This window comes from Rutidosis leptorrhynchoides, chromosome 6 (genome assembly GCF_046630445.1).
Source record: "Rutidosis leptorrhynchoides isolate AG116_Rl617_1_P2 chromosome 6, CSIRO_AGI_Rlap_v1, whole genome shotgun sequence".
Lineage (NCBI taxonomy): Eukaryota > Viridiplantae > Streptophyta > Magnoliopsida > Asterales > Asteraceae > Rutidosis > Rutidosis leptorrhynchoides.
Window position 1 is genome coordinate 313,148,430 of NC_092338.1, and position 288,358 is coordinate 313,436,787.

A 288,358-nucleotide genomic window follows, 5' to 3' on the forward strand; every position below is an offset into this window, starting at 1 on the left:
CCGGGATGAATCGAGTATCGCGATTTGTGGGCTTCGTCTAGGATGAGGTTTCGTAGATCGCCATATCTAGGCACCCAAATTTTTCCTGCGTAATATCGAAGTCCGGTCTCCTTAACTTCGAATCGGGAGACGAGAATGTTTAAAAGTTCGCGTGCGATGTTGTTGTCCTTAAGAGCTTCATCTTGGGCTACCCGAATTTGGCTATTAAGGTTGGAGTGGATGGTGATATTCAAAGCTCGGACACGAAGAGGCACCGCTCTTTCCTTTCGACTTAAGGCATCGGCCACTACATTTGCCTTCCCGGGGTGGTAACGAAGCTCGCAATTATAATCGTTCAAGGTCTCAATCCACCTTCGTTGTCTCATGTTTAGTTGCTTTTGATCGAAGATATGTTGGAGACTTTTGTGATCGGTAAAGATAGTACTCTTGGTACCAAGAAGATGATGTCTCCATAGCTTAAGTGCAAAGATGATGGCACCGAGTTCAAGATCATGTGTCGTGTAGTTTCGTTCGTGAACCTTGAGTTGTCGAGAGGCATAAGCAATGACTTTCTTTCGTTGCATTAGTACACACCCATAACCGTTTTTCGAGGCATCACAATATACAACAAAATCATCATTGCCTTCGGGAAGTGACAAGATAGGAGCGGTGGTTAGTTTAGTTTTCAAGATTTGGAAAGCGGTTTCTTGTTCGGATGTCCAAACGAATTTTCGTTCCTTGTGAGTTAACGCGGTTAAAGGGCGAGCGATTAGGGAGAAATCCTTGATGAATTTACGATAGTATCCGGAGAGACCCAAGAATTGACGAATTTGAGTAGGAGTAGTAGGAGTCTCCCATTTACTAATGGCTTCGATTTTTGCGGGATCGACTTTAATGCCTTGATCACTTACAACATGACCAAGAAATTGAACTTCCTTTAACCAAAATTCACACTTGGAGAACTTGGCATATAGTTGCTCTTTTCTCAAGAGCTCGAGCACGAGTCGGAGATGTTCTTTGTGTTCCTCTTCGCTTTTAGAATAGACCAAAATATCGTCAATGAACACGATAACGAATTTGTCGAGGTAAGGTTTGCACACGCGGTTCATGAGATCCATGAACACCGCCGGTGCGTTAGTGAGACCGAAAGGCATGACAAGGAATTCATAACTACCATAACGAGTCCGGAAAGCGGTTTTGGAGACATCTTCCCCCTTAACCCTTAGTTGATGATAACCCGAACGGAGATCGATTTTTGAATATACACGAGAACCTTGTAGTTGATCAAAGAGATCATCGATGCGAGGAAGGGGATATCGGTTCTTAACCGTCAATTTGTTTAGTTCACGATAATCAATGCACATTCGTAGGGATCAGTCTTTCTTCTTGACGAATAAAATCGGAGCGCCCCATGGTGAATGGCTAGGTTGAATGAAACCACGGTCAAGTAACTCTTGGATTTGACTTTGTAATTCTTGCAATTCGGATGGAGCGAGTCTATATGGTGCACGCGCTACGGGTGCGGCTCCTGGAATAAGATCGATTTGAAATTCAACCGGTCGATGAGGTGGAAGACCCGGTAATTCGTCGGGAAATACATCGGAAAAGTCACTAACAATTGGCACATCTTCGATGCGCTTTTCGTCGGCCTCGACTTTCTTAACATGAGCAAGAATCGCGAAACAACCCTTGCGAAGTAGCTTTCGAACTTTAAGGCACGAAACGAGATTGAGTCCGGTGCAATTTTTGTCGCCATAGACAATCAATGGTTCACCATTCTCGATAGGAATTCGGATTGCGTGAAGATCGCAAAGAATGTGAGATTTATTTTTGACCATCCAATTCATACCGATTATTACATCAAAACTCCCTAATTCCATGGGTATCAAGTCAATTTCAAATTCCTTACCCAAAATGTTCAAAGTACACCCCCGGTAATATGTGTCGGCACTTAAGAGTTTTCCGTCGGCCACTTCGATGGAATAAGTAGTATCTAAAGGGTGCGGTGTAGTGCAAAGGGTAGGAGCCAAAGTCTTAGACACAAAACATTTATCGGCACCCGAATCGAATAAGCAAGTAACATAAGAGTTGTTGAGAAGAAACGTACCCGTGACTAGTTCATTGTCATCTCGGGCTTCCTCGGTGTTGATGTTAAAGGCTCGGCCTCGGTTGTTGGGGTTGGCTTTCTTTTTCGGGCATTCGTTCTTATAATGGCCCGTTTGGCCACATTCGTAACAAGTGACCGTTTTTGGAGGATTGGGCCCCTTTCGAGCAACGGGGGCGGCGCTTGTGCAATTGTTGGCCCTATGACCAACACCTTGGCAACGGTGACAAACTAGCTTGTTACATTCACCGTGATGATGCTTGTGGCATTTGTTGCAAAAAGGTAAGTTTCCGACATAACCCTTCTTGCCATCGTTGTTGAAAGGCTTTTTGGTGAAGGTGTTGTTGTAGTTGGTTGATGGAGTGGCTTCCCATTTCCTTTTGTTGCCACCCGACTTGTCCTCGGCCTTGGGAGCCGGCACTACGACTTCGTCAACCGTTTCAATTAGTTGGCGAGCCATGTTCATAGCGGCTTGATGAGTAGTGGGTTTGGATGACATCACCCCTTGTTTGATGCTTTTTGGAAGACCGAGCATGTAGAGCTCAATCCTTTGAGATTCGGGGTTAACAAGATTAGGACACATCAAGGATAGTTCGGCGAAGCGTTGATTATAAGCTTTAAGATCGTTTCCGACCGCTTTCAAAGCTCTTAGTTCTTCCTCAAGCTTTCGGGTTTCTTCGCGCGGAAAATATTCAACAATCATCTTTTCCCTTAGATCGGCCCAAGAGAGGGCATGAGCTTCATCGGTACCCACCGATTGAACATAGGTGTTCCACCATGTTAGAGCAATTCCGGAGAAAGTGTGGGTGGAGTATTTGACCTTGTCTTGATCCCGACAACCGCTTATGCTAAAGACGGCTTCCGTTTGCTCAAACCATCGGGTGAGCACGACCGGTCCCCCGGTCCCATCGAAAGTGTGAGGTTTGCACCCCATGAAAGCTTTATAGGAGCATCCCTCGTTTGAGTTACCGGCCCCATTGTTGTTGTTGTTGTGGTTGTTGTTATTGTTATTGTTGTTGGAAGAGTGACCGGCCATGGCCGCATCTACGGCGGTAGCTATCATCCGTTCGAGAGCTTGTTCGGGAGTTTCATTGCGGCGTACACGACGAGGAGCCATTGTTCCTTCAAAACAAAAGAATACCATTGGTTAGTATTCTAAATAATACTAACCGTGATATGGGATAAAGATAGAGAGAAAATTATCCTTGACCCGCCTTAAATTCTTTATGTCATAATGTCGGTATGTTCATATGAGTCACCGTAATATAATTTCCGGGAATTATATTACCCTAATTCATATGTGCATTCGACATTACATCATATAGTCAAGGTGGCGTGTCAATTAAATTATATAACGCAAGATTTAGATAGAATAAGAGTAGATATGAGTAGAAGAGTCAGAGTATAAATGCACAATTTGTCAGGTAATTCCTATGTCAAGTCTATATGCCGGTTGTAGTCTAGACTCACCAATGTACCCTATGACTCGGGGTTGACACCAATGAACTCTAAATCCCTACAACCAAAGCTCTGATACCACTTGTAGCGACCCCGACAAATCGTCAAATGACGGCGTCATCTATGTATGGTCCCATTACATGGTCGTAGGTCTTTATAACAAAGTTTGACCGAAAAGTATGTCGCATTCATTTCATAAATAAGGGTGTTTCAAAGTTTACAAAAGTAGTTTCCATAACAAGTACATAACAATGTTTAAAGTTTGTATGAAACACGTGCGACACGATTAAAAGTAGTCAAAAAGACGCTCCACGTATGCAAGTATACTCGACATCCAATGCAAGTATCAAAAAGTATGAGCGGAAGCATATATCACCTAAGTTCAAGGACCTGAGAAAAACATAGAGAATCTGTCAACGAAAACGTTGGTGAAATCATAGGTTTAAATAAGTAATTGAGTAAAAGTAAGTTGAACCACAAGATTTGCAACATCGATAAAGTCATAGTACATTCTAAAAGTTAATATTCACGAGCACTCAATTATCAAAGCTTAACATTCCGTCCGTTGAACCCCGTAATAATAGTGTTAGAACATACACTGTTTCTCGAAAATATATTTCACCCGTAGACGGTAGCGAACCGTCCGAAGTGAGGGTTTGTCAAACCCATATGGCCATATAACATAAGTTCTCGCTTACACCATCTGATGTAACTAATGATAATCGAATTGAGGATTTGTGTTCAAACTCGTATGTAGAATGTTTGTTTTCCCTGTACTTGTGTTCACGTAGTTTAAAAGAACGTTTATGTTTTCTCATCCCAAAAGTAAGTTCAAAAAGAGTAAAAGTGGGACTATGATCTCACCTTGTATGCACGAACCAAAAAGTACTTCGACAAGTAACGTGTGCAAAGAACAATGCTAGTCTTGACCTAAACAAATAGGTTGTATCAATAACGATAGTCACGAAGGGTCAAAGATGTTCAATTAGTCCTATGGCTCGTTACGACTCGATTATATTAACATGTGAATCAACTAGTCAAGTTTCATGCAAGTTACAAGTAAATAATCATGTTAGAAAGGTTGCATAAGTATTTGGTTAAGTTTGACAAAAAGTCAAACTTGGTCGAGTCAAAGTCAACGGAAAAGTCAACATGTTCGGGTCGGGTCTCGGACAAATTTTGTATGCTAGTTATTCATATATAAGCATGTTAAAACAAGTTGCAAGTGAATTGGAGGTCTAGAACATCCCAAACATTTTTCGTCAAATGACAACCCAAATAGCCAGTTTTAGTACAATGGGACGGCGTCCCAAATGGCTAGACGGCGTCCCAAAATGAAGGGTGGGACGGCGTCCTGATATCCTAGACGGAGTCCAGGTTCAAAAGGTGGGACGGCGTCCCCAGTATCTGGACGGCGTCCTGATCGGTTTCCAGGCCCTGTTTGCTGTATTTCCTAAGTGCACGAACCAAAACACAAACCAACACATTTCATGACCCGCAAACAATCAAGATATGTATCTTATATCATCGGAAAGGTAATTAAGCATACAACACAACCTAACACTTACAACTAACATTCCATGTCATTCAAATCATTAAAAGTCCATTTTAAGTTCATGAAACCTTAACCTAAATTCACCAAATTTCATAATCAAGTTTAGGAGGTTTCATTAATCAAACTATACATCATAATGAAGCTAGTAACACTAGAAACACAATTAAAACATGAACTCTTAGCATCAAACAACATATGAACACTCAAATTTCAAGATTAAGCATGTCATCTTTCAATATGAACTAGTTACATCAAAATATCAAAAACGAGCATACAAATCACATAAACAAACTAGACTCGAGCCATAGACACTAATTAACAACCTTATAACTTAAAAATCTCAAGAACACAAGAATTAGTGATTTTAGAAAGTTACCCAAAATTGATGAAATCGGTATGGAAACGAAGAGGAGTTCAAATATGCAATTTGTTTTGATCGAATCCTTCTTGAACGAATTTGGATGATGATTGAAGGTTTGAGGGTTTTGAGAGAAAAGGTGAAGTAGTAAAATGAAAGAGATGAATGAATGGATGAGAATAAGGGTTGACTCTTTGACCTAGTCAAATGTTTCAACCTTTGGCAAGTTTGGTCCCTCAACTTTAAACCGGGTGCGGGAATTACCTAAACGAGATAATTCAACGCATATTAACGGGATGTGTTATAAACATATAACGGAACTTAAATAGTTAAACGGAAAGTAAACGGAAAAAGGCGGGATGTTACATTTAGCTACGTGAAAATTGGTAACAAATCTATTCCAACCATAACTTAATCAACTTGTATTGTATATTATGTAATCTTGAGATACCATAGACACGTATACAATGTTTCGACCTATCATGTCGACACATCTATATATATTTCGGAACAACCATAGACACTCTATATGTGAATGTTGGAGTTAGCTATACAGGGTTGAGGTTGATTCCAAAATATATATAGTTTGAGTTGTGATCAATACTGAGATATGTATACACTGGGTCGTGGATTGATTCAATATAATATATATCGATTTATTTATGTACATCTAACTGTGGACAACTAGTTGTTGGTTACTAACGAGCATAGCTGACTTAATAAACTTAATACATCAAAATGTATTAAAAGTGTTGTAAATATATTTTGAACATACTTTGATATATATGTACATATTTATTATAGGTTCGTGAATCGACCAGTGGCTAAGTCTTACTTTCCGACGAAGTAAAAAATCTGTAAAAGTGAGTTATAGTCCCACTTTTAAAATCTAATATTTTTGGGATGAGAATACATGCAGGTTTTATAAATGATTTGCAAAATAGACACAAGTACGTGAAACTACATTCTATGGTTGAATTATTGAAATCGAATATGCCCCTTTTTATTAAGTCTGGTAATCTAAGAATTAGGGAACAGACACCCTAATTGACGCGAATCCTAAAGATAGATCTATTGGGCCTAACAAACCCCATCCAAAGTACCGGATGCTTTAGTACTTCAAAATTTATATCATATCCGAAGGGTGTCCCGGAATGATGGGGATATTCTTAAATATGCATCTTATTAATGTCGGTTACCAGGTGTTCACCATATGAATAATTTTTATCTCTATGTATGGGATGTGTATTGAAATATGAAATCTTGTGATCTATTATTATGATTTGATAATATATAGGTTAAACCTATAACTCACCAACATTTTTGTTGACGTTTTAAGCATGTTTATTCTCAGGTGATTATTAAGAGTTTCCGCTATCGCATACTTAAATAAGGATGAGATTTGGAGTCCATGCTTGTATGATATTGTGTAAAAACTGCATTCAAGAAACTTATTTCATTGTAACATATTTGTATTGTAAACCATTATGTAATGGTCGCGTGTAAACAGGATATTTTAGATTATCATTATTTGATAATCTACGTAAAGCTTTTTAAACCTTTATTGATGAAATAAAGGTTATGGTTTGTTTTAAAATGAATGCAGTCTTTGAAAAATGTCTCATATAGAGGTCAAAACCTCGCAACGAAATCAATTAATATGGAACGTTTTTAATCAATAAGAACGGGACATTTCAACATCCCTTAACCGAGGGATTTCACCTTGCTCGTCAAACACGTCCATTATCTCTCAACGATATTTACCACATTACCACCTCGGTGATAATTCAAATCCAAAATCATAAGTACAATTTAACCGAAATTGTACTCTACCACAATCGACCAAATCTAGGTCCCGACACAAATTCTGAATCTACTGAAACGTCATCTGAAATCTCACACTAAAACCTCCTCGTGCGGGGGTGTGACTCCCCCACTTGGAACTACGTTCCATAACCGCATCTTGTACAATCGTAGAATACTACCAAAGGTAGACTTTACCAATAATTGGGTTCACACGATCCATCACCATATCTTGCTGAGCATACCAAGGATCTTAACCTATCCTTAAACACTTTTAACGAAAAGTGTACCACAAACTATACTCTCGCAATCATCCAATTGCTTTAGCTTGTCAAATTTCACCTAGTCACTCATGTACCTAAGGGTTTCTCTCCGGCACCCTAAGTACAAGGTAACCACAACACAATCGGAGTCGAATCACCACGCTAGTAGGTATGAAAGAGGCACCTAATGTCGCGTCATGCAGACTCTTTTACCAACATACATCGAGATCAACACTCGATTTCTCGGGTTTCATCCCACCCGTCGAACCTCATGGCTAATCAACTTCAACACAAAAGCGAACACGCGCTTAACAACCGAACACCAAAACCCATTTCCATGGCTTGGTAGAAACATTTCCCAAATACTAAGGAATGTTTGGTTGTACCAAGTCTTACGCCCTTCGCCCAACAATTAAATCGTCACCATAGGGTACCTCCATTAGGAACGTCACCCTTAACAATATAACATGCACAACACAATGCATTTAACAAACTCAAACTCTAACGGCACATAATAAATAATCATAGGACATATTTATTAAAATGAAACGTACCTTAACGTCTCCTTGCCGTACCCGTCCCCGCTAACACGGGACATTCTGACTTACGATGTCCTTCTTCTTGGCAATTGAAACACACCATGCCATCACCCCTTGGCACCAAACATTCCCAAGACTTGTGACCCCTCAAGCCACAATTGTAACACCTAGATGCACTAGAGTCCGATATACCCGTTCGTGTACCACCCGTGCTCACACTCGGACCCTTAGTCCTCTTACTTGGAGTACTATACGAAACAACCCTTCTCTCACTTAAAGGTTCACCAATCTTTGATCGCAAATACGACTTGAAACCTCTAGCCACGGCGAATAATTCCGCAAATGATTTCGCGTAACCTCTGCTAATTTTGTTCTTCAAGTCATCATTCAATGTTCGATAGAAATCCTCCATCAACAACCGATCATTCCCCAAATACTCCGGGCAAAAACGAGCCTTCGCCATAAAGGTCGTCTTGAGAGTATTCAAATCCATAGAACCCTGTTGCAAATTTCGCAACTCATTACGCATTTCCAACAAATCGGCTGAAGTCCAGAACTCCTCAAAGAATTCCTCCTTAAACTCGGCCCACGATAACTCCATAAACGGCTCACCACCGACAAGATCAATCTTACCATCCAACCAATCCTTTGCCCTTCCCCGCAACAAACTAGTAGCGAGTCTTGTCCTCTTCTCAGGAGGGCATTCAATAGTACGAAAACACCCTTCGACATCCGAGATCCAAATTGTGCTTATCAAAGGATCCGGTTTCCCGTCATACATAGGGGGTTTAGTCCTCATGAAGCTCTTAAGACAACGCTCCATTCCACTACTACCTTGAAGTTCGGAATACTTCCTATCCATTTCTTCTCGTAACGCACTCATTTGCTCCGCAACGGTGGCCGCAACTCTAGCGTTAAACTCCGCGTCGTTTGTCTCGATCCCATTTCCCGTCGCCATTCTAAGGAATGAAAAGCGATTAGATCATGAACGTATAAAGCACACACACAATACCGCCCCATCTTGCTAAACACTCGTCGTACATCACTTGTTAGACACGATTTGCACCCGTAATAAGGTTTGCAAGTCCTTATTACGCACACACGCTGTATCAACTCGTTAGTACAACGACCGCCTCGCTCGATGATATAAACAATACTAACAAAATTCTACGCGATATAAGCACACGCAAGAATTATTATCACCACACAATAATATATTAATAATATCCGCATTACTAATATAAACGTTAGTCCACCTACAAACAAGGCACTAGCTATAACCCATTCTGACCCGTAATCCTATAAGTCCCGCAACAAATAAGCACACACAAAAGTCTAACTCTAGGCACCTATCTCAAGTCACCTAAATCCCTTAGACCATGCTCTGATACCACTTGTAACGACCCAACCCGTTATCCATCCAAAAACGTGCCAATAAAAAAAAAATTCTGGGACAGTTCATCTGGACGGCGTCCAGTTGTACTAAAAAGTTCTGATCAGTTTTACAATTACACGCGGGCGAAAAACCCGCTTCCCGACACTTTTAAACCAAAACACTTTCACAATATATTATAATAGTTAAACCTAAGAGTTTTCCACAATAAAATCGAGTTTTACAACACCGGGCCCACATCGACCCAAATTACCACAAAGTGACCATTTCGACCCAATTTAGTTTATACAAAACATAGACCGAGCATGGGATTGGGGATACGCTACCCAATCCTAATCAAATCCAAAAGCAAGTCTTTTAAAGCAAACTATGCAAGTTCACTAGTTCCCAGGCTTACCCGAGCCACCGCATCCATGCAATCTATAAAAATGTAAACAACGAGAGGGTAAGCTAACGCTTAGTGAGTGAGAATATACTACATACATATATATGCATAAAATGGACACGCTACAACAATAAACAAATAACGCATACCGGAGCATCCAAATATAAGGCAAGCTAATCTAAGCATACCGTACGATCACTAAGCAACAAGCTAACAACAATAAAGTAAGTTCACCAACGACGATGTGAACAACGCCAATAAGCTACACCCGGAGGGTTAGCTACATCACAACAATATATTAATATATAACAATATATAAACGTCCAAGGTTAACCCCTTAACCCAATACCGAGAACCGACAACCGATTACCACATGAAGATTGGCCGAACTACACGAGCCTTAGTAAATCCGCATCCACACGAGATTACTATCTTCAATACCACAACAACATCGAGGTTGGCCGAACTACACGAGCCTTAGTGAATCCGAACTACACGAGACCACTACCTCAATGAGATGACCGAACTACACGCGTCATCATGAATCCGAACTACACGAGATTCACTTTCACAATTTAATAAGATGACCGAAACTACACGCGTCATCGTGAATTCGCATCCACACGCGACTCACTTCTCAACATCAAAACCCTTCGCCATTGGGGTTATATCATCCACATCACAACCACGTGTGATAATGTACACCCAAAACGTGTACCTCGCCAAAGGTGGTCAACCAAAACGCACAACTGTACCAATTGGTCCTATACACAAGTCCATCAAATCCACCTATATGTGAAGTGAGCTCTATAACCGAGAACCACTCCACCCGACCCGCACCCATCCTACACATACATATGCACATAGGATATTAACACTCACCTTGTCGCCTTGACGAATGCTTCCGAATAATCCACAACTCGCCGATGGAATGTACCTATTCCATCATCACAAATACAACAACACAATTAGGGTGGATTTACAAACCAACCCAATTGACCTTAGTGCAATTTCGACCCAAATGCACCTCCAGGCACAAATCACGCCCAAACTAACCAATAATCACTAACACGAGTGAAAATGGTCCTAATACACCGATTGAACCCGAACACAAGTGTTAAACACGTGTCTTACCCATTTTGACACCAAAATCCTAATTTTGACCCATTTCAAAATTAGTCAACCAAACGCACCCAAAAGTGTTACAACACTTCCATAATCACTAAACCTAGTGATTAAACTTAAGATCAAAGCCTAATCAAGGCCAAATCGTCAACCAACCCAAAACCCTTCCAAGTGACAAGAATAACTAGTCACCATAAACTCATTTCATCATCTAAGAGGGTTTCACTACAAACTAGCTCAAAATCCTAACTTGAATATCAAATCTAACAAATAAAATTCGGAGTTTGAGCTTACCAATACTACCACAACGTAGCTAGGAGCGAGATGAACAACTTTAGAACCCGAGCTTTGGTGAGAATCCGACTCCTTCTTCTCCAAATCAAGCTCTCTCTCTCTCTCTCTCTCTCTCTCTCTCTCTAAACCCTTACTCTCTCACTAGATATAGATAAGAGTGTTTGTGAGGATGAAATGTGATCCACAATGACCAATGGATCAGTTTTGAGGGCTCCAAACCGACACCCAAGTGAAATTACCAATTTGCCCCTTTTTAAAATCTAAAATATCACAGCTGGCCCGATAGGCCAACTGGACAGCGTCCCAAATATTGGACGGCGTCCAGCTCTTCTTTGCTGGACGACGTCCCGAATCCTGGACAGCGTCCCGATCAACTGAAATGGAAACAGGGTCTTACATGGTTACTATTGGTGAATAGTGAAATAGTGTTTTGCTGGACGCCGTCCCGAATCCTGGACAGCGTCCCGATCAACTGAAATGGAAACAGGGTCTTACATGGTTACTATTGGTGAATAGTGAAATAGTGTTTTGTCTATTAGTATATATATAAATATAAATATAAATTATCTTCAAATTGAAAATACGTAAATTAAAAATATTATTATTACATTGTATTTTTTAATTTAGCAGTTACTTTATACGTAATCTTATATGAATAAAGAAAACGTAAAAAAAAAATTATGTTTTTAATTTTATCTATATCTTAATATTAAAATAAAAAATTTAAGACAACACAAAAATCACTAATACTAAAACTATTAATATACCCTCTCCATTCTATCTTAAATGTCCCTTTGCAATTTTTGAATTTTATATAAATTTGTATGATATGAATCTCAATTTGCGTTTTATATCCAAGTAAGATGAATATAAATGATAATTATTTTAGAACATATAAATAGTAAGATAAATATCTTTTTTGAAACAAGAGTAATATTCCTGTAATATGGAAATTTAATTATTAATTAATATATAATTAGATTTTAATAATAATAATAATAATAATAATAATAATAATAATAATAATAATAATAATAATAATAATAATAATAATAATAATAATAATAATAATAATAATAATAATAATAATAATAATAATAATAATAATAATAATGAGATACTTCCTCCATTTCAATTTAATTGTCCTTTTATTTCTTTTTCTTTTTTGGTAATCGGGATATCCAACATTTTTTTAACTGACTAATTCCAGGGCGACTACCCGCTTTACGAGCAGCCCGGAGTCATTGCAGGCGAACCTTCGTGGCCATGAGAGAGAATAACTTTGTGGGTGCAAGGAATTGAACCCTTGACCTCCACATTGGAAGGTAAGGGTCTTACCATGCCACCACCACCGTCATGGTTTCCTTTTATTTCTTTTTGATATGTTACAAATTAATAATTAACTTTCATAAATATATAAGAATAATGTGGTAAGTTTCTTTTATACTTATACTTTATACATGTAACATAAAAAGTAACATAAAGTATGATTGTGATTGGGTGTTCAAAATTTGGTTTCAAACTATTTAAATCGAAAACAAACCGAATTCAAACCGGATAAAAAGCGAACCAAATTTGAATTCGATTTCTGGTTCGGTTATTAAATCGGAATTCGCTTTTCAGTACGCTTCTCGGTTTTAGTTTTTTGAATTCGGTTTAACCGAAACTGAAATCAAAACCGCATTTGACTAATAATATATTAAATTATTATTTTATATAGACAAAAATGAATTTAAAAACTCAAATTTGAAAACCAAAGTCAAATTTTATGTTTATTTTTATTAAATTAATTATGATTTTTTTGATTTTCAGTTTTAACCGAATCAAAGTCAAATCTAATTTTTTAGTTCAATTTCGATTTTGAAATTAAATTCGGTTTTCGATTCTAGTTTCAAATTGTGTTAAAATCGAAAAACTAAACTTAATAAACTTAATAATCCAAAAATTGAACCAATTAACATCCCTAATTAATTAAACAAGTTTTGTCAGTCGCGCGTTCGGCATCCTACCCCTTATTTTTTTATATAACATAATTATCTAGTTTTTCGTTGTACATAACTTATGTTTTAATTTAAATACTTAGACGTTAATAACCCTTACAAAATCAAAGAGAAAATATGTTTCAAATCAATAATTAAAATTTTTAAAATAAATATAATCTGAATATTATTTTTAATTTAATAATAAAGTGTTGAGTAGAAAAAATTGTAAATAAAAGAGAAGAAAAAGGAGTAAAATAAAAGATTTTAAATAAAGTAGTAGAAAAAAAGTGGTTTAAAAAATTAAAAAAATCATATAAATATTGTAGGAAATGTTAAAATTAAAAAAATAAAAACTAAAAGAATGAAAGTGAGAGGGTTGAATTTAAAATTAAATAAACACTAAGGGTGTTTTTTGAAAAGTAAAAAGAAAAGGAGAAATATTGTGTAAAATTTTAAAAAACAAAACAGGAAGAAAGGAAGGAGATTATATAAGAATTGAAACTAGGACCATTAGATTAACAATAAGACCACTAAACCACTGCGCTGCTTTTAAATTTGTAATATAAACACGACATTATATAAAGTGTGTGTCATTATGCTGACGTGTCAACTCCTTATTTATTCTTGTCACGTGTCATTCTATCGTCCTTCCTATCTGTTTAATTGAATTTCTCAAATAAGAAAAGTATTCATATTCTAAATAAAATACAATTATTTTACTTTAAATATTAAATTAAATAAATAAAATAAATATAAATATAAAATGGAAGTAACGGAGCAATAAAACTTCACTTTTGGCGTTGACAAAAATATAAATATAAAAGAAAAATAATAATTTAATTTAAATAAATAAATAAAATAATGTAAATATAAAGTTAATATTGTTTAATCATATTCTAAGTACAATACAATTACTTAAATATTAAATCTGACAATATTATAATCAGCTATTAGCAAGTATTCACATATAAAGTAGTAAACAAGATCTGCACCCTGATACATAAAATTATATTTAAGCATAAATTATACTCCACAACATAAATGTGTGTGTGAAATGTACGGAAAATAAACGAGTAAACTCTAAATAAAATTAGGTATATAACTTAATCTAAATAAACAATCAAATATCTATACTGAATACAAAATATGATATTTAAATAAATTTAAAGTATATCAATTTTTTGATACTTGCGATACGTATTTTAACGGACGAGCTCATAAACGTATCATTATATGTTCATTAATGTTTTCAATATCCCATACTCATGTTATCATACATTATATAAAGGGTTAAGGCTACTCAAGGCTCATATACTTTTTATTTTGTCCCGATGTAGTCCATATACCCAAAAAAATACTATTATAGTCCATAAACTTTAAAAGAATGTATCGATATAGTCCATTGACCTGATAAATAAGGTTGATCGATTTTAAACCGTTGATCTTCAAAAAAGTATATTTTTTTGTGTGTCTATGTAGTCCATATACCCAAAAAAAAGTACTAATGTAGTTCACATACTTTCAAAAAGTGTATCGATGTAGGCCATAAACTTTCAAAAGTGTATCGATGTAAACAAAAGGTGACCTGTTTAACCGGTAACGGGTTACCTTATGAACTACATCGATACACTTTTTAAAAGTTTATGGACTATAATAGTATTTTTTTTTTGGTATATGGACTACATCGGGACAAAATGAAAAGTATATGGCCCTTGAGTAGCCTTAACCCTTATATAAAGTGTGTGAAATACTTTTGATACAAATATTATCGGTAATAAATAATTTTTTATTATAATTGTATTATACATTTGATGAGTTCTATACTCATACTAATTTATACAAATGTATTACTGGGTTTCAATAGAAATAGTAATATAGTAATATAATGTGTGATTGTGATTGTGATTGTGATTGAGATTGAGTATATTAAATTACAATGAAGAGCTGTTCTGTATTCCTCTTCTGAAAGCTTCCCAACTTTTTACGCTCTCGGTGGTCTCACACTCTCACTCCTTCCTAAATGTTAAATGCCACTTGGATTCTTTCTTAGATTCCGTTATTCATCTTCTTCATTTAGCAAAAGGCCTGCTGCTGATAAATAGCTTGTACAGTACAACTTAATTGTGCGGTACTATCTAGAAACAAGGTATACCCCCACTTCCTCTTTCTTTTCATAGGCTCTTGTTTGTGGGTTTGTTGAAATTTTGAATCTTGTTGCCATTGATGAAATTATTGTGGTTTTATGTATATACTGTACATAATTGAGCTCAAATATGTGTTCCTTGAAATCTTGATTCTTGATTTATGCTGTCTTCAATCTTGCTGAAATCAATGTGACTTTGTATGAATGTAGGTGTGTTTTGTGGATAGTATGTGGGTTTGTATACTTAATTCTAGCTTCTATTTAATGAAACAAATGTGATTTTAGCTCTCTCTCTCTCTCTATATATATATATATATATATATATATATATATATATATATATATATTGTTATAATAATAATAATAATATAGATATGGATAGTCAATTTTGGTGTATACATATAGTCAATTTTGGTACACAAAGTATGTATTTTTATATTGAGATTTTAGGCTATAAATACTCATGAATGCAAGCATTAAACTTGCACCATTTCTCACACTTACAAAGTGTTTCTTTCTTTCTCTCCATTATCATCTTTGTTCTTACACTTCATTATTAGTATTCTAAATCAAGAATCAAATCACTAAAGGTAGTTATAAGCCTACTGAATTATAACATCAAGAATCAAACCACTAAAGGTAGTTATAAGCCTACTGAATTATAACATCAAGAATCAAACCACTAAAGGTAGTTATAAGCCTACTGAATTATAACACGTTATCAGCACGATAATCTTAATACTAAATATGGTTGGCTCTGCCACCAAAATGATATATGGTCGGTTATACCACCAAAATGATATATGGTCGGTTATACCACCAGAATGATATATGGTCGGTTATACCACCAGAATGATATAGGTCGGTTATACCACCTGAAAAAATATATGGTCGACACTGTCGCCAAATTTTCATTTATGTTTACTAATATTTATATTTTTGTTATATAACATTTATTTATGATTGCTTACACATGGTCGACACTGTCACCTACTTATCATTTATGTTATATTAAATTTATGTTTAATGTTTATATACTTATGAATATAAATTGACTCTAATTTATCATGATGTTTGTTTTAATTTTTGATAATAGAAAATGTCGAATCTGGAAAAGCTTAAATTTACTCCTTTAGAATCAACTGGAAACAACTACATGCCATGGGTTATAAAAGTAAAAATGCATCTTAAATCAATGGGCATTCTTGAAACCATAAATGAAAACAACACTTGTTCTGAAAAAGAACAAGCTACGGCATGTTGCTTTATTCATCAACATATTGATGAATGCTTACAAAATAATTATGTGACTGTAGAATATCCCCATGTTTTATGGGAAGGTCTCAAAAGCAGATTCAATAATCAAAGAGAAATTTTACTTCCAGCTGCAATGGAACAATGGAGAACATTAAGGTTCCAAGACTTTAAGAAAGTAAATGAATACAGCTCAGCTCTGTATAATACATGTTCACAACTTAAATTCTGTGGACATGAAATTAGTGATGCAGACATGATGGAGAAAACTTTCTCCACAATGAATGCTGCAAACATCACAGTGCAAAGAAATTTGAGAATGCTAAAGTTCAAAACATATCCTGAACTTAATTCATATCTCTTAGTTGCAGAGCAAAATGATGAGCTATTAATGAAAAATCAGCAATCCCGTCCTACTGGTACACTTGCAATCCCTGAAGCAAATACTGCAAATAATTATAAACAGGGACAAGGACGCGGGCAAGGTCGTGGTTATAATAACCATCACCATCATCATGCCAAAAGCCATAACTATGGTAGAAACCATCCTTATGGTAATGGTAATGGGCGTGGACGTGGTCGTGGTCGTGGCCGTGGTGGTCAAAGAAATAGTAATCCACGAAAATATAAATATCAACCACAAAACAAACCCATTAAACAAGATGTTGAAGAAAATTCTTCTAAAAATTCTGAAGAATCTTGCTACAGATGTGGTAGAATGGGCCACTGGGCTAATACTTGCCGAACATCTAAACATCTTGTTAAGATGTATCAGGATTCGCTGAAAGATAAAGAAAAGGAAGTAAACTTTGTGGATAACGTCGATCCAACAGTCACTGAGAAACCATCTGATTTATATGAAGATTTTTTGAATGTTTAAGTTGTGTGTCTTTCGAAAAATAAACGATTTAATATCGTCTGTCTTTGTCATTATGTTTGCTAAATGTTTCAGTACTATCTATTTGCGTTTAAAATATTGTGTAATATTAATGTACTCACTATTTATTTCTTATATATGAAGTTCAATATGAATTTTGCTGGAATACAACATCAATCAAGTGGTGGAGATCTCTGTATAGCAGACAGTGGAACTACACACACTATACTTAAATCCGAGAAATATTTTATTGATCTAAAACCAACGGAAGGAACTATACATACAATATCAGGACCTGCTAACTTGATAAAAGGGATAGGAAAGGCAAATTTCATACTACCAAATGGTACAAAATTTTTAATAAATGATGCCTTATTTTCTCCCAAGTCAAGCAGAAATTTATTGAGTTTCTCCGACATATACCTTAACGGGTATGATTATCAGTCAGTGACAACAGAAAATGAGAAATATTTAAGTATCACTGACAAGAGTCATGTGGTTGAAAAACTGCCAAGACTTAGTTCTGGATTACATTATACACATATAAATGTACCAGAAATACATATGGTAGTTAACGAAAAATATATTGATCCTGGTGTATTCAGTTTATGGCATAACAGATTAGGCCATCCAGGATCAACAATGATGAAAAGGATTATTGAATGTACTCATGGACATCCACTAAAGGATAGAAAAATCCATCATGATACAATGGTTCCATGTACATCTTGCTCTCTTGGAAAATTGATAACTAGACCCTCACCACTTAAGGTTGAGAAAGAATCACCAATGTTTCTTGAAAGAATTCAAGGTGATATATGTGGACCAATTCATCCACCATGTGGACCATTTAGATATTTCATGGTTCTAATAGACGCATCTAGCAGATGGTCTCATGTTTGTCTGTTATCAAGCCGTAATGTGGCATTTGCAAAATTTCTTGCCCAAATTATTAAATTGAGAGCTCATTTTCCTGATTACACCATTAAAAGGGTGAGACTTGATAATGCTGGTGAATTTACATCTCAAGCATTTAATGACTATTGCATGTCTATAGGAATTGTTGTTGAACATTCTGTTGCTCATGTGCATACACAAAATGGTTTAGCCGAGTCATTGATTAAACGTTTACAGTTAATCGCTAGACCATTGATAATGAGAACAAAACTCCCTGTATCTATATGGGGTCATGCAATTTTACATGCTGCTGCATTGATTCGCATCAGACCAAGTGCAAGTCATAAATATTCCCCCCTACAACTTGCTTTTGGTCAAGAGCCAAATATTTCCCATCTTAGAACATTTGGTTGTGCAGTGTATGTTCCAATTGCGACACCACAACGTACAAAAATGGGTCCTCAAAGGAGGTTGGGAATATATGTTGGATATGAAACATCTTCAATATTAAGGTATATTGAACCTATGACAGGTGACGTTTTTACAGCACGTTTTGCTGATTGTCATTTTAATGAAACATTGTTCCCTAGATTAGGGGGAGAAATGAAAAATAAAGAAAATGATGTTTCATGGTGTGAACCTCAATTAAAGTATCTTGATCCTCGCACAAAAGAATGCGAGACAGAAGTTCAAAAGATAATGCATATACAAGAACTTGCAAATCAATTGCCTGATGCATTTACAGATACAAAAACGGTGACAAAATCATATATACCAGCAGTAAATACTCCAGCTCGAATTGAAATTCCAAAAGCTGGCAATAACGTCACTCATGAATCTTTGCCACGTCAGAAACGTGGAAGACCAATCGGTTCAAAGGATAAAAATCCTCGAAAAAGAAAATCAGCTGATAATGAAGTAAAAGAAAGTGTTCAAGAAGAACCACAAATCAGTACTCCTACTGCAGAGGAGATTGATGATGTCAATACAGAAATTGCAATTAATTATGCATATTCAAAAATATTATGGAACCGAAATGAAATGAAAAATCTTGATGAGAAATTTTCATTTAATGTTGCATATGACATCATGAATAATGATGATGATCCAGAACCAACATCTATGGTTGAATGTCAAAATAGACATGATTGGGCTCAATGGAAAGAAGCAATACGAGCTGAATTAGAATCACTCAATAAAAGAAAAGTTTTCGGATCCATCATTCTCACTCCTAAAGATGTGAAACCTGTAGGATACAGATGGATTTTTGTCCGAAAAAGAAATGAGAAAAATGAAGTTACAAGGTATAAAGCTAGACTTGTAGCTCAAGGTTTTTCTCAAAGACCGGGAATTGATTATGAAGAAACTTATTCTCCTGTTATGGATGCAATTACTTTTAGGTACTTAATCAGTCTGGCAGTTTCTAAAAATTTAGAAATGCATCTCATGGATGTTGTGACTGCTTATCTATATGGATCACTTGATAGTGATATATATATGAAGTTACCTGAAGGATTTAAGGTACCAGAAGCATCAAATACAAAACCCAAAGAAATGTATTCGATTAAATTACAAAGATCTTTATATGGGTTAAAACAATCGGGACGTATGTGGTATAACCGATTAAGTGATTACTTGATAAGCAAAGGGTATACAAATAACCTTACTTGCCCTTGTGTTTTCATTAAGAAAACAACATCCGGATATGTGATCATAGCTGTTTATGTTGATGATCTTAACATCATAGGTACAAATAAAGAGATCTATGAAGCCATTCAACTTCTAAAGAAAGAATTTGAAATGAAAGATCTCGGAAAAACCAAGTATTGCCTTGGTTTACAAATTGAGCATATGCCTAATGGTTTACTTGTACATCAAACAACATATACTGAAAAGATTTTGAAACGTTTCAATATGGACAAGGCAAAACCATTAAGTACTCCTATGGTTGTTAGATCACTCAATGTTGAAGCTGATCCATTTCGTCCATGTGAAGATCAAGAAGACATTCTTGGACCAGAAGTACCATATCTTAGTGCAATTGGAGCTCTTATGTATCTTACAAATTGTACAAGACCTGACATTTCTTTTGCAGTTAATTTGTTGGCAAGGTTCAGCTCTGCTCCTACCAAAAGACACTGGAATGGGATCAAACACATATTTCGATACCTTCGAGGAACTACTGATTTAGGATTATTTTATTCTAACGAATCAAAACAAGATTTGGTTGGTTATGCAGATGCAGGTTATTTATCTGATCCACATAAAGCTAAATCTCAAACTGGATATGTATTCCTAAATGGAGGTACTGCAATATCATGGCGTTCTCAAAAACAAACACTTGTTGCTACATCGTCAAATCATGCCGAAGTGATTGCATTACATGAAGCTACTCGAGAATGTTTTTGGTTGAGATCAATGACACAACTCATTACTGATTCTTGTGGACTAGAACGCGATAAAAGTCCAACAACTATCTATGAAGATAATGCAGCTTGCATAGCACAGATGAAAGAAGGGTATATCAAAAGTGACCGAACAAAACACATACCACCTAGATTCTTCTCATACACTCAAAATCTCATTAAGGACAACCAGATTGAAATGAGATATGTGCAATCTAGCAAAAACTCTGCTGATCTTTTCACGAAAGCACTTCCAACTGCTATTTTCAGAACACACGTTCATAACATTGGCATGAGACATGTTCAAAAGATGTAACAGCTGAAGCGATGTCTACTTGAGGGGGAGTCAACTCCATGCTGCACTCTTTTTCCCTTAGCTAAAGTTTTTTCCCACTGGGTTTTCTTTAGCAAGGTTTTTAACGAGGCAGTAATTTATAGTTGATCTTCAACAAAATAAAATTGCTATCCAAGGGGGAGTGTTATAATAATAATAATAATATAGATATGGATAGTCAATTTTGGTGTATACATATAGTCAATTTTGGTACACAAAGTATGTATTTTTATATTGAGATTTTAGGCTATAAATACTCATGAATGCAAGCATTAAACTTGCACCATTTCTCACACTTACAAAGTGTTTCTTTCTTTCTCTCCATTATCATCTTTGTTCTTACACTTCATTATTAGTATTCTAAATCAAGAATCAAATCACTAAAGGTAGTTATAAGCCTACTGAATTATAACATCAAGAATCAAACCACTAAAGGTAGTTATAAGCCTACTGAATTATAACATCAAGAATCAAACCACTAAAGGTAGTTATAAGCCTACTGAATTATAACATATATATATATATATATAGGTGTGTTTTGTGGATAGTATGTGGGTTTGTATACTTAATTCTAGCTTCTATTTAATGAAACAAATGTGATTTTAGCTCTCTCTCTCTCTATATATATATATATATATAATGAGGGTTTCTTGAAATCTTGAAGTTTGCAGAAGTCAATGTGATGTAGTGTGAATATAGATTTTAGCACAACTGAATGCTGTGTCTTTTGTGGTAAAAATTGACCTGATGTAGCAAGATTAACATAAAACCCAAAAAGTTGTTTTCTTTTTAGATGTTTGAGGAATGTTTTTGTGCTCACTGTTTGCTAAAGAGAATTAAAACCTATGAATTTTGACGATCGATTTTGAACTCCAGGAGCAAAGTAAAGGCTATTGGATAAAATTGTGATGAAACCATTTATCGATACAATGAGGCTTGAAATGTTTCTTGGATATCTTCTACTTACATTTGCAAGTTTGTCGATTGCATTAGGTAAGCTCATCTTGTTCTCATTATTCACTCACTTGCTAACTTTGACCTTTGAGGTCAAAATTTTTACTTGTGATAATCAAATTTACCATTAAGCTAATCGCTATCAAATGAATCCTACTTTTCTAATGTAAAACAAAATTACATGCGATTATTAAGAGTTCCTCTAACTTTTAAGAGAAGTAAGTTGATTTGTACCTCCTTTATGCGTTTCTTCTGTTGCAATTACGGTGCAATATGATATGTAAACTATCTTTAAAAATCAATTGACTTGTGCTTCTCTAATTCTATTACCGAATTATGAAATTTGGATTTCAGCATTCCTCAAGAAACACAAGTCTAGGTGGCAAGATGGGCGGGTCGGTTTGCTTGTGGAAATGGAATTGGGTTGAAATATGCCAATATTTAGTACTAACTGGGTTGAGTTGAGATCACCTGAAAACACTGTGATTAGTGTCTATATTAAACTAACCAATGCATTCACTGTGATTACTAAAACAATGTTACCTTATTTTTCGAATATTTGAGCAGGATAAATAAGGATGTTGTATGCGTTAAAATACAATTTGGGCGAATTTCAACCCTTGTCCCTAAAAGTTGTGTTTGACCTGTGTGACATACAAACACTACCCATTTATAATTAAATGGGTCGAACTTTCTACCTCTAGATACAAATGTGGTAACTCATATTCTTGAATTACAGGTGCTTTTGTGGGAATGAACATCGGCACCGATCTTTCGAACCTACCGTCACCGGAACAAGTGGTAGCAATCCTTAGATCCCATAAAATAACACATGTTCGCCTTTTCGATGCCGATAATCACTTACTTGGCGCACTTTCTGACACCGAAATTGAAGTAATGATTAGCGTAACAAACGAAGAAGTTTTAGGTATCGGACAATCACCAGCAACAGCTGCCACCTGGATCAACAAAAATATTGCAGCTTTTGTACCGTCCACCAATATAACCGCAATTGCAGTCGGTAGCGAAGTTTTATCAACGATCCCACACGCGGGCCCGGTTTTAGTTTCAGCGATGAACAATCTTCACAAAGCCTTAGTTTCTTCAAATTTGAATTATCAAGTCAAAGTGTCAACTCCTTTTTCGATGGATGTGATGCCTAAACCATTCCCGCCATCAGCCGCCACATTCAACTCGACATGGAACTCGACTATTTACGGGGTTCTTCAATTTTTAACGCGAACGAATTCGGTTTTCATGTTGAACGCTTATCCATACTACGGTTACGTACAAAGCAACGGTATTTTCCCGATCGAGTATGCGCTTTTTCAACCGTTGGCTCCGGTCAAACAAATTGTTGACCCGAACACACTCTTTCACTACGACAGCATGTTTGATGCTATGGTGGACGCTGCGTATTATTCTATAGCTGCATATAACCTCTCGTTGATTCCTATCGTTGTAACCGAAACCGGTTGGCCTTGGTCAGGTGGCGCTAACGAGCGTGACGCTACCATAGAAAATGCTGAAAAGTTTAATAACAATTTGATCACACGTGTTTTTAACGATTCAGGCCCACCTAGTCAGCCGACGGTCCCGATTAATTCTTACATTTACGAGCTGTTTAACGAAGACAAAAGACCTGGCCCGGTCTCGGAAAAGAGTTACGGTGTGTATTTTAGCAACGGGACATCTGTTTATACGTTTAGTTTAGATACATTAGGCGAAACAACAGGGAATGCTTCAGGTGGTTTTTGTGTTGCAAGAAAAGGAGCTGATGTCAGTAGCTTGCAAGACGGGCTGAATTGGGCTTGTGGGCCAGGTAAAGCGAACTGCAGTGCTATACAATCGGGTCAACCCTGTTTTATGCCGGATACAGTTGAAAACCATGCTTCGTTTGCTTATAATGACTACTACCAAAGAATGAGTAGTGTTGGTGGGACTTGCGACTTTAGTGGTACAGCCGTAACAACCATGGTTGATCCGAGTACGTGCCACTTTTTTTCCCCCCTTTTTTTAATGTATTACGTATGCTGACAAAATGATTAATTGTATATCTTCGTTGTGCAGGCTACGGGTCGTGCATATTTACAGGAAGGTAAGGATAAGAGCCATTTGAACATTCTTGGTTACAACTAAAAACCTGTTATCCTGATGGTTTTATGTTTGAAGATAAATTAAACTTTACCGAAGAGTCAATTATATGTATCCAACTTTGACCGAATAAGGTTTTCCCTGTTCAGGCCATGTCTATTTAGCGAGTATTTTTACTTAGATGTACGGAACCTAACCAGATTATCAGTGACGTTTTATAAGCCTGCTATATATAATCGAAACTTCTAAAGTTGGATATATACGATAGAATTTTGGGTGAAGTTTGATACATTTTCAGGCAATAAACCCCTTTTCTTTCTTTTTAGAATGTTAACATTAAATTGGTATGTGAACAGTACACGTACGAATTCAAGCATAGCTGGAATGGTTCCACCCGCTTTCGGACCAGAGGGCCCTCTAGGAAGCATATCGCCTCGTCAGCTACCTCACATCTGGTCAATGACTTTAGCTACATTTGCATCGTTGATCCTGTAGATTTTTGGGCTTCTTGTATAGCTATTATTCGTGCGCATAGTTTTAGCATTGGTAATGCAGCGTATTGGGAATATCATGAACTTAAACGGGAATTTTAGATTTAATTGGTAAAGGATTTGGTTTTTGTGATTGCCAAATCTAGGGCTATGTTGGTTCTTGTTACTATTTTGCAAGTTTTTGAGGGTCGATGTTAGTTCTTTTGTAGCTAGAAGCAAAACAGTCATTTTGGAAGTATATGTTTGTATGATTGAAAGTTTAAGGTGAAACTGTAGTAAATGATATCTTTGGTATTTAACTTGCAATTAAAAATTCAAAAGTTCCATTATTCATATGACAACTAATAATCATTGTAAGTTTAGAGTGCCAGTAGTGGTGTCATGTTTCCTCAATATTCCACTTGGTTATTTCTAAAGTTCCCTCACCTTCCTCAAAATTCCATTATATTTTCAAATTCATTTTCGATATAGATTCACTACTTGAGTTTACTAAATAATACCTTTAAATGATGTATTACAGAAGTTTATGTTAAAATTTATTTGAGAATATTTTAAGAAGATAGCTTTAAAAAGTGATGGATTTTGTCAAAAATACATTTTGAAAATATCACCTCACATTCCGAGCCCAGAGTACACTTGGATTGTTTATTTTTCGGTGTGCAGATCTTATTATGTATTATGTCTGCGCGTTTGCAGATGTTTTCACTACTGTTTGTTTTTCTGAAAACATAAGATAAAATAACGTCTTATTATGTCTGCATTCTCGCAGACTTAGAAATATACTTCTAACTACTGCAGACATGATTAAGTTATTTTACAGACATAAAAACAAACAATTTTCATTGTTCACTATACACACATTTAGACTACATTCTCATTACATTTTCACACAAAAACATCTAATTTTTTTAGACCACTTTTTCTGTTTCTTTTTCTATTTTCTTTTAGTAGTAGAGTGTTGCATTCCCATAATGTAGAACTTGATGGGGAAAAAAAAAAAGTTAGATAACCCAACTTTTTATTACCTTCAAAGTAGACACAAGTTCTACCTTCAAAGTTCACAAGCTCTACCACCTAGTTTTAATCCATGCCAGCTCCTCTTGCTACACTATAAACCGCCAAATTCAGTGGTGCACACACATCACTCTTCGCTCATCACAGCAGGTATGTATTTAATTGAGTGATGATGTTGCTCTCAAATCTTATTTTTAGGGATATGATTCATGCCTAACTAAATTTTATACATACCCTAATAATCATTGTAATAACAATTAATCCAACTGAAAGAACAACTTTACGCGAATCCTCTTGATTTTGTTAGTATCGATGTGCTGATAAGTATTTCAACACTTTATATAGTTAGTTGGTTTTATATTCTTAATTGTAATGATTGCTTAAACATTTCACTCGATTCAATTGGTTCTTTAGTGTTGAAAGATGGCTTATATGAGTTATGCCCATAAGGTGTTCGATGAAATGCTCCATATAGTTTTTAGCCTTTATTGTAAGTTAACTATCTGGTTGATCAGGAATTACCCATATATAAGCTGTTCATTGAAGTTGTGATCTGGTCCAGCGGTTGGTGGCTTGCCTCCTTTAGGGGAGGTCAGGAGTTCGACCCCCGTTGGCTACATATTAAAAACACAATTTCATCCCTACCATGAAATATCCACCCATGGCACCTTTCCCATATCGTTTGGGGGTAAAAGGGATGGGGGTTTTACTTGGTTGTGCCCTTGGATCGGTTTCAAGGTTTCCTCCCGTGCAGCGATGGAGGCGGGGTTATTATCGCTGCATCGGCGTAGTCGAAACGGGAGATGATCGCAACGGGTAGTTTAGTCCCCTCGGGTGATCCCAATCGCTGTTAAAAAGAAAAAATAAGCTGTTCATTGTATAGAACTGTTAATGGATTGTGATCATTCACGTTACCATGCCTTAACCTGTGTTTGGAGTTACTTAGGTAAACTTCTATTCCTCGGCTTACTGTAACATAAATAAGCTCATAAGTTAATTTTTTATGCTTTATGAGATTTTCTGTTTGAGCTTATAGACTTAAATAACTCGTAAACTGAAGCTTCTAAGCTCATAAGCCCGTTAGAATTAAGCTTATCGGCTTTTTTAGAATTAAAAAAGCCCATAACCCGTAAAAGTAAGCTAGTGAAACGTCTGTGGTTCTGTTTGAGCGATGTAGGCATTTGTGTAGGCAAAGAAGTAAAGGGTGTGATGAACAGTGGGAGTTTAAGTGGTGGGCGATCATGGCCGTCAAGAACCTCTTTAACGTCGTCAGGGAAGAGGATACAGAAGGAGATGGCAGAACTCGGCACTGACCCACCTGCAGACTGCTCAGCTGGTCCCAAAGGCGATAACCTTTATCACTGGGTCGCTACTCTCTTTGGTCCACAAGGTCAGCCCATCTGCTTATCTTCAAAAAACCCTTTTAGTTCCCGGTTAACTAAATTCATTTGATTTTATTCCTATCGCAAGATATCAACAATATATTTCAAAACTAAATAAACAAACAATGTATTACAATCGACAACGTTTTATTGATTTGATTGTTTATTGTTGGTATAGGAACACCTTACGAAGGAGGCATATACTTTCTTGACATAACATTTCCAGCTAATTATCCTTTTAAGCCTCCAAAGGTATGTTCATACTCATACTATATCATGTATTTGCAATTAGCTTACTTTGTTTTTCCTAATACATTATAAATGTTTGTACAATAAAATCGTTAACTACTCCAACTCTTGTTATCAAGATTTATAATTTCTCAAAAGATTTTGTGATGGTAATATTAAAAGTGTGGCTTTATTATGCTTATGGTATATGATTAATACGAGGCCGTAGGGTGCAGGTGGTCTTTAAAACACGTATATATCATTGCAATGTTGATTCAAATGGCAATGTTAGTCTGGATATTTTGGATGAAAACATTTGGAGTCCTGCTTTAACTATTTCAAAGGTGCTACTTGCTTTGAGATCAATCTTCACCAACCCTAACCCGTGTATGTTTATCATTCTTGAAATTATTTTTCCTAATTTTCTGAAATTTAGGCAAGCTTAATATCGTTGTATTGATGCAGATAAACCTCAAGTTCCAGGAATTGCTCACTTGTTCTTGGTCGATAGAATTAAATATGATGCACTAGCTGCTGAATGGACTCAAAGATTTGCAAAGTAGAAGCCAAAAATTTGAGAAATCAAAATGGTTGTATGCTCTTTTTGTTCATATACTTTGTAGAAATCAAAGCTATATGTATGTACAAGCACCAACACTTGCTAAACCATCATAATTTGCGATTAAGTATTAGTTTTGCTGTTTGGTTAGTGGTCATTGTATATTGTATTGTATAATCAAAGTACATGAAACTTATTAATGAATATTACTGTATATCAAGTTTGAATTTGAGTGATTAATGATTGAGAACTTTGATTTACTTTACCTTATATTTTTATACTAGTGAAATGACCCGTAGAACCACGAGTTTGTTTAAACGGAACAGTTTAATGATATGTTTAGGTATTAAGTAAATGTAAATGCTAAAGTTATTTAGTTTAATGACCCGTGGAATCATAGAGTCCGACTAAGAAACTCATGAGCTCAACATTTTATCAAACACCTAAAATGCATATTAAACAATTCACATCCAATCATAAGAGATAATATTGGTTGTCATTTTATTTTAACAGTGTAAATTAAAATATAAATTTAGAATTAGTTTCCTTCTGCCTAACTTTTATACTTTTTCGTACTCAATTCAAAATTATTTAATTTTAATAATTAAAATAATTATTAATAAGATTCAATAATAATAATTAATTAATAAGATTTAATTTTAATTTAAAATTATTTAAATTAATAACATCACCCACCATGTTTTAGATTTTTTTTCTTTTTCTTATTAATTTTTTCTTAACAAAAGAATTATCTTAATAATGACATCATCATTATAGAATTTTAATATTAACTATAGATAAATAAAAAAGGTGTTGAACGTGTCCTTTGGACTTGGAGTATGTGTTATCTTCGTGTTATTGATTTGGCTCAAAGTCTTCTCGCAGCTAATTAAAAGTTTTATTCTGTTTATATTAGCTTAATTTATCTTTCATTCTGCTGCTTACTGTTGTAAATGAATGCAGAATGCTGCAGTTTTCTGTTTCTTTAGATCAGCTACTACATGCTGTTTTTTTGCTACTGATATTTTCATCCTGTACATATTCATATATATTAATAAATCCACTTTTGCTTTAAAAAAAAAAAAAAAAAAAATTGTTTTGACATGGTCCTGAATAAAGGATTGGCTCCTCACACCAAACATAACTAAATTAAACAATTATGTGGTAATTAAAGTTGTTTAGTACATTTTACAAGTAATCAACCAAGCAGAATAGAAGGTGACCACAAAGCCATCTCTGTGAGAGGCTGCTATGGGAAAGAAAAGCGGCGGACAACCGACTGAACTACATTAACATGTGTTTACCTTTAGAAAAAAATTCATGGTTGGTCCACGAACTTTGTATCAAAAATCAGATTGAGACATAAAATTTAAATCGATCATGGTTGGTCCCAAGTTTTAAACATAATACACGTTTGATCCCAGATTTAACTGAGCGTCTATCACGTGTTAAAGTTAATTGGATTGTATTAACACTTAGTTAAATCAAGGATGAAACGTGTATTATGTTTAAAACTTTAGATCAACATAGTTTTAAATTATGTTGAAACTGATTTCGCAATTAAGTTATCATCATCATAACATCGAACATCAAGATCAAGATTATTAATAACGTCATACAGCTCATTTCACAATTAGCAAAAACATTATTAAAAACAAGATTATTAAATTCCAAATTATAGGATTATTAACATCTAATTGATTTCCAGTTAAAGGAACACTTTTGTTCACTGAATTCTTAAAAGCTCTAGATCTATACTCCGGAGTTCATAACAACATGATTCAATTCCACCCCACCTGTAAAGCTCCAGATCTTTAATTTTTATTGTCACGATATTCAAATCAATTCCATTCTATCCATACGCGTCCATCATACCTTTGTTTTCGCTACTGGAAATCGAACCTTCGTTTGTCGTTATTTCACATCCACCACAAATTGTAGCAATCGCAGGTTCGTCATCATCGGAGTGCTTACAGTTCTAACCTATTAAAACATGCCAATGAGATCGTAACCTTTAAACTCGTAACGAGCTCCAACGTTATCTACTTATCCAGTTAACAGTCGTGTAGCTATCCAAACTTTAGTGCCGACGACGAGGACCCCGACCCCGATGCAACTGTCACCTTCGTCAAATTAATTATGGAAATAGGTGGATCTAGTTTGTTCCTTGTAATCGGTTCTGAGTTGTTGATGTAGAAACCATTAAAATTGCCACGGTCGTTTAGATCTAGTTTGATTTTGTTTTTAAACGACTTGGTAGTCTAGAATGAAACTGAAATGATTTGTTACTAGGTTTAGATTTGTTTTTAAAGGATTTGTGTATATCTTCGTGAGATTGTCGCCACCATCAATTTCTCTATTTTTTTTGGGGATTTCAAGATATCTGTATCTGGATTTGTTTTTGATTTGAAGAGGTTGTCTCTTTTGTTTGATTGTTTTTTTTGGATTTGCCTTTGATTTTGTCTAGGTTTACATTTGTAAGGGTAAAGATGAGCTTTAATACCATGTAGTTAACTTTGACACGGGATAAACGCTCAATTAAAACTTGGGATCAATCGTGATTTATGCTTAAAATTTGGGATCAATCATGATCAATTTAAACTTTAGGTCTCAATTTGATTTTAGATACAAAGTTTATGGACCAACCATGAAATGTTTTCTTACCTTTACCATATAATACTCCATCTGACTATTGATACTTTATACTATATCACATTCACTGATTGTATTGGACAACATGTGAGTATGTGACTGTTTTACCTTAAACTGTTAGTTACTTAAACTGTTAGTTACGTCATTTAGTTTTGGTTTTGGTAGGTGTTCCTATAATGAGTTTAGAACCTAATGTATCTATATCAATATTCTATCTATAGAATGAGATAAAAGAGAGGTGATATATTTTGTCACGAGTTAAGAAATTTATATAAATGGTTTCTGACCGCTAAATTCAAAAAACAACAAACAATACCATTGTAAAACGGCTATATTAATTGTTAATGAATAGTTTAACGGCTATATTAATAGGGCTAATTAAAATTATACCATCGTAAAACGGCTATATTAATGGGTTATAGTTTAAAGGTTTTAGCTTTAATTAGCTTTAAGTGTTTCCATTTTCAACTAAACAAAATTTAGTTAAGCGAATCGTCCCCAAAGTTTACCATTAATTCTTTATGGGTCTTAAAGTTAATTTTTTCATGATAACCCTTAATGTTTAGATTTGGTTTCATATTCTTCCCTAGAACTAACTGGCGTTAAGACATCTTCGTTAAGTCACCTAAGCCAATTAGTTCTATAATGAATATGAAATCAAATTAAAACATTAAGGGTTGGCATGGAAAAATAAATTTAAGGTCTAGAGTGAAATTAATAGTAAACTTTAAGGACGATTGGCGTAAAACGGCTAAATTCAAAAAACAACAAACAAATTATACCATCGTAAAACAGCTATATTAATTGTTAATGAAATATGTATATATTTTTATTATTATATTGATTTTATTTTATGAATAGTACTTATCATTATTTAAGTATGATGCTTAACCAAAGAATATGTTTTGATGATGACACATACATACGCATAAGTGATGATTGACATCTTAACATAAAACACGCAAGTTCACTAATTCATACTTGACCTTGCAAATGATCAAGTCAAACAAAACTTATAGAATGAAAATAAAGATCATTGAAGTACACGGTCAAAGTACGGTCGACCGTATACTTAGCTGTAGAAGCCCAGACTGAATCTGCATCGCAGTTTTGTGAAAACGAGTTGCACGGTCGCCACCACGATCAATCGTAGTGCGACCGCAGAATTCTCTGTCACCATTTTTGATCAAATTTAGTTTGACCACTTCCCGACATCTATAATTCATGAAACCTTTCTCAACCCGCTTAGAATATATGCCCCCTCCACACTCAATTGAGTTTTGGTAATAAAAATACTAATTTTGGTTAATTACGCCTAATTACATCTCAATGACCAATTAACCATTATTAGGCATAACACATAAGTGTTAATCAATAACTTGTGATCTTAAAACTTGTCTAGACATTCTTAGAATTATCACCAAGTACCAACACACATAAGCTAATGTCACTAGAACACTAATTACAATTAAAGATTACCTAGTGACAAATTAAGGTTAAATGAAGAACAATACTTTTGAGTAAAGACTTGTAATCCTAAAATACACTTTGTAACGACCCGTCAAAATCGCTATTGACGCGGCACGTTAATCATTGATTCCACAGTGAGGTTTTGACCTCTATAGGATACGTTTTGATAAAATATTGCATTCATTAAAATAAGTGACTTTCTAAACATAGAAAGTTATAAACATGTGGGCGAGTGCTTAAGTATAAGCAAATCCCCAAAATACATAAGTTTTTATCATACAGTTTGACATCACAGTCAAATTATTTATTACACAACGCAGTTTTATTTCGAATGCAATAAACTTTATACAAAGCATGAGAGACTCCATGCAGGCAACAAGCACATCACAGCAGAAGCAGTCTAAGAACCTGAGAATAAAATATGCTAAAAAGGTCAACACGAATGTTGGTGAGTTATAGTTTTAATTGCTCGAGTCATAAATATATAAAGATAAACCACAAGATTTCATCAAAAGTTTATCAATAGATTCTACGTAACAGAGCACCCTGGTAACTAAACTTAACGTTATAATGATAATTACCCTATTCGTTTTAATACACGCAAACCAACGTGTCATAAACTCAAATAATATACGTCCGTTAAAAGGCTAGCGCTCTAGCTCGGACCGGGATGTAAAGCCCTATGGATCCATATACAATTATTCGCGCCCACCAGTCCATATCCTATATACTGGCAGCTACTAGTTACCAAAGCTAAGGGATTTTCGGTTTAACTCAGTGTAGAATTTAGTATGTACTTGTGTCCATTGCGTTTAAAATAAATTGCATGTATTCTCAGCCCAAAAATATTTAAAGTTTTTTAAAAAAGAGACTATAAACTCACGGTTCAATATTGAGATTCAATATTGTAGGCAAATTGTGTAGACGTAATGATGGTAGACGACTGTATGGTTGGTCTTGGATTCAAGAACAATACCCCGAACAATACCCAATATTTCCTTTGTTTAAAACGGTTTGAAACCCGAATTAAAAACACCCTCGTATATACCTTATTATTATTAAACTTAAATTTAAAATTATAATTATAATATAAATATAAATATAGAGAGAAAGAAGCAGAGAGAGGTGTGCATTTTTGTGTCGAGCAAACTGGCGTATTTATAGTACTTTTTCATTTCCTGTAGCCTATTAGATCACATGGGTTTTCAGTGCTTTTGCCATGCGATCGCATGGCTAGGCTGGACAGCTCATTTCTACTTTGTTTGCTAGTTCGTCGACATAATATTTACTGTAGCAAATAGTGTTTTTGGTCCCCATGCGATCGCATGGGCTTTTGGTGTATCTGTTATGCGATCGCATGGCTAGTCTGGCCTTTTGTTTGCTAGTTCGTCAACATAATATATACTGTAGCAAATAGCGTGTTTACTGTAACAAATAGTGTTTACTGTAGCAATATGAGTTTTACTGTAGCAAATAGTGTTTTACTGTAACAAATAGTGTTTACTGTAGCAAAATGATTTTTACTGTAGCAAATAGTGTTTTACTTGTACATCTTATAACATATATATATATATATATATATATATATATATATATATATATATATATATATATATATATATATATATATATATATATATATATACATATAATTCTTCGTGAATCGTCGAGAGCAGTCAAAGGTAATTGAATATATGAAACAGTTCTAAAATTTTGAGACTCAATCTAACAGACTTTGCTTAACGTGTTAAAATAATAAATCGTATAGAGAATTGGTTTAAATAAGTCGAAATTTTCCGGGTCATCACACACTTAGATACATTTAGGATGGTCACCAAGTCCCAACTAGAGATTGATCTTCCCTTGTGCACGTGTTGGACATTAATGTGTATCATGCAATATGTTATATTGCAAGTAAGCTTGCTAAAGCTTAAACCATAGTGTTGTGCAAATATCCATATGATTGATTTTAGAATAACTATCTCTTGCTATGTGTGAGTATTACTTGCTACTTGCTAATATGTTTAATACTCATTAATATACCAACTTAATTAACATGCTTGCTATGTGTTACTAGTTAGAATACTAGGATTCAAGTAACTAGTTTACTTCAATGAATTAAGTGTAAAATGGTTCACAAAAGAATAATGGTCAATAATCTATTTGGTCTTGGCCAAGTAACACATTGTGTAACATGTCCAAGTATAACTTAACATTGATGTCTTTGTACACTTAACTAGCCTTTAAGAGCCCGTGCGTTGCACGGCGGGCCCTAATAAAACTAAGTATAAAAATGTTAACGAACTTATGAATAAAGAACATAACAACGTCAATATAAAACTTCAAACTTTATATTTAAACAAACAATGTTTTTAATTCAACCAATGCATTCAAGTTCTTCTAAGGATTGTTGTAAAGATTAATAAAGATAGAAAGCACGTGTACTAAAGTCGTACGTGAATAACCATTTGGATCCAGGTTTGAGACTATTCTGTTTCCTGAAATGGTTATATCCGATACGTAACGATGTTTAATTATTGTTGCAAACATGCAATTCCAATAACATATAATAAAGATTAATTAGACGTAAAGGAACTTATCGAACTTGAAAGTGACCCAAAGTGACCTTAGTGTGATAATTAGACCTGGAATTTTTGCTATGCTTTTGTGTCACATGGACTTTATGAGGGTGAGCCTATTTTGTCTGAAATATAAGAAAGACACACTTACATTATAATAAAGGGATCATATATTTTCATATTAAAACAACAGCATCATCATTATCATAAGATTACCTACCTAACTTTCCATTGAGGCAAATTAAATAAGACGTGCTTGTTTCATGAGAAGCGGTGGTGTGTGCACCAATACATCAAAACAAAGAGTAAGAGAGACATGCACACTTTGTTGGAACAACAAAGGTTAAACGTGTTGTTATTTCCAAATATATAGATTCAGGTTGTGAGATTATATGCAACTACATTGATTCTTAAAGAAGGTAGGTTAATGTAAACAATGGAAAATAACATAAATTAGGGATTACCTATACCTATAAAGAGCCTTAGGATCTTTATTTGTTTACATTATTGTGATGAGCTGTAATCACAAAAACATAATAATCAGCACAATACGAATAACCTATAATAACGATCAATTAAACGTAAAGGAACTTATCGAACTTGAAAGTGACCCAAAGTGACCTTAGTGTGATAATTAGACCTGGAATTTTTGCTATGCTTTTGGGTCACATGGACTTTATGAGGGTGAGCCAATTTTGTCTGAAATATAAAAAAGACACACTTACATTATAATAAAGGGATCATATATTTTCATATTAAAACAACATCATCATCATCATCATTATCATAAGATTACCTACCTAACTTTCCATTGAGGCAAAATTATTGTATGATAACACACAAAGACAATATTAGCCCTGCAGAAACATTGTCATAATTAGCCCTGCAGGCGATGTGATCACAAGCAATTTTAGAGATACGATACAAAAAGATAACAAATACTTACAATATAAGATAGCGGTACATCAGGATCACTTTCATTTCAAGACTAAAATTTTCAATTGAAAACCCTTCATTTGACTATCTCTTTTGATTTCTCCCATCATTACTGAATGAAATCACAAATAACATAATGATAAAACAGGTCACTTTAGGTGTACCTGCATCAAATATATATTACATAATATTGAAAAATATAACCCACATTCAGATACGTAATGTAGAAAAATAGGAACTTACAAAAATCGCATCACAGTCTCTATTCTTGAGTTCTTTTTGTATTCCTCGGGCCTCAAAGTACTTATTACACAGCTTCCATCAGAGCACCTATCTGTAAAGAAGCACATAATAGTTAAGAATCGTGTGTGTTGGACCCAACCTGAAAGGACCCGTTCATATACATTATAAACGATTCACAATAGTTGATTACATTGCGAGGTATTTGACCTCTATATGATACATTTTATAAACATTGCATTCGTTTTTTAAAGACAATCTTTCTTTACATCAAAAATTGACAGGCATGTATACCATTTCATAATATCCACTATCCAACTATAAATTGATTTAATAATAATCTTTGATGAACTCAATGACTCGAATGCAACGTTCTTCGAAATATGCTATGAAAGACTCCAAGTAATATCTTTAAAATGAGCAAATGCACAGCGGAAGATGTCTTTAACACCTGAGAATAAACATGCTTTAAAGTGTCAACTAAAAGGTTGGTGAGTTCATTAGTTTATCATAATCATTTATTTCCATCATTTTAATAGACCACAAGAATTTCATTTCCAGTTCTCATAAATATACGTCCCATGCATAGAGACAAAAAATAATCATTCATATGGTGAACACCTGGTAACCGACATTAACTAGATACATATAAGAATATCCCCTATCATTCCGGGATCCTCCTTCGGACATGATATAATTTCGAAATACTAAAGCATCCGGTACTTTGGATGGGGTTTGTTAGGCCCAATAGATCTATCTTTAGGATTCGCGTCAATTAGGGTGTCTGTTCCCTAATTCTTAGATTACCAGACTTTAATAAAAAGGGGCATATTCGATTTCGATAATTCAACCATAGAATGTAGTTTCAATTACTTGTGTCTATTTCGTCAAACATTTATAAAAGCGCATGTATTCTCAGTCCCAAAAATATAAAGGGTAAAAAGGTAAATGAAACTCACCATACTGTATTTCGTAGTAAAAATACATATAACGTCATTGAACAAGTGCAAGGTTGGCCTCGGATTCACGAACCTAAATTAATTATATATATTTATGTGTTGGTCAATATTTGTCTAACAAATTAGGTCAAGTCATAGTGTACCACAATCCTAATGCTCGAGACTAATATGCATAAGTCAACAAAAGTAAATTTGACTCAAAATAATTTCCAAAAAATCTATACATGATTAATATATAGTTTAAATATCGTCGTTTTATATTTTTAAATATTTTTAAAAGATTTATTAGAGTAAATAATATAATTTATTTATTAATAAATAAAATTTTATATTATATTTATATAATAAAATATACTTTTATATATATTAAGTAATAAAATTTATAGGGTTCATTTAATATTATAAAGATAATATGATAGGTATTATTAAAGTAAGTTATTACACGTAGTAAAATATGTTTGTATCAAATATTTATTTGATAAAATAATATCTATAATGATAGTAAGTAAAAGTTGTATTATTTTGTAATAATAATTATTATTATAAAAATATCAATATTTATAATTACTAAGATGACATTATGATAAAGCGATAATTCTAATTATGATAACTTTAATATTTACGATAATTTTTAATATTATCTTTAAAATAATAATTATAAATAAATTTAAAATAATAATAATAATAATAATAATAATAATAATAATAATAATAATGATATTTTATAGTAACAATGACATTTCTATTAAAATGATAATTTTTGTTAAAATGATAGTTTTAATACTAACGATAATTTTAATAATAATAGTAATGATAAAAATAATAAGAACGATAATTTTATCTAAATCAATATCTTATAATATTTTAATTTCATCATGATACTCTTACCCATTATTTCCTAATCGTTTCGTTTAATAGCTTTTAATCGTCTTTTATATCGTGTTCGTAATAATGATAATAATAGTAATCAAAATAATTAGGTGTTACAAATATTTGTTTTAATTACACTAATATTAATAATGATAGTTACTATAACATTATTAACGATAATACTAATAATTATCTTAATGATAATATAGTAATAATAATAATAACAATAACAATAACCATTTTTAAATAATGATATATATATTAATAATGATAATAATAATAATAATACCAATAATAATAATAATAATAATAATTGGATAATAATAATAATACTAATTATAACTTCAACGATAATAACGATAGTAATAAAAAAAATAACAATTTTTAATGATAAATCCTTTTATTGATAAAGATAATAATAATAATAATAATTATAATAATAATAATAATAATAATAATAATAATAATAAGATAAAACTAGAACGACGATAATAAGAATCATTTTTAATAATAATACAAAAATTCGATGGACTATAACTTCAAATCCGTTCATCGAAATCATTCGATATCTAAATGAAAAGTTCTTAATTTTTCGCTAGCTTTCCAACGAAATGCATATCTTATACCTTATCTCAGTTGCATATATAACTAATTCAGGATTCAACATAACCTAACTAAAGGCAATATCAAAAGTACAAACATGCATAATCCTATATACTCGAGCACTAGTCAGGGATACACTATTAGTATGTAAAAGTTAAATTATGAGTACTCACGTATCAATATTGAGATTCAATATTGCAGGAAAGGTACGTAGACGCAACGGAGATGATAAACACTATATTGATCTCACGAGCGTACCCATGAACCATACCCAATCACCTCCATAGCTATAACCCATAATTTCCTTAATCCAATCCCACTCGAAAAACAATTTCGAAATCACTAGGACAGCACTCTGACGTAATATTTTATGTATACTAATAATATCTTGAAATAATACGGAGTAAATATATATATGTAAATCGATTGAGAGAGTTTAGAGAAAAATATTTTCAAGTTTCTTATGAAATAATGAAACCTATTGAATTCTATTTATAATAGATTTTTGAATTATTAAAGTGAATTATTAAAGTATGAATTATTAAAATGAATTATTAAAGTATGAATTATTAAAGTGAATTATTAAAGTATGAATTATTAAAGTGAATTATTAAAGTATGAATTATTAAATTATGAATTATTAAAGTGAATTATTAAAGTTAAAGTAAAGTAAAAATAAAGTAAAGGTAAAGTTTAAGTATAGTAAAAGTATAAAACTATGTACGTATAATACGCGTATAAATATATATAATATTAATTTAAATCGTTATATATATTTAATAAAATAAAATATAAATATCGTTATCTTTATCATACTGGTTAAGTAATGAGTTGTCAAAAGTGGTTCTAGATATTTATAAAAGTTATATACGTTTTAATAATAAAGTTCTTTTTAAACTGAAAACGTTTTTGTACGTTTGAAACTAAATCAAATAAATATAATAATTTTGTTTTCCAAAACCAAATATATTTTTAAGAATCATTTTGTTTAAAGGTTAAAATAATGGAAATCGTTATATCATAAAATGTTTTAGAAAAGTAGAATCATATATATTCATAATAGGTTTCAAGTTTTTAAATTACAGTTTGTTGGTGAAGCATGGGATAAAGTTCAAAGGTTAAATAAACGTATGAAATCATCTTAATGAAAAATGTCGAGTTACATAACTTGTCGATATCCAACATCTAAGTTATTTACACTTCATGTTCTTACTTATAAATCACTTTACCATTTTTCGAATGTTGTCAAAAAGAATAGATTTCTTAAATCACAGTGGACCTCATAACATAGACCCGTAATCATATCATAATGTATCTGATAAATCAATCATTTGATATTATCTTCTAATTCCATCGATAAACATATTGAAACAAATACGTTCATGTAAAGTATTATACGTTTAATACTTTATTAATATTCTCAAGTTATAATATATATATACATATATATACATATTTATTTATATATAACGGTTCGTGAATCGTCGGAATTTGGTCGAGGTTATAATGAATGTATGAACACAATTTAAAATTCTTGAGATTTAACTTAACAAACTTTGCTTATCGTGTCAGAATAATATAAAGATAAAGTTTAAATTTGGTTGGAAATTTCCGGGTTGTCACAGTACCTACCCGTTAAAGAAATTTCATCCCGAAATTTGAGTAGAAAGGTCGCGAATGATAATAAGTATGTTTTCATGATGCATACAGGCTGAAAATTAGAGTTTTATCATCAGCGAATAATTTGGATAAACAATCCATTTATATGAAGAGTACGAATGAAGCTAACATAGAAGAGTGAAATGAGTAAGTGTAGATTCATCTTATCATTTGACGTAGATATGATTGATTTCCAGATTTCAAGGGATTTGAAGAAAATCTTTGTAATAAGATTTGATTCTCCGGTAACAAAAGGAATTAGGATCCGCTTTAAATGCGATCGTCCATTTTAATTCTTCTGTCGGAGATTTTCTTATAAATTCACCTCCTTCGTTTTCTTACAACTCACACCTTCTGTTGATGCATTTTACGCAAGTCCCTAGACATCTACCCACGTCCATTGCAGGTACAACAGTTTACAGGCTACCATGATCGTTCGTTATTATCCTATCCATGTTTGTATGTGGTTACAGCAACTGCAGGAACGAGATTTGGATGTTTGACTTAGTCAGACGTCCGAGTGAAGCCTCACTCGTACGGCTGACAGGCTCATACGCACGGTTGATGCTGAGCTAAGTCACAATTACAACCTAAATGAGAAGACATGAGTGAGTGATCACCCGTATGGCTGATGAAGCCAACTCGTATGTGTAATGGATGAATCGTACGGGTGAGTCAACAGCAGGGGTATATAAAGTTATGTTCTTTATTTTAGGTTAAGCCTCTCATTTGTTACACACACTCAGATCTGGTGAGCTCCTCCGATTCTCTCTCAACCCAAATCACCCAGGTGGTGAATAATAGCTCTAGGTGTTGATCTAATCACACTTGATTTAGTTGTGGTATGACTAAATTAATCCCAAAAAGCTTAACGTATTCATTAGAGGGTTTGATTTACTTATTCCGTCATTGTGTGTGTTAAATCTGTTGATTTCTAAGTTCCTAGTCATGTTTCATCACCTTCTATTCTTTCCCCCTCAACTCATATTTTAAAGTATTCATCAATATGCTCCATCCAGTTCTGATTCTTGATATACTTATAACTTTCATATCGGTCATTCTTCTTTTTCATCTACCGCCGGAAGAATCTATTTACTTCTACTATACTCTTGGGTTTATAGTGTTTCTAGTTCTCCCGTGTCTTTATATTGCTATATGCATCGATATATATGGTTTATAATTTTTGGTTTGTCGTTGGGCTTTATATCTTCCCTTATATTTCAAAGTCTCTGTTTCTATCTTCTATAATCATTGTCATCCACAGTTAATGCTCTCTTTTATTTGCTGCAATTTATACCCCAATTTCTATTTCGGAGTTTTGTCCTTTCGTTTCTTCTTCTTGCGATTAAGCACCGCTTGTAATGGTCCAGAATTCACAGATATGAATTTCGGAATGAACATTGTTAATGTTCTAGGAAGGAAATTGTGATGGCACGATCTTGACTTGTCAAATTACTAGAATACCTTGTAAAAGGCCGAATCATCAAGAAATATTTTCTTGATATTTTAGAGGTTAAATAGAATACAAGAGTCGTATAACATGACACATGATGATGTTATGATCTGTGAATCATCACGTTCCATTTAGAAACTCAGCATGAATTACTGTAATATAATCACGTTGATCAAGTGTCATTATATTATACTAACTCATGCTTCAGTTTCCAACACTACTTTAAAAACATTCATATTTTAAACTCAAAGATTTACAGAGTATAGGAACTAAACAGTTTCCTTTTTGATGTAATACAGATAGCGCAAAGAGATAAATGATTCCAGATAAGAATAGTTATGGAAATATCTTCAGAAATATGGAGGATATTTATAATGAAAGATACGATGATATCTTAGAATTTCTAATATCAGAGGATGATGAAGAATATTGTCTATAAGGGTTTAGTGTCAGGAGCAAGGTATTCGTTAATGACTTCAGCAGACACTGAATCATTTGGATTCTTTGAAGGCAGGTTCAGTCTTTGTGATTTGTCCACAGCCTCCTTCATACTTTGCTCAATCCGTTTTCCAGTTCCAAAACTTCTCTATTTCTGAGCTTTGTTAATACACTAATCTTTATCATCAAACTTTTTACTGCTAAGGTCGTTTACAGTTTTTTGTTGCTTCATCAGCATTTCGAGAACTAGTTCGCGGTTCAGAGTGTTTTTCAGAAACTTCACATTCGAAGTATGTAAGCCTTGGAAATAGACGTTATGTATAACTGTTGGCATCAACATGCTGTGAGATTTCAAAATACTGATTGCTAATTCCCAATGATTCGTATGGCAATTCTCGTTACAAGAGGCAGATGAGTAAATGATGAGGTTTTGATAAATATAAAGATTCTTCGGAATGCCCAAGATCAGTGAAGTTGTTGGTAAGTTTATTGCTAATGTGTTGGAATATGAAAGGTTCTCCGGTAACAAAAGGGTAATCACATATATCAAAATTATGATAAGGCTACTCCGAATGAAAAAATCGAAGTTGTCTTGCTGGAGCTGTGATATAATTTGCTACTTTGCAAAGGAATTGCAAGGTTATTTTGGCTAATAAATGCCAAAAGATCTGACACAGAGATGTGTTGAATTATGACTTTGGTTTCGAGAGCTTTTTAAGTACATAACTGTGGGTAATATGTGGTTGGATCATCATCTCGATTGCTCATTATTTGAAGTGTCTTCAGAGATTTTCGAAGGGTTTGAACACAGATTGTAATCGTTTGTATACATTTGATGTTCTAACACACTTTTGATGTCAAAGTATAGCTTTGAAAGATGTAGGAATCTAAAAGTGATGGTACCGGTTATATCTCGAATTGAATTCTGAGATTTTAAAATCAGAATATGTAATTGGGTTTGAATGAGTATGGTTGTTTTGATTTTTATGAAAGAATGTATATTATTGTGAAAGTAGGAAGTATAATTGATAATTTGCTTAATCTGATTCAAAGAATGTAACATATTAATTGTGAATTTATATATCTCTCTCGGGTATTACCTACCCGTTAAAAAATTTTCACAATTAATATTTTGTACATAAGAATTTTATTACAGTCTTTATGAAAATATATATGTATATATTCTCCTCAGATGTAACATAGATTTTAATGAGTTAATACTAAATTAAACTCATTCGATTTACGGTTGGAACTAGAATTGAATAATTCCTTGAAGGCTTTAGAGGCTACATAAGTATTTCTTCAATAATATTGAAATTATGAATCAATACTTCGTTATTTGTTGAGATGTGATGTTGGTTTTCGTTAAATTCTTGTGAACTTCGCAAAGTACGAATGATGTTATCTGAAAAGTTTCGGTTACATCAATGATGAAGTGTAAAATCAAATATATACTTGATTTATTAGGAATTGGAACTTATTGAATTGAGACAGAGATTGTAGTTAACGATGGTTAAGTTGCGGGCGAGGGACGTACATTATTGCATATTTGTAATATGAATTAACCGAGTAGTTAAGATTCACACACAATAGCTTAGCACGGAAAGATTTATTTTTTATTTCAAAATATATATATATATATATATATATATATATATATATATATATATATATATATATATAATATATATATAATTTCTTCAGAGGGAATGAGTTAATTCTTCATAACTTGTTGATACAATATACACGATATTGATTCGTAATGATGTCCACAGTGATTCTTGAACTGACGGAGTTTGTGATGTTATAGGTGTTGTTGATTCTGATGTTGACTGTACTGACGATGCTGGTGACGTTGACGGTACTGTTGATGCTGTTGGTAAAACAATTTTAACTTGTTAATCACACACCATTTTTGTCACGGTTTCTACTCTTCCTTCTATCATTTTGGTTCGCTTAACTGATTTATGGTTAGGGCTAGATTAGATAATCTCTAAGACTTTAGAGATTATATAATCGCTGCGGAATGTTTCTCCAATGAAGTTATGAATTAATACTTCGTCAGTTATTGTTGTTGGTACTCCATGGTATCTATGGTGCGTATGACGTTGATGCTCGTGGGACAGATTGTGAAGTTGAGGTTTACAATGCGGTTGTGGTTGGAGGTGGTAATGGAACTGTTGGCGTTGATGATGGTGGTACTGGTTATGCTGCTGGTGCTGCTGCTGGTGTTTGTAATCTCTGCACCATATTCTCCAAAGCCACTACCCGAGCACGAAGTTCGTTGACTTCTTCTATTATTCCAGGATGATTGTCGGTCGGAACGAACGGATAAATAAAATCTAGAATTTGATGTAGTATATAATCATGACGAGATACCCTGGAAATGAGAGAGAAAATGGTGTCTCGAACAGGTTCGCCGGTAAGTGCTTCAGGTTCTTCGCCAAGAGGGCAATGTGGTGGATGGAAAGGATCACCTTCTTCTTGTTTCCAATGATTGAGGAGGCTACGAACCCATCCCCAATTCATCCAGAATAGGTGATGACTGATTGGTTGATCCATTTCGGTCACACTGCTTTCGGAGCTTGAGTGAGATTCCATTTCGGAATCCGAGTGACTTGAACTGATGACAAATTCCATTTCGTACGATTGGATAAAGGATTTTCGATATAAAATGATTTTTCGGCTATCGGGTGGTATTCTATTTACATAGGATATCTATATATAGAGATCAAAAGATTTCATAGATTACGGAGGAATTTGCGAGATATGTCAGGCAAAGTTTAAGTAACAGATACGATAAGATATGATTTAGCAGATACGCTAAGATATGAATTTTATCTATACACTACTCATGCAATTAATGTAGCAAGATGTGTCTAGACTAATAATGATAAGCAGGTAATTTCCTATGGATGATAAGCAGATGATTTCCGACTAGAAATGATAAGCAAAACTTTTGATATGCAGATACGGTCGAAGTCCAGACTCACTAATGCATCCTAACGACTTATCAGTTAGACACACTAATGCAGAACTGGTTCGCTAAGACCATCGCTCTGATACCAACTGAAAGGACCCGTTCATATACATTATAAACGATTCACAATAGTTGATTACATTGCGAGGTATTTGACCTCTATACGATACATTTTATAAACATTGCATTTGTTTTTTATTAACCAAATCTTTCTTTACATCAAAAATTGACAGGCATGCATACCATTTCATAATATCCACTATCCAACTATAAATTGATTTAATAATAATCTTTGATGAACTCAATGACTCGAATGCAACGTTCTTCGAAATATGTTATGAAAGACTCCAAGTAATATCTTTAAAATGAGCAAATGCACAGCGGAAGATTTCTTTAACACCTGAGAATAAACATGCTTTAAAGTGTCAACCAAAAGGTTGGTGAGTTCATTAGTTTATCATAATCATTTATTTCCATCATTTTAATAGACCACAAGAATTTCATTTCCAGTTCTCATAAATATACGTCCCATGCATAGAGACAAAAAATAATCATTCATATGGTGAACACCTGGTAACCGACATTAACTAGATACATATAAGAATATCCCCTATCATTCCGGGATCCTCCTTCGGACATGATATAATTTCGAAATACTAAAGCATCCGGTACTTTGGATGGGGTTTGTTAAGCCCAATAGATATATCTTTAGGATTCGCGTCAATTAGGGTGTCTGTTCCCTAATTCTTAGATTACCAGACTTTAATAAAAAGGGGCATATTCGATTTCAATAATTCAACCATAGAATGTAGTTTCAATTACTTGTGTCTATTTCGTCAAACATTTATAAAAGCGCATGTATTCTCAGTCCCAAAAATATAAAGGGTAAAAAGGTAAATGAAACTCACCATACTGTATTTCGTAGTAAAAATACATATAACGTCATTGAACAAGTGCAAGGTTGGCCTCGGATTCACGAACCTAAATTAATTATATATATTTATGTGTTGGTCAATATTTGTCTAACAAATTAGGTCAAGTCATAGTGTACCACAATCATAATGCTCGAGACTAATATGCATAAGTCAACAAAAGTAAATTTGACTCAAAATAATTTTCAAAAAATCTATACATGATTAATATATAGTTTAAATATCGTCGTTTTATATTTTTAAATATTTTTAAAAGATTTATTAGAGTAAATAATATAATTTATTTATTAATAAATAAAATTTTATATTATATTTATATAATAAAATATACTTTTATATATATTAAGTAATAAAATTTATAGGGTTCATTTAATATTATAAAGATAATATGATAGGTATTATTAAAGTAAGTTATTACACGTAGTAAAATATGTTTGTATCAAATATTTATTTGATAAAATAATATCTATAATGATAGTAAGTAAAAGTTGTATTATTTTATAATAATAATAATTATTATAAAAATATCAATATTTATAATTACTAAGATGACATTATGATAAAACGATAATTGTAATTATGATAACTTTAATATTTACGATAATTTTTAATATTATCTTTAAAATAATAATTCTATTTAAAATAATAATAATAATAATAATAATAATAATAATAATAATAATAATAATAATAATAATAATAATAATAATAATAATAATGATATTTTATAGTAACAATGACATTTTTATTAAAATGATAATTTTTATTAAAATGATAGTTTTAATACTAACGATAATTTTAATAATAATAGTAATGATAAAAATAATAAGAACGATAATTTTATCTAAATCAATATCTTATAATATTTTAATTTTATCATGATACTCTTACCCATTATTTCCTAATCGTTTCGTTTAATAGCTTTTAATCGTCTTTTATATCGTGTTCGTAATAATGATAATAATAGTAATCAAAATAATTAGGTGTTACAAATATTTGTTTTAATTACACTAATATTAATAATGATAGTTACTATAACATTATTAACGATAATACTAATAATTATCTTAATGATAATATAGTAATAATAATAATAACAATAACAATAACCATTTTTAAATAATGATATATATATTAATAATGATAATAATAATAATAATAATACCAATAATAATAATAATAATAATAATAATTGGATAATTGATGTCGTAGCGTGGGGTTACGAAATATACTATATTTTTAATACGAAATGCTACAAAATTTAACAAGTTTTAATTAAATATTTACAAAATGGATATACCAAAACCTTGCTACAACACAATAGGCAGTGTACCTAGTCGCGAAGTAGTATAGTTTTTAGTAAGTCCGGTTCGTTCCACAGGGAGACGGGCTTATGAAACACTTTATTTTTATATAACAATATATAAATATAAATATAAAAAGGGGGGTTTTACCGTTTAATGACCGGTTTGTCGATTTTATTATTTAAAGTCACAATTAAAAGCTAATGCAAAATATTAAAAATAACTAAAAACTTAATTTAAAGAGTAAAGTAAATGACGATAATTAAAATGACAGAAATTAAAGTGCGAAAATTAAAAGTGCAATTAAATATGAAATAAAAGGGATTATGCTTATTTAAACTTCCATAATCATGATGTTCGGCGTATTAATTTTAGTTTTATGCCCATGGGTTAATTGTCCTTTGTCCTGGATTATTTAATATGTCCGTCTGGTTTTTGTCCATAACAGTCCATCAGTCATAAATATAAAGTGCGAGTGTCCTCGTCAAATTATCCTTATACCCGAAGTTAAATATTCCAACTAATTGGGGATTCGAATTGTAACAAGGTTTTAATACTTTGTTTAATGAATACACCAGGTTATCGACTGCGTGTAAACCAAGGTTTTACTACTTTGTTTACAATTACACCAATTACCCTTGAATGTAATTTCACCCCTGTTTTAATTATTCTAGTGGCTATTAATCCATTCCCGTGTCCGGTTAAATGAACGATTATTCGTACATATAAATACCCCGCCCATCGTGTCCGATTGAGTGTATATGGTAATTTATAGGGACGCCCAATTGTAAATCTTTATATTAACATTAACAAACTTTCATTTAGTTAAACAAATATAAAGCCCATTAATAGCCCATAGTCTAATTTCCACAAGTGTCGTTCTTTTGTCCAAACCCCAATTAAGGTACAAAGCCCAATAACCCCGTCTTTAATATTTAGTCCAACATCATGATTACTTTGGCTCAAATAAGCATAATAATAACTTAAGTACGAGACATTAATTTAAAAAGAAGAACATAGCTTACATTGATTATTTATCGCGTAGTGTTACACGGACAGAGCTCCGACTTTAAAACCCGTAAAATAACCTTTACATAACCCGAACTAATCTAATATAAAACTACACTATACTATATATATTATATATATATTTATTTATTACAGAGTATTATTATTATTATGTGTGTGGTGTTTTTAAACTCGGACGAAAAATGGCAAATTTATAGACCAGGCCTGATTCTGATCCTCATGCGACTCGCATGGGAAATAGCCTTCTGGCCATGCGACTCGCATGGCCACCAGAATCCAGCTCAATCATTTTTGTTTTCTTGTTCGTCGACATAATTTTAAAATAAATATAAATATATAAATAATTAATATAATTATTTATATATTATATTTTATTCTTGTGCATAGTAGACTAGATATTTTTGGTCCGTTGCGTCGGGCGTTTCTTCTTGGCTCGGGTCCCGGTTCCGGATTTTCGGACGTCTTCGCGTATTATTTTATATCGTGTACTTTGCGTTCCGCAACTTGTACTCTTGTCATTTTTAGACGTTCTTCATCAATAATTTGAACCACTTTAATTGTATCTTTGTACATTTGAGCATTTTGGACCTTTCCGTCTTCAATTCTTCGTTTTCGCCTTTTGTCTTCGCACTTATTAAATATAAACGAATATTACTTGAATATGGAACAATTACAACTAAATAATTTACATATTGGGAGGATATTGCTACTAAATATATGTTCATTTGGAGCACTATCAAATATCCCCACACTTGAACGTTGCTTGTCCTCAAGCAATACATAACTTGAAATTATAATACATCACACGAATCACTTCTTTATTCTTCACACTTTGTACATCAGTGATTTTGATATGGCGGTATAAATAATGATAGTAACGATAGAACCATGGTTAAAGGTGGGTGTGTCATCCACAGTTGCCTCGGGTTTAGGTCAACGACACTTGCAATCAAATAGCCGATTTACTTTCGGTTTTCAAAGCAAAGTGCACATTTGAAAGGTGGTTTACAGTCCCACATGACTATAAAAATGTAGATCCTTAAGGAAATTGGATCTTTATGAAAACATTTGATCTTTTAAAAATTCAAGCTAGATTTTACCCTAGACAAGTTTTCTGATTTGATCCATCATCGGTGTTGCAAAATATATTTGTGGATCAATATTTTGGCTTAAAACTTTTAGGTTCGTGTAATCCACTGCTATCCCGGTATCGGAAGCACACATCCAGTTTACTTGTTCCGTATATTACCTTTCGGTAAACTACCGTCCGGTTGTAAAGGAAAGCGATGAACAAGAAACTGTTAAGGCAATGTCTAATGACATGCATTTGTTCATGGTCTAATTAACGTGTCGGATGCTAGAACTATCCTTGGTAGGAGCAATAGTAAAGATCATCCTTTGATTTTTCGGTCTGGCACAAGGTCCTGTCTTCGACCATGCTATGCAACCACCGTTCTTACGGTTGACACCCAATTTGGTTCAGGTGACCTAATGAATTCTAGGTGAATTCCTAGGATTTTACGTTCAATGGTAATGAACGCATTGAAAATGGGTTTTCAGAAAACAAATCGGTTTGTATTTTTGATCAAAATATTTTCTCGTTCAAGCTCGAGTTTAGATATCATCGAATTCCATGAGTTTGTAATTCTCAATCTTTAAGGTCAATCTCAAGGATTGAGTAATATCAGGCTTAAAAGCTGATTTTTAATCTTTTAAGGAGATTATCCTTTCTGGAGATCTGATTCATTAGTCTTATCAAGCTAATTTGCACGGTGCCCCCCCATTGTACGAGATAAATCCTTCTCATGGTTAGGATAAATCTGACCACTTGGCGACCCTGTTTGATGCTGAGGTCCGTGGATTTCCAGCTGATTTTAGAGATGACTTTTCTAGATTTTTCGTCAACCTACAGCTGGTCTGGACGACAACTTCATGACCTAAATCAAGAAGCGCGTGTCTTTTTCGGAAGACTTTACTTCCTTCTAATGATGGAATTGATTCATCGTGTAGATCCATATTTCTTTCAAAAGTATCACAATAAACCGGGTAAAACTATTAATTTAGCTCAAAACAAAAGCACCTGCAATAACTTTACAGAAACATGTGATAGATAGTTCTTAATTGAATGACTTGGTATATTCTCCCCATACTTAGTTTCTTTCTTTGCCTTTTTATTCTCATTTATTCCATTTTAAATGAATTCAAGCGTTTTTGGTTGTTTCTCAATTTATGTCCTTTTCGAGGTAACGATAATTTCGGTATTATCACCTAGTTTTCATCGTTCATAAATATGTATAAACATGATTTTGACTTCATTTAGTTGAAATTTTTTTTTTCAAATTTTCCCAAAATTTGGCAAATAAACCAAGTATAAACCCGAGAGAATTTATAACCCTTCCCCGCACTTAAGATCATGCAATGCCCTCATTTGCATGAAATCAGACTCTAATTATAAATTCATGAGGGTGATTAGTGTAGAAAAGTGATTAAGAATACCTAGTTTGTACTTACAAAGCTCGTCGAATGATAGATGGCGCGCCTCATCGTTCCTTCCTTTTTGTTTTATCACACATGTTTTTCTTCAAAAATGGTTGCTTTTCTGAACTGTTTGCTAATTTTTTTTTTAAAATACATATTTTACCTTAACTTATCATGCATGGTTATTAACGAGTTATGCACTAACCCGAACCCCTATTTTAACGTTAAGTGGGGTTAGACTTCCCCACACTTAGCTGACGACATGTGAAGTCGGTAGAATAAGTTCCACGAATTAGAATAGTGAGCCAGTTATTTATATCTCGGGTGGTGTATAATATATCAATGGGTTTAAAGTTTAGACTCACCCGATCGTCACTACTTAATTCTTTTTTAAGTGTAGCTTTTAGTAAATGGATATGTCTCTTTTCTGGTTCTTGGTCAAATGGATCGATATACACCGACATACTTATATCTATAGGGTGGACAATTTCTAATATTTCCTTCCGTTCATTCTCGGAATCAAAGGTTTCACCTCTATTACCCAATTGGGTGAAATCCGAGGTGTCATTATCTATTACAGCTCGTGGTTCATCTTCAGTAGATGACTCGTCTATTGAGAATATTGGGTTAGGAGGTTGTGGAATGGTGAAGTTCGGTTTGGTCTCGGGGGTAAAATTTTCAACGTTATCGTTTTCCCAAGAGTACCAATTTGTTACCCTTACATCTTCTTCGTCGGTAGAGGCTAATGTGTCGATATGTTGTGAAATTGGTAAGGCTGAATAAGAATTATCATCGGGATAGTTGGTGATTTCGGAGCTCTCGAATTCATCAAAATTCGATGATTTGAGATTTTCTTGCACAATACTCCTCAGATCAACAGGTGTGTAATCTGATAGAGTTTCAGCTTGCCTATTTACAAACTCTCTCATTTGTTCCTTTTGAGCATCAAGTTCTTCGAGTTTGATTCTCATATAATCTAAAGAATCTTCAAGTTCTTCTGGTTGTTGAGTTTGAATATCTTCTTGGGAATAATCCCAATTAGAATTGTGTTCTTCATAATCGTTCCATTCAGGTTCTGTGGGTGCGTAATTTTCAGTAGGAACGTAATAGTAACATTCCCATGTTGAGTGATAATCTCCACAGATTTCACAACCAGTTATTGTTTCGTCGTTCGCGATCCAAGATTGACTGACCGAATTGTCATCAACACTCGGTTGAGAGTATTGATTTAATTGATTTTGGAGTTCAAAAAGAGTTTCCAAGGCCTTGTTTTCAAAATTTTCCATTTTATTGCGATAGCCAAATTTTAGCTACAATGTGGTGCATTCACGAATTATCCTATTAGTTATAAAAATAGAAAAACTTATATAAGTTGTCCAATTAATAGACTTTTCTGATTTTGCCCACGTTTCGAATAGCCAAAAGATGCAGCAGGTAGCCAGGACCCTTTAAATCGGAAGCCCACAACTAGCCACTAACAAATCCAACTATTACTACGAACCAGAAAAATGTCAACGTCCATTAATTTAACCGCTTAAATAATTTTTCTTTCTGTTTGAGATATTAGATAAGAAATAGAGAAAATTCTAGGTCCTAAAAACTAGAGTGTCGAGAAAATAGAAAGAAATAGATTGCGCGTCGAAAAGTGTCGAAAAATAAAAAGGTAGAAAAATAGACGTCGAAAAATAAAAGTAAGAAAGTCGTACGAAAAATGGCGTCGCAAAATTCTAAAGCACCTAAATCTTAGTCTAAGGAATAAGTACTTAAGGGATTTTACGGCAAACCTAAAAATCTAGAAATATAAAAATAAACTACGGCAAAATCTATATTTAAAACTAAGTACGAACGACAAAATACAAATATTACGCTAAACGACTAAAAGATACAAAATATAAAAATATATAAAAAGTTGAGAAAAAGAATAATTTTTATAAAAAAAAAAATATTATTTTTATATTATTATTTATTAAAGATATTAATTTATATATTAATAAAACTAATTAAAAGTAAAATACAAATTAATTAAGAATTAAAACTAATTAATATTAAATTAATAAACTAATTAGGGTTTATATTAATAATAATAAATAAAATACCGTATTTAATGCGAAAGTAGGGTTGTATGTGGCCCTGTCAGACCCCTCATGCGACTCGCATGGGGTTCAGGCTAAGGGTCATGCGAGTCGCATGACCTTCAGAGCCGGTTCAAATGAGGGGGGTCAAATGACAGGCTCAACCGTATTATTTATATTTATTTATATTTTCTGTTTTAAATATTAAATAAAATATATATATAATTTAAATAAAAACTTAATATTTTTATAAAACTAAAAATAGAAATATTTGATAATAAAAATCTTAAAATTATATAAAAATATATATATTTTTTTTCTTTTCGGTTTTAATTTTTTAAATTTTTAGATTTTTAAATTTTTTAATTTTTAGGATTTTATATTGTTTTTCTAAAAATAATAAATATATATATACAAAAATGAAAAATAGATAGTTTCGCCGACTCCCCGGCAGCGGCGCCAAAAACTTGATGTCGTAGCGTGGGGTTACGAAATATACTATATTTTTAATACGGAATGCTACAAAATTTAACAAGTTTTAATTAAATATTTACAAAATGGATATACCAAAACCTTGCTATAACACAATAGGCAGTGTACCTAGTCGCGAAGTAGTATAGTTTTTAGTAAGTCCGGTTCGTTCCACAGGGAGACGGGCTTATGAAACACTTTATTTTTATATAACAATATATAAATATAAATATAAAAAGGGGGGTTTTACCGTTTAATGACCGGTTTGTCGATTTTATTATTTAAAGTCACAATTAAAAGCTAATGCAAAATATTAAAAATAACTAAAAACTTAATTTAAAGAGTAAAGTAAATGACGATAATTAAAATGACAGAAATTAAAGTGCGAAAATTAAAAGTGCAATTAAATATGAAATAAAAGGGATTATGCTTATTTAAACTTCCATAATCATGATGTTCGGCGTATTAATTTTAGTTTTATGCCCATGGGTTAATTGTCCTTTGTCCTGGATTATTTAATATGTCCGTCTGGTTTTTGTCCATAACAGTCCATCAGTCATAAATATAAAGTGCGAGTGTCCTCGTCAAATTATCCTTATACCCGAAGTTAAATATTCCAACTAATTGGGGATTCAAATTGTAACAAGGTTTTAATACTTTGTTTAATGAATACACCAGGTTATCGACTGCGTGTAAACCAAGGTTTTACTACTTTGTTTACAATTACACCAATTACCCTTGAATGTAATTTCACCCCTGTTTTAATTATTCTAGTGGCTATTAATCCATTCCCGTGTCCGGTTAAATGAACGATTATTCGTACATATAAATACCCCGCCCATCGTGTCCGATTGAGTGTATATGGTAATTTATAGGGACGCCCAATTGTAAATCTTTATATTAACATTAACAAACTTTCATTTAGTTAAACAAATATAAAGCCCATTAATAGCCCATAGTCTAATTTCCACAAGTGTCGTTCTTTTGTCCAAACCCCAATTAAGGTACAAAGCCCAATAACCCCGTCTTTAATATTTAGTCCAACATCATGATTACTTTGGCTCAAATAAGCATAATAATAACTTAAGTACGAGACATTAATTTAAAAAGAAGAACATAGCTTACATTGATTATTTATCGCGTAGTGTTACACGGACAGAGCTCCGACTTTAAAACCCGTAAAATAACCTTTACATAACCCGAACTAATCTAATATAAAACTACACTATACTATATATATTATATATATATTTATTTATTACAGAGTATTATTATTATTATGTGTGTGGTGTTTTTAAACTCGGACGAAAAATGGCAAATTTATAGACCATGCCTGATTCTGATCCTCATGCGACTCGCATGGGAAATAGCCTTCTGGCCATGCGACTCGCATGGCCACCAGAATCCAGCTCAATCATTTTTGTTTTCTTGTTCGTCGACATAATTTTAAAATAAATATAAATATATAAATAATTAATATAATTATTTATATATTATATTTTATTCTTGTGCATAGTAGACTAGATATTTTTGGTCCGTTGCATCGGGCGTTTCTTCTTGGCTCGGGTCCCGGTTCCGGATTTTCGGACGTCTTCGCGTATTATTTTATATCGTGTACTTTGCGTTCCGCAACTTGTACTCTTGTCATTTTTAGACGTTCTTCATCAATAATTTGAACCACTTTAATTGTATCTTTGTACATTTGAGCATTTTGGACCTTTCCGTCTTCAATTCTTCGTTTTCGCCTTTTGTCTTCGCACTTATTAAATATAAACGAATATTACTTGAATATGGAACAATTACAACTAAATAATTTACATATTGGGAGGATATTGCTACTAAATATATGTTCATTTGGAGCACTATCAATAATAATAATAATACTAATTATAACTTTAACGATAATAACGATAGTAATAAAAAAATAACAATTTTTAATGATAAATCCTTTTATTGATAAAGATAATAATTATAATAATAATAATAATAATAATAATAATAATAATAATAATAATAATAATAATAATAATAATAATAATAATAATAATATTAATAATAATAATAATAAGATAAAACTAGAACGACGATAATAATGACGATAATAATAATCATTTTTAATAATAATACAAAAATTCGATGGACTATAACTTCAAATCCGTTCATCGAAATCATTCGATATCTAAATGAAAAGTTCTTAATTTTTCGCTAGCTTTCCAACGACATGCATATCTTATACCTTATCTCAGTTGCATATATAACTAATTCAGGATTCAACATAACCTAACTAAAGGCAATATCAAAAGTACAAACATGCATAATCCTATATACTCGAGCACTAGTCAGGGATACACTATTAGTATGTAAAAGTTAAATTATGAGTACTCACGTATCAATATTGAGATTCAATATTGCAGGAAAGGTACGTAGACGCAACGGAGATGATAAACACTATATTGATCTCACGAGCATACCCATGAACCATACCCAATCACCTCCATAGCTATAACCCATAATTTCCTTAATCCAATCCCACTCGAAAAACAATTTCGAAATCACTAGGACAGCACTCTGACGTAATATTTTATGTATACTAATAATATCTTGAAATAATACGGAGTAAATATATATATGTAAATCGATTGAGAGAGTTTAGAGAAAAATATTTTCAAGTTTCTTATGAAATAATGAAACCTATTGAATTCTATTTATAATAGATTTTTGAATTATTAAAGTGAATTATTAAAGTATGAATTATTAAAGTGAATTATTAAAGTATGAATTATTAAAGTGAATTATTAAAGTATGAATTATTAAAGTATGAATTATTAAAGTGGTTCTAGATATTTATAAAAGTTATATACGTTTTAATAATAAAGTTCTTTTTAAACTGAAAACGTTTTTGTACGTTTGAAACTAAATCAAATAAATATAATAATTTTGTTTTCCAAAACCAAATATATTTTTAAGAATCATTTTGTTTAAAGGTTAAAATAATGGAAATCGTTATATCATAAAATGTTTTAGAAAAGTAGAATCATATATATTCATAATAGGTTTCAAGTTTTTAAATTACAGTTTGTTGGTGAAGCATGGGATAAAGTTCAAAGGTTAAATAAACGTATGAAATCATCTTAATGAAAAATGTCGAGTTACATAACTTGTCGATATCCAACATCTAAGTTATTTACACTTCACGTTCTTACTTATAAATCACTTTACCATTTTTCGAATGTTGTCAAAAAGAATAGATTTCTTAAATCACAGTGGACCTCATAACATAGACCCGTAATCATATCATAATGTATCTGATAAATCAATCATTTGATATTATATTCTAATTCCATCGATAAACATATTGAAACAAATACGTTCATGTAAAGTATTATACGTTTAAAACTTTATTAATATTCTCAAGTTATAATATATATATATATACATATATATACATATTTATTTATATATAACGGTTCGTGAATCGTCGGAATTTGGTCGAGGTTATAATGAATGTATGAACACAATTTAAAATTCTTGAGATTTAACTTAACAAACTTTGCTTATCGTGTCGGAATAATATAAAGATAAAGTTTAAATTTGGTTGGAAATTTCCGGGTTGTCACACAACCTATAACGCAAAAGAGGTAATATGATTAAGAAACATATTTAATCACAACTTGAGTAGCCCATCAATTTTAAGTAAAGTAAACCATTAATACAATTACAATTATTATCCGTTAAAAGTAACAATGCAATTTTATACCATTGATGTCGTAGCGTGGGGGTACGAAATACTTCAAAACTTTAGCAGGAAATACTATTAAATACTATACAATTTTACACAAGATATTTATTTATTATAGAATGGATATACTTAAACCTTGCTACAACACTTATAGGCAGTGTACCTAATCGTACAGTAGTGTAGTTTTTAGTAAGTCCGGTTCGTTCCACAGGGAAAATCTTTAAACAAAGCTTAACGCTATATTAGTTTACTTTTATAAAAATACAAATATATATATAAGTAATATTATTATAATAAAGGGGGTTTTTACCGTTTAATGACCGGTTTGTCGATTTTAAAACTTTAGTCGCAGTTAAAACCAAATGTAAAAAAAAAAAATACAAGACTTAATTTAAAGCGTAAAGTAAATAACGATAATGAAATTGCGATAAATAAAAGTGCGATAAAATAAACTTGCGATAATTAAAAAGTACGATAATTAAAAGTGCAATTAAATACAATAACAATAAATAAAAGTGCGATAATTATAAGTGCAATTAAATATAAAATAAAGGAAATTAAATATGAAATAAAAGAATTATGCTTATTTAAACTTCCGTAATCATGATGTTTGACGTGTTGATTTTAGTTTTATGCCCATGGGTTAATTGTCCTTTGTCCTGGATTATTTAATATGTCCGTCTGGTTTTTGTCCATAACAGTCCATCAGTCATAAATATAAAGTGCGAGTGTCCTCGTCAAATTATCATTATACCCGAAGTCAAATATTCCAACTAATTGGGGACTTAAACTGTAACAAGATTTTAATACTTTGTTTAATAATTACACCAGGATGTCGATTGAGTGTAACCCAAGGTTTTAATACTTTGTTATCAATTATGCCAAGTGTCCTTGTACATAATTTCACCCCTGTTTTAATAATTCTAGTGGCTATTAATCCATTCCCGTGTCCGGTTAAATGAACGATTATTCGTACATATAAATACCCCGCCCATCGTGTCCGATCGAGTGTAAATGGTTATTTATAGGGACGCCCAATTGTAAATCTTTATTTTAAAATTAACAAACTATCATTTAGTTAAACAAATATAAAGCCCATTAATAGCCCATAGTCTAATTTCCACAAGTGTCGTTCTTTTGTACAAACCCCAATTATGGTACAAAGCCCAATTACCCAATTTTAGTAATTAGCCCAACATCATGATTACTTCGTTTTAAATAAGCATAATAATAACTTAGCTACGAGACATTAAATTAAAAAGGTTGAACATAACTTACAATGATTAAAAATAGCGTAGCGTTACACGGACAGAATTTTGACTTACACCCTTACAACATTCGCTAACATACTGTCACACCCCCCAAAATGGACCAGGGGTAATTGTGACCAATCATATCATAACACAGTTGTATAAACGAGAACGACTCTATATGAGACTTTTTAAATAAAACCTTTGTTAATAAAACAGCGGAAGCAGTAATACATGTTTACATTATTATTAAAACGTAAAATAAATGTTTATGAACTAAAATATAATATGCCATGTGGACTCCATGCAAGCATCAAATCTATCATCACAAAGTTGCAAACAGCTAGCTCAATCATCACCTGAGACAAAACATGCTTAAAGTGTCAACCAAAAAGGTTGAGTGAAATTCACAGGTTTATAAATAATATCCAAAGTTTTAGACCACAAGATTTAGTTTAAAGTTGATTGATATAGAAATATTAATCTAAAAGTGTTGCTGCATTTTGTAATATCGCTACTAAACAAGTTTACCCTATGACACCTTGTACTGTCAGTGTCGTGGAATCATTATTATGTAACCAAAGACCAACGGTCAAATGGTTAGAGACGTTACTCTCAATAGGCTTACTCACAATAATTAAGTTTGCATTTAAACGTAGCAATTAACGATATTACGGTAGGGATTTAGCATGAATCAAAGCATGACAGCATAGTTAACAATTTAGTACTTGTGTCTAAGCGTAAAATAGTTATAAAGCAAGCATGTGTCTCACCCCAAAAGTTATAAAACAGTTATGAAACAGTAAAAAGTGGGGCTATGAAGTTCACCTTAGTAGCACAAAAGAGTATTCCACGAAAGAATTGAACGGAAGGACGTGACCGAGATCTCAACCTAGAGATAGAACGTATGATCAGACATTGCCTAACAGACAATAGTATATAGTACTATATTGATAGTAATGGTTCACTAAAGAATTTCCATTTTCGAAAGGTTACTATTTATGGAAAGTTTCCACTTATAGTAATTTTCCAATTTTAGAAAGTTCGGGTTAATCTTTAGCAAGACGTTGTATAACTTTACTCAAACTTCGTTGCTATCAAATAAGTCAGGAATGGCCAGATGTAACCGGGGGCCCAGGACTCTTGACCAGAATCTAAGTCATGGCATTCGAGATCCACAAGCTTACCCATAAATGGCAACCTAGACATCATTCACTTACGACCGTGAGTAGCGATGAAGTTCACATGAATTGTACATTATCTTTGATTAACCTTTACTTTAGGTTTATATGTTATTATATATGTTATATTATATTTATTAATGTATTAACAATTTGATTATCTTATATTATATATACTATAAGTTATTATTATTAAATTAGTATAGTTATAAAATAAGTGTTTATTAATAATGTATTGTTATTAACTTACATTATCAGCATTATACTTTATTATATATATACTTAGTTATTAACCGTAAGTTATAATAATAATATTAATTTAGTATATGTAATATACTTATGTTAATCGAAAATCATACTAATATAAGTTAATACGAATATTAATTCATTAAATATTATATTTATAATTTTTATAAACTTAGTTAATTATACAATTCAGTAGGATATTTTATAAAAATAATTTTATCAATTTTTTTGTATTTATTTCACACTTTTCTTTATATATATACTCGATTTATATTAATCAAATTTAATTAGGTAATAAATATTAAATTGACCTAAATAAATAATTTTATATTTTTTACAGGTTCTATATTATGTAAAAATGTTATAAAAATTATTAAATCAAATTTTATATCAAAATATTATTTATTTAATGTTTTCTAATTATTTAACCATTGTAATCGGCCTATAATTAAATAAATAGGAAAAATAATTTAAAATTAATTTTTATATTTTTTTTAAAGCATCTAGTCAAAATTCATGGGCTCATTATTTAATTTATAAAAAAAATCTCTTTTTTATAAGCTAAAAATATATATATAATGATTAAAATAACTTATCATTTAATTAATAATTATGTTTCATATAGTTTTAAATATAATACGCATTAATATTAATATTAACTAAAGTTATTTTATATAATTAGTGTAAACTTTAGTTAACAAAAAGTGTCGACTAAAAATAAATATTTGATCAATGTCAAATTTAATTATATATTAAGTATAGATAACAACCTTATAGTCAGATTAGTCAATTCAGGTATGGAAATATGAGGGTTGTTATAGTACCTACCCGTTAAAAGAAATTTCGTCCCGAAATTTAGTTGTTGCCATTAATCGGTGTTGTTCGTACATAGACGAGGATATTTACATTTTATTTGGTTTTCACGTTCCCAGGTATGCTCGGGGCCTTGCGTGAATTCCAACGGATAGAATATTGTTCTGTTTCAAGAATTAAAATCATACAAACCACAATTTCTACAAGTTCTTCTACAAAGTGCATTTTATTATTAATGCGGAGATCATTCAAAATGATAATGTTTTACAAGTCATTTCAGTAAATTAGATACATGAAATATGTTATGAATAATATTGTGCTCATTTAAAATCTTGAGCGTTTATGCCACAATATTGGGGCAAATAAGACAGAGAGGAGTTCGTGAAATCATATTCATGACATTTGATAGAGATCATCATTGTTTACAACAAGAATATCTTAATGATGAATATGAGTTGAAAAATAAAGTTTTATCACTATTTAATAATATGGATAAAACAATTCGATTATAGGAAGCGTATAAACGAAGCTATCGTAAAAGAGTGAATGAGAAAATTAAATGTTCGCCTTAACTTTTGACGTAGTCACGATTGATTTCCGGAATTCAAGGGATTAAAGGAAATCTTCGTAATCTATAAGATTTGATTCTCCGGTATTCACCGAATTTTGAGATTTCTTTGATTAAATGCGGTGAATTGCCTTGATTGACGTGTTTGGAAATTTTGCTATAAATTAGCTTCTTCCGTTTCATTATCTTCACCACTTCTATACTTTCTTCCTAAATTCATACTTCCAAAAGATTTGTTAATATGCTCAATCCTGTATTGATACTTGTTATTATATTGACCATATATGCAGTCATTCTTCTTTTTCTTTTACCACCAGAGGAATCTGTTTACTTCTACTATGCTCTTGGGGTTATAGTGTTTTTAATTCTTCCGTGTCTTTATATTGCTATACGCATTGATATACACGGTTTGTAGTTTCAGAGTCGTTATCGGGCTTTATATTTTCCCTTATATGTCGGAGCTTTATGCTTTTGTTTCTTCTTCCCGACTTCAAGTCAAGCGAATAATGGTCCAGAACTCGTAGGTATGAAGTTTCGAATGATCATAATTTATAAAGTAGAAAGGAAAGGTAATAGCACGATTTGATTTGTCAAATTACCAGAATATTCGGAAAAGACCGAATCATCAAGAAAAATATTTTCTTGATATGTTTAGAGGTTAAATAGAATGTAAGAGTCGTGTAACATGGCGAATGGTGATTTATACAGTCCATGAATCATCATCTTCCATTAAAAATTTAGCATGTCTTACTGTAATATAATCACGTTGGCCTGACGTCATTATATTATACTAACTCACGTTTCAATTCCCAACACTTCTTCAAATCATTCATAATTTAAACTTGAATTTTACAGAATATAGAAACTAATATAGTTTCCTTTATGATGTGATAAAGATATCGCAAAGAGATAATTAATTGCGGACAAGAATCGTTATGATGATATCATCAGAAATATAGAGGATATTTATGATGATATTTTGGAATTTCTAAGTTCAAAAGTTGATGAAGAAAAATTTTTCGCAAGCTTTTAACATGGCTTCGAAGCAAAATATTCTCTAAAGAATTCATCGGATCCAGAATTACCTGGATTCTTTGAATATAGGGTTTGGTCCTTGTATTTGTCCTTGGTCTCCTCCATGGCTAGCTCAATCCGTTTTTCAGTTCCTAATTTTCTTTTGAGCTTTTCCAACGTACCATTCTTTATTATAAAACTTTTGACCATTGAGACCATCTACAATTTTGCTGTTTTCTCTGCATTTAATGCAGCCATATTTGAATCATTGGTTATCAATCTGAGATGGTTTTAAGAAATTTCGTTTTTAGATGATTAAACGCTGATTGTAATCGTCAACGGATCTAATGGTTGAAGAATAGGCGTTGTTGATTTCAAAAGAAATGAACGATAATTTCGGTGGTTTGATGTGATAATTCATCATAGAATACGAATGAATATATATATGAATTTAGTAATCTTTAGGAAGATAACACCTGCTAAAGCTTTACTTGGATTCTGATATGTCAAAATTAGAATATGTAATTGAATTTGTACGAAAATGGTTGTTCTTTAGTGAACGGATACATATATCTTGTGAACGTAAGTAGTATAGTTACTGATTATTGAATCAGAATTGAAGAATGTACAATGCAACATATTAATGTGAGATATAAATATTTCTCGAGAATGTACAATGCAACATATTAATGTAAGATATAAATATTTCTCGAGTTACCTACCCGTTAAAATATTTTCACAATTAACAGTTTGTACAAAAGAACTTTAATTACAATCTTTATGGAGATATACGTTCATATATGTATTCTTCAAATATAATATAGATTTAATGAGTTAATATAATATTAAAATCATTTAATTTGCGGTTGGAACAAGAATAAATAATCTTCAAAACTTGAGAGATTACATAATCGTCGCGGAATATTTCTTTAATGAAGTTATGAATCAATACTTCATCGTTCATTGTTATTGATATACCTCGATATATGATGTTGGTGCTCGTGGAATTCTTGTGAAATTCACAAGACACGAATAATGTTTTCTAAAAAGTTTCGAGTACATCGAAAATGGAAGTGTAAAATCAGACATGTATTTGAATAATACACTTGATTTATTATGAAATGGAGTTTATTGTGCTGAAGCAGTGATTAACGATCATTAAGTCATTAACGAAGGATGTACATTATAGCATATTAGTGATATGAATTAACCAAGTAGTACATACTAGTTAAGATTTACACGTAATAGCTTAGTACGAAAAGATTTATTATTGTTTCAAACCATATATATATAAAGTATACATATATAATTCTTCAGGAAGAATGAGTCAATACATCTTAACTCATTATTACTAATATTCCTTGGTATCTATGGGGCGTATGATGTTGATATCCGAGGTACTGAGTGTGATGTTGAGGCGTGAAATGCAGATGTTATTGTTGGTGATGCTTATGCTGTTGGTGGTGATGATGATGGTACTGGTTATGCTGCTGGTGCTGCTGCTGGTGTTCGTAGGTTTCGCACCATATTCTCCAGAGCCACCACTCGAGCGCGAAGCTCGTTGACTTCTTCTATTATTCCGGGATGATTGGCGGTTCTGACAAGTGGATGAATAAGATCTAGAATTTTAGATATTATATATTCGTGACTGGATATCCTGGAAATGAGGGTGAAAATAGTGTTCCGAACGGGTTCGCGGTAAGTGCTTCAGGTTCTTCACCAAGAGGTGAATTCGGTTGGTGGAAGGGATTACCTTCTTCTTGTCTCCATTGATTAAGTTTACTACGAACCCATCCCCAATTCATCCAAAATAGATTATGGCTGATTGGTTCATTTGTTCCGGTTACGCTGCCATTGGAGCTCGAGGAATCGGTTGAGAAATCCATATTATGTGATTTGATTTAGGGTTTGATATGAGATTAGTGTTGAATACTGGATGATATATTCATCTCCTTGAATATGTATATGTAGCAAAAAGATTTTCGTAATTTACGGAGGAAATTTAGAAAAAGTGTTAGACAAAGATTATTGGGATAGATACGATAAGATATAATAAGATATGATGTGTCTATACTCTAATAATGGTAGTATGACGTGTCTAGATGATAAGTATGTAATCTGATAATCTTTTGATTAAAGATTTTCAATTCGTAATGTCCTATTCAGGTCCAGGGGCTTGAGCTATAGGATCCTTTAAATCAGTAATCCAAGCGCTTTCTATTCTATAGTTTCGTAGACGTCATCCGTCAGGAAAATTCAATGATCAAAACAACAAGAAAGCAAAGAAAGTAATGAATATAAATAGTGATGACATTGTAATGTCTTTGAGATTCTCGATAACTCAATAACATTTTCTGGTTCGCAAACCGATGCATAAAGGCATAAGGCATATAGGTACGTGATATAACAGGGAGTTATATACGTTTGAGTATGAATAGTAACAAATATAGGAGTTTCAAAATTCATGGATAATATTTCATGTAATACATATGTAATACACAAACCATGATAGATGACTTAGGAATGTCAAGAAGTTCAGAAATCGTAGTGTCACATTTAAACGCGGTGGCGTAATTGGATAGTACTTAGAAAGTGAACAGAGTTCTTAGATTAACTTGGCATTCTAAGATAAGTAAAGTTTCTAAAGTATAGTGTAGCATTTAACAATTAAAGGCAACAATTAAAGGCACTATAGTCAAGAAAAGTTGTAGTCCTACATTGCTAAGGTACCGAATTGTATAAGACACACTTAAAATGCAATCCTGGTTCTCTACAACAACACTGCTCTGATACCAATCTGTCACACCCCCCAAAATGGACCAGGGGTAATTGTGACCAATCATATCATAACACAGTTGTATAAACGAGAACGACTCTATATGAGACTTTTTAAATAAAACCTTTGTTAATAAAACAGCGGAAGCAGTAATACATGTTTACATTATTATTAAAACGTAAAATAAATGTTTATGAACTAAAATATAATATGCGATGTGGACTCCATGCAAGCATCAAATCTATCATCACAAAGTTGCAAACAGCTAGCTCAATCATCACCTGAGACAAAACATGCTTAAAGTGTCAACCAAAAAGGTTGAGTGAAATTCACAGGTTTATAAATAATATCCAAAGTTTTAGACCACAAGATTTAGTTTAAAGTTGATTGATATAGAAATATTAATCTAAAAGTGTTGCTGCATTTTGTAATATCGCTACTAAACAAGTTTACCCTATGACACCTTGTACTGTCAGTGTCGTGGAATCATTATTATGTAACCAAAGACCAACGGTCAAATGGTTAGAGACGTTACTCTCAATAGGCTTACTCACAATAATTAAGTTTGCATTTAAACGTAGCAATTAACGATATTACGGTAGGGATTTAGCATGAATCAAAGCATGACAGCATAGTTAACAATTTAGTACTTGTGTCTAAGCGTAAAATAGTTATAAAGCAAGCATGTGTCTCACCCCAAAAGTTATAAAACAGTTATGAAACAGTAAAAAGTGGGGCTATGAAGTTCACCTTAGTAGCACAAAAGAGTATTCCACGAAAGAATTGAACGGAAGGACGTGACCGAGATCTCAACCTAGAGATAGAACGTATGATCAGACATTGCCTAACAGACAATAGTATATAGTACTATATTGATAGTAATGGTTCACTAAAGAATTTCCATTTTCGAAAGGTTACTATTTATGGAAAGTTTCCACTTATAGTAATTTTCCAATTTTAGAAAGTTCGGGTTAATCTTTAGCAAGACGTTGTATAACTTTACTCAAACTTCGTTGCTATCAAATAAGTCAGGAATGGCCAGATGTAACCGGGGGCCCAGGACTCTTGACCAGAATCTAAGTCATGGCATTCGAGATCCACAAGCTTACCCATAAATGGCAACCTAGACATCATTCACTTACGACCGTGAGTAGCGATGAAGTTCACATGAATTGTACATTATCTTTGATTAACCTTTACTTTAGGTTTATATGTTATTATATATGTTATATTATATTTATTAATGTATTAACAATTTGATTATCTTATATTATATATACTATAAGTTATTATTATTAAATTAGTATAGTTATAAAATAAGTGTTTATTAATAATGTATTGTTATTAACTTACATTATCAGCATTATACTTTATTATATATATACTTAGTTATTAACCGTAAGTTATAATAATAATATTAATTTAGTATATGTAATATACTTATGTTAATCGAAAATCATACTAATATAAGTTAATACGAATATTAATTCATTAAATATTATATTTATAATTTTTATAAACTTAGTTAATTATACAATTCAGTAGGATATTTTATAAAAATAATTTTATCAATTTTTTTGTATTTATTTCACACTTTTCTTTATATATATACTCGATTTATATTAATCAAATTTAATTAGGTAATAAATATTAAATTGACCTAAATAAATAATTTTATATTTTTTACAGGTTCTATATTATGTAAAAATGTTATAAAAATTATTAAATCAAATTTTATATCAAAATATTATTTATTTAATGTTTTCTAATTATTTAACCATTGTAATCGGCCTATAATTAAATAAATAGGAAAAATAATTTAAAATTAATTTTTATATTTTTTTTAAAGCATCTAGTCAAAATTCATGGGCTCATTATTTAATTTATAAAAAAAATCTCTTTTTTATAAGCTAAAAATATATATATAATGATTAAAATAACTTATCATTTAATTAATAATTATGTTTCATATAGTTTTAAATATAATACGCATTAATATTAATATTAACTAAAGTTATTTTATATAATTAGTGTAAACTTTAGTTAACAAAAAGTGTCGACTAAAAATAAATATTTGATCAATGTCAAATTTAATTATATATTAAGTATAGATAACAACCTTATAGTCAGATTAGTCAATTCAGGTATGGAAATATGAGGGTTGTTATACATACCCTTATTATTAGGATTAAAATTAAAATTAAAATTAAAATTAAAATTATAAATATTACGTATAGATAGATGGATGGATATATATTGATATTTTTTTTACGATCAGAATGCGCGAGCTTTATAGGCAGTTTCAACATTTGGGGCTCCGCGACTCGCGTAATTTTTGCACTGCAAACTCCGCAACTCGCGGAGTTTGCTTTTACAGCTCACACAAGTTTGGAGCCTTTCTTGCCGACGGTTTAAAATATATTATATAATATATAAATAATTATAAGAATTATTTAAATATTATATTATATTTATGTGCATAGTTGACTTGTAATTTTTAGTCCGTTGCGTCGAGCGTTGAGAGTTGACTCTGGTCCCGGTTCCGGATTTTCGAACGTCCTTGCGTACAATTTAATATCTCTTACTTTGCGTTTTGAATCTTGTACTCTTGTAATTTTGAGACGTTTCTTATCAATAATTGGAACCTCATTGATTGTATTTTGTACTTTTGAGCTTTTTGGTCGTTTGCGTCTTCAATTCGTCAAATCTGTCTTTTGTCTTCACCTTTTATTATTTAAACGAATATCACTTTTAAATAGAACAATTGCAACTAAAAGCTTGTCTTTCTTGAGGGATAATGCTATGAAATATATGTTCGTTTTTAGCATTATCAAATATTTCCACACTTGAGCGTTGCTTGTCCTCAAGCAATATAGTCTTGAAATACTAGAATCACTTCTTTATTCTTCACACTTTGTACATCAGTGATTTCTATACGGCGGTATAAACAATGGTAGTAACGATATGGTTTACAGTCCCACATGACTATAAAATTTAGATCCATTAAGGAAATTGGATCTTTATGAAAACATTTGATCTTTTGAAAATTAAATCTAGTTTTTACCCTAGATAAGTTTTCCGGAATAACCCTTCACCGGTGTTTGCAAAATATTTTTGTGGGTTTGGTGGGTTTCAGATTTGAAAATTTTAGCTCAAAACTTGCGGTTTTGTGTCACCCACTTGCTAACCTTGTATTAGGAAAGCAACACGTCCAGTATACTTGCTCCGTATATTACCTTTCGGTAAACTACCATCCGGTTGTAAAGGAAAGCGTTGAACAAGCAACTGTTAAGGCAATGTCCCCTGACATGCTTTTAATTATGGTCTATAACGTGTCGGATGCAATTACTATCCTTGGTAGGAGCAATAGTAAAGCTCACCCTTATGATTTTTCGGTCTGGCACAAGGTCCTGTCTTTGACCATGCTATGCAACCACTGTTCTTACGGTTGACACCCGATTTGGTTCAGGTGACCTAATGAATTTCAGGTGAATTCCTAGGATTTTACGTTCAATGGTAATGAATGCATTGAAAATGGGTTTTCAGAAAACAAATCGGTTTATAATTTGATCAAAATATTTTCTCGTTCAAGCTCGAGTTTAGATATCATTGAATTCCATGAGTTTGAATTCTCAATCTTTAAGGTCAATCTCTAGGATTGAGTAATATCAGGCTTAAAAGCTGATTTTTGATCTTTTAAGGAGATTATCCTTTCTGGGGATCTGATTCATTAGTCTTATCCAGCTAATTTGCACGGTGCCCCCCATTTTACGAGATAAATCCTTCTCATGGTTAGGATAAATCTGACTACTTGGCGACCCTGTTTTATGCTGAGGTCCGTGGATTTCCTGCTGATTTTAGTGATGACTTTTCTAGATTTTTCGTCAACCTACAGCTGGTCTGAACGACAACTTCCTGACCTAAATCAAGAAGCGCGTTTCTTTTTCGGAAGACTTTACTTCCTTTTAATGATGGAATTGATTCATCGTGTAGATCCATCTCTTCTTTTCTTTCATCGGGTAAAACAGTTTAGTTTAGTCCAAAGCAAAAGTATTTTCAGTTATTTGTTACAGAAATATGTGACATATGTTTAAAATATCTTGGTAAATTTTCCCACACTTGGCTTTTATTTTCCTTTTTATTGTCCTCTATTCCATTTTAAATGAATTTTAACATTTTGGTTTGTTTCTCAATTTATGTCCTTTCCGAGGTAACAATAATTTCGGTGTTAAAACCTAGTTTTATCGTTCATAAATATGTATAAACATAATTTTGAGTTCATTTAATTGAAAATTTTGAAAAATTTTACTAGAATTGGGTAGTCAGTATATAAGACTAGGGCTGTTCTTTATTATCAGAGAGCACTAGATTCTAATACAACTACTACTTTACTAGTATTTCTAATGGTAACCAAGTGTATAAAGTAAAAATTTTAAAATCCGAAAGAATTTAACCCCTTCCCACACTTAAGATCTTACAATGCCCTCATTTGCAAGAAATCATTAAAAATTTAAATTATTGAGGGTGATTTGTGTGAAAATGATTAAATTTTACCAAAGTTTCCAAACATATTGCCGTTTGTTTGCTGAATGATAAATGGTGCATATCATTTGTTCATTCCGTCTTGTTGTTATATCACATTTATTTTGCATCTTGTCGTCAAAATTAGTTGCTTTTGCTGAACTTAATGCCAGTCTTTGAAAATGCATTGTTTTACCCTGTTGTGTACATAAGATAAACTGCAAACATATATACATATTTTTGAAGTTTGGTATATTACCCCACATTCAAAAATTATTAAAATCTAAAAATAAAAATTTGTAAATTATAAAAACTAATACAATTCCAACATAAGTATTAAATGTATCAATATTACAAATTATAAAATAAATAAAACTAAGTAGACTAAGGATGATACTGATACCAGTAGGGGTTCCATGCATAACCATATGTGTTATAAAATGTTTCGGCTGGGTTATACGTAGGATACGGTGGTTGGATCTCTATAGACCAGGGAGGAAATACGGACGATGGAGTAGGAATATAGTTTCTACCTATTTGTTGGCAATAAGCTATGATTTGGTTTTGATGAACTTGCCAATCTTCAAATGATCGATGTCTAGCATTTTCGTACTCTTGTGAAGCTATAAACCTTTGCATTTCTGTCATTTCATTTCCCCCTCCCACATTACCTGGCTGTTGGTTTCTCTCAACCTGTGGATGTCTATCATTATATCGTACTGCGGCGTTATTTCGCCTCTTCAAAACCTTCGCACCATGGTATACATTTAAACCTATTGTATCGCGGGGTTCTGGTTCTTCGACTAATAATCCCCCCCGACTTATATTCACACCGAGATATTCAGCAATCAAAGTAATAAATATACCACCTCCTATTATGCTATGCGGTCTCATCCCCCTAACCATAGCTGATAAATAATAACCCACACAATAAGGTATACTTACATCGCTTTGTGGGTCTCGAATACACATGTGGTAAAACAAATCCTGTTCATTTACCTTTTCCTTGTTCTTACCTCGTTGTGTAATCGAATTGGCTAAAAACCTATGAATTACTCTTAATTCAGCTCTATCTATATCCAAATAAGAGTAATTTCCCCCTTTAAATCGGTGATGGCTAGTCATTTGACTCCATACACCATGCGTATCAAAATTTTCGTCTATCTTTCTACCATTTAGTATCAACCCTCTACAATCGGCAGATGCTAACTCCTCAGGCGTATATATACGTAAAGCCTGAGCCATGTCTAGTAAAGACATGTGGCGCATCGAACCTCCTAACAAAAATCTAATAAAAGATCGATCGGTTAAACTAGCTACCCGATCATTTATTTCTATACTACACAACAATTCTTCACACCATACTTTATATACAGGTCTACGCATGTTGAATAACCGTACCCAATCGTTAAAAGTAGAATTACCATACCTCTGTGCAAGTAATTCCCTAATTGGTCCGGCCAATTCTACAGCTTCTAATGGTCCCCATTCTATGACCCTAGGTACTTCAACAGATTTAGAATGAAGAGTATGCAAACCCCTTTGGTATTTTGGATAATCTATCCAAAGTCTGTCAAATCTCAGGTTCGGGTGCAAATCTTCCAAGTGCATATCAGAAAATGTCATGACTGGATGAGGTATATCTTGTTTGTAGTAGTTATCCACCTCCGGTTGTTTCGTATTCTCAGCAGGAGCATTGCGAGCTTGGGATGAAGATTCACCCCTTTCAGTCTGCAAAACACATCAAACACAATTTTTGTGCATCCAAATATGCATTAGTGTCAGCAAAATCATCAATCAAAATAATTACAATGACATGATCAATTTATATCAAACTTATGCTCATTTTCATATTTTTATCAAATCTACACTTTTTCAAATAAACATATACGAAAATGATCACCAAGTTCATAAGCATTCAACTCAAATAATATGTCAAAATAATCATTACTAGCAATTAAACAAGTTTCAAATGGCATTATTTTCCAAAAATCAAGTTCATGAATTTTTGACTTGAAAAAGTCCACTTTAATTCTCAAAATCATGTTTAGGCTCAAAGTTTGGATCATTTAACTACCTAAACATGTTACACTACTTAATTTAGCAACAATTCATGACAAAAATCGGCCATAACCTGTTTATATCAAAAAGCCCCAAATTTGCTCAAGAACACAAACCCTAGATTACTCAAAATTTGAAGTTTAAGGCTTCTAATCATGTTAAATAGCATCAATCTAGTTTATACAAGCATAATATATAAGCAATTTAAGCATAATTACACTAAAAAGCATCAAAATCGAATTGGGTATAAAATTGCTCAAGAACACCAATTTGAGGATTAAATGGTGTTTAGGTGTAGAAATTTACCATTTTTCTTGAGTAATTCCTTGATAGCATCCTTCTCAACATGATTTTAGTAAAAGATTTGATGATTAACGGTCAAAAATTGCGAATTTGGGAGTGTTTTTTCGAGTTTTTTCGCAGTATTTTCGCAGTTTTTGTGGATGGGGAAGTGTGGACTGATCTGTTCGTCCCTTATATTTTTTTCTGGATTTTACATTCTCCGCGAGTCGCGGCATATTTACCCTTCAAACTCCGCGAGTCGCAGAGTTTGTATTTTTTTTTATTTATTTTTTATTTTTTTTTTATGTTTTTGGTATACTTTAATTCGATAAGATTAAAAATAATGATAATAAAAGTTCTCGTCCCTCCCTCGGGTAAAGCAATTTCGGTTCAACGACCTAGTCTTCAACTTATGATGAATTTTAAAAATCATATTTTTAACTTAATGAGATAAAGTAAATTTTTGTTTTTAAATTCACACCAAACTTAATTTAAAAATTCATATTATAAAATCACACCAAACTTATATTATATTTTTCAAATATTTACAATTTTAAATATATTGTTTTTACAAAGTTTACAATATTAATTTAAGATTTATATATTAATTTTAAAAACATGGTAAAAATAAAATTAAAAATCTTTTTGGCTTTTTATCCCACTTTAATCAATCAAATATTATCAAAAATATGCGCCCCTCTTTTCGGTAAAGTAATTTCGGTTCCAAGACCTAATTTAACTCATGACGAATTTTTGAAATATTTTGGGTTGTTTGATTAAAGATATTTATACCTTAAGAATAAACGTTAAATTTCGCAGTGATGTAATAAATTTTTGAATGATATCAATAATTTCGGTCGCCAAACCTAATTTTATTCAATACCAATTTAATACTTTATAGCGAGCAAATTAGCGTTTATTATCAAAAGGTTAAAAATAAAAATAAAAAAAAATAAAAACTGTACAGACTTACCTGTGAGATAGTATTCTTAGTGATATGATCTATCCCATTCATAAGATAGTCGGTTTAATTGGTTTTCCATGGCTACATAGGCGTAACCTCGAGCATTCAGTGTTTTTTCTTCTAAACATATGAACGGTCCGTCTCTGCATAAAGTAACAAATTCGGTATTTGAATAGGTTTAATTATTTGAACATTTACCTTCATGTGACCATTTTCCGCATTTGTGACATCTTTCAAGGTGTCGTGCTCTTCTTTTCGCTGCGGATTTTGATTTTCCTTTACCAAATTGTAACTTATTATCTTCGCATCTGGATTCTTTTCTTACTCCGTCCAATCTTTCTCTGATTACTGATACTATTTCACTCGAAAGTGTGTCATTATTACGTTTAGTGATCAAAGCGTGTAGCATTAGACCATGGTTTAGTTCACAGGCAGTCTTCATTTCGTAAAAACCTAAAAAATAAAAATTCAGAATGGGGGGAGAAGACTAGTTCTTTAGGGTCTGCTAGGGAAAGACCATTCGGGTTCCATTTTCGAGAACTACACGAAAACAGACAATCTAACTTTAACAGAAATACATATTATCCTTTAAAGACTTGATTCTCCCCACACTTAGTTAGCTGTGGCATCGAAATTGTGATTAACTTCATTGTCGAATTCCATCGGACTATCTATGTAGTGTTTAACTCTGTGACCATTAACTTTAAATTCAATCCCATTTGAATTTATTAATTCTACTATTCCGTATGGGAAAACTCTTTTGACTATGAATGGTCCAGACTGTAGTGACCCGAACTTTTCCATGTTTATATATATTAATTGAGATTGATATTTACATGATTAAATGTTTCCAACATGTTAAGCAATCAAACTTGTTAAGACTTGATTAATTGAAATATGTTTCATATAGACAATTGACCACCCAAGTTGACCGGTGATTCACGAACGTTAAAACTTGTAAAAACTATATGATGACATATATATGGATATATATATATATATATATATATATATATATATATATATATATATATATATATATATATATATATAGTTAACATGATACTATGATAAGTAAACATATCATTAAGTATATTAACAATGAACTACATATGTAAAAACAAGACTACTAACTTAATGATTTTTAAACGAAACATATATGTAACGATTATCGTTGTAAAGACATTTAATGTATATATATCATATTAAGAGATATTCATACATGATAATATCATGATAATATAATAATTTAAAATCTCATTTGATATTATAAACATTGGGTTAACAACATTTAACAAGATCGTTAACCTAAAGGTTTCAAAACAACACTTACATGTAACGACTAACGATGACTTAACGACTCAGTTAAAATGTATATACATGTAGTGTTTTAATATGTATTTATACACTTTTGAAAGACTTCAATACAATTATCAAAATACTTCTACTTAACAAAAATGCTTACAATTACATCCTCGTTCAGTTTCATCAACAATTCTACTCGTATGCACCCGTATTCGTACTCGTACAATACACAGCTTTTAGATGTATGTACTATTGGTATATACACTCCAATGATCAGCTCTTAGCAGCCCATGTGAGTCACCTAACACATGTGGGAACCATCATTTGGCAACTAGCATGAAATATCTCATAAAATTACAAAAATATGAGTAATCATTCATGACTTATTTACATGAAAACAAAATTACATATCCTTTATATCTAATCCATACACCAACGACCAAAAACACCTACAAACACTTTCATTCTTCAATTTTCTTCATCTAATTGATCTCTCTCAAGTTCTAAGTGTTCTTCATATATTCTACAAGTTCTAGTTACATAAAATCAAGAATACTTTCAAGTTTGCTAGCTCACTTCCAATCTTGTAAGGTGATCTTCCAACCTCAAGAAATCTTTGTTTCTTACAGTAGGTTATCATTCTAATACAAGGTAATAATCATATTCAAACTTTGGTTCAATTTCTATAACTATAACAATCTTATTTCAAGTGATGATCTTACTTGAACTTGTTTTCGTGTCATAATTCTGCTTCAAGAACTTCGAGCCATCCAAGGATCCGTTGAAGCTAGATCCATTTTTCTCTTTTCCAGTAGGTTTATCCAAGGAACTTAAGGTAGTAATGATGTTCATAACATCATTCGATTCATACATATAAAGCTATCTTATTCGAAGGTTTAAACTTGTAATCACTAGAATATAGTTTAGTTAATTCTAAACTTGTTCGCAAACAAAAGTTAATCCTTCTAACTTGACTTTTAAAATCAACTAAACACATGTTCTATATCCATATGATATGCTAACTTAATGATTTAAAACCTGGAGACACGAAAAACACCGTAAGACCGGATTTACGCCGTCGTAGTAACACCGCGGGCTGTTTTGGGTTAGTTAATTAAAAACTATGATAAACTTTAATTTAAAAGTTGTTATTCTGAGAAAATGATTTTTATTATGAATATGAAACTATATCCAAAAATTATGGTTAAACTCAAAGTGGAAGTATGTTTTCTAAAATGGTCATCTAGACGTCGTTCTTTCGACTGAAATGACTACCTTTACAAAAACGACTTGTAACTTATTTTTCCGACTATAAACCTATACTTTTTATATTTAAATTCATAAAATAGATTTCAATATGAAACCATAGCAATTTGATTCACTCAAAACGGATTTAAAATGAAGAAGTTATGGGTAAAACAAGATTGGATAATTTTTCTCATTTTAGCTACGTGAAAATTGGTAACAAATCTATTCCAACCATAACTTAATAAACTTGTATTGTATATTATGTAATCTTGAGATACCATAGACACGTATACAATGTTTCGACCTATCATGTCGACACATCTATATATATTTCGGAACAACCATAGACACTCTATATGTGAATGTTGGAGTTAGCTATACAGGGTTGAGGTTGATTCCAAAATATATATAGTTTGAGTTGTGATCAATACTGAGATACGTATACACTGGGTCGTGGATTGATTCAAGATAATATTTATCGATTTATTTCTGTACATCTAACTGTAGACAACTAGTTGTAGGTTACTAACGAGGACAGCTGACTTAATAAACTTAAAACATCAAAATATATTAAAAGTGTTGTAAATATATTTTGAACATACTTTGATATATATGTATATATTGTTATAGGTTCGTGAATCAACCAGTGGCCAAGTCTTACTTCCCGGCGAAGTAAAAATCTGTGAAAGTGAGTTATAGTCCCACTTTTAAAATCAAATATTTTTAGGATGAGAATACATGCAGGTTTTATAAATGATTTACAAAATAGACACAAGTACGTGAAACTACATTCTATGGTTGAATTATTTAAATTGAATATGCCCATTTTTATTAAGTCTGGTAATCTAAGAATTAGGGAACAGACAACCTAATTGACGCGAATCCTAAAGATAGATCTATTGGGCCTAACAAATCCCATCCAAAGTACCGGATGCTTTAGTACTTCGAAATTTATATCATATCCGAAGGGTGTCCCGGAATGATGGGGATATTCTTATATATGCATCTTGTTAATGTCGGTTACCAGGTGTTCACCATATGAATGATTTTTATCTCTATGTATGGGATGTGTATTGAAATATGAAATCTTGTGGTCTATTATTATGATTTGATATATATAGGTTAAACCTATAACTCACCAACATTTTTGTTGACGTTTTAAGCATGTTTATTCTCAGGTGATTATTAAGAGCTTCCGCTGTCGCATACTTAAATAAGGAAGAGATTTGGAGTCCATGCTTGTATGATATTGTGTAAAAACTGCATTCAAGAAACTTATTTTATTGTAACATATTTGTATTGTAAACCATTATGTAATGGTCGTGTGTAAACAGGATATTTCAGATTATCATTATTTGATAATCTACGTAAAGCTTTTTAAACCTTTATTGATGAAATAAAGGTTATGGTTTGTTTTAAAATGAATGCAGTCTTTGAAAAACGTCTCATATAGAGGTCAAAACCTCGCAACGAAATCAATTAATATGGAACGTTTTTAATCAATAAGAACGGGACATTTCAGTTGGTATCCGAGCGTTGGTCTTAGAGAACTAGAATTTTGCATTAGTGTGTCTTATCGAGTTTGCTAGGATGCATTAGTGAGTCTGGACTTCGACCGTGTTTACTTGAAAAATGATTGCTTAACAAATTTTGTTGGAAACTATATATTTTTAACATGTGAATATTATGTGATATATTAATCTCTTAACGCGTTTGATATTATGTGATAGATGTCTACCTCTAGAACAAGTCCCATTGACTCACCTAATAATAATGAAGAGTCAAATGTAAATTGGAATGATTCGTGGACTGATTCACAGGTTCCCGAAGAGGAACCGGAAGAAGAGTCGGAACCGGAAGAAGAGTCGGAACCGGAAGAAGAATCGGAACCGGAAGAAGAATCGGAACCGGATGAAGAAATAGAACCGGTGGGGGAAATAATAAAACGGTTAAGTAAAAGAAAATCCTCAACCAACCGACCAAGGTTAATTATGGTCAATGGTGTTTCCGCCAAGGAAGCAAAATATTGGGAGGATTACCAATTCTCCGATGAATCGGATTCCGACGAGAATTCCGATGATGTTATAGAAATTACCCCAACTGAATTTAAAAATGCAAAAGAAAATAATAAGGAAAAGGGCATAAAAATAGAGAAATCTAATTCCAACCCCGATGAACTTTATATGTATCGTCAACCCCCGAAGTCCTTAAGTTGTAACAATGACCCGGGAACCTCTAAACCACCAGGTTTTTCTAAACCAATGTGGAAAACGACGGCTCGTATTAGGGGAACATCATATATCTCTAGAAACTTGGCAAAACGAACCAAAACCGAAGAAGAAGAAACAAGCGAGTCCGAATAAGATAGTTGTATTCGTGTGGTGTAATATATGTAATATAGTGTGCTTATGCTTTATGATATATGTAAAAATTGCTTGTATTAATAAGTATTTTTTTTATGAATCTAACTCTTGTCTATTTTACAGTATAAAAACACAAAATGGATAGACAACCCAATATTTTAAGAGACCTACCCGGAGACATGATTGATGAAATCTTGTCTAGAGTCGGTCAGAATTCTTCGGCACAACTATTTAAGGCGAGATCAGTTTGTAAGACATTCGAAGAACGTTCCAAGAATGCCTTGGTTTATAAAAGGCTTTCGTTCGAAAGATGGGGGATATCACATTGAGAAATCCATAAGTTACGATGTGTTTACTTTGACGCATATATTGCGGGGAACCCAAATGCTATTTTACGCAATGGGTTAAGAAATTATTTTGACTCAATATATCCGAATATTGGACTTCGTGATTTAGAAAAAGCGGCTAACATGCAACATAAAGAAGCATGTTATGCTTACGGATTAGTAATGTTCGCTTCTCACCAAAGTGAGAACAAGAACATCGGGCTACAACTATTAAACAAAACATTCCCACAAGTGGCGGAGTCGGTAATTGGGGTAAGAAATGAGGTTTTTAGATTGTTGCGGGACTGTTGGACATTACGTAACCCTCGTCCCTTTGACGACGTTACAACACGCTGTCTTATCAACAGCCATAACGGTTATGTTCCACAAGACCAAGAATGGGAAGTAATCCTATTAAAACCAGAATGCATGACTTGTTTCTGGACGTATGAATTACGTGTCTTTATTGCCTTTGCTGAACGACTTGTGTACTAGCTAGAATTATCTTCACAACCATCTTGTATCAAATTTATTGTGTGCTATATTTCATGCTATATGTAAAATAAGCGGTATTGTAAGTTTGTAAAATATTGTGTAAAAGTTTGAACGCGAAATATTATTATAATCAGTTTTTCATATAGAATTGTAGTAGTTGAATTGTATATTAGCTACTAAGTATGAACTTAACGGGTAGGTACTACCCGAATTTAAACTTATAAAACGCTAATATGAAGAAAAAGCTTTTATAAATAAGTTCATATTATGCTATGAAATACTATTAACTACTCTTAATATTCTGTATGATTAACTTGTTCCATTTGACTATTTTGAAGGAAATGGCACCGACTACTCGACACACCGTGAATATGAATGAAGAGGAATTCTGTACTTTTATAGCTTCAAACATAGCCGCAGTACAGGCTGCGCTACATACCAACAATAACTTTGGATCTAGCATTACAGGAAATCGTGTAGGATGCACCTACAAAGAATTCACTGCCTGCAAACCTTTGGAATTTGATGGAACCGAAGGACCGATCGGATTGAAACGGTGGACCGAGAAGGTCGAATCGGTGTTTGCCATAAGTAAGTGTACTGAAGTGGACAAAGTGAAGTACGCTACGCATACCTTCACAGGTTCTGCGTTAACATGGTGGAATACCTATCTAGAGCAAGTGGGACAAGATGATGCGTACGCACTACCGTGGTCAGCATTCAAGCACTTGATGAACGAGAAGTACCGTCCCAGAACCGAGGTCAATAAGCTCAAGACAGAACTTAGAGGGTTACGAACCCAAGGATTTGATATTACCACGTACGAAAGACGATTCACAGAATTGTGCCTATTGTGTCCGGGAGCGTTCGAAGATGAGGAAGAGAAGATCGACGCGTTTGTGAAAGGATTACCGAAAAGAATCCAAGAAGATATAAGTTCACACGAGCCCGCCTCCATACAACAGGCATGTAGAATGGCTCACAAACTAGTGAACCAGATTGAGGAAAGAATTAAAGAACAGACGGCTGAAAAGGCCAATGTGAAGCAAGTCAAAAGAAAGTGGGAGGAAAACGGTGATAAGAATCACCAATACAACAACAACTGCAATTACAATAATAATCGCAACAATTATCCCAACAATCGCAACATCAATCGCAACTACAATAAACGGCCCAACAACAACAACAACAGCAACTACAACAATCATCCCAACAACAATAACAATCGCAACAACAACAACAATCAGAAGCAGCTATGCCAAAGGTGTGAAAAGTATCACTCGGGGTTCTGCACCAAATTTTGCAACAAGTGTAAAAGAAATGGTCATAGCGCGGTGAAGTGTGAGGTCTACGGACCAGGGGTTAACAGAACGAAAGGAACAAATGGTGTCGGAACGAGTAATGGCAGAGCAAGTAGTGTCGGAGAAAGTTATGCCAATGTAGTTTGTTATAAATGTGGAAAACCGGGCCACATTATTAGAAATTGCCCGAACCAGGAGAACACGAATGGACATGGCCGCGGAAGAGTTTTCAATATTAATGCGGCAGAGGCACAGGAAGACCCGGAGCTTGTTACGGGTACGTTTCTTATTGACAATAAATCTGCTTACGTTTTATTTGATTCGGGTACGGATAGAAGCTATATGAGTTGAGATTTTTGTGCTAAATTAAGTTGTCCATTGACGCCGTTGGATAGTAAATTTTTACTCGAATTAGCAAACGGTAAATTAATTTCAGCAGATAATATATGCCCGAATCGAGAAATTAAACTGGGTAGCAAAATATTTAAGATTGATTTGATACCAGTAGAGTTAGGGAGTTTTGATGTAATAGTTGGCATGGACTGGCTGAAGAAGGTGAAAGCAGAGATCGTATGTTATAAAAATGCAATTCGCATTGTACGAGAAGAAGGAGAACCCTTAATGGTGTACGGAGAAAAGGGCAACATGAAGCTACATCTTATTAGTAATTTGAAGGCACAAAAACTAATAAGAAAAGGTTGCTATGCTGTTCTAGCACACGTCGAGAAAGTACAAACTGAAGAAAAGAGCATCAATGATGTTCCCGTCGCAAAAGAATTTCCTGATGTATTTCCGAAAGAATTACCAGGATTACCCCCACATCGATCCGTTGAATTTCAAATAGATCTTGTACCAGGAGCTGCACCAATAGCTCGTGCTCCTTACAGACTCGCACCCAGCGAGATGAAAGAACTGAAAATCCAATTACAAGAACTTTTAGAGCGTGGTTTCATTCGACCAAGCACATCACCGTGGGGAGCTCCTGTTTTGTTTGTCAAGAAGAAAGATGGTACATTCAAGTTGTGTATCGACTACCGAGAGTTGAACAAACTTACCATCAAGAACCGCTACCCACTACCGAGAATCGACGACTTATTTGATCAACTACAAGGCTCGTCTGTTTATTCAAAGATTGACTTACATTCCGGGTATCATCAAATGCGGGTGAAAGAAGATGATATTCCAAAGACTGCTTTCAGAACACGTTACGGTCATTACGAGTTTATGGTCATGCCGTTTAGTTTAACTAATGCACCAGCTGTGTTCATGGACCTTATGAACCGAGTGTGTGGACCATACCTTGACAAGTTTGTCATTGTTTTCATTGATGACATACTTATTTACTCAAAGAATGACCAAGAACACGGTGAACATTTGAGAAAGGTGTTAGAAGTATTGAGGAAGGAAGAATTGTACGCTAAGTTTTCAAAGTGTGCATTTTGGTTGGAAGAAGTTCAATTCCTCGGTCACATAGTGAACAAAGAAGGTATTAAGGTGGATCCGGCAAAGATAGAAACTGTTGAAAAGTGGGAAACCCCGAAAACTTCGAAACACATACGCCAGTTTTTAGGACTAGCTGGTTACTACAGAAGGTTCATCCAAGACTTTTCCAGAATAGTAAAACCCTTGACTGCATTAACGCATAAAGGGAAGAAATTTGAATGGAATGATGAACAAGAGAAAGCGTTTCAGTTATTGAAGAAAAAGCTAACTACGGCACCTATATTGTCATTGCCTGAAGGGAACGATGTATTAATGCAACGAACGAAGGTGATTGCTTATGCGTCTAGACAATTGAAGATTCACGAACAAAATTATACGACGCATGATTTGGAATTAGGCACGGTTGTTTTTGCATTAAAGACTTGGAGGCACTACTTATATGGAGTCAAAAGTATTATATATACCGACCACAAAAGTCTTCAACACATATTTAATCAGAAACAACTGAATATGAGGCAGCGTAGGTGGATTGAATTATTGAATGATTACGACTTTGAGATTCGTTACCACCCGGGGAAGGCAAATGTGGTAGCCGATGCCTTGAGCAGGAAGGACAGAGAACCCATTCGAGTAAAATCTATGAATATAATAATTCATAATAACCTTACTACTCAAATAAAGGAGGCGCAACAAGGAGTTTTAAAAGAGGGAAATTTAAAGGATGAAATACCCAAAGGATCGGAGAAGCATCTTAATATTCGGGAAGACGGAACCCGGTATAGGGCTGAAAGGATTTGGGTACCAAAATTTGGAGATATGAGAGAAATGGTACTTAGAGAAGCTCATAAAACCAGATACTCAATACATCCTGGAACGGGGAAGATGTACAAAGATCTCAAGAAACATTTTTGGTGGCCGGGTATGAAAGCCGATGTTGCTAAATACGTAGGAGAATGTTTGACGTGTTCTAAGGTCAAAGCTGAGCATCAGAAACCATCAGGTCTACTTCAACAACCCGAAATCCAGGAATGGAAATGGGAAAACATTACCATGGATTTCATCACTAAATTGCCAAGGACTGCAAGTGGTTTTGATACTATTTGGGTAATAGTTGATCGTCTCACCAAATCAGCACACTTCCTGCCAATAAGAGAAGATGACAAGATGGAGAAGTTAGCACGACTGTATTTGAAGGAAGTCGTCTCCAGACATGGAATACCAATCTCTATTATCTCTGATAGGGATGGCAGATTTCTTTCAAGATTCTGGCAGACATTACAGCAAGCATTAGGAACTCGTCTAGACATGAGTACTGCCTATCATCCACAAACTGATGGACAGAGCGAAAGGACGATACAAACGCTTGAAGACATGCTACGAGAATGTGTTATTGATTTCGGAAACAGTTGGGATCGACATCTACCGTCAGCAGAATTTTCCTACAACAACAGCTACCATTCAAGCATTGAGATGGCGCCGTTTGAAGCACTTTATGGTAGAAAGTGCAGGTCTCCGATTTGTTGGAGTGAAGTGGGGGATAGACAGATTACGGGTCCGGAGATTATACAAGAAACTACCGAGAAGATCATCCAAATTCAACAACGGTTGAAAACCGCCCAAAGTCGACAAAAGAGCTACGCTGACATTAAAAGAAAAGATATTGAATTTGAAATTGGCGAGATGATCATGCTTAAAGTTGCACCTTGGAAAGGCGTTGTTCGATTTGGTAAACGAGGGAAATTAAATCCAAAGTATATTGGACCATTCAAGATTATTGATCGTGTCGGACCAGTAGCTTACCGACTTGAGTTACCTCAACAAATCGCGGCTGTACATAACACTTTCCACGTCTCGAATTTGAAGAAATATTTTGCTAAAGAAGATCTCACTATTCCGTTAGATGAAATCCAAATCAATGAAAAACTTCAATTCATCGAAGAACCCGTCGAAATAATGGATCGTGAGGTTAAAAGACTTAAGCAAAACAAGATACCAATTGTTAAGGTTCGATGGAATGCTCGTAGAGGACCTGAGTTCACCTGGGAGTGTGAAGATCAGATGAAGAAGAAATACCCGCATCTATTTCCAGAAGATTCGTCAACACCTTCAACAGCTTAAAATTTCGGGACGAAATTTATTTAACGGGTAGGTACTGTAGTGACCCGAACTTTTCCATGTTTATATATATTAATTGAGATTGATATTTACATGATTAAATGTTTCCAACATGTTAAGCAATCAAACTTGTTAAGACTTGATTAATTGAAATATGTTTCATATAGACAATTGACCACCCAAGTTGACCGGTGATTCACGAACGTTAAAACTTGTAAAAATTATATGATGACATATATATGGATATATATATATAGTTAACATGATACTATGATAAGTAAACATATCATTAAATATATTAACAATGAACTACATATGTAAAAACAAGACTACTAACTTAATGATTTTTAAACGAGACATATATGTAACGATTATCGTTGTAAAGACATTTAATGTATATATATCATATTAAGAGATATTCATACATGATAATATCATGAAAATATAATAATTTAAAATCTCATTTGATATTATAAACATTGGGTTAACAACATTTAACAAGATCGTTAACCTAAAGGTTTCAAAACAACACTTACATGTAACGACTAACGATGACTTAACGACTCAGTTAAAATGTATATACATGTAGTGTTTTAATATGTATTTATACACTTTTGAAAGACTTAAATACACTTATCAAAATACTTCTACTTAACAAAAATGCTTACAATTACATCCTCGTTCAGTTTCATCAACAATTCTACTCGTATGCACCCGTATTCGTACTCGTACAATACACAGCTTTTAGATGTATGTACTATTGGTATATACACTCCAATGATCAGCTCTTAGCAGCCCATGTGAGTCACCTAACACATGTGGGAACCATCATTTGGCAACTAGCATGAAATATCTCATAAAATTACAAAAATATGAGTAATCATTCATGACTTATTTACATGAAAACAAAATTACATATCCTTTATATCTAATCCATACACCAACGACCAAAAACACCTAAAAACACTTTCATTCTTCAATTTTCTTCATCTAATTGATCTCTCTCAAGTTCTATCTTCAAGTTCTAAGTGTTCTTCATATATTCTACAAGTTCTAGTTACATAAAATCAAGAATACTTTCAAGTTTGCTAGCTCACTTCCAATCTTGTAAGGTGATCATCCAACCTCAAGAAATCTTTGTTTCTTACAGTAGATTATCATTCTAATACAAGGTAATAATCATATTCAAACTTTGGTTCAATTTCTATAACTATAACAATCTTATTTCAAGTGATGATCTTACTTGAACTTGTTTTCGTGTCATGATTCTGCTTCAAGAACTTCGAGCCATCCAAGGATCCGTTGAAGCTAGATCCATTTTTCCCTTTTCCAGTAGGTTTATCCAAGGAACTTAAGGTAGTAATGATGTTCATAACATCATTCGATTCATACATATAAAGCTATCTTATTCGAAGGTTTAAACTTGTAATCACTAGAACATAGTTTAGTTAATTCTAAACTTGTTCGCAAACAAAAGTTAATCCTTCTAACTTGACTTTTAAAATCAACTAAACACATGTTCTATATCCATATGATATGCTAACTTAATGATTTAAAACCTGGAGACACGAAAAACACCGTAAAACCGGATTTACGCCGTCGTAGTAACACCGCGGGCTGTTTTGGGTTAGTTAATTAAAAACTATGATAAACTTTAATTTAAAAGTTGTTATTCTGAGAAAATGATTTCTATTATGAACATGAAACTATATCCAAAAATTATGGTTAAATTCAAAGTGGAAGTATGTTTTCTAAAATGGTCATCTAGACGTCGTTCTTTCGACTGAAATGACTACCTTTACAAAAACGACTTGTAACTTATTTTTCTGACTATAAACCTATACTTTATCTATTTAAATTCATAAAATAGAGTTCAATATGAAACCATAGCAATTTGATTCACTCAAAACGGATTTAAAATGAAGAAGTTATGGGTAAAACAAGATTGGATAATTTTTCTCATTTTAGCTACGTGAAAATTGGTAACAAATCTATTCCAACCATAACTTAATAAACTTGTATTGTATATTATGTAATCTTGAGATACCATAGACACGTATACAATGTTTTGACCTATCATGTCGACACATCTATATATATTTCGGAACAACCATAGACACTCTATATGTGAATGTTGGAGTTAGCTATACAGGGTTGAGGTTGATTCCAAAATATATATAGTTTGAGTTGTGATCAATACTGAGATACGTATACACTGGGTCGTGGATTGATTCAAGATAATATTTATCGATTTATTTCTGTACATCTAACTGTGGACAACTAGTTGTAGGTTACTAACGAGGACAGCTGACTTAATAAACTTAAAACATCAAAATATATTAAAAGTGTTGTAAATATATTTTGAACATACTTTGATATATATGTATATATTGTTATAGGTTCGTGAATCAACCAGTGGCCAAGTCTTACTTCCCGACGAAGTAAAAATCTGTGAAAGTGTGTTATAGTCCCACTTTTAAAATCTAATATTTTTGGGATGAGAATACATGCAGGTTTTATAAATGATTTACAAAATAGACACAAGTACGTGAAACTACATTCTATGGTCGAATTATCGAAATTGAATATGCCCATTTTTATTAAGTCTGGTAATCTAAGAATTAGGGAACAGACACCCTAATTGACGCGAATCCTAAAGATAGATCTATTGGGCCTAACAAACCCCATCCAAAGTACCGGATGCTTTAGTACTTCGAAATTTATATCATATCCGAAGGGTGTCCCGGAATGATGGGGATATTCTTATATATGCATCTTGTTAATGTCGGTTACCAGGTGTTCACCATATGAATGATTTTTATCTCTATGTATGGGATGTGTATTGAAATATGAAATCTTGTGGTCTATTATTATGATTTGATATATATAGGTTAAACCTATAACTCAGCAACATTTTTGTTGACGTTTTAAGCATGTTTATTCTCAGATGATTATTAAGAGCTTCCGCTGTCGCATACTTAAATAAGGACGAGATTTGGAGTCCATGCTTGTATGATATTGTGTAAAAACTGCATTCAAGAAACTTATTTTGTTGTAACATATTTTTATTGTAAACCATTATGTAATGGTCGTGTGTAAACAGGATATTTTAGATTATCATTATTTGATAATCTACGTAAAGCTTTTTAAACCTTTATTGATGAAATAAAGGTTATGGTTTGTTTTAAAATGAATGCAATCTTTGAAAAACGTCTCATATAGAGGTCAAAACCTCGCAACGAAATCAATTAATATGGAACGTTTTTAATCAATAAGAACGGGACATTTCACAGACCATCTTGATTTCAATTTTCCAGGAAATAGCTTGAATCGTGAATTGAAAAGAAGAACTCTGTCTCCTTCTTTAAATTCTTTTAAACTTCTGATTCTTTTATCATGCCATTTCTTCGTTTTTTCTTTATAGATTAACGAATTTTTGTATGCTTCATGTCTTAATTCTTCTAATTCGTTTAGTTGACTTAATCGTAGACGTCCAGCTTCATGTAAATCAAGATTACATGTCTTCAAAGCCCAAAATGCTTTGTGTTCAATTTCTACTGGAAGATGACATGCTTTTCCATAAACAAGTCCAAAAGGTGTGGTTCCAATTGGAGTTTTGTAGGCTGTTCTAAAAGCCCAGAGTGCATCCTCCAATTTAATGGACCATTCCTTCGGATTTGATCCTACGGTTTTCTCTATAATACGTTTTAAAGCTCGGTTGGTATTTTCAACTTGTCCACTTGTTTGTGGATGATATGCGGTGAAGATTTTATGAGTTACTCCATATCTTTTAAGAACTTTCTCAAGTTGATTATTACAGAAATGAGTTCCCCGATCACTTATTAAAGCTTTCGGTGTTCCAAACCTTGCAAAAAGACGTTTTAAAAAGTTGACTACAACTCGTGCATCGTTAGTTGGGAGAGCTTGTGCTTCCGCCCATTTAGATTCATAATCAATGGCTACGAGAATATAGAGATTATTATGAGATTTTGGAAATGGACCCATAAAGTCAATACCACAAATGTCAAATACTTCACATACTTGGATGACATTTTGTGGCATTTCATCACGTTGACTTATTTTTCCGGCCCTTTGACATGCATCATAGGATTTGCAAAGAAGGTGTGCGTCTTTGTAAATTGTAGGCCAATAGAATCCAGCATCGTAAACTTTTCTTGCTGTTAGTTGAGGCCCATAATGCCCTCATGTTGGTCCTGTGTGACAATGGTTTAAAATTTTACTAGCTTCATCTCCGAATACACATCGGCGTATTATTCCATCTGGACAACTTTTAAATAGATGTGGATCTTCCCAGAAATAGTGTTTTATATCACTGAAGAATTTCTTTCGTTTTTGGTACGATAATCCTTTTTCAAGGAATCCACATACTAAAAAGTTTGCATAGTCTGCAAACCATGGAATTTCATTATAATCTATCTTCAATAGATATTCATCAGGAAAGTTGTCTTGTATGGCCGATTCATTTAGAACTTCTAATTCAAGATTTTCAAGACGAGAAAGATGATCAGCGGCGAGATTTTCTGCTCCTCTTTTATCTCGGATTTCAATATCGAATTCTTGTAAGAGTAAGATCCAACGGATTAATCTTGGTTTGGCATCTTGTTTTGAAAATAGGTATCTAAGAGCAGAATGGTCGGTATAGACCACCGTTTTTGCTAGAACGAGATATGAACGAAATTTGTCAAAAGCAAAGACAATAGCAAGGAGTTCTTTTTCAGTAGTTGTGTAATTCGTTTGTGCTCCTTGTAACGTCTTACTAGCATAATATATAGGTTGAAATCGTTTTTCAATCCTTTGTCCTAAAACGGCTCCCATTGCAAAATCACTTGCATCGCACATTAATTCAAACGGTAGATTCCAATTTGGTGTTATCATGATCGACGCATTAGTGAGTTTCTCTTTAAGAATATTAAAAGATTTGATACATTCATCTGAAAAGATGAATGGAGCATCTTTTTCTAGGAGTTTATTCATAGGAGTGGCAACTTTAGAAAATTCTTTTATGAAACGTCGGTAAAAACCGGCATGCCCTAGAAAACTCCTAACTCCTCTAACATTGGTGGGATGTGGAAGTTTAGCAATTACATCTACTTTAGCTCTAACCACTTCAATTCCTTCCTTCGAAATTTTATGTCCAAGAACGATGCCTTCTTTAACCATAAAATGGCATTTCTCCCAATTAAGAACTAGATTTGATTGTTCGCATCTAATAAGCATTCGTTCAAGATTAGCTAGACATGTTTCAAATGTATCACCGAAGACTGAAAAGTCATCCATGAAAACTTCCATGCATTCTTCTATCATGTCGTGAAAAATCGCCATCATACACCTTTGAAAGGTTGCAGGGGAGTTGCAAAGTCCAAATGGCATGCGTTTGTAAGCAAAAGTACCATAAGGGCATGTGAATGTGGTTTTCTCTTGATCTTCGGGTGCTATTGGAATTTGAAAATATCCGGAAAATCCATCAAGAAAACAATAATAACTATTTCCGGCTAATCTTTCCAACATTTGATCAATGAAAGGTAAGGGAAAGTGATCTTTTCTGGTGGCGTCATTTAATTTTCTATAATCAATACATACACGCCATCCTGTTACAGTCCTAGTAGGAATAAGCTCATTTTTTTCATTTGTAATGACAGTCATGCCACCCTTCTTAGGCACGCATTGAACTGGGCTTACCCATGGACTATCAGAAATTGGATAAATTAGACCTGCGTCTAGCAGTTTAATTATTTCTTTTTTTACAACATCTTGCATATTCGGATTTAGTCTTCGTTGGCGTTGCACATACGTTTTATGACCTTCTTCCATAAGGATTTTATGTGTGCAATACGAAGGACTTATTCCTTTAATATCATGAATCTTCCATGCAATGGCTGGTTTATGAGCTTTCAACACAGAAATGAGTTGAGATTTTTCATTTTTAGTAAGAGAAGACGATATTATTACAGGTAATTCAGATTCACCATATAAATAAGCGTATTCCAAATGGTTTGGAAGTGGCTTTAACTCTAATGTCGGTGGTTCTTCTATCGATGATTTATATCGATATCTGTCTTCTTCTTTTAACATTTGAATTTCTTCTGTTGTTGGTTCATATCCATTAGCTATTAGTGTAGCTAACATTTCAGCTTCATCAATTTGTTCAGTACTTTCTCCTAAAGAACATTCTCCTGTTCCTTGTAATTCTGGAAATTCTTCTAACAATTCTGCATGTGAATCTATAGTTTGAATATAATAACATGTATCATCTGCAGATTGCGGTTGTTGCATTGCTCTATAAACTAAAAAGGTAACACTCTCGTCCTCTATACTTAGGGTCAATTTCTTACCGAACACGTCTATCATTGCTTTAGCCGTGTTTAAGAATGGTCTTCCTAATATGAGAGGAACTTGAGAATCTTCTTCCATGTCCAGAACAACAAAATCTACTGGAAATACTAAAGTACCAACTTTAACTAGCATGTTCTCCATTATCCCTCTAGGATATTTTATTGATCTATCGGCTAGTTGTATACTTATTCTGGTTAGTTTCAATTCTCCAAGGTCTAGTTTAGCGTATAGTGAATACGGCATTAGATTTATACTAGCACCTAAGTCTGCTAATGCTTCTATTGAACTAAGACTACCCAGAAAATATGGAATTGTGAAACTTCCTGGATCAGATAATTTTTCTGGTATCTTATTCAACAGCACTGCTGAACAATTAGCGTTCATAGTAACAGCCGAGAGTTCTTCCATTTTCTTTCTATTCGTGATCAGATCTTTCAAGAATTTAGCATATCTAGGCATTCCTGAAATCACATCAATGAAAGGAAGATTTACATTTATCTGTTTAAACATATCCAAGAATTTGGATTGCTCGGCTTCAAGTTTCTCTTTCTTCATTTTACTCGGGTAAGAAAGTGGTGGTTGGTATGGTTTAACATAAGGTTTATCCTTAACTGTGTTATCTTCATTAACCTTTTCAACTACCTGTTCTTTTTCCTTATCTTGATCAGGTTGTGGTTCTTGTGGAGTAGGAATAGCTTCATCAGAAGTTACAGGTATTTCAGGTGGTTTAAGTGTTGTACCACTTCTTGTGGTAATGGCTTTAGCTGTTTCATTCCGGGGGTTTGCATTTGTATCACTAGGTAAACTTCCCGGTTTTCTTTCACCTATTAACCTTGCTAGGTTACTTACTTCTTGTTCCAAGTTTTGAATAGAAGCTTGTTGATTTCTAAATGCTTGAGTATTTTGTTCATTAGTTTGTTTTTGAGATGTGAAAAACTGCGTTTGAGTTTCAACTAGCTTCGTCATCATATCTTCTAAATTCGGCTTTTTATCATCGGGTTGTGGTTTGTTTTGAAAATTAGGTCTTTGCTGGTTGTAAGTATTGTTAGATACTTGTTGATTGCTAGGACCTTGTTGGTTGTTGTATGAAATATTTCGATTATAATTCTGGTTTTGATTGTAGATCGGTCTTGGCGGTTGATAATTATTTTGATAATTATTTCCAGGCTTTTGGTTTATGTATGAAATATTCTCTCTTTGTTCCATTGTTAGTTCAATACTGAGACAATCTTTTGTCAAATGTGGTCCTCCACACTGCTCACAACTAATTCGTATTGAGTGTATATCTTTAATCATCTTTTCCATTCGTCTCTCGACAGCATCTATCTTTGCTGAAATGGAATCTAAGTCATGGCTAGAATCGACTCTAGCTGCTTTAGATGATCTAACGATGTCTTTTTCTTGGTGCCACTCATGTGAGTGGGAAGCAGTGTTATCAATAATTTTGTAAGCATCAGTTTCTGTTTTCTTCATAATAGAACCACCAGCTGCTATATCGATGTCTTTCCTTGTAGTGATGTCGCATCCTTGGTAGAATATTTGTACTATTTGACAGGTATCTAAACCATGTTGCGGTCATCCTCTTAATAACTTTCCAAATCTTGTCCACGCCTCATATAGAGTATCATTTGGCTTCTGTGTGAACGTAACAATTTCTCCTTGAAGTCTTACGGCTTTAGATGCCGGAAAGAATTGTTTAAGAAATTTTTCAACTAAAACGTCCCATGTATCAATCGCCCCTTCAGGTAACGATTCCAACCAATTTTTGGCTTCTCCCTTTAAAGTCCAGGGAAATAACATGAGATATATCTGTTCATCCTCCACTTCTCGGATTTTAAATAGAGTGCAGATCCTATTAAAGGTACGAAGATGTTCATTTGGATCTTCCTTCGGCGCACCACTAAATTGGCATTGATTAGTCACCATGTGTAGAATCTGTCCTTTGATTTCATAATCTGGTGCATTAATGTCTGGATGAGTAATTGCGTGACCTTGGCCAGTGCGTTTAGCTCTCATTCGGTCTTCCATACTTAAAGGTTCCAGATTCTCCATAATTGAATTTGTTGAATCGGAATCACTAGAGAATTCTGATTTAATGGTTCGTTCCTCAACAATCTCTGTTTGAATGATTGGTGGTTCCGGAGGAAAGTTTAGTGGTTCAGGATCTATGAATCGTCCCTGAATATTCTCCGGATTCTCAATTGTGAGGTCGGGTTCAAAAAATGGATTATCGGAAATTTGAACTGGAGTACTTGGTCGACTGGATGACGATTCTAAAGAAAAATCAACGGCGGTAATATTTGCTAAATGTCTTGATCTAGTTACAGGTGGTGAACGTATAAAAGGTGGTGAACGTCTTGCTCGGTGCATTCACTGAATATCCTATTAGTTTTTAAAAAGGAAAGAAAAATTATATAAGTTATCCAATTAATAGACTTTTCTGATTTTGCCCACGTTTCGAATAGCCAAAAGATGCAGCAGAGGGGCAGGATTCGTTTGGTCTCAATATAATTGAGGACTGTTTGGCTCCAATAACCCGGTCCACGTACAAATCCAACTATTACTACGAACCAGAAAATTTTGATGTCTATCAATTTAACCACTTAAAATAAATTTTCGTAATTTTAAGAAATTTAGATAAGAAGTAGAATAAAAAATCTATGTCCTAAAAACTAGAATAGCGAGAAATAAGAAAGAAAAAGAGCGTGTCGGAAAAAGATCGAAAAATAAAAATAAGAAAGAAAAAGAGTGACTTATAGAACTTAAAAACACTCGACTAACCCAACCTTATTACTATCACTAACTTAAAATTATAATCGCAAATTGAGATTACTAATTGGAATGATAATTGATATATAGGTAAAAGGCGTCTAAAAATATTAAAGCTTACAAGTAAAACTATATCCCAAATGGCAATAACTTAAAAAGAAACTAAAACTTAAAAAGGCGTCGCAAAATTCTAAAGCACCTAAATCTTAGTCTAAAGAAAAAGCACTTAAGGAATTTTACGGCAAAGCCTAAAAATCTAGAAATAAAAATATAACTATGGCAAAAACTAAGTTTAAAACTAAAAACTAGCGAAAAATACAAATATTACGCTAAAACAATTAAAAAGAGAGAAAAATATAAAAATATACAAAAAGTTGTAAAAATTACAATTTTTATAAAAGTATTATTTTTATATTATTTATTTATTAAAACTATTAATTTTACATTAATTAAACTAATTTAACTAAATATATAAATTAAATAAAAAGTAAAACTAATTAATATATTAAAATTAAACCTAATTAGGGTTAAAAGTTAATTAATAAATATAAAACCCGTAATTAATGCTGATTAGGGTTTCTGTCACGTGTGTCAGGGCTGCTCCGCGAGTTGCGGTGCCCGAAGCAGGAAAACTCCGCGAGTCGCGGGGTTCTAAAATTCAACTCAGGTACAGGATTTAATTCGACGCGTTTTTGTTTTTTTTTTTTATATTTTCTGTATTATGCTTTATATTTTCTGTTTTAAATAAAAATATTTATATAATAAAAACTTATATAAAAATAGAACTACTTTATAATTTTTAAAAAATCTTAAAACTAGATTTATATATATATATATATAATTTTTTTTTTCTTTTTCGATTTTTAATTTTATATTTTAAATAAACACAAAATATTTAAATAATACTTATATTTTTGTAAAATAAAAATAAAGAAACGTTATAAAACTTAAATATTTAACAAAATCTTAAAAATATTTATATTTTTGTTTTTCTTTTTATATTTTCGAATAATTAAAAACGTATTTTTACAAAAGCGTATTTTAATAAAATAAACTAAAAATAATTTTTTTTTTTAAAATTTAGCGTTACGCTTCCGGCTTTTAAGCTAGATTGTCCCCGGCAGCGGCGCCAAAAATACTTGATTTCGTAGCGTGGGGGTACGAAATACTTCAAAACTTTAGCAGGAAATACTATTAAATACTATACAATTTTACACAAGATATTTATTTATTTATAGAATGGATATACTTAAACCTTGCTACAACACTTATAGGCAGTGTACCTAATCGTACAGTAATGTAGTTTTTAGTAAGTCCGGTTCGTTCCACAGGGAAAATCTTTAAACAAAGCTTAACGCTATATTAGTTTACTTTTATAAAAATACAAATATATATATAAGTAATATTATTATTATAAGGGGGTTTTTACCGTTTAATGATCGGTTTGTCGATTTTAAAACTTTAGTCGCAGTTAAAACCAAATGTAAAAAAAAAAGAAATACAAGACTTAATTTAAAGCGTAAAGTAAATAACGATAATGAAATTGCGATAAATAAAAGTGCGATAAAATAAACTTGCGATAATTAAAAAGTACGATAATTAAAAGTGCAATTAAATACAATAACAATAAATAAAAGTGTGATAATTAGAAGTGCAATTAAATATAAAATAAAGGAAATTAAATATGAAATAAAAGAATTATGCTTATTTAAACTTCCGTAATCATGATGTTTGACGTGTTGATTTTAGTTTTATGCCCATGGGTTAATTGTCCTTTGTCCTGGATTATTTAATATGTCCGTCTGGTTTTTGTCCATAACAGTCCATCAGTCATAAATATAAAGTGCGAGTGTCCTCATCAAATTATCATTATACCCGAAGTCAAATATTCCAACTAATTGGGGACTTAAACTGTAACAAGATTTTAATACTTTGTTTAATAATTACACCAGGATTTCGACTGAGTGTAACCCAAGGTTTTAATACTTTGTTATCAATTATGCCAAGTGTCCTTGTACATAATTTTACCCCTGTTTTAATAATTCTAGTGGCTATTAATCCATTCCCGTGTACGGTTAAATGAACGATTATTCGTACATATAAATACCCCGCCCATCGTGTCCGATCGAGTGTAAATGGTTATTTATAGGGACGCCCAATTGTAAATCTTTATATTAAAATTAACAAACTATCATTTAGTTAAACAAATATAAAGCCCATTAATAGCCCATAGTCTAATTTCCACAAGTGTCGTTCTTTTGTCCAAACCCCAATTATGGTACAAAGCCCAATTACCCAATTTTAGTAATTAGCCCAACATCATGATTACTTCGTTTTAAATAAGCATAATAATAACTTAGCTACGAGACATTAAATTAAAAAGGTTGAACATAACTTACAATGATTAAAAATAGCGTAGCGTTACACGGACAGAATTTCGACTTACACCCTTACAACATTCGCTAACATACCCTTATTATTAGGATTAAAATTAAAATTAAAATTAAAATATAAATTATAAATATTACGTATAGATAGATGGATGGATATATATTGATATTTTTTTTACGATCAGAATGCGCGAGCTTTATAGGCAGTTTCAACATTTGGAGCTCCGCGACTCGCGTAATTTTTGCACTGCAAACTCCGCAACTCGCGGAGTTTGCTTTTACAGCTCACACAAGTTTGGAGCCTTTCTTGCCGACGGTTTATAATATATTATATAATATATAAATAATTATAAGAATTATTTAAATATTATATTATATTTATGTGCATAGTTGACTTGTAATTTTTAGTCCGTTGCGTCGAGCGTTGAGAGTTGACTCTGGTCCCGGTTCCGGATTTTCGAACGTCCTTGCGTACAATTTAATATCTCGTACTTTGCGTTTTGAATCTTGTACTCTTGTAATTTTGAGACGTTTCTTATCAATAATTGGAACCTCATTGATTGTATTTTGTACTTTTGAGCTTTTTGATCGTTTGCGTCTTCAATTCGTCGAATCTGTCTTTTGTCTTCACCTTTTATTATTTAAACGAATATCACTTTTAAATAGAACAATTGCAACTAAAAGCTTGTCTTTCTTGAGGAATAATGCTATGAAATATATGTTCGTTTTTAGCATTATCAACCATACCTGTCATTTTTAGGAACCTCTATACTATCAGTCTCCTAAGACTGATGATGGTAATGCTGATTATGATGATCAACCTCAGTTTTCGAGTTACAGATTATTCCATACACCGGAGATTCTATGAGAATTACCTTTGGGTTCAATAATAAACACAATGAAACCTAATTTAGTTAGCAAAAAGCATTACTTCACGAACTCCTAAATAATATACAGAATTTCTCATTCGTAAGTGGTGAGTTCAAAATCGCATATAATCAATATCCAAATAGGCACACAATTAAACATAGAAAGTAGAGTAACAACAAACTTACCAATGAATTGGGTAACTGTCCAAATGTATTAACAAAAATGTGCCAAAGTCCAAGTGTCCAAGCTGAGTGAGTAATGTGTTTTGTTCATTATAATAATAGTAGTAATGATTAAAGATAATAAATATGTAATTCTTCACATAACAACCATAAACACCATGAACCTATTTAAAGGAGATCAATTTAACTGAACCTATCTGAATACATAAATAATACACACTATCTGTTAGTATTGTGTATTATAATATAAGTGTCTATAACAAAACCTATTGCTATAACGGTGTTAATAATGTACACTTTAATATAAACATTATAATAAAGCATATAGCTGGCCATCAGCTGCACAAGTAACAACCCGCTTATCACAAGTTCCGGGCATGATCTTTGCAAAAAAAATTTTTGTCATTATGACCTGAATAATAATAAAGTTTCATATTTCCAGTTTCAATAACAGTATGCTAGTGACAAAATGAGTTTTATATATAGTTTTCTTGTAACAACTTATAACCAAAATTCAAAGTCTCCTATTTGATTGGATCAATTCTATCCATCAGCCATATAACCATCATGAAAATGCTACGCATGAACACTTCCCGATCCAAACACCTAAATTCTCCAGTTTCACCTTACCCTAATTAATCGGTAGTGAGACCAAATACCTAAGTTCTCCAGTTTCACCTTACCCTAATTAATCAGCAGTGATACCTCCTATGTGGTAACACAACTCATATATACTCAATTTCAAGTACCAAATTGATAAGAAAAAATATCAGTACCAATAACCGTGCTAAAAAAGAAAAAGAGAACTTAGTTATGCACTAATGTGACTTGATCTCATAATATACTAAACATACCTTTTAAACGATCCACGGCTAAGACTACGGCTACCCAACATAAGTCGGTAATGAGTTTTGGTGACTTGATCTCAAAATAACTAATTACTGATTTTGCATCACTAATTTCTATCAATAATAAATAAAATAATCGTTTAAAAAATAAAAATAAGTTCACACGTATATTAGTTAGTAAACAAAAACTGCAGTAGGTGGAAGTCTCCACTGTGGTGGCAATGCAAACCTACAGTATACCAACTGTTCCATCTAAAGATCCACCAAATATTTTCTAAAGCTCTTTTATAAACTTCTTCTTGATCCACCACATTATAAAATCTTTATAACTCAATGACCCATGTAAGTGGTATTTGTGACCCAAATAAATTCTTGAACTCAAAAGACTATACATAAAAAATAACACGACCACATATTAAATAGACTCACCTTCTATATGTATTAAAGGAACTGCGTATGTGTGTAGTACCTTGCCACACGTTGTAAACAAATATTTAAAAAAGACAAAGAAAACTCTTCTACCTCACCAAGCAAACTATATAAAATTTAAAAGGAATGTTCACTAACACACTACACATAATAATAACAATTTAGTTTAAACTGATAACCTTTAATATTGACAACACTAAAAAAAAATCACTTTATACAGTTAATCTGGAAGTACCTTACACAGTTCATATATAATAGAAGTATTATTGAACTTAACAGAAATAGTATTAAAGTAAGCTAACATTCATCCATGTTGTCAAAAAAGCGACTTGTGAATTTTTTGAAAAACTATTGCATAACAGGACACTATATTAATTCATAGTATCCCCACTATCCAATCCAATGATGTCAAAATTTGAAAATTTATCTTATTTATGAAATTGCCTTCAGTTTCTTCTAGATTGCAAATTGAAAGTAGTAACATATGTATTGTTCTTTAAACTTCAATTAGTTACGTCAACACAAACTTCTAATAGCCTAACTACAAAGCAAAAAAAATTAACACACCACAACAATAACAATTATAATAAATCTATTGATACCTGCAACCTCCAATACAAGTATCTTCAAGAATCATAATAATAGCAGTAGTAGTACCAACTATGTGAAAAAACAAAATGAAGTAACATAAAACCAAAGAAAAAACAAAACACATAAGCACATCCATAACAATGAGAAAAAATTAAATACTTGTTGACAATTAGTAAATAAACAAAATGAAGTAAAAAAATGTTAAATAAGTAATACCATCAATTGGAACGACGGGGATAGAAATGACAACGGAGACAGTGGCTACAACAGCGGTGGTGAAGGTTTAAGTTGAATCGCCACAGACTGTAATTATTCGACTGAAACCCTAATTCATGCCCACATCTTCCATCGATTATTCAGATTCTAAGGAAAACCCTAAATTAGGACTACATCTTCAATCGATTAGTAAGATTATCTAGTTACCACAAATCGATTAAAACTTAACAATAAAACGATTGAGAATCGCATATGTGCTTACAATCGAATGAGGTAGGGGTTGTTTGAGATGGGGTTTGGGTTGTTGGCACGTGGCGTTTATTTGGGGTTGGTTAGGTGGAATTTATTGGCCAATAGTAGAGTGACAAATGGATGGAGAGATGGTAGATGAATGGAAGGGAGCCATGTGGCAGTATGCCACATGCATTGTAAGATGTAGAGATGATTGATTTAGAAAGACATTATCCAATTAATCTCTACTTAGTCTTAAATGAATATGACTTGTGATTAATTGAAACTAGGAGTTAATTACATGTTGACTAGTCTTTAGGATTGAACCAAATGCATTAATGAACCTAACTAAGTCTAGACCAAAACTGAGATTACTCTAAATATCAATCAAGACACTTCTTCAAGAATGTTGGGTTTACCACATTTGGAGTGTTACGTCATTTTCACTCAATAAGACAAAATCTCACACACTTAATGCATATAGTACTTGTATAGGATATTGAGTTTCTTTTGCAGGTGCTAGATGGAGTAAATATTCCAAAATGTGGTATTCAAATCTGAGTCAAACGGCTATACAACGGATACATATTTTGGACTGAAGCACGCACGGTCGCACCACGGTCGACCGTGCTGGTGACCGTGTGACAACGGCTAGTTTTTGAATCTCACTATAAATAGCAAGCATTGAAGAGCATTTAAAGCTGAACCTCTTGCATATTTCAAAGGCTTATTTCCAGAGATCACAAGTGCTTTAATTACTACTCAAATGTGATCAAGCAAGAGAAGATTCTATGATCTTATAGATATAGAATTTGGTTGTTGTAAACTTACTAATCAAAATTATTTATCTTGTGAGTTTACTTAGTGTAATGTATGTCCTAGTATTGTCTTAGGATCATCATTGCAAAGTGTATGAGTCTTGTAACTTCAGTTAGTAGAAGAATAGGCTAGCTTAGTGATCTACTTCTTTAAAGAGACTTAGGAAGTTGATTAATCTTATTTAAAGATTAATACTTATCCAAGATGAAGACAAGTTGATCTAGGTTGGAGTTGGTCTTTCAAAGGGATATAAAGATTAAGTTTGTTGTCTACCAAAGAAGTTTAAGACTTGTAAATCGGATCTCCACCGGGTTTGGAGAAAAGTGCTTAGTGAAGTAAGAAATCCCGATTAGTGTAATCGGGGAGTGGATTAAGGTGGATTAGTTAACATCCACCCGAACAACTATAAATCCCTGTGTCTATGTTCTTTATATTACTTTGCTTATCATTTTGAACATATACACCACACACATCAAGTATGAGTTGAATTGGTTGATCATATTTTATCAAATTTGGTGATCAATCGAAAAAGTGTTAAAAACGTATTACGTAACTATTCACCCCCCTCTAGTTACTTACATATTTATATGCAATATACAACAAGATGAAAATTGAAGAAATATCTTCATATTGTGCTCTTGGTTAGAGCACGAGGTGTCGTTCAGTTTCATTTCCAGTGTCCATATTAGACAATGAAATTGACTGAGGAGAGAGGAACAGAAGATGTCGAAACTGTCCATTTTAATTTTATTTTTACCTTTTTAAAAATATTTTATGTTTATTTAATTTATATTTTATAAAATAAAATTAATACTTAAGTAAATATAAATAAAACATTTTATTAATAGATAATTAAATAAATTACAAAATACGATTACATAAATTAAAAATACGATTACATAAATTGAAAATACGATACATAAAATTATGGTATTGTCCCGATCGTGTCATCACTCACGAATTCATGCTCGCTACTCTCATGCGGAAGATCGCCCCAAATATTCTTAGCATATAACTCGATTCATGTCAAGCGTATTACTGTTTTTTCGAGCATTTCGGTCAATTTATCATCGTCCTTAAGCCACTCGAATACCTCTGATTCTTCATCCCAATACACAAACTCGGATGCCTCGCAATCAACGTTTCGTCACAAATAATCGAACAAAGTAAATAAATTAATGACGGTAACAACAACATCAGACGTACATTTCATACCACCGTAGTGTTCTGTAAGTAACTAGAGGGGGGTGAATAGTTACTTAATATGTTTTTAACACTTTTTTTATTGATCACCAAATTCGATTTAACTTTGATCAACCAACTCAACTCAAACTTGATGTGTATAGTGTATATGTTCAAAATGATATATGAAGTAATGTAAAGAACATAGACACAAGGATTTATAGTGGTTCGGGTGGATGTTAACTAATCCACCTTAATCCACTCCCCGATTACACTAATCGGGATTTGTTGCTTCACTAAGCACTTTTCTCCAAACCCGGTGGAGATCCAATTTACAAGTCTTCAACTTCTTTGGTAGACAACAAACCTAATCTTTCTTTCCCTTTGAAAGATCAACTCCAACCTAGATCAACTTGTCTTCACCTTGGACAAGTATTAATTTCCAAATAAGATTAATCAACTTCCTAAGTCCCTTTAAGGAAGTAGATCACTAAGCTAGCCTATGCTTCTACTAATTGAAGTTACAAGACTTATACACTTTGCAATGATAACCCTAACACAATACTAGGACAACATTACATTAAGTAAACTCACAAGATAAATGATTTTGATTAGTAAGTTTACAACAACCCAATTCTATATCTATAAGATCATAGAATCTTCTCTTGCTTGATTACATTTGAGTAGTAATTGATGCACTTGTAATCACTGGAGATAAGCCTTTGAAATATACAAGAGGGTCAGCTTCAAATGCTCTTAAATGTTTGCCTTTTATAATGAGATTCAAAAAATAGCCGTTGACACACGGTTGCCTGCACGGTCGACCGTGGTGCGACCGTGTGTGCTCCAGTCCAAATTAGGTATCCGTTGTATAGTCTTTTGACTCAAATTTGAACACCACATTTTGGCACCTTTACTCCTTCTAGCACCTGCAAAAGAAACCAAACATCTTATACAAGTACTATATGCATTAAATGTGTGAGATTTGGTCTTAATGCATGAAAGTGACTAATCATTCCAAAAGTGGTAAACCCAACATTCTTGGAGAGAAGTGTCTTGATTGATATTTAGGGAAATTTTAGTTTGGTCAAGACTTAGTTAGTCACATTAATGTCTTTGGTTCAATTCTAAAGACTAGTCACTATGTCATTAATTTCCTAGTTTCAGTTAATCACAAGTCATGATCTTTTTTAAGTTTAATTAGAGATTAATTGAACAATGTCTCTATAAGATAATCATGAAGTGTAGCGACCCGACAAAATCGTCATTGACGGCGCCGTCTACTTAGGTCCCGTTACGTGGTCATAAGTCTTTAAAATGACGTTTGACCAAAATATGTCGCATTCATTTCAAATGTAAAAGTGTTTCAAGTTTAGAAAGGTAGTTCCACAACTAGTTACATTACAATGTTTAACGTACAAATGAAACCTATGCGACACAATTTTGAGAGTAAGCCAAAAGATGCTCCATGTATGCATATATACTCGACATCCAAGCAAGTATCAAAAAGAGTGCGGAAGCATGTATCACATAGCGTTTAAGGACCCGAGAAAACATATAGAAAACTGTCAGCGAAAAACATTGGTGAAATCATAGGTGTATTAGTAACGTTGTTTTTGAACCACAAGATTTGTATTCCAAAAGTATGTTCGCGAGCACCCAATTATCAAGACTTAACTGTTTTGTACCCTGTTACATTGTGTTAGAACATACACTCTACTCAAAAATATATTTCATCCTCTAACAGTAGCGAACCGTCCGAATGAGGCTCGTCAAGCAAATGTGATCACATAATATAAGTTGTCGTTTACACCTTGCAAGTGTAACTAATGATAATTGAATTGAGGCTTTTTGTTCAAACTCGCACGTGGAATGTTTGCTTTCGTACTTGTGTTCAAAGTATTAAAAGTATGATACGTATATGTTTCTCATCCCATAGTTTAAAGCGTAAAAGTTGTTGAAAAGGTGGGACTATGATCTCAGCTTGGTTGCACGAATAGTAAATTGTACTTCACAAGGTAACGTGTGCAAGAACGAATGCTAGTATTGACCTAAACAAATAGGTTCGTATCAATATTGGTGAAGATGGTCGGTCAAAGTGTACAATTAGTCATATGGCTCGTTACGACTCGATTAATATAGCATGTGAGTCACATTGTCAAGTTTCATGCAAGCTACAAGTATAAAAACATGTTAGAATGATTGCACAAACATTTGGTTAAGATTGATTAAAATTAAACCTTGGGTCGGGTCAAAGTCAACGAAAAAGTCAACACGTTTGGGTCGGGTCCCGAACTATTTTTCTGAGGTTTTTAATCATATATAAGCATGTTAGAACAAGTTACATGTGAATCGGAGGTGCGTAGCATAACAAACATTTTTCGTAAAAGTGTAAGCTTGATTAGAAACCAAACACGGCAAATGCCGTGCCGCGACCAAAGAGTGTCGTGCCGAGGCAATCAACGTGAACTGATGCCTGGTCAGTTTCAATTGTTCAAGTCTAAATCCAAACTTCAATTAAGCACAATTCACAAACCGTAAACACTTAGAACACGTATCTTATATCATTGGAAAGGTAATTTGACGAGGAACACAACTAAACACATTTCATCAATCAAAAGCATCATTTGCAAAAATTGAATTTCCAAGTTGAAAGTTCATTAAATGTTCACCATAAATGCCTTCAAGTTCATAGATGCACTTTGATGATTCAGGAATTAAATGCACACATATAATACGCCGTTTCGTAGGTAATTACGCATACAATACAACTAAACACTTACAAACAACATTGCATAGCATTTGGTGCATCAAAAATCCATTTTACTTCTATCAAACCCTAACTCAAAATCACAACTTTTGCAATTAAGTTTATGGAGTCTTTTCAAGTCAACCTACACATCAAATTGGAGCTAGTGATGCTAGTAACACATTTAATACATGCACTTTTAACATCTAACAACATTTAAACAACCAAATCTCAAGATCAAACACACTCATTTCAAGTTCATGCTAGTTACACTAAAATAACGAGATCGAGCATATAAATCACATAATCATGTTAGACTTGAGCCATAGACACTAATTAACACTTCTATAAGTTAAAAATATCAAGAACACAAAATCTAGTGTTTTTAGAAAGTTATCCAAATGCAATAAAGTTGGTATGGATTCGAAGAGGAAGATGCAAGGATTTCGAATATGTAATTTGTTTTGATGTTTGCTTCCTTGAAATGATTTAGATGATGATTCTTTGAATTGGGTGTTTGAGAGTAAAAAGTGAAAGTAAGAGAGAAAGAGGAGGATGAATGAGTGGAAGGGATGAGGTTTGACCACCTTGACCTAGTCACCACTTTGGTCCATTAGCAAGTTTAGTCCTTCAAGTTTTAAGCGTTTGCGTGAATTACCTAAACGAGATATTTTAAAATGCATGTTAACGGAAGGTGTTATAAATATATAACGGACTTTAAGAAAATGTATAACGGAAGGTAAACAGAAAAAGGCGGGATGTTACATTACCTACTCCTTAAAAGAAATTTTGTCCCGAAATTTAAGTAGGCGTAGTAGTTGTTGTTTCTTCCTCGGGATCTTGTGTTTCCGAATTCACGAATAAATGAGGATACTTCCTTTGTATTTGATCTAGTCTTTCCCAAGTAAACTCGGGTCCCCTTTTAGCATTCCAATGAACTTTGACAATCGGAATTCGGCTTTGTTTTAGTGTTTTGACGGAGTGGTCCACAATTTCGACCAGTTCTTCCATAAAATGAAGTTTGTCATCAATAGCAAGCTCCTCGAGAGGAATGACGAGTTCGGGTTCGGCAAAGCACTTCTTCAAATTTGATACATGGAAAGTAGGATGAACGAAGCTTAATTGAGGCGGAAGATCTAAACGATAAGCAACGGTTCCAACACGCTCCAAGATTTAGAAAGGACCAATATACCGCGGATTTAGCTTCCCGCATTTCCCGAAACGGATTACACCTTTCCAAGGCGCGACTTTTAACATTACGCGGTCACTGACTTGAAATTCGAGGTCGTTGCGTCTTTTGTCGGTATAGCTCTTTTGACGACTTCGGGCTGTCCGGAGCCTATCTTGGATTTGAATGATCTTCTCAGTCGTTTCATGAATGAGTTCGGGTTCGGTGATTTGTATGTCGCCTACTTCGGCCGAACAAAGAGGTGAATGACATTTTTGGCCATATAATGCTTCGAATGGTGCGGCGTTAATACTCGCGTGATAACTATTGTTGTAGGAGAATTCGGTGAGAGGCAAGTGCTTATCCTAAGCTTTTCCAAAATTGATAACGCAAGCTCGTAGCATGTCTTCCAAGGTTTAAATTGTGCATTCGCTTTGTTCGTCGGTTTGTGGATGATATGTGGTGCTCATGTCTAAACGCGTTCCCAATGCTTCTTGTAAAGTACGCCAAAATCTAGAAACAAAACGGCCATCTCGGTCGGAAATAATCGATAAGGGTACACCGTGACGGGCAACGATCTCTTTAATGTAAAGTTGTGCAAGTTTTTCCATTTTGTCGGTTTCCTTCATGGCTAGGAAGTGCGCGGATTTGGTGAGACGGTCAATAATAACCCAAATAGTATCATAACCACCCACCGTCTTTGGTAGTTTGGTGATAAGATCCATCGTTATCCTTTCCCACTTCCATTGCGGGATTTCGGGTTGTTGAAGTAGTCCGGACGGTCTTTGATGATCGGATTTGACTTTGGAACAAGTTAGGTATTTTCCAACATAAGTAGCGACGTCCCTTTTAATGTTCGGCCACCAATATTATTCCTTGAGGTCGTGGTACATCTTATTGGCATCGGGTTGAATCGAATATCTTGACTTATGGGCTTCGTCTAAAATAAGGCTTCGTAGGTCCCCATAACTAGGTACCCAAATTCTTCCGGCGAAATATCGGAGTCCGGTTTCTTTAACTTCGAATCGAGAGGTGAGGACGTTCAAGTGTTCGAGAGAGATGTTTTCATCCTTGAGAGCCTCGTCTTGGGCTACACGAATTTGACTATTGAGGTTGGTGTGAATGGTGATGTTTAAAGCTCGAACACGAAGAGGCACCGCTCTTTCCTTTCGACTTAAGGCATCAGTTACTACGTTTGCCTTCCCGGGATGGTAACGAAGCTCACAATCATAATTGTTTAAAGTTTCAATCCACCGGCGTTGTCTCATGTTTAGTTGCTTTTGGTCGAAGATGTTTTGGAGGCTTTTGTGATCGGTGAAGATAGTACTCTTGGTTCCATAAAGATAGTGTCCCCACATTTTAAGTGCAAAGAAAATGGCTCCGAGTTCGAGATCATGTGTCGTATAGTTCCGTTCATGAATTTTTAGTTGTCGAGAGGCATAAGCAATGACTTTCTTTCGTTGCATCAATACACACCCAAAACCATGTTTCGAGGCATCGCAATATACAACAAAATCATCATTGCCTTCGAGAAGTGACAAGATAGGAGCGGTTGTTAGCTTTGTCTTCAAGACTTGAAACTCGGATTCTTGCTCGGTCGCCCAAATGAATTTCTTTCCCTTGTGAGTTAACGCGGTTAGAGGACATGCAACCAAAGAGAAGTTTTCGATGAATCTACGATAGTACCCGGAGAGACCCAAGAATTGACGAATGTGAGTAGGAGTAGTAGGAGTTTCCCATTTGCTAATGGCTTCGATTTTTGATGGATCGACCTTAATACCTTGATCACTTACAACATGACCAAGAAATTGAACTTCCTTCAACCAAAATTCACACTTGGAGAATTTGGCATAGAGTTGTTCTTGTCTCAAGAGTTTGAGCACGAGTCGAAGGTGTTGTTCGTGTTCTTCTTCGCTTTTAGAATAGACCAAGATGTCATCGATGAACACAATAACAAATTTATCGAGATACGGTTTGAACACGCGGTTCATAAGGTTCATGAACACCGCCGGTGCGTTAGTGAGACCAAATGGCATTACAAGAAATTCATAACTACCATAACGAGTCCGAAAAGCGGTTTTGGAGACATCTTCCCCCTTAACCCTTAATTGATGATAATCCGAGCGGAGATCGATTTTCGAATATACACGAGATCCTTGTAATTGATCAAAGAGGTCATCGATGTGTGGAAGAGGATATCGGTTCTTAACTGTCAATTTGTTTACTTCATGATAATCGATACACATTCGTAGGGATTCATCTTTCTTCTTAACGAATAAAATCGGAGCGCCCCATGGTGAATGGCTAGGTTGGATAAAACCACGGTCAAGTAGTTCTTGAATTTGACTTTGTAATTCTTGCATTTCAGATGGAGCAAGTCTATACGGTGCACGTACTACGGGTGCAGCTCCCAGAATAAGATCGATTTGGAATTCAACCGGTCGATGAGGTGGAAGACTCAGCAATTCGTTGGGAAATACATCGGAAAAGTCACTAACAATTGGCACATCATCGATATGCTTCTCATCGGACTCGACTTTCTTAACGTGGGCAAGGATCTCAAAACAACCCTTATGGAGTAGTTTTCTAACTTTAAGGCACGAGACGAGGTTGAGTCCGGTGCAACTCTTATCGCCATAGACAATCAAGGGTTCACCGTTCTCGATAGGAATCCGGATTGTATTAAGATCGCAAAGAATGTGAGATTTCATTTTGACTAACCAATTCATACCGATTATTACATCGAAGCTCCCTAGTTCCATGGGTATCAAGTTAATTTCAAACTCATTTCCCAAAATGTTTAACGTACACCCCCGGTAATATGTGCCGGCACTCAATAGGTTCCCGTTGGCCACCTCAATGGCATAAGTAGTATCTAGGGGGAGTGGTGGAGTGCTAAGAATATGAACCAAAGTCTTGGATATAAAACATTTATCGGCACCCGATCGAATAAGCAAGAAACATAAGATTTGTTGAGAAGAAACGTACCCGTGACTAGTTCATTGTCATCTCGGGCCTCTTAGGCGTTAATGTTGAAAGCTCGGCCGCGTGTGTTGGGGTTGGATTTCTTCTTCAGACATGCATTTCTAAAATGACCCGTTTGGCCACATTCAAAACAAGCACCCGGTTTTGGTGCATTGGGCCCCTTTTGAGCGATGGGGGCGGCACTTCTACATCGATGGGGGCGGCACCGGTGGCAAAATGATTTGTCACATTCACCATAGTAATGTTTGTGGCATTTATTGCAAAAAGGTTTATTTCCGCCATAACTTTTCTTGGCATCGGAGGTGAAAGGCTTTTTGGTGAAGTTGTTGTTGTAGTTGCTTGATTGGGAGGCTTCCCATTTTCTTTTATTGCTACCCGATTTATCCTCGGCTTTAGGTGCCGGTACTACAATTTCGTCCACCGTTTCTATCAATTTGCGGGCCATATTCAAAGCTTCTTGATGATTAGTGGGTTTGGATGACATTACCCCATGTTTGATGCTCTTTGGAAGACCATCCATGTAAAGTTCAACCCTTGAAGACTCGGGGTTCACAAGGTTTGGGCACATCAAGGATAATTTGGAAAATCATTGATTATAAGCCTTGAGATCGTTTCTGACCGCTTTTAAAGTTCTTAGCTCTTGTTCGAGCTTTCGGGTTTCTTCACGAGGGAAATATTTGATGATCATCTTTTCCCTTAAATCGACCCAAGAGAGGGCGTAGGCTTCATCGGTACCCATCGATTGTACATAGGTGCTCCACCAAGTGATAGCGACACCGGCAAAAGTGTGAGTGGAGTACTTGACCTTGTCTTGGTCCCGACAACCGCTTATGCTAAAGATGGCTTCCGTTTGCTCAAACCATCGGGTGAGCACAACCGGTCCCCCGGTTCCATCGAAGGTGTGAGGTTTGCACCCCATGAAAGCTTTATAGGAGCATCCCTCGTTTGAGTTACCGGCTCCATTGTTGTTGTTGTTGTTGTTGTTGTGGTTGTTGTGGTTGTTGTGGTTGTTGTTGTTGTTGGATGAGTGACCGGCCATGGCCGCATCCACGACGGTGGCTATCATTCGTTGTAGACCTTGCTCGGGTGTTTCATGGCGTGGTACACATCGAGGAGGCATTGTTCCTTCAAAATACAAGAATATCGTTGATTAGTATTCTCAATAATACTAACCGCGATATGGAATGAGGATAAAGAGAAATTTTTTCCTTGACTCGCCTTAAATTCTTTATGTCATAACGTCGGAACGTTCATATGAGTCACCGTAATATAATCCCGGAAATTATATTACCCTAAATCATATATGCATTCGACATTATTTCACGAAGTCAAGGTGGCGTGTCAATCAAATTAAACAACGTGAGATTAAGATGGAATATAAGTTAGATATGAATAGAAGAGTTTGAGTATAAATGCACAAGTAGTCAAGTAATTCCTACTTCAAGTCTATATGCCGGTTGTAGTCTAGACTCACTAATGTACCCTACGACTCGGGGTTGACACCAATGAACTCTAAATCCCTACAACCAACGCTCTGATACCATCTGTAGCGACCCGAAAAAATCGTCATTGACGGCGCCGTCTACTTAGGTCCCGTTACGTGGTCATAAGTCTTTAAAATGACGTTTGATCAAAATATGTCGCATTCATTTCATATGTAAAAGTGCTTCAATTTTACAAAGGTAGTTCCACGACTAGTTACATTACAATGTTTAACGTACAAATGAAACCTATGCGACACAATTTTGAAAGTAAGCCAAAAGATGCTCCATGTATGCATATATACTCGACATCCAAGCAAGTATCAAAAAGAGTGCGGAAGCATGTATCACATAGCGTTTAAGGACCTGAGAAAACATATAGAAAACTGTCAACAAAAAACGTTGGTGAAATCATAGGTGTATTAGTAATGTTGTTTTTGAACCACAAGATTTAATATAGTTGATTATCCAAATCGTTTGTATTTCAAAAGTATGTTCACGAGCACCTAATTATCAAGACTTAACTGTTTTGTACCCTGTTATGTAGTGTTTGTAACATCCCGCGTTTTTCCGTTAAATTTATTTTTAACACCGTCTTTTTCTTTTAAATAATACTTTTCGTTATTTAAATTCGTAGTTTCCGTTGACTAACGTTCATAATAATTCCGTCATTTAATTATAACATCTCTCGTTAACTTGCGTTTTAAAAATATTCGATCGGTTAAATCCCGCACCCGCTTTGAAACTCGAGGGACCGGAGTTGCCAAATGGGTAAACTAGTTGACTAGGTCAACTAGTCAACCCATTTCATCCATTCCATCATCTCCCTCATCCCTTTTCTCTCCATCTCAAGAACACACACACAAACCCATTCCATTCATTCATCATCTAAATTCAATCTTGGAAGCTCACAACAAATCCGATTACATATTTGGAATCCTCTCTTCATCCTCTACAATTTGATACCAACTTCATCTCGTTTGGGTAACATTTCTAAAACTCTAGATTTCTCTAAATTCGTGTTTTTGATTTGAAATGGTGTTAGTTAGTGTCTATGGCTCGAGTCTAACATGAATATATGTTTGGTTTGCTCGATTTGTTGTTTTTGGAGTAACTAGCATGAACTTGAAATGGGTGTGCTTAATCCTTGATTTTGGATGAGTTAATGTTGTTAGATTGTTAAAGTGCATGTTTTAAAAGTGTTACTAGTATCATTAGCTTCGTTTTGATGTATAGGTTGATTAAGGAAACTCCAAGAACATGATTAATGATTTTGTGAACTTGGATTAGGGTTTGATGAGCTTTACATGAACTTTTGATGCGTCAAATGCTATGAGATATTGTTGTTAAGTGTTTTGTTGCAATGTGTGTTTGATTACCTTCAAAACGGCATATCACATGTGTGAATTGGATTCCCGAAACTTAAAATGCATTTGATGAACTTGAAACTTTGAAAATGGATTCTTAATGATCACTTGACGGAAAATCGGTTATTGAAATTGATGTTTTTGTTTGATGAAACGTGTTTAGTTGTTTTCCTTGTCAAATTACCTTTCCGACGATATATAGTATGCATTTTGGATGTTTTCGGTTCATAAAATAGGTTAATTTGAGTTTTGGTTCGTGACTTGGTCTTTTTCTGCAAACTGCATGTTTCCCAGGTATTGCGCGCCGCGCATATACCCGCGCGCCGCGCAAAATTTGAAATCCCAGATGTTTGCCTTCGTGGTTAAGTTCTGACCAGGATTTACACTTGGGTGCGCGCCGCGCAACCCTTTGCGCGCCGCGCATATGCCCAGCTCATTTTAGTTTTTATTTTTCCTTTCACAAAATGTTTCCCGCTTAACCGTAACTCCGATTAACATGAAACTTGGCCATTCTGCTCATAAATGATTTCTCATCATGAGAAAATTGTCGGACACCCGATCCGACCCCGTTGACTTTGACTTTGACCAAGTTTGACTTTTAGTCAAACTTAACCAAACAATTATACGATCGTTCTAACATGCTTAGTTACTGGTATCGTGCATGAAACTTGACTAATTGATTCACATGCTACATAATCGAGTCGTAACGAGCCATAGGACTAATTGAACATCTTTGACCGTTTGTGTTTACCGTTATTGATACAACCTATATGATTAGGTCAAGACTAGCTTTGTCTTTGCACGCGTCTACTCGTTGAAGTACTTTATTAACTCTTGCACTCAAGGTGAGATCATAGTCCCACTTTTACTCTTTTTGAACTTATATTGGGATGAGAAAACATAAACGATTCTTTTGAACTAAGTGAACACAAGAACGGGAAAACAAACATTCTACATGCGAGTTTAGAACAAAAATCCTCAATTCGATTATCATTAGTTACACTTGCCGGGTGTAAGCGAGAACTTATGTTATATGGCCATATGGGTTGACAACCCTCATCTTTGACGGTTCGCTACCGTCTACGGATGAAATATATTTTCGAGAATCAGTGTTTGTTCTAGCACTAAGTGATGGGGTATACAATGGAAGGAATGTTAAGCTTTGATAATTGGGTGCTCGTGAAACAAACTTTTGGAATGTATTACTATTATTTCATTGATGCAAATCTTGTGGTTCACTTGTACTTACTTACTTAAACCTATGATTTCACCAACGTTTTCGTTGACAGATTTCTATGTTTTTCTCAGGTCCTTGAACGATACATGATACATGCTTCCGCTCATTAGTTGATACTTGCATTGGATGTCGAGTATATGTGCATTTCATGGAGCGTCTTTTGACTTTACTTTAAACCGTGTCGCCTAGATTTCATTCGTATCATAACGTTGTAACTTAACTATTGGTTGAACAATTCTTGTAAACTTTGGGAACAATCTTTATTTTGAAATGAAGGCGACATATTTTGGTCAAACTTTGTCTTAAAGACTTATGACCACGTAACGGGACCTAAGTAGACGGCGCCGTCAAACATGATTTGGTCGGGTCGCTACAGATGGTATCAGAGCGTTGGTTGTAGGGATTTAGAGTTCATTTGTGTTCACCCCGAGTCATAGGGTACATAGGTGAATCTAGACTACAACCGGCATATAGACTGAAGTAGGAATTATTTGACTAATTGTGCATTTATACTCGAACTCTTCTATCATATCTAACTCGTATTCGATCTTGATCTTACGTTGATAAATTTTGTTGGTGCGCCACCTTGACTTTATGAAGTAATGTTAAATGCACATGAGAATCAGGGTAATATAATTTCCGGGATTATATTACGGTGATTCACATGGACATTCCGACATTATGACATAGAGAATTTAAGGCGAGTCAAGGAAAAATTTTCTCTCTATCCTTATTCCATGCCACGGTTAGTATTGTTGAAAATACTAACCAATGATATTCTTGTCTCATGAAGGAACAATGGCTCACCAAGGTCAACACAATACTCCTCTCGAAACTCTAGAACAAGCTCTTCAACGAATGATACCCACCGCCGTGGGTACGGCCGTGGCCGATCACTTTTCTAACAACAACAATCATGGAGCCGGTAATTCAATCGAAAGTTGCTCCTACAAGAACTTCATGAAGTACAATCCTCCCACTTTCGATGGAACCGGGGGACCGGTTACTCTCACCCGATGGTTTGAACAAATGGAGACCGTTTTTAACACAAGCGGTTGTCGAGACCAAGATAAGGTCAAGTTTTCCACCCTCACTTTCACCGGTATTGCTCTCTCATGGTGGAACACGTATGTACAATTAGTGGGAAGCGATGAAGCCCACACACTCTCTTGGACCGAATTAAGAGAAAGAATGATCACCGAATACTTCCCGCGCGACGAGACTCGAAGGCTCGAACGGGGTCTAAGGAATTTAAAAACGGCCGGAAATGACCTCAAGGCTTATAATCAACGGTTTACCGAACTAGTCTCGATGTGTCCAATTCTCATGACTCCCGAATCCCTAAGAGTCGAACTTTACATGGATGGCCTCCCTAAGAGCATTCAACACAAGGTAATGACATCTCAACCCACTAACCTACAAGAGGCTTTAACAATGGCCCGCCAAGCCTTAGAAACGGTGAATGAAATGGAAGCACCGGCACCAATGGTCGAGAACCACCCGAGTAACAACAAAAGAACATGGGAAGCCTCTCAATCAAACAACCACAACAATAACAACAACCCCGCCAAGAAGCCTTTTACCTCCAACGACAAGAAAGGCTATGCCGGAAAACTGCCTTTTTGTGACGAATGCCACAAGCATCACTTTGAAGGATGTGGCAGGTTTCGCCACCGGCGCCAAGGACCCGTCGCTCGAAAGATGCCCAACGCACACAGAACGGGTGCTTGCTTCGAATGTGGCCAACTGGGTCATTTTAGGAATGTGTGCCCAAATAAGAAAAATCAACCCCAACGCACGCCGTTGAACCTTCGACATCGACACCAAGGATGCCCGGAACGACGATGGACTAGTAACGGGTACGTTTCTTCACAACAAACCGTATATTTCATACTTGTTCGATTCGATTACCGCTAGACGTTTTATAACCAAGGATTTGACTCATGCTCTTTATATTCCACCTCTTTCCCCCAGATACTACTTAGACGATTTAAGTGACCGACGGAAAAATATTGTGTGCCTATAAATTTTATTGGAGGAAATACGTTAAGACTTTTGACTTGACACCTATAGAACTAGGGAGCTCGGAACCTATTCGTAAAAAAAAAAAAAAAAAAAAAAAAAAAAAAAAAAAAATTGTTTCCCCATCATCTTGTATAGATTATTGTGAACTGAGTAATTTTCGGTTGGAAACCGATACCCTCTCCCTCGCATCCATGACCTCATGATTATTTGCACGAATCCCGTATGTTCCAAATCGACCTCCGTTCCGGTTATCATCAATTGGGGGTTAAGTGAGACGATGTCTCCTAAGCCACTTTCCGAACTCGCAACGTTAGTTGTAAAACTCTCTTAGTACCGTTTGATTTATTTAGGGCTCGCCCGTATCCATAAACCTCTTGAACCGCGTATGCAAATTCATATAGACTAATCTGTTATCGTATTTATGGATGACATCTTAACTTATTTAAGTAAAGAAGGAAAACGAACAACATCACCATCTTACGCTCGAACTTTTGAGAAAAGAGCAACTTTATACCAAATTCTCCGAGTGAGAATTTCTGTTGAACGAAGTCCAATTTTCTAGACCATGATGTTAATGGTCAAGGCATTACAATCAATCTCGAAATCAAGCCACATGTAATCAGGAAACTCTCCCAACTCAGACTTGTATTCGTAAAAATCTTAGATCTCACCGGTTGTTACCGAAGATTCATTTCTGACTTTTCTCGTATTACACGACTTTAATCTCTCCGCGATCGAACCTTGAGCGTGATTCTTCACACCAACAATTCTAGCTAAATTCGTACAACACCAGATGGGACTCAAATATGGAAATATTTCTACTTGGACGCCGAAAGGCATACTCCCTCGACTCGAAATCAACGGGACGGAAATTCGTTATTTTGCACGAGGAATTCGAATACTAAATTGTGGATTCGATCAATATTCTTGTCATCACGTACCACACTACATACCTCTGTTATTTCACCGTTACCGTCTGATATTACTGGAAATTAAGATAACACACAATCCAACGATACTTCACTCTTCTTTGACTTAACGCCCTTGTGTTTCTGATAATCGGTCAACTATTATTCAACCCCGAACTATACAACTACGTGTACTACCTCGTTTCTCTTTCAGACTTCAACTTTTGACAACTAGAGGCACGTTATAGCAACCTCGAGATGTAAACTCATCCTATTCTAAGTCCTCATTTCACTACTATCTTTACCGTTCGCATTTCCGTTTAAAGAAACTCCTTGTAACATTTCTCCATGGATAGAGAAACTCCTCATATTACATAAGTATTCGCCACGAGGGTGAATAGTCCTAACGAACATTTTTCGAACCCTAACTAACTTGTTCAAACGTATCTTAAGAGATTCTTTTCCAACACGGAGTATCTTTGTCAATTATTCTGTATCGAAATACTCGTTTCACTTCTAGTTTTACAAGAAACCTTGGGAACCTGCTTAGACATGAGTACCGCGTACCACCCACAAACTGACGAACCGAGCAAACGAACGATTTACGTCTTGGAAAGACATCTCACAATTTCGTATTGTCACCTTTAGTAGATCACTCTTACAACAGTAGTTACCACTCGTGTGTTCACGCGCACTTTTCGAAACCTTATATGACCGCTAATGTCATACCCCTGTTCATTTAACCAAAGCATCAACCACCGAAATCTGAACTCCATCAAGAAACAACAATTGAGATCGTTCAAGTCCGAGAAGGGCTCGAGACAACCCATTGTCGCCAGAAGAGTTATACCAAACTTAGAGGAGAACCTCACAAATCCCAGTGTGTAACCGCGTAATATTGAGAACCCGCACCTTGGAAGGGTGTAATCCGTTTCGGGAATCAGGGAAAGTTAAACCCGCGACATGTTAACCCTTTTGAAACCTTGGGGCGTATTGGAACCGCTCCCTACCGTTTAGAACTTCCGACTCAATTAAGTTTCCGTTTACCCTACATTTCGTGTAACAAACTTAGAAACGTGTCCTGCGGAACAGGAACGTGCAATCCTGCTGGATACATCAACTATCGATGACAAACTTCTCTTCATAGGAAAACCAGTTGAAACTGGGGATCGTAAAAATCGAACCTTAATGCAACGTAAAACCCTGACTATCCAAATTCATGAGAACCCTCAAGAACGTACTTTCACTTATTCATAGCATTGACAACGTAAAGTCTCGAGTAAGAGATATCGACTACTACTTCCAACTAAATTTCGGGACGAAATTTCTTTTGAGTTGTGGATAATGTAACATCCCGCGTTTTTCCGTTAAATTTATTTTTAACACCGTCTTTTTCTTTTAAATAATACTTTTCGTTATTTAAATTCGTAGTTTCTGTTGACTAACGTTCATAATAATTCCGTCATTTAATTATAACATCTCTCGTTAACTTGCGTTTTAAAAATATTCGATCGGTTAAATCCCGCACCCGCTTTGAAACTCGAGGGACCGGAGTTGCCAAATGGGCAAACTAGTTGACTAGGTCAACTAGTCAACCCATTTCATCCATTCCATCATCTCCCTCATCCCTTTTCTCTCCATCTCAAGAACACACACACAAACCCATTCCATTCATTCATCATCTAAATTCAATCTTGGAAGCTCACAACAAATCCGATTACATATTTGGAATCCTCTCTTCATCCTCTACAATTTGATACCAACTTCATCTCGTTTGGGTAACATTTCTAAAACTCTAGATTTCTCTAAATTCGTGTTTTTGATTTGAAATGGTGTTAGTTAGTGTCTATGGCTCGAGTCTAACATGAATATATGTTTGGTTTGCTCGATTTGTTGTTTTTGGAGTAACTAGCATGAACTTGAAATGGGTGTGCTTAATCCTTGATTTTGGATGAGTTAATGTTGTTAGATTGTTAAAGTGCATGTTTTAAAAGTGTTACTAGTATCATTAGCTTCGTTTTGATGTATATGTTGATTAAGGAAACTCCAAGAACATGATTAATGATTTTGTGAACTTGGATTAGGGTTTGATGAGCTTTACATGAACTTTTGATGCGTCAAATGCTATGAGATATTGTTGTTAAGTGTTTTGTTGCAATGTGTGTTTGATTACCTTTAAAACGGCATATCACATGTGTGAATTGGATTCCCGAAACTTAAAATGCATTTGATGAACTTGAAACTTTGAAAATGGATTCTTAATGATCACTTGACGGAAAATCGGTTATTGAAATTGATGTTTTTGTTTGATGAAACGTGTTTAGTTGTTTTCCTTGTCAAATTACCTTTCCGACGATATATAGTATGCATTTTGGATGTTTTCGGTTCATAAAATAGGTTAATTTGAGTTTTGGTTCGTGACTTGGTCTTTTTCTGCAAACTGCATGTTTCCCAGGTATTGCGCGCCGCGCATATACCCGCGCGCCGCGCAAAATTTGAAATCCCAGATGTTTGCCTTCGTGGTTAAGTTCTGACCAGGATTTACACTTGGGTGCGCGCCGCGCAACCCTTTGCGCGCCGCGCATATGCCCAGCTCATTTTAGTTTTTATTTTTCCTTTCACAAAATGTTTCCCGCTTAACCGTAACTCCGATTAACATGAAACTTGGCCATTCTGCTCATAAATGATTTCTCATCATGAGAAAATTGTCGGACACCCGATCCGACCCCGTTGACTTTGACTTTGACCAAGTTTGACTTTTAGTCAAACTTAACCAAACAATTATACGATCGTTCTAACATGCTTAGTTACTGGTATCGTGCATGAAACTTGACTAATTGATTCACATGCTACATAATCGAGTCGTAACGAGCCATAGGACTAATTGAACATCTTTGACCGTTTGTGTTTACCGTTATTGATACAACCTATATGATTAGGTCAAGACTAGCTTTGTCTTTGCACGCGTCTACTCGTTGAAGTACTTTATTAACTCTTGCACTCAAGGTGAGATCATAGTCCCACTTTTACTCTTTTTGAACTTATATTGGGATGAGAAAACATAAACGATTCTTTTGAACTAAGTGAACACAAGAACGGGAAAACAAACATTCTACATGCGAGTTTAGAACAAAAATCCTCAATTCGATTATCATTAGTTACACTTGCCGGGTGTAAGTGAGAACTTATGTTATATGGCCATATGGGTTGACAACCCTCATCTTTGACGGTTCGCTACCGTCTACGGATGAAATATATTTTCGAGAATCAGTGTTTGTTCTAGCACTAAGTGATGGGGTATACAATGGAAGGAATGTTAAGCTTTGATAATTGGGTGCTCGTGAAACAAACTTTTGGAATGTATTACTATTATTTCATTGATGCAAATCTTGTGGTTCACTTGTACTTACTTACTTAAACCTATGATTTCACCAACGTTTTCGTTGACAGATTTCTATGTTTTTCTCAGGTCCTTGAACGATACATGATACATGCTTCCGCTCATTAGTTGATACTTGCATTGGATGTCGAGTATATGTGCATTTCATGGAGCGTCTTTTGACTTTACTTTAAACCGTGTCGCCTAGATTTCATTCGTATCATAACGTTGTAACTTAACTATTGGTTGAACAATTCTTGTAAACTTTGGGAACAATCTTTATTTTGAAATGAAGGCGACATATTTTGGTCAAACTTTGTCTTAAAGACTTATGACCACGTAACGGGACCTAAGTAGACGGTGCCGTCAAACATGATTTGGTCGGGTCGCTACAGTGTTAAAACATACACTATACTCGAAAATATATTTCATCCGCTAACGGTAGCGAACCGTCCGAATGAGGCTCGTCAAGCCCATGTGATCACATAATATAAGTTCTCGTTTACACCCTGCAAGTGTAACTAATGATAATTGAATTGAGGCTTTTTGTTCAAACTCGCACGTGGAATGTTTGTTTTCGTACTTGTGTTCAAAGTATTAAAAGTATGATACGTATATGTTTCTCATCCCATAGTTTAAAGCGTAAAAGTTGTTGAAAAGGTGGGACTATGATCTCACCTTGGTTGCACGAATAGTAAATTGTACTTCACAAGGTAACGTGTGCAAGAACGAATGCTAGTCTTGACCTAAACAAATAGGTTCGTATCAATATTGGTGAAGACGGTCGGTCAAAGTGTTCAATTAGTCCTTTGGCTCGTTAAGACTCGATTAATATAGCATGTGAGTTACATTGTCAAGTTTCATGCAAGGTACAAGTATAAAAACATGTTAGAACGATTGCACAAACATTTGGTTAAGTTTGATTAAAAGTCAACCTTGGGTCGGGTCAAAGTCAACGAAAAAGTCAACACGTTCGGGTCGGGACCCGAACTATTTTTCTGAGGTTTTTAATCATATATAAGCATGTTAGAACAAGTTACATGTGAATCGGAGGTGCGTAGCATAACAAACATTTTTCATAAAAGTGTAAGCTTGATCAGAAACCAAACACGGAAAATGCCGCGCCGCGACCAAAGAGTGCCGCACCGCGGCAATCAACGTGAACTGATGCCTGGTCAGTTTCAATTGTTCAAGTCTAAATCCAAACTTCAATTAAGTACAATTCACAAACCGTAAACACTTAGAACACGTATCTTATATCATTGGAAAGGTAATTTGACGAGGAACACAACTAAACACATTTCATCAATCAAAAGCATCATTTGCAAAAATCGAATTTCCAAGTTGATAGTTCATTAAATGTTCACCATAAATGCCTTCTAGTTCATAGATGCACTTTGATGATTTGGGAATTAAATGCACACATATAATACGCCGTTTCGTAGGTAATTACGCATACAATACAACTAAACACTTACAAACAACATTGCATAGCATTTGGTGCATCAAAAATCCATTTTACTTCTATCAAACCCTAACTCAAAATCACAACTTTTGCAATTAAGTTTATTGAGTCTTTTCAAGTCAACCTACACATCAAATTGGAGCTAGTGATGCTAGTAACACATTTAATACATGCACTTTTAACATCTAACAACATTTAAACAACTAAATCTCAAGATCAAACACACTCATTTCAAGTTCATGCTAGTTACACTAAAATAACGAGATCGAGCATATAAATCACATAATCATGTTAGACTTGAGCCATAGACACTAATTAACACTTCTATAAGTTAAAAACATCAAGAACACAAAATCTAGTGTTTTTAAAAAGTTACCCAAATGCAATAAAGTTGGTATGGATTTGAAGAGGAAGATGCAAGGATTCCGAATATGTAATTTGTTTTTATGTTTGCTTCCTTGAAATGATTTAGATGATGATTCTTTGAATTGGGTGTTTGAGAGTAAAAAGTGAAAGTAAGAGAGAAAGAGGAGGATGAATGAGTGGAAGGGATGAGGTTTGACCACCTTGACCTAGTCACCACTTTGGTCCATTGGCAAGTTTAGTCCTTCAAGTTTTAAGCGTTTGCGTGAATTACCTAAACGAGATATTTTAAAACGCATGTTAACGGAAGGTGTTATAAATATATAACGGACTTTAAGAAAATGTATAACGGAAGGTAAACGGAAAAAGGCGGGATGTTACATGAAGCATGTAGAGACATCAAGGTTAAGTCATAAGCAATCACCCTTAGTTACTTAGACTAGATCAAATAGACAATTGACTATACTTTCATTGTGAACCATTTTACACTTAATCTATTGGAGTAGGTTAGTTACTTGAATCCTAACTAATGAGCACATAGCAAACATATTAATCAAGTTGACAAGTTTATGAGTATTAAGCATATTGGCAAGTAGCAAGTAATACTCACATAGCAAGAGATAGTTATTCTAGGATCAATCATGTAGATACTTGCACAACTTATAATTCAAGCACTTAATAAGTTTAATGTGCAATATAACACATTACATGATTAATGTGTAAGCACACATTAATGTCCAACACATGCATAAGGGAAGAGCAATCTCTAGTTGGGACTTGGTGACCATCCTAAATGTATCTAAGTATGTTTTAGGATTACAAGTCATTACTAGTTAACCTTGTGAGCATTGTTCCTTATTTAGCCTTAATTAATCACTAAGTCCTAATAGCAATCATTGTTCTAGTGACATTGGCTTAAGTGTGTTGGTACTTGATGATCAGACTAATGATATCTAGATAAGAATTAAGATCATAAGTTGTTGATTAACACTTATGTGTTATGCCTAATCTTGGTTAATTTGTCATTAAGATGTCATTAGCGTAATTAATCACAATTAGTGTTTTTATGACCAAAACTCGGCTGAGTATGAAGAAGGCATCTATTCTAATCATGTTGAGAAAGGTTTCATGAATTATAGATGTCGATAACTAGTCAAACTTTATTTGGTCGAAAATGGTAACAGAGAGAACTGCGGTCGCACTGCGATTGACCGTGATGACGACCGTGCAACTTGTTTTCACAAAACTGCATTGCACTTCAGTTTGGATTTTCACGGTTGACTATACGGTCGACCGTACCTCGACCGTGTGTTTAGCTAAAGTTTTAATTTCATTCATTAACCTATGTTTGACTTGGTCGTTTGCAAGATAAAGTATGGATTAGTGACCTTGCGTGTTTTATGTTAAGATGTCAGTCATCACTTATGCATATGTATGTGTCATCATCAAAATATATTCTTTGGTTAAACACACTTTGGTTAATCATACTTAAGTTTATCGTTTAGTGCATTAACCCACATTCAACCAACATTCTCCCCCTTTTTGATGATGACAAACATACAAGTGATGAGGGACATTTTGCTATAAATACGCAAGTGTTAACAATCACTTGTATCCATCTTTCTCCCCCTTTTGTCGAAGAAAAAAGGTTAGCTCCCCCTAGAACTAAGCTCGCCCTTATAACAAAACTCCCCCTTAAATTATGCACATTGGAAAAGCATATATATTAAAACACAACAAGCACATATTTTATTCAAAGCACGTACTAAGCACAGATATTTCATACATAGATAATACATGATAGTCAAAAGAAGATCAATTTTCATGATGAGAGGAGTGACCCTTGTCCTTGTCCTCAATTCGTGATAATCTTCGACCAAGTTTTAGAATGTTTCCATGAATTACACTATTTTATCCCTGTGTCGAAAGAGAACAAAAGTTGGGTGAATTTTCAAGAGGAGGTTCTTGGATATGCTTGGTTGAAGCTTTGCATATTGGATATGAAGAGACTTGAATGGAATGATGAAAAGGAGATGTCATTCCAACATATGCAAAAAGCTTGGTTAGATGGAGACCATACGGAAGTGGCATGTGGGAATGTTGACTTGCATGTTGCATTCTTGATGCCATGAAGTGTGCAACATTCACTTTTGTGGAGTTCAGCAGACACCATATGAAGGTGACTTCATTTGCATCCAGTCGATCCAGTAGTTCCTCCTTTCCATAAATATTTTCAGTGATGATCTATTGCCAGAGATCATATGTCGATGTAAGATGTTGACAAAGGAATCCATCCTTTTTGGTGAATTCGGGTCTAAGAGTTCCATTGCACATAATATCTAGTGCATTGTCTTTCTTTACCCATTCAGGAAATTCATTGAACGAATTTGGTTCTAGAAAGAATGTTCAACCTTCATTCGGAACATCCATAATATTTTCAAATTCTTTAAGCGTTAATGAATAACTTCTTCCATAAAGAGAAAATGATATTTTCTCATTATTTTGTGAGAATTAAAAATTCTCATAGAATTCATTGATGTGAAACGGATAGAGTGAACCTCTTAGATTAAGAAAGGCATCCCACTTGATGTTTGAAAAGCTTTCAAGAGAATATGTAGTAAGATGATGTGTAAGAACTTCTCTCCCTTCAACAATAGATCTCATTGTAAAGAAAACTTTTGCTTTGCAAAGAGATGTTTGGAGTAGTTGAAGTGAATTTGTTGTATGTGTTTGCTTTAATAGACAAATGATGAATGTTGTCAAGTAAACTTTAATGGGGTAGGTAGCTAGATTGAGAGTACTTTGATAGAGATATCAATTTGTTCTCTTGCAATCTATTGATCATTGAATTTGTGTAAGGTGTTAGGACAAGCCAATTTTGTCAGGTGTTCTGCGATCGAATCACGGTCGACTGTGAGAGAAGCCATACAGTGACGGATTTATATATTTGCAAGCAAAACCAATTTAAGTACATAATAAACATCACAATACTAGTTATCTTACACATAATTGTTTTAGTGCCAACATTTAAGCACTTCACATAGTACACAACTAAAGATTATTATCCCAAACACACAAGTTATGACCTATTACAAGAAATTGTTTTGACAAATCCTTTCAATGCTTTCTTGAACCTAGAGTGATTTTCACTGATCTCTTCCTCTCGCTTCAGAATCCTGTCGATCTTGGTTTCGAAATTCGAATTCACAAATTCTTGGTGTTCCCGTAAGTTTGCTTCTTCATCTCCTATTTCCTCTTCATCCGATTCTTCCTCTGGTTGATAGTTCTTAATCTCATCGAGATCCTCTTGAAGATTTGATCTTCTTCCACTAGAGGATTCTGCTCGATGACCACTTCGAATGATAGTTGACTTATCCAGTGGCTCGAATGAAGGTTGTTGAACAATAGTGTGTGTTACTTTGAGGTAGCTGAACAGACTGTTTAGATGCATTTCATACGGAAGAGATCTAGTTGATTCAGTCATCAGATTGCTCATTCGTGATGCCATCAAAAATGCCACATTAATCCCTATATTTAATTCAATTGCCCACATGACAAAAATTTGGGTGACATTAATGTGAGAGTGGTTTCCTAGTCGACAGTAGATGTTGTGGTCAATGATTTTGTTCAGAATATAGGATTTCTGAGTGATTGGCGTTAGGTTTGCAAAGCAGGGTTAATACATCGGTAGCTTAGATAAACCTAGGAAGATGCTCTAGTTTGTGTCATCTACTGTAGAACTCCATTCCTTCAGTAGGAACTCCCAGAATTTCACCAAAAGTGCTGAGAGGAAATTCCCACCACTTTTTGTTAAGATGAAATCTTACCATCTTAGTTTCTGTGTTGAAGCTATAGTTGGCGTAGAATTCTCTTACTAACTTAGGATATATAGGTCCATTGATTAGAACGAACGAACCTAGATCCCTCTGAAACAGCTTGTCAATTACTTCAGGGAATGCTTCAAGACTTATGATTCTTCCTTCTGCTATTGTTCTTGTTTTGAGCCATTTCTTGTTGTAAAGTGTACATTGTCTTGCATCAGCTGGAGGATCATACCTTTTCTCACCGCCTCTTGACTGAACATCCCTTGTTCTTGCCATTATCTACACGATGATACTCCAAATTAATTCAAGGTGTATAATTCAATTGTAGGCAACAAGTTTTGCAAACTTTAATCATCATCAATACTTAGACGTTTTGATGTTAATGTTCTTCACATTTTCACTCTTCATTAGTGTCAATGAGTTTGCAACTAGATTAAGATTTTCACAAAGTTCATATGTGTTCTAGACTTTTGAAATCATCATCAACACATGTTTTGACATTCAACATTATTACACTCAATTTGCAACAATGTCATTCATATCATATGAACAATGCTTCTATGAAAATCTAACCTAGATGTATAATGAACCCTAGAATTATCCAAAGTTAAATCAATGCATAGATACACAATAATCATTACTACAATCGTTTCTAAATTGTTCTTCAAGAACAATTTCAATTGTTTGCATCAATTTAGGTTTTGATTCATTCTAGTTAGGGTTTCTTCATAACCCTAATTTATCATACAAACACAATTGAATGTTAGGAAAGCAAGGATGAATCATACCGAAAGTAGGAATTAAAATTGAAGGAAAGAGCGTTCTTCTCCGTGCGGTCAATCTCCTCAGCCGTGTGTAGGTGTGTGTGTTTTGAAGTGGGTTGAAAAGAAATATAAGTGAGGGTTTAGTTTAATTTAAAATAGAATCAGACCACGCACGGTCGAAGCACGGTCGACCGTGGTGTTAGCCGTGCAGATATTTTCACACGTACATGACAGGAGTCTACGGTCATGTATACGGTCAGCCGTGGTGCTGCCGTGGATCCTTCTGATCACTTGTTTCTTCACTTCTTCTTTCTTTGAACGCGTTTTGACGATTCTTAGGTTCTATAGAATACTTGAGGACAAGTTTTCTTTTCCAAACATTGAATGATTACATCCTCCCGATGTTTAATCATCAATGACACGTAATATACTATATCTATATGTATGTATGTATATATATATATATATATATATATATATATATATATATTCATATTTAATCATTTATATAGTATACACAAAACGCATTAATCTAGTATTTATCATGCAATACATATTTTCACATAAACACACAATCCTAAGCAAGTAAGCTTCCTACACTAATCTTTTGAAATCATTTTTCAAAAACAATTTTGCATTTGTAAGAAAAACCTTTCATTAATACAAAGTCTTTTTGAGAAGGTTATTCTCATTAGCATTTTGATCATTGATTTTGATCGATTTTAAGATTACCTAATCCTTAACTTATCCCTACCATGGAATTGCTAGCTTGGTCCATTTTTCCCATATTCTCAATTTTCCTAATAATGGACAATGGACTTTGATTACAAGATTGTGTTTGCTAGAGTCGTGACATATATTCATTTCATGTTTATCTCTTGATGAATCACAAATAGTTATCCTTTCAAGTTTTCTTTTCAAGGTGTTATTTTCATCAATTAAAACTTTGTTAAGTTGTCTAACTTTGTGTAATTCTTTCTCCAAAAGTTTTACTTTGTCACGACTACTATCATACACAAATTTAATGGTCTTGTAATCATCTAACAATTCTTCATAATTAAAAGGATAGAATACATGTACCTCATTACAATCCATGCTTGAGACGTCATCTTCTTTGAATGAAGATTCAACCTCTTCTTCACTTTGACCATCTTGATCCAAATCATTCAAAGAACTCATGAGGCAAAACTCTTCATTTCCATCCAACACTTTTGCTTGAGAATCACCAACCTTTACCAAATCCTTCCCAATTCCTTTACCCTTTAAACATCTAGAGTTTAAATCTTCTTGAGAACATAGTGAATCCCAACATTCTTTAGCACTTTCACATGAAATTATCTTTAACCTTTCTTCACTAGGAAGAATTCCACGAAGTAGTGAAATTGCATCAAATTGTTTCAAAACATCATTGTTTTGAAATATTGACTTCACTAGCCTTGAACTAGCCTGTGGTACAAAGTCTCCTACTTTGATTATTCTCCACAAGTAGTAATCCTTGGATTTGAGATAAGACTCAAATCTTAATTTTCACACATCAATATTCATCTTATCAAAGATTGGTGCTTTTTTCACCAATTCTTTCAAGTATCCCATAGTTTGAATTGATCCGAGAATCGTTGACTCAAGTTTTTGCACAAAACGAATTTTGACACTTTCGCGATCGTTTGTAGCGCAATGATTTGAGCAACCGCTCTGATACTAATTGTAAGTAACTAGAGGGGGGGGGGGGCTGAATAGTTACTTAATACGGTTTTAACACTTTTTCAATTGATCACCAAATTCGATTTAACTTTGATCAACCAACTCAACTCAAACTTGATGTGTATAGTGTATATGTTCAAAATGATAAATGAAGTAATGTAAATAACATAGACATAAGGATTTATAGTGGTTCGGGTGGATGTTAACTAATCCACCTTAATCCACTCCCCGATTACACTAATCGGGATTTGTTGCTTCACTAAGCACTTTTCTCCAAACCCGATGGAGATCCAATTTACAAGTCTTCAACTTTTTTGGTAGACAACAAACCTAATCTTTCTTTCTCTTTGAAAGATCAACTTCAACCTAGATCAACTTGTCTTCACCTTGGACAAGTATTAATTTCCAAATAAGATTAATCAACTTCCTAAGTCCCTTTAAGGAAGTAGATCACTAAGCTAGCCTATGCTTCTACTAATTGAAGTTACAAGACTTATACACTTTGCAATGATGATCCTAACACAAAACTAGGACAACATTATATGAAGTAAACTCACAAGATAAATGATTTTGATTAGTAAGTTTACAACAACCCAATTCTATATCTATAAGATCATAGAATCTTCTCTTGCTTGATTACATTTGAGTAGTAATTGATGCACTTGTGATCACTGGAGATAAGCCTTTGAAATATGCAAGAGGTCATCTTCAAATGCTCTTAAATATTTGCCTTTTATAATGAGATTCAAAAAATAGCCGTTGACACACGGTTGCCTGCACGGTCGACCGTGGTGCGACCGTGCTTGTTCCAGTCCAAATTAGGTATCCGTTGTATAGCCGTTTGACTCAAATTTGAACACCACATTTTGGCACCTTTACTCCTTCTATCATCTGCAAAAGAAACCAAACATCCTATACAAGTACTATATGCATTAAGTGTGTGAGATTTGGTCTTAATGCATGAAAGTGACTAATCATTCCAAAAGTGGTAAACCCAACATTCTTGGAGAAGTGTCTTGATTGATATTTAGGGAAATTTCAGTTTGGTCAAGACTTAGTTAGTCACATTAATGTCTTTGGTTCAATTCTAAAGACTAGTCACTATGTCATTAATTTCCTAGTTTCAATTAATTACAAGTCATGATCTTTTTTAAGTTTAGTTAGAGATTAATTGAACAATGTCTCTATAAGATATTCATGAAGCATGTAGAGACATCAAAGTTAAGTCATAAGCAATCACCCTTAGTTACTTAGACTAGATCAAATAGACAATTGACTATACTTTCATTGTGAACCATTTTACACTTAATCTATTGGAGTATGTTAGTTACTTGAATCCTAACTAATGAGCACATAGCAAACATATTAATCAAGTTGACAAGTTTATGAGTATTAAGCATATTGGCAAGTTGCAAGTAATACTCACATATCAAGAGAGAGTTATTCTAGGATCAATCATATAGATACTTGCACAACTTATAATTCAAGCACTTAATAAGTTTAATGTGCAATATAACACATTACATGATTAATGTGTAAGCATACATTAATGTCCAACACATGCACAAGGGAAGAGCAATCTCTAGTTGGGACTTGGTGACCATCCTAAATGTATCTAAGTATGTTTTAAGATTACAAGTCTTTACTAGTTAACCTTGAGAGCATTGTTCCTTATTTAGCCTTAATTAATCACTAAGTCATTTCTAATAGCAATCATTGTTCTAGTGACATTGGCTTAAGTGTGTTGGTACTTGATGATCAGACTAAAGATATCTAGATAAGAATTAAGATCACAAGTTGTTGATTAACACTTATGTGTTATGCCCAATCTTGGTTAATTTGTCATTAAGATGTCATTAGGCGTAATTAATCACAATTAGTGTTTTTATGACCAAAACTCGGTTGAGTATGAAGAAGGCATCTATTCTAAGCATGTTGAGAAAGGTTTCATGAATTATAGATGTCGGGAACTAGTCAAACTTTATTTGGTCGAAAATGGTAACAGAGAGAACTGCGATCGCACTGCGGTTGACCGTGGTGACGACCGTGCAACTTGTTTTCACAAAACTGTGTTGCAATTCAGTTTGGGTTTTCACGGTTGACTATGCGGTCGACCGTACCTCGACCGTGTGTTTAGCTGAAGTTTTAATTTCATTCATTAACCTATGTTTGACTTGGTCGTTTGCAAGATAAAGTATGGATTAGTGACCTTGCGTGTTTTGTGTTAAGATGTCAGTCATCACTTATCCATATGTATGTGTCATCATCAAAACATATTCTTTGGTTAATCACACTTTAGTTAATCATACTTAAGTTTATCGTTTAGTGCATTAACCCACATTCAACCAACATGTTCCATCATATCGTCGGTAAAATACCCACCAGAATGAACGCCGAAAGTAACAATGTTAGTGAACATGATGGTTTTAAAGTTTTTAGTGAGACTGTATATAAAATATGTTTTAGTGAGAGTGAATATGTGTAAATATGAAATGGTTTATGTGTTTGTATAGGTGTGGAAAAAGTGATTAAAAAGAACTAAAAACATATTTAAAATTTTAACGGTAAAAATATTTAAAATTAAATGGTACCCCCTCTGTCCCTATATTATTGTCCAGTATACTATTTTGGGACGTCCCATTTTAATTGTCCACTTAGTATTTTAACCAATTAAAAGAGGTTATAGTGGAGAGGGAAAATATTTTGTTAGTGGATAATGAAGTTAGTAAAATTTATTATAACTATGTGTTGTTTGTCTGGTGACAATTAAATAGGGACGCAGGGAGTAATTATCGTTAAGTTCAATGTCGGATTGCCGACGGTGGTTCAACGATGCCGGGGAAGGACGTTGGCGCGGTGTTGTTGAACATCCCGTCCCTGACGTCGGTGAGCGAACGTGGCGGAAAAACACTACCACACCGGGTGCTCTTATAATGCGATCTACTATTAGACAATTATAACAGTCGCCTCACAACTTAGAGTATTGTAAATTATTATTTTAATAAAGTAGATTACATCGATGGTCCTTGTATTTTTTATTCAAATTATACCGATGATCTCTATCTATTACAGTAATAATTACATTATTCGCCTCTGACTTTGACTTTTAACTTATTTCACTCATTTTAAGGGTGGGTGTGATGAAACTAGCTGGAGCTGAAACTTGTAGCTGAAACTGAAACTAGAGCTTATGGGCTAGAGCTAGAGCTTATTTTTGAAGCTGGTAGTTGGAGTTTGTTATTTTTTTATAAGTGTTTGGTAAAATAGCTGGAGTTTATTTTCCAATTCATAAGCTCTGGTTTTTATGTCTACCAAACGAAACTTATGACTTGAAGTTTGTTAAATCATAAGCTCAAGGTCCTATAAGCTTTCATAAACTTTAAGAAACTCGGGCCCCGAATACACCCTAATATTTATCAATTTAATTAATAATTAATAATAAGTATAAATATAAATATAAATTGAAAATTGAAATTTTGAATCCAGCAAATATACAACGCATTCTAACAAGTTGTCTCCTAACAATTCCAACTTAGTTTAGGGTATGTGTGGCATACAAGCTTATTGAAGCTTATGAGAATTTATTGGAACTTGAGCTTATGATTTTAATAAGCTTCAAGTCATAAGTTTTGTTTGGTAGACATAAAAAGTAGAGCTTATGAAAATTATAAAATCTTAAAAAATAAACTACTTCTAATAGCTTATGAAAAAAAGTAGAGCTTATGAACTGAAAAATAAGCTCTAGCTAATTTACCAAACATTTATATAAAATAATAAGCTCCAGCTATCGGATTTAAAAAAATAAGCTCCAGCTATCGGCTTTAAAAATAAGTTCCAGCTCCATCTCTTGCCCATAAGCTCTAGCTCCAGCCATAAACTCAAACTCCAGCTAGTTTCATCCAAACACCCTTAGTGTCGACTATAACTATAACGCATTCTTAAAACAAGTGTAACTTAATCTTATTATTGGTGATGTATCGTCACAAATCAAGTGTTACATTAAAAAAAAATATTAAAATGGTATTTAAATATGTATAAGAATTCAAATGCAAAGGTAATAATCATCGTAAAATTTGAAAGTTTTAAGATTCATCTTCAGAAAGAATTTTCAGGCGTCAACATTCATAGTTATTCTATCCGTTACAGTTTAAGTATTACGTTTTAACATCTTTTTTTCCAGCAATTTTGACTTTAATTTTTTGTTTTTGTTTTTTTTATATCTAATATTGATAGAAATTATATCAATTAAAACATTTTTTAAAAACCAATTCGTTGTGATATAAATAAAGTATGTAAACTTAATATAAACTTTTAAAAGTTAAAATATGACACTTATAATAAAACGGGTATAATATGTCTAAAGGGATTCTGACCTAGTGGTATCCGGCGAACTTATCAATCTTGAAATTGTGAGTTCGAGTCTCGTCGTGAATAAAAAAGTGTGTGTGTTTGCTATTCCTAAAAATGTTATTTCAGTTCCAATAATTGGCACCAGAGCGGACACTTTTCAATTAGATAATAATTTCTATTTTAATTTAGATTCTGTTTTTTCAATCCAGCGGTATAAGACCACCTACCTTACTTACCGCCGTGACATTTGCACTCGAGGGTGGCAATGTCAGTGTGTCCGTCATGGCTTGCCCTCATCCAACTCACCCTGCATTATGTCGTGTGGAGGAAGAAAGAAGCACGAGAAAAAAGAAGCCGTTTGGATGGAAAAAATAGTAGTTTGTCATTGCAACGGTTATATCCTTTTTAACTATAAATACCCACTGTTTATCATCAACGAGTAGGCGCAAGTCGTACTGTCATGGTACTGTCATCAGTTAGTTTCTCGGAGAGGTTTTCCCAACCTTCAGTCGTACTGTCATGGTTGTTGAGATTTGGGTTTCCTCCTAACGCGTTTATGAGTGACATATAATTGCGAAAGTGGTTAAGTCCCCTCTGAGTGATACCAATACTGCAGATATATATATATATATATATATATATATATATATATATATATATATATATATATATATATATATATATATATATATATATAATATTTTAAATATTTACATCATCCGATGGATGCTATCGGGGTGCTTGGTTTTTTATTTTTTTCAAAATTGCACTTCGACGATACAACAATTAGCATACGGTATTGTCGACGACTCTTTAGATGAGTATTTATGTATAGGTCAACAAACTCGATATTAATAGACAAAATTGTGCCAACAGTACTCATGGTTTACAAATATCTTGCCAACAGTCTTTGGACCATATTTTTCACCCCGACAGCCCCTGTGATTTGCAAATTCGGTGTCAACAGTTCAAAGCCCAAACGGTTAGCCATTCTTCTTATTATTTGTTATTGTCGAGTACAGTTTATGCATAAAGACTTCTTGGGAAAGAAGTGGTCTTGGTATTGGACTTCTCTCCCGAGGTTCGAAATGTGGAAGTACTTTTATCGTCACCTGCTAGCTCTGTCCGCCACGGGTTAGCGACATAAAGTGCGAATAAAGGTTCGCATAAAGAAATTATACGTTTTATGTAGTCGACTACAAAATTTTATATGTTGTAGATTACATAACTTGTATGAAAAAGACTGAAATAACCCTAGTGTGACCAGCACATGGTCTGATTTAACATTTGCTTTAACGGTCGTTTGAGCTTTGAACTGTTGACACACAATCTGCAAACTACAGGGACTGTGCAGGTGAAATATTTAGTTCAGGGACTGTTGGCAAAATAGTTGCAAACTGCAGGGACTATTGGCATAGTTATTTCCTATTAATATTTGAACAACTTTTGTAAAAATGTGTTCCACTTGTACACAACCGAGCATTTGAGAAAAACGAAAACACATGATGTTAATATTTAGTTTCAAAGCATTCAAAGATACTCCCTCCGTCCCTAAATTATTGTCCAGTATTCCATTTTGGGATGTCCCAAATTAATTGTCTACTTCCATAAATAGAAAGGAAAGGAGATATTTCATTGGTGGATATGGAGAGAGAAGATATTTCATTGGTGGAGAAATAAAGTTAGTGGGATTTCCTAAAACTGTGTGTTTTTTGTCTGGAGACAATTAATCTGGGACGGAGGGAGTACATAAATTTCCGAAAATACTCAATAATCTAGACTGTATTCATTGGCCATGGAATAATTTTTCATACATTTGGAAAGGCCATTTGGCTGCCGAACAATCACGCCATTTTCATTTCATTCAATTCAATTTTAATTTAATTTAATTTAATTAGTCAAATGCCACGTGTACACACGGTACCTACCATTTAAATTTCCCTATTTAAACTCATAAAAAATTAGTATTACTGAAAAACAAAACAACATAAAAATGGATGTCACAAAAACCATCCAAGAATTAGAATTACAAGATCTACTAAACGCTGGATTAACACCTAATGACGCAAAATCACTACTAATCAAGTTTAAATTCATCATGAGTGAAACTACTAATTCAAACCCAGTTGAGTTATGGCGTCAAATCACTTCTCAAAGGCTGCTTAAATCATCTCATCCTCATTCTTTGCATCAGCTCGTCTACAACGCGGTGTACGGTAACTATGATGCATCTATCCATGGTCCTCCCCTATATTGGTTTCCATCTGAGTAAGTTACAATGTGGTTTCTATCTGAATTGTACGAATTTTTGTTATTTTTATTTTTATTATTTTTAAATTAATGTACGACTTTGTCAAATGAATATTTTTCATTTTGAAAGGGTATGTAAAGTCCCGTTTGGTTTGCGGAGTTTGGTGGAATCTAAATTCCATTGTAAATTTGTTCCGTTGACATTATTAAATTTAGATGAGTAATGCTGAATATTATGCCTTAGAAAGTTAAAAGTATAGGTCTAAACTTGAGCTTACTTATACTCTTTTTGACACATAATAATGTCCTGTTTGTGTGCGTTTGTCACACAGTTTATCGGAGCTTATGGAGCTTGAGCTTATGATTTTAGTAAGCTACAAGTCATAAGTTTTGTTTGGTAGACATAAATAGTAGAGCTTATGAAAATCATAAACTCTTAAAAAATAAGGTACCTATAGTAGCTTATGAAAAAGTAGAGCTTATGAACTGGAAAAAAAAGCTCCAGCTAGTTTACCAAACACTTACAAAAAATAATAAGCTTCGACTACCAATTTTTAAAATAAGCTCCAGCTCCAGCTAGTTTCACACAAACACACCCTTAATGTATAAGCCAATCAAATGTTTAGTTCTAGGTTTAGGTCCATGTAATTAGGCACATCAAACATACTTTCAATCTGGATTATACTCTTCACTGTACGTGTTTGGATCGTTGTGTATGGATGACAGCTTATATGAATATGACGTTATGAGAATTTATAGGAAGTTTTGCTTATTATTTATTTTAATAAGCCCCTAATTATAAGCACTTTGTTATTGTAATAAAAGGTAGAGTTGGTAGAAATATTAGGGTCTTAATGAATAACCTCTTCCAAACTAGCTTTTGTAGAAACTCAAATGGTTGGTTGAGTGGTTGGGTGCTTGGAATTTTCAAAGGAGACTCAGGTTCAATCCCCACCAACTCTACTTTGAGGCCTTCCTTGCCTTTCAAAAAAAAAAAAAAAAAAACTAGCTTTTGTAGATACAACGAGCCTAAGAAAGGAAAATTACTATAAAAAAAAAAACCTTTTATTATATTATTTTACATTTTATTTATATATATTTGTGTCATACTAATTTAACTCACAGCTATAAACTTTTGACTCTGACTATTTTACTAAACACTTATCAAAATAAGCTTCAACTTTCAATTTGAAAATAAGTCCTCAAGCTTGAGGTTAGTTTCTACCAAACACACTCATTGTGTTCGGTTGTCAACAGGGAATTTGGAATGTTAAAATCCAATCTATATACTTATATAAAAAAGAGATTTGTTTAGCTTACTTGTCAACAAAACCATTTTTTAAGGGATGAATGACAAGTGGAATTTACACTTGTCAAATTTTCAATGATTGTGATTAAAATTCATTAAATAAATGATTAATAACAATATTAGAGAATAAAGAAATTAATAAAACAAATGAGAGCAATTAGTACGGGTAAATCCAAGAGATCGTTGTAACTAATCAATGATTAAAAATATGATTAATTATAGTAGAACACATCATTATAATAACTCACGAGTAAAATATAATTTGTTTAAGAAAAAAAAAAGTAAACAGCCCCTTACTCTATAGCAAGCCATATAGATTAATTACTACTTGTGAATTAGTAGACCACTTACGATACATATTCATTATTGTGTTGTTATTCATTTATATGTCATTATTGTGAACTAATATCGCTAGAGAAAAAAAAAATTATGTTTTTATGTAACTAATCTTCAAACAGATTTTGAGCAGCAGTGCAACGCACGGGCTCAAAAACTAGTTAAATTAATTAAAAAAAAAAATTAAAAGATCGAACATAGTGTTAGCTTTGATAATGTACTGTCATTGTCAATGTCAATAATATGCTCCATCGTTTAAGTAAGTGAGATTTAAGATTTTAACAAATTTTATGGATCTAGTCTAGCTATATCTCAATTGTTAAAAGTTGCCGTTTGTAATTTCAAAATTGCAATTTCAAATGAAGTATGTGATTGTGTGATTATGAGTGTAAGTTATATTACTTCATTTTAAGTGCACTAGTTGAAATAACTTGTATTTGAAGATGAGTTATCAGAGTGCTAACATTTTTTACTAAACAATGAAAGAAATTGGGGTGCACCTTAAGTTTGTAAAAGTATTAACTGATTAACTAACCACTCACACATTTACTAGGCCAGACCATAATTAGTGTTTGAAGATTATAAATTATTAATTTCGCATAAATTCATTTAAGTGAACTAAACTATGGGTTCTTTTTGATAAATTAGCGTTGATTCTAAAAAGTCAAACTTGGGACGCATTATGGAAACTCATGGACCGAAGCTTCTAGGTGCAGATTACAAAGATCCTATAACAAGTTTTAAACAGTTTCATAAATTCTCTGCTCAACATCCAGAGGCAAGTGTTTGTTTTGTTCCTACCTGTGTATGCTCAGACAGTTAATTCATTTTATTTTATAAATCTAAATATAAAAATATTTAAATGTATATATAATGTTTGATACTTGTTCAGGTATATTGGTCAATTGTGTTAGAAAAGCTTTCAATCCAATTTCAGAAACGTCCAAACTGTATATTAAATACATCTGACAAATCAAAACCCGGGGGCACGTGGCTTCCCGGTTCTGTTTTGAACATTGCGGAGTGTTGTATACTGTCAACTAATGAAACGGATGAAAATGTTGCGATTGTATGGCGTGATGAAAGATTTGATCATTTGAATGTAAACAAGATGACATTCAAGGAATTGCGACAACAAGTAATGTATGAATACGTGTCAAACTTCACCCAAAATTATTTTATATATATAGCCATAACAAGATGCTTATTTTTAAATAAATAAATAAATAAAAGTATGAAAGGGATAAAGTAGCTGACGTCATTATTATTATGTTTATTATTTATTACTATTAACTATTATTTTACTACTACTTGTACTTATATTATTATTATAATTATTACTATTATTACTAGTATCATTATCATTACCTTTTTTATTATTTACATCTACTAGTACTAGTAGACGAGTAGGTTTTTTTTTTTTTTTTGTGTGTTTGTATGCACGTTTGTTTGTTGATATGTATGCATGGTTTGTACGTTTGTTTTTGGGAGGTATGTATGTAGGTTTTGTAGTGTAGGTTTTTTATGTCTATGTTTGTAGGTTTTCTGTTTTTTGAAGAATTGTAGGTTTTGATTATGTATTTTTGCTAGGCTGTTTTTTTTGTGCAGGTTTGTATGTATGTTTTTGCTTGTTTTGTTGGTGTTTGTATGTACGTAGGTACGTGTTCTTGCATGTATGTAGGTATGTTTATGTACGGTTGTATGCTGGTTTGTATATAGGTTTATGTTTTATTGGGTGTGTGTGTGTGTATGGGGGTGTGTATAGATGGGTGCGTGTGTGTGTGGTGGGGGTGTGGGTGTGTGTCTCGTATCGTTCGGTGCATCCTGGGGTCATTATGGCTGAGGACGACCTTCTTTGCTCATGAGCTTGAGTGGTTTTCTTTTAGTTGTGTGGCTTCGGGGATGTCTACCGTAAAGGTGCATGAGTGGCGCTTTGCTTTGCTACGGGTGGTTGGCTCTTTGCTTGTGCAACAACTTCCACCCGGCATACCTTTCGTGTTCTGTTTACAAGGTCCTTTGGCTTTATTTATTGAGGCAACACCAAACGTCGATTAAGTGGCGTCTTGACTGCCGCTTAGAGCCTAAATTGATTTTCAAGCAGGCTTTTAAACCCATGAAAATTTGATTCTACCATTTTCATGGCGTCTCAATTTTTATGTATTTATTTATTTATTTATTTATTATTTTATTTTACTATTTTTTTTTTAAAGGCCGGAGGTCCACTCGGAAGCAATCTCTTTATCCGCCGAATAAAGAGAGTGATGACTTTCTCTACTTTTCTGGGTGGAGAAATGACTTATTTTTATTCTCGGATAAAGGAAGGATTGTCTACATCTCACCTCCCCATACACCACTCAAGTGGTACTGGGTACTGTTGTTGTTGTTGTTGGATATTTCATGGGGCGATTTTCTTTCGGGTGCAAAACATCTTCCCAGGTACCGATCATAAATACTTCATAAGTTTTCAAATACGGAATCATCGATTAGATCTTGTAATACTTATATAAATGCAGCCCTGATTATTGCCCTCCAGTCTATCAGTCAATCGACACGATGACAAACATACTTTTCTCTTCAGGAACAACAGGTTAAAGACGTTATTTCATTTTTCGAGTTACTTATATATTTCATTTTCTCGAGTTACTTGTATGTTTTATTTTCTGTTTATATAGGAGATCCAAAAGCTATACCATGGACACAACTATCTCCTATGAGATGTGCTGCTGACGGATGGGCTAATCTGGATCTTCAGGCTGGCGATGTTTATTGTTGGCCCACAAATTTGGGATGGGCCATGGGACCCATTTTACTTTATTCGAGTTTTCTTACTGGTGCAACATTGGCTCTTTATCATGGTTCCCCACTTGGTCATGATTTCGGAAAATTCGTTCAGGTTGCTTCTTAATATCTTCTTATTACAAGTACATAAGGTTGGAATGGAGTAAATGTATGAGAAAAATACCAATTTTAGTCAACTTTTTTAGTCAACTTTTTCGGAAAATTCGCTCATGTTGCTTCTGAATAAATACCAATTTTTGAAATGGAGTAAATGTATGAAAAAAGTAAGGCTGTAATAAGGTAACTTAAAAAAGCGATTAACTTTAATCAAAATGTTATAATAATTTTTAGTGACCAACTTTAATAAAAAAGAATACCCACCACCGAAGCTTGGCTTGAGTGGTATGGGATGTGATCCAACTTGGAGTACTGCCAACCCAGGTTCCATTCTCACTCCAAGCAGGGAGTTTCCAACCTTTGATGGTACTGCCAACATCAATGCGATTATTGGAAGGTCTCTTGGGGTTTTCTCAACCTTCGATGGTACTGCCAATATCGTCGCGAGTTGGTTTCCTCTAACGCGTGTGTAGGTGACAAATGAGAGCATTCGATGTTGATATCGATGTTCACAAAAAACAACAACAATACCCAAGCTGTATACCGTATTATGCAAGTTTCCATTCATCATTTTTTTTTTTTTTTTTACTCTTTAGGATGCAGGGGTGACAGTTTTGGGCACTGTTCCTAGCATAGTCAAGTCTTGGAAAAGTAAAAATTGTATGGAAGGGCTGGACTGGACAAAGATAAAGTGAAAACCTCATTTGTTACCCCCCCCTTTTTTTTTTTTTTTTTTTTGGTATAAAAATTTGTATCTTTATGCATTTTAATTTTCAAATATGTGCAGGGCATTTGCGTCTACGGGTGAAGCATCTAATATCGATGATGACCTTTGGCTATCTTCAAAGACATACTATAAACCGATCATTGAATGTTGTGGAGGTACCGAACTTGCGTCTTCTTACGTTCAAGGGAATCTTCTGCAGCCACAAGCGTTTGGTACATTTAGCTCTGCTTCAATGGGGACGGGATTTGTCATATTTGACGAATATGTAGTTCCTTACGTAAGATCAATCAGTTTATAAAGAAGGTTTCCAATCTTAAAAATTTATTATCTTGTTTTTAAAGTTTAATACTTTTGGTTTTTGATGTATATGATAGCCTGATGATGTACCCTGTGTTGGTGAAGTGGGATTGTTTCCGCTATATATGGGAGCATCTGAAAGACTACTTAATGCAGATCATGAAAAGATTTACTTCAAGGGAATGCCGATTTACAAAGGAATGGTAATAATGTGTGACCCGTAACCCGGTTCAAATAAGGTTGGTTTATTCGGGATTGGGTTATTTTGGTTTGGGTTGGGTTCGATAGGGTATATTAGCCCGAATAAGATGATATCATAAATTTCGCATTATGAACAAAATTTAAAATTTACAGAAGACAAAACTTCAAGGATAGTCCCTGTAGTTTGTCAAAAACATCGAAACATCAAGTTTCGTTCTTTAGCTTTGTTTTAATCATGGATGGTCCTATCGTTTGCACTTCAATCAAGGATATTACCTCTCACTAAGGGATGTTAATTATTACCATTAAATCTAGTCATGTGCCAAACATGTGAAGGTATTTTTGTCTTTTTAACTTTTCGCTATATTTTTAACTCGCTCATCTTCATCTTCCATCATAAACCTAATTTAACAAAATCGTAATTGTTTTTTCATGTTTCTTGTGTATTGGCATCACCATTAATCAACTAAAAAATGAAAGAAACCGAAGTATCTTGTTAAGAAAAAAAAGGAAAAAATGAATCTTTCGTTGCTTCACCATTCGATCTTTCAACAGACAACATTGCTCGTCAAATAGCAAACAAATTAGTGAAACCGAAAATGCTGTTCATTTATAATAGCACTTCAAAGCGATTTTCTCCCGTCGTTCTTGAAGCCATTGATGTTCAAATTTGAATCAAAAGTAAATGAAAGAGTGTTGACTTGAAGAACGATGGGAGAAAATCATTTTGAAGTGCTATTGAAAATTAAATAGCGTTTCCAATTTCACTAATTTCTTTACTATTTGAAGAATTATGTCGTTTGTTAAAAGATGGAATGATTGAGCAGCGCAAGATTCATTTTTTTCGTCTTTTTCTTCACGTGATACTTTTGTTTCTTCAATTTTTTAGATGGTTAATGGCGATGGTAATACACAAGAAGAAGCAATTAGGGTTTTGTTAATTTAGGTTTTTGATGGAAGATGAAGGAGTTAAAAAGATAATGGGAAGTTAAGAACACAAAAATACCCTCATGTTCAACACGTGTTTGGTTTAACGAAAATAATTAACATACCTTAGTGAGAGGGACTATGGCCTTGATTGAAGTTCAAAGAGCAAATTACATAAAAAGGTAACTTATTTTCCCTGTTTTCCTATCCTAGGTAATCTATTTAATTCAAATATAAAAAAGGAGTCTTTTGTCAAAAGTTAATCAAAAAGATGGGTGTCGTTAACTTTTGTTAACTTTCTCAGTTAAGTGTCAACTTCGCATAACATGTCAAGTCCTTTATCGACCAACATTTTCAACTCGCGATTTTGAAGCACGTTTTCGACGCGCGATTCCGACGCGCGATTCCGACATGCGTTTTCGGCGCGATTCCGACATGCGTTTTCAGCGCGATTCCGACATGCGTTTTCGACCTGTGTTTTCGACACGCGTTTTTTGAGGCACGATTTCGAGGCGCGTTAACGATCCTCGAAAACGCGTGCCGAAAAACGCGTCTCGAAAACGCGCCTCGAAATCGTGAGTTGAAAACGCGCCTCCAGAACGCTAGTCAAAAACTCGTAAAAAACGTGCCTCGATAAAGGACTTGACATGTTATGCGAAGTTGACACTTAACTGAGAATGTTAACAAAAGTTAACGAAACTCCTCTTTTTGATTAACTTTTGAAAAAGACTCATTTTCTTATATCCGAATTAAATAGATTACCTAGAATTGAAAAACAGAAAATAGGTTATCTTTTTATGTCATTTGCCCAAGTCCAAACTACAAAACTATCCATGATTAAAAAATAGCTTAAGGACGAAACTTGATGTTTTCGACAAACGATATGGACTATCGTTGAAGTTCTGTCTTTACAAAATGATACAAATGTATAATACAAATATAAAGTTATCGTATATTGTTCTTCCTGTTAGGTTATTCGGGAGAACGAGTAAACCAACCCCATAATTTAATGTATGAGTAAGGATTACTCCTAGCTGTTTTCAACCCTTCTTTGACCATCACAAGATTCGAACTTGAGAACTTTTGCAAGGATATCATGGCTCCAACCAATGGGCTATAGATCTTCATTGTAATTTATATATATGTACACTATATAAAGATGTAACCATATTAAATCATAGATAACTTGTATACATATATATAGTTATATTTGTAAATTAATCAACTTTTTTGTGATTATTCGGGTTAACCCAATTTAAAATACTTTTCCGTAACCCAGTTCAAATCAAGTTATTCAAATTCTGGCTACTCAGGTTTGGGTGGCCAAATTATGCTTCGAATTCGGGTTAGTTATTTGGGTTCGATTATTTGTTACACCCCCTTACATAATGTATCTGATAACTTACTCATAAAAAATATTAAAAGAAAAATCACGTATCAAACTGGTGCCATGTCACTAATATAATGGTTATAAGAGGTTATATACTTGTACACATAAAAGCAAATTATGGAAAATTTGATACTTCCCAAATGACAATATAAACTTATAAAGTTGTATACATACAATAGAATTTGGGGTAACATTTGATACTGATATAACCCTTTTTGCTGAATGTTTTATTGAGGGTATGATGATATAACATTTTTTGTGTGTCTAGCAACTAAGGAGACATGGTGACATCATCAAGAAAACAATCGGAGGTTATTTGGTTGTACAAGGCAGGGCTGATGATACCATGAACCTTGGTGGCATAAAGGTATACAGTTTTTTTTTTTTTGTAATAATTATGCTCTGAGGGATATAAGCTATTAATCGGTTTATATAAAATTAAGAAAGGGATTTGTGTATGCAGACAAGTTCAATAGAAATTGAGTGTGTTTGTGAACAAGCTGATGGAAGCATAATGGAAACAGCTGCAGTTAGTGTTGCACCTGCAACCGGTGGTCCAGAACTGTTAGCCATATTTGTGGTACTAAAGAACGGTTTTAACACTCAATCACAGGACCTAAAGATGATATTTTCGAAGGCTATTCAGAAAAACCTAAACCCATTGTTCAAGGTTTTCTCCTAATCTACATTTCTTGTTATGTGCTTATTGAATATTAAGCAGCTACCAAGCTACTTATTCTTAACTGCTATCCTTTCTAAAGTAAGAAGATAAGCAGTTTTTAAAAGGTCCAAGTGTCTTAAAATGTAATGCAAGTATGTAACATATTATGACAAAAACTATATTGTGTGTACCAGTAAACGGGTAAACAACAAAAAGTATCCTTTCTAAACGGGTTAACGAATAAGGTTTTCCTTGTTCAGGCTACTCGGGGAAAGGAAAATATTTTTTACTCAGATGTACGCATTATAACTGGGTTAAACCTTAACCTTTTTCGACCCATTTCCTGACCACCCCAAAATATGTTGCTAGTGAAATTCTCGATTATTGACGGTTGTATTATTTGGCTGGTTTGACATCTATATAAAGCATTCACGTGGCATCGATACAAAGTCCCTAAGCCAACAAACTACATACAATTAACAATAATGAAAACTGGATACACACAATAAAGGTTTTTGAAAGTTCATGCACCTAATAAATTTATTACAATTTCATACACTAATAAAAACCCAGAAAGGTAAAGAGGTTGCACGGTAGTTTGTGATCGGTTTGTTAATTTTGTGTTGTTTGTCGTTTTTTAGTTAGATTTGACCTTTTGTATTGGATATGATATTTGTTTGTAGTTTGGGATTGTTTAGTGATCTTGTTGCTCAACGCTCGGGTTTAGTTTGCTTTTGCTCTTTGGTTAGTGATAGGGATCGTTTATAGCTTTCGAGCCTTGCAACGTGTGTGTGGAGATTGTAACGTTGTTTGTGTTTTTCATCTATTGATGAAAAGACAGTTTTTTAATGTTTTCGTTATTTCAGCCCATAAAAAAAACTTTTTGAAAGAGTGTTTGAGAATGTTTATCTTGTTTAAGAAAAACAAGAAATAATTAAATGAACACTTAAACAAGCAAACCCAAACACGGTGGTAATCACATGTTTCTGATTTTGTTAATAAACAGGTGAGTTTTGTCAAGATTGTTCCAGAGTTCCCTCGAACTGCTTCTAACAAGTTAATGAGAAGAATTTTAAGGGATCAACTGAAGGAAGAGCTTCAAACTCGTAGTAAAATGTAACCACATCGAGTTTTATATAAACTTCGAAATAATCTCTGGTGATTTCGGCTACAACTTATATAAAAAGCAATGCTTTCATAACATGTGTTTATGTTTATACAAGCTTGATTCTTCATACATTATACATGAAACACATTTGTTACTCGTATTTATTTTTTATTTTTTGAAAAGCCAACAAAATCATTTTATTAAAGGAGAAAAAGAGTACAATGGTGGAGCTATAAAGCTCTTTATGAACAACAAATACAACTGCAGAAGCTACCACTTGATCTATGCCTATACCAGATATACAAAGACATGAAAAATTACAATGACACGAAATAGCTTAATTAAGGAGTATTGGTTAACAATTTTTAGTAGGAAAAAGCCTTCATCTTCCGGTTTCATCATGGGAGTCAACTTGATACTTCAAGCTGATTGACGATTAGAACACAGTACCGAGACAACGGCGACAAAGCATCCGAACCGAACAACCACTTAGACCCTAACCATGAATAGACCGTTAGAATCCGGCATAAAAAACCTACCTTAACCAATACCATCCTTCTTATGACAAGCATCATACCAACGAGGGTGGGAGATCCACTTGAGCCATTCCATGGAGCCTTTTTTCCAACGGGAGCTTATCCATTCGTAGCATTTACTTTGAATATCCGAGAGCAATTTTGATGAGCTAGCATTTTTTAAATTGAAGACACAATCATTCCGATGAATCCATATATAATAACAAGTGATCCAAACGTGATGTGTTGAATTGAGGATTATGACACTTTGCAATATCGATTAAAGACGTGATGTGTATGTTATCAAGATTCCACCATTTTCGAATTTTTTCCCATAAATCTTTTGCAAATTCGCATGTAATGAGGGAGTGATGAAGTGATTCAATATCATTATCACAAACCGGACATCTCAATGTATGTAAATCGATACCTTTTTTATCAAGCTCGGTTCTAGCGGGTAGTTTATTTTGCTTCGCTCTCCACACGAAAATTGTTATTTTTTGCGGGACCAAAGGATTGAGATTGGTGGGTTGGATAACCTGCAAAGACGAGGCCTGCTTGTTCAGTTCGGACATCAGGCAGTCTGTTGAGAACAGTCCATTCGGGCTGAGAGTGCAGGACCATTTTGGAGCATCAACAGGTGAGATTTTTAAGCATCGGAGTGTATCGGTTAGGCGGTTCAAAGCATCAAGTGTACGCCATTTGGGAGCTGCTGTCCAATTCCATGTGAAAGTAGCCACGCTGTTTTCTGAGTGCATTCTATCCGCCACCGAGGCCTCTTTAAAAGCCTCCAACCTATACAACCTTGGGAAAGCGTCTCTAAGTATGAGATCTCCGGCCCATTTGTCATTCCAAAAACTAGTGTCCACACCGTTACCTACATCTTTAACAAACACGTTAGAAAGATTAACCCCTAACGAGGTTAGGGGTTGATCTATTTTAATAATATTTGACCAAACCCTCCCGGAAAATTTTTTCAAGACTTTATCGGGTAGTCTTGAAATGCAACAACTTAGACCACCACTTTTCCCGTAGATGCTTTTAATAACTCTAACCCAAAAAACATTTTCATTAGTAAGAAATTTCCACCACCATTTGGCAAGAAGTGATAGGTTTTTAAAATTTAGGGAGCAAACATTTAGACCACCGGATTCGTAAGGAAGGAGTATTTGACTCCATTTGACCCACGCCATTTTCTTTTCATCAAAAGACCCTCCCCAAAAAAAATCACGACGCGTACCTTCTAGTTCCTTGATAACACTTGCGGGGGCTTTGAAAAGGGAAAAGAAATAAAGTGGAAGGCTACTTAGCACGGATTTGATGAGGGTAAGACGACCCCCATATGAAATAGATTTAGCCTTCCAATCGGAAAGACGTTTTTTAACCTTTTCAAGAATGGGAGACCAAGTCGAGTGGGACCTAAGGTTACTCGTATTTATTTAGAACATGTAAAAGGTTTTATTCTGCGTGAATATTAAACCTTTGCGAATTCATCACTAGCCTTCCCATCATGTGCTTGTTCACATAAAAGTGTTCGACATAGTCCGAATAGGGAACATGCTTATAGAGCGGTTTCTAGGTCTGAAAACGTCACTAGGCCAGCTTGAAAAACTCGTGTGTTGTATCTTAAACGTGTTCAAAAACTCGAATCAGCACTACAAGGTTCACAAGCATAAAGAAACCACTTGTTTGTGCTGCATCACATGTAGGTTTTGCTACTTTTGTGTCATTCCAGTTGGACACAACGATAATTAGGTTGGAGTCGTTATGCAGTTCCCTAACGCTCGTGTCAAACCTTACTTGTGGAGGTTCAATGTATTGGTGTGGTTATGTATTGAGTCCTGATTCGGCTAACCCTTTCACTCCATTACCTTCGTTCACCACAAAATCGAATTTTGGGTCGATGATCGAGATTGTTGGAACCATGGTTAAGTTTGTTGGGAGAAATGTCTTAGATGAAATGGTCAATGGTTAAGTATGGAGATTGTTGCCTTGTTGGAGCCATGGTTATTAACTTTAATTACTTTTTTTTTTTTTTTTTGAAAAGCAACTTATTACTACTTAATTTAATAAATTAATATAGATCTAAAATAAATAAAAAATAGAACAATAAAATAGGGAACCAATATTATATTATCATGATCATCATCAATCATCATTCATCAAACTTATTATAACAAAGTTAATTCATCAAGACAACAAGTAGTATACTTGCATTTTTTTTTTTTTTTTCTTTTAAAAATTAAAACAAAGCAAATTTTAAGGGATAAATAATAAACAACAGGTATGGAATCATCTAGAAGCAGGAAAATTAGGCAATCTTAGAACAGCTTCTTCTGTCTCTGATGGATCTGAACTCAAAATCTACACAACAATAACTTCAGATTTAATTAAGAATTAAATTTAAATCACAAATTTCTTATTTTTACGTAGATAATCAAACTTAAAACTGTACTAATTATTAAACCTTTATATTTCGTTATTTTTATACAAGATGTTTCAACTTATACATAATAATAATGGGAATGGGAATTAAGAGAAAGATAGTAGGGTACCGGATCTTGAAGAAGGGGTTTACTGTCATCAATAGTTGGCCGGAATTGAGATTTCTTCTGTTTATCATTATTAATTCTGACTTCACTCTTGCCGGCGGTAATGACGTCACCATCGCCGGAAACCATGGGTACTCGTGTAGCTTCCATTTCTCTAATTTTCGAAAATTACATTTACATAGAAGTACAAAACGAACCACCGTTCACTACTTCAAGGGATTATCACCAAAATGTTTTTTTTTTTTTTTTTTTTTTTTTTTTTTTTTTTTTTTTTGTTGACGTTGACTGACGGCCCTAAAAAAATAAAGTTTGACAATTTGTCCTCGCAAGGCGCAAGACACCTTGCGTCCTTGCGACCTTGCGTCTTTGCGACGTTGCGACCTTGCGTGTTTCCCTAAAAGAACTAGTTAACTGATCAGTTTGCGTTCACTGTTCCCTTACAACCACACACATACGCAAACTCCTCTCTGGTGCCCTTTCGCTCGTCATTCGCAAGATCGTTATCAAGCTTTCTTACATTCTCCAAACACTCGCAAATCACTCGCAAAATCTTCATCATCATCCTCACGTCATCCTCCTCACATCTTCATCGTTACTAGATCTTCTTCATCCTTCCATCTTCGATCTTCCCGAGTACAAGCGAGCTTCTACGCCACCAACATCATCGAATCACCATCATCGTTCACTATGTCACAAGAACAGGTTAGATTTCTTAGATCTATGTTATATTATTCGATCTACTTCATAGTTCTTAGATTTATGTGCTAAAACAAAGTTTTTGCACTCTTTGCACGCCAACTGTTCGATAAAATGTGTCAACGAAATTTGTTGTTTGTATTTTGTGTTTTTGATTGTATATTATTGAGATTGCGTACGATACCCAGGAATTTTTGCTAGATTTAAGTTGTGTAACTCTGTTGCTATGTAGACGCAAGACATTCCTTCCGTCCTTGCGTATGCCTCACAATGTACGCAAGGTGATATTTGCGTCCTTGCGTTTGTCATTAGGTTACCTTTGCATGTGCACGCAAGGTGATCCTTGCGTCCTTGCGTCTTGATAATAGGTTACGCAAGGTTAACCTTGCGTCCTTGCGTCTTGCACAGAGGTTACGCTAGGTTAACCTTGCGTCCTTGCGGCCTTGTACGCAATCTCTGTCTTGCGTGCTTGCGTCTATGTGATTTTCTTCTGATGTTCTTCTGACTTTTACAGGGCTATGTGGAAGGTAAATTGACCATGAAGAATATGTTGACCGTGATTCCTCAGGTCAAGAAAATGTTGACTGAGAGACAAGAAAAATTATTTAGAAGTACATGCTTTGGTCCCTGGTTAGATCTTTCATACACGGGTAATGATCCTGGCCTAGTACATGCCATGCTCCAACGAAAATGTGAGCGTTCAGCAAAATTAGATGCTAGTAAGTACCCTGAAGAGCAACAAGATATATGGTTTCATTTTTCTCCTAATTTTATGATTAGATTTGGTCGGCGTGAATTTTGTTTAGTCACAGGCTTTATGTTTGGTAGCCGGAAGGACATGGCACATTACATCCCTCGAAATTATGAATCTAAGACCGCACCCATTAGACGGCGTTGTTTTCCAGAGCGTCCCGATGCCAGCAACATTTTGGTTAGTGATATACAAAACATCCTTATCAAAAAACAAGGTGATGTAAAGGTTCCCAAGGTTAGTGACGATGATATTGTTCGACTAGCTATAATTTTGATCGTAGAGAGAGCGTTTATGGGGAAGCAGGGGCAACATGTGGTTAGTAAACAGTTTCTATGGTTGGTTGAAGATTTCAATAAGGTGAACGCGTACCCATGGGGGTCTCGTATTTGGGATGTTACTTACTCAGCGGTGAGCAAAGGTTTTGAGGTTCGAGAAAGCCAATTAGAGAGTGGGGGTAGAAAGGCTTACACTTTGGCTGGTTTTATGTGGGCATTTAAGATTTGGATCCTCGAGGCATACCGTCGTACCATTAAGAGTTTTGCAACCAAAACTGATAAGGATGGAGTACCAAGAGCATTATTTTGGAAGCGTTCATCTGCTGAAACCTTTACAGTGTCTGACTACCTAAAACTTTTACATATAATGGTTAGTTAATTGATGTTATGCGAGGTGTATACGAAATAGTTTATATTTTACTAGGAAAAACTATTAAATACGATACAATTTTACACAAGATATTTATTTATTTATAGAATGGATATACTTAAACCTTGCTACAACACTTATAGGCAGTGTACCTAATCGTACAGTAGTGTAGTTTTTAGTAAGTCCGGTTCGTTCCACAGGGAAATCTTTAAACAAAGCGTAACGCTATATTAGTTTACTTTTATAAAAATACAAACATATATATAAGTAATATTATTATTATAAAGGGGGGTTTTTACCGTTTAATGACCGGTTTGTCGATTTTAAGACTTTAGTCGCAGTTAAAACCTAATGTAAAATATAAAATAAATACAAGACTTAAATTAAAGCGTAAAGTAAATAACGATAATGAAATTGCGAATAATAAAAGTGCGATAAAATAAACTTGCGATAATTAAAAAGTACGATAATTAAAAGTGCGATTAAATAACAATAAATAAAAGTACGATAATTAGAAGTGCAATTAAATATAAAATAAAGGAAATTAAATATGAAATAAAAGAATTATGCTTATTTAAACTTCCGTAATCATGATGTTCGACGTGTTGATTTTAGTTTTATGCCCCATGGGTTAATTGTCCTTTGTCCTGGATTATTTAATATGTCCGTCTGGTTTTTGTCCATAACAGTCCATCAGTCATAAATATAAAGTGCGAGTGTCCTTGTCAAATTATTATTATACCCGAAGTTAAATATTCCAACTAATTGGGGATTCGAATTGTAACAAGGTTTTAATACTTTGTTTAATGAATACACCAGGTTATCGACTGCGTGTAAACCAAGGTTTTACTACTTTGTTAACAATTACACCAATTACCCTTGAATGTAATTTCACCCCTGTTTTAATTATTCTAGTGGCTATTAATCCATTCCCGTGTCCGGTTAAATGAACGATTATTCGTACATATAAATACCCCGCCCATCGTGTCCGATCGAGTGTATATGGTAATTTATAGGGACGCCCAATTGTAAATCTTTATATTAACATTAACAAACTATCATTTAGTTAAACAAATATAAAGCCCATTAATAGCCCATAGTCTAATTTCCACAAGTGTCGTTCTTTTGTCCAAACCCCAATTATGGTACAAAGCCCAATTACCCAATTTTAGTAATTAGCCCAACATCATGATTACTTCGTTTTAAATAAGCATAATAATAACTTAGCTACGAGACATTAATATAAAAAGGTTGAACATAACTTACAATGATTAAAAATAGCGTAGCGTTACACGGACAGAATTTCGACTTACACCCTTATAATATTCGCTAACATACCCTTATTATTAGAATTATAATTAAAATTAAAATTAAAATATAAATTATATATATATATATATATATATATATATATATATATATATATATATATATATATATATATATATATCGTTTACGTATGATAAGAGAAGAAAAAGATTGTGAATTGTGATCAGAATTCGGTTGGCTTTATAGGGATTTTCGATTTTTGGGGCTCCGCGACTCGCGGTGAAATCCTCTTCAAACTCCGCGAGTCGCGGAGAATGAATTTACAGCTCAGTCCTTGGAGTCTTTCTCTGCCGACGGTTTTTATTTATAAATATAATATTTATATAATTAATATAATTAATTATATATTATATTATATTTATATACATAGTTAACTTGTAATTTTTAGTCCGTTGCGTCGAGCGTTGAGAGTTGACTCTAGTCCCGGTTCCGGATTTTCGAACGTCCTTGCGTACAATTTTATATTTTGTACTTTGCGTTTTGAATCTTGTACTCTTGTAATTTTGAGACGTTTCTTATCAATAATTGGAACCTTTTTTATTGTCTTTTGTACTTTTGAGCTTTTTGGTCGTTTGCGTCTTCAATTCGTCGAATCTGTCTTTTGTCTTCACCTTTTATTATTTAAACGAATATCACTTGTAAATAGAACAATTGCAACTAAAAGCTTGTCTTTCTTGAGGAATAATGTTATGAAATATATGTTCGTTTTTAGCATTATCAAATATTCCCACACTTGAGCGTTGCTTGTCCTCAAGCAATATTGTCTTGAAATACTAGAATCACTTCTTTATTCTTCACACTTTGTACATCAGTGATTTCTATAAGGTGGTATAAACAATGGTAGTAACGATATGGTTTACAGTCCCACATGACTATAAAAATTTAGATCCATTAAGGAAATTGGATCTTTATGAAAACATTTGATCTTTTGAAATCTAGTTTTTACCCTAGATAAGTTTTCCGTAATAACCCTTTACCGGTGTTTGCAAAATATTTTTGTGGGTTTGGTGGGTTTCAGATTTGAAAATTTTAGCTCAAAACTTGCGGTTTTGTGTCACCCACTTGCTAACCTTGTATTTGGAAAGCAACACGTCCAGTTTACTTGTCCCGTATATTACCTTTCGGTAAACTACCGTCCGGTTGAAAGGAAAGCGTTGAACAAGCAACTGTTAAGGCAATGTCCCCTGACATACTTTTAATTATGGTCTATAACGTGTCGGACGCAATTACTATCCTTGGTAGGAGCAATAGTAAAGCTCACCCTTATAATTTTTCGGTCTGGCACAAGGTCCTGTCTTTGACCATGCTATGCAACCACCGTTCTTACGGTTGACACCCGATTTAGTTCAGGTGACCTAATGAATTCCAGGTGAATTCCTAGGATTTTACGTTCAATGGTAATGAACGCATTGAAAATAGGGTTTTCAAAAAACAAATCGGTTTATAATTTTGATCAAAATATTTTCTCGTTCAAGCTCGAGTTTAGATATCATTGAATTCCATGAGTTTGAATTCTCAATCTTTAAGGTCAATCTCTAGGATTGAGTAATATCAGTCTTAAAAGCTGATTTTTAATCTTTAAGGAGATTATCCTTTCTGGGGATCTGATTCATTAGTCTTATCCAGCTAATTTGCATGGTGCCCCCCCCATTGTACGAGATAAATCCTTCTCATGGTTAGGATAAATCTGACCACTTGGCGACCCTGTTTAATGCTGAGGTCCGTGGATTTCCTGCTGATTTTAGTGATGACTTTTCTAGATTTTTCGTCAACCTACAGCTGGTCTGGACGACAACTTTATGACCTAAATCAAGAAGCGCGTGTCTTTTTCGGAAGACTTTACTTCCTTTTAATGATGGAATTGATTCATCGTGTAGATCCATCTCTTCTTTTCTTTCATCGGGTAAAACAGTTTAGTTTAGTCCAAAGCAAAAGTATTTTCAGTTATTTGTTACAGATATATGTGACATATGTTTAAGATAACTTGGTAAATTTTCCCACACTTGGCTTTTATTTTCCTTTTTATCGTCCTCTATTCCATTTTAAATGAATTTTAACATTTTAGTTTGTTTCTTAATTTATGTCCTTTCCGAGGTAACAATAATTTCGGTGTTAAAACCTAGTTTTATCGTTCATAAATATGTATAAACATGATTTTGAATTCATTTAATTGAAAATTTTGAAAAATTTTACTAGAATTGGGTAGTCAGTATATAAGACTAGGGCTGTTCTTTTTTTATCAGAGAGCACTAGATTCTAATACAACTACTGCTTTACTAGTATTTTTAATGGTAACCAAGTGTATAAAGTAAAAATTTTTAAAATCCGAAAGAATTTAACCCCTTCCCACACTTAAGATCTTGCAATGCCCTCATTTGCAAGAAATTAGTAACAATTTAAATTATTGAGGGTGATTTGTGTGAAAATGATTAAATTTTTACCAAAGTTTCCAAATATATTGGCGTTTGTTTGCTGAATGATAAATGGTGCACATCATTTGTTCATTCCGTCTTGTTGTTATTTCACATATATTTTGCATCTTGTCGTCAAAATTAGTTGCTTTTGCTGAACTTAATGCCAGTCTTTGAAAATGCGTTGTTTTACCCTGTTGTGTACATATGATAAACTGCAAACATATATACATATTTTTGAAGTTTGGTATATTACCCCACATTCAAAAATTATTAAAATCTAAGAATAAAAGTTAGATAATTATAAAAATGATTACAATATTAACAAAAGTATTAAACGTATCAATAATTACAAATTACAAAATAAAAAAAAAATAATAAGTAAACTAAGGATGATATTGGTACCAATAGGGGTTCCAGGCATAACCATAAGTGCTATAGAATGCTTCGGCAGGGTCATACGTAGGATACGGTGGCTGCATCTCTATAGACAAGGAGGGAAGATGGGTTTCGGTGTAGGAATATAGTTTCTACCTATATGTTGGCAATGAGCTATGATTTGGTTCTGATGAACTTGCCAATCTTCAAATGCTCTCTGTCTAGCATTTTCGTATTCCTGAGAAGCTATAAACCTATGCATTTCTTGCATCTCATTCCCCCCTCCTACATTACCTTGCTGCTGGTTTCTCTCCACCTGTGGATGTCTACCATGGTATCGTACTACGGCGTTATTTCGCCTCTTCAAAACTTTCGCACCATGATATACATTTAAACCTATAGTATCGCGGGGTTCCGGTTCTTCTACTAATAATCCCCCCGACTTATATCCACACCGAGATATTCACCAATCAAAGTAATAAAAATACCACCTCCTATTATGCTATGTGGTCGCATCCCCCGAACCATAGCTGATAAATAATAACCCACACAATATGGTATACTTACAGCGCTTTGTGGGTCTCGAATACACATATGGTAGAACAAATCCTGTTCATTTACTTTTTCTTTGTTCTTACCCCTTTGTGTAATCGAATTAGCTAAAAACCTATGTATCACTCTTAATTCGGCTCTATCTATATCCAAATAAGAGTAATTTCCCCCTTTGAAACGGTGATGGCTTGTCATTTGACTCCACACACCGTGTGTATCAAAATTCTCATCTATCTTTCTACCGTTTAGTATCAATCCTCTACAATCGGCAGACGCTAACTCCTCAGGCGTATATATACGTAAAGCCTGAGCCATGTCCAGTAAAGACATGTGGCGCATCGAACCGCCTAACAAAAATCTAATAAAAGAACGATCGGTTAAACTAGCTACCCGATCATTCAACTCTATACTACATAACAATTCTTCACACCATACTTTATATACAGGTCTACGTATGGTGAATAAACATACCCAGTCATTAAAAGAAGAATTACCATACCTATGTACAAGTAATTCCCTAATTGGCCCGGCCAATTCTACAGCTTCTAAGGGTCCCCATTCTATGACCCTCGGTACCTCAACAACCTTAGAATGAAGAGTATGCAAACCCCGTTGATATTTTGGATAATCTATCCAAAGTCTGTCAAATCTCAGGTTCGGGTGCAACTCTTCCAAGTGCATATCAGAAAAGGTTATGACTGGATGAGGTATATCCTGCTTGTAGTAGTTATCCACCTCCTGTTGTTCCAAATTCTCAGCAGGAGCATTGCGGGCTTGGGATGAAGATTCACCCCTTTCATTCTGCAAAACACATCAAACACAATTTTTATGCATCCAAATATGCATTAGTGTCAGCAAAATCATCAATCAAAATAATTACAATGACATTATCAATTTATATCAAACTTAAGCTCATTTTCACATTTTTATCAAATCTACACTTTTTCAAATAAGCATATACGAAAATGTTCGCCAAGTTCATAAGCATTCAACTCAAATAACATGTCAAAATAATCATTACTAGCAATTAAACAAGTCTCAAATGGCATTATCTTTCAAAAATCAAGTTCATGAATTTTAGACTTGAAAAAGTCCACTTTAATTCTCAAAATCATGTTTAGGCTCAAAGTTTGGATCATTTAACTACCTAGACATGTTACACTACTCAATTTAGCAACAATTCATGACAAAAATCGGCCATAACTTCGTTGTCGACTTCCATTGGACCATGTATGTAATGTTTAACTCTGTGACCATTAACTTTAAATTCAATCCCATTTGAATTTATTAATTCTATCGTTCCGTATGGGAAAACTCTTTTGACTATGAATGGTCCAGACCATCTTGATTTCAATTTTCCAGGAAATAGCTTGAATCGTGAATTGAAAAGAAGAACTCTGTCTCCTTCTTTAAATTCTTTTGAACTTCTGATTCTTTTATCATGCCATTTCTTCGTTCTTTCTTTATAGATTAACGAATTTTCGTATGCTTCATGTCTTAATTCTTCTAATTCGTTTAGTTGACTTAATCGTAGACGTCCGGCTTCATGTAAATCAAGATTACATGTCTTCAAAGCCCAAAATGCTTTGTGTTCAATTTCTACTGGAAGATGACATGCTTTTCCATAAACAAGTCTAAAAGGTGTGGTTCCAATTGGAGTTTTGTAGGCTGTTCTAAAAGCCCAGAGTGCATCCTCCAATTTAATGGACCATTCCTTCGGATTTGATCCTACGATTTTCTCTAGAATACGTTTTAAAGCTCGGTTGGTATTTTCAACTTGTCCACTTGTTTGTGGATGATATGCGGTGGAGATTTTATGAGTTACTCCATATCTTTTAAGAACTTTCTCAAGTTGATTATTACAGAAATGAGTACCCCGATCACTTATTAAAGCTTTCGGTGTTCCAAACCTTGCAAAAAGACGTTTTAAAAAGTTGACTACAACTCGTGCATCGTTAGTTGGGAGAGCTTGTGCTTCCGCCCATTTAGATACATAATCAATGGCTACGAGTATATATAGATTATTATGAGATTTTGGAAATAGACCCATAAAGTCAATACCCCAAATGTCAAATACTTCACATACTTGGATGACATTTTGTGGCATTTCATCACGTTGACTTATTTTTCCGGCCCTTTGACATGCATCACAGGATTTGCAAAGAAGGTGTGCGTCTTTGTAAATTGTAGGCCAATAGAATCCAGCTTCATAAACTTTTCTTGCTGTTAGTTGAGGCCCATAATGCCCTCCTGTTGGTCCTGTGTGACAATGGTTTAAAATTTTACTAGCTTCATCTCCAAATACACATCGGCGTATTATTCCATCGGGACAACTTTTAAACAGGTGTGGATCTTCCCAGAAATAGTGTTTTATATCACTGAAGAATTTCTTTCGTCTTTGGTACGATAATCCTTTTTCAAGGAATCCACAAACTAAGTAGTTTGCATAGTCTGCAAACCATGGGATTTCTTTATAATCTATCTTCAATAGATATTCATCAGGAAAGTTGTCTTGTATGGCCGATTCATTTAGAACTTCTAACTCGGGATTTTCAAGACGAGAAAGATGATCAGCGGCGAGATTTTCTGCTCCTCTTTTATCTCGGATTTCAATATCAAACTCTTGTAAGAGTAAGATCCAACGGATTAATCTTGGTTTAGCATCTTGTTTTGAAAATAGGTATCTAAGAGCAGAATGGTCAGTATAGACCACCGTTTTTGCTAGAACGAGATATGATCGAAATTTGTCAAAAGCATAGACAATAGCAAGGAGTTCTTTTTCAGTAGTTGTATAGTTTGTTTGTGCTCCTTGTAACGTCTTACTAGCATAATATATAGGTTGAAATCGTTTTTCAATCCTTTGTCCTAAAACGGCTCCCATTGCAAAATCACTTGCATCGCACATTAGTTCAAATGGTAGATTCCAATTTGGTGTTATCATGATCGGTGCATTAGTGAGTTTCTCTTTAAGAATATTAAAATATTTGATACACTCATCTGAAAAGATGAATGGCGCATCCTTTTCTAGGAGTTTATTCATAGGAGTGGCAATTTTAGAAAAATCTTTTATGAAACGTCGGTAAAAACCGGCATGCCCTAGAAAACTCCTAACTCCTCTAACATTGGTGGGATGTGGAAGTTTAGCAATTACATCTACTTTAGCTCTATCCACTTCAATTCCTTCTTTTGAAATTTTATGTCCAAGAACGATGCCTTCTTTAACCATGAAATGGCATTTCTCCCAATTAAGTACTAGATTTGATTTTTCGCATCTAATTAGCATTCGTTCCAGATTAACTAGACATGATTTAAATGTATCACCGAAGACTAAAAAGTCATCCATGAATACTTCCATGCATTCTTCTATCATGTCGTGAAAAATCGCCATCATACACCTTTGAAAGGTTGCAGGGGCGTTGCAAAGTCCAAATGGCATGCGTTTGTAAGCAAAAGTACCATAAGGGCACGTGAATGTGGTTTTCTCTTGATCCTCGGGTGCTATTGGAATTTGAAAATATCCGGAAAATCCATCTAGAAAACAATAGTAACTATTTCCGGCTAATCTTTCCAACATTTGATCTATGAAAGGTAAGGGAAAGTGATCTTTTCTGGTGGCGTCATTTAATTTTCTCTAATCAATACATACATGCCATCCTGTTACAGTCCTAGTAGGAATAAGCTCATTTTTCTCATTTGTAATGACAGTCATGCCACCCTTCTTAGGCACGCATTGAACTGGGCTTACCCATGGACTATCAGAAATTGGATATATCAAACCTGCATCTAGCAGTTTAATAATCTCTTTCTTAACTACATCTTGCATATTAGGATTTAGTCTTCGTTGGCGTTGCACATACGTTTTATGACCTTCTTCCATTAGAATTTTATGTGTGCAATACGAAGGACTTATTCCTTTAATATCATGAATCTTCCATGCAATGGCTGGTTTATGAGCTTTCAACACAGAAATGAGTTGTGATTTCTCATTTTCAGTAAGAGAAGACGATATTATTACAGGTAATTCAGATTCACCATGTAAATAAGCGTATTCCAAATGGTTTGGAAGTGGCTTTAACTCTAATTTCGGAGGTTCTTCTATCGATGATTTGTATCGATATCTGTCTTCTTCTTTTAGCATTTGAATTTCTTCTGTTGTTGGTTCATATCCATTAGCTATAAGTGTAGCTAACATTTCAGCTTCATCAATTGGTTCATTACCTTCTCCTAAAGAACATTCTCCTGTTCCTTGTAATTCTGGAAATTCTTCTAATAATTCTGCATGTGCATCTATAGTTTGAATATAATAACATGTATCATCTGCAGATTGTGGTTGTTGCATTGCTCTATCAACTGAAAAGGTAACACTCTCATCCTCTATACTTAGGGTCAGTTTCTTACCGAACACGTCTATCATTGCTTTAGCCGTGTTTAAGAATGGTCTTCCTAATATGAGAGGAACTTGAGAATCTTCTTCCATGTCCAAAACAACAAAATCTACTGGAAATACTAAAGTACCAACTTTAACTAGCATGTTCTCCATTATCCCTCTAGGATATTTTATTGATCTATCGGCTAGTTGTATGCTTATTCTTGTTGGTTTCAATTCTCCAAGGTCTAGTTTAGCATATAGTGAATACGGCATTAGATTTATACTAGCACCTAAGTCTGCCAATGCTTCTATTGAACTAAGACTACCCAGAAAACATGGAATTGTGAAACTTCCTGGATCAGATAATTTTTCTGGTATCTTATTCAACAGCACTGCTGAACAATTAGCATTCATAGTAACAGCCGAGAGTTCTTCCATTTTCTTTCTATTTGAGATTAGATCTTTCAAGAATTTAGCATATCTTGGCATTCCTGAAATCACATCAATGAAAGGAAGATTTACATTTATCTGTTTAAACATATCCAAGAATTTGGATTGCTCGGCTTCAAGTTTCTCTTTCTTCATGTTACTCGGGTAAGGAAGTGGTGGTTGGTATGGTTTAACATAAGGTTTATCCTTAACTGTGTTATCTTCATTAACCTTTTCAACTACCGGTTCTTTTTCCTTATCTTGATCAGGTTGTGGTTCTTGTGGAGTAGGAATAGTTTCATCAGAAGTTACAGGTATTTCAGGTGGTTTAAGTGTTGTACCACTTCTTGTGGTAATGGCTTTAGCTGTTTCATTCCGGGGGTTAGCATTTGTATCACTAGGTAGACTTCCCGGTTTTCTTTCACCTATTAACCTTGCTAGGTTACTCACTTCTTGTTCCAGATTTTGAATAGAAGCTTGTTGATTTCTAAATGCTTGAGCATTTTGTTCATTAGTTTGTTTCTGAGATGTGAAAAACTGCGTTTGAGTTTCAACTAGCTTCGTCATCATATCTTCTAAATTCGGCTTTTTATCATCGGTTTGTTGTGGTGGTTTGTTTTGAAAATTCGGTCTTTGCTGATTGTAAGTATTATTGGATACTTGTTGATTGCTAGGACCTTGTTGGTTGTTGTATGGAATATTTCGGTTATAATTCTGGTTTTGATTGTAAATCGGTCTTGGCGGTTGATAATTATTCTGATAATTATTTCCAGGCCTTTGGTTTATGTATGAAATATTCTCTCTTTGTTCCATTGTTAATTCAATACTGAGACAATCTTTTGTCAAATGTGGTCCTCCACACTGCTCACAACTAATTCGTATTGAGTGAATATCCTTAGTCATCTTTTCCATTCGTCTCTCCACAGCATCTATCTTTGCGGAAATGGAATCTAAGTCATGGCTAGAATCGGCTCTAGCTGCTTTAGATGATCTAATGATATCTTTTTCTTGGTGCCACTCATGCGAGTGGGAAGCAGTGTTATCAATAATTTTGTAAGCATCAGTTTCGGTTTTCTTCATAATAGAACCACCAGCTGCTATATCTATGTCTTTTCTTGTAGTCATGTCGCATCCTTGGTAGAATATTTGTACTATTTGACAGGTGTCTAAACCATGTTGCGGACATCCTCTTAATAACTTTCCATATCTTGTCCATGCCTCATATAGAGTTTCATTTGGCTTCTGTGTGAACGTAACAATTTCTGCTTGAAGTCTTACGGCTTTAGATGCAGGAAAGAATTGTTTAAGAAATTTGTCAACTAAAACATCCCATGTATCAATCGCCCCTTCAGGTAACGATTCCAACCAATCTTTGGCTTCTCCCTTTAAAGTCCAGGGAAATAACATGAGATATATCTGCTCATCCTCCACTTCTCGTATTTTAAATAGTGTGCAGATCCTATTAAAGGTACGTAAATGTTCATTTGGATCTTCCTTCGGCGCACCACTAAATTGGCATTGATTAGTCACCATGTGTAGAATTTGTCCTTTGATTTCATAATCTGGCGCATTAATGTCTGGATGAGTAATTGCGTGACCTTGGCCAGTGCGTTTAGCTCTCATTCGGTCTTCCATACTTAAAGGTTCCAGATTCTCCATAATTGAATTTGTTGAATCGGTATCACTAGATGATTCTGATTTAATGGTTCGTTCCTCAACAATCTCTGTTTGAATGATTGGTGGCTCCGGAGGAAAGTTTTCCGGATTCTCAATTGTGAGGTCGGGTTCAAAAAATGGATTATCGGAAATTTGAACTGAAGTACTTGGTCGACGGGATGACGATTCTAAAGAAAAATCAACGGCGGTTATATTTGCTAAATGTCTTGATCTAGTTACAGGTGGTGAACGTACAAAAGGTGGTGAACGTCTTGCTCGGTGCATTCACTGAATATCCTATTAGTTTTAAAAAGGAAAGAAAAATTATAATAAGTTATCCAATCAATAGACTTTTCTGATTTTGCCCACGTTTCGAATAGCCAAAAGATGCAGCAGAGGGGCAGGATTCGTTTGGTCTCAATATAATTGAGGACTGTTTGGCTCCAATAACCCGGTCCACGTACAAATCCAACTATTACTACGAACCAGAAAATTTTGATGTCTATCAATTTAACCACTTAAAATAAATTTTCGTAATTTTAAGAAATTTAGATAAGAAGTAGAATAAAAATCTATGTCCTAAAAACTAGAATAGCGAGAAATAAGAGAGAAAAAGAGTTCGTCGAAAAAAGGTCGAAAAAGAAAAAAATGCTTGAAAAATAAAAGGTGACGGAAAAATAAAAGAAACTTATAAAAACTTAAAAATACTTGACTAACCTAACCTTATTACTACAACTAACTTAAAATTATAATCGCAAATTGAAATTAATAATTGGAATGATAATTGATACATAGTAAAAGGTCTAAAAATATTAAAGCTTACAGGAAAAACTAAATCCCAAATGGAAATAACTTAAAAAGAAACTAAAACTTAAAAAGGCGTCGCAAAATTCTAAAGTACCTAAATCTTAGTCTAAAGAAAAAGCACTTAAGGAATTCTACGGCAAAGCCTAAAAATCTAGGAGTAAAAATAACTATAGCAAAAACTAAGTTTAAAATTAAATATGAGCTAAAAATACAAATATTACGCTACAACGATTAAAAAGGTACAAAATATAAAAATATACAAAAAGTTGTAAAAAGTACAATTTTTATAAAAATATTATTTTTATATTATTTATTTAATAAAACTACTAATTTTACAATTTAATTAAAACTAATTAATACTAAATACATAAATTAAATAAAAAGTAAATCTTAAAATAAAACTAATAATAATAATAATAATAATAATTAGGGTTAAATAATAATAATAATTAATTAAAACCCGTAATTAATGCTGAATTAGGGCTTCTGTCCGTGTGTCAGGTACCCTCCGCGAGTCGCGGTAATTATTGCATCAAACCCCGCGAGTCGCGGGGTTCAAAAATTCAGATGACAGCTTTAAATAAAAGATAGTTAATAAAACTTATATTTTTATAAACTAAAATAGAAATAAAGAAACTTATAAAACTTAAATATTTAACAAAATCTTAAAAATACTTATATTTTTGTTTTTCTTTTTATATTTTTGAATAATTAAAACGTATTTTTACAAAAACGAATTTTTAATAAAAGTAAACTAAAAATCTTTTTTTTTTTATATTAGCGTTGCGCTTCCGGCTTTTAAGATAAGTCCCCGGCAGCGGCGCCAAAAATACTTGATGTTATGCGAGGTGTATACGAAATAGTTTATATTTTACTAGGAAAAACTATTAAATACGATACAATTTTACACAAGATATTTATTTATTTATAGAATGGATATACTTAAACCTTGCTACAACACTTATAGGCAGTGTACCTAATCGTACAGTAGTGTAGTTTTTAGTAAGTCCGGTTCGTTCCACAGGGAAATCTTTAAACAAAGCGTAACGCTATATTAGTTTACTTTTATAAAAATACAAACATATATATAAGTAATATTATTATTATAAAGGGGGGTTTTTACCGTTTAATGACCGGTTTGTCGATTTTAAGACTTTAGTCGCAGTTAAAACCTAATGTAAAATATAAAATAAATACAAGACTTAAATTAAAGCGTAAAGTAAATAACGATAATGAAATTGCGAATAATAAAAGTGCGATAAAATAAACTTGCGATAATTAAAAAGTACGATAATTAAAAGTGCGATTAAATAACAATAAATAAAAGTGCGATAATTAGAAGTGCAATTAAATATAAAATAAAGGAAATTAAATATGAAATAAAAGAATTATGCTTATTTAAACTTCCGTAATCATGATGTTCGACGTGTTGATTTTAGTTTTATGCCCCATGGGTTAATTGTCCTTTGTCCTGGATTATTTAATATGTCCGTCTGGTTTTTGTCCATAACAGTCCATCAGTCATAAATATAAAGTGCGAGTGTCCTTGTCAAATTATTATTATACCCGAAGTTAAATATTCCAACTAATTGGGGATTCGAATTGTAACAAGGTTTTAATACTTTGTTTAATGAATACACCAGGTTATCGACTGCGTGTAAACCAAGGTTTTACTACTTTGTTAACAATTACACCAATTACCCTTGAATGTAATTTCACCCCTGTTTTAATTATTCTAGTGGCTATTAATCCATTCCCGTGTCCGGTTAAATGAACGATTATTCGTACATATAAATACCCCGCCCATCGTGTCCGATCGAGTGTATATGGTAATTTATAGGGACGCCCAATTGTAAATCTTTATATTAACATTAACAAACTATCATTTAGTTAAACAAATATAAAGCCCATTAATAGCCCATAGTCTAATTTCCACAAGTGTCGTTCTTTTGTCCAAACCCCAATTATGGTACAAAGCCCAATTACCCAATTTTAGTAATTAGCCCAACATCATGATTACTTCGTTTTAAATAAGCATAATAATAACTTAGCTACGAGACATTAATATAAAAAGGTTGAACATAACTTACAATGATTAAAAATAGCGTAGCGTTACACGGACAGAATTTCGACTTACACCCTTACAATATTCGCTAACATACCCTTATTATTAGAATTATAATTAAAATTAAAATTAAAATATAAATTATATATATATATATATATATATATATATATATCGTTTACGTATGATAAGAGAAGAAAAAGATTGTGAATTGTGATCAGAATTCGGTTGGCTTTATAGGGATTTTCGATTTTTGGGGCTCCGCGACTCGCGGTGAAATCCTCTTCAAACTCCGCGAGTCGCGGAGAATGAATTTACAGCTCAGTCCTTGGAGTCTTTCTCTGCCGACGGTTTTTATTTATAAATATAATATTTATATAATTAATATAATTAATTATATATTATATTATATTTATATACATAGTTAACTTGTAATTTTTAGTCCGTTGCGTCGAGCGTTGAGAGTTGACTCTAGTCCCGGTTCCCGATTTTCGAACGTCCTTGCGTACAATTTTATATTTTGTACTTTGCGTTTTGAATCTTGTACTCTTGTAATTTTGAGACGTTTCTTATCAATAATTGGAACCTTTTTGATTGTCTTTTGTACTTTTGAGCTTTTTGGTCGTTTGCGTCTTCAATTCGTCGAATCTGTCTTTTGTCTTCACCTTTTATTATTTAAACGAATATCACTTGTAAATAGAACAATTGCAACTAAAAGCTTGTCTTTCTTGAGGAATAATGCTATGAAATATATGTTCGTTTTTAGCATTATCATTAATATCTCCAAGAGCTTTTTATATAGTGTATATACAGCAGTTTCTGTTTGAACAGAGCAGTTTTGTGTATCGCAAGAGGACGCAAGATACACCTTGCGTCCTTGCGTATGTCGCAAGGATGTCCTTGCGTCCTTGCGTGTGGTCCCTGGGTTATACTTGTTACAGGCGCAAGAACCATGCTTGCGTCCTTGCGTGTGTCGCAAGTTTACTCTTGCGTCCTTGCGTCTATCGCAAGATGCTCTTTGCGTTCTTGCGTCTTGACGCAAAATGACTTTTGCGTCCTTGCGTCCTTTTGTTTTTACTAATATAAGTTCATTTCAGGATGATTGTCCGAAGAAAAAAAGACCTTTTCGTTCCCTGCACCCATTTGAGACAGAGAGAGGTTGTCAATGGTGGATCCAGAGTTCCTTTTACTTTCAAGGAGAGGTTGTTGAAGACGAGGAAAATACACAAGATGATAATCAAGTTGAAGAGGAGTTGGGTGGCAGTTTGAAGGAATTATTGCAGGAGGAGTCAGAGCAGACCTCGGACCCTCATCCAACACAAAAAGGCAACAATTTGCAGGAATTATTGCGTATGGTTAATATGTTGACTAAGAGGGTGGATGATCAAGAAAAGGAGTTGGCTGATTGTAAAAAGAAGCTTGATGATCATGAAAAACGTTTGAAAGAACAGGAACACCAGGAACACCATCAGGTAAACTAGGCGCAAGGTTGTTTTGCGACCTTGCGTCTTGCCTGTTATATTGGCGCAAGGTTTTCCTTGCGTCCTTGCGCCTAAGGTTAAATCAGACGCAAGTACCATCTTGCGTCCTTGCGTCTTGATTGTAATTTAGGCGCAGGTTTTACTTGCGTCCCTAACTCAGACGCAAGGACTTATTTGCGACCTTGCGTATGTCTTCTTTTCTTATTTTTTGCATTTTGTTCATTATAGTATGTTGATAACGAGGATGCATATGTGGATCCTCGATCTTTCTCTGACAATGATACATCTCCGAGAGTTGTTAGACGTGGGAAAAGAGAAAGAAGGCCCACTCATGTTTTAAATTCCCCTTTCACAACACCGGGCTACAGAAAACCATTGGAGAAGGTATGTCTGTAACATTCACCAGACGCAAGGTTTTCCTTGCGTCCTTGCGCTTGATGTTTATTAGTCCTTGCGTTTTGCGTCTTGGTTTACGCAAGATATATCTTGCGTCCTTGCGTATGATTGCTGACTCATAGATATTATACAGTTGTCTGACGAAGTAGCTTCTAGAGTAAAAAGGCTGAAAGTTTCTCATCAAGGGACTAAAGAAGCTGAGAATGTGTTGCCAATGAAAACTGAAAAGCCTACTGAAAAAGCTGTTGATAAATCTGTTAATAAACAAGAAGAGAATGTGGCTCTGGTGTCTGAGGAAATTCAGGAAACTGGTGATTTGCCATTGGTTAGTGAAGCAGAAAAACAACCACACCAGAATGAGGTGAGTGAATGACGCAAGGATCTCCTTGCGTCTTTGCGTATACTTCACTGTTGGACGCAAGACCTACCTTGCGTATTTGCGTCTGGGTCACACAGTTTCCTTGCGTAGTTGCGTATACTTCACTGATGGACGCAAGACCTACCTTGCGTATTTGCGTCTGCATTACACGGACGCAAGACAATTCTTGCGTCTTTGCGTCTTTATTACTAATTTTTTTTTTCAGAAAAAGGAAAGGAAGAGAAAAAGGAAGGAAAAGGATTGGGTTGGTGAGGAGGAAATTTGGTCGATGGTTGATAAATTTATAAACGATCAAGGAACTTTGCAACCACCACCACCAAATGCATGGAGAGATCAAAGGAAGCATGTGGGGCCAGCAAAAGATTTGAAATCACTGATCCTTAATAAGCAAGATACGCGTTGCATGTTCATTTTCCAAAATGAAACTTTCCTCTTCATTGATGCTGAGTTTTGGAAACGTTTACTGGGAATTGCATTTTCTGGTTATTTGGAAAACATAGTAAGTTTGTTAATAATTATAAACTTATGGCATGTTTTGTTGTTGCTTTATAACATTCATAATCAACTTGATCTGATTATAGCATATTGATGGATGGGCTACCTTCCTGTTGAGATTTCGGCAGAGGTTTCTGCCCCGAGCTAGCCAGATGTCCTCGAGTCCTCAGTTTTCGATTGCAGATTATACATGTAGTTCTTGATGGACGATTATGCCATTGGGTTTCCTCAATCAACTAGAGAAATTCAAATCCTTTTATGATAATGACACTCAGGAGGAGGAGAAGGGGGATACATCTAATCCTGAAGCAGAGGTGATCATTAAATCCAATCCCCCAGATTATATTTATTTGATTGGTCTTGGGGATGGTAGTGATGACCTTTATCCATCCTGGGATGAATGTGATAAGGTTAGTGCTTTTTTTTTATATCAACTATCCAGTTTGAGTAAACTGTAATAGGCGCAAGACAAATCTTGCGCCCTTGCGTCAGTACGCAAACACTCTCTTGCGTCCTTGCGACCCTCGCAAGATTAACCTTGCGTCTTCACAATGGACGCAAAGTCAAACTTGCGTACATGGGTCCACTCGTAAGGTATACCTTGCGCCCTTGCGCCTGACGCAAGGTCTACCTTGTGTCCTTGCGTGACTCGCAAGGTCAACCTTGCGTCCTTCCTTATTGACTTTTTATGTTTCTTTTGTTGCAGATTTTGATTCCAATACATTTTTCAAATCCTAAACATTTTATACTACTCACTTTGAACTTAGATGAACAGAGAGTATTAGTCTATGATAGTTTAAAGGGTTGTTTGAAAAAAGGTCAACTCGAGGCTGTCTTCAAAAACTTGTCAGACAACTTGCCGATATATTTGAAGGCTATTGATTACTTTAACAAGAAGCAGGACTCACAAATTGTTGACTATTATGAGAACAGAGAAGATGTAGAGTTGATGATCAAGGATGCACCGTATGTGCCAATGCAGAGTGGTGGCCATGGTGATTGTGGTGTTTGGGTCTGCCTTCATATGGAGAGGATAGTTTTTGGCTGGGATCAGATTGACAACATTGGAGACCCTAAAAAGGCTACTAAGGACTATAGAATTCGAATGGCAAGAACATTCTTCCGTGCACGCTTTGATACACAGGAACCACCACCACCAGAGGACCCAAAGGACCCAAAGGTTGTTAATTAGTTAACTTGTAGATGTAATTATTATACAGTTTTTAGGTAAAACATGTAATTTTTGAATGTAAATAATCTGGGACAGACGCAAGGCTTTTTTTGCGTCCTTGCTTCTGGTTATTTGTCAGACGCAAGGTATTGTTTGCGTCCTTGCGTCTCTTTAAATGGCATACGCAAGGTTTTGTTTGCGTGCTTGCGTATGTTTGATGACATACGCAAGGTTATGTTTGCGTCCTTGCGTCTCTTTAAAAGACATACGCAAGGTGTTGTTTGTGTGCTTGCGTATGTTTGATGACATACGCATGGTATTGTTTGCAAAGTTGCGTCTTATTAAAAGCCATACGCAAGTTATTGTTTGCGTGCTTGCGTCTGGTTGATGACATACGCAAGATTTGTCTTGCGTTCTTGCGTCTGTATGTAGGTCTATCCATAACACAAATTTAAACAACAAACTGAGACTGATAAACATAAACAACAAACTGAGACTGATAAACAACAAACTGAGACTGATAAACAAGCAACTAATTCTGGTCCCCTAATTCTGGTCTAAATCGTACGTTTGATAAAATTGAGACTGATAAGCTTGCGAAGGTTCGACTTTCTCTTTCGACTTGGACTTTGATTTTGAGGCTGTTTTTTAACCCTCTGAGAAGTAGATTCACCGGTTAGGTCATAAGAAGCACTACATGTTGTTCGGTTATGACCTGCTTACTTGCAACGAGTACATGTTCTTACTCTCTTTTCAGTTTCTTCACCTTGAGATGTAATCCGATCGGTACTTTTTGGGCGTTCAGGTGCTCTTTTCTTTTGAATTGGGGGCTTTACGATTTTCAAGATCTTGGGCCCTGGATCGGACCATTCGAATCGATGGGGGCAAAGGAAGGATGTGTTCGGAATATGTATTTATATAAGTTTGAGACAAGAACCAATGTGATACATAACATGTAACATCTTCCACTCCGAAGAGTCGTGCTGCTGCCAATACATGTCCGCAAGGTATGTGTAGTGACCCGAACTTTTCCATGTTTATATATATATATTAAATGAAATTGTTATTTACATGATTAAGTGTATCCAACATGTTAAGCAATCAAACTTGTTAAGATTTGATTAATTGAAATAGGTTTCATATAGACAATTGACCACCCAAGTTGACCGGTGATTCATGAACGTTAAAACTTGTAAAAACTATACGATGACATATATATGGTTATATATATAGTTAACATGATTTTATTATAAGTATGTATCTCATTAGGTATTTTAACAATGAGTTATATACATAAAAATGAGACTATTAATTTAAGAAACTCGAAAACGATATATATAACGATTATCGTTATAACAACGTCTTACTAGGTACATATGAATCATATTAAGATATTGATACACTTGGTTAATTATGTTAAATGATAAGTAAATATATTATTAAGTGTATTAACAATGAAATACATATGTAAAAATAAGACTACTAACTTAATGATTTCGAAACGAGACATATATGTAACGATTATCGTTGTAACAGCATTTAACTGTATATATATATATCATACTAAGATATATTATATATATCATAATATCATGATAATATAACAATTTAACATCTCATTTGTTATAATAAACAATGGGTTAACAACATTCACCAAGATCGTTAACCTAAAGGTTTCAAAACAACATTTACATGTAACGACTAACGATAACTTAACGACTCAGTTAAAATGTATATACATGTAGTGTTTTAATATGTATTCATACACTTTTGAAAGACTTCAAGACACTTATCAAAATACTTCTACTTAACAAAAATACTTACAATTACATCCTCGTTCAGTTTCATCAACAATTCTACTCGTATGCACCCGTATTCGTACTCGTACAATACACAGCTTTTAGATGTATGTACTATTGGTATATACACTCCAATGATCAGCTCTTAGCAGCCCATGTGAGTCACCTAATACATGTGGGAACCATCATTTGGCAACTAGCATGAAATATCTCATAAAATTACAAAAATATGAGTAATCATTCATGACTTATTTACATGAAAACAAAATTACATATCCTTTATATCTAATCCATACACCAACGACCAAAAACACCTACAAACACTTTCATTCTTCAATTTTCTTCATCTAATTGATCTCTCTCAAGTTCTATCTTCAAGTTCTAAGTGTTCTTCATAAATTCCAAAAGTTCTAGTTTCATAAAATCAAGAATACTTCCAAGATTGCAAGTTTACTTCCAAGTTTTCTAAATCCATTCCAAGTAATCATCCAAGATCAAGAAACCTTTGTTACTTACAGTAGGTTATCTTTCTAATACAAGGTAATAATCATATTCAAACTTTAATTCAATTTCTATAACTATAACAATCTTATTTCGAGTGGAAATCTTACTTGAAATTGTTTTCGTGTCATGATTCTGCTTCAAGAACTTTCAAGCCATCCAAGGATCCTTTGAAGCTAGATCTATTTTTCTCATTTCTAGTAGGTTTATCCAAGGAACTTGAGGTAGTAATGATGTTCATAACATCATTCGATTCATACATATAAAGCTATCTTATTCGAAGGTTTAAACTTGTAATCACTAGAACATAGTTTAGTTAATTCTAAACTTGTTCGCAAATAAAAGTTAATCTTTCTAACTTGACTTTTAAAATCAACTAAACACATGTTCTATATCTATATGATATGCTAACTTAATGATTTAAAACCTGGAAACACGAAAAACACCGTAAAATCGAATTTACGCCGTCGTAGTAACACCGCGGGCTGTTTTGGGTTAGTTAATTAAAAACTATGATAAACTTTTATTTAAAAGTTGTTATTCTGGGAAAATGATTTTTATTATGAACATGAAACTATATCCAAAAATTATGGTTAAACTCAAAGTGAAAGTATGTTTTCTAAAATGGTCATCTAGACGTCGTTCTTTCAACTGAAATGACTACCTTTACAAAAACGACTTGTAACTTATTTTTCCGACTATAAACCTATACTTTTTCTGTTTAGATTCATAAAATAGAGTTCAATATGAAACCATAGCAATTTGATTCACTCAAAACGGATTTAAAATGAAGAAGTTATGGGTAAAACAAGATTGGATAATTTTTCTCATTTTAGCTACGTGAAAATTGGTAACAAATCTATTCCAACCATAACTTAATCAACTTGTATTGTATATTATGTAATCTTGAGATACCATAGACACGTATACAATGTTTTGACCTATCATGTCGACACATCTATATATATTTCGGAACAACCATAGACACTCTATATGTGAATGTTGGAGTTAGCTATACAGGGTTGAGGTTGATTCCAAAATATATATAGTTTGAGTTGTGATCAATACTGAGATACGTATACACTGGGTCATGGATTGATTCAAGATAATATTTATCGATTTATTTCTGTACATCTAACTGTGGACAACTAGTTGTAGGTTACTAACGAGGACAGCTGACTTAATAAACTTAAAACATCAAAATATATTAAAAGTGTTGTAAATATATTTTGAACATACTTTGATATATATGTATATATTGTTATAGGTTCGTGAATCAACCAGTGGCCAAGTCTTACTTCCCGACGAAGTAAAAATCTGTGAAAGTGAGTTATAGTCCCACTTTTAAAATCTAATATTTTTGGGATGAGAATACATGCAGGTTTTATAAATGATTTACAAAATAGACACAAGTACGTGAAACTACATTCTATGGTTGAATTGTCAAAATCGAATATGCCCCTTTTTATTAAGTCTGGTAATCTAAGAATTAGGGAACAGACACCCTAATTGACGCGAATCCTAAAGATAGATCTATTGGGCCTAACAAACCCCATCCAAAGTACCGGATGCTTTAGTACTTCGAAATTTATATCATATCCGAAGGGTGTCCCGGAATGATGGGGATATTCTTATATATATGCATCTTGTTAATGTCGGTTACCAGGTGTTCACCATATGAATGATTTTTATCTCTATGTATGGGATGTGTATTGAAATATGAAATCTTGTGGTCTATTGTTACGATTTGATATATATAGGTTAAACCTATAACTCACCAACATTTTTGTTGACGTTTAAAGCATGTTTATTCTCAGGTGAATACTAAGAGCTTCTGCTGTTGCATACTAAAATAAGGACAAGATTTGGAGTCCATGTTTGTATGATATTGTGTAAAAACTGCATTCAAGAAACTGATTTCGATGTAACATATTTGTATTGTAAACCATTATGTAATGGTCGTGTATAAACAGGATATTTTAGATTATCATTATTTGATAATCTACATAAAGCTTTTTAAACCTTTATTTATGAAATAAAGGTTATGGTTTGTTTTAAAAATAAATGCAGTCTTTGAAAAATGTCTCATATAGAGGTCAAAACCTCGCAACGAAATCAATTAATATGGAACGTTTTTAATCAATAAGAACGGGACATTTCAGTTGGTATCCGAGCGTTGGTCTTAGAGAACCAGAAAATTTGCATTAGTGTGTCTTATCGAGTTTGTTAGGATGCATTAGTGAGTCTGGACTTCGACCGTGTTTTCTTTAAAAATGATTGCTTAACATTTTTGTTGGAAACTATATATTATTAACATGTATATATTATGTGATATATTAATCTCTTAACATGTTTGATATTGTGTGATAGATGTCTACCTCTAGCACAAATCCCATTGACTCACCTAATAATAACGAAGAGTCGAATATATATTGGACTGATTCACAAGTTCCCGAAGAAGAACCGGAAGAAGAATCAGAACCGGAAGAAGAATCAGAACCGGAAGAGGAGGAACCGGAGGAGGAAATAGAACCGGTGGGGGAAATAATAAAACGGTTAAGTAAAAGAAAATCCTCAACCAACCGACCAAGGTTAATTATGGTCAATGGTGTTTCCGCCAAGGAAGCAAAATATTGGGAGGATTACCAATTCTCCGATGAATCGGATTCCGACGAGAATTCCGATGATGTTATAGAAATTACCCCAACTGAATTTAAAAAGGCAAAAGAAAATAATAAGGGAAAGGGCATAAAAATAGAGAAATCTAATTCCAATCCTGATGAACTTTATATGTATCGTCAACCCCCGAAGCCCTTAAGTTGTAACAATGACTCGGGAACCTCTAAACCACCAGGTTTTTCTAAACCGTTGTGGAAAACGACAGCTCGTATTAGGGGACCATCATATATCCCTAGAAACTTGGCAAAATGAACCAAAACCGAAGAAGAAGAAATGAGCGAGTCAGAATAAGATAGTTGTATTCGTGTGGTGTAATATATGTAATATAGTGTGCTTATGCTTTATGATATATGTAAAAATTGCTTGTATTAATAAGTATTTTTTTTATGAATCTAACTCTTGTCTATTTTACAGTATAAAAACACAAAATGGATAGACAACCCAATATTTTAAGAGACCTACCCGGAGACATGATTGATGAAATCTTGTCTAGAGTCGGTCAGAATTCTTCGGCACAACTATTTACGGCGAAATCAGTTTGTAAGACATTCGAAGAACGTTCCAAGAATGTCTTGGTTTATAAGAGACTTTCATTTAAAAGATGGGGGATATCACATTGGGAAACCTATAAGTTACGATATGTTTACTTTGACGCATATATTGCGGGGAACCCAAATGCTATTTTACGCAACGGGTTAAGAAATTATTTTGACTCAATGTATCCGAATATTGGACTTCATGATTTAGAAAAAGCGGCTAACATGCAACATAAAGAAGCATGCTATGCTTACGGGTTAGTAATGTTCGCTTCTCACCAAAGTGAGAAAAAGAACATCGGGCTACAACTATTAAACAAAACGTTCCCACAAGTAATGGAGTCGGTAATTGGGGTAAGAAATGAGGTTTTTAGGTTATTACGAGACTGTTGGTCATTACGTAACCCTCGTCCCTTTGACGACATTACAACACGCTGTCTTATCAACGGCCATAACGGTTATGTTCCACAAGACCAAGGATGGGAAGTAGTTCTAGTAAAACCAGAATGCATGACTTGTTTCTGGACGTATGAATTACGTTTCTTTATTGCCTTTGCTGAACGACTTGTGTACTAGCTAGAATTATCTTCACAACTATCTTGTATCAAAGTTATTGTGTGCTATATTTCATGCTTTATGAAAAATAAGCGGTATTGTAAGTTTGTAAAATATTGTATAAAAGTTTGAACGCGAAATATTATTATAATCAGTTTTTCATATAGAATTGTAGTAGTTGAATTGTATATTAGCTACTAAGTATGAACTTAACGGGTAGGTACTACCCGAATTTAAACTTATAAAACGCTAATATGAAGAAAAAGCTTTTATAAATGAGTTCATATTATGCTACGAAATACTATTAACTACTCTTAATATTCTGTATGATTAACTTGTTCCATTTGACTATTTTGAAGGAAATGGCACCGACTACTCGACACACCGTGAATATGAATGAAGAGGAATTCCGTACTTTTCTAGCTTCAAACATAGCCGCAGTACAGGCTGCGCTACATACCAACAATAACCTTGGATCTAGCAGTACAGAAAATCGTGTAGGATGCACCTACAAAGAATTCACTTCCTGCAAACCTTTGGAATTTGATGGAACCGAAGGACCTATCGGATTGAAACGGTGGACCGAGAAGGTCGAATCGGTGTTTGCCATAAGTAAGTGTACTGAAGAGGACAAAGTGAAGTACGCTACGCATACCTTCACAGGTTCTGCGTTAACATGGTGGAATACCTATTTAGAGTAAGTGGGACAAGATGATGCGTACGCACTACCGTGGTCAGCATTCAAGCACTTGATGAACGAGAAGTACCGTCCCAGAACCGAGGTCAATAAGCTCAAGACAGAACTTAGAGGGTTACGAACCCAAGGATTTGATATTACCACGTACGAAAGACGATTCACAGAATTGTGCCTATTGTGTCCGGGAGCGTTCGAAGATGAGGAAGAGAAGATCGACGCGTTTGTGAAAGGATTACCGGAAAGAATCCAAGAAGATATAAGTTCACACGAGCCCGCCTCCATACAACAGGCATGTAGAATGGCTCACAAACTAGTGAACCAGATTGAGGAAAGAATTAAAGAACAGACGGCTGAAGAGGCCAATGTGAAGCAAGTCAAAAGAAAGTGGGAGGAAAACGGTGATAAGAATCACCAATACAACAACAATAGCAATTACAATAATAATCGCAACAATTATCCCAACAATCGCAACATCAATCGCAACTACAACAAACGGCCCAACAACAACAACAACAAGAACAACAACAACAACAACTACAATAATCATCCCAACAACAATAACAACCGCAACAACAACAACAATCAGAAGCAGCTATGCCAAAGGTGTGAAAAGTATCACTCGGGGTTCTGCACCAAATTTTGCAAAAAGTGTAAAAGAAATGGTCATAGCGCGGCGAAGTGTGAGGTCTACGGACCAGGGGTTAACAGAACGAAAGGAACAAATGGTGTCGGAACGAGTAATGGCGGAGCAAGTAGTGTCGGAGCAAGTTATGCCAATGTAGTTTGTTATAAATGTGGAAAACCGGGCCACATTATTAGAAATTGCCCGAACCAGGAGAACACGAATGGACAAGGCCGTGGAAGAGTTTTCAATATTAATGCGGCGGAGGCACAGGAAGACCCGGAGCTTGTTACGGGTACGTTTCTTATTGACAATAAATCTGCTTACGTTTTATTTGATTCGGGTGCGGATAGAAGCTATATGAGTAGAGATTTTTGTGCTAAATTAAATTATCCATTGACGCTATTGGATAGTAAATTTTTACTCGAATTAGCAAACGGTAAATTAATTTCAGCAGATAATATATGTCGGAATCGAGAAATTAAACTGGGTAGCGAAATATTTAAGATTGATTTGATACCAGTAGAGTTAGGGAGTTTTGATGAAATAGTTGGCATGGACTGGCTGAAGAAGGTGAAAGCAGAGATCGTATGTTATAAAAATATAATTCGCATTGTACGAGAAGAAGGAGAACCCTTAATGGTGTACGGAGAAAAGGGCAACATGAAGCTACATCTTATTAGTAATTTGAAGGCACAAAAACTAATAAGAAAAGGTTGCTATGCTGTTCTAGCACACGTCGAGAAAGTACAAACTGAAGAAAAGAGCATCAATGATGTTCCCGTCGCAAAAGAATTTCCCGATGTATTTCCGAAAGAATTACCGGGACTACCTCCACATCGATCTGTTGAATTTCAAATAGATCTTGTACCAGGAGCTGCACCAATAGCTCGTGCTCCTTATAGACTCGCACCCAGCGAGATGAAAGAACTGCAAAGCCAACTACAAGAACTATTAGAACGTGGTTTCATTCGACCAAGCACATCACCATGGGGAGCTCCTGTTTTGTTTGTCAAGAAGAAGGATGGTACATTTAGGTTGTGTATTGACTACAGAGAGTTGAACAAACTTACCATCAAAAACCGTTATCCACTGCCGAGAATTGACGACTTATTTGATCAACTACAAGGCTCGTCGGTTTATTCGAAGATCGATTTACGTTCTGGATATCATCAAATGCGAGTAAAGGAGGATGATATTCTAAAAACTGCTTTTAGGACGCGTTATGGTCATTACGAGTTTATGGTTATGCCATTTGGATTGACTAACGCACCAGCTGTGTTCATGGACCTTATGAACCGAGTGTGTGGGCCATATCTTGACAAGTTTGTCATTGTTTTCATCGATGACATACTTATTTACTCAAAGAATGATCAAGAGCACGAAGAACATTTGAGAAAAGTGCTAGAAGTATTGAGGAAAGAAAAACTGTACGCTAAGTTTTCAAAGTGTGCATTTTGGTTGGAAGAAGTTCAATTCCTCGGTCACATAGTGAACAAAGAAGGTATCCAGGTGGACCCGGCAAAGATCGAAACAGTTGAAAAGTGGAAAACCCCAAAAACTCCGAATCATATACGTCAAATTTTTAGGATTGGCTGGTTACTACAGAAGATTCATCCAAGACTTTTCCAGAATAGCAAAACCCTTGACTGCATTAACGCATAAAGGGAAGAAATTTGAATGGAAGGATGAACAAGAGAAAGCGTTTCAATTATTGAAGAAAAAGCTAACTACGGCACCTATAATGTCATTGCCTGAAGGGAATGATGATTTTGTGATTTATTGTGATGCATCAAAGCAAGGTCTCGGTTGTATATTAATGCAACGGACGAAGGTGATTGCTTATGCGTCTAGACAATTGAAGATTCACGAGCAAAATTATACGATGCATGATTTGGAATTAGGCGCGGTTGTTTTTGCATTAAAGACTTGGAGGCACTACTTATATGAGGTCAAAAGTATTATATATACCGACCACAAAAGTCTTCAACACATATTTAATCAGAAACAACTGAATATGAGGCAGCGTAGGTGGATTGAATTGTTGAATGATTACGACTTTGAGATTCGTTACCACCCGGAGAAGGCAAATGTGGTAGCCGACGCCTTGAGCAGAAAGGATAGAGAACCCATTTGAGTAAAATCTATGAATATAATGATTCACACTAACCTTACTACTCAAATAAAGGAGGCGCAACAAGGAGTTTTAAAAGAGAGAAATTTAAAGGATGAAATACCCAAAGGATCGGAGAAGCATCTTAATATTTGAGAAGACGGAACCCGGTATAGGGCTGAAAGAATTTGGGTACCAAAATTTGGAGATATGAGAGAAATGGTACTTAGAGAAGCTCATAAAACCATATACTCAATACATCCTGGAACGGGGAAGATGTACAAGGATCTTAAGAAACATTTTTGGTGGCCAGGTATCAAAGCCGATATTGCTAAATATGTAGGAGAATGTTTGACGTGTTCTAAGGTCAAAGCTGAACATCAGTAACCATCAGGTCTACTACAACAACCTGAAATCCCGAAATGGAAATGGGAAAAAATTACCATGGATTTCATTACTAAATTGCCAAGGACTGCAAGTGGTTATGATACTATTTTGGTAATAGTTGATCGTCTCACCAAGTCAGCACACTTCCTGCCAATAAGAGAAGATGACAAGATGGAGAAGTTAGCACGACTGTATTTGAAGGAAGTCGTCTCCAGACATGGAATACCAATCTCTATTATCTCTGATAGGGATGGCAGATTTATTTCAAGATTCTGGCAGACATTACAGCAAGCATTAGGAACTCGTCTAGACATGAGTACTTCCTATCATCCACAAACTGATGGACAGAGCGAAAGGACGATACAAACGCTTGAAGACATGCTACGAGCATGTGTTATTGATTTCGGAAACAGTTGGGATCGACATCTACCGTTAGCAGAATTTTCCTACAACAACAGCTACCATTCAAGCATTGAGATGGCACCGTTTGAAGCACTTTATGGTAGAAAGTGTAGGTCTCCGATTTGTTGGAGTGAAGTGGGGGATAGACAGATTACGGGTCCGGAGATAATACAAGAAACTACCGAGAAAATCATCCAAATTCAACAAAGATTGAAAACCGCCCAGAGTCGACAAAAGAGCTACGCGGACAGTAAAAGAAAAGATATAGAGTTTGAAATTGGAGAAATGGTCATGCTTAAGGTTTCACCTTGGAAAGGCGTTGTTCGATTTGGTAAACGGGGGAAACTAAATCCAAGATACATTGGACCATTCAAGATTATAGATCGCGTCGGACCAGTAGCTTACCAACTGGAGCTACCTCAACAACTCGCGACTGTACATAACACTTTTCACGTCTCAAATTTGAAGAAATGTTTTGCTAAAGAAGATCTCACTATTCCGTTGGATGAAATCCAAATCAATGAAAAACTTCAATTCATTGAAGAAACCGTCGAAATAATGGATCGTGAGGTTAAGAGACTTAAACAAAACAAGATACCGATTGTTAAGGTTCGATGGAATGCTCGAAGAGGACCCGAGTTCACCTGGGAGCGTGAAGATCAAATGAAGAAGAAATACCCGCATTTATTTCCAGAAGATACGTCAACACCTCCAACTGCTTATAATTTCGGGACGAAATTTATTTAACGGGTAGGTACTGTAGTGACCCGAACTTTTTCATGTTTATATATATATTAAATGAAATTGTTATTTACATGATTAAGTGTTTCCAACATGTTAAGCAATCAAACTTGTTAAGATTTGATTAATTGAAATAGGTTTCATATAGACAATTGACCACCCAAGTTGACCGGTGATTCACGAACGTTAAAACTTGTAAAAACTATACGATGACATATATATGGTTATATATATAGTTAACATGATTTTATTATAAGTATGTATCTCATTAGGTATTTTAACAATGAGTTATATACATAAAAATGAGACTATGAATTTAAGAAACTCGAAAACGATATATATAACGATTATCGTTATAACAACGTCTTACTAGGTACATATGAATCATATTAAGATATTGATACACTTGGTTAATTATGTTAAATGATAAGTAAATATATTATTAAGTGTATTAACAATGAAATACATATGTAAAAATAAGACTACTAACTTAATGATTTCGAAACGAGACATATATGTAACGATTATCTTTGTAACGGCATTTAACTGTATATATATCATACTAAGATATATTATATATCATAATATCATGATAATATAACAATTTAACATCTCATTTGTTATAATAAACAATGGGTTAACAACATTCAACAAGATCGTTAACCTAAAGGTTTCAAAACAACATTTACATGTAACGACTAACGATGACTTAACGACTCAGTTAAAATGTATATACATGTAGTGTTTTAATATGTATTCATAAACTTTTGAAAGACTTCAAGACACTTATCAAAATACTTCTACTTAACAAAAATGCTTACAATTACATCCTCGTTCAGTTTCATCAACAATTCTACTCGTATGCACCCGTATACGTACTCGTACAATACATAGCTTTTAGATGTATGTACTATTGGTATATACACTCCAATGATCAGCTCTTAGTAGCCCATGTGAGTCACCTAACACATGTGGGAACCATCATTTGGCAACTAGCATGAAATATCTCATAAAATTACAAAAATATGAGTAATCATTCATGACTTATTTACATGAAAACAAAATTACATATCCTTTATCTCTAATCCATACACCAACGACCAAAAACACCTACAAATAGTTTAATTCTTCAATTTTCTTCATCTAATTGATCTCTCTCAAATTCTATCTTCAAGTTCTAAGTGTTCTTCATAAATTCCAAAAGTTCTAGTTTCATAAAATCAAGAATACTTCCAAGATTGCAAGTTTACTTCCAAGTTTTCTAAATCCATTCCAAGTAATCACCCAAGATCAAGAAACCATTGTTACTTACAGTAGGTTATATTTCTAATACAAGGTAATAATCATATTCAAACTTTAATTCAATTTCTATAACTATAACAATCTTATTTCGAGTGGAAATCTTACTTGAAATTGTTTTCGTGTCATGATTCTGCTTCAAGAACTTTCAAGCCATCCAAGGATCCTTTGAAGCTAGATTTATTTTTCTAATTTCCAGTAGGTTTATCCAAGGAACTTGAGGTAGTAATGATGTTCATAACATCATTCGATTCATACATATAAAGCTATCTTATTCGAAGGTTTAAACTTGTAATCACTAGAACATAGTTTAGTTAATTCTAAACTTGTTCGCAAATAAAAGTTAATCCTTCTAACTTGACTTTTAAAATCAACTAAACACATGTTCTATATCTATATGATATGCTAACTTAATGATTTAAAATCTGGAAACACGAAAAACACCGTAAAACCGGATTTACGCCTCCGTAGTAACACTGCGGGCTGTTTTGCTAACTATGATAAAGTTTTATTTAAAAGTTGTTATTCTAGGAAAATGATTTTTATTATGAACATGAAACTATATCCAAAAATTATGGTTAAACTCAAAGTGAAAGTATGTTTTCTAAAATGGTCATCTAGACGTCGTTCTTTCAACTAAAATGACTACCTTTACAAAAACGACTTGTAACTTATTTTTCCGACTATAAACCTATACTTTTTCTGTTTAAATTCATAAAATAGAGTTCAATATGAAACCATAGCAATTTGATTCACTCAAAACGGATTTAAAATGAAGAAGTTATGGGTAAAACAAGATTGGATAATTTTTCTCATTTTAGCTACGTGAAAATTGGTAACAAATCTATTCCAACCATAACTTAATCAACTTGTATTGTATATTATGTAATATTGAGATACCATAGACACGTATACAATGTTTCGACCTATCATGTTGACACATCTATATATATTTCGGAACAACCATAGACACTCTATATGTGAATGTTGGAGTTAGCTATACAGGGTTGAGGTTGATTCCAAAATATATATAGTTTGAGTTGTGATCAATACTGAGATACGTATACACTGGGTCGTGGATTGATTCAAGATAATATTTATTGATTTATTTCTGTACATCTAACTGTGGACAACTAGTTGTAGGTTACCAACGAGGACAACTGACTTAATAAACTTAAAACATCAAAATATATTAAAAGTGTTGTAAATATATTTTGAACATACTTTGATATATATGTATATATTGTTATAGGTTCGTGAATCAACCAGTGGCCAAGTCTTACTTCCCGACGAAGTAAAAATTTGTGAAAGTGAGTTATAGTCCCACTTTTAAAATCTAATATTTTTGGGATGAGAATACATGCAGGTTTTATAAATGATTTACAAAATAGACACAAGTACATGAAACTACATTCTATGGTTGAATTATCGAAATCGAATATGCCCCTTTTTATTAAGTCTGGTAATCTAAGAATTAGGGAACAGACACCCTAATTGACGCGAATCCTAAAGATAGATCTATTGGGCCTAACAAACCCCATCCAAAGTATCGGATGCTTTAGTACTTCGAAATTTATATCATATCCGAAGGGTGTCCCGGAATGATGGGGATATTCTTATATATATGCATCTTGTAAATGTCGGTTACCAGGTGTTCACCATATGAATGATTTTTATCTCTATGTATGGGATGTGTATTGAAATATGAAATCATGTGGTCTATTATTACGATTTGATATATATAGGTTAAACCTATAACTCACCAATAGTTTTGTTGACGTTTAAAGCATGTTTATTCTCAGGTGAATACTAAGAGCTTCCGCTGTTGCATACTAAAATAAAGACAAGATTTGGAGTCCATGTTTGTATGATATTGTGTAAAAACTGCATTCAAGAAACTGATTTCGATGTAACATATTTGTATTGCAAACCATTATGTAATGGTCGTGTGTAAACAGGATATTTTAGATTATCATTATTTGATAATCTACGTAAAGCTTTTTAAACCTTTATTTATGAAATAAAGGTTATGGTTTGTTTTAAAAATGAATACAGTCTTTGAAAAACATCTCATATAGAGGTCAAAACCTCGCAACGAAATCAATTAATATGGAACATTTTTAATCAATAAGAACGGGACATTTCAGTATGCCTGATAATTGCCATTGCCCACATGTACATGTTCTATCTTCTAGATTAACGAGGCCGTTTTTCCTTCCATCACGCACCTCTATTAGATTGTTTGTAGATGGAAATGCTTGCCATCTTCTTGATTTGTTCGTCCTCTTACCTAATTTACGTTCAACATATGGAGTAACCGTTGAAGTAAGACTAACTGCTTTGTTGTGATGTTTGAAAAATCAATCCTGTATAGAAGCGCGAAAAAATTCCAATAACATGCAAACTGGTAGCTTGCGAACATGTTTGGATAGAGCGTTAATAGACTCTACACTGTTGCTAGTAAGGTATGCATACCTAACATGATCAGCATGACTTCTGGACCATTTGTTGAAACCAACGTCATTTAGATACTTGTGAGACGCTTTTAATCTTTGTTGAAATACACTAACATTGTAACGTCCTCCCAATAGGGTCTGGAAGGAACGTCACTAATATCAAAACATACCAACATATTATAATAAACGAGAACAATACTAAATGATGAATTTAACTTTAATGAGTATGCAGCGGAAAATGAAATGTCGTTACAATGACAGGAATAACAATATCGTAAATGTTCACATGCAGAAGTAATAAATGCGATATCTCTTGATCCTATGTCCAAGTAGCATCACATAAACGGTAAGTATAAGAGCTTGAATCAAACAGCACCTGAGACAAAACATGCTAAAGTGTCAACCAAAAAGGTTGAGTGAAGTTCATAGGTTTAACAAAAAGTTTGTCGTTGTTTTAGACCACAAGATTTAGTTTGTAAAGTTGATCTCCCGCAGGATCAAAAAGTTATGCCAGTGCGTGATATTTAGACTAAACGTTGTTTGCCCCGTGACAAGTTGTTCTATCCTTGTCGTTTAATTTCATTATTAAGTAATACAAAGACTTAGTCAAATGTATCGGGGACGTTACTCCCGATAGGCCTACCCCCAATAATTAAGCATGCCGCAACAATTAAAAATATCACTGTAGGGACTTAGTCGGACATAGTCGGGTATAACATAGTTTAACAGTTTGGTACTTGTGTCTAAAGTGTAAAAAGTAAAAACAGCATGTGTCTCACCCCAAGTAAAAGTAAGTAAGTTTGCTAGCAATAAAGAGGGGCTATGAATTCACCTTAGTAAGTAGAGAGAGAGTTATTCCTCGGAATAAAGAGTTGAACGAGTGAGCAGAAAAGTCAACCTATTGACATTTAAGAGTAGTTAAGTGTTTTGCCCATGTTTAAGTTTAAGTATGTGTTTAAGTATAGTTTGTTTTACTAAGTTTCTATTCCTAGTAAGTTACTATTTTTATAAAGTTTCCATTTTTAGAAAGTTTCTTATTTTACTAAGTTTCTATGGCTAGAGAGTTTCTACTTTTATCAGTGTTTTCCATTTTAGGATAATTGCCGTATTAGATAAGCTTCCAATCACCCCTTTCCCTTCGAATGACTAATTTAGATCTAAGGGCTTGAGCCATAGGACCCTTTAAATCGAAAATCCAAACCCTATATCTAGAATCTCATAGAAACCATTCGTCAAGAAAGTTCGAAGATCTATACATCTCTAATACATATTCTAAAATGTTTTTATGTTACAATATAAGTAGTAGGTTATAGGTGCTAGTAATAGTAATAGTGTATACATGTTATTTATTTTATTTTTAATTGCATATAATTTATAACATTATTTACATGTTTCGGTAAAAATAATAATCGAAGTAAAAAGTAAAAAGTAAAAAAGTAAAAAGTAAAAAGTAAAAAAATAAAAAGTAAGAAAAGAATACTTACTAGTAGTAATTCTTCAAAGAAAGAATGAGAGAAATTTTGGTGTGAGTTTGAATGAGAAATGAGGGGTATTTATACTTGAAAAAATTAGGTAAAAGAATAAAAATAATTAAAAGAAAAAGAAATATTTTAATTCTTAATGGGATTTTAAAATTAAAAAGTATTAAATGTTAGGTCATGGGATAATGCACAAAATAAAATAATAAAAGTAGTTTTTCCATTACAATTTTTAATTAAAAAGTAATTTATTTATTTATTTATTTATTTTTTTTAATTTAAGGATTATTTTTTTATATAAATAAACAAATTGATTTAATAACTTTCTAAGAATATTTGTCAATAATATTTTATTTTATTTTATTTTTATTTAATTTATAAATACAAATTTTGCATAAAAATAATAAATAATTCGGTATTTTGTATTTTTAATAATAATTATGATTTTAATTATTAAACTATAGTTTTAGTAAGTTTGTAAATATTATTACATTTATATATAATTGGATTTATTATATAGTTAAATATATGATACATTAACTAAATAATAAAAGTGATACAAAGTTTATATACTTAGTTAAATTATGTCAAATTATATAAATTAATAATATATTATTTATTTAAGCGAACATTGTTGACTAAAAATTACTATTCAGTCAATATTTAATTGTATATAACAACCCTTAATACATATAGTCAGACATATAACCCTAGGGTTAATTCAGTAATTTAGAAGTCAAAAAGTGAGAGTTGTTACAGTACCTCCCCGTTAATAAAAACTTCGTCCCGAAGTTTTAGGTAGACTTCTCGGATGCATCAGCGGTTGAGAAGAGATGGGGATATTTCTGTTTCATTTGGTCTTCACGTTCCCAGGTATACTCGGGGCCACGTCGTGAATTCCAACGGATCTTAACAATAGGTATGGTGCTTTGTTTTAAGCGTTTAGCAGATCGGTCCATGACTTCTACGGGTTCCTCTATGAAGTGCATTTTATCATCAATGCGAATGTCATCTAAAGGAATAACGAGAGTGTCATCAGCGAGCCACTTTTTAAGATTCGAGACATGAAATACGTCGTGTACGCTGCTAAGTTCAGCAGGTAATTCTAATCGATAAGCCACGGGTCCGATCCTTTCAGTAATCTTGAAGGGTCCAACAAAACGCGGACTTAGTTTGCTTCGTTTACCAAAACAAACGACGCCTTTCCAAGGGGATACTTTCAACATGACTTTGTCACCAACTTGGAATTCCAAATCTTTTCGACCTTTATTAGCATAGATCTTCTGTCGGCTGCGTGCAGTTTCTATTCGTTTCTTAATCTGAACTATTTTTTCGGTTGTCTCGTGTATGATTTCAGGACCAGTTAACTATCTGTCCTCTAATTCATCCCAGCACAGTGGGGATCTACATTTTCGTCCGTATAAGGCCTCAAAAGGTGCAGCCTTAATACTTGAGTGGTAGCTATTATTGTAAGAGAATTCAACCAAAGGCAAATGTCTATCCCAGCCTTTTCCGAAGTCGATAACACAAGCGCAAAGCATATATTCCAATGTTTGAATGGTTCGTTCACTTTGACCATTGGTTTGCGGATGATAAGCAGTACTCATGTCGAGTTGAGTTCCAAGAGCAGTTTGTAAGGATTTTTAGAATCTGGAAGTGAATCTACTGTCGCGATCGGATATGATTGATATATGAACACCATGACGAGAGACAATTTCTTTGATATATAGTTGTGACAATCTCTCCATCTTGTCGGTCTCCTTGATCGGTAAGAAATGAGCAGATTTAGTAAGACGATCTACTATGACCCATATAGCATCATTGCCACTAGAAGTCTTGGGCAATTTAGTAATAAAGTCCATAGCGATACATTCCCACTTCCACTGCGGAATATCGGGTTGTGTCAACAGACCAGAAGGCTTTTGATGTTCAGCCTTGACTTTCAAATAAGTGAGACACTTACTAACATAAGTAGCAATGTCGGCTTTCATATTAGGCCACCAGTAGAATTCCTTCACATCGTCGTACATCTTACTGGAACCCGGATGAATAGAATACCTAGTCTTATGCGCTTCATCCAAGACTAGTTCACGGAGATTACCGAAGCGAGGAACCCAAATTCTGTTGCCAAAGTACCGTGTACCATTAGCTTTCACTTGGAGTTGGTTCTCGAAACCGATAGGTCCTTCACCTTCGATAAGTGTTGGTTCAATAGCTTCCAGTTGAGCTTCGCAGATTCGTGATATAAGATTTGATTTGATTTTCAGGTTTAAGGCATGAACATGTTTAACATCGTCTTTTCGACTAAGGGCATCGGCAACTACGTTTGCCTTGCCAGGATGACATTCCATCTTACGGTCATAATCGTTCAATAACTCTAGCCATCAGCTTTGCCTCATATTCAACTGTTTTTGATCAAAGATGTGTCGAGGACTTTTATGGTCAGTGTACACCGTAAACTAGGTACCATATAGATAATGTCTCCATATCTTTAATGAAAATACCACGGTACCTAACTCAAGGTCGTGTGTGGTATAGTTCTCCTCGTGTTTCTTCAACTGTCTAGATGCGTAGGCAATAACCTTTTCACGTTGCATTAAAACACAACCAAAGCCTTGCTTTGAGGCATCGCAGTAAACAACAAAATCATCAGTACCTTCAGGTAAAGATAGAATCGGGGCTGTGGTCAACTTCTCTTTTAGAATCTTGAAAGCAGATTCCTGTTCTTCGGGCCACTCAAACTTCTTCCCTTTTTGAGTTAGCTTCGTAAGAGGTTTGGCAAGAAGTGAAAAATCTTTTATGAATCTCCGATAGTAAGCGGAAAGTCCCAAAAATTGACGAATATGCTTCGCAGTCTTTGGTATCTACTAATATCAAGATGATCTTTTTTCTTCTTGCATTTGGGTTTTTGAACAGATAGCTTGAGAGTTTTCTTTGAATCACTTTCTATTCCATACGTCATGATATTAGAATTTTTCTATGAATTACCGTAATATAATCACGTTGGCCACCGTTATTATATTTCACTAATTCATATTTTCATTCCAAGGTCACTCCATAAGGTCAGGATATGATAAATGATGATTTCTAATATAGTGTATTAAGGATAGCAGTAATCTTAGCTGGATCGACAACATGTCGGTTTTAAGCCAAAACTTGCACTTTGAAAAGTTTGCGTAGAGTTGTTCTTCTTCTTAAGAATGAATTTGCAAATGTTTCTCATGTTCTTTCTCACTCTCGGAGCAGATCAAAACGTCATCCATGAAAATAGTTACGAACTTGTCGAGTCATGGTTCACTAGTTTTAAGTTGCAGTCTTTATAGACTTGGTCAACTTTCATACCTTTGAAAGTTATGGAAGTTGTGAAAGTTATGAAATGGACGTGGTCAAACGAGAAAGTTACGAGACATCGTGGTAAGAGTTGGTGCAGTTGGACGAACCATGATTCTCCACTACATAAGGGTGTATAGAAGTTTGATAAATCTGATAGGTCATAAGTTTGAAGACTTTTTAAGCTAGATAAAGATGAATATGATATGAACGAAACACTTTATATTTTTAAGAATGAGGCATTAAACAGACCTTTATTACACGATTCGAAAATAGAAATAGTTTAAGGCATAGCCTTTACATAGATAAGAAATTTGGAAAAATAAATTAGGAAATATTAAGATTGAAGTATCTCTTCTTCTCTTCCTCAACCTTCTTCATAAACTTCTCAACTTTCTCATTCTTCGCCTTTAGTTTCTCATGCAGGAATTCGAGATTATCATAAAGATTAGAAATACCATTGTTGATTACATGGTACTTGTGGTCCCTCATAGAAAGTTAATTATTCACGCGGTTTTCCTCCATCTTCAATCTAAAGTCAACATCTTCTCTTAAGTAGGAGAGAGATTGCTTCCCCCATCAGGCATTTCTTGTAAGGGTGCAAACCAAAGTCCACATCGGTCATGGGATAAAACAAATGTATGTATATAATCTCTTTCTTTAGCTCAGCATTTTCCTCCATGAGCTTCTTGATCGCTAGGTCTTTTTCCTTCATTTGAGCATCGATCCTAGCAATATGGCGAATAAGGTCATCGGTAGTTTTTCGCAGATTCATGAGCTCGTACTTGGTATCAACTTCATCGTAGGAAGGAGATCAGGATCTTTTCTTTGACGTCCCAGTTTCTTCAAGACATTTCCTCTTGTCTTTATTCCTCGGGGTTGGATAGTATTCAGGAGACCCATGTAAATTTAGAGTAGTATTTGGGCTATAATTTAGTGAGGGAGGACCACCAAAGCCATAAGGTGGACTTTGGACTGGACTTTCTGTGGAAGACCTTTCAGTATCTTTTTCGGTTGGCTTGAAAAGATTCATTTTGGTCGTTTGATGATAATTAGACATCCTAACATTAGGAAGGATATTTTGATTAGAATCTTTAAGTCAAGTTTATTAAAGCATAATCGTTAAGATTATGGGGCAATCCTAAGTGCTTTAATTCTAAGGCAGGAAAGGTTATAGTTTCCTAGATTGCTAAGGCACCCTAGCTAACAAGTAAGGCACATATAAAAATGCAATCCTGGTTCTCTATAACAGCCTGGTTATGCTCTGATACCAATCTGTAACGTCCTCCCAATAGGGTCTGGAAGAAACGTCACTAATATCAAAACATACCAACATATTATAATAAACGAGAACAATACTAAATGATGAATTTAACTTTAATGAGTACGCAGCGGAAAATGAAATGTCGTTACAATGACAAGAATAACAATATCGTAAATGTTCACATGCAGAAGTAATAAATGCGATATCTCTTGATCCTATGTCCAAGTAGCATCACATAAACGGTAAGTATAAGAGCTTGAATCAAACAGCACCTGAGACAAAACATGCTAAAGTGTCAACCAAAAAGGTTGAGTGAAGTTCATAGGTTTAACAAAAAGTTTGTGGTTGTTTTAGACCACAAGATTTAGTTTGTAAAGTTGATCTCTCGCAGGATCAAAAAGTTATGCCAGTGCGTGATATTTAGACTAAACGTTGTTTGCCCCGTGACAAGTTGTTCTGTCCTTGTCGTTTAATTTCATTATTAAGTAATACAAAGACTTAGTCAAATGTATCGGGGACGTTACTCCCGATAGGCCTACCCCCAATAATTAAGCATGCCGCAGCAATTAAAAATATCACTGTAGGGACTTAGTCGGACATAGTCAGGTATAGCATAGTTTAACAGTTTGGTACTTGTGTCTAAAGTGTAAAAAGTAAAAACAGTATGTGTCTCACCCCAAGTAAAAGTAAGTAAGTTTGCTAGCAATAAAGAGGGGCTATGAATTCACCTTAGTAAGTAGAGAGAGAGTTATTCCTCGGAATAAAGAGTTGAACGAGTGAGCAGAAAAGTCAACCTATTGACATTTAAGAGTAGTTAAGTGTTTTGCCCATGTTTAAGTTTAAGTATGTATTTAAGTATAGTTTGTTTTACTAAGTTTCTATTCCTAGTAAGTTACTATTTTTATAAAGTTTTCATTTTTAGAAAGTTTCTTATTTTACTAAGTTTCTATGGCTAGAGAGTTTCTACTTTTATTAGTGTTTTCCATTTTAGGATACTTGTCGTATTAGATAAGCTTCCAATCACCCCTTTCCCTTCGAATGGCTAATTTAGATCTAGGGGATTGAGCCATAGGACCCTTTAAATCGGAAATCCAAACCCTCTACCTAGAATCTCATAGAAACCATTCGTCAAGAAAGTTCGAAGATCTATACATCTCTAATACATATTCTAAAATGTTTTTATGTTACAATATAAGTAGTAGGTTATAGGTGCTAGTAATAGTAATAGTGTATACATGTTATTTATTTTATTTTTAATTGCATATAATTTATAACATTATTTACATGTTTCGGTAAAAATAATAATCGAAGTAAAAAGTAAAAAGTAAAAAGTAAAAAAGTAAAAAGTAAAAAGTAAAAAAAACAAAAAGTAAGAAAAGAATACTTACTAGTAGTAATTCTTCAAATAGAGAATGAGAGAAATTTTGGTGTGAGTTTGAATGAGAAATGAGGGGTATTTATACTTGAAAAAATTAGGTAAAAGAATAAAATAATTAAAAGAAAAAGAAATATTTTAATTCTTAATGGGATTTTAAAATTAAAAAGTATTAAATGTTAGGTCATGAGATAATGCACAAAATAAAATAATAAAAGTAGTTTTTCCATTACAATTTTTAATTAAAAAGTAATTTATTTATTTATTTATTTTATTTTAAGGATTATTTTTTTATATAAATAAACAAATTGATTTAATACTTTTCTCAGAATATTTGTCAATAATATTTTATTTTATTTTTATTTTATTTTTATTTAATTTATAAATATAAATTTTGCATAAAAATAATAAATAATTCGGTATTTTGTATTTTTAATAATAATTATGATTTTAATTATTAAACTATAGTTTTAGTAAGTTTGTAAATATTATTACATTTATATATAATTGGATTTATTATATAGTTAAATATATAATACATTAACTAAATAATAAAAGTGATACAAAGTTTATATACTTAGTTAAATTATGTCAAATTATATAAATTAATAATATATTATTTATTTAAGCGAACATTGTTGACTAAAAATTACTATTCAGTCAATATTTAATTGTATATAACAACCCTTAATACATATAGTCAGACATATAACCCTAGGGTTAATTCAGTAATTTAGAAGTCAAAAAGTGAGAGTTGTTACAAACATGATCTTGAAAATCTGACAAACGATAAGCCTTAACCATTTTCCAATAGTGCCATTCAAAATATTTGAATTTGTTGGACATCGTTTTTATGTTCATGAATAGATGACGTGCGCAAAAAGAGTGAAAGGCTTCAGGAAGCACATTTGAAATACCATGTGCTATTGAAGGAGCACGATCAGAAATAAAGGTAATCTCTGACATACGATTACTCATACCACAACTCTCTAAATGATCTCTTAGATTGCCAAAAAACCATGACCAAACCTCGTTTGTCTCGCCTTCACCAATTCCATAAGCCAATGGCAAAATTCCGTTATTGGCATCCATTGCAACAGCGACTAAATTTGTACTCAAGTATCCAGCTTTCAAATGTGCACCATCAACGATGATAATAGGGCAAACATTTTGGACAAATGATCGAATCTGCACGCAAACAAAGCAAATGAGATTGCTATTAGTTTAAGATAAAACAATTTTAGAATTAGTGATACTTACAACTGCGCCAAAAGACATGTAACACATCACGAATCTATTTTCATTATCAGTCACCACATTTGTCATGCTTCCTGGGTTATGAATCTTAATGTTATGAAGATAAATGGGAAGCATTCGGAACGAGTCATCCATACTGCCACGAAGCATCTCTATTGCATGACACTTGGCTCTCCATGCTTGATTGTAAGAAATGCTCACCCGAAAACGGTTGCCAACATCATCACGTATATCTTTTGGATTATAGTCTCGATTTGCAGCTTTGAACGATTCCATCAGAATACTTCATAGCACCTTTTTGGAAGCATGTTTATTATTTCCCATAATTTGGGTACGTGAGCATGTGTGTACATGCAATTTCTTTACGATGAAGTTGTCAGTGTGGCGTATTTTGTATGCACTACATTTTCACTCACAATTTGGCAACATGCATTTAGCAGTGAATCGAGATTTGTCCGACTTTACAAAATCATCCTTGTTTAAAAAAGTTTGTCGAACTTTAATCAAATCGGATACTCTATAACTGGTTATTATTTGGCTCGTAGATTCAGTCTCTTGGTCATGCTCACTCAATAAAAGTGGCATATTCCAGAATACATCCTTTTTTTCTTCCTCTTTTTCATCTTCATCTTCATCTTGATCTTCTCTGTCATTTTCTTCCTCCGAAGCACTAGACGCGACAACTGATTCAAAAGGGTGATCTGTTTTTTTAATTTTACATACGTTCTCAACTCCATAGTTGAAGAAATCAAACTCTTCTGTGTTTGGAGGTGGTACTTCAGGTCGTGCTTCTTCCAAATTGGGTGTCTGAAGGTTTGTGCTCTCCTCGTTTGTTGGTAGGTTTTGTTGGACATCGTGTGTTGGTAGGTTTTGATGGACATTGTGTATTGGTAGGATTTTCACTAACTGTAAGTTTTCTGGGAGTTGATGCATTGTAACTTTGTCGACAATGTAAATATTAATAGGAGCATTTGATATTGCATGTTGTAGAAAATCACGAAAGTCTTCATAATCATCAGTAATATCAAAAACAAGATTATCGACAACATATCTCATTAAAACAGGAGCATTAGGTGGCAAATTAATTTTTCTAAGAACAATTTTTAACAATATTCTTCGAGTAATTGATTTTTGGGGAGCAACTGGGAGTTTTAATCGTGTTCTAAAACAATCTAGAGGCAAATACATAGGTAAGTTATTAATAAATTGAAAAGAACCACCACAACATATATGAATAACAAAGGTTTCATTATCACTAAAACTCATTATTTAAAACAAAGAAAGTTACCTTAATGACGCTTGAAATTATATGATTTATGTGGAAATGGTGGAAATGAAGTGAAAATAGAGCTAGTAATATGTACCTTATATGAAGTGAAAAAGTTATCCGTAATAGTACAAAAATCGTACAAAATCTTATCCACGAAATCATGAAATTCTTATCGGGATAAGACGCAAGACGCAAGACGCAAAGGCGCAAGTCGCAAGACGCAATACGCAAGGGGACGCAAGTCTCTTTGTTGCGTTTGTCATTAACGCAAGGTCGCAACATCGCAAGGTCGCAAAGACGCAAGGTCGCAAGGACGCAAGGTGTCTTGCACCTTGCGAGGGCAAATTGTCAAACTTTTTTTTTAGGGCTGTCAGTCAACAAGCTTAAAAAAAAGGGCATTTTGGTGATAATCCAGACTACTTCTAGGAGGCCTGTGTAGTGGCCCAGTACTTCATTAGGCCCAACTGAATTATTATTTTATATTTTTAAGCTGTTTTATACAAAAAAAAAAAAAAAAATTATAAAAAAAATCATAGTAATAAATGTCATTCTAAATTGTACTGTAGTATATATTTATTTAATTATTATTTTTACTAACTACTTCGTATAACTCACAGTCAAACTCTTTTAACAACATAACCAAGTAGTTTTCATTAGAATGGTGAAAATTTTAATGATAAGATTGGTGACGTGAGCTAGTTTTAAAAGAATCCATCAAACTTGGACACGTGCAATTTATAAGCCTACCACAAAAGAACTAGTCCAAACAATCATCTCACTCCCCGGAGATGATAGCTTCTTTTGCTATTGATTCTGAGTTCGTATCGCTACAATAGAAGAGTAAATTTCATTGATTCATAAACTCGTATGTAGTTACTGAACGGCACCACTCGATCCTCCTCGGGTGATCCCAATCGCTGTTAAAAAGAAAAAATAAGCTGTTCATTGTGGTCATTCACGTTACCATGCCTTAACCTGTGTTTGGAGGCACTTAGGTAAACTTCTATTCCTCGGCTGACTGTAAGACCATTTTTAACGCGGCGTCAGAGGGGTCCCGTCAGACGCGCTGGCAGTGGGTGACGCCCCCTGACGCCCCTAGTGGGGCGTTACGGCTGACGCGGGAGGGGCGTCAGTCAACTTTTTCACGAAAAAAAAAAATGCGTCAGGGTTTCTGATTGGTCCACGTATTTTAATGATTTTAATTTTGTTTTTGCTTTTTTTTTATTTAAATTATTTATATTCTTTTCTATATAAACACATCAAAACCCATCATTTTTAACCCATCAAACTCAATATTTTCTCTCATTTTAACACTTTCATTCAAATATTTTTTTGTTTTTGTTTTTGTTTTTTTTATTTATTTAAATTATTTATTTTCTTTTATATATAACCATCAAAACCTATCATTTTTAACACATCAAACTCAATTTTTTCTCTTATTTTAACACTTTCATTCAAATATTTTTGTTTTGTTTTGTTTTGTTTTTTTTATTTGAATTATTTATATTCTTTTCTATATAAACCCATCAAAACCTATCATTTTTAACACATCAAACTCAATAATTTATGTAATGGTTAAATTTTATGTAATGATTAATTTTTTATGTAATGGTTAATTTTTATATGTTTTTTAATTATATGTAATATAATTTGTATGCATAATAAAATAAAAAAGAAAAAATAAAACTGGTGGGACCTATTTGACACTGGAGGGGCGTCCGGGTTATTTTGGTGTCAGAGGGTGACACTGCCACGTCAGAGGCAGATTGCACTTTTTAGCCAAAAAGTGGACAATCTGCCTGTGACGTCACAGGCAGGGTTATATATGGTCTAACATAAATAAGCTCATAAGTTAACTTTTTATGCTTTATGAGATTTTCTGTTTGAGCTTATAGACTTAAATAACTCGTAAGCTGAAGCTTCTAAGCTCATAAGCCCGTTAGAGTTAAGCTTATCGGCTGTTTTAAAATCAAATAAGCCCATAACCCGTAAAAGTAAGCTAGTGAAACGTCTAGTTCTGTTTGAGCGATGTAGGCATTTGTGTAGGCAAAGAAGTAAAGTGTGTGATGAACAGTGGGAGTTTAAGTGGTGGGCGGTCATGGCCGTCACGAACCTCTTTAACGTCGTCAGGGAAAAGGATACAGAAGGAGATGGCAGAACTCGGCACTGACCCACCTGCAGACTGCTCAGCTGGTCCCAAAGGCGATAACCTTTACCACTGGTTCGCTACTCTCTTTGGTCCACAAGGTCAACCCACATCCTTATCTTCAAAAAAACCTTTTAGTTCCCGGTTAACTAAATTCATTTGATTTTATTCCTATCGCAAGATATCAACAATATATTTCAAAACTAAATAAACAAACAATGTATTACAATCGACAACGTTTTATTGATTTGATTGTTTATTGTTGGTATAGGAACACCTTACGAAGGAGGCATATACTTTCTTGACATAACATTTCCAGCTAATTATCCTTTTAAGCCTCCAAAGGTGTTGATGCATATTTTGTATGGCCGTCACTGGGCTAATAACGTCTATTCTTACATTGTACACCTAGTTTATATACACGCGTGAAACTGATCAGTTATATGAGCATATGTAACTATTGGGCTATTCATGTCGATAGGCCCATTAGGGCAACCTAAGTCTAGGTCGTCTATATATATCAGTTTATGTGTGTCTTTAGGGTTAAGAGATCATGAGTCTAAACCCTATTTGAGAGAGCCGCATTCGGCGATCCTGTGCATAGGGGAGATCATGCTCGATCTCCTCTGGCCAACCGATGTTTCTTCACTCACGAATTCATCCTCTCTACTCTCATGAATCGAGTAAATATAAATAAAACATTTTATTAATAGATAATTAAATAAATTACAAAATACGATTACATAAATTGAAAATACGATTACATAAATTGAAAATACGATACATAAAATTATGGTATTGTCCCGATCGTGTCATCACTCACGAATTCATCCTATCTACTCTCATGCGGAAGATCGCCCCAAATATTCTTAGCATACAACTCGATTCATGTCAAGCGTATTACTGTTTTTTCGAGCATTTCGGTCAATTTATCATCGTCCTTAAGCCACTCGAATATCTCTGATTCTTCATCACAAATAATCGAGCAAAGTAGATAAATTAATGCCGGTAACAACAACATCAGACGTATGTTTCATACCACCGTAGTATTCCATCATATTGTCGGTAAAATACCCACCAGAATAAATGCCGAAAGTAACAATGTTAGTGAACATGATGGTTTTAAAGTTTTTAGTGAGACTGTATATAAAATATGTTTTAGTGAGAGTGAATATGTGTAAAAATGAAATGGTTTATGTGTTTGTATAGGTGTGAAAAAAGTGATTAAAAAGAACTAAAAACAAATTTAAAATTTTAACGGTAAAAATATTTAAAATTAAATGGTACCCCCTCTGTCCCTATATTATTGTCCAGTATACTATTTTGGGACGTCCCATTTTAATTTTCCACTTAGTATTTTAACCAATTAAAATAGGTTATAGTGGAGAGGGAAAATATTTTGTTGGTGGATAATGAAGTTAGTAAAATTTATTATAACTATGTGTTGTTTGTCTGGTGACAATTAAATAGGGACGCAGGGAGTAATTATCGTTAAGTTCAACGTCGGATTGCCGATGGTGGTTCAACGACGCAGAGGAAGGACGTTGGCGCGGTGTTGTTGAACATCCCTTCCCTGACGTCGGTGAGCGAACGTGGCGGAAAAACACTACCACACCGGGTGCTCTTATAATGCGATCTACTGTTAGACAATTATAACAGTCGCCTCACAACTTAGAGTATTGTAAATTATTATTTTAATAAAGTAGATTACATCGATGGTCCTTGTATTTTTTATTCAAATTATACCGATGATCTCTATCTATTACAGTAATAATTACATTATTCGCCTCTGACTTTGACTTTTAACTTATTTCACTCATTTTAAGGGTGGGTGTGATGAAACTAGCTGGAGCTGAAAAATGTAGCTGAAACTGAAACTAGAGCTTATGGGCTAGAGCTAGAGCTTATTTTTGAAGCTGGTAGTTGGAGTTTGTTATTTTTTTACAAGTGTTTGGTAAAATAGCTGGAGTTTATTTTCCAATTCATAAGCTCTGGTTTTTATGTCTACCAAACGAAACTTATGACTTAAAGTTTGTTAAATCATAAGCTCAAGGTCCTATAAGCTTTCATAAACTTTAAGAAACTCGGGCCCCGAATACACCCTAATATTTATCAATTTAATTAATAATTAATAATAAGTATAAATATAAATATAAATTGAAAATTGCATTTTTGAATCCAGCCAATATACAACGCATTCTAACAAGTTGTCTCCTAACAATTCTAACTTAGTTTAGGGTATGTGTGGCATACAACCTTGTTGAAGCTTATGAGAATTTATTGGAGCTTGAGCTTATGATTTTAATAATCTCCAAGTCATAAGTTTTGTTTGGTAGACATAAAAAGTAGAGCTTATGAAAATTATAAAATCTTAAAAAATAAACTACTTCTAATAGCTTATGAAAAAAAATAGAGCTTATGAACTGAAAAATAAGCTCTAGCTAATTTACCAAACACTTATATAAAATAATAAGCTCCAGCTTTCGGATTTAAAAAAATAAGCTCCAGCTATCGGCTTTAAAAATAAGTTCCAGCTCCATCTCTTGCCCATAAGCTCTAGCTCCAGCCATAAACTCAAACTCCAGCTAGTTTCATCCAAGCACCCTTAGTGTCGACTATAACTATAACGCATTCTTAAAACAAGTAACTTAATTTTATTATTGGTGATGTATCACAAATCAAGTGTTACATTATAAGAAAAAAAGTATTAAAATGGTATTTAAATATGTATACGAATTCAAATGCAAAGGTAATAATCATCGTAAAATTTGAAAGTTTTAAGATTCATCTTCAGAAAGAATTTTCCGGCGTCAACATTCATAGTTATTCTATCCGTTACATATTAAGTATTACGTTTTAACATCTTTTTTTCCAGCAATTTTGACTTTAATTTTTGGTTTTTGTTTTTTTTATCTAATATTGATAGAAATTATTTCAATTAAAACATTTTTTAAAAACCAATTCGTTGTGATATAAATAAAGTATGTAAACTTAATATAAACTTTTAAAAGTTAAAATATGACACTTATAATAAAACGGGGATAATATATCTAAAGGGATTCTGACCTAGTGGTATCCAGCGAACTTATCAATCTTGAAATTGTGAGTTCGAGTCTCGTCGTGAACAAAAAAGTGTGTGTGTTTGCTATTCCTAAATATGTTATTTCAGTTCCAATAATTGGCACCATAGCGGACACTTTTCAATTAGATAATAATTTCTACTTTAATTTAGATTCTGTTTTTTCAAGCCAGCGGTATAAGACCACCTACCTTACTTACCGACGTGACATTTGCACTCGAGGGAGGCAATGTCAGTGTGTCCGTCATGGCTTGCCCTCTTCCAACTCACCCTGCATTATGTCGTGTGGAGGAAGAAAGAAGCACGAGAAAAAAGAAGCCGTTTGGATGAAAAAAAATAGTAGTTTGCCATTGCAACGGTTATATCCTTTTTAACTATAAATACCCACTGTTTATCATCAACGAGTAGGCGCAAGTCGTACTGCCATGGTACTGTCATCAGTTAGTTTCTCGGAGGGGTTTTCCCAACCTTCAGTCGTACTGTCATGGTTGTTGAGATTTGGGTTTCCTCCTAACGTGTTTATGAGTGACATATAATTGCGAAAGTGGTTAAGTCCCCTCTGAGTGATACCAATACTGCAGATTTATATATATATATATATATATATATATATATATATATATATATATATATATATATATATATATATATATATATATATATATATATATATATATGGTAACGTATAATGTCTTTCTGTACAGAACCGATACCTCCATATTTTAAATATTTACATTATCCGATGGATGCTATCGGGGTGCTTGGTTTTTTATTCTTTTCAAAATTGCACTTCGACGATACAACAATTAGCATACGTGTAACGACTCAACCCGTTATCCAATCGAATACGCAGCAAAAGATTTTTTTTTATTTTATTTCAGAAGGGTGCGCGGTGCGCAACCCTTAAGGTGCGCGGTGCGCACAAGGCCTGACAGCCTCTGTCCGGATTTTTCAAATTTTGATTAAAGATCTCACACTTCCCGACACTTTTAGACGAAACGCTTTTCACAACACATTATAATAAACAAGACTAACACGTTCCAATAATCAAACGAGTTTTACGACACCGGGCCCACGTCGGCCGTTTTACGACTTTCGTACAAAATACAAGTTTCAATCCCAATTTACACTTAGACGAGTTAGGACTCTATAATCCAACCCGATACCAAGATCATAATCCCGGAGACTACCAAATCCCAATCCGCGTCCGCATATCTAAAAGCTACCCCATCGATCCCAAGCGCTCCTACGCAACTAGTCTAACAACTAGCTAGCCTCATAACAAAATACCTGAAAAAGGTAAACAACGAGAGGGGTAAGCATAAAGCTTAGTGAATGCAATAATTATACATATACATATATAATATACCTACTTGCAGTCACTTACACACATACCGCATACATGCTAGCAATATAATTAGCAACCATCTCAAGTATAAGGATAATAACCTCCAATATCGCAAGCTAGCATAACCAATAGCATATACTCAAACAATATAATATGCTACACTACAACACATACACAAATCATATGCTTAACCATTCTCGCGTCATGGTGCTACCGGCTCTTTGGTTCACACCATACGCATCGGTTATCATGCTACCGGCTCTTTGGTTCACATCACAACCCGAGTCATACTCGCGCTAAAGTGCTACCGGCTCTTTGGTTCACACTCTAACAACTCGTGCCGTAGTGCTACCGGCTCTTTGGTTCACACTACAACACACATACTATAACGCTACCGGCTCTTTGGTTCACATCATAGCACAATCGCACATACTATGGCACTACCAGTTCTTTGGTTCATACCATAGCATACAATTAAATACATTATATACATACATATATAATCATTCCACTCACTTTGGAATGCCCGCACAAGTCATGTGTAACATGATCTCCGTCCTCAAATCCGAGCAAGTAACCACCTATATCACACATAGGTACAATATACACATAAATAGCCATTCTCTAAAAGAGAACCCGACAAACATCCCTTAGCCGAGGGATCACACCTTGCTCATCAAAAACCCGCCCCTTTAACACCTATTGGACACAAACCAATTACCACTTTGGGTGGTAATTCAAGCCCACTCAACAAAGTACAATTTAACTCAAATGGTACTCGACACCAATTAGGTCAAACCTAGGTCTTAACACTAAATTACTACTTAGGTAGTAATCATTTCAATGTCATTTAACACTTAACAAAAGTGTTTAACATCCATTTAACCAAAACTAGTGTCGTTACCAAATTCGACCCAATCAAAGTCAACCCATTTGACCTAAGTCCCAAAACGCCCAAAATCACTAACGACTAGTGATTTTATTTCCAAAACATCAATTAACACCTAAATCAAGTATTTTCATACTTGATTTACCAAAACTTGACTCAAAACTTATTTTGACACCAAATCAAGGTTAACACCCATTTAACCAACAAACATGTTCTTACGAACATCTAAAACACCAACACACTTACAATCTAGTGAATTAACACCCAAACCATGACGAATAATTCCAATTTCATCATCAAATCCTAAACCCACAATAATCGGGTTTACTTACACTAGCAATACAACAAAACCCCCATATTTCATGAAAAATGGGGTTTAGAACCCTAGCAAGCTCAAACCCTAACATGAACAAGAATCATAACAATTAAATTCGGAGTTAGAGCTTACCAACACTACTAAAACATATCCAAGAAAGAGATGAACAACTTTAACACCCAAGCTTTTAATCGATTCAAGCTTCTTCTTCTCCAAAACCCCAAATATCTCTCTAGAATTCTCTCCCTCTCTCTAAGATTGATGAGAGTGTTTGTGGATGTGAAAGTGATCCAAAATTGGATCTAAAACTGCTAATATGGCCACAGATCCGTTTTTAAGTGAAAAGACCAAAAAGCCCCTCATTTATCTCAAAATAGAAAAAGGCATAAAACTGTCGCTGACAGTGTGCGCGGCGCGCTCACCTAATGGTGCGCGGCGCACACAATGGTCTGAGCAGTTTCTGAAGTTCAGGGATTGATTCTGACAAATTTTGATTCTGATGTAAATTCTGAAAATGCATAAGTGTTAGGTAGACTTTTAGTGGCGCTTTCTGACGCACACATTTACTGACACTTTCAGGAACATTTTCTGATGCACAAAATTCAGGATCTTACAACTTTCCTCCACTTAAAATGGATCACGTCCCCGTGATCTCCGTCACTTAACCCACCGGAACCCCACACTATGGTCCTCCGACACACATCTAAACTTGATGTCCATATAATTTCCATTAACCTGAATATCTCACCACACGCTAATAATCACTAGCATGCATTACCGCAACCAGCGGTATCTCATACACTCAATGTCCAAAATGCCCATATAGGAAATACGAAAAACACCATATATTCCTTCAAGTTCTCTCGGCTACAACTCGCAACAAGCTACATCCATAACTACATCACCCAACGCGATCTACTAGGTCCACTACGCCGTGAACCAAGTCTTGCATTAATCCAAATCGAGGAGGACTTATGCTTCCTTAAAACTCCGTACTCCATCGGTTCATAACGTACTACTCAACCAGTCATTCATGAATATTCTCTGGACAAAGAACCAACTTCCCCCGTTACCACAATCGAGTTATTCCTTCAACGAAGAAATTTTGATACCCCAAAAATAATCACTTAAGAAACTCTACTTTCCCATCAATCGATCCACACACGACCATCCGTCACTGGATTAATCCAGGACGTCAATAATACACTACGAGTTAGGCAAAACATCAACGCATCGTCATAGGATTTCTCCTCTAAACCATACAATACGGCTTTTTAGTACTAGCATAAAGGCTATTCGTATAATAAAATCCCGTCAACGGCGAATCATCATCACAAAATTCTCGTAATTCGTCACACGACTCACAAAAAAAAAGTCACCAAATCCGGGTGAACCTTCCTACCTAGACCGTCCGTTAAGGATGGCCTCGACATTTCAATGCAACCTACGGATCACATCACTATGGTACACATTCTCGCAACCAAAACAACACCTGTGTGTCTCTATGTGAGACAATCAGAACCGACACTCTCGCCTCACAATCGTCCATTAAGTGGAATAATCCACTTAGCAATTTTCACGATCACGTTTCCCGACAGGGAAAATACAGTATCCACCACAATATAGAAATTGTACCTATTCGACAATACGATCCAAGTTTCATAGCAACCCAGATTTTACATTCGAGAGCACCTGCAACAACAACTTCATTACCTCACCTCCGTGAACTCCATCTTTGCACTTGATCTCGTACCTCACTTTGGTGCTACATGACCACCTTACATAAGAAGTCTTACACTTCACTAGATCTAACACCACCGGGGCTTCCTCATACGACAGTAAAAACTCCCCCACTTAGGATTCAGCTCCATATTCCCACCGCCATGATGATAACATCCCGCGAAATTGTCATTCCACGACACACATGACCATCCTCATTGTTGGTCATACACACCAAATCACCGTAGACTCACCTTAGGCTCTCAGAGCCGTCATACACAATCACTAGAGATGTCGTACACGCGACGACATCGCACCTTCGTACCACGATTAACAATTAACATCCCTTCGTCGTTCGCAAAGCGAACTCCACCAGAATCCTATGTACGCCTCTAAGCCTAGGCATACGCCACTCCGCTTAATCAGTCGTGCATCTCAGTCGAGATCACCCGACCTTCCCCGCAACGAACCTTTATTAACAATTGCTCACTCTCATGGAGAAGAGTGACCAACCCGACACAATAATTGCATCAACCGCAATATCAACACTTCATCCTAATCTTCGGCCTAACCGACCATTAAGTCCATCATTGACTCACCGGTCATCTTTACCCGCCTATCACTTAAGAGCAACAAGATTCGCTCACCCGTCACTTCATAAGAAGTATTTACCGCAATGCTCTTAAACTTCAACTTTTACAACCGTCCAATTACTATCACTCGTCGATCACTATTATAACCTTCGATGCTTCCAAGGGTATCTCACGGGCACCCTAAGCACAAAAAAAATGATCACACCATCACCGGAGTTGAACATTACACTAGCAGGTATAAGAAGGCACCTGACGTCGTGTCATGCAACTCCCACCGCAACCTATTGAGATTTAGAAACCCGATCTTTGGGTCCCATACACCCGACATTGCCCATCTCTCCCCAATAATGACACAAAGTCATACTTACCCGAAAAACCTCACGGTTTATTGTCTTATCGAAAGTTTCTACCGATTACACACTACCCGCAACTTTCACAAGGCCAAACGATATAGCCTAACGAAACCTTCCGTCTAACGCTAAGAGGTGCTTGGAACACCAAGTCTTACACCCTTCCAAATAACGACACAATCAATACAAGAAGGGATATTCCGTTAGGAATGTTACCCTATAATCCATAACACGCTTACACGATCATTGTCATACGGATCTCACTCCCATGAGTTTAATGACCCGAAGACTCCTCGATTCGCAAATTCTAAGACAACTCATAACTAGAATCCTTACGCGATTCTATAAACACACACTCTACGGAGTGTAACCCCAATTCTACCATCTTAGACTTGTTACGTCCCATTACGGGATTTAAGTCCTCGTCGCACACACATATACTAATCGGTTATCCTAGTTACGATGGGTAACTACAACCAATGACAATCTCAATAATGCACCCACTACGTAGGGTGACTAAGTACGCGTCGAACTCGTGAGTTTGCTCACTCACTTAACTAACCAAAACCACCGTGATACTTCCCGACTAACAATGAACCCATGTGTCTACAAGCACATCATTAGAGACAACTATATCCTAGGAACCAATAAACAATTCCTAATTCATCCCGAATCTACCCCAACCATGCCACGTTTCCTCCGTTCGGTACTCGTCATGTCATGCTTGATGTCAAGATACACTTTCGTAATAATGGTGATCGGTCACTATTACAAATGCGTACCTTACCATTTTCACATGGTCACGCAAAGTACTTTACTCGAACTGACGCAACATTCACACCAAATAACACGCGATAACTCCTAGTACCCGATGACCAAAGTCCTTACCGTGAACTTGATCATTCAAAGCCGCCAAAACATTCGAATCTCTTCCAATGGATTCATCCCTAGGACACCGCTTGTATATAGGTGTATATATATATATATATATACACCTATATACAATATAATAATAAATATACACAAGTATACCGCAACGACAAGTCAACCTACAACCTAGGTGACTATCACTAAAACAACGTTCAAGTTTGCCTACTTACATTAGGCACTATCCAACTAAGGCACTAATTTACACACGAAATAAGGCCCCACATAATCACAGCTTGGACAAACAGAAGTCCTAGTTAGTCACCTACTATAAGGCACTAACAAATCTCAATCTGACCCGTATTCCAACAAGTCCCGCAAACAATACGTAACTGTCAATAAGTCTAAGACTAGGCACCTATTCCAAGGTCACCTAATTCCCTTAGACTATGCTCTAATACCACTTGTAACGACTCAACCCGTTATCCAATCGAATACGCAGCAAAAGATTTTTTTTTTATTTCAGAACGGTGCGCGGCGCGCAACCCTTTAGGTGCGAGCCGCGCACAAGGCCTTACAGCCTCTGTCCGGATTTTCCAAATTCTGATTAAAGATCTCCCACTTCCCGACACTTTTAGACGAAACGCTTTTCACAACACATTATAATAAACAAGACTAACACGTTCCAATAATAAAACGAGTTTTACGACACCGGGCCCACGTCGGCCGTTTTACGACTTTCGTACAAAATACAAGTTTCAATCCCAATTTACACTTAGATGAGTTAGGACTCTATAACCCAACCCGATACCAAGAGCATAATCCCGGGGACTACCAAATCCCCAATTCGCATCCGCATATCCAAAAGCTACCCCATCGAGCCCAAGCGCTCCTACGCAACTGGTCTAATAACTAGCTAGCCTCATAACAAAATACCTGAAAAAGGTAAACAACGAGAGGGGTAAGCATAAAGCTTAGTGAATGCAATAATTATACATATACATATATAATATACCTACTTGCAGTCACTTACACACATACCGCATACATGCTAGCAATATAAGTAGCAACCATCTCAAGTATAAGGCTAATAACCTCCAATATCGCAAACTAGCATAACCAATAGCATATACTCAAACAATATAATATGCTACACTATAACACATACACAAATAATATGGTTAACCATTCTCGCGTCATGGTGCTACCGGCTCTTTGGTTCACACCATACGCATCGGTTATGATGCTACCAGCTCTTTGGTTCACATCACAACCCGAGTCATAGTCACGCTAAAGTGCTACCGGCTCTTTGGTTCACACTCTAACAACTCGTGGCGTAGTGCTACCGGCTCTTTGGTTCACACTACAACACACGTACTATGACGCTACCGGCTCTTTGGTTCACATCATAGCACAATCGCACATACTATGGCACTACCGGCTCTTTGGTTCATACCATAGCATACAAATAAATACATTATATACATACATATATAATTATTCCACTCACTTTGTGTGACGATCGCTCCAAATCCATATGGACGAACACGTCATTCATCGATTTCATTGCGTGGTATTTGACCTCTATATGATACGTTTTGTAATCATTGCATTCTTTTGAAAAGGCACACCATAAATGAATATTTAATTCAAAGGTTTTCAACATCTGATGATTTCTACATATAGACAATCACCGTAAATAATAGTTTACAATAGTACTTCCGTTGACAATGCAGTCAAAATAAGATACATGGTGATGATTTGGTGAATGCAACGTTTCCTTGAAAAATATACCATGTAAGACTCCATGCACATAGCTTGTCTAACATATAAGCAAACAGCGGAAGACTTCTAGGGAACCTGAGAATAAACATGCTAACAAGTGTCAACACAAAGGTTGGTGAGTTCATAGTTTTAATGTTTCGTATAATCTGTATATAAAGGTGGATCACAAGATTTCAGTTATTTCACCTGAAACGTTTATCAAAAGATTCTACAAGATTGAGCACCCTGGTAACTAAACTTTAACGTTATAATAAGTACCCATGTTTTAACATACATGCAACCAACATGTACAATACACGCAAACCAACGTGTACTAACCTCAAATAGCATACGTCTGTTTTATAGTTCAGGCTAGGGTTTCTATACCTGGAACAGACGGAGATGTCAAGCCCTATGGATCCATATACAACTACTTGCGCCCACCAGTTCTTATAACTGGCAGTTACTAGTTACCAAAGCTAAGGTATTTTCGGTTCAAACTCAGTGTAGAATTAAGTATGTACTTGTGTCCATTGTTTTTATAATAAAGTGCATGTATTCTCAGCCCAAAAATATAGATTGCGAAAGCAATTAATAAGGGAGCAAATGAAACTCACCTTAGCAGCATATAAAGTCGTTCACCAAAATGTGACTGAAACTCGGATTACCAAATAACCGTAGATCTCAACCTAGAGAACATATGTTGGTCAATAAATGTTTAACAAGCTAGGTCTGGTCATAGTGTATCACAATCCTAATGCTCGAGATCAACATACAAAAGTTATCCAAAGTCGTTTCAAAAAGTCAATTTTAACAATAGTTCAACAAAACGAGACGTACCTTATTTAAGGATTCATTTACTCAGTTGGTAATATTCAAAAATTCAATTTATCAATCTTACAAACAAGTTGTTTAAATATTAATTGCAGATTCAAAAGCAATTCCAATTAACGTCAATTATAATTCAGTTGACCATATCTTTTGATTCGTTCATCGAAACTATTCGATATCTAAATGAAAAGTTATTGATTTTTCGCCAGCTTTCCAAAAACATGCATATCATATACCTTTTATCAGTAATATATGAATTTAATTCGTGATTCATCATAAACTGTTTAACAATGAAATTTAGCATACAAGCATGCCTAAACATATATACTCGAGTACTAGACATGTATACACTATTAATATATAAAAGATAAGATATGAATGCTCACGTATCAATATTGTGATTCAATATTGCAGGAAAGTACGTAGACGCAACGGAGATGATAAACACTAGGTTTGACTTGCCAATAATAACCATGAACATTACCCATAACTTTCATAGTTATAACCCATAGTTTCCTTAGCTCTATCCCGCTCGAAAATCCATTTTTGAAAGTGACACGCTCATAACCTCGTTCATAGTATTTTATGTATAATACTAATAATAATACAACTAATAATAATAATAATAATACGATTAATAATAATAATATTAATCTTAATAATAATAATAATAATAATAATAATAATTATATAATAAATATAAATATATATATTTCTGTGAGAGAGTGCGAGAGAAAACAGATGACAAAATGAACCAGAAATCGACTTGCTTTATAGATGTTTTCTGGATCCAGCCTCCATGCGATCGCATGGAGTTTCTTTGGTATGCTCATGCGATTGTATGAGCTTAAATGACAACTCACATTTGATTTGTTTTGTAGTTCGTCGACATATTTAAATATATTATATATAATATATATAATTTAAATTAATTACTTATATATTATATTATATTATATTCTCGTGTATAGGTGACTTGTAATTTTTATTCCGATAATTCGTACGTCGTCACTCGACTTATGTTCCGGTTTCGGTTTCTCGAACACATTTTCGTACGCTTAGAAAACTTGCATTTTACGTTTCGTGACACGTACCTTTGTCAAAATATAGCCTTAAATTATCAATAAACTACACCACTCAAAGTATATCTTATACTTTCGAGTGTTTTGGTCATTTACTTCTATAAATCATCGTCTCGTAGTATATACATATACATATACATATATAAATTTTCATTTTGAAATAGTGTTTACTGTAGCAAAGTTACTGTAGCAAATAGTGATTTTCGAAAACACTGTAGCTTTTCGGGTACTGTAGTAATTCGAAAATACTGCAGCAAATTAGTGTTTTACTGGTTCATCTTAAACGTTTTAGTTAACTTATCTAAATATCAATCGAATCAATAATCGAATGTTACTATCGTTTACTAAATAACTTGAAATCATATATATTCAAATAGATATATAAACCAATAAGTTTAATGTACGGTATCATGCAATTAAAACTTTATTACGTTTTCAAGTTATAGTATATATATGTATCTATTTACATATAATGGTTCGCGAATCGTTGAGAACGACCGAAGGGTACTTGAATAGTTCAAAAATTTTGAGATTCGGTTTTACAGACTTTGCTTATCGTGTCGAAAACGTTAAATCATTTAAAGATAAAGTTTAAATTTGGTCAAAAATTTTCGGGTTGTCACACTTTGGAATGCCCGCACAAGTCATGTGTAACATGATCTCCGTCCTCAAATCCGAGCAAGTAACCACCTATATCACACATAGGTACAATATACACATAAATAGCCATTCTCTAAAGGAGAACCTGACAAACATCCCTTAGCCGAGGGATCACACCTTGCTCACCAAAAACCCGCCCCTTTAACACCTATTGGACACAAACCAATTACCACTTCGGGTGGTAATTCAAGCCCACTCAACAAAGTACAATTTAACCCAAATGGTACTCGACACCAATTAGGCCAAACCTAGGTCTTAACACTAAATTACTACTTAGGTAGTAATCATTTCAACGTCATTTAACACTTAACAAAAGTGTTTAACATCCATTTAACCAAAACTAGTGTCGTTACCAAATTCAACTCAATCAAAGTCAACCCATTTGACCTAAGTCCCAAAACGCCCAAAATCACTAACGACTAGTGATTTTATTTCCAAAACATCAATTAACACCTAAATCAAGTATTTTCATACTTGATTTACCAAAACTTGACTCAAAACTTATTTTGACACCAAATCAAGGTTAACACCCATTTAACCAACAAACATGTTCTTACGAACATCTAAAACACCAACACACTTACAATCTAGTGAATTAAAACTCAAACCATGACGAATACTTCTAATTTAGTCATCAAACCCTAAACCCACAATAATCGGGTTTACTTACACTAGTAATACAACAAAACCCCCAACTTCATGAGAAATGGGGTTTATAACCCTAGCAAGCTCAAACCCTAACATGAACAAGAATCATAACAATTAAATTCGGAGTTAGAGCTTACCAACACTACCAAAACGTAGCCAAGAACGAGATGAACAATTTTAACACCCAAGCGTTTAATCGATTCAAGCTTCTTCTTCTCCAAAACCCCAAATCTCTCTCTAGGATTCTCTCCCTCTCTCTAAGATTGATGTGGATGTGAAAGTGATCCAAAATTGGATCTAAAACTGCTAATATGGCCACAGATCCGTTCTTAAGTGAAAAGACCAAAAAACCCCTCATTTATCTCAAAATAGAAAAAGGCAGAAAACTGTCGCTGGCAGTGTGCGCGGCGCGCTCACCTAATGGTGCGCGGCGCGCACAACGGTCTGAGCAGTTTCTGAAGTTCCGGGACTGATTCTGACAAATCCTGATTCTGATGTAAATTCTGAAAATGCATAAGTGTTAGGTAGACTTTTAGTGGCGCTTTCTGACGCACACATTTACTGACACTTTCAGGAACATTTTCTGATGCACAAAATTCAGGATCTTACAATACGGTATTGTCGCCGACTCTTTTGATGAGTATTTATGTATAGGTCAACAAACTCAATATTAATAGACAAAATTGTGCCAACAGTCCTCATGGTTTACAAATATCTTGCCAACAGTCCCTGGACTATATTTTTCACCCCGACAGCCCCTGTGATTTGCAAATTCGGTGTCAACAGTTCAAAGCCCAAACGGTTAGCCATTCTTCTTATTATTTGTTATTGTCGAGTACAGTTTATGCATAAAGACTTCTTGGGAAAGAAGTCGTCTTGGTATTGGACTTCTCTCCCGAGGTTCGAAATGTGGAAGTACCTTTATCGTCACCTGGTAGCTCTGTCCATCACGGGTTAGCGACATAAAGTGCGAATAAAGGTTCGCATAAAGAAATTATACGTTTTATGTAGTTGACTACAGAATTTTATATGTTGTAGATTACATAACTTGTATGAAAAAGACTGAAATAACCCTAATGTGACCAGCACATGGTCTGATTTAACGTTTGCTTTAACTGCCGTTTGGGCTTTGAACTGTTGACACACAATCTGCAAACTACAGGGACTGTGCAGGTGAAATATTTAGTTCAGGGACTGTTGGCAAAATAGTTGCAAACCGCAGGGACTATTGGCATAGTTATTTCCTATTAATATTTGAACAACTTTTGTAAAAATGTGTTCCACTTGTACACAACCGAGCATTTGAGAAAAACGAAAACACATGATGTTAATATTTAGTTTCAAAGCATTCAAAGATACATAAATTTCCGAAAATACTCAATAATCTAGACTGCATTCATTGGCCATGGAATAATTTTTCATACATTTGGAAAGGCCATTAGGCTACCGAACAATCACGCCAGTTTCCAATTCATTCAATTCAATTTTAATTTAATTTAATTTAATTTAATTGGTCAAATGCCACGTGTACACACGGTACACAACATCCACTGGATGAACTACCTACCATTTAAATCTCCCTATTTAAACTCATAAATAAAAAATTAGTATTACTGAAAAACAAAACAACATAAAAATGGATGTCACAAAAACCATCCAAGAATTAGAATTACAAGATCTACTAAACGCTGGATTAACACCTAATGACGCAAAATCACTACTAATCAAGTTTAAATTCATCATGAGTGAAACTACTAATTCAAACCCAGTTGAGTTATGGCGTCAAATCACTTCTCAAAGGCTGCTTAAATCATCTCATCCTCATTCTTTGCATCAGCTCGTCTACAACGCGGTGTACGGTAACTATGATGCATCTATCCATGGTCCTCCCCTATATTGGTTTCCATCTGAGTAAGTTACAATGTGGTTTCTATCTGAATTGTACGAATTTTTGTTATTTTTATTTTTATTATTTTTAAATTAATATACGACTTTGTCAAATGAATATTTTTCATTTTTAAAGGGTATGTAAATGTAAAGTCCCGTTTGGTTTGCGGAGTTTGGTGGAATCTAAATTCCATTGTAAATTTGTTCCGTTGACATTATTAAATTTAGATGAGTAATGCTGAATATTATGCCTTAAAAAGTTAAAAGTATAGGCCTAAACTTGAGCTTAATTGTACTCTTTTTGACACATAATAATGTCATCTACTCTTTATCCTTATATTTAACAATCACTTTTAATGTATAAGCCAAAGCCAATCAAATGTTTAGGTCTACGTTTAGGTCCATGTAATTAGGCACATCAAACATATTTCCATTCTGGATTATACTCTTCACTGTGTTTGGATCGTTGTGTTTGGATGACAGCTTAGACCATTTCCAACCCTCACGGTGATATCGCAGGCAATTTAGCCAAAAAGTGCAAGAAAGTACAAACTGACTGTGATTAGGCACTGACATTTTACCGGTGTGTCAGTTTTTTGTGTCAAATATTACGTAGGATGATGTGGTAAAATCTGATTGAAAATGGAGTGGAAACAAATTAAATAAAAATAAAAATACATATAATGAAAAATTGTGATTGGTGGGACAAAAAACTAACGGATCCTTCAATTTGGGTCACTTTCGTGACTGACGGACGAGAACCCAACTAACTGACGCCCCGTTAGGGGCCGTCACTTTCCGTCACACTTGGCCATGTAGGACTGACGGAGCAAACTCACGCCGGGATGGAAATGGTCTTGTATGAATATGAGGTTATGAGAATTTATAGGAAGTTTTGCTTATATTTTATTTTAATAAGCCCCTAATTATAAGCACTTTGTTATTGTAATAAAAGGTTGGTAGAAATATTAGGGTAATGAATAACCTCTTTCAAACTAGCATCTGTAGATACATAGAGCCTAAGAAAGGAAAATTACTAAAAAAAACCTTTTATTATATTATTTACATTTTATTTTATATTTGTGTCATTTTAATTTAATTCACAGCTATAAACTTTTTGACTCTGACTACTTTACTAAACACTTACCAAAATAAGCTTCAGCTTTCAATTTGAAAATAAGTCCTCAGGCTTGAGGCTAGTTCTACCAAACACACTCATTGTGTTCGGTTGGCAACGGGGAATTTGGAAAGTTAAAAGCCAATTAAATTAAGATTTTTTTTTTTTTAAAAGATCGAACAAAATGATAGTTATAATAATGTACAGTGTCAGTGTCAATAATATGCTCCATCGTTTAAGCAAGTGAGATTTAAATTTGTAACAAATTTAAGGATCTAGTCTAGCTATATCTTAATTGTCTAAAGCTTCCCTTTGGAATTTGAAAATTGCAATTTCAATAATTTTGATGATTGAAATTTTTTTTTATGACTCTTCTTTCTAATTTCTGTAGAACCCAAATGAAGTATGTGATTGTGTGATTATGACTTATGAGTGTAAGTTATATTACTTCATTTTAAGTGCACTAGTTGAAATAGCTTGTATTTGAAGATGAGTTATCAGAGTGCTAACATTTTTTACTAAACAATGAAAGAAATTGGGGTGCACCTTAAGTTTGTAAAAGTATTAACTGATTAACTAACCACTCACACATTTACTAGGCCAGACCATAATTAGTGTTTGAAGATTATAAATTATTAATTTCGCATAAATTCATTTAAGTGAACTAAACTATGGGTTCTTTTTGATAAATTAGCGTTGATTCTAAAAAGTCAAACTTGGGACGCATTATGGAAACTCATGGACCGAAGCTTCTAGGTGCAGATTACCAAGATCCTATAACAAGTTTTAAACAGTTTCATAAATTCTCTGCTCAACATCCAGAGGCAAGTGTTTGTTTTGTTCCTACCTGTGTATGCTCAGACAGTTAATTCATTTTATTTTATAAATCTAAATATAAAAATATTTAAATGTATATATAATGTTTGATACTTGTTCAGGTATATTGGTCAATTGTGTTAGAAAAGCTTTCAATCCAATTTCAGAAACGTCCAAACTGTATATTAAATACATCTGACAAATCAAAACCCGGGGGCACGTGGCTTCCCGGTTCTGTTTTGAACATTGCGGAGTGTTGTATACTGTCAACTAATGAAACGGATGAAAATGTTGCGATTGTATGGCGTGATGAAAGATTTGATCATTTGAATGTAAACAAGATGACATTCAAGGAATTGCGACAACAAGTAATGTATGAATACGTGTCAAACTTCACCCAAAATTATTTTATATATATAGCCATAACAAGATGCTTATTTTTAAATAAATAAATAAATAAAAGTATGAAAGGGATAAAGTAGCTGACGTCATTGCTGACGTCCACACATAAATATGAACAGTAACCGCTCACTGACGTCATTGCTGACGTGCGCATGACATCAGTGAGCGGTTAATGTTCATATTTCTGTGTTTTAGTAAAGGAGTATAAAATAAAGGTTCCACGTCAATACGATTTCATAAACATAACCCATTTAAAATGCTATTGAAATCAACTAAATGTATCTTTATGATGCCTTATTTCTATAAATGATGTATTTGAAAAATATGCAGGTTGGTTGCGAATGCATTGAGGCTATTGTTTACAAAAGGAGATCCTATTGCGATTGATATGCCGATGACAGTTACTGCAGTTATTCTATATTTGGCAATCGTGTATTCTGGATTTGTGGTTGTATCGATAGCTGATAGTTTTGCTGCAAAAGAGATTGCAACGCGGTTACGAGTGTCTAATGCGAAGGCCATCTTTACTCAAGATTACATTGTTCGAGGTGGTAGAAAATTTCCTTTGTACAGGTAATAACGAAGTTGGATGAAACAAAATAGTAATTGAGGGACTTATATAAACTAGTTTCTAAAACTAGCTAGCTAATAATGAAAATTTAATTACAATAACAACAATATCCAAGGTTGAAAAAGATGCAAGACGGAGACAAGTCGGTCACGACCTTGAAAGGTCGGTAGGTCGAGACGGACGTTGACCAATGTTGACTTTTCAAATATAAATATTTCAAACACAAATAGTTTAAACATATGTATTTTAGAATAAATGATTACTAAAACAAGGCAACACAAACAGTCAACTTTAAACTTTAGACTGACTTGTCCAACGTTGACCTGACTTTTTAGCGTTGACCGACTAATTAGACGTTGACCTACTCTGAATTTAATTGTATGCCAAAAATATTAATGATTTTGTTCACTCTTTCAGTAGGGTTATTGAGGCCACCCAATGTAGAGCCATCGTGGTTCCCGCAATAGGAGAAAACGTAGAAGTTATATTGAGAAAACAGGATATTTCATGGGGCGATTTTCTTTCGAGTGCAAAACATCTTCCTAGGTACCTTTTCATAAATACTTCATAAGTTTTCAAATACGGAATTATCGGTTAGATTATGTAATACTTATATAAATGCAGCCCTGATTTTTGCTCTCCGGTCTATCAATCAATCGACACGATGACAAACATACTTTTCTCTTCAGGAACAACAGGTTAAAGACGTTATTTCATTTTTCGAGTTACTTATATATTTCAATTTTTTGAGTTACTTATATATTTTATTTTTTTTGTTTATATAGGAGATCCAAAAGCTATACCATGGACGCAACTATCTCCTATGAGATGTGCTGCTGACGGATGGGCTAATTTGGATCTTCGGGCTGGAGATGTTTATTGTTGGCCCACTAATTTGGGTTGGGTCATGGGACCCATTTTACTTTATTCGAGTTTTCTTACTGGTGCAACTTTGGCTCTTTATCATGGCTCTCCACTTGATCATGGTTTTGGAAAATTCGTTCAGGTTGCTTCTTAATATCTTCTTACAAGTAGCTTAAATAAGCGATTAACTTTAATCAAAAAACTATAATCTTTTTTAGTGACCAAGTTGTATACCGTATTATGCAACTTTCAATTCATCAATTTTTTTTTATTTTTATTTATTTTTTGCATTTCAGGATGCAGGAGTGACAGTTTTGGGCACTGTTCCTAGCATGGTCAAGTCTTGGAAGAGTAAAAATTGTATGGAAGGGCTGGACTGGACAAAGATAAAGTGAAAACCTCATTTGTTACCCCCTGTTTTTATTTTTATTTTTATTTTTTTTGTATAAAGATTTGTACAAGCGATGTTTATGCATTTTAATTTTCAAATATGTGCAGGGCATTTGCGTCTACGGGTGAAGCATCTAATGTTGATGATGACCTTTGGCTATCTTCAAAGACATACTATAAACCAATCATTGAATGTTGTGGTGGGACCGAGCTTGCGTCTTCTTACGTTCAAGGGAATCTTCTGCAGCCACAAGCGTTTGGAACATTTAGCTCTGCTTCAATGGGGACGGGATTTGTCATTTTTGACGAATATGGAGTTGCTTACGTAAGATTAATCAGTTTATAAAGGAAGTTCACAATCTTTATAAATAAATCTTGGTTTTAAAGTTTAATTACTTTTTTATAATTTTGGTTTCTAATATATATGACAGCCTGATGATGTACCTTGTGTTGGTGAAGTGGGATTGTTTCCGCTATATATGGGAGCATCTGAAAGACTACTTAATGCAGATCATGAAAAGATTTACTTCAAGGGAATGCCGATTTACAAAGGAATGGTAATGATAACTCTAAAACATCGTTTATTTTGTGCGACTCGTAACCCGTTCAAATAAGGTTAGTTTATTCGGGATTGGGATACTTGGGTTTGGGTTGGGTTCGGTAGGGTATATTAGCCCGAATAAGATGATATCATAAATTTTCGCATTATGAACAAAATTTAAACTTTACAGAAGACAAAACTTCAAGGATAGTCCCTGTAGTTTGTCAAAAACATCGAAAATATCAAGTTTCGCTCTTTAGCTTTGTTTTAATCATGGATGGTCCTATCGTTTGCCCTTCAGTCAAGGATATTACCTCTCACTAAGGGATGTTAATAATTACCATTAAATCTAGTCATGTGCCAAACATGTAAGGGTATTTTTGTCTTTTTAACTTTTCGCTATCTTTTTAACTCTTTCATCTTCATCTTCCATCATAAACCTAATTTAACAATACCGTAATTTTTCATGTTTCTTGTGTATTAGCATCACCATTAATCATCTACAAAATGGAAGAAACCGAAGTATCTCGTTAAGAAAAAGAAGGAAATCATGAATCTTTCGTTGCTTCACCATTCGATCTTTCAACAGACAACATTGCTCGTCAAATAGCAAACAAATTAGTGAAACTGGAAATGCTATTCATTTTTAGTAGCACTTCAAAACGATTTTCCCCCGTCGTTCTTGAAGCCATTGATGTTCGAATTGGAATCAAAAGTAAATGAAACAGTGTTGACTTGAAGAACGATGGGAGAAAATCATTTTGAAGTGCTATTGAAAATAAATAACGTTTCCAATTTCACCAATTTCTTTACTATTTGAAGAATTATGTAGTTTGTTAAAAGATCGAATGATTTAGTAGCGCAAGATTAATTTTTTTCTTCTTTTTCTTCATGTGATACTTTTGTTTCTTCCATTTTTTTTAGATGGTTAATGGTAATGGTAATACACAAGAAAAGCAATTAGGATTTTGTTAATTTAGGTTTTTGATGGAAGATGAAGGAGTTAAAAAGATAATGGGAAGTTAAGAACACAAAAATACCCTCATGTTCAACACGTGTCTGGTTTAACGAAAATAATTAACATACCTTAGTGAGAGGGACTATGGCCTTGATTGAAGTTCAAAGAGCAAATTACATAAAAAAAGTAACCTATTTTTCCTGTTTTCCTATCCTAGGTAATCTATTTCATTCAAATATAAAAAAAGAGACTTATTTTAAAAGTTAATTAAAAAGATGGGTGTCGTTAACTTTTGTTAACTTTCACTGGTTGAGTGTCAACTTCGCATAACATGTCAAGTCCTTTATCGACCAACATTTTCAACTCGTGATTTCGACGCACGTTTTCGACGCGCGATTCCGACATGCGTTTTCGGCGCGATTCCGACATGTGTTTTCGACACGCATTTTTTGAGGCATGCTTTCGAGGCGCGTTAACGATCCTCGAAAACGCGCGCCGAAACACGCGTCTCGAAAACACGCCTCGAAATCGCCAGTTGAAAACGCGCCTCCAGAACGCTAGTCAAAAACTCTGGTAAAAAACGCGCCTCGAAAACGTGTCTCAAAAAAAGCACGTTGAAAACGCAGGTCGAATACGTGCGCGTCGAAATTGCGAGTTGAAAATGTTGTCGATAAAAGACTTGACATGTTATGCGAAGTTGACACTTAACTGAGAAAGTTAACAAAAGTTAACGACGCTCCTCTTTTTGATTAACTTTTGAAAAAGACTCATTTTTTATATCCGAATTAAATAGATTACCTAGAATAGAAAAATAGGGAAAATATGTTACCTTTTTATGTAATTTGCCCAAGTTCAAACCACAAAACTATCCATGATTAAAAAATAGCTTAAGGACGAAACTTGATGTTTTCGATAAACGATATGGACTATCGTTGAAGTTTTGTGTTTACAAAATGATACAAATATATAATACAAATATAAAGTTATCGTATAAGGTTCTTCCTATTAGGTTTTCCGGGAGAATGAGTAAACCAACCCCATAATCTAATGTATGAGTAAGGAATACTCCTAGCTGTTTTCAGCCCTTCTTTGACCATCACAAGATTCGAACCTGAGACCTTTTGCAAGGATATCATAGCTCCAACCAATGGGCTATAGATCATTGTAATTCATATTTATATGTATACTATATAAAGATGTAACCATATTAAATCATAGATAACTTATATACATATATATAGTTATATTTGTAAATTAACTAATTTTTGTGATTATTCGGGTTAACCCAAATTAAAATACTTTTCCATAACCTAGTTCAAATCGAGTTATTCGAATTCTGGCTACTCAGGTTTGGGTGGCCAAATTATGCTTCGAATTCTGGTTAGTTACATGGGTTCGGTTATTTGTTACACCCCTTAACAGAATGTATCTGATAACTTACTCATAAAAAATATTTAAAAAAAATCACGTCATCAAATTGGTGCCATGTCACTAATTTGATACTTTTCAAATGACAAAATAAAGTTATAGAGTTGTATAAATACAATAGAATTTGGGGTAACATTTGATAATGATATAACCCTTTTCGCTGAATGTTTTATTGTGGGTACGATGATATAACATGTTTTGTGTATCTAGCAACTAAGGAGACACGGTGACATCATCAAGAAAACAATTGGAGGTTATTTGGTTGTACAAGGCAGGGCTGATGATACCATGAACCTTGGTGGCATAAAGGTATATAGTTTTTTTAGTACTAATTATACTCGAGGGATATAAACTATTAATCGGTTTATATATAATTAAGAAACTGAAGGGATTTGTGTATGCAGACAAGTTCAATAGAAATCGAGCGTGTTTGTGAACAAGCTGATGGAAGCATAATGGAAACAGCTGCAGTCAGTGTTGCACCTGCAACCGGTGGTCCAGAACTGTTAGCGATATTTGTGGTACTAAAGAACGGTTTTGACACTCAACCGCAGGACCTAAAGATGATATTTTCAAAGGCTATTCAGAAAAATCTAAACCCATTGTTCAAGGTTTTCTCTTAATCCACTCTCTTGTTATGAGCTTATTGAAAATTAAGCAGCTACCAAGCTACTTATTCTTAACTGCCATTTTTTCTAAAGTAAGCAGATAAGTAGTTTTCAAAAGGGCTAAGTGTATGAAAATGTAATAAATTATGACAAAACTATATTGATTGTAAGAGTAAACGGGTAAACGAATGTGGTTTTCCTTGTTCAAGTTGCCTGATGGAGAGAGATATTTTTACTCAGATGATGTAGGCGGCGTAACGAGGTTACTTGTGACCTTTTCCGACCCATTCCCTGACCACCCTAAGATATGTTGCTAGTGATGAACAAGTGATGGAGCTTGAAAATTTTTATAAGTGGGGGCGGATGTGACATGTTTTATCAAGAAAACTAAATGATTTTAGCATACAATATAATTTTTTAGTACTTTCGTGATATCCCGGACAAGATTGGACCTCTCCCTAACGGGAGGATCTGAACTTAGGTTAACTATAAAATAGAAATTTGTAGCCCTTTAGAGTTACGAGTGTTCGAATTTTTAAATCAACCAAGTGTGAAATCATATTGGAGGAGATATGACCAAAACAGTGACAACTAGCAACTTTGCGAGCATTCACCATTATGAACATATCTCCTTCATACGGACTTCGATTATGTTGATTCAAAAGCCCAAACGTTCGTAACTCAAAGGACTACATTTCATTTTTATTCCGGGGGCCACGACCCCTTCTTGCCCCTGAACAGCTCCGTCCGCTCCGTCCTTGCAGAACAACCAAACATCTATGTATCAAATTCTCGATTATTGCAACTGTATGTATTTTGGCTGGTTTGTCATCGATACAAAGCATTCACTTGGCAGCGGTACAAAGTCCTACGCCAACAAAGTACATACAAATAACAATAAACGAAAACCCGATACACACAACAGAGGTTTTTTGTAAGTTCATACACACAATAAATTTGTTACATTTTCATACACTAACCTTTTTGAAAGAGTGTTTTGAGAATGTTTATCATCTTTAAGAAAAACGAGAAATAATTAAGTGAACACTTAAATAAGCAAACCCAAAGACGTTAATCAAGTGTTTCTGATTTTGTTAATAAACAGGTGAGTTTTGTCAAGATTGTTCCAGAGTTCCCTCGAACTGCTTCAAACAAGTTAATGAGAAGAATTTTAAGGGATCAACTGAAGGAGGAGCTTCAAACTCGTAGTAAAATGTAAGCACGTCGAGTTTTATATAAACTTCAAATAATGTTTGGCGATTTCAGTCACATCTTTGACTTGTATAAAAAGCAATGCTTCCATAACATAAAGGCTTATAAAGCTTGATTCTTCTTCGTACATTACATATGAAACACATTTGTTATTTATTTATACAAAGATATTATTCTACGTAATATAACTGTATTGGTGTCGTTATGCACTTCCCAACTGCTCGTGTCAAACCTTTCTTGTGGAGGTTGAATATACTGGTGCGATAAAGTATCGAGTCCTAATTCAGCTAACCCTTTCACTCCATTACATTTGTTCACCACAAAATCGAGTTTTGGGTAGAGGCCGAGATCATTGGAGCCATGGTTATGTTTGAAGAAATGTCTTAGATGAAATGGTTAAGGAAATTGTTGGAGCCATGGTTATTATTAATTTAATTAATACTGTAATAACTAATTAGTTAACATAACTAAATATATACGTAGAAATAAGCAGTGTACACTTGTGACGAAGGTTGCAAAATTCGCTATTCGGGGATTAATCGGTCGGGATTTTGGAGGGAGTAATCGGTAATTCGGGAATTAATCGTATTGTATTTTTTATACATTTTGATAACATATTTCAAAATTATATGTGTAAAAAATAGAAGAAAATCATAACATAAATATAAAGTTAAACATAATGCTCTAAAATTGTTCATTTTGTTGAAACACTTAAAATTTCTAGTTTACATTAATGTTAAAATGTTAACTATTTTTTACTTTGACACACTTTGATCAACAAATTTAATTTAGACCCATTAATTGACGTTAGACAGATTAATTAAACGCATTTTGAAAAAATGGAACGATTTGTTCTTAAGAATGAGTAATCGATGATTTTTTTTTTTTGAAAGGCATGGCCCCAAAGTGAGGTTGGTGGGAATTGAACTTTAGTAATCGATGATTAATCGGGAGTAATCATCGTTTTTTAGTGATTATTGCTTGTGAGTAATGTACTCTAAAATAAGTAAAAAAAATTGAACAATAAAATAGGGAAGCAATATTATCAAACTGTTACATAAAATATTCATTGATCAACAAGTAGTATACTTACTTCTTTTTCTTAAAAAAAGAAAAAATAAAGCAAATTTTCGGGGATAAATAATAAGCAGCGGGCAGGGAATCATTTAAAAGCAGGAAAATTAGGCAATCTTAGAACAGCTTCTTCTGTCTCTGATGGATCTGAACTCAAAATCTACACAACAATAACTTCAGATTTAATTAAGAATTAAATTTAAATCACAAATTTCTTATTTTTACGTAGATAATCAAACTTAAAACTGTACTAATTATTAAACCTATAATAATAATGGAAATGGGAATTAAGAGAAAGATAGTAGGGTACCGGATCTTGAAGAAGGGGTTTACTGTCATCAATAGTTGGCCGGAATTGAGATTTCTTCTGTTTTTCATTATTAATTCTGACTTCACTCTTGCCGGTGGTAATGACGTCACCGTCGCCGGAAACCATGGGTACTCGTGTAGCTTCCATTTCTCTACTTTCGAAAATCACATACCAAACAAACCACCGGCCGCCACTACTTTAAGATTACTAGGAGGCCTGTGTACTCTGGCCCAGTAATTCATAAGGCCCAATTGAACTATTAATGTACTCTGGCCCAGTATATTTGTATTAAACTGATTTACACAAAATACAAAATCATAATAAAATTGTCATTCTAAACTGTATACTACTTTTACCAACTACAACTTAACTAGAACTCTAGGTCTGTCTTGATAATTTAAATACTTAAAACTAGGTAGGAAAAAAAAACACTTAGACCGTAATGAAATATATAAGCTATTTAAAAAAATGTCAGTTATAAAAAAAATGTTAGAATGCTAGTGGACTTTGATTTCTTCTTTTTCTGGAGCTTTTAATTGTTGTTTTTGACCTATTCTGCTTCACATTCGTTGCTTCAGCTATGTTTATATCGTTCTCATATTTCTCAAATTTTCGATTGTGCTTTTATATATAAGAAGAATTAGGCTCCCAATAACCTTGGACCCCGAGCTGTTGATCACCTTGTTCTCCTCCAGACCTTCCCTCAGTTCCCTCAGTGGAACTCTTTTAAGAACATGTGTCATTAACCAAATATGTTTTAAAAATGAAAAAAATTAGTCAATTTCATATATTGTTTACTTGTACTTTATATTAAAGAAGTTAAGAAAAATCAATGTAGAATGAAACATAGATGTGGTAAGTATACTCTTGTATGGAATTCGGATGCTGTTAGTGCACGAGGATTGCAGAAGTTTTGTTTTCAGAGTTAAGTTAATAAGTAAAAGATTAGTGACAATGTTTAATTCAATGTTCATTCACACTAAAAATAACACTACTACACAAATGAGAATGCAAACCCCCAATGCAAACCGGTTTTTAAATAAACCCCTAAAAACAGGTTTGCAAAGTGAAACGAGACCGGTTTTAAAAAATCCGGAAATGGAAAACCGGTTTTTTACAAAAAACAGGTTTGCAAAGTAGACTTTGCAAAACTGTTTTTTTATAAAAACAGGTTTCAACTTTGTAAACCTGTTTTTTAAAAAAAAAAACCGGTTTGCAAAGTCTACTTTGCAAACCTGTTTTTTTTCTAAAACCGGTTTGCAATCTCCTCCCACACTTACGAATTTCTGAAAGTTGCAAACCTGGCGGGGACATCAAACTTTTTAAATATTTCAAATCTAGATCTTCACATTCATTCTACCAAATGCTTCAAAATTCAAACACTTTCAAACTCAAAACCCTCATCGTCACCGCCATATTCGATCTCTTCTTTCAATTCATTCAAGCTAAAGTAAACAGGTTATTCAGATTCATCAATTCATTGTTTCATTCAGATTCATCAGTTCATTCAGATTCACATTTCGATTCGTGTAAAAAGGTTCGATTACTAAAGTCTTTGTTTTATTTTGCTTATCTATTTTCGATTCGAGTATTTTGATTTGATTGTGTAGTGTGTTCTTTGTATTACGCTAGAAGAAAGGAACAGATGACTTGACTGGTTGAGTTACGCTAGAAGAAAGGATGAAGATGGATGAACATGGATGAAGATGCTGTAATTATTTAAAAAAAAAATAAAAATAGAATTCAAACCGGTTTTAAGAAAAAACCGGTCTCAACTTTCGGAACCGGTTATAAAACCGGTGTGGACTTTGCAAACCCCTACCATTACAAACCAGTTTTAAAACCGGTTTGCAAAGTCCAAAAAACCGGTTTGTAATGTCATTTTCTGTAGTAGTGCAATATCATCATTTTATCTATTTAAATATTATAATTATAATAATAATATTTAATTAATTAAAAAACAATCTCTTTATATTATAATAACAAAGCTTAAAATAAATAATATAAAATTCAAACCACTAATCCTAATCTTAGCCTTCCATTGTCATTAACATCTATAATCTAGACCATCCATATTATATAAAATACCCTTACATTTAGAAAAATTAAAAAAGCACGGGGTGAAACAATGAAAATAGGGGTTTTTACATTTTCATTCTTTCATTTTCAAATTACAGGGAAAAAAAACCCTAATTCTCTCCCCAAACACACAAGTCTACAATCAAATTCAACTTTACATCTTTCGTCTCCTAAATCGAACATTTGAACGTGATTGTATGAAGAAAAAATGGTTTCTGATTAACCCTAACGTTTATCAAATAGGTAATGTTCAGTTTATGAGTTCTAGCTATTTAATCGCTTACGAATAAATTCTAGGGTTTCATCGAATAATCTCTGAAGATCGATCTTGCAATCCTTGATGTTAACAACATACAATATCCGAAGATCGATTTTTTCAATCCCATAGTAATTGTCAAAATTTCATCCATAAAGGGTGAAACGGTTACGTGGGTATAGGTTTGGTGAAACACTTGTAGGTAAAAATTTTGATTATTTTTTGGTTTGGTTTAAATGGCTGTTTTCACGTTAAGAATAAGCCTTTGATTTTCTGGTCAATTCACAACAATTTTGATTGCTTTTTATTTGGTTTAAATGGTTGATTACATATCACGAATCAGGATGTACATGCATTTAAACTAAAACGTTGATTTTATATTGTTACATTGTTTCATATTGCTTTACTTGATTAGAAGTGATTTTGTTGGAATTGTCCCTGGAATAAGAACATAACAAGACATGCTAATAGTTGAGCTCAAGTTGTGACAAATAATATTCATGTATGTGATACATAAGTTGAGCCAAGTTGTGGTGTGCCCAAATCGTCTTTGAATTCTTCAGGGTCAATAATCCTTCATACAATTGCGGTAGGTTTAATAATCCTTTGTTGTGTTAGCATAATTGTGGTAGGATCTTTATTTCTATTGTGGTGGTAGCATAATTGCGGTAGGATCTTTATTTCTCATGTTGCGATCTTAGCAACGGATGTTGATTTGTATTTGTGTTTTGTGTGTGGCTATTAATATATCATCTTGCTTTTCAAAAAAAAAAAAAAAAAAAAAAAAATTTCTTCAGGGTCAATAAGACCAATTTGTTATGTTTCTTGGGCTAATGCAACAATTGATGTTGAACTGTTGAAGAGAATTGAAAGTTCAGCTATACAAAAGATGAGAAGGAGAAAACCAAAGGTTTTGGCAATAATGACTATTTTCATTTTTACTAACTTTATAACAGGTTTAAACAATTTATGTCGCTTAAATTAGTTTTGACCCATTCACTTAAACCATTTATTCAAATGTTTTGTTAAAAAATCTAATCAAAACGTATATAATTGCAGTTGAGGTATTAAAACAATAACCAAGATGGATGAAATTCCATATCGGTGATGTTTTGTGTTTTTTATGTCAGTGCATCATCATCATCATCATCATCATCAAGTCTACAGTGAAGTTGTCATCTTTATTGGTCAAATGTGATGTAAAGGAAAAAAATGATCAGATTCAAACATCATCATTTGATACCAAAAGGTTTGACTTTTATATGGTTTAATTATGTTCATCTTATATGTTTAACATAAAAAATGGTAAAAATTTCAGTGACGTGATCTCATATGGAAGAAGTTGTCAATTTTGTAGATGGTGGAAGATGGTATGGTATATAGTATTCAAATGTATATGTTATTTGTTCCAACAAATGTGAATGTGGAAATGGCACTACCAGAAATAACATTTTTTGTGGCGATGAAAATCGCCGCAATAAATGGGGTTCCTCGCCGCAAAAAAGTTTTGGCGGCGACCCTTCGCCGCTTATAAGGTCGTCACCGTAAGTTCGCCGGCTAAAATCTTTTGCGTCGTTTTTTTTGCGGCGGACAAAAATGGGGCCCACTATTTAATAATAAAAAAGAAAAAATATATATTCTTTTTTGCGGCGACTTATTTGCGGCGACTACCGGCAAAATCAGTGTCAGTACCTGCTGCTATTTTTTGCGACGACTATCGCCGCAAAAAGTACTTGATGGTTTTGACAAAATTTGTAGCGACCCGACAAAATCATCATTGACGGCGTCGTCTACTTAGGTCCCGTTACGTGGTCATAAGTCTTTAAATTAACGTTTGACCAAAATATGTCGCATTTATTTCAAATGTAAAGATTGTTTCATAGTTTACAAGAATAGTTCAACCATTAGTTACGTTACATAGTTATAAGTACAAATGAAACCTATGCGACACAGTTTAAAATAAAGTCAAAAGACGCTCCATGTATGCATATATACTTGACATCCAAAGCAAGTATTAAAATAATGAGCGGAAGCATGTATCACATATCGTTCAAAGACTTGAGAAACACATAGAAATCTGTCAACCAGAACGTTGGTGAAATCATAGGTTTAAGTAAGTAAGTGAGTAAGTAAAATGAACCACAAGATTTATAACATTTCAATAATAGTTAACCATTCCAAAAATTGTTATCACGAGCACCCAATTATCAAGGCTTAACTTTCCTTCCATAGAACCCCATCACAATAGTGTTAGAACATACACTGTTTCTCGAAAATATATTTCATCCGAAGTAACGGTAGCGAACCGTCCGAATGAGGGTTTGTCAAACCCATATGGCCATACAACATAAGTTCTCGCTTACACCCGGCAAGTGTAACTAATGATAATCGAATTGAGGATTTTGTTCTAACTCGTATGTAGAATGTTTGTTTTCATACTTGTGTTCACTTTGTAAAATGAAACGTTTATGTTTTCTCATCCCAATGTAAGTTTAAGAGAGTAAAAGTGGGACTATGATCTCACCTTGAGTGCAAGAGTAAAAAAGATACTTCAACATGTAACGTGCAAAGAACAAATGCTAGTCTTGACCTAAACAAGTAAGTTGTATCAATAACGGTAAACACGGTTGGTCAAAGATGTTCAATTAGTCCTATGGCTCATTACGACTCGGTTAATCTAGCATGTGAGTCAAATTGTCAAGTTTCATGCAAGATATAAGTATAAAAGCATGTTAGAACGATTGCATAAGTGTTTGGTTAAGTTTGACTAAAAGTCAAACTTGGTCAAAGTCAAAGTCAACAGGGTCGGGTCGGGTTTCCGACCATCATACATAAAAACGTAGTCATATACAAGCATGTTGGTAAAATTTCATGTTAAACGGAGTTGCGAGTAAGTGGGAACGAAATTGCAAAAATCAAAAGTGGGCTTTGGTCAGGGAGAATCTCGCGACCGCGAGTCCCGGCCTTGTAGTCGCGAAGTGGCCTTTTTTAGCATCTGGTGACCGCGAGTCCAACCCTTGTGGTCGCGAAATGGCCTTTTTCAGCAGCTGTTTGCTGATTTTCTTATATGCACGAACCAAACTTCTTTCAAACATAAATCAAGAACCGTAAACATTCAAAACGCGTATCTTATATCGTTGGAAAGGTAATTTAATGAGGAATACAACTAAACACATTTCATTAAACAAAAAAAATCATTTACAATAACCGAAATCTCGCCGAATGATCATTATTTAACGTTTCAAGCTCAAAAACGCAAATGGTGATTCGGGAATCCAATTTACACATACGATATGCCGTTTCGAAGGTAATTAAGCATACAATACTACTAAACACTTACAAACAACATTGCAAAGCTTTTAATACATCAAAGATCACATTTAAGGCCACCAAACCCTAACTAACTATCATAAAATCCTTAATCATGTTAATGAGGCTTTTCCAAGTCAACTTACATACCAAATTGAAGTTAGTGATGCTAGTAACACATTTAATACATGTACTTAACATATAACAACATATGATCAACCAAAACTCAAGATTAAACACACACATTTTTCATATTCAAGCTAGTTACTCAAAACAACAAATCGAGCAAACCAAACACCTATTCATGTTAGACTTGAGCCATAGACACTAATTAACACACTTTTAAGTTTAAAAGATCAAGAACAAGAAATTTAGCGTTTTTAGAAAGTTACCCAAACGAGATGAAGTTAGTATCAAAACGTAGAGGATGAAGAGAGGATCACGAATATGTAGTCGGATTTGTTGTGAGCTTCCTAGATCCGAATTAGATGATGATTGAGTGATTTGGTGAGTTGAGAGCAAATATGGAAGTAGGAGGAAGAGAGAAGAGAAAGATAGAAATGAATGAGTGGTGGTGAAGTGGTTGACTAGTTGACCTAGTCACCACTTTGGCCACTAGTCACGATTAGTCCCTCAAGTTTGTAGTCGGGTGCGGGAATTGTCAGAACGAAATATTTTAAATACGCTAGAGTAGCGAGAGATGTTATAAATTAAATAACACGAATATTAGAAATGCTAAATAATGGAAAATACGAATCTAGATACGAATGCATTATATAAAAAAAAGACGGGCGTTAAAGTAATTTAACAAAAAAATGCGGGATGTTACATTACCCACACCTTAAAAGAAATTTTGTCCCGAAATTTAGTTGGAAGTAGTAGTCGATGTCTCTTCCTCGAGACCTTGTGTTGTCAGTTCTACGAATAAGTGAAGATATGTCCTTGGGCATTCCCACGAACTTTGACAGTCGGGATTTACGTTTTCTTAAGGTTTGGTTTTAAGATCCATGATTTCAACCAGTTCTCTAATGAAGTGGAGTTTTTCATCAATAGTAAGCTCATCTAGAAGAATAACAAGTTCCTGTTCCGCAGGTCACGTCTCTAAGTTTGTTATATGGAATGTAGGATAGACAGAAACTTAATTGAGTCGAAAGATCTAACGGTAAGTAGATGGTCCAATACGCCCCAAGGTTTCAAAAATGATCGATATTGCTGATTTAACTTCCTTCGTTTTCCCAAAACGGATTACACATTTCCAAGGTGCGACTTTTAGCATATCGTGGTTACCCACTTGAGATTCGAGAGGCTTACGTCTAACATTGGCAAAGCTCTTTTGGCAACTACGGGTCATCTTGAGCCCATCTCGGACTTGAACGATCTTAATGGTTATTTCTTGAATGAGTTCAGATCCGGTGATTTGCTTGCCACCTACTTCGGCCCAACGAATAGAAGAACGACATTTGCGGCTATACAAAGTTTCGAAGAGGTGTGGCGTTAAAACTCGAATGATAACTATCATTATAAAAGGAAACGGCTAACGGCAATTAATGCAAGTTCGTAATATGTCTTCCAGGGTTTGAGTCATACGTTGGCTTGGTTTGTCGGTTTGTGGATGATACGCGGTACTCACGTTTAAACGTGTTTCCAAGGCTTCTTGTAAAACTAGAAGTGAAACGAGTATTTCGATCCGAGATAATTGATAAACGTACACCGGGTTGGAATAGAATTCTTTAAGATATGTTTGAACAAGTTAGTTAGGGCTCAAAAACGTTTGTTGGAACAAGTTTCTTATCGTCTACTTAAAACGTTCATCAGGGCTATTCACCCTCGTGGCGAATACTAGTAATACGTGAAGAGTCTCTCTCTCCATTGAGAATTTAGATAAAAGGTTTTCCATAAACGGAAGTACGAGCGAAAAATATAGGAGCGAAATGAGAATTTAGAATAGTATGAGTTTTCATCTTGATGTAGTCACATCGCGCATCTTGTGGCCAAATGTTGAGACTTGGTGGGAACGGGATAGTACACGTAGTTGTATAGTTCGGTGTTGAGTAGTAGTTGGCAGTATATCAGAAACATAAGGACGATAAGTCAAAGAAGAAAGAGGTATCCTTGGATTGTGTGTTATCTTAGGTTCCAGTAATATCAGATGGTAACAGTGAATAACAGAGTTATGTAATGTGGTACGTGGTGATGAGAAGATTGATCGGATCCATAATTAAGTTTTCAAATTCTTCATGCAAAATAACTGATTTCGGCATCCTTGATTTCGAGTCGAGAGAGTATTCCTTTCGGGCGTTCACGTAGAAATATTTCCATATTTGAGTTCCATTTTGTGCTACACAAATTTGGCTAGTAAGGTGGGTGTGAATAATCACGTTCAAGGTTCGGACACAGAGAGGTTTAAATTTTCCCTTAGTGAGTCAACGAGGTTAAAGGTCGAGTAATACGGGGAAAGTTGGGAACAGATCTTCGGTAATAGTCGGCGAGATCCAAGATTTTACGAATATAAGTCGGAGTCGTGAGTGTCTCCCGATTACGTGGGGCTTCGACGTTTGCAGGGTCTACTTTAATACCTGGACCACTAACAACATGGTTTAAGAATTGGACTTCGTTTAGCCAAAATTCACACTTAGAGAATTTGGCATAGAGTTGCTCTTTTCTACAGAGTTCGAGCGTAAGACAGAGATGTTGTTCGTTTTTCTTCTTTACTGTTGAATAGATTTAGACATCATTTATAAATACGATAATGGATTTGTCTAGATGAGTTTGCATACGCGGTTCAGGAGGTCTATGAATACGGACGGAGCCTTAGATAAACTGAACGGTCACTAAAAGATATTCATAACTATCGCAACGAGTTCGGAAAGCAGTTTGGAGACATCTTCTCCCTTAACCCTCAATTGATGATAACCGGAATGGAGGTCGATTTTGGAATACACACGGAATCCATGTAATTGATCATGAGGTTATTGATACGGGGAAAAGGATATTGGTTCATAATCGGAATTTATTTAGTTCACGATAATCGATACATATTTGTGGGGAAACATTTTCTTCCTAACGAATAGGTTTCGAGCTCCCTAGTTCTATAGGTATCAAGTCAAAATTCAAATTCTTCACCCACAAAGTTTAACGTAACAGTTTTCCATCGGTCACTTGAATGGCATAAGTAGTGTCTAGGGGAAGTGGTGGAGTGCAAAGAGTACGAGTTAAAGCCTTGGTTATAAAATGTCTAACGGTACCCGAATCGAATAAACATGAAACTTAAGAGTTGTTGAGGAGAACGTACCCGTGACTAGTTCCTTGTCATCTCGGGCATCCTTGGCGTTGATGTTGAAAGTTCAACCGCGTGCGTTGGTTTTAGCTTTATTCTTTGGGCATGCATTTCTAAAATGACCCGGTTGGCCTCATTTATAACAAACACCCGTTTTCGGTACATTGGGCCCCTTTTGAGTGACGGGGGCGGTACTTTCACAACTATGGGCCACATGCCCACTTCCTTGACACTTGATGCAAAATGGCTTGTGTCACGACCCTACTTTTTCCGTTATCTTTTCCGTTAATTATTTAACGACCGTTAACTGTTAGTGTGCCACATCATTTCTATGACCTATATTATTATTTTTTTAATAATATATATATATATATATATATATATATATATATATATATATATATATATATATATATATATAATTATTATGTGATATGTGAATATTTGTATTCATATTTTAATTTATACGTTTCTACGTCTCGCGGATTTCCATCCGGCGAATCTTTTCGATTTTAAAACCAACGGACGCGTTTTCGGGATTTTTAAATCCTAAATATTTTAAATATGATATTTTAAGATCATATTATTATATAGTGTATTTATATTTATTTTTCGTCGCGCGTTTGTTATCTTTTCGGATTTTTAATCGCGTAAGCGTGTTTTCGCGTTTCGGGACTCGTTCGGGCTTTCGGGCCATGAGGATTTAATCATTTAACAAATTTGGGCCATGGGGCCCACCCCACAACCCACCCATCAGCCGAAATAGGGAGGGGGGATCTCCCTTGCTTTTCCATTTTTCTTATTTTTGTTTTATTTCACTAAACTTGAAGCCTAAACCTAAAAATACAATTTTGCTCTCTTTTTCTCTCTTCCCCTTTGCTTGTGCCGTCGCCAACCATCACCTATATCACCATCATCATCTAAAATTAAAGCTTGGATCAAGGAGTGATTAGTACCAACGCGTTCCTCTCGTTCTTCTCTACGCGATTACATAAATCGTTTCTCGATTAGGGTATAAACCCTAACCCTAGAATTTTCAATTTTTCTTTTATTTACTGTATTTTGATGATTATTTAGTAGTATGATGTTTGTGGATTATTGTAATGGTGTTTGTATGCATAGATGTACTCATAATCACATGTTTTCGGTTTGTTAAATTCTGGACAGCAGCTATTTCGTGTATTCTGGGTTTGTGACTGAGATAAATATTAAAATAAAGTATGTAAATGAGTTCCTCTCATCATGACATTAATTTTAGACTCCGGATTCATGTCGTTTCGATTCCCGGAGCCCTAGTTATGATCAAATTACTATTTTGTTAAAATTGAAAAGTGGATTGACATGAAACAGGTTTGGTCCGACTTTGTGACCATCCTTGATGTCTTTAGGGTGTGTTAGTGTGTTAGGACTGATGGTGGGACGAACCTTCATGTTCGGGTCACCTAAATCCGAGCCACGGTTCACCAGTTACGACTAAAACACGGTTTTGAGTAAATTGAAGGTCCAAGTGGTGTCATGGCTGATTACTGAAATGTCCCGTTCTTATTGATTAAAAACGTTCCATATTAATTGATTTCGTTGTGAGGTTTTGACCTCTATATGAGACGTTTTTCAAAGACTGCATTCATTTTAAAACAAACCATAACCTTTATTTCATCAATAAAGGTTTAAAAAGCTTTACGTAGATTATCAAATAATGATAATCTAAAATATCCTGTTTACACACGACCATTACATAATGGTTTACAATACAAATATGTTACAACAAAATAAGTTTCTTGAATGCAGTTTTTACACAATATCATACAAGCATGGACTCCAAATCTCGTCCTTATTTAAGTATGCGACAGCGGAAGCTCTTAATAATCACCTGAGAATAAACATGCTTAAAACGTCAACAAAAATGTTGGTGAGTTATAGGTTTAACCTATATATATCAAATCATAATAATAGACCACAAGATTTCATATTTCAATACACATCCCATACATAGAGATAAAAATCATTCATATGGTGAACACCTGGTAACCGACATTAACAAGATGCATATATAAGAATATCCCCATCATTCCGGGACACCCTTCGGATATGATATAAATTTCGAAGTACTAAAGCATCCAGTACTTTGGATGGGGTTTGTTAGGCCCAATAGATCTATCTTTAGGATTCGCGTCAATTAGGGTGTCTGTTCCCTAATTCATAGATTACCAGACTTAATAAAAAGGGGCATATTCGATTTCGATAATTCAACCATAGAATGTAGTTTCACGTACTTGTGTCTATTTTGTAAATCATTTATAAAACCTGCATGTATTCTCATCCCAAAAATATTAGATTTTAAAAGTGGGACTATAACTCACTTTCACAGATTTTTACTTCGTCGGGAAGTAAGACTTGGCCACTGGTTGATTCACGAACCTATAACAATATATACATATATATCAAAGTATGTTCAAAATATATTTTCAACACTTTTAATATATTTTGATGTTTTAAGTTTATTAAGTCAGCTGTCCTCGTTAGTAACCTACAACTAGTTGTCCACAGTTGGATGTACAGAAATAAATCGATAAATATTATCTTGAATCAATCCACGACCCAGTGTATACGTATCTCAGTATTGATCACAACTCAAACTATATATATTTTGGAATCAACCTCAACCCTGTATAGCTAACTCCAACATTCACATATAGAGTGTCTATGGTTGTTCCGAAATAGATATAGATGTGTCGACATGATAGGTCGAAACATTGTATACGTGTCTATGGTATCTCAAGATTACATAATATACAATACAAGTTGATTAAGTTATGGTTGGAATAGATTTGTTACCAATTTTCACGTAGCTAAAATGAGAAAAATTATCCAATCTTGTTTTACACATAACTTCTTCATTTTAAATCCGTTTTGAGTGAATCAAATTGCTATGGTTTCATATTGAACTCTATTTTATGAATCTAAACAGAAAAGTATAGGTTTATAGTTGGAAAAATAAGTTACAAGTCGTTTTTGTAAAGGTAGTCATTTCAGTCGAAAGAACGACGTCTAGATGACCATTTCAGAAAACATACTTCCACTTTGAGTTTAACCATAATTTTTGGATATAGTTTCATGTTCATAATAAAAATCATTTTCTCAGAATAACAACTTTTAAATCAAAGTTTATCATAGTTTTTAATTAACTAACCCAAAACAGCCCGCGGTGTTACTACGACGGCGTAAATCCGGTTTTACGGTGTTTTTCGTGTTTCCAGGTTTTAAATCATTAAGTTAGCATATCATATAGATATAGAACATGTGTTTAGTTGATTTTAAAAGTCAAGTTAGAAGGATTAACTTTTATTTGCGAACAAGTTTAGAATTAACTAAACTATGTTCTAGTGATTACAAGTTTAAACCTTCGAATAAGATAGCTTTATATGTATGAATCGAATGATGTTATGAACATCATTACTACCTTAAGTTCCTTGGATAAACCTACTGGAAAAGAGAAAAGTGGATCTAGCTTCAATGGATCCTTGGATGGCTCGAAGTTCTTGAAGCAGAATCATGACACGAAAACAAGTTCAAGTAAGATCATCACTTGAAATAAGATTGTTATAGTTATAGAAATTGAACCAAAGTTTGAATATGATTATTACCTTGTATTAGAATGATAACCTACTGTAATAAACAAAGATTTCTTGAGGTTGGATGATCACCTTACAAGATTGGAAGTGAGCTAGCAAACTTGAAAGTATTCTTGATTTTATGAAACTAGAACTTTTGGAATTTATGAAGAACACTTAGAACTTGAAGATAGAACTTGAGAGAGATCAATTAGATGAAGAAAATTGAAGAATGAAAGTGTTTGTAGGTGTTTTTGGTCGTTGGTGTATGGATTAGATATAAAGGATATGTAATTTTGTTTTCATGTAAATAAGTCATGAATGATTACTCATATTTTTGTAATTTTATGAGATATTTCATGCTAGTTGCCAAATGATGGTTCCCACATGTGTTAGGTGACTCACATGGGCTGCTAAGAGCTGATCATTGGAGTGTATATACCAATAGTACATACATCTAAAAGCTGTGTATTGTACGAGTATGAATACGGGTGCATACGAGTAGAATTGTTGATGAAACTGAACGAGGATGTAATTGTAAGCATTTTTGTTAAGTAGAAGTATTTTGATAAGTGTATTGAAGTCTTTCAAAAGTGTATAAATACATATTAAAACACTACATGTATATACATTTTAACTGAGTCGTTAAGTCATCGTTAGTCGTTACATGTAAATGTTGTTTTGAAACCTTTAGGTTAACGATCTTGTTAAATGTTGTTAACCCAATGTTTATAATATCAAAAGAGATTTTAAATTATTATATTATCATGATATTATGATGTACGAATATCTCTTAATATGATATATATACATTAAATGTCGTTACAACGATAATCGTTACATATATGTCTCGCTTCAAAATCATTAAATTAGTAGTCTTGTTTTTACATATGTAGTTCATTGTTAATATACTTAATGATATGTTTACTTATCATAATATAATGTTAACTATATATATAACCATATATATGTCATCATATAGTTTTTTACAAGTTTTAACGTTCGTGAATCACCGGTCAACTTGGGTGGTCAATTGTCTATATGAAACCTATTTCAATTAATCAAGTCTTAACAAGTTTGATTGCTTAACATGTTGAAAACATTTAATCATGTAAATATCAATCTCAATTAATATATATAAACATGGAAAAGTTCGGGTCACTACAGTACCTACCCGTTAAATAAATTTCGTCCCGAAATTTTAAGCTGTTGAAGGTGTTGATGAATCTTCTGGAAATAGATGCGGGTATTTCTTCTTCATCTGATCTTCACACTCCCAGGTGAACTCGGGTCCTCTATGAGCATTCCATCGAACCTTAACAATTGGTATCTTGTTTTGCTTAAGTCTTTTAACCTCACGATCCATTATTTCGACGGGTTCTTCGATGAATTGAAGTTTTTCGTTGATTTGGATTTCATCTAACGGAATAGTGAGATCTTCTTTAGCAAAACATTTCTTTAAATTCGAGACGTGGAAAGTGTTATGTACAGCCGCGAGTTGTTGAGGTAACTCTAGTCGGTAAGCTACTGGTCCGACACGATCAATAATCTTGAATGGTCCAATATACCTTGGATTTAATTTCCCTCGTTTACCAAATCGAACAACGCCTTTCCAAGGTGCAACTTTAAGCATGACCCTCTCTCCAATTTCAAATTCTATATCTTTTCTTTTAATGTCAGCGTAGCTCTTTTGTCGACTTTGGGCGGTTTTCAACCGTTGTTGAATTTGGATGATCTTCTCGGTAGTTTCTTGTATAATCTCCGGACCCGTAATCTGTCTATCCCCCACTTCACTCCAACAAATCGGAGACCTGCACTTTCTACCATAAAGTGCTTCAAACGGTGCCATCTCAATGCTTGAATGGTAGCTGTTGTTGTAGGAAAATTCTGCTAACGGTAGATGTCGATCCCAACTGTTTCCGAAATCAATAACACATGCTCGTAGCATGTCTTCAAGCGTTTGTATCGTCCTTTCGCTCTGCCCATCAGTTTGTGGATGATAGGCAGTACTCATGTCTAGACGAGTTCCTAATGCTTGCTGTAATGTCTGCCAGAATCTTGAAATAAATCTGCCATCCCTATCAGAGATAATAGAGATTGGTATTCCATGTCTGGAGACGACTTCCTTCAAATACAGTCGTGCTAACTTCTCCATCTTGTCATCTTCTCTTATTGGTAGAAAGTGTGCTGATTTGGTGAGACGATCAACTATTACCCAAATAGTATCAAAACCACTTGCAGTCCTTGGCAATTTAGTGATGAAATCCATGGTAATGTTTTCCCATTTCCATTCCGGGATTTCGGGTTGTTGAAGTAGACCTGATGGTTTCTGATGCTCAGCTTTGACCTTAGAACACGTCAAACATTCTCCTACGTATTTAGCAACATCGGCTTTCATACCCGGCCACCAAAAATGTTTCTTGAGATCCTTGTACATCTTCCCCGTTCCAGGATGTATTGAGTATCTGGTTTTATGAGCTTCTCTAAGTACCATTTCTCTCATATCTCCAAATTTTGGTACCCAAATCCTTTCAGCCCTATATCGGGTTCCGTCTTCCCGAATATTAAGATGCTTCTCCGATCCTTTGGGTATTTCATCCTTTAAATTTCCCTCTTTTAAAACTCCTTGTTGCGCCTCCTTTATTTGAGTAGTAAGGTTATTATGAATCATTATATTCATAGATTTTACTCGAATGGGTTCTCTGTCCTTCCTGCTCAAGGCATCGGCTACCACATTTGCCTTCCCCGGGTGGTAACGAATCTCAAAGTCGTAATCATTCAATAATTCAATCCACCTACGCTGCCTCATATTCAGTTGTTTCTGATTAAATATGTGTTGAAGACTTTTGTGGTCGGTATATATAATACTTTTGACCCCATATAAGTAGTGCCTCTAAGTCTTTAATGCAAAAACAACCGCGCCTAATTCCAAATCATGCGTCGTATAATTTTGTTCGTGAATCTTCAATTGTCTAGACGCATAAGCAATCACCTTCGTTCGTTGCATTAATACACAACCGAGACCTTGCTTTGATGCATCATAATAAATCACAAAATCATCATTCCCTTCAGGCAATGACAATATAGGTGCCGTAGTTAGCTTTTTCTTCAATAACTGAAACGCTTTCTCTTGTTCATCATTCCATTCAAATTTCTTCCCTTTATGCGTTAATGCAGTCAAGGGTTTTGCTATTCTGGAAAAGTCTTGGATGAACCTTCTGTAGTAACCAGCTAGTCCTAAAAACTGGCGTATGTGTTTCGGAGTTTTCGGGGTTTCCCACTTTTCAACAGTTTCTATCTTTGCCGGATCCACCTTAATACCTTCTTTGTTCACTATGTGACCGAGGAATTGAACTTCTTCCAACCAAAATGCACACTTTGAAAACTTAGCGTACAATTCTTCCTTCCTCAATACTTCTAACACCTTTCTCAAATGTTCACCGTGTTCTTGGTCATTCTTTGAGTAAATAAGTATGTCATCAATGAAAACAATGACAAACTTGTCAAGGTATGGTCCACACACTCGGTTCATAAGGTCCATGAACACAGCTGGTGCATTAGTTAAACCAAACGGCATGACCATAAACTCGTAATGACCGTAACGTGTTCTAAAAGCAGTCTTTGGAATATCATCTTCTTTCACCCGCATTTGATGATACCCGGAACGTAAGTCAATCTTTGAATAAACAGACGAGCCTTGTAGTTGATCAAATAAGTCGTCGATTCTCGGTAGTGGGTAGCGGTTCTTGATGGTAAGTTTGTTCAACTCTCGGTAGTCGATACACAACCTGAATGTACCATCTTTCTTCTTGACAAACAAAACAGGAGCTCCCCACGGTGATGTGCTTGGTCGAATGAAACCACGCTCTAAAAGTTCTTGTAATTGACTTTGCAGTTCTTTCATCTCTCTGGGTGCGAGTCTGTAAGGAGCACGAGCTATTGGTGCAGCTCCTGGTACAAGATCTATTTGAAATTCAACGGATCGATGTGGGGGTAATCCCGGTAATTCTTTCGGAAATACATCAGGAAATTCTTTTGCGACGGGAACATCATTGATGCTCTTTTCTTCAGTTTGTACTTTCTCGACGTGTGCTAGAACAGCATAGCAACCCTTTCTTATTAGTTTTTGTGCCTTCAAATTACTAATAAGATGTAGCTTCGTGTTGCCCTTTTCTCCGTACACCATTAAGGGTTTTCCTTTTTCTCGTATAATGCGAATTGCATTTTTGTAACAAACGATCTCCGCTTTCACTTCTTTCAACCAGTCCATACCGATTATCACATCAAAACTCCCTAACTCTACTGGTATCAAATCAATCTTAAATGTTTCGCTAACCAGTTTAATTTCTCGATTCCGACATATATTATCTGCCGAAATTAATTTACCATTTGCTAATTCGAGTAAAAATTTACTATCCAAAGGCGTCAATGGACAACTTAATTTAGCACAAAAATCTCTACTCATATAGCTTCTATCCGCACCCGAATCAAATAAAACGTAAGCAGATTTATTGTCAATAAGAAACGTACCCGTAACAAGCTCCGGGTCTTCCTGTGACTCTACCGCATTAATATTGAAAACTCTTCCACGGCCTTGTCCATTCGTGTTCTCCTGGTTCGGGCAATTTCTAATAATGTGGCCTGGTTTTCCACATTTATAACAAACTACGTTGGCATAACTTGCTCCGACACTACTTGCTCCGCCATTACTCATTCCGACACCATTTGTTCCTTTCGTTCTATTAACCCCTGGTCCGTAGACCTCACACTTCGCCGCGCTATGACCATTTCTTTTACACTTGTTGCAAAATTTGGTGCAGAACCCCGAGTGATTCTTTTCACACCTTTGGCATAGCTGCTTCTGATTGTTGTTTTTGTTGCGGTTATTATTGTTGTTGGGATGATTGTTGTAGTTGCTGTTGTTGTTGTTGTTGTTGGGCCGTTTGTTGTAGTTGCGATTGATGTTGCGATTGTTGGGATAATTGTTGCGATTATTGTTGTAATTGCTGTTGTTGTTGTATTGGTGATTCTTATCACCGTTTTCCTCCCACTTTCTTTTGACTTGCTTCACATTGGCCTCTTCAGCAGTCTGTTCTTTAATTCTTTCTTCAATCTGGTTCACTAGTTTGTGAGCCATTCTACATGCCTGTTGTATGGAGGTGGGCTCGTGTGAACTTATATCTTCTTGGATTCTTTCCGGTAATCCTTTCACAAACGCGTCGATCTTCTCTTCCTCATCTTCGAATGCTCCCGGACACAATAGGCACAATTCTGTGAATCGTCTTTCGTACGTGGTAATATCAAATCCTTGGGTTCGTAACCCTCTAAGTTCTGTCTTGAGCTTATTGACCTCGGTTCTGGGACGGTACTTCTCGTTCATCAAGTGCTTGAATGCTGACCACGGTAGTGCGTACGCATCATCTTGTCCCACTTGCTCTAGATAGGTATTCCACCATGTTAACGCAGAACCTGTGAAGGTATGCGTAGCGTACTTCACTTTGTCCTCTTCAGTACACTTACTTATGGCAAACACCGATTCAACCTTCTCGGTCCACCGTTTCAATCCGATCGGTCCTTCGGTTCCATCAAATTCCAAAGGTTTGCAGGCAGTGAATTCTTTGTAGGTGCATCCTACACGATTTCCTGTACTGCTAGATCCAAGGTTATTGTTGGTATGTAGCGCAGCCTGTACTGCGGCTATGTTTGAAGCTAGAAAAGTACGGAATTCCTCTTCATTCATATTCACGGTGTGTCGAGTAGTCGGTGCCATTTCCTTCAAAATAGTTAAATGGAACAAGTTAATCATACAGAATATTAAGAGTAGTTAATAGTATTTTGTAGCATAATATGAACTCATTTATAAAAGCTTTTTCTTCATATTAGCGTTTTATAAGTTTAAATTCGGGTAGTACCTACCCGTTAAGTTCATACTTAGTAGCTAATATACAATTCAACTACTACAATTCTATATGAAAAACTGATTGTAATAATATTTCGCGTTCAAACTTTTATACAATATTTTACAAACTTACAATACCGCTTATTTTACATAAAGCATGAAATATAGCACACAATAACTTTGATACAAGATAGTTGTGAAGACAATTCTAGCTAGTACACAAGTCGTTCGGCAAAGGCAATAAAGACACGTAATTCATACGTCCAGAAACAAGTCATGCATTCTGGTTTTACTAGGACTACTTCCCATCCTTGGTCTTGTGCAACATAACCGTTATGGCCGTTGATAAGACAGCGTGTTGTAACGTCATCAAAGGGACGAGGGTTACGTAATGTCCAACAGTCCCGTAATAATCTAAAAACCTCATTTCTTACCCCAATTACCGACTCCGTCACTTGTGGAAACGTTTTGTTTAATAGTTGTAGCCCGATGTTCTTGTTCTCACTTTGGTGAGAAGCGAACATTACTAATCCGTAAGCATAACATGCTTCTTTATGTTGCATGTTAGCCGCTTTTTCTAAATCACGAAGTCCAATATTCGGATATATTGAGTCAAAATAATTTCTTAACCCGTTGCGTAAAATAGCATTTGGGTTCCCCGCAATATATGCGTCAAAGTAAACACATCGTAACTTATGGGTTTCCCAATGTGATATCCCCCATCTTTCAAACGAAAGTCTCTTATAAACCAAGACATTCTTGGAACGTTCTTCGAATGTCTTACAAACTGATCTCGCCTTAAATAGTTGTGCCGAAGAATTCTGGCCGACTCTAGACAAGATTTCATCAATCATGTCTCCGGGTAGTTCTCTTAAAATATTGGGTTGTCTATCCATTTTGTGTTTTTAAACTGTAAAATAGACAAGAGTTAGATTCATAAAAAAATACTTATTAATACAAGCAATTTTTACATATATCATAAAGCATAAGAACACTATATTACATATATTACACCACACGAATACAACTATCTTATTCCGACTCGCTCGTTTCTTCTTCTTCGGTTTTGGTTCGTTTTGCCAAGTTTCTAGGGATATATGATGTTCCCCTAATACGAGCCGTCGTTGTCCACATTGGTTTAGAAAAACCTGGTGGTTTAGAGGTTCCCGGGTCATTGTTACAACTTAAGGACTTCGGGGGTTGACGATACATATAAAGTTCATCGGGGTTGGAATTAGATTTCTCTATTTTCATGCCCTTTCCCTTATTATTTTCTTTTGCCTTTTTAAATTCAGTTGGGGTAATTTCTATAACATCATCGGAATTCTCGTCGGAATCCGATTCATCGGAGAATTGGTAATCCTCCCAATATTTTGCTTCCTTGGCGGAAACACCATTGACCATAATTAACTTTGGTCGGTTGGTTGAGGATTTTCTTTTACTTAACCGTTTTATTATTTCCCCCACCGGTTCTATTTCTTCATCCGGTTCCGATTCTTCTTCCGGTTCCGATTCTTCTTCCGGTTCCGACTCTTCTTCCGGTTCCTCTTCGGGAACTTGTGAATCAGTCCACAAATCATTCCAATTTACATTTGACTCTTCATTATTATTAGGTGAGTCAATGGGACTTGTTCTAGAGGTAGACATCTATCACATAATATCAAACACGTTAAGAGATTAATATATCACATAATATTCATATGTTAAAAATATATAGTTTCCAACAAAAATGTTAAGCAATCATTTTTAAAGAAAACACGGTCGAAGTCCAGACTCACTAATGCATCCTAACAAACTCGATAAGACACACTAATGCAAATTTTCTGGTTCTCTAAGACCAACGCTCTGATACCAACTGAAATGTCCCGTTCTTATTGATTAAAAACGTTCCATATTAATTGATTTCGTTGCGAGGTTTTGACCTCTATATGAGACGTTTTTCAAAGACTGCATTCATTTTAAAACAAACCATAACCTTTATTTCATCAATAAAGGTTTAAAAAGCTTTACGTAGATTATCAAATAATGATAATCTAAAATATCCTGTTTACACACGACCATTACATAATGGTTTACAATACAAATATGTTACAACAAAATAAGTTTCTTGAATGCAGTTTTTACACAATATCATACAAGCATGGACTCCAAATCTCGTCCTTATTTAAGTATGCGACAGCGGAAGCTCTTAATAATCACCTGAGAATAAACATGCTTAAAACGTCAACAAAAATGTTGGTGAGTTATAGGTTTAACCTATATATATCAAATCATAATAATAGACCACAAGATTTCATATTTCAATACACATCCCATACATAGAGATAAAAATCATTCATATGGTGAACACCTGGTAACCGACATTAACAAGATGCATATATAAGAATATCCCCATCATTCCGGGACACCCTTCGGATATGATATAAATTTCGAAGTACTAAAGCATCCAGTACTTTGGATGGGGTTTGTTAGGCCCAATAGATCTATCTTTAGGATTCGCGTCAATTAGGGTGTCTGTTCCCTAATTCATAGATTACCAGACTTAATAAAAAGGGGCATATTCGATTTCGATAATTCAACCATAGAATGTAGTTTCACGTACTTGTGTCTATTTTGTAAATCATTTATAAAACCTGCATGTATTCTCATCCCAAAAATATTAGATTTTAAAAGTGGGACTATAACTCACTTTCACAGATTTTTACTTTGTTGGGAAGTAAGACTTGGCCACTGGTTGATTCACGAACCTATAACAATATATACATATATATCAAAGTATGTTCAAAATATATTTTCAACACTTTTAATATATTTTGATGTTTTAAGTTTATTAAGTCAGCTGTCCTCGTTAGTAACCTACAACTAGTTGTCCACAGTTAGATGTACAGAAATAAATCGATAAATATTATCTTGAATCAATCCACGACCCAGTGTATACGTATCTCAGTATTGATCACAACTCAAACTATATATATTTTGGAATCAACCTCAACCCTGTATAGCTAACTCCAACATTCACATATAGAGTGTCTATGGTTGTTCCGAAATATATATAGATGTGTCGACATGATAGGTCGAAACATTGTATACGTGTCTATGGTATCTCAAGATTACATAATATACAATACAAGTTGATTAAGTTATGGTTGGAATAGATTTGTTAACAATTTTCACGTAGCTAAAATGAGAAAAATTATCCAATCTTGTTTTACCCATAACTTCTTCATTTTAAATCCGTTTTGAGTGAATCAAATTGCTATGGTTTCATATTGAACTCTATTTTATGAATCTAAACAGAAAAGTATAGGTTTATAGTCGGAAAAATAAGTTACAAGTCGTTTTTGTAAAGGTAGTCATTTCAGTCGAAAGAACGACGTCTAGATGACCATTTCAGAAAACATACTTCCACTTTGAGTTTAACCATAATTTTTGGATATAGTTTCATGTTCATAATAAAAATCATTTTCTCAGAATAACAACTTTTAAATCAAAGTTTATCATAGTTTTTAATTAACTAACCCAAAACAGCCCGCGGTGTTACTACGACGGCGTAAATCCGGTTTTACGGTGTTTTTCGTGTTTCCAGGTTTTAAATCATTAAGTTAGCATATCATATAGATATAGAACATGTGTTTAGTTGATTTTAAAAGTCAAGTTAGAAGGATTAACTTTTATTTGCGAACAAGTTTAGAATTAACTAAACTATGTTCTAGTGATTACAAGTTTAAACCTTCGAATAAGATAGCTTTATATGTATGAATCGAATGATGTTATGAACATCATTACTACCTTAAGTTCCTTGGATAAACCTACTGGAAAAGAGAAAAGTGGATCTAGCTTCAATGGATCCTTGGATGGCTCGAAGTTCTTGAAGCAGAATCATGACACGAAAACAAGTTCAAGTAAGATCATCACTTGAAATAAGATTGTTATAGTTATAGAAATTGAACCAAAGTTTGAATATGATTATTACCTTGTATTAGAATGATAACCTACTGTAAGAAACAAAGATTTCTTGAGGTTGGATGATCACCTTACAAGATTGGAAGTGAGCTAGCAAACTTGAAAGTATTCTTGATTTTATGAAACTAGAACTTTTGGAATTTATGAAGAACACTTAGAACTTGAAGATAGAACTTGAGAGAGACCAATTAGATGAAGAAAATTGAAGAATGAAAGTGTTTGTAGGTGTTTTTGGTCGTTGGTGTATGGATTAGATATAAAGGATATGTAATTTTGTTTTCATGTAAATAAGTCATGAATGATTACTCATATTTTTGTAATTTTATGAGATATTTCATGCTAGTTGCCAAATGATGGTTCCCACATGTGTTAGGTGACTCACATGGGCTGCTAAGAGCTGATCATTGGAGTGTATATACCAATAGTACATACATCTAAAAGCTGTGTATTGTACGAGTACGAATACGGGTGCATACGAGTAGAATTGTTGATGAAACTGAACGAGGATGTAATTGTAAGCATTTTTGTTAAGTAGAAGTATTTTGATAAGTGTATTGAAGTCTTTCAAAAGTGTATAAATACATATTAAAACACTACATGTATATACATTTTAACTGAGTCGTTAAGTCATCGTTAGTCGTTACATGTAAATGTTGTTTTGAAACCTTTAGGTTAACGATCTTGTTAAATGTTGTTAACCCAATGTTTATAATATCAAAAGAGATTTTAAATTATTATATTATCATGATATTATGATGTACGAATATCTCTTAATATGATATATATACATTAAATGTCGTTACAACGATAATCGTTACATATATGTCTCGCTTCAAAATCATTAAATTAGTAGTCTTGTTTTTACATATGTAGTTCATTGTTAATATACTTAATGATATGTTTACTTATCATAATATAATGTTAACTATATATATAACCATATATATGTCATCATATAGTTTTTTACAAGTTTTAACGTTCGTGAATCACCGGTCAACTTGGGTGGTCAATTGTCTATATGAAACCTATTTCAATTAATCAAGTCTTAACAAGTTTGATTGCTTAACATGTTGAAAACATTTAATCATGTAAATATCAATCTCAATTAATATATATAAACATGGAAAAGTTCGAGTCACTACAATTACCACGACTTGTGAACTGTTCTTGGTGTGTTCTTGAGTGCACCTTTGTGTCGGGTGGTTTGAATAGGCGGAGATGCATATAAGGCTCGCCAGAAATCGACACCCGGGGCTCAAGATACAACCCGATGAACTTTTGAATTAAAACTTATGTTTAATTCTAAAACTTATGATAAAAATAATGAAACTCATTATTAATTAATTACTTATGATAAAAGAAGTAATTATTATTATTTAACACTTATGATATAAATATTTATTATATCATTTAAATTATTATTTATGATTTAATTAACACTTTAATTTAACTTATGATTAATAATACTTTTATTATTAATGGAAAATACTTATTATTAAGTATTAAATTTATTTTATAAGAATATTATTATAAGACTTATAATAAATATTAAATAATTATTTAATTATTATAAGACTTAATTATTATTTAATTATGATTTAATTATTAAATACTTATAGTTTAATAATTATATTTAGAAACTTATGATATGATTAATAATTCATTATTAATTAATAATACTTATGATATGATTTAAAATTTATTATTAATTAATAATATTTATATTATGACTAATATTTAATTAATTAATTAACTACTTATGTTATATTAATTATATCATTTCAACTTATATTAACTTTAATAATTCATTTTATTTAATTAAACTTATGTTATGACATAATTATACACTTTTAACTTTAATAAACATTATAACTTATGTTATTATTATAACTTACACTTTTCAAATTAACGTTGACTATGTTTGACCAAGTTTGACTTTTGAGTTGACTTTCGATTGACTTTGACTTTCAGTTGACTTTTGTTGACTTTCTAAATAAGGAAACTTTCCTAACTTAAAAACTTTCTAAAAATAGAACTTTCTAAATTGGAAACTTTCCTAAAATAGAAACTTTCCAAAAATAGAAACTTTCCTAAAATAGAAAACTTTCCAAAAATGGAAACCTGCTAAAAATAGAAACTTTCTAAAAATAGAAAGTATGGATCCGTACGCTGTTCCAGTCAAACCGATGCTTGCCGAGTATTGTTCTATGTCTACTTGCAACATGTACAATAGCTATCATACTAAGACTTGACCTAAGTTAGTTATTTATATCGGCCTGCTTTATTTATAGGTCGGCGTTGTGATCGTTCCTGATCACTTTACTCTATTTGCTGTTCGCTTGGTTGTGTGATTTCTTCAGTTGCTTTTAAGGTGAGTTATAGTCCCATTTTTCTATTTTAAATCTTTTGGGATGAGAATACATGCAATTTATTTTATATTTTGGACACAAGTGGAAGTTGGTTTAAATTATTCATTGTGAGTTGAACAAAAATATTCCCTAGTCTGGTAACTGTAATCACTGGTTTCTACTGGTGAACGCGAATCCTATGGATAGATCTATCGGGTTTGACAACCCCATTTCGAGCTAGTCGCGCTAGCAATTTATAATCGGAATGTTTAGTACTTCGTAATTTGTTGTAGATACACTTGTTCGGTGTATATTATTTATTGTGTTTGGCAAGGGTGAATAAATGGTTAAGTGGTTACCAGGTGGCTCACGGTAAATGGAATAATGTTTTTATATGTTTTCTAGCATATAATTTTGTGGTCCAAAAAGGAGTTTTTATGTTTTCATACATAAATTTTTACGGTTTAAATTAAATATTGTTTGCAATATTAAACCTATAATTCACTCAACATTTTTGTTGACAGTTACTCGCATGTTTTATTCTCAGGTTCATGATTGATTGCTTCCGCTGTGCTTAGAGAGTCTGCATATTTATGATGGCAGCTTTTGCTAAACAATAACTTGTATTCTATTTTGATACATTTAATAGTGGATGTTGTTGACTTTGTTTTGGTCAACTTTTAGTTAAGTAATAATGTATGGTTTTTCTAAACTTACTAATTTTGATAGATTTCCTTTATAGGAAATCATTTTTAAATAAAGAATGCAAGGTTATTTATTAAATTCATATAGAGTTATGATCAAGCTGTGGGACCAAGATAATGATGGTCGTCAAGTGTACTTTGACGGGTCGTTAAAGTTGGTATCAGAGCTCTGGTTGTAGGGAATTAGGCTGCATTGATGTCGTTACCCGAGTCAATAGGGTGCATTAGTGAGTCTAGTCTACAGCCCGGCCTATAAAATATTATTATATGTGATTATTTGTATCGTATTGGTATGTATATTGTTATCATACATACATCTCTATTATGTTCGGAATCTGGGAGGAACTCCCATTCCGATTTAAACGTATTCTTCGACTCATGCGAACTTATCCTTATAAGAACACCTCGGGTAGTGAAACCGAGGGATGTCATTCTTGACTTCTGAAATTCTCGACATTTCTATGTCATCTATTATGGTTATGTATATAACGTTTGAATTATATTACACGAGATGTCATTCTTGACTTCTAAATGCTCGGCATTTCAATGTCAGCTATTATGTTTAGGTATATAACATTCTTGTTATATTATGTGCCTATGTGCTTTGGTTTTTGAATAAAAAAAACGTCATTCTTGACTTTTAGAGATTCTTGGTACTTCGAAGACATTTTTATGTCATCGTTACTCCTATTCATTACTTTCGATGTTTTTGTCTCTTGTGCTATCCTTAGCATATTGTTTAAGAAATCATTTTAGAGAAATTGTGTGGAAATTCGAGGTTGATCGCGTGTTCTAACCTCATGTAGTGCTATTGGAATGGAACTATGAATTAGTGAAATATAATGGCGTCAGGCCAACGTGATTATATTACGTTAATTCATAAAGAAGTCCCAATATTGTGACATGAGGAATAGAAAGCGAGTCAAAGAAAATTTTTACACCACTCATTCAGAAATTCCGATGTATTACATGGGTAGGGAAAACATTCATTATCTTATTTGTTGATATACGAGAAGCTCGTTTTAGCCTGATTATCTATCTCATGCTCTATCCTTCATAACTCGCTTGTTAGCAACAGCTTCGCTCGGGAACAGATTTGGCCCAAGGACTTATGTCCTGATATTAGTCAAAACAACATTTAACTCATTGGTTTTCATGACCTCGTAACATTATGTCGCGCGACGATTCAGGTCATTTACTCGATCTTTCACGATCTTACTTCAACTTGTAACCTATGAAATACAAATACTCTATTTATCATCGGGAGATTTACACATTTGTGTAATTGGGTGGTTCTCACGGATTTATGGGCGAATAGGAGTAATGAAATATTTTGTCATGTATACAATTTATAAAATCGTATATGTACGTATAGATTCAAATGAATAAGTTTACCTTAACTTATTTTGATTAGTACATACTAAATTATGCATTCAAAATTATTTTAAAACCACACCTTTATTGAGTTGTTTAATTAAGTCAGATTATTTTATATAAAATGGTACACATTGTACATACTTCTAAATTACTAAGAACTTCATTCCGTTTATGTTGTCACATCAAACGTTTAAAGCTTTTTCAAAACTCCTTTGATTGATTTTATCAAATTTTCGCATTACTCTACAGAGTGTTTGGATCACAGTTCTTCTCATCCTCCGTTTAAGGATGAAACTTACCATTAAGTTCATTGATAGAAACTCTTACACCACTTTTGATGCCGGTTTTATAAAATTTGTTGGAAAGTCTTTGCGCTCATAAAATTTTCCCTCTTATGGTTGTACATGGCCAAAACGCGGACCGATAAATCAATTTTCTGGGGTACACTCAGTGGTCACCCTACTGTAGAAAAGGCGCTAGGTGGGTTTGTACCCCAACTGTTGTTATAGTGGGTATCATGGATATATATTACACTAGACCGTTTGAGGAGTTTCTACTCTCTATATTCGCTGTCAACGCAACACCCACGTAAACATCAATCCTAGGATTCAATACTTTGAGGTACACAAAATTATTTTTGGAGGTTCATCTCACCTGGAGTCAGCCATTCTTTATAACCCATGATTCGCGTTCTTTTCATCCCCACATAAATTTAAGAATATGGATGAATCCTAGATTTCCTTGCTCATTGTACAAGGAGGTACACTCTTGTTGAAATATCACACCTTTCGTACGTCTTCCTTTCGGAAATGTAATGAAAATTCACTTTGAATTCTATGATCCTCGTTATCTCCTTTGAGAGAATTGCCTTAAATATCTATGCCACCGATGTGACTAATCCATATATTTTTCCTTCATTGTTGCAACTATATTTCATTCGTCCCAGTTCGTCCCCTTAGGGAGCTTCTGTTTTGTTTGTTAAGAACAAAGATGGTTCATTCCGAATGTGCATTGATTATCGTGATTTGAACAAGCTTACGGTTAAGAATCGTTACTCTCTTCCGAGAATTGATGATCTGTTCGATCAACTTCAAAGTTCGTCCGTTTATTCTAAGATTGATCTTCGTTCCGGTTATCACCAACTGCGGGCTAAAGAAACTGATATTTTGAAAGCCGCTTTTCGTACCAGTTATGGTCACTAAGAATTTCTTGTTATGTCGTTCGGATTAACCAACGCACCTGCTGTGTTCATGGACCTCATGAACCGTGTGTGTATACCCTATCTGGACAAATTCGTTATTGTTTTCATCGACGACATCCTTATTTATTCTAAGAATGATGAAGAGCACGAAGAACATTTAAAGTTAGTGCTTGATTTATTGAGAAAAGAAGAATAGTACGCTAAGTTCTCTAAGTGTGCTTTCTGGTTAAGAGAAGTTCAATTTCTTGGACATATTATTAGTAAACATGGAATACAAGTTGACCCTGCTAAGATTGAAGCGATTGAAAAGTGGGAAATTCCGAAAACTCCTACTCAGATTCGTCAGTTCCTAGGTTTGGCAGGCTATTATAGAAGGTTCATTCAAGATTTCTCTCGTATAGCGAAACCTCTGACTGCTTTAACGCACAAGGGGAAGAAGTATGAGTGGAAGGATGAACAAGAGACTGCTTTTCAAACTTTGAAGAAGAAGTTGACTACCGATATTGTCACTACCTGAGGGTAATGATGATTTTGTTGTTTATTGTGATGCTTCGCATCAGGGCTTTGGTTGTGTTTTGATGCAACGAAAGAAAGGTATTGCATACGCGTCACGTCAGTTGAAGATTAACGAATAGAATTATACAACCCATGATTTAAAATTGGGAGCTGTTGTGAACTGTTCTTGGTGTGTTCTTGAGTGCACCTTTGTGTCGGGTGGTTTGAATAGGCGGAGATGCATATAAGGCTCGCCAGAAATCGACACCCGGGGCTCAAGATACAACCCGATGAACTTTTGAATTAAAACTTATGTTTAATTCTAAAACTTATGATAAAAATAATGAAACTCATTATTAATTAATTACTTATGATAAAAGAAGTAATTATTATTATTTAAGACTTATGATATAAATATTTATTATATCATTTAAATTATTATTTATGATTTAATTAACACTTTAATTTAACTTATGATTAATAATACTTTTATTATTAATGGAAAATACATATGATAAGTATTAAATTTATTTTATAAGAATATTATTATAAGACTTATAATAAAGATTAAATAATTATTTAATTATTATAAGACTTAATTATTATTTAATTATGATTTAATTATTAAATACTTATGATTTAATAATTATATTTAGAAACTTATGATATGATTAATAATTCATTATTAATTAATAATACTTATGATATGATTTAAAATTTATTATTAATTAATAATATTTATATTATGACTAATATTTAATTAATTAATTAACTACTTATATTATATTAATTATATCATTTCAACTTATATTAACTTTAATAATTCATTTTATTTAATTAAACTTATGTTATGACATAATTATACACTTTTAACTTTAATAAACATTATAACTTATGTTATTATTATAACTTACACTTTTCAAATTAACGTTGACTATGTTTGACCAAGTTTGACTTTTGAGTTGACTTTCGGTTGACTTTGACTTTCAGTTGACTTTTGTTGACTTTCTAAATAAGGAAACTTTCCTAACTTAAAAACTTTCTAAAAATAGAACTTTCTAAATTGGAAACTTTCCTAAAATAGAAACTTTTCAAAAATAGAAACTTTCCTAAAATAGAAAACTTTCCAAAAATGGAAACCTGCTAAAAATAGAAACTTTCTAAAAATAGAAAGTATGGATCCGTACGCTGTTCCAGTCAAACCGATGCTTACCGAGTATTGTTCTATGTCTACTTGCAACATGTACAATAGCTATCATACTAAGACTTGACCTAAGTTAGTTATTTATATCGGCCTGCTTTATTTATAGGTCGGCGTTGTGATCGTTCCTGATCACTTTACTCTATTTGCTGTTCGCTTGGTTGTGTGATTTCTTCAGTTGCTTTTAAGGTGAGTTATAGTCCCATTTTTCTATTTTAAATCTTTTGGGATGAGAATACATGCAATTTATTTTATATTTTGGACACAAGTGGAAGTTGGTTTAAATTATTCATTGTGAGTTGAACAAAAATATTCCCTAGTCTTGTAACTGTAATCACTGGTTTCTACTGGTGAACGCGAATCCTATGGATAGATCTATCGGGTTTGACAACCCCATTTCGAGCTAGTCGCGCTAGCAATTTATAATCGGAATGTTTAGTACTTCGTAATTTGTTGTAGATACACTTGTTCGGTGTATATTATTTATTGTGTTTGGCAAGGGTGAATAAATGGTTAAGTGGTTACCAGGTGGCTCACGGTAAATGGAATAATGTTTTTATATGTTTTCTAGCATATAATTTTGTGGTCCAAAAAGGAGTTTTTATGTTTTCAAACATAAATTTTTACGGTTTAAATTAAATATTGTTTGCAATATTAAACCTATAATTCACTCAACATTTTTGTTGACAGTTACTCGCATGTTTTATTCTCAGGTTCATGATTGATTGCTTCCGCTGTGCTTAGAGAGTCTGCATATTTATGATGGCAGCTTTTGCTAAACAATAACTTGCATTCTATTTTGATACATTTAATAGTGGATGCTGTTGACTTTGTTTTGGTCAAATTTTGGTTAAGTAATAATGTATGGTTTTTCTAAACTTACTAATTTTGATAGATTTCCTTTATAGGAAATCATTTTTAAATAAAGAATGCAAGGTTATTTATTAAATTCATATAGAGTTATGATCAAGCTGTGGGACCAAGATAACGATGGTCGTCAAGTGTACTTTGGCGGGTCGTTAAAGCTTGCCACATTTTCCATAATGATGGTTGCGGCACTTGTTGCAAAATGGTTTGCTACATTCACCATAATGATGTTTGTGGCACTTGTTGCAAAAAGGTCGAGTTCTGGCATAACTCTTCCTGCCGCCGGGGTTGAAAGGTTTCTTGGTGGAGTCACTGTGGTTGTAGTTGCTTGATGGAGAGGCTTCCTGTTTTCTTTTTTTTTGTTACCCGGTTGGTCCTCAATCGTTGGTGCCGGCGCTTCAATTTCATCCACCGTTTTTATAAATCGGCGGGCCATCGTCACAGCCTCTTGTAGGTTGGCAGGTCTTGACAACATTACCCCGTGTGGAATGCTCTTAGGGAGGCCATCAATGTAAAATTCAACTCTTTGGGGCCCGGGAGCCATGAGATTTGGAAAAATTGAGGCTAGTTCGGCAAAATGTTGATTATAAGCTTCGAGGTCATTTTGGGCCAATTTTAAATTTCTTGGCCCCTGTTCGAGCCTTCGAGTCTCTTCACACGGGAAGTATTCGGTGATCATTCTTTCTCTTAATTCGTTCCAAGAGAGTGTATGGGCTCCATCGATACTCACCGATTGTACATACTTGTTCCACCATGAGAGAGTAATACCGGAGAAAGTGAGGGTGGAAAACTTGACCTTATCTTGGTCCCGACAACCGCTTATGCTAAAAACAACTTCCGTTTGTTCGAACCATCGAGTGAGAGCAACCGGTCCCCCAGTTCCATCGAAAGTGGGAGGGTCGTACTCCATGAAGTTTTTGTAGGAGCACCCTTCGCTTGAATTATCGGCTCCTTGATTGTTGTTGTTGTTGGAGAAGTGACCGGCCACGGTCGCATCCATGGCGGTGGTTATCATTTGTTGAAGAGCTCGTTTGAGAGTTTCGGGAGGAGTATTGTGTTGACCTTGGTGAGCCATTGTTCCTTCATGACACAAGAATATCGTTGATTAGTATTCTCAATAATACTAATCGTGATATGGAATAATGATGAAGAGAAACTTTTTCCTTGACCCGTCTTAAATTCTTTATGTCATAATGTCGGAACGTCCATAAGAGTCACTGTAATATAATCCCGGCAATTATATTACCCTAATTCATATGTGCATTTGACATTATTTTCCAAAGTCAAGGTGACGTGTCAATCAAATTAAATAACGTGAGATTAAGATAGAATAAGAGTTAGGTATGAATAAAAGAGTTCGAGTATAAATGCACAAGTAGTCAAGTAAGTCCTACTTCAAGTCTATATGCCGGTTGTAGTCTAGACTCACTAATGCACCCTATGACTTGGGTTTGACACCAATGAACTCTAAATCCCTACAACCAACGCTCTGATACCATCTGTAGCGACCCGAAAAAATCATCATTGGCAGCGCCGTCTACTTAGGTCCCGTTACGTGGTCATAAGTCTTTAAATTAACGTTTGACCAAAATATGTCGCATTCATTTCAAATGTAAAGATTGTTTCATAGTTTACAAGAATAGTTCAACCATTAGTTACATTACATAGTTATAAGTACAAATGAAACCTATGCGACACAGTTTAAAATAAAGTCAAAAGACACTCCATGTATGCATATATACTCGACATCCAATGCAAGTATTAAAATAATGAGCGGAAGCATGTATCACATATCGTTCAAAGACCTGAGAAAAACATAGATATCTGTCAACGAGAACGTTGGTGAATTCATAGGTTTAAGTAAGTAAGTGAGTAAGTAAAATGAACCACAAGATTTATAACATTTCAATAATAGTTAACCATTCCAAAAATTGTTATCACGAGCACCCAATTATCAAGGCTTAACTTTCCTTCCATAGAACCCCATCACAATAGTGTTATAACATACACTGTTTCTCAAAAATATATTTCATCCGAAGTAACGGTAGCGAACCGTCCGAATGAGGGTTTGTCAAACCCATATGGCCATATAACATAAGTTCTCGCTTACACCCGGCAAGTGTAACTAATGATAATCGAATTGAGGATTTTGTTCTAAATCGTATGTAGAATGTTTGTTTTCATACTTGTGTTCACTTTGTAAAATGAAACGTTTATGTTTTCTCATCCCAATGTAAGTTTAAAAGAGTAAAAGTGGGACTATGATCTCACCTTGAGTGCAAGAGTAAAAAAGATACTTCAACATGTAACGTGCAAAGAACAAATGCTAGTCTTGACCTAAACAAGTAAGTTGTATCAATAACGGTAAACACGGTTGGTCAAAGATGTTCAATTAGTCCTATGGCTCGTTACGACTCGGTTAATATAGCATGTGAGTCAAATTGTCAAGTTTCATGCAAGACATAAGTATAAAAGCATGTTAGAACGATTGCATAAGTGTTTGGTTAAGTTTGACTAAAAGTCAAACTTGGTCAAAGTCAAAGTCAAAATCAACGAGGTCGGGTCGAGTTTTCGACCATCATACATAAAAACGTAGTCATATACAAGCATGTTGGCAAAATTTCATGTTAAACGGAGTTGCGAGTAAGTGGGAACGAAATTGCAAAAATCAAAAGTGGGCTTTGGTCAGGGAGAATCTCGCGACCGCGAGTCCCAGCCTTGTGGTCGCGAAGTGGCCTTTTTTAGCATCTGGTGACCGCGAGTCCAACCCTTGTGGTCGCGAAATGGCCTTTTTCAGCAGCTGTTTGCTGATTTTCTTATATGCACGAACCAAACTTCTTTCAAACATAAATCAAGAACCGTAAACATTCAAAATGCGTATCTTATATCGTTGGAAAGGTAATTTAATGAGGAATACAACTAAGCACATTTCATTAAAATAAAAACATCATTTACAATAACCGAAATCTCGCCGAATGATCATTATTTAACGTTTCAAGCTCAAAAATGCAAATGGTGATTCAGGAATCCAATTTACACATACGATATGTCGTTTCGAAGGTAATTAAGCATACAATACTACTAAACACTTACAAACGACATTGCAAAGCTTTTAATGCATCAAAGATCACATTTAAGGCCACCAAACCCTAACTAACTATCATAAAATCCTTAATCATGTTAATGAGGCATTTCCAAGTCAACTTACATACCAAATTGAAGTTAGTGATGCTAGTAACACATTTAATACATGTACTTAACATCTAACAACATATGGTCAACCAAAACTCAAGATCAAACACACACATTTTTCATATTCAAGCTAGTTACTCAAAACAACAAATCGAGCAAACCAAACACCTATTCATGTTAGACTTGAGCCATAGACACTAATTAACACACTTTTAAGTTTAAAAGATCAAGAACAAGAAATTTAGTGTTTTTAGAAAGTTACCCAAACGAGATGAAGTTAGTATCAAAACGTAGAGGATGAAGAGAGGATCACGAATATGTAGTCGGATTTGTTGTGAGCTTCCTAGATCCGAATTAGATGATGATTGAGTGATTTGGTGAGTTGAGAGCAAATATGGAAGTAGGAGGAAGAGAGAAGAGAAAGATAGAAATGAATGAGTGGTGGTGAAGTGGTTGACTAGTTGACCTAGACACCACTTTAGCCACTAGTCACGATTAGTCCCTCAAGTTTGTAGTCAGGTGCGGGAATTGTCAGAACGAAATATTTTAAATACGCTAGAGTAGCGAGAGATGTTATAAATTAAATAACACGAATATTAGAAATGCTAAATAATGGAAAATACGAATCTAGATACGAATGCATTATATAAAAAAAAAAGACGGGCGTTAAAATATTTTAACGGAAAAATACGGGATGTTACAGAATTCTGCTGTATTTACAGCATCCCGCCCGATTTTCTGGGCGTTTTTCTGAAACCTGTTTCATACAATTTAATAGCACATATAACAATGTATATAACTCCAAAACAACAATAAACACGAACAACAATATATAAAGAACAATAAACGTCTACGAAAGTGAACAATTATACGAATTACAAATATTAAAGTTTTAACATTTTAAAGTTCTAAAGTATCAATATTGTTCCATCCATGCGTTATCATCGTCATAATTTTCTCCAATATCATCATCTTCCATACCATCTCCCGGATCATCATCCGAATCATCCGACGGTTTGTCTCTCGAAGTTAATTCCGGTTCTTTTCCTTTACCGCCCTTTGCTTTTTTCTTCTTTTTCTTGGGCTCTCCGCTCCCGGGCTCTCCGCTTGTACTTCCCGATCCCGATAACATATTTTTATGTAGCTTTTCACCGAATCTTTAATGGCATCTTTCATGGATTTTTAAACTCTTTTGTTAAATCGGACTTCACTTCCGGAATCAAACTTTGTTTTAGCTCGGCTTTCATTTTCTCACGTTCCAATTGCCACTTTGAATTAAATTCATCCTCGGTGTAAAAACATTGACTTGAAGTTGAACTTGAGCTATCAACAGACCTGCGGGACCCAGAAATGCGTGGACCGATACCACACTCCCATCCGGGGCGTGACCCCAATACCTTGTTCATGATTTGTAGTTCGGTCATCGGGTTTTCTGATAATGCTAAAAACGAACATATATTTCATAGCATTATTCCTCAAGAAAGACAAGCTTTTAGTTGCAATTGTTCTATTTACAAGTGATATTCGTTTAAATAATAAAAGGTGAAGACAAAAGACAGATTCGACGATTTGAAGACGCAAACGACCAAAAAGCTCAAAAGAACAAAAGACAATCAAAAAGGTTCCAATTATTGATAAGAAACGTCTCGAAATCACAAGAGTACAAGATTCAAAACGCAAAGTACAAGATATTAAATTGTACGCAAGGACGTTCGAAAATCCGGAACCGGGACCAGAGTCAACTCTTAACGCTCGACGCAACGGACTAAAAATTACAAGTTAACTATGTATATAAATATAATATAATATATAATTAATTATATTAATTATATATATATTATATATATATATTTAAAACCGTCGGCAGCAGGAAACTCCAAGGGTGTAAACTGTAAATACCTCTCCGCGACTCGCGGAGTTTTAAGGGTATTTGGCCGCGAGTCGCGGAGCCCCAAAAATCAAGTCTGGCTATAAATCAACCCGAATTCTGATCAAAATCATCATCATTTTTTCTTCTCATTCATACGAAGTAATATATATTTATATTTATAATTTATATTTTAATTTTAATTATAATTCTAATAATAAGGGTATGTTAGCGAATGTTGTAAGGGTGTAAGTCAAAATTCTGCCCGTGTAACGCTACGCTATTTTTAATCATTGTAAGTTATGTTCAACCTTTTTATATTAATGTCTCGTAGCTAAGTTATTATTATGCTTATTTAAAACGAAGTAATCATGATGTTGGGCTAATTACTAAAATTGGGTAATTGGGCTTTGTACCATAATTGGGGTTTGGACAAAAGAACGACACTTGTGGAAACTAGACTATGGGCTATTAATGGGCTTTATATTTGTTTAACTAAATGAAAGTTTGTTAATGTTAATATAAAGATTTACAATTGGGCGTCCCTATAAATTACCATATACACTCGATCGGACACGATGGGCGGGGTATTTATATGTACGAATAATCGTTCATTTAACCGGACACGGGAATGGATTAATAGCCACTAGAATAATTAAAACAGGGGTGAAATTACATTCAAGGGTAATTGGTGTAATTGTTAACAAAGTAGTAAAACCTTGGTTTACACGCAGTCGATAACCTGGTGTATTCATTAAACAAAGTATTAAAACCTTGTTACAATTCGAATCCCCAATTAGTTGGAATATTTATCTTCGGGTATAATAATAATTTGACAAGGACACTTGCAATTTATATTTATGACTGATGGACTGTTATGGACAAAAACCAGACGGACATATTGAATAATCCAGGACAAAGGACAATTAACCCATGGGCATAAAACTAAAATCAACACGTCAAACATCATGATTACGGAAGTTTAAATAAGCATAATTCTTTTATTTCATATTTAATTTCCTTTATTTTATATTTAATTGCACTTCTAATTATCGCACTTTTATTTATTGTTATTTAATCGCATTTTTATTATTCGCAATTTCATTATCGTTATTTACTTTACGCTTTAATTTAAAGTCTTGTATTTATTTTATATTTTACATTAGGTTTTAACTGCGACTAAAGTTTTAAAATCGACAAACCGGTCATTAAACGGTAAAAACCCCCCTTTATAATAATAATATTACTTATATATATATTTGTATTTTTATAAAAGTAAACTAATATAGCGTTGAGCTTTGTTTAAAGATTTCCATGTGGAACGAACCGGACTTACTAAAAACTACACTACTGTACGATTAGGTACACTGCCTATAAGTGTTGTAGCAAGGTTTAAGTATATCCATTCTATAAATAAATAAATATCTTGTGTAAAATTGTATCGTATTTAATAGTATTTCCTAGTAAAATATAAGCTATTTTATATACACCTCGCACGTCATAAAGTATTTTTGGCGCCGCTGCCGGGGACTTATCTTAAAAGCCGGAAGCGCAACGCTAATATAAAAAAAAAAAAAAAATTTTATCTACTTTTATTAAAATTCGTTTTTGTAAAAATACGTTTTAATTATTCAAAAATATAAAAAGACAAACAAAAATATTAGTATTTTTAGGATTTTGTTAAATATTTAAGTTTTATAAGTTTCTTTATTTTTATTTTAGTTTATAAAAATATAAGTTTTAATTTTAATATCTTTTAATTATTTAAAAAACAGAAAACAAAATAAAAAAAAAAAATAATAAAGAAAAACGCGTAAAAAGTGAAACCTGTCAGCTCAAATTCTGAACCCCGCGACTCGCGGGGTTTTCTTCTCTCTTTGCCGCGACTCGCGGAGACCCTCTGACACACGGACAAAAACCCTAATCACGGGTTATTTTTAATTATTATTATTATTAAAACCTAAATATTATTATTATTATTAATTTTAGTTTTATTTTTACTTTTTACTTTATATTTATGTATTTAGTATTAATTAAGTTTTTATTAAATTGTAAAATTAATAGTTTAGTAAAATAAATAATATAAAATAATATTTTTATAAAAATTGTACTTTTTACAACTTTTTGTATATTTTTATATTTTGTACCTTTTTAATCGTTGTAGCGTAACTTTTGTATTTTTAGCTCATATTTAATTTTAAACTTAGTTTTAGCTATAGTTATTTTTACTCCTAGATTTTTAGGCTTTGCCGTAGAATTCCTTAAGTGCTTTTTCTTTAGACTAAGATTTAGGTGCTTTAGAATTTTGCGACGCCTTTTTAAGTTTTAGTTTCTTTTTAAGTTATTTCCATTTGGGACTTAGTTTTTCTTGTAAGCTTTAATATTTTTAGACCTTTTACTATGTATCAATTATCATTCCAATTAGTAATTTCAATTTGCGATTATAATTTTAAGTTAGTTGTAGTAATAAGGTTAAATTAGTTAAGTATTTTTAAGTTTTGATAAGTTCCTTTTATTTTTCCGTCACCTTTTATTTTTCAATCATTTTTTTTTTTTTCGACCTTTTTCGACGAACTCTTTTTCTCTCTTATTTCTCGCCATTCTAGTTTTTAGGACTTAGAATTTTATTCTACTTCTTATCTAAATTTCTTAAAATTACGAAAATTTATTTTAAGTGGTTAAATTAATAGACATCAAAATTTTCTGGTTCGTAGTAATAGTTGGATTTGTACGTGGACCGGGTTATTGGAGCCAAACAGTCCTCAATTATATTGAGACCAAACGAATCCTGCCCCTCTGCTGCATCTTTTGGCTATTCGAAACGTGGGCAAAATCAGAAAAGTCTATTGATTGGATAACTTATTATAATTTTTCTTTCCTTTTTAAAACTAATAGGATATTCAGTGAATGCACCGAGCAAGACGTTCACCACCTTTTGTACGTTCACCACCTGTAACTCGATCAAGACATCGTTTAACAAATATAACCGCCGTTGATTTTTCTTTAGAATCGTCATCCAGTTGACCAAGTACTTCAGTTCAAAATACCGATAATCCATTTTTTGAACCCGACCTCACAATTGAGAATCCAGAAAATATTCAGGAACGGTTCATAGATCCTGAACCATTAAACTTTCCTCCGGAACCACCAATCATTCAAACAGAGATTGTTGAGGAACGAACTATTAAATCAGAATCATCTAGTGATACCGAGTCAACAAATTCAATTATGGAGAATCTGGAACCTTTAAGTATGGAAGACCGAATGAGAGCTAAACGCACTGGCCAAGGTCACGCAATTACTCATCCAGACATTAATGCGCCAGATTATGAAATCAAAGGACAAATTCTACACATGGTGACTAATCAATGCCAATTTAGTGGTGCGCCGAAGGAAGATCCAAATGAACATCTACGTACCTTTAATAGGATCTGCACACTATTTAAAATACGAGAAGTGGAGGATGAACAGATATATCTCATGTTATTTCCCTGGACTTTAAAGGGAGAAGCCAAAGATTGGTTGGAATCGTTACCTGAAGGGGCGATCGATACATGGGACGTTTTAATTGACAAATTTCTTAAACAATTCTTTCCTGCATCTAAAGCCGTAAGACTTCAAGCAGAAATTGTTACGTTCACACAGAAGCCAAATGAAACTCTATATGAGGCATGGACAAGATATGGAAAGTTGTTAAGAGGATGTCCGCAACATGGTTTAGACACCTGTCAAATAGTACAAATATTCTACCAAGGATGCGACATCACTACAAGAAAAGACATAGATATAGCAGCTGGTGGTTCGATTATGAAGAAAACCGAAACTGATGCTTACAAAATTATTGATAACACTGCTTCCCACTCACATGAGTGGCACCAAGAAAAAGATATCATTAGATCATCTAAAGCAGCTAGAGCCGATTCTAGCCATGACTTAGATTCCATTTCGGCAAAGATAGATGCTTTCGAAAGACGAATGGAAAAGATGACTAAGGATATTCACTCTATACGAATTAGTTGTGAGCAGTGTGGAGGACCACATTTGACAAAAGATTGTCTCAATATTGAATTAACAATGGAACAAAGAGAGAATATTTCATACATAAACCAAAGGCCTGGAAATAATTATCAGAATAATTATCAACCGCCAAGACCGATTTACAATCAAAACCAGAATTATAACCGAAATATCCCATACAACAACCAACAAGGTCCTAGCAATCAACAAGTATCCAATAATACTTATAATCAGCAAAGACCGAATTTTCAAAACAAACCACCACAACAAACCGATGATAAAAAGCCGAATTTAGAAGATATGATGACGAAGCTAGTTGAAACTCAAACGCAGTTTTTCACATCTCAAAAACAAACCAATGAACAAAATGCTCAAGCATTTAGAAATCAACAAGCTTCTATTCAAAATCTGGAACAAGAAGTAAGTAACCTAGCAAGGTTAATAGGTGAAAGAAAACCGGGAAGTTTACCTAGTGATACAAACGCTAACCCCCGGAATGAAACAGCTAAAGCTATTACCACAAGAAGTGGTACAACACTTAAACCACCTGAAATACCTGTAACTTCTGATGAAACTATTCCTACTACACAAGAACCACAACCTGATAAAGAAAAGGAAAAAGAACCGGTAGTTGAGAAGGTTAATGAAGATAACACAGTTAAGGATAAACCTTATGTTAAACCATATCAACCACCTCTTCCTTATCCGAGTAAAATGAAGAAAGAAAAACTAGAAGCCGAGCAATCCAAATTCTTGGATATGTTTAAACAGATAAATGTAAATCTTCCTTTCATTGATGTGATTTCAGGAATGCCAAGGTATGCTAAATTCTTGAAAGATCTAATCACGAATAGAAAGAAAATGGAAGAACTCTCGGCTGTTACTATGAATGCTAATTGTTCAGCAGTGCTGTTGAATAAGATACCAGAAAAACTATCTGATCCAGGAAGTTTCACAATTCCATGTTTTCTGGGTAGTCTTAGTTCAATAGAAGCATTGGCAGACTTAGGTGCTAGTATAAATCTAATGCCGTATTCACTATACGCTAAACTAGACCTTGGAGAATTGAAACCAACCAGAATAAGCATACAACTAGCCGATAGATCAATAAAATATCCTAGAGGGATAATGGAGAACATGCTAGTTAAAGTTGGTACTTTAGTATTTCCAGTAGATTTTGTTGTTTTAGACATGGAAGAAGATTCTCAAGTTCCTCTCATATTAGGAAGACCATTCTTAAACACGGCTAAAGCAATGATAGACGTGTTCGGTAAGAAACTGACCCTAAGTATAGAGGATGAGAGTGTTACCTTTTCAGTGGATAGAGCCATGCAACAACCACAATCTGCAGATGATACATGTTATTATATTCAAACTATAGATGCACATGCAGAATTATTAGAAGAATTTCCAGAATTACAAGGAACAGGAGAATGTTCTTTAGGAGAAGGTAATGAACCAATTGATGAAGCTGAAATGTTAACTACACTTATAGCTAATGGATATGAACCAACAACAGAAGAAATTCAAATGCTAAAAGAAGAAGACAGATATCGATATAAATCATCGATAGAAGAACCTCCGAAATTAGAGTTAAAGCCACTTCCAAACCATTTGGAATACGCTTATTTACATGGTGAATCTGAATTACCTGTAATAATATCGTCTTCTCTTACTGAAAATGAGAAATCACAGCTCATTTCTGTGTTGAAAGCTCATAAACCAGCCATTGCATGGAAGATTCATGATATTAAAGGAATAAGTCCTTCGTATTGCACACATAAAATCCTTATGGAAGAAGGTCATAAAACGTATGTGCAACGCCAACGAAGACTAAATCCTAATATGCAAGATGTAGTTAAGAAAGAGATTATTAAGCTGCTAGATGCAGGTTTGATATATCCAATTTCTGATAGTCCATGGGTAAGCCCAGTTCAATGCGTACCTAAGAAGGGTGGTATGACTGTCATTACAAATGAGAAAAATGAGCTTATTCCTACTAGGACTGTAACAGGATGGCGTGTGTGTATTGATTATAGAAAATTAAATGACGCCACCAGAAAAGATCACTTTCCCTTACCTTTCATAGATCAAATGTTGGAAAGATTAGCCGGAAATAGTTACTATTGTTTTCTAGATGGATTTTCCGGATATTTTCAAATACCAATAGCACCCGAGGACCAAGAGAAAACCACATTCACGTGCCCTTATGGTACTTTTGCTTACAAACGCATGCCATTTGGACTTTGTAACGCCCCTGCAACCTTTCAAAGGTGCATGATGGCAATTTTTCACGACATGATAGAAGAATGCATGGAAGTATTCATGGATGACTTTTCAGTCTTCGGTGATACATTTAAATCATGTCTAGTTAATCTGGAACGAATGCTAATTAGATGCGAAAAATCAAATCTAGTACTTAATTGGGAGAAATGCCATTTCATGGTTAAAGAAGGCATCGTTCTTGGACATAAAATTTCAAAAGAAGGAATTGAAGTGGATAGAGCTAAAGTAGATGTAATTGCTAAACTTCCACATCCCACAAATGTTAGAGGAGTTAGGAGTTTTCTAGGGCATGCCGGTTTTTACCGACGTTTCATAAAAGATTTTTCTAAAATTGCCACTCCTATGAATAAACTCCTAGAAAAGGATGCGCCATTCATCTTTTCAGATGAATGTATCAAATCTTTTAATATTCTTAAAGAAAAACTCACTAATGCACCGATCATGATAACACCAAATTGGAATCTACCATTTGAACTAATGTGCGATGCAAGTGATTTTGCAATGGGAGCCGTTTTAGGACAAAGGATTGAAAAACGATTTCAACCTATATATTATGCTAGTAAGACATTACAAGGAGCACAAACGAACTATACAACTACTGAAAAAGAACTCCTTGCTATTGTCTTTGCTTTTGACAAATTTCGATCATATCTCGTTCTAGCAAAAACGGTGGTCTATACCGACCATTCTGCTCTTAGATACCTATTTTCAAAACAAGATGCTAAACCAAGATTAATCCGTTGGATCTTACTCTTACAAGAGTTTGATATTGAAATCCGAGATAAAAAAGGAGCAGAAAATCTCGCCGCTGATCATCTTTCTCGTCTTGAAAATCCCGAATTAGAAGTTCTGAATGAATCGGCCATACAAGACAACTTTCCTGATGAATATCTATTGAAGATAGATTATAAAGAAATCCCATGGTTTGCAGACTATGCAAACTACTTAGTTTGTGGATTCCTTGAAAAAGGATTATCATACCAAAGACGAAAGAAATTCTTCAGTGATATAAAACACTATTTTTGGGAAGATCCACATCTGTTTAAAAGTTGTCCCGATGGAATAATACGCCGATGTGTATTTGGAGATGAAGCTAGTAAAATTTTAAACCATTGTCACACAGGACCAACAGGAGGGCATTATGGGCCTCAACTAACAGCAAGAAAAGTTTATGAAGCTGGATTCTATTGGCCTACAATTTACAAAGACGCACACCTTCTTTGCAAATCTTGTGATGCATGTCAAAGGGCCGGAAAAATAAGTCAACGTGATGAAATGCCACAAAATGTCATCCAAGTATGTGAAGTATTTGACATTTGGGGTATTGACTTTATGGGTCCATTTCCAAAATCTCATAATAATCTATATATACTCGTAGCCATTGATTATGTATCTAAATGGGCGGAAGCACAAGCTCTCCCAACTAACGATGCACGAGTTGTAGTCAACTTTTTAAAACGTCTTTTTGCAAGGTTTGGAACACCGAAAGCTTTAATAAGTGATCGGGGTACTCATTTCTGTAATAATCAACTTGAGAAAGTTCTTAAAAGATATGGAGTAACTCATAAAATCTCCACCGCATATCATCCACAAACAAGTGGACAAGTTGAAAATACCAACCGAGCTTTAAAACGTATTCTAGAGAAAACCGTAGGATCAAATCCGAAGGAATGGTCCATTAAATTGGAGGATGCACTCTGGGCTTTTAGAACAGCCTACAAAACTCCAATTGGAACCACACCTTTTAGACTTGTTTATGGAAAAGCATGTCATCTTCCAGTAGAAATTGAACACAAAGCATTTTGGGCTTTGAAGACATGTAATCTTGATTTACAAGAAGCCGGACGTCTACGATTAAGTCAACTAAACGAATTAGAAGAATTAAGACATGAAGCATACGAAAATTCGTTAATCTATAAAGAAAGAACGAAGAAATGGCATGATAAAAGAATCAGAAGATCAAAAGAATTTAAAGAAGGAGACAGAGTTCTTCTTTTCAATTCACGATTCAAGCTATTTCCTGGAAAATTGAAATCAAGATGGTCTGGACCATTCATAGTCAAAAGAGTTTTCCCATACGGAACGATAGAATTAATAAATTCAAATGGGATTGAATTTAAAGTTAATGGTCACAGAGTTAAACATTACATACATGGTCCGATGGAAGTCGACAACGAAGTTAATCACAATTTCGACACCACAGCTAACTAAGTGTGGGGAGAATCAAGTCTGTAAAGGATAATATGTATTTCTGTTAGAGTTAGATTGTCTGTTTTCGTGTAGTTCTCGAAAATGGAACACGTATGGTCTTTCCCTAGCAGACCCTAAAGAACTAGTCTTCTCCCCCCATTCTGAATTTTTATTTTTTTTAGGTTTTTACAAAATGAAGACTGCCTGTGAACTAAACCATGGTCTAATGCTACACGCTTTGATCACTAAACGTAATAATGACATACTCCCGAGTGAAATAGTATCAGTAATCAGAGAAAGAATGGACGGAGTTAGAAAAGGATCCAGATGCGAAGATAATAAGTTACAATTTGGTAAAGGAAAATCAAAATCCGCAGCGAAAAGAAGAGCACGACACCTAGAAAAATGTCACAAATGCGGAAAATGGTCACATGGAGGTAAATGTTCAAATAATCAAACCTATTCAAATACCGAATTTGTTACTTTATGCAGAGACGGACCGTTCATATGTTTAGAAGAAAAGACAATGAATGCTCGAGGTTACGCCTATGCAGCCATGGAAGACCAATTAAACCGACTATCTTATGAATATAATAGATCATATAACTAAGAAATCTATTTCACAGGTATGTCTGTACAGTTTTTATTTTTATTTTTTATTTTTAACCTTTTGATAATAAACGCTAATTTGTTCGCTAAAAAGTATTAAATTGGTATTGAATAAAATTAGGTTTGGCGACCGAAATTATTGATATCATTAAAAAAAAAATTTATTACATCACTGCGAAATTTAACGTTTATTCTTAAGGTATAAATATCTTTAAACAATCAAACCAAAATATTTCAAAAATTCGTCATGAGTTAAATTAGGTCTTGGAACCGAAATTACTTTACCGAAAAGAGGGGCGCATATTTTTGATAATATTTGATTGATTAAAGTGGGATAAAAAGACAAAAAGATTTTCAATTTTATTTTTACCATGTTTTTAAAAAATTAATATTTAAATCTTAAATTAATATTGTAAACTTTGTAAAAACAATATTTTTAAAATTGTAAATATTTGAAAAATTAATATAAGTTTAGTATGAATTTATGAATTTTTAAATTTTAAGTTTGGTGTGAATTTTTAATTTTCAAAATATTAATTTTTAATTTTATGCATTTTAAATTTTAAGTTTGTTGTGAATTTTTAATTTTTAATATTAATTTTGAATTTTATATTTATGTTGTGTGAATTTAAAAACAAAAATTTACTTTATCTCATTAAGTTAAGAATATGATTTTTAAAATTCGTCGTAAGTTGAAGACTAGGTCTTTGAACCGAAATTGCTTTACCCAAGGGAGGGACGAGAACTTTTATTATCATTATTTTTAATCTTATTGATTTAAAGTATGCCAAAAACATTGAAAAAACCCAAAAATCTTAGCTTTTAAAACAATCGCTACAAAAAGACAAATTTTAAAATTTTGTCGAGGGACGGACTAGGACATCGATCCGAAACGACCTCGTCCTAAATAACAAGGGAAACAAAATTTTAAAATTAATTTCTTAATGGTTTTATAAGTTAAAGATTATAAAAAAAAAAAAAAAAAAAAAAAAAAAGGTAAACTCCGCGACTCGCGGAGTTTTCAGTACAAAACCTCCGCGACTCGCGGAGGGACAAAATTACAGAAAAAAAAATAAAACTAGCTGCACGATCAGTTCACTCCCACAAACAAAAACACAGCAAAAATACTGCGAAAACACCTCGAAAAAACCCGAAAATCACCCCCAAAAATCTCAATTTTTAACCGTTAATCACCAAATTTTTTGCTAAAATCATGTTGAGAAGGATGATATCTAAGAACTACTCAAGAAAAACGGTAAATTTCTACACCTAAACACCATTTAATTCGAATTTTAGTGTTCTTGAGCTAATTTTTACCCAATTTGATTTTGATGCTTTTTAGTGTAATTAGACTTAAATTGTTTATGTATTATGCTTGTATAACCTAGATTGATGCTGTTTAACATGATTAGAAGCCTTAAACTTCAAATTTTGAATAATCTAGGGTTTGTGTTCTTGAGCAATTTGGGGCTTTTTGATATAAACAGGTTATGGCCGATTTTTGTCATGAATTGTTGCTAAATTGAGTAGTGTAACATGTCTAGGTAGTTAAATGATCCAAACTTTGAGCCTAAACATGATTTTGAGAATTAAAGTGGACTTTTTCAAGTCCAAAATTCATGAACTTGATTTTTGAAAGATAATGCCATTTGAGACTTGTTTATTTGCTAGTAATGATTATTTTGACATGTTATTTGAGTTGAATGTTTATGAACTTGGCGAAAATTTTCGTATATGCTTATTTGAAAAAGTGTAGATTTGATAAAAATGTGAAAATAAGCTTAAGTTTGATGTAAATTGATAATGTCATTGTAATTATTTTGATTGATGATTTTGCTGACACTAATGCATATTTGGATGCACAAAATTTGTGTTTGATGTGTTTTGCAGAATGAAAGGGGTGAATCTTCATCCCAAGCCCGCCATGCTCCTGCTGAGAACTTGGAACAACAGGAGGTAGATAACTACTACAAGCAGGATGTACCTCATCCAGTCATGACCTTTTCAGATATGCACTTGGAACAGTTGCACCCGAACCTGAGATTTGACAGACTTTGGATAGATTATCCAAAATATCAACGGGGTTTGCATACTCTTCACTCTAAGGTTGTTGAGGTACCGAGGGTCATAGAATGGGGACCCTTGGAAGCTGTAGAATTGGCCGGGCCAATTAGGGAATTACTGGTACAGAGGTATGGTAATTCTTCTTTTAATGACTGGATATGTTTATTCACCATACGCAGACCTGTATATAAAGTATGGTGTGAAGAGTTGTTATGTAGTATAGAGTTGAATGATCGGGTAGCTAGTTTAACCGATCGTTCTTTTATTAGATTTTTGTTAGGCGGTTCGATGCGCCACATGTCTTTACTGGACATGGCTCAGGCTTTACGTATATATACGCCTGAGGAATTAGCGTCTGCCGATTGTAGAGGATTGATACTAAACGGTAGGAAAATAGATGAGAATTTTGATACACACGGTGTGTGGAGTCAAATGACAAGCCACCACCGTTTCAAAGGGGGAAACTACTCTTATTTGGATATAGATAGAGCCGAATTAAGAGTAATACATAGGTTTTTAGCTAATTCGATTACACAAAGGGATAAAAACAAAGAAAAGGTAAATGAACAAGATTTGTTTTACCATATGTGTATTCGAGACCCACACAGCGCTGTAAGTATACCATATTGTGTGGGTTATTATTTATCAGCTATGGTTCGAGGGATGCGTCCACATAGCATAATAGGAGGTGGTATTTTTATTACTTTGATTGGTGAATATCTCGGTGTGGATATAAGTCGGGGGGGATTATTAGTAGAAGAGCCGGAACCCCGCGACACTATAGGTTTAAATGTATACCATGGTGCGAAAGTTTTGAAGCGGCGAAATAACGCCGCAGTACGATACAATGGTAGACATCCACAGGTAGAGAGAAACCAGGAACAAGGTAATGTAGGAGGGGGGAATGAGATGCAAGAAATGCATAGGTTTATAGCTTCTCAGGAATACGAAAATGCTGGACAGAGAGCATTTGAAGATTGGCAAGTTCATCAGAACCAGATCATAGCGCATTGCCAACATATAGGTAGAAACTATATTCCTACACCGAAACCCGTCTTCCCTCCTTGGTCGATAGAGATGCAGCCACCATATCCTACGTATGACCCTGCCGAAGCATTCTATAGCACTTATGGTTATGCGTGGAACCCCTATTGGTACCAATATCATCCTTAGTTTATTTATTATTTTTTTATTTTGTAATTTGTAATTATTGATATGTTTAATACTTTTGTTAATATTGTAATCATTTTTATAATTATCTAACTTTTATTCTTAGATTTTAATAATTTTTGAATGTGGGGTAATATACCAAACTTCAAAAATATGTATATATGTTTGCAATTTATCTTATGTACATAACAGGGTAAAACAACGCATTTTCAAAGACTGGCATTAAGTTCAGCAAAAGCAAGTAATTTTGACGACAATGATGCAAAATATATGTGAAATAACAACAAGACGGAATGAACAAATGACGTGCACCATTTATCATTCAGCAAACAAACGCCAATATATTTGGAAACTTTGGTAAAAATTTAATCATTTTCACACAAATCACCCTCAATAATTTAAATTGTTACTGATTTCTTGCAAATGAGGGCATTGCAAGATCTTAAGTGTGGGAAGGGGTTAAATTCTTTCGGATTTTAAAAATTTTTATTAAACACTTGGTTACCATTAAAATACTAGTAAAGCAGTAGTTGTATTAGAATCTAGTGCTCTCTGATAAAAAAAGAACAGCACTAGTCTTATATACTGACTACCCAATTCTAGTAAAATTTTTCAATTAAATGAATTCAAATCATGTTTATACATATTTATGAACGATAAAACTAGGTTTTAACACCGAAATTATTGTTACCTCGGAAAGGACATAAATTGAGAAACAAACTAAAATGTTAAAATTCATTTAAAATGGAATAGAGGACGATAAAAAGAAAAATAAAAAGCCAAGTGTGGGAAAATTTACCAAGTTATTTTAAACATATGTCACATATATTTGTAACAAATAACTGAAAATACTTTTGCTTTGAACTAAACTAAACTGTTTTACCCGATGAAAGAAAAGAAGAGATGGATCTACACGATGAATCAATTCCATCATTAAAAGGAAGTAAAGTCTTCCGAAAAAGACACGCGCTTCTTGATTTAGGTCATGAAGTTGTCGTTCAGACCAGCTGTAGGTTGACGAAAAATCTAGAAAAGTCATCACTAAAATCAGCAGGAAATCCACGGACCTCAGCATTAAACAGGGTCGCCAAGTGGTCAGATTTATCCTAACCATGAGAAGGATTTATCTCGTACAATGGGGAGGCACCGTGCAAATTAGCTGGATAAGACTAATGAATCAGATCCCCAGAAAGGATAATCTCCTTAAAGATTAAAAATCAGCTTTTAAGACTGATATTACTCAATCCTAGAGATTGACCTTAAAGATTGAGAATTACAAACTCATGGAATTCAATGATATCTAAACTCGAGCTTGAACGAGAAAATATTTTGATCAAAATTATAAACCGATTTGTTTTCTGAAAACCCTATTTTCAATGCGTTCATTACCATTGAACGTAAAATCCTAGGAATTCACCTGGAATTCATTAGGTCACCTGAACTAAATCGGGTGTCAACCGTAAGAACGGTGGTTGCATAACATGGTCAAAGACAGGACCTTGTGCCAGACCGACAAATTATAAGGGTGAGCTTTACTATTGCTCCTACCAAGGATAGTAATTGCGTCCGACACGTTATAGACCATAATCAAAAGCATGTCACGGGACATTGCCTTAAACAGTTGCTTGTTCAACGCTTTCCTTTACAACCGGACGGTAGTTTGCCGAAAGGTAATATACGGAACAAGTAAACTGGACGTGTTGCTTTCCAAATACAAGGTTAGCAAGTGGGTGACACAAAACCGCAAGTTTTGAGCTAAAATTTTCAAATCTGAAACCCACCAAACCCACAAAAATATTTTGCAAACACCGGTAAAGGGTTATTCCGGAAAACTTATCTAGGGTAAAAACTAGATTTCAAAAGATCAAATGTTTTCATAAAGATCCAATTTCCTTAATGGATCTAAATTTTTATAGTCATGTGGGACTGTAAACCATATCGTTACTACCATTGTTTATACCGCCGTATAGAAATCACTGATGTACAAAGTGTGAAGAATAAAGAAGTGATTCTAGTATTTCAAGACAATATTGCTTGAGGACAAGCAACGCTCAAGTGTGGGAATATTTGATAATGCTAAAAACGAACATATATTTCATAGCATTATTCCTCAAGAAAGACAAGCTTTTAGTTGCAATTGTTCTATTTACAAGTGATATTCGTTTAAATAATAAAAGGTGAAGACAAAAGACAGATTCGACGATTTGAAGACGCAAACGACCAAAAAGCTCAAAAGAACAAAAGACAATCAAAAAGGTTCCAATTATTGATAAGAAACGTCTCGAAATCACAAGAGTATAAGATTCAAAACGCAAAGTACAAGATATTAAATTGTACGCAAGGACGTTCGAAAATCCGGAACCGGGACCAGAGTCAACTCTTAACGCTCGACGCAACGGACTAAAAATTACAAGTTAACTATGTATATAAATATAATATAATATATAATTAATTATATTAATTATATATATATTATATATATATATTTAAAACCGTCGGCAGCAGGAAACTCCAAGGGTGTAAACTGTAAATACCTCTCCGCGACTCGCGGAGTTTTAAGGGTATTTGGCCGCGAGTCGCGGAGCCCCAAAAATCAAGTCTGGCTATAAATCAACCCGAATTCTGATCAAAATCATCATCATTTTTTCTTCTCATTCATACGAAGTAATATATATTTATATTTATAATTTATATTTTAATTTTAATTATAATTCTAATAATAAGGGTATGTTAGCGAATGTTGTAAGGGTGTAAGTCGAAATTCTGCCCGTGTAACGCTACGCTATTTTTAATCATTGTAAGTTATGTTCAACCTTTTTATATTAATGTCTCGTAGCTAAGTTATTATTATGCTTATTTAAAACGAAGTAATCATGATGTTGGGCTAATTACTAAAATTGGGTAATTGGGCTTTGTACCATAATTGGGGTTTGGACAAAAGAACGACACTTGTGGAAACTAGACTATGGGCTATTAATGGGTTTTATATTTGTTTAACTAAATGAAAGTTTGTTAATGTTAATATAAAGATTTACAATTGGGCGTCCCTATAAATTACCATATACACTCGATCGGACACGATGGGCGGGGTATTTATATGTACGAATAATCGTTCATTTAACCGGACACGGGAATGGATTAATAGCCACTAGAATAATTAAAACAGGGGTGAAATTACATTCAAGGGTAATTGGTGTAATTGTTAACAAAGTAGTAAAACCTTGGTTTACACGCAGTCGATAACCTGGTGTATTCATTAAACAAAGTATTAAAACCTTGTTACAATTCGAATCCCCAATTAGTTGGAATATTTATCTTCGGGTATAATAATAATTTGACAAGGACACTTGCAATTTATATTTATGACTGATGGACTGTTATGGACAAAAACCAGACGGACATATTGAATAATCCAGGACAAAGGACAATTAACCCATGGGCATAAAACTAAAATCAACACGTCAAACATCATGATTACGGAAGTTTAAATAAGCATAATTCTTTTATTTCATATTTAATTTCCTTTATTTTATATTTAATTGCACTTCTAATTATCGCACTTTTATTTATTGTTATTTAATCGCATTTTTATTATTCGCAATTTCATTATCGTTATTTACTTTACGCTTTAATTTAAAGTCTTGTATTTATTTTATATTTTACATTAGGTTTTAACTGCGACTAAAGTTTTAAAATCGACAAACCGGTCATTAAACGGTAAAAACCCCCCTTTATAATAATAATATTACTTATATATATATTTGTATTTTTATAAAAGTAAACTAATATAGCGTTGAGCTTTGTTTAAAGATTTCCCTGTGGAACGAACCGGACTTACTAAAAACTACACTACTGTACGATTAGGTACACTGCCTATAAGTGTTGTAGCAAGGTTTAAGTATATCCATTCTATAAATAAATAAATATCTTGTGTAAAATTGTATCGTATTTAATAGTATTTCCTAGTAAAATATAAGCTATTTTATATACACCTCGCACTTCATCATTTTCTACACCAACTTGCTCATTTAGAAGTTCAACCATTTCATCCTACATATTTAAAACACGAGAATAATCCAAGTTATAATACGAACACTTTTAGTATGTTTTGACTTATATAAAAAATTAACGTTCTAGTGAATTATAAGGTATTTACTTACATATTTTTCTTTTGTGTTGCCACGAAATTTACCATCTTTATCAGTGTTGTTCCGTTTATACGCTTTAATTAAACTTTCAAGCTCATTTGTCTTCAAGTTACGCTGTACGGTATATAATATTAATAAGTAGCTAATAACAATATATGTACATATAAATATATACAATAATAGGCATATATATAGGCATATATATATATACAATAATAGGCATATATATATATATATATATATATATATATATATATATATATATACACACACACACACAAATTAACTTACATGTACATATCGATATTGGGAGAATGACTTTCTACCCATATGAGGTGTGACCGTTTGTTGTTTTCGACAATCTTTGTTCGTTTTGGCTCGTTCCTTGGTTTTCTCATCTTCTTGGTGTTTTCTATAAAGATCCCAGTCGTGTTGTGTAACTTTGCACCCGGATGGAGGCTTTGACATATCCTTTGAGTCATCCCAAAAAGTCTTCTTGAATTTTGTTTTTTTATCTCGATACAACTTTCAGGCATGGGCAAGGATACCATTAGTTATTTGGGCCCCGTGAGGACCTTCGAGGTGGTCCTTTAAGTCGAAATAATGCTACAAAATATTGATCAACAATTAGGTGTATATATACAACAATTTCCCTTTTTTTTTCTTTTTTCAAAGAACTTATTATATATTATATATACATACAGTAGTATATAAACATAATGTTCTTGAAAAAAGAAAAAAAAAGGAAAGAAAAAACTGTACGTGTGTGTATATATATATATATATATATATATATATACACACATACACACGTAATACTACGTTAATATTAAAAAATTTAATTTACCGATTGTTCCGAAATGATTGTACACTTATACTTCTCATGTACATTCTCCCACGCAGGATAATATAGCGGTATGCCGTTTAAAGTAGTTCCTAATGAAATGTCCCGTTCTTATTGATTAAAAACGTTCCATATTAATTGATTTCGTTGCGAGGTTTTGACCTCTATATGAGACGTTTTTCAAAGACTGCATTCATTTTTAAAACAAACCATAACCTTTATTTCATAAATAAAGGTTTAAAAAGCTTTAAGTAGATTATCAAATAATGATAATCTAAAATATCCTGTTTACACACGACCATTACATAATGGTTTACAATACAAATATGTTACATCGAAATCAGTTTCTTGAATGCAGTTTTTACACAATATCATACAAAAATGGACTCCAAATCTTGTCCTTATTTTAGTATGCAACAGCGGAAGCTCTTAGTATTCACCTGAGAATAAACATGCTTTAAACGTCAACAAAAATGTTGGTGAGTTATAGGTTTAACCTATATATATCAAATCGTAACAATAGACCACAAGATTTCATATTTCAATACACATCCCATACATAGAGATAAAAATCATTCATATGGTGAACACCTGGTAACCGACATTAACAAGATGCATATATAAGAATATCCCCATCATTCCGAGACACCCTTCGGATATGATATAAATTTCGAAGTACTAAAGCATCCGGTACTTTGGATGGGGTTTGTTAGGCCCAATAGATCTATCTTTAGGATTCGCGTCAATTAGGGTGTCTGTTCCCTAATTCTTAGATTACCAGACTTAATAAAAAGGGGCATATTCGATTTCGATAATTCAACCATAGAATGTAGTTTCACGTACTTGTGTCTATTTTGTAAATCATTTATAAAACCTGCATGTATTCTCATCCCAAAAATATTAGATTTTAAAAGTGGGACTATAACTCACTTTCACAGATTTTTACTTCGTCGGGAAGTAAGACTTGGCCACTGGTTGATTCACGAACCTATAACAATATATACATATATATCAAAGTATGTTCAAAATATATTTACAACACTTTTAATATATTTTGATGTTTTAAGTTTATTAAGTCAGCTGTCCTCGTTAGTAACCTACAACTAGTTGTCCACAGTTAGATGTACAGAAATAAATCGATAAATATTATCTTGAATTAATCCACGACCCAGTGTATATGTATCTCAGTATTGATCACAACTCAAACTATATATATTTTGGAATCAACCTCAACCCTGTATAGCTAACTCCAACATTCACATATAGAGTGTCTATGGTTGTTCCAAAATATATATAGATGTGTCGACATGATAGGTCGAAACATTATATACGCGTCTATGGTATCTCAAGATTACATAATATACAATACAAGTTGATTAAGTTATGGTTGGATTAGATTTGTTACCAATTTTCACGTAGCTAAAATGAGAAAAATTATCCAATCTTGTTTTACCCATAACTTCTTCATTTTAAATCCGTTTTGAGTGAACCAAATTGCTATGGTTTCATATTGAACTCTATTTTATGAATCTAAACAGAAAAAGTATAGGTTTAGAGTCGGAAAAATAAGTTACAAGTCATTTTTGTAAAGGTAGTCATTTCAGTCGAAAGAACGACGTCTAGATGACCATTTTAGAAAACATACTTCCACTTTGAGTTTAACCATAATTTTTGGATATAGTTTCATGTTCATAATAAAAATCATTTTCTCAGAATAAAAACTTTTAAATCAAAGTTTATCATAGTTTTTAATTAACTAACCCAAAACAGCCCGCGGTGTTACTACGACGGCGTAAATCCGGTTTTACGGTGTTTTTCGTGTTTCCAGGTTTTAAATAATTAAGTTAGCATATCATATAGATATAGAACATGTGTTTAGTTGATTTTAAAAGTCAAGTTAGAAGGATTAACTTTTATTTGCGAACAAGTTTAGAATTAACTAAACTATGTTCTAGTGATTACAAGTTTAAACCTTCGAATAAGATAGCTTTATATGTATGAATCGAATGATGTTATGAACATAATTACTACCTCAAGTTCCTTGGATAAACCTACTGGAAATGATAAAAATAGATCTAGCTTCAAAGGATCCTTGGATGGCTTGAAAGTTCTTGAAGCAGAATCATGACACGAAAACAATTTCAAGTAAGATTTCCACTCGAAATAAGATTGTTATAGTTATAGAAATTGAATTAAAGTTTGAATATGATTATTACCTTGTATTAGAAAGATAACCTACTGTAAGTAACAAAGGTTTCTTGATCTTGGATGATTACTTGGAATGGATTTAGAAAACTTGGAAGTAAACTTGCAATCTTGGAAGTATTCTTGATTTTATGAAACTACAACTTTTGGAATTTATGAAAAACACTTAGAACTTGAAGATAGAACTTGAGAGAGATCAATTAGATGAAGAAAATTGAAGAATTAAAGTGTTTTTAGGTATTTTTGGTCGTTGGTGTATGGATTAGATATAAAGGATATGTAATTTTGTTTTCATGTAAATAAGTCATGAATGATTACTCATATTTTTGTAATTTTATGAGATATTTCATGCTAGTTTCCAAATGATGGTTCCCACATGTGTTAGGTGACTCACATGGGCTGATAAGAGCTGATAATTGGAGTGTATATACCAATAGTACATACATCTAAAAGCTGTGTATTGTACGAGTACGAATACGGGTGCATACGAGTAGAATTGTTGATGAAACTGAACGAGGATGTAATTGTAAGTATTTTTGTTAAGTAGAAGTATTTTTGATAAATGTCTTGAAGTCTTTCAAAAGTGTATGAATACATATTAAAACACTACATGTATATACATTTTAACTGAGTCGTTAAGTCATCGTTAGTCGTTACATGTAAATGTTGTTTTGAAACCTTTAGGCTAACGATCTTGTTGAATGTTGTTAACCCATTGTTTATTATAACAAATGAGATGTTAAATTGTTATATTATCATGATATTATGATATATAAGATATCTTAGTATGATGTATATACAGTTAAATGTCGTTACAACGATAATCGTTACATATATGTCTCATTTCGAAATCTTTAAGTTAGTAGTCTTATTTTTACATATGTATTTCATTGTTAATACATAACGATAATCGTTACATATATGTCTCGTTTCGAAATCATTAAGTTAGTAGTCTTATTTTTACATATGTATTTCATTATTAATACACTTAATAATATATTTACTTATCATTTAACATACTTAACCAAGTGTATCAATATTTTAATATGATTCATATGTACCTAGTAAGACGTTGTTATAACGATAATCGTTATATATATCATTTTCGAGTTTCTTAAATTAATAGTCTCATTTTTATGTATATAACTCATTGTTAAAATACCTAATGAGATACATACTTATAATAAAATCATGTTAACTATATATATAACCATATATATGTCATCGTATAGTTTTTACAAGTTTTAACGTTCGTGAATCACCGGTCAACTTGGGTGGTCAATTGTCTATATGAAACCTATTTCAATTAATCAAGTCTTAACAAGTTTGATTGCTTAACATGTTGGAAACACTTAATCATGTAAATAACCATTTCATTTAACATATATATAAACATGGAAAAGTTCGGGTCACTACACCTAATACGGAACTAAAAGATGCTTGATTATTGCCATAAGGATTGTATATATTCTGGCTAGCATATTCAAAAGCTATCGGAAGTTTTCCATGTGCTTTAAGCAGTTTCTTTAGCTGCAGATTGCGGGTTTTTCCCCGACCTCCTCTCCGGGGTGCTACAAACAAATATACAATTATATGTACGTATATATATACGTGTATATATATACGTACGCATATATATATATATATATATATGTGTGTGTGTGTGTGTGTGTGTGTGTGTGTGTATGTGTGTGTGTGTGTGTATACAATTATATGCGTGAAAATAAACTCTTACCTAACATGTGAGATTTGGATGGCTCCCAAGGATCATCCCGTTCTGGAGGATCGTTCCCACCACCATACATTCGATCAATGGCTGCCATCTGTAAAAAAATATACAACTATACAAATACACATACAAAGATAACAAGTAAAATAAATGAATATATAATTACATACAAATTTAACTTAAGCAAATATTGATAACGATTAAAGATAATATGTTTTTACAAATTACAATCTAAAATCATTCACTAATATAATCCATAGGTTCACATTCATCGTCTTCATTCACGCTAGTATCACTATCTGTATCGCAGAAAGCATCTTCGTCCACATCGTCTTCATCGACTTCTTGGTTGTCATCATTGACTTCTTGGTCATCATCATTGACTACTTGATTGTCTTCATCATTCACATCGGCATCTTCGTAGTTGTCTACATCGACATCAAGATCGATTATGGCATTTACTTGGACCTGTTCAACTATTGTTGCTTCGTTTCTACTCAAATTAGTTTGAACGAGTTCTTCCAAGTTAGAAGACAAACGAATATCTGATGAAGTGTTGGCATGTATAAGGTCCAATTCGCCATCTCCAAAAAAGATATCTCGGTCCCAAGTGTTCCGATGGTGGACTTTTTGAACAACCTTCCAATACTTGCTTATTTGGCCTTTCCTTTTAGTCGGGTCATCAAGGTAAAAGATTAGATTTGCCTGTGTTACAAGGATGTATTGAGCATTTCTGTACCATTCATTTTGAGTATTAATGGTAGTTATGTTATTCTTAGTAACTAAACCAGTGATACCGGAGTTGAACCACTTGCATCGAAATAAAAAAACATTACAGTCGTACAAATATTAAAGCTCCAAGATTTCTTTTAGCACACCATAATATAGTGTGCCATTAGGTCCAGGACTTGAAATTCCACTATTCTGAGTTGTTCGGCGTTTATCTCTACTATTAATCACAAACCTCACACCATTACATATGCAAGCGGCGTAAGAGGTCACACTTATTGGTCCATGTGCCAAAGCAAGTAACTCATCACTAACTTGAGATTTGTCTTGTACTCGCAAACACTTGATCTACAAAATAAACGAGGTTAGACAAGATAAGACAAGCATTATTGGCCTTAATTGTGGAAATTACCTTGTCACTGAACCATGAAGGGAACACTTTTTCTATTTTTGAACCTCGCGACAATTGACTTGTGCATTCCCTAAAAAAATATAGATAAATATGGATGAGCATCGAATAAATAACTTAGAAAAAAACATGGGTGAAAAAAAAAACACTTACTCTATGTATTTGTCGATCTCGGAGCTGTTGTTAAGTACGAACCAATCAATACTGGCCTTAACTGGGGTATCCAATACTGTATCTTCACCTTTACTAATAGGTTTACAAATTGACTGAAAGACGAAATGCTTACGTGAGGGAACTGAAGCATCCTCACGTAATAGATATTTAACGAAATGCTTACGTGAGGTAATGCTTACAAATTGATATTTAACGATTATAACTTGAGAATATTAATAAAGTATTAAACGTATAATACTTTACACGAGCGTATTTATTTCAATATGATTTTTGACGAAATTAAAAAAAATATATTAAATGATTGAATTATCAGAAACATTGAATTATGATTACAAGTCTCTATTGAGAGGTCCACTATGATTTGAGAAAATCTATTCCTCTTAACGATATTCAGAATAATTTGTAAAGCTATTTATAAATAAAAACAAAAAGTGTCATTTACGAAAGTTAGACAAAAGTTAGTGGAGAATTGGTTTCCATAATATTCTATTAATCTATTTTCAAACGTACAAAGACGTTTTCAGTTTAAAAAAGAACTTTATTATTAAAACGTATATAACTTTTATAAATATCTAGAATCACTTTTGACAACTCATTACTTAACCAGTATAATAAATATAACGATATTTATATTTTATTTCGTTAAATATATATAATGATTTAAATTAATATTATATATATTTATACGTGTATTATACATACATAGTTTTTATACTTTTACTATACTTTAACTTTACCTTTACTTTACTTTTACTTTACTTTAACTTTAATAATTCATACTTTAATAATTCATACTTTAATAATTCACTTTAATAATTCATACTTTAATAATTCACTTTAATAATTCACTTTAATAATTCATACTTTAATAATTCATAGTTTAATAATTCACTTTAATAATTCACTTTAATAATTCATACTTTAATAATTCATACTTTAATAATTCACTTTAATAATTCAAAAATCTATTATAAATAGAATTGAATAGGTTTCATTATTTCATAGAAATTTGAAAATATATTTCTCTAAACTCTCTCAATCGATTTATATATATATAAATATATATATTTGCTCTGTATTATTTCAAGATATTATTAGTATACATAAAATATTACGACGGAGTGCTGTCCAAGTGATTTCAAAATAGTTTTTTTTGAATGAGTCGAAGCTAAGGAAATTATGGGTTATAGCTATGGAGGTGATGGGTATGGTTCATGGGTATGCTCGTGAGGTCAATCTAGTGTTTATCATCTCCGTTGCGTCTACGTACTTTCCTGCAATATTGAATCTCAATATTGATACGTTCGTGAATCCGAGGCCAACCTTGCACTTGTTAAATGACGTTATATGTATTTTTACTACGAAATACAGTATTGTGAGTTTCATTTGCTCCCTTTTATATATATTTTTGGGACTGAGAATACATGCGCTATTTTTATAAATGTTTTACGAAATAGGCACAAGTACTAAAACTAATTATACGTGGGTTTAAACCAAAAATATACCCTTAGCTTGGTAACATTAAACTACTTGCCTATGTACGGTAGGCGCGAATCCTAAAGATAGATCTATTGGGCCTGACAAACCCCATCCTGACTATGGGATGCTTTAGTACTTCGAGGTTATTTTAAACACACCTGATCTGGTGTACTTCAGAGGGTAAAACATGAATGTTAAGGCTTGTTACCGGGCGCCTACAACTTATAGAATACTTTTATACACTTGCGAGTGTACATATATTTATAAACGGAAATCTTGTTGCCTATTAATATATTGAAATGATTGTTATGATAAACCTATGAACTCACCAACCTTTTGGTTGACACTTTAAAGCATGTTTATTCTCAGGTATTAAAGAAATCTTTCGCTGTGCATTAGCTCATTTTAAGGATATTACTTGGAGTCATTCATGGCATATTTTGCAAGACGTTGCATTCGAGTCATTGAGTTAATCAAGATTATTATTAAGTCAATTATAGTTGGATGTATTATGAAATGGTGTGCATGCCGTCAACTTTCGTTGTAAAGAAAGTTTGTCTTTTAAAAACGAATGCAATGTTTGTAAAATGTATCATATAGAGGTCAAATACCTCGCGATGTAATCAACTATTGTGAATCATTTATAATGTATATGAATGGGTCCTTTCACAAATGCATAACCAAATGAATCATTATATCAAAAAAAGACGGTGGAAATATTTGCTCGAGCGAACATAAAATGTTGATCAACTGAGTTTTGGCGTCTTCCATGTCAGAAATCGACAAGGTTTGAGAACAAAGTTGCTTAAAGAATGAAGAAAGCTCTATTATCGGGGTTGAAATAAAGCGGTCTAAGTACGCTCAGACACCAACAGGAAGTAACCGTTGCATCATTATATGATGGTCATGAGACTTGATCCCTGTAATTTTGGTATTATCATCGGCTACTTTATTCCTAAAATTTGAGCCAAACCCATCCGGTAATTTAACTCCCCTAATAAATTGACAAAATTGAATTCGGTCGTCAATTGAAAATGAGTACTTAGGATAAGGTTTTTCTTCCTTACCGTTACCAAGTGGTTTCATCCACAACTCTGGACGAATATCCCACTCTTTTAACACCTGTCTTGCCTTTATAGTGTCTTTTGATTTTTCCTTATGCATTAGCAAAGTATTCAACAAACTTTCACACACATTTTTCTCGATATGCATTAAATCCAAATTATGTTTTAGTTCAAGAGTAGACCAATAGCTAAGCTCGTAGAAGATAGATTTTTTACTCCAATTACCCTTAATTGTTGGATCCTTTTTTCTCTTTTTCCCTCATGTTCAGCATGTTTCCCAGGTTCACGTTGTGATTCTTTTTTAGAAAATGGTCTAAGTTGTTCTAAGATATCATTACTGGTTTTTCTACGTGGAGGAGCCCGAGACTCGACCTTGCCATCGAATGACAAACTATCTCTCAATGGGTATATTCTATGGCCAAAATAAACAATTTTGGACAACACGTGTATACAAGGAGTGTCGACATTACATATAGGGCATGCATGATAGCCTTGGCCACTCCAACCGGACAAACTACTACGAGCAGGAAAATCATTAACGATCATTAAAAGCATGGCACGCATCGTGAAGACACTGTTTGTGTGAGAATCTTTTGTTACGACTCCATCAGACCAAAGATCTTTCAATTCATCAACCAACGGTCGCAAAAAAACATCCATGTCCTTACCGGGTGATCTAGGACCAGGAATTAACAGTGTGAGCATGAATCTCAACTCTTTCATACAGAGCCAGGGAGGCAAATTGTAGGTTGTCAATATGACAGGCCACATACTATAACTATTAGACATGTTGCCAAATGGACTGAAACCATCAGTTCACAATCCTAATCTAACATTTCTAGGCTCTCGTGCAAAATCTGGATACCTTCCATCAAATTTTTTCCATGATGAAAGGACCCGTTCATATACATTATAAACGATTCACAATAGTTGATTACATCGCGAGGTATTTGACCTCTATATGATACGTTTTACAAACATTGCATTCGTTTTTAAAAGACAAACTTTCTTTACATCAAAAATTGACGGCATGCATACCATTTCATATTACATCCAACTATAATTGACTTAATATTAATCTTGATGAACTCAACGACTCGAATGCAACGTCTTTCAAAGTATGTCTTGAATGACTCCAAGTAATATCCTTAAAATGAGCTAATGCACAGCGGAAGATTTCTTTAATACCTGAGAATAAACATGCTTTAAAGTGTCAACCAAAAGGTTGGTGAGTTCATTAGTTTATCATAATCAATCATTTCCGTAATAGTAATAGACCACAAGATTTCAGTTTCTATAAATATCCGTACACTCGCAAGTGTATAAAAGTATTCTATAAGTTGTAGGCACCCGGTAACAAGCCTTAACGTTCATGTTTTACCCTCTGAAGTACACCAGATCAGGTGTGTTTAAAATAACCTCGAAGTACTAAAGCATCCCATAGTCAGGATGGGGTTTGTCAGGCCCAATAGATCTATCTTTAGGATTCGCGCCTACCGTACATAGACAAGTAGTTTAATGTTACCAAGCTAAGGGTATATTTCTGGTTTAAACCCACATAGAATTAGTTTTAGTACTTGTGCCTATTTCGTAAAATATTTATAAAACAGCGCATGTATTCTCAGCCCAAAAATATATATAAAAAGGGAGTAATGAAACTCACCATACTGTATTTCGTAGTAAAAATACATATAACGTCATTTAACAAGTGCAAGGTTGGCCTCGAATTCACGAACCTATATTAATTATATATATTTATATGTTGGTCAATATTTGTCTAACAATTTTTGGTCAAGTCATAGTGTACCACAATCCTAATGCTCGAGACTAATATGCAAAAGTCAACAAAAGTCAACTTAACCCAAAATGACTTCTAAAATTTATACGTGTTTATTATATAACTTAACTATAGTCATTTTATATATTTAAATATATTTATTAGATTTTATAATAATAAAAGTCATTTATTAATAAAAATTTATATTAACGTTTATATATGATAAAATATACTTTTATATATCTTAAGTAGTAAAATTTATAAAGTTCACTTAATATCGTAAAACTATAGTGGTAAGTATTATTAATGTAATTATATTACGCGTGGTGAAAAATATCTTTGTATCCCCTATTTATTTGATAAAATAATATTGATCATAATAATAATAAGTAAAAGTTGTATTATTTTGTAATAATAATTATTATTATTCTATAAAAAAAATAACAATATTTATATTTACTAAAAATGTTATTATGATAAAATGATAATACTAACATAATAGTAATAATGATATTTTATAATAACAATGATATTTCTATTAAAATAATAACGACGATAGTAATAATAATCATTTTAACAATAATACTAAAATTCAGTTGACTATAACTTCTAATCCGTTCATCGAAACCATTCGATATCTAAATGAAAAGTTCTTAATTTTTCGCTAGCTTTCCAATGACATGCATATCATATACCCTATCTCAGTAGCATATGTATCTAATTCAGGATTCAACAAACCTATCTAAGGACAATATCGAATGTACAAGCATGCATAATCCTATATACTCGAGCACTAGTCAGGGATACACTATTGAAATATAAAAGTTAAGTTATGAGTGCTCACGTATCAATATTGTGATTCAATATTGCAGGAAAGTACGTAGACGAAACGAAAATGATAAACGTTAGGTTGACCTCACGAGCAATACCCTCGATCAATACCCATAACCTCCATAGCTATAACCCATAATTTCCTTAGCTCTATCCCGTTTGAAAACTTATTTTAAAATCGTCTGAATATAACTCCGTCGTAGTATTTTATGTATACTAATAATATCTTGAAATAATACAAAGAAAATATATATGTGTAATTCGATTGAGAGAGTTTAGAGAAATATATTTTTAAGTTTCTATGAAATAATAAAACCTATTGAATTCTATTTATAATAGATTTTTGAATTATTAAAGTGAATTATTAAAGTATGAATTATTAAAGTGAATTATTAAAGTATGAATTATTAAAGTGAATTATTAAAGTATGAATTATTAAAGTGAATTATTAAAGTATGAATTATTAAAGTGAATTATTAAAGTGAATTATTAAAGTATGAATTATTAAAGTGAATTATTAAAGTATGAATTATTAAAGTGAATTATTAAAGTATGAATTATTAAAGTTAAAGTAAAGTAAAAGTAAAGTAAAGGTAAAGTTAAAGTATAGTAAAAGTATAAAACTATGTACGTATAATACGCGTATAAATATATATAATATTAATTTAAATCGTTATATAAATTTGATAAAATAAAATATAAATATCGTTATTTTATCATACTAGTTAAGTAATGAGTGGTCAAAAAGAATAGATTTCTTAAATCACAGTGGACCTCATAACATAGGCCCGTAATCATATCATAATGTATCTGATAATTCAATCATTTGATATTATCTCTTAATTCTGTCAATAAATATATCGAAACAAATACGTTCATGTAAAGTATCATATATCTAATACTTTGTTAATGTTTTCAGTTAATATTATATATTATATATACATATCTATATACACATAATTGTTCGTGAATCGTCGAACACGGTCAAAGGATAATTGATTACATGAATGTAGTTCCAAACTTTTTGAGATTCAACATTACAAATTCTGCTTATCGTGTCGGAAACATATAAAGGTTAAGTTTAAATTTGATCGGAAATTTTCGGGTCGTCACAGTACCTACCCGTTAAAGAAATTTCGTCCCGAAATTTGATCGAGGTCGTCATGGCTAACTATAAAAATGTTTTCATGATGAATATGAGTTGATAAATAGAGTTTTATCATCATTGAGTAATATAGATAAAACAATTTGATTACGCGAAGAGTATAAGTGAAGCTATCGCAAGAGAGTGAAATGAGTAAACGTATATTTATTTTAACCGATGACGTAGTTATGATTGATTTCCAGAATTCATTGGATTTAAAGAAAATCTTTGCAATAAGATTTGGTTCTTCGGTGATTAAGAAAATCATGACCTTCTTTGATTAAATGCGATAATCTGTCTCGATTTCTCTGTCTGATATTTTACTATAAATCCACCCCCTTCGTTTCTTTATTTCCACAGCTCACACCTTCTAGTCTTTCTCCCTAATTCATACTTTAAAGCATTCGTTAATATGCTTCATCCAGTATTGATTCTTGATATACTCTTAACTTTCATATCTGTCATTCTTCTTTTTCATCTACCACCGGAGGAAGTTATTTTCTTCTACCATTACCTTGGGGTTATTGTTTTTTCATTCTCCCATGTCTTTATATTGCTATACGCATTGATATACACGGTTTGTAATTTCGAGGTTGTTATCGGGCTTTATATTCTCCATTATATTTCGGAGCTTCATGCTTTCATTTTCTCTTCCCAGCCTTAAGTCAAGCGGATAATGGTCCAGAATTCGTAGATATGAATTTTTGGATGAACATAGTTAATGTTCCAAGAAGAAAATCGTAATGGCACGATCTTAATTTGGCAACTTACCAGAATATATGAAAATATAGAGCTATCAAGATGATATGTTCTTAATATGTTTGGAAATTGGGTAGAATGTAAGAGTCGTGTAAATAGTACATGATGACGGTATGTTCTATGAATCATCACGTTCCATTAGAAACTCAGCATGACTTACTGTAATATAATCACGTTGATCAAGTGTCATTATATTATACTAACTCATGTTTCAGTTCCCAACACTGCTTTAAAAAACATTCCTATTTTAAATTCGAATTTTTTTTCTTCAGAATTTAGAAACTAACACAGTTTCTTTTTATGTTGTAACGCAGATATTGCGAAGAGATAAAAGATTTCGGATAAGAATAGTTGTGAAAATATCTTCAGGAATATCGAAGATATTTATAATAAAAGATACGATAATATCTTAGAATTCTTAACATAGATGGATGATGAAGAAGATTTGTCTGTGAAGGTTTAGAATAAGAAGTAAGGTGTTTGCTAACGATTTCAGTAGACACTGAAACATTTGGATCCTTTGAAGGCAGGTTTAGTCTTTGTGATTTGTCCACAGCCTCCTTCATGGTCTGCTCAATCCATTTTCCAGTTTCAAACCTTCTCTTTTTCTCAGCTTTACCACCATACTATTCTTTATCATCAAACTTTTGACTGTTAAAGTCGTTTACAGTTTTTGCTGCTTCATCAGCATTTTTCCAATTTCGGAGAACTAGTTCATAGTTTGGGATGTTTTTCAGAAAATTCACATTCGAAGTATGTAAGTCTAGGAGATAGACGTTATATGTATACATATAACTTTTAACGTAAAATTATCGCGAAATTCAAAATACTGATTGCTAATTCCCAGTAGTTGGTGTGACAATTATTGTTACAGGATGTAGGTGAGTACATGATGGGGTTTTAATGAATAAGTATAGTGGGTTTTCAGAGAGGCTTAAGTCGAAGGTTAATGAAGTTGTTGATAAGTTTACTGCTAATGTGGCGAGATATGAAAGGTTCCCCGGTAACAATGATGAAGGGGTAATTGTTATAATAAGGTTTATTTGTATAAACAAATGAAGGTGATTTGCTGGAGCTGTGACAAAACTGTCTATTTTGGAAAGAGATTGAAAAATTATATTTGGTAATAAATATCAAAGGATCTGACATGGATACGTGTTAAACTATAACTTTGGTTTCGAGAGCTTTTCAGATGCATGACAGTGGGTAATATGTGGTTGGATCATCATCTCGCATGTCTTTAGGAATTTCGAAGTGTTTGAACACATATTGTAATTGTTAATATACATATGATGTTCTAAGATTTTGAATGATACAAATATTTTTGTGAGTTCCATGAATAGAAATGAGGTTCTAGGACAGTTTTGAAGTCAAAGTATAGTTTTGAAAGATGTAGGAATCTAAGAGTGACGATTTCGGTTATATCTTGAATCGAATTCTGAGATTTCAAAATCAGAATATGTAATTAGATTTTGAATGAGTATGGTTGTTTTGATTTCTATAAAAGAATGTATATTGTTGTGAAAGTAGGGAGTATAATGGATGACTTGCTGAATCAGATTCGAAGAATGTAACATATTAATTGTGAATTTATATATCTCTCGGGTATTACCTACCCGTTAAAAAAAAATTCAAAATTAATATTTTGTACAAAAGAATTTTATTACAGTCTTTATGGAAATATATATGTGTATATTTCTTCAGATGTAATATAGATTTAATGAGTTAATATTAAATTAAACTCATTTGATTTATGGTTAAGGCTAGGATAGATAATTTCTAAACTTTATAAATTACATAATCGCCGTAGAATGTTTCCCCAATGAAGTTATGAATCAATACTTCATCGTTGTGGTATTCCTTGGTATCTACATGGCGTATGACGTCGATGCTCGTGGGACAGATTGTGAAGTTGAGGTTTGCAATGCGGTTGTTGTTGGTGGTGGTAATGGTACTGTTGATGTTGTTGATGGTGGTACTGGTTATGCTGCTGGTGCTGCTGCTGGTGTTTGTAACCTTTGCACCATATTCTCCAAAGCCACTACCCGAGCGCGAAGCTCGTTGACTTCTTCTATTACACCGGGGTGATTGTCGGTTCGGACGAGCGGATAAATAAGATCTAGAATTTGGTGTAGTATAGAATCATGACGAGATACTCTGGAAATGAGAGAGAAAATGGTGTTTCAGACAGGTTTGCCAGTAAGTGCTTCAGGTTCATTGCCAAGAGGGCAATGTGGTGGATGAAAGGGATCACATTCTTCTTGTCTCCAATGGTTAAGTATATTACGAACCCATACCCAATTCATCCAGAATAGATGATGGCTAATTGGTTGATCCATTCCGGTCACGCTGCTTTCGGAGCTCATGTGGAAATCCATATCGGCATAGCTGTCGGAATCTGAGGAACTCAAACTGGTTGAGGGATCCATCTTGTATGATCAGGGAAAGAATTTTTTTGTATGAAATAGAGTGTAGAATTTAGATTTGGTATTATTCAATACATAATTTACATATGTATATATAATACCAAAATCCCATAAATTACGGAGGAATCTTTGAAAGATGTCAGTCAAAGTTCACAGTAACAGATATGCTAAGATAAGAATTCGTCTATACACTATTATGCAATAAATGTAGGAAAACGCGTCTAGACTTAAGAATGATAAGCAGGTAATTTCCTAAGGATGGTAAGTAGATGATTTCCGACTAAAAATGATAAGCAAAAATTTTGACATGCAGACACGGTCGAAGTCCAGACTCACTAATGCATCTTAACAACTATCAGTTAGACACACTAATGCAAGACCTGGTTCGCTAAGACCACCGCTCTGATACCAACTGAAAGGATCCGTTCATATACATTATAAACGATTCACAATAGTTGATTACATCGCGAGGTATTTGACCTCTATATGATACGTTTTACAAACATTGCATTCGTTTTTAAAAGACAAACTTTCTTTACATCAAAAATTGACGGCATGCATACCATTTCATATTACATCCAACTATAATTGACTTAATATTAATCTTGATGAACTCAACGACTCGAATGCAACGTCTTTCAAAGTATGTCTTGAATGACTCCAAGTAATATCCTTAAAATGAGCTAATGCACAGCGGAAGATTTCTTTAATACCTGAGAATAAACATGCTTTAAAGTGTCAACCAAAAGGTTGGTGAGTTCATTAGTTTATCATAATCAATCATTTCCGTAATAGTAATAGACCACAAGATTTCAGTTTCTATAAATATCCGTACACTCGCAAGTGTATAAAAGTATTCTATAAGTTGTAGGCACCCGGTAACAAGCCTTAACGTTCATGTTTTACCCTCTGAAGTACACCAGATCAGGTGTGTTTAAAATAACCTCGAAGTACTAAAGCATCCCATAGTCAGGATGGGGTTTGTCAGGCCCAATAGATCTATCTTTAGGATTCGCGCCTACCGTACATAGACAAGTAGTTTAATGTTACCAAGCTAAGGGTATATTTCTGGTTTAAACCCACATAGAATTAGTTTTAGTACTTGTGCCTATTTCGTAAAATATTTATAAAACAGCGCATGTATTCTCAGCCCAAAAATATATATAAAAAGGGAGTAATGAAACTCACCATACTGTATTTCGTAGTAAAAATACATATAACGTCATTTAACAAGTGCAAGGTTGGCCTCGAATTCACGAACCTATATTAATTATATATATTTATATGTTGGTCAATATTTGTCTAACAATTTTTGGTCAAGTCATAGTGTACCACAATCCTAATGCTCGAGACTAATATGCAAAAGTCAACAAAAGTCAACTTAACCCAAAATGACTTCTAAAATTTATACGTGTTTATTATATAACTTAACTATAGACATTTTATATATTTAAATATATTTATTAGATTTTATAATAATAAAAGTCATTTATTAATAAAAATTTATATTAACGTTTATATATGATAAAATATACTTTTATATATCTTAAGTAGTAAAATTTATAAAGTTCACTTAATATCGTAAAACTATAGTGGTAAGTATTATTAATGTAATTATATTACGCGTGGTGAAAAATATCTTTGTATCCCCTATTTATTTGATAAAATAATATTGATCATAATAATAATAATAATAAGTAAAAGTTGTATTATTTTGTAATAATAATTATTATTATTCTATAAAAAAATAACAATATTTATATTTACTAAAAATGTTATTATGATAAAATGATAATACTAACATAATAGTAATAATGATATTTTATAATAACAATGATATTTCTATTAAAATAATAACGACGATAGTAATAATAATCATTTTAACAATAATACTAAAATTCAGTTGACTATAACTTCTAATCCGTTCATCGAAACCATTCGATATCTAAATGAAAAGTTCTTAATTTTTCACTAGCTTTCCAATGACATGCATATCATATACCCTATCTCAGTAGCATATGTATCTAATTCAGGATTCAACAAACCTATCTAAGGACAATGTAAGACCCGAATAATCGAAGTGTACACATGTGTATATAAGTGTATTGTGCGGTACTCGAATCGGGGTTTGGTTATATATATTTAAAAAGGCAAAAGGAGCTGGACTGGGAGAGTTGTGCGCCGCGCGGCCTGGTGGCGCGCCGCGCCATCTGTCTGTGACAGATTCTCTTTTTCTTTTAAATTAGATATTTTGAGGGTATTTTGGTAAAATCACTTGGAGGCCGGATTTAATGCCTTAGATCAGTTTTGGGGAGTTCATTTACTCCTTCCACAACTACCAACACTTATCCAAATCAATTCTAGAGAGAGAGTGGCTTTTAGTGAGGGAAACCCCATTTTGGAGAAGAAGAAGAAGGTTTCTTGCTTAAGTCCAAGCATTAAAGTTGTTCGCCTTCCCTCTAGCTTCGTTGTGATAGTTGTGGTATGCTCTAATCTTAATTTCTTTGTTTAATTTGATTTAGGGCTAGGGTTTGGGGTGAAGATGAACATAAAACCCATTTTGTTAGTGTTTTGGGTGTTCTAGGGTAATTTG

The 288,358-nt window shown here is 34.0% G+C and overlaps 5 protein-coding genes across 5 annotated transcripts; all 5 read left to right on the forward strand.

The window, feature by feature from the left end:
• Window positions 1-15,263: 15,263 nt before the first annotated feature.
• Window positions 15,264-24,948, forward strand: LOC139853311 (glucan endo-1,3-beta-glucosidase 4-like). Its single transcript, XM_071842683.1, has 5 exons — window positions 15,264-15,384; window positions 22,025-22,141; window positions 22,842-24,089; window positions 24,173-24,200; window positions 24,553-24,948. The coding sequence occupies exons 2-5, from the start codon at window positions 22,057-22,059 to the stop codon at window positions 24,689-24,691; spliced, it is 1,500 nt and encodes a 499-aa protein (XP_071698784.1). The 5' UTR covers window positions 15,264-15,384; window positions 22,025-22,056; the 3' UTR covers window positions 24,692-24,948.
• A 734-nt stretch (window positions 24,949-25,682) lies between these two features.
• On the forward strand, window positions 25,683-192,372 carry LOC139855771 (constitutive photomorphogenesis protein 10-like). The gene is made up of 3 exons (XM_071845017.1): window positions 25,683-25,851; window positions 191,642-191,842; window positions 192,013-192,372. Exons 2-3 carry the CDS (start codon window positions 191,662-191,664, stop codon window positions 192,168-192,170), a joined length of 339 nt encoding a protein of 112 aa, XP_071701118.1. The 5' UTR covers window positions 25,683-25,851; window positions 191,642-191,661; the 3' UTR covers window positions 192,171-192,372.
• LOC139853958 (constitutive photomorphogenesis protein 10) lies at window positions 26,895-28,104 on the forward strand. Its single transcript, XM_071843294.1, has 4 exons — window positions 26,895-27,091; window positions 27,262-27,335; window positions 27,548-27,698; window positions 27,777-28,104. Exons 1-4 carry the CDS (start codon window positions 26,911-26,913, stop codon window positions 27,872-27,874), a joined length of 504 nt encoding a protein of 167 aa, XP_071699395.1. The 5' UTR covers window positions 26,895-26,910; the 3' UTR covers window positions 27,875-28,104.
• LOC139852083 (probable CoA ligase CCL12) lies at window positions 131,638-141,766 on the forward strand. Its single transcript, XM_071841306.1, has 11 exons — window positions 131,638-131,921; window positions 134,197-134,326; window positions 134,441-134,691; window positions 136,062-136,135; window positions 136,221-136,441; window positions 137,040-137,134; window positions 137,231-137,447; window positions 137,545-137,670; window positions 140,254-140,352; window positions 140,449-140,655; window positions 141,653-141,766. Exons 1-11 carry the CDS (start codon window positions 131,647-131,649, stop codon window positions 141,764-141,766), a joined length of 1,809 nt encoding a protein of 602 aa, XP_071697407.1. The 5' UTR covers window positions 131,638-131,646.
• Window positions 192,373-207,514: 15,142 nt separating the features above from the next.
• Window positions 207,515-216,842, forward strand: LOC139852245 (probable CoA ligase CCL12). The gene is made up of 13 exons (XM_071841483.1): window positions 207,515-207,798; window positions 209,586-209,715; window positions 209,830-210,080; window positions 210,440-210,682; window positions 211,098-211,226; window positions 211,305-211,378; window positions 211,466-211,686; window positions 211,841-211,935; window positions 212,043-212,259; window positions 212,366-212,491; window positions 215,072-215,170; window positions 215,266-215,472; window positions 216,575-216,842. The coding sequence occupies exons 1-13, from the start codon at window positions 207,524-207,526 to the stop codon at window positions 216,686-216,688; spliced, it is 2,181 nt and encodes a 726-aa protein (XP_071697584.1). The 5' UTR covers window positions 207,515-207,523; the 3' UTR covers window positions 216,689-216,842.
• Window positions 216,843-288,358: the final 71,516 nt, after the last annotated feature.

Excerpts from the sequence above, each read along its gene's own strand:
- LOC139853311 (XM_071842683.1), top strand. The coding sequence starts at position 22,057 with ATGAAACCATTTATCGATACAATGAGGCTTGAAATGTTTCTTGGATAT. Across the intron at positions 22,142-22,841 it reads AAGTTTGTCGATTGCATTAG|GTGCTTTTGTGGGAATGAAC; the intron begins GTAAGCTCATCT and ends CTTGAATTACAG. Across the intron at positions 24,201-24,552 it reads TCGTGCATATTTACAGGAAG|TACACGTACGAATTCAAGCA; the intron begins GTAAGGATAAGA and ends GTATGTGAACAG.
- LOC139853958 (XM_071843294.1), top strand. The coding sequence starts at position 26,911 with ATGAACAGTGGGAGTTTAAGTGGTGGGCGATCATGGCCGTCAAGAACC. Across the intron at positions 27,092-27,261 it reads TACTCTCTTTGGTCCACAAG|GAACACCTTACGAAGGAGGC; the intron begins GTCAGCCCATCT and ends TTGTTGGTATAG. Across the intron at positions 27,699-27,776 it reads CTTCACCAACCCTAACCCGT|ATAAACCTCAAGTTCCAGGA; the intron begins GTATGTTTATCA and ends GTATTGATGCAG.
- LOC139852083 (XM_071841306.1), top strand. The coding sequence starts at position 131,647 with ATGGATGTCACAAAAACCATCCAAGAATTAGAATTACAAGATCTACTA. Across the intron at positions 137,448-137,544 it reads ACGAATATGTAGTTCCTTAC|CCTGATGATGTACCCTGTGT; the intron begins GTAAGATCAATC and ends TGTATATGATAG. Across the intron at positions 140,353-140,448 it reads TGAACCTTGGTGGCATAAAG|ACAAGTTCAATAGAAATTGA; the intron begins GTATACAGTTTT and ends TTGTGTATGCAG.
- LOC139855771 (XM_071845017.1), top strand. The coding sequence starts at position 191,662 with ATGAACAGTGGGAGTTTAAGTGGTGGGCGGTCATGGCCGTCACGAACC. Across the intron at positions 191,843-192,012 it reads TACTCTCTTTGGTCCACAAG|GAACACCTTACGAAGGAGGC; the intron begins GTCAACCCACAT and ends TTGTTGGTATAG.
- LOC139852245 (XM_071841483.1), top strand. The coding sequence starts at position 207,524 with ATGGATGTCACAAAAACCATCCAAGAATTAGAATTACAAGATCTACTA. Across the intron at positions 210,683-211,097 it reads AGAAAATTTCCTTTGTACAG|TAGGGTTATTGAGGCCACCC; the intron begins GTAATAACGAAG and ends TCACTCTTTCAG. Across the intron at positions 215,171-215,265 it reads TGAACCTTGGTGGCATAAAG|ACAAGTTCAATAGAAATCGA; the intron begins GTATATAGTTTT and ends TTGTGTATGCAG.